Below are 288358 nucleotides of genomic sequence, written 5' to 3' on the forward strand. Positions count from 1 at the left end.
GCTTTGACATATTGACACCAAACTTTGCATGTGTCATTGTCATCTCAATCTGACTAAACCACATCAGTTTCGTAACAGTGACACCTATTGGTCGAAAGTGATAAACCATTAAACCACTATTATTGACTGTATTTAAAATTTGACTGCTATTTTGCCTAAAATCAACTTAATAGGTCCTTAATGGCTCATTGTTGCAGTTGGCTTGAGACTTCCAGCCATGCTGGCATGTCTTGTCTTCTTCTTTGCGCTTGGCCCCGATAATGGCTGCTTGCAGCTATATTTAGGGGCCAAGCACCGAAGGTGCGGAGGCACCTATTGAAATTGTTAGTGTTCCTATTATTAGGGGCCAAGCACCGAAGGTGCGGAGGCACCTATTGAAATCGTTAGTGTTCCTATTATTAGGGGCCAAGCACCGAAGGTGCGGAGGCACCTATTGAAATCGTTAGTGTTCCTATTATTATTATTCTGCTTCTTCTTCTTCTTCTTCTTTTTCTTCCGCCATAGGAGTCTCTGGCAGCCCATAGAACCGTATGGTAAAAAGTTGTGAAATTTGGCACACTCATAGAGGCCAGTCTGAGCTGTCACTATAGCAAATTTGGTGCCTCTAACTCAATCCCTCTAGCGCCACCACCTGTCCAAAGTTTCACTCATATTTATGCTTATAACTTTTGACCCCTAAGGGCTAGAAACAAAATTCTTTTTTCATCGGATTCCTTGGCTCAAGCCGATTCGATTTCACCCTATGATGTCATTTTCCGGTATGCAAATTTTCCCGCCATTTTGAATTTTCTGAAAAACCTACTTTTTCGAACTCCTCCTAGGCCGTTGCTCCGATTTTCACGAAAATTGAAACAGATCATCTTCAGAGCATGTTGACAAAAAGTTATGGAATTCAAGTTGATTCGTCCAATCGTTTTCAATAAACGCACAAACAAATTTTACGTGGAGGTTGCAAAAACACACTAAAGGCTATATCTCCACAACGCTTTATCGTATTCAAACCAAACTTGGTACATGTCATCACAAGCATGACCTGAAGCAACATGCAGCGTTTCGGCGCAGCGCCACCTACTGGTCCGGAGATACGAAAAATGCATATTTTGGCTTATAACTTCTGAACCGTTTATCCAAAAATCATAAAATTGGTCTCATTAGATTCAGGGCGTCATGCCGAGTCGACTGATATCCAATTTTACCATGTCGGCCATTTTGGATGTCGGCCATTTTGAATTATGTGCAAAAATGCTGTATTTTATGAACGCATGAACGGATTGTTACGAAACTTGGTATGGGTCATCACCACGATGCCCTGAAGTAGCCTGAGAAGTTTCGAAACAGCGCCACCTAGTGGAGAATTTTTTTTTTCAAACGCTTATAACTTTGGGTGTGGTTGACATATTTTGATGGGAGTGTGTTTTTTGGTCTCCTGAATCCTTGCCGACTCCAACGATACCAGACTTGCCAGGTTTCGGCATATGGTTTGCGCAGAGTTGTAATTTAGTGCTTAAAAAACATTTGCTGATATCTTCGAAACCGCTAGTCCGATCGAGACGAAACCAGCCTCAGAAGTTCGGAAACATAGGTCGATAGCTATACGCTAATGCCCAAATCTCAAAATATTGATAGTAAGGGGTAGTAAAATCCAATCAAAGTCAGGTGTCAGTCCTTTTTTACGTGTTTTTTCATATAAATGTCTATAACTCCAAAACAAAATGAGATATTTTCACCAAACTTGACACACATATGTATGGGCTCACTATGAGGACACATAAAAAAATTGGTGGGATTGTGCCTCTTGGTGGCGCTATAATAAAACAAAACATGAAATTCCCATTGACTTCAATGCAGTATTATGGTTTAAAATGCTAATGCTATAATTTAAGAATGCATTAGCGTATCGTTACAAAACTCGGTATGTGTCTTCCGCTCCATGTCCTGAAGATACTCAAAAAGTTTCGGGGTAGCGCCACCTTGTGGTCAAAAGTTGTAATAAAATGTACAGAAATGCGAATAACTTTTGATTAAATTAACCCATTGTAATGAAACTGGTCATAATACAGTCAATGGCTCATGCCGAGAACATGGATACCAATTGTGCCATATTTTGCAAACCTATCTGTCCTCCGTCTTGTTATTTGTTAAAAACCTACTTTTTCAAACTCATCCTAGACCGTTTGTCCGATTTTCACCAAAATTGATCCGTATCGTCTTCAGACCATGCTGACAAATACTTATGGATTTCGGATTGATAGACAAAACAGTTTTCATATACCACTGCAACAGAGTTGAGCCATGATGCAAAAATTACTCTTGAGGCTGTATCTCTGCAATGCTTTGACATATTGACACCAAACTTTGCATGTGTCATTGTCATCTCAATCTGACTAAACCACATCAGTTTCGTAACAGTGACACCTATTGGTCGAAAGTGATAAACCATTAAACCATTATTATTGACTGTATTTAAAATTTGACTGCTATTTTGCCTAAAATCAACTTAATAGGTCCTTAATGGCTCATTGTTGCAGTTGGCTTGAGACTTCCAGCCATGCTGGCATGTCTTGTCTTCTTCTTTGCGCTTGGCCCCGATAATGGCTGCTTGTTATTATTCTGCTTCTTCCGCCATAGGAGTCTCTGGCAGCCCATAGAACCGTATGGTAAAAAGTTGTGAAATTTGGCACACTCATAGAGGCCAGTCTGAGCTGTCACTATAGCAAATTTGGTGCCTCTAACTCAATCCCTCTAGCGCCACCACCTGTCCAAAGTTTCACTCATATTTATGCTTATAACTTTTGACCCCTAAGGGCTAGAAACAAAATTCTTTTTTCATCGGATTCCTTGGCTCAAGCCGATTCGATTTCACCCTATGATGTCATTTTCCGGTATGCAAATTTTCCCGCCATTTTGAATTTTTTGAAAAACCTACTTTTTCGAACTCCTCCTAGGCCGTTGCTCCGATTTTCACGAAAATTGAAACAGATCATCTTCAGAGCATGTTGACAAAAAGTTATGGAATTCAAGTTGATTCGTCCAATCGTTTTCAATAAACGCACAAACAAATTTTACGTGGAGGTTGCAAAAACACACTAAAGGCTATATCTCCGCAACGCTTTATCGTATTCAAACCAACCTTGGTACATGTCATCACAAGCATGACTTGAAGCAACATGCAGCGTTTCGGCGCAGCGCCACCTACCTGTCCGGAGATACGAAAAATGCCTATTTTGGCTTATAACTTCTGAACCGTTTATCCAAAAATCATAAAATTGGTCTCATTAGATTCAGGGCGTCATGCCGAGTCGACTGATATCCAATTTTACCATGTCGGCCATTTTGGATGTCGGCCATTTTGAATTATGTGCAAAAATGCTGTATTTTATGAACGCATGAACGGATTGTTATGAAACTTGGTATGGGTCATCACCACGATGCCCTGAAGTAGCCTGAGAAGTTTCGAAACAGCGCCACCTAGTGGAGAATTTTTTTTTTCAAACGCTTATAACTTTGGGTGTGGTTGACATATTTTGATGGGAGTGTGTTTTTTGGTCTCCTGAATCCTTGCCGACTCCAACGATACCAGACTTGCCAGGTTTCGGCATATGGTTTGCGCAGAGTTGTAATTTAGTGCTTAAAAAACATTTGCTGATATCTTCGAAACCGCTAGTCCGATCGAGACGAAACCAGCCTCAGAAGTTCGGAAACATAGGTCGATAGCTATACGCTAATGCCCAAATCTCAAAATATTGATAGTAAGGGGTAGTAAAATCCAATCAAAGTCAGGTGTCAGTCCTTTTTTACGTGTTTTTTCATATAAATGTCTATAACTCCAAAACAAAATGAGATATTTTCACCAAACTTGACACACATATGTATGGGCTCACTATGAGGACACATAAAAAAATTGGTGGGATTGTGCCTCTTGGTGGCGCTATAATAAAACAAAACATGAAATTCCCATTGACTTCAATGCAGTATTATGGTTTAAAATGCTAATGCTATAATTTACGAATGCATTAGCGTATCGTTACAAAACTCGGTATGTGTCTTCCGCTCCATGTCCTGAAGATACTCAAAAAGTTTCGGGGTAGCGCCACCTTGTGGTCAAAAGTTGTAATAAAATGTACAAAAATGCTAATAACTTTTGATTAAATTAGCCTATTGTAATGAGACTGGTCATAATACATTCATTGGCTCATGCCGAGAAGATAGATACCAATTTTGCCATATTTTGCAAACATATCTGTGCTCCATCTTGTTATTTGTTAAAAATCTACTTTTTCAAACTCATCCTAGACCGTTTGTCCGATTTTCACCAAAATTGATCCGTATCGTCTTCAGACCATGCTGACAAATAGTTATGGATTTCGGATTGATAGACAAAACAGTTTTCATATACCACTGCAACAGAGTTGAGCCATGATGCAAAAATTACTCTTGAGGCTGTATCTCTGCAATGCTTTGACATATTGACACCAAACTTTGCATGTGTCATTGTCATCTCAATCTGACTAAACCACATCAGTTTCGTAACAGTGACACCTATTGGTCGAAAGTGATAAACCATTAAACCATTATTATTGACTGTATTTAAAATTTGACTGCTATTTTGCCTAAAATCAACTTAATAGGTCCTTAATGGCTCATTGTTGCAGTTGGCTTGAGACTTCCAGCCATGCTGGCATGTCTTGTCTTCTTCTTTGCGCTTGGCCCCGATAATGGCTGCTTGCAGCTATATTTATTATTCTGCTTCTTCTTCTTCCGCCATAGGAGTCTCTGGCAGCCCATAGAACCGTATGGTAAAAAGTTGTGAAATTTGGCACACTCATAGAGGCCAGTCTGAGCTGTCACTATAGCAAATTTGGTGCCTCTAACTCAATCTCTCTAGCGCCACCACCTGTCCAAAGTTTCACTCATATTTATGCTTATAACTTTTGACCCCTAAGGGCTAGAAACAAAATTCTTTTTTCATCGGATTCCTTGGCTCAAGCCGATTCGATTTCACCCTATGATGTCATTTTCCGGTATGTAAATTTTCCCGCCATTTTGAATTTTCTGAAAAACCTACTTTTTCTAACTCCTCCTAGGCCGTTGCTCCGATTTTCATGAAAATTGAAACAGATCATCTTCATAGCATGCTGACAAAAAGTTATGGAATTTAAGTTGATTCGTCCAATCGTTTTCAATAAACGCACAAACAAATTTTACGTAGAGGTTGCAAAAACACACTAAAGGCTATATCTCCGCAACGCTTTATCGTATTCAAACCAAACTTGGTACATGTCATCACAAGCATGACCTGAAGCAACATGCAGCGTTTCGGCGCAGCGCCACCTACTGGTCCGGAGATACGAAAAATGCATATTTTGGCTTATAACTTCTGAACCGTTTATCCAAAAATCATAAAATTGGTCTCATTAGATTCAGGGCGTCATGCCGAGTCGACTGATATCCAATTTTACCATGTCGGCCATTTTGGATGTCGGCCATTTTGAATTATGTGCAAAAATGCTGTATTTTATGAACGCATGAACGGATTGTTACGAAACTTGGTATGGGTCATCACCACGATGCCCTGAAGTAGCCTGAGAAGTTTCGAAACAGCGCCACCTAGTGGATAATTCTTTTTTTTCAAACGCTTATAACTTTGGGTGTGAGTGAAAAATTTTGATGGGAGTAGCTTTTTTGGGCTCCTGAATCCTTGCCGAGTCCAACGATACAAGACATGCCCAGTTTCGGCATATGGTTTGCGCAGCGTTGTAATTTAGCGCTTAAAAAACATTTGCTGATATCTTCGAAACCGCTAGTCCGATCGAGACGAAACCAGCCTCAGAAGTTCGGAAACATAGGTCGATAGCTATACGCTAATGCCCAAATCTCAAAATATTGATAGTAAGAGGTAGTAAAATCCAATCAAAGTCAGGTGTCAGTCATTTTTTACGTGTTTTTTCATATAAATGTCTATAACTCCAAAACAAAGTGAAATATTTTCACCAAACTTGACACACATATGTATGGGCTCACTACGAGGACACATAAAAAAATTGGTGGGATTGTGCCTCTTGGTGGCGCTATAATAAAACAAAACATGAAATTCCCATTGACTTCAATGCAGTATTACGGTTTAAAATGCTAATGCTATAATTTAAGAATGCACTAGTGTATCATTACAAAACTCGGTATGTGTCTTCCGCTCTATGTCCCGAAGATATTCAAAAAGTTTCGGGGCAGCGCCACCTTGTGGTCAAAAGTTGTAATAAAATGTACAAAAATGCTAATAACTTTTGATTAAATTAGCCTATTGTAATGAGACTGGTCATAATACATTCATTGGCTCATGCCGAGAAGATAGATACCAATGTTGCCATATTTTGCAAACATATCTGTGCTCCATCTTGTTATTTGTTAAAAATCTACTTTTTCAAACTCATCCTAGACCGTTTGTCCGATTTTCACCAAAATTGATCCGTATCGTCTTCAGACCATGCTGACAAATAGTTATGGATTTCGGATTGATAGACAAAACAGTTTTCATATACCACTGCAACAGAGTTGAGCCATGATGCAAAAATGACTCTTGAGGCTGTATCTCTGCAATGCTTTGACATATTGACACCAAACTTTGCATGTGTCATTGTCATCTCAATCTGACTAAACCACATCAGTTTCGTAACAGTGACACCTATTGGTCGAAAGTGATAAACCATTAAACCATTATTATTGACTGTATTTAAAATTTGACTGCTATTTTGCCTAAAATCAACTTAATAGGTCCTTAATGGCTCATTGTTGCAGTTGGCTTGAGACTTCCAGCCATGCTGGCATGTCTTGTCTTCTTCTTTGCGCTTGGCCCCGATAATGGCTGCTTGCAGCTATATTTATTATTATTCTTCTTCCGCTCTTGAGTCTATGGCAGCCCATAGAACCGTATGGTAAAAAGTTGTGAAATTTGGCACACAGATAGAAGACAGTCCCATCTGTCACTATAGCAAATTTTGAGTCTCCAATTCAATCCCTCTAGCGCCACCGCCTGTCCAAAGTTGCACTTATGTTTATGCTAATAACTTTTGAACCATAAGGGCTAGAAACAAAATTCTTTTTTCCCTTGATTCCTTGGCTCAAGCCGATTCGATTGCACTCTATGACGTCATTTTCCGTCATGAAAATTTTCCCGCCATTTTGAATTTTCCAAAAAAGCTACTTTTTCGAACTCCTCCTAGGCCGTTGCTCTGATTTTCACGAAAATTGAACCAGATCATCTTCAGACCATGCCAACAAAAAGTTATTAAAGGCAAGTTGATTAGTCGAATCGTTTTTGATAAATGCGCAAACAAATTTTACGTAGCAGTTGCAAAAATACTCTTAAGGCTGTATCTCTGCAATGCTTTATCGTATTCAACCCAAACTTGGTACATGTCATCACGAGCATGACTTGAAGTGATCTACAGCGTTTCGGTGCAGTGCCACCTACTGGTCCGGAGATACAAAAAATGGCTATTTTGGCTTATAACTTCTGATGGGTTTTTCCAAAAATCATAAAAGTGGTCTTGTTAGATTCGGGACATCATGCCGAGTCGATATATATCCAACTATCCCGTATCACCCATTTTGGGCGTCGGCCATTTTGAATTTTGTCTAAAAATGCTGTATTTTACGAATGCATTAGCATATCGTTACGCAACTTGTTATGTGTCTTCTGCACCATGCCCTGAAGGTGCTCAAAAAGTTTCGGGGCAGTGCCACCTTGTGGTCAAAATGTATAACAAAATTTACACAAAGGTTAATAACTTTTGAATAAATTAACCTATTATGATGAAACTGGTCATAATACATTCCTTGGCTACTGCTGAGAACATAGATATCAATTTTGCCATATTTGGTAAAACGTCCTCTCCTCCATCTTGTTATTAGTTAAAAACCTACTTTTTCAAACTCCTCCTAGGCCGTTTGTCCGATTTTCACCAAAATTGACTCGTATCATCTTCAGCCCATCCCGACACAAAGTTATTGATTTCACATCAATAGATTAAATCGTTTTTGTTTAACACAGCAACGAAGCTGAGGCATGATGCCAAAATGACTCTTAAGGGTGTATCTCTGCAATGTTTTGACATATTGGCAGCAAACTGTGCATGTGTCATTGTTATCTCACCCTGACCACAACACATTCATTTGGTCACAGCGCCACCTATAGGTAAAAAGTGATACATTATTAATTTTTAACTTTATGTATAATTGTATATCTTTTTTTGCCTCAGCTTATGTTAATAGGTCTTTGATGGTTCATTTTTGCAGCTGGTCACTCCTAGCCATGCTGGCATGTCCCATTTTCTTCTTTGCGCTGAGGCATGATGCCAAAATGACTCTTAAGGTTGTATCTCTGCAATGTTTTGACATATTGACACCAAACTGTGCATTTTTGCAGCTGGTCACTTCCAGCCATGCTGGCATGTCTCATTTTCTTCTTTGCGCTTGGCCCCGGAATTGCTGCTTGCAGCTATATTTATTATTATTATTATTATTCTCCGATAAAACGCATCGTGCAGACCAAACCGTAAGGGCTAGAGACTTGAAACTTTACCCGAAGGTAGCCCAAAAATCGAGGAGAGGTTATCAAATTATGAGCCAGATTGGCCTATAGGTGGCGCTATAGCGATCAATTGCGAGAAAGGGCTCATAACTCCTAAACCGTTTGGCCCACCCTCAAGTGTCTTATATCATTGGAAAGCTGAGTCCTTGGCAAACAAAACGTATATCTCCGATTTTATTTCCGTCATGAAAAATTTTCCGCCATTTTGAATTTTGTTGAAAAACTACTTTTGCGAACTAGTCCCTGGATTTTTGACCGATCGAAACCAAACCAGTGCCAAAATGTTCTGTCTAGTCTGAATATCAATAATTATCAAAAAAAATTTGAAATTTCGATTCATTTTTGCTAAAGGGCTTCAAAATGGACGTTCAGGGCGGAGCCTATTTTACTAAAAAGGCTATAACTCAAGAAGGAAATGAGATATCTTCACCAAACTTGGTACACATGTGTATGGGCTCAGTCTTTGGTCACGATAAAAATATGGCGACAATTGGCCACTTGGTGGCGCTATAACATGAAAAAAACACAAAAACGGCTATAACCACACGACCGCTAGTCCGATTGACTTGAAAATTTGTATGCGGTGTTGTGGCCCAAGGTACCATGTCTGTCTATGAGGACATTGGCGTATCTCAAAAAACATGGCCGCCATAGGCCAATGAAATTTGAGCACCTATTATGTTTATGGCTCTGTAATCACGTGGTGTTGCATACATCCGCAAAATATGCATATCATATGATAGATCTCCTCATGTTGAACAACTTTGCCTCTAGAACCATTGCTGTCAATCAAAGCATTAAATAAATATTTGCAATTATGTTAAAAACCTACTTTTGCGAACTAGTCCCTGGTTTTTTGCCCAATCAGAACCAAACCAGTCTAGGACAATTCTCTGGACTCTCTAGATCAATAATTATCAAAAAAAGTTGATTTTTTGCATTTGGATGGCTATAACAGGGCCATTTAGAAAAGAGGCGTGGCAAAATACACTCAAAAGCCTATAAATCCTAAGGGAAAACTCAAAACTTCACGGAAATTGTTGGGTATATGTGGCATAACATGTTGAAGACACATGCAAAGTTTTATGGAGATCGGAGTATAGGGGGCGCTATAAGTGTTAAAAAGCTTTGAAAACCATGTATTCCCTATGGTGAATCTCTGTAATCAGGTGGGGTTAAAACAGCCACATAATATGCATATATTATGATAGATCTTCTCATACTGAACAACTTTGCCTCTATAACCAATACTGTCAATCAAATCTTTATTTAAATATTCACAATTATGTTAAAAACCTTGTTTTGCAAACTAGTCCTAGGTTTTTTGCCTCATCGGAACCAAACCACAACAGTATGATTCTCTGCACTCTCCTGATCAATTCATATTTAGACTTTATAAAGTCACTATTATAATATTTAAAATCACATTTTGTCAGTTTATCACTTCATTTCACCTGATATCTCTCAAATTCATTCAGTGCTTAAAAGCCTTTCATGCAAAAGGTGTCAAATGCTTAAAAACCTTAAATGGCTTGAACCCCGCTAAATGCTGCTCGCAGCTTTAATTATTGTTATTATTATTACAGAAAAATATGTTATGCCAAAAAAATTGTACAATTAGGGGTACAGCAACTTGTTACAGTGGTATCCTCAAAAAGTTCTCATAGGTACCTGTGGTAAGAAGCTGATTTGTTTGATGTGTTCTTTATGCCACAGGCGATTCTGTATAAGTCCAAATTAATGTTTTTCTCAAAAACACATTGGCCACAGTTATTGGCACCCCTAGAAATTCTTATGAGTAAAATATTTCTGAAGTATGTTCCGTTTGAATGTTGAGGAGGAGAGTTTGAGTGGACTCTCTTAGGATCACAGATGGAGAATTGGAATTGAACATGACTGGACCTTCAAACAGGACCGGGTTCTGAACCCCATGCCCACAGTTAAATATACTGCCAGATCTGTTAAGGATTTTTTTTTTTTTTTTGCCGGAGGTACTTGACTTCTTTTTTACATATGTGGCTTCATGGATTCTTCCAAATACCAACAGATTAATAAAAATCAAACCTGATGGCCTATGCTATAAATATTATAATGGGCTGTGGTTGGATCTTCTATCAGGACAATGATCCAAAACAAACATCAAAATCGACACACAAAAGTCGATAAACAGGCAGGTTCGTAAACAGGCAGATCAGAAATAACAAGGGTAAATGCTTAGAAATGTCGCCGGGGCAGAACAAGACTTCGCAGTGTGTGTGTGTGTGTATGCTCAGAGAATAAATAGGCCAGATGATAAGTATAATAAGTTAGACCGAACACCATGTAGGTCAATACACTGCCGCCCTCAGTGGTTCATGTAGGTTGTCTACAAACCAGAAGGTTGGTGGTTCAATCCCCGGTTCCACCTGACCAAGTGTCGAAGTGTCCATGAGCAAGACACCTAACCCAAGCTGCTCCCGACGAGCTGGATGCGCCTTACATGGCTGACATCGCCGTCGGTGTATGAATGGGTGAATGTGAGGCAAAAATGTAAAGCGCTTTGGATAAAAGCGCTATATAAATGCAGTCCATTTAGTCCATCAATAACAACTGTTTTATTCGTCACCGTTCACACGGTATATCCTCCACCATTAGCGCCCTCACCTGGTAAGGCACCAACACATATAACATCTCCCCTTTTCACTTAAAGTTAAAGTGACAGACATAACTTAACAGTCATCACTAACAGCTAGGGGAAACAACATAATAACCATTAGTTTAATGAGCATTACTAAATGTCTCGGTTCACAAGTCTAATCTCATCGGTGGTTTGCGAACTCTTTTTGGATATCTTGCTTCTGTGATGCTCAGTAACACTGACCTGGACATTAACACTAGGGTTGCCACCCGTCCCGTGAAATACGGAATCGTCCCGTATTTTCAGGAAAAATGACGCGTCCCGTATCAAAGCAATACAAGACGCGATTTGTCCCTTATTTTACATAGGTCCACCCGCATTGTGTGAAGACACGTCCTATTCTGCTCCTAATTGGGTTGCTGCCGTCGTTGGTTTGTTTGATTGGTTTGTTTAAGGTTCACGGGCTGTGAATCACTGCCAATCAGAGTCAGAAGAGGAGGGAACCCCCGCCTCGCCGGTTCTTTTCTATATGGGCAGAATCCATTTGAAACGATGGCGGAGGCAGCTCCAAATAGCCTACCACCCCCAATACCTCAATTTTTTGATTGATAACGTTAGATTTCATATGCTGCCTATTAAGAAATAATGTTAATAATGTAGGCTACATTAATGATGTTAAGGTTAAGTTGTACAGTCAGACACAAGCATTACTTTAATAAGATAATAATTACTCGAGTTAATTTGCAATTTCTTATCCTACTCCCCTCTAGGTTACAGCTGAGTTTGTTTTTCATTGTCATAGCTGTGTATAATACTGAGTGCATCTGTTCACACTGATTTCAATAGCAGATATCCTATTATAATGTCCATTGGTATCAATCTTAATATATATACAAATTATGAAAACATGTTTTAAGTTATGATATACCACCACTGCACTGGAACAGCATCAGGACTGTGGCTCACCGTGGCCCCAAGGGGTGTGGCCACCGCTGCGGCAGGCGTCCCTTATTTTTCTGTACTGAAGGTGGCAACCCTAATTAACACTGGGCTCTGTGACCTTGGACTGGGTATCGATTCCATTACTTCCATCTTCTCCTGTGGATGACAACTGGTAAATGGACTCTTGTTCTGACTCATGGGTGATGCTTTTTTGTTGATGTTCTCTGGTCTGTATCAGATGCCTTCAATTGCGTCTGAGTTGTTTACCAACCCTTTCCACAATGTAAGAACGAGGTGCCTCACATACTTCCACCACCTTTGCTGGTTTCCACTTTGCATCCTCCTGCACCCGCACAATCACCAGGTTTAAGCTCTGGCTGGGGTCTGGTACCCTTGTCATAGTAGTGTTTTGTTTTTAACTGGTTTCTTTTGAGCTGTCTGTGAAGTCCAGTTATGCATTGTGGAGGAAGCAATGTCTGTGCAGTGGGTAGCAGTGTTTGAGTCCTACGCCCCATGAACATTTGCGCCGGAGATGGGAGGTTTTCCAGGGGTGTGTTTCGGTAGTCTAGGAGTGCAATGTCTTGTCTGTCTGCCGTTGCTTTTTTGAAGAGTGACTTGATCACCTGTACAGACTTTTCTGCTTTGCCATTACTTTGTGGGTACCTGGGGGATGATATAATGTGCTTGAATCCATATGACCGACTGAAAGAAGCAAAATCAGCTGATGCATAAGCTGGGTCATTATCCGTTATCATCACTTCAGGTATACCATATCTGGCGAAATGCTGTTTACAGGTGTGAATGACGGTTGTGCTTTAAATGTTTTTTACCTTGTCCACTTCTATACCCATACGGAAATGTAATATATGTCTATATATGAAATATCAATATATGCGATATATGTGATATATAAAGTAAAAACATATATGAAACATATTAGAAATTGGAACAATTCCATATATTGACATATATATGTATCCCATATATTATATATGTTAATGTATGTATAAAACATATTTTGACATATAGGTCTTATATATGAAATATCCTAATATGCTCATATAGAGTACAAACATAAATGCACATATATGCACAGCATCAGAAATTCCATATATTGACATATATCTTTAGTCCACATATTATATATGTTTAAATTATATATGTGACAAATCATTATCACTGTCAAATGCTGTAGAGTCTTAAAATCTATACTATGTATAAAACAAATGACATTTAAAATATAAAATATTTATAATGTTACTTATTGTCAGGTGAGGCAAGAGATGAAGGACTCAAGGGTGCAGAGGTTAATGGGCTTTTTATTAGACTTCAAAAATAAACAATCGAACACAAACAAACCCCTTCATGCTTGTAACTGGCTCGTCTTAGTTTTTTATACAATAAGAAATACTCAAAAAAACGGGAATTCACTTTTGCCAATAGTTTGTGTTCAAACTAACTGTAAGATTCTGAGGGAGTGAAAATAAATTATCTATTTAACCACTGAATGAGATAAAGTAACAATTAGCACATGGACAGAAATCCAAGACAGCATTGTGAATATCAAAGCTCAACACTATAAGTAAACAAATAAACAGTAAATCAATTCCAAACTCAAAATACTAGTGATACACAAACAAAAAACAGTACCAAACAATTCAAAATGCCCTAGAGGGAAAAGGATATACAGTCTGCAATGCAAGTCTCTTGAGTGTTGTAGAAGTCCTAGCAGGCAATGAAGATATACAATCCTAAATCCTAGATTAGGCACTGGCACAATCCAACACAGGTCAGAAGTAGGTATCAGTGCATTTAAGCCCCATAACAGAGTCCTCTGCAAGCTTCTCTGCAAACTTCCAAACACTATGAATTAACATTTTTATGGGTACATAAAAATGTGCATTTGAACAAGATTGTAAAGCATTAGAATGTACAATTCACTTAACTCTCAAACACAATGTGATTCCAGGCATTTTCACCCATGCTCCACTGCCATGCCTCTCCTCTATGCTACTCGTAACCTTAAAACCACTTCCTCCCTCTGTTGCCCTCTAGAGGACAGGATGAAAAATGTCACCCATGTACCAGAGTAACTGTTACATGCTACACAGAACAAAACATGAAAGTACACGCAATGGCTATGATGAGCACAAGCCGCATGCTAAACAAACAACCCTAAACACATGGACAAAAGAGTGTATACTGCCCAAGCAAAACTAGATGCTCACACGAGACCAAGCGAATGCTCAAACTGTACACTTACAACGGGGAGAAAAACACACATGGAGCTTTTAATGTCCGAAGCCTGAACCAAAACCAAATTATGAAATGCCAGGATTCAAACACCACTATATAAATCCATATAAAATCCAATACAAGCATACTGAATGTTTGCATATATTATGTTTAAATAAACTTACATATATAAATTCGACATATATTGTTTACATATATGGCATTAACATACAGTACCATATAAAAATCATCATATAAATAATTTTAATATATGTATATATAATAATTATTCTATGGGTATTTCATACATGGTATAAACCTATATCTTCATATATCATGAGAATGTATATATGCGCTAATAATGTATTGCCTTATATGAAACATATATGACATCACTACTCGGATATAGGGACATATATGTACATATATTACATTTCCGTATGGGTAAAGTTGGAATAGTAGTCCACAAGTACAATGTACTTTTCAGACTCAAATTCAAAAGAGTCAGAGCCCACTTTTTTCCATGGCCTGTCTGGAATGTCCTGCCCTATCATGGGCTCCTTGCAGTTTCTTCTCCGGAATGTGTTGCACACTGGGCACTTAGAAATTAGGTCAGAAATTTGCATCAATATGCCAGGCCAAAACATTATGTCTCTTGCTAGCCGTTTCGTTTTTTCAATGCCTTGGTGACTGGTGTGGAGTGTGTGTAGCATTAATCTTTGTTTACTTTGTGGAATGGCTATGCGGTTACCTTTTAGGAGTATGTCATCTTCGACAGTCAGTACATCACGATAATCCCAGTAAGGTTTTGCTTGGTCAGGCAATTCACGTTATTCTTCAGGCCAGCCATTTAGGACAAAACTTTTGACGATGGGCAAAACAGAGTCATTTCTTGTTTCTGTTTTTATTTTCAAGAGGTGCAATGGTGGGATGGGCAGTGAAGCAACGGTGCACACCTGTATGTCATCCTCATCTATGTCATCTGTGTGAGACTGATAATTTCTGCCTAAGGCATCGGCTATGTGAAGCGCTGTTCCTTTTTTGTATGTCACTGTCATGTCGAATTTCTGAAGTTTTAGGAGCATTTTTTGGAGTCTGAGGGGAGTGTCAGCTAGGGTTATTTTTCATGATCATTTCTAGCGGCTTATGGTCACTTTCTACTGTGAAGTGTCTTCCAAATCTGTACTGATAACATTTTTCACATCCAAATACAATGGCTGCCAATTCTTTTTCAATTTGTGCCCAACGCTTCTGTGTTTCAGTAAATGTTTTGGAAGCGAATGCTATGGGGCAGTCATTTTGAAGTAACACTGCACTTACCCCACAGCTGGATGCATCCACACTAAGAGTAACTGGCGTTGCTGGGTCATAATATTTGAGAGTGGTTGTTTCTGAGACCATCCTATGTAATTTCTCAAAACTTTTGCCATTCGCTTCTTCCCAGCACCATTCTGCAGTCTTTTCCAAAAGGAGTCTTAGGGGGGCTGTGATATCAGAAAGTTGTGGGAGGAATTTTCCTAAATATGTGACCATGCCGAGGTACTGCTGCAGCTCTGTTCTGTTCTGTGGTTGTAGCGACTCAGGCGAATCAAACACACAATCGCCAGTTACATTTAACAAATATGTTTTGAATGCTCTGTGCTGAGTAACAGACCTTCCCCCAACACAACAGAGAAAGATTCTCCGTTACCCTGGAAACCATCTGATAAGAAGTTTTACGGCCCAAAAGAATTTGGCCACATGAAAAGTTCCATACACAGAGAGCTAAAGGTTGTAAAACACACGCTTTTACCTCAAATTATAGACAAACCATCTATAAATGAACATGCACCCCAGGACATTGTATGTAAACACATAACTGTCTTGTAAAATGTTTATTCTGTATGGTATTTTGCATCTTTTTATCTTTGTCTTAACAAATTACTAGTTCAGATAACCTCATATATGTCATGTCTCCTATCAAATTAATGCTCACTTCACGACTTACACTTCCATGTATATCACTTATTCAGAAAATGCAGTGTGTGTTTGTTGCATTAATTAGAATATGAATGGTCAGAGACCCACTGATTAGAGCCTTGGAACAAAGAGCCATAAAATCTGCTGAGGAATTTCCCGCCTGGAAATCCCAACAATCTCATTGGTTAAGTCTAACCCTGGAGGGTGGGACTACACCCCAGACCTTAAAAGACCAGTGGAGACAATCTTCTCTCTCTCTTCTGAAAATCTCTTCCGAAATGCTCTTGTCTTCTCTCCCTGGCTGAACCAACACGCCCCCCCCCCCAAGCAGGGAGGGGCTCCACATACAGAGCCATGTGCTGTGTGGGACCAGAAACCGAGGCCCACAGGCCCCAGCTCTTCCTCTCTTCCCCTCTTCCCTGGTTCTCCTCGCTTCCCTACTGATTCATCAACTTACTAGCATCGCTAAAGCAAACAGCCGCTTCCCTCCCAACCTCGGAAAGAACCGCCGGACACGCAGGACATTTGGAACTCGGAACACACGCGCACACGCGAGAAGCCACAACTAGAGCAAGTATTATCTTCCAAATTCAAACTGCTGTTAAGAGGGTGTGTTATTTTCCCGTTGGGACAAGTTAACTCCGTGAAGGTTGTATTTGATGAACTGAAGGAAAGCTGCTTCTTATCCCCCCCACTCTCTTTGTCTCTCTCTCTCTCTCTCTCTCTCTCTCTTTTATCTCTCTCTAATTTCAGTCTATTAATTATTCTCTTTTATGTATTCTTTCGTTAATATCTATACTTCTACTCTCTTGATGCATATTTAGTATGTACTTTCTGTGTGAATTGTAGTGTTATTTTTAGTCTGTGTTTATTAAACCTCCAAAAGACATTTCATTAATTGAATCTGTTATTCTGCCACATACACAAAGTCAATGAAACTTGCGATCTAACGTTACCTAACTGCTTATGCTACTATGTTAGTAAAGTAAACTGTATGACCATCTGAAATATTGAACTTGTCCTGATCAGTAAAGTTAATGTTTCTTATGCGCTCGTAAAGCAGTAATCCCATATTGAGAATTGATTTGAAATGTCTATAACTAATTTGCAGGACAAACTTAGTAGGATAATTTCAAGCAATTCCGTAAAGGGTTACTTGTATTTAATTAAACAATTTTCCCTATCGGAAAATTTTAATACGTAATGAACAACTGGCAAATTATATTCATAAATTCATGAATATTGAATATTAAATCCCTTTTGAGTTAATTATTCCCCGAGACATTAAACTCAACAGTATTCTCGCACTAGTATTATTTTATTGGTGGAGAAATTACCAGGCAAGTTTCAAACGTTTGTGTATGTGTGAACGATATTCATATTCTGTTCATTGTGTATTTTTGGGGTATTAATAACCTGCACGCGCGTTTTGTTTCGTTTTTGTTTTGTTGTTGTTTTGTGAATTGTGAGGTACCGCGCAAAGCGAACCCAAGCATAAACAGATGCTGAGAAATGTTGAAGTGGCCGGATTATATTAATGAAAATATGAACGGTACGAAAATCCGCGTGATCTCCGAAAACCTCTGTAGCCGTAGGTGCAATAGGGTTTATCCGCGTGATTTCCAAACAAATGTATTGTAGAAAACCCATACATTTGACTCGAGCAAAATATTATGTGTTCCATCAAAATAATGAGATTTTGATGTAGTCTGTAGACACGTACGTTGCGGTATCCCGCTTGATCTGAACTACGGAAAGTTTCTATCATTGCGGAAGATTGGGACAGGGCGAGACTCTCCTGTACAATAAGAGGCCTCAGAAGAAAAATTATTATATCGTTAAGATAAACGATAACTCCTGGTTTAAGTCTGGCTTAGCTAACCAAAGACCTGAGACCTAAAACATTTGAATCAAAGATGCTGAAAACCGTCAGCCATATTGATAAATGTCTATTGGAGTCCATGTAAATGCGTGAATAGGCAGACGGAAAATTCCTGTTTTCACCCGTTTTGTTGCTCGTGCATATAGAGCACCAGAGTCAATTTTTTTAGTGATTGTAAAAGCCAGTAAAGTGCAAAAATTGCAACGCCGCTTGCAGAACGCCGTAGGGCGACTCAAAAATTGCAACGCCGCTTGCAGAACGCCAGAGGGCGACTCAAAAATTGCAACACCGCTTGCAGAACGCCAGAGGGCGACTCAAAAATTGCAACGCCGCTTGCAGAACGCCAGAGGGCGACTCTAAAACCAGACAAAGCCATCTGGTGAGCATTTCCGCCTAACTAACTAGGGCGGGCGCAACAGCGCCATCGTGTGGATAAATTCGGATAGTTTCACTCTCCGCTATTTGATTCTGCCTTAACAAAATAAGTTTGAGCCTATAAATTGTTTATTGCTTACTGTTGTACACAGTTTCATTTATACAATTTTTCTAGCAACAACCAAGTCTCCTTTCTCGCTGATTAAACACCCTTATTCGAATTTGAAGTTTAAAAAGAAACATAACTTCCTCTAACTCAAAGTGAAATTAGGTTTAAGTCACAGACAGTCCAATTGGAAGGAAGGACGCCACCGTGTGGCTATACCCTGCTAAGTCAGCGCACCACTAACTCCCTAATCCCTTTCTGATTAATTCTTTTATTTGGATAACTCCCACTTAGAGATTAATCGTTATAGGATAGGATTTTTGATTGGCTTTCTTTTATTTGATTTTCCTTACAGGCTTATTTAAATTTCATTTAAACTTGCTTTGAATTTAATTTGAATTAAGTTGAGCTTCTAATTTTTTTTTTTTTTTTTTTTTTATAATTTTTTTTTAATTTTTAATTTTTAATTTTAATTATTTTTTTTTTAATTAAATTTTTTTTTTATTATTATTATTATTATTATTATTTTTTTCTCTGCAAAAGTTTTCCTTTTCCCCTACCATTGGGAATAAAGCTCAGTCTGGTAATTACAAACGGTATCAAAAGTGCTTTTTGTTTTATCATCACTTAACAGAAACTTTTGCCTTTTTCTAAATTGCTCTTGATATTTAATCTTCCACTTAAGCGACCTCAATTCACCCCGGATGAGCTAAATGGGATAACCCATAGTACAAGCCGAATTTTAATATATCTTGAGCATTTAGCCTATTAATTTCCCTAACACTCTCGGCGTGCACGCTGACATTCCTTTCATTACAGACCAATTCATCTTGTGTTTGTTTCCACTGTGCTCTTTCCTATCCTCACTGTTGGACTATCACGATTGTGTTTCTTTCAGTTCACCAAGAGACCCCAAGGAGAATTAGATAGTCCCGGGACGACCGAGCAGCAGTTCACCAAGTGACCCCCCAGGGCGACCGCCCACCTAATTGTCTAAATTGTCTAATTATCTAACTGAATTCCCAGCTATCCGTACTAAATTTAGAAATTGCTAAATTCCCAGCTATCCGTACGATAGCTCGTCAGCTTAGAACAAGCTTGCATTGGCTCTCTCTCTGTGTGTGTGTGTGTGTGCTGTGCTTCTCTCGTCCACAGTAATGTTCCGTGCACCCAGTTCCGCCGTCCCGTGGGATCGCCTAACGACATGGCTGGAAGCGCTAACGGCCACCAGTCAAGGAAATCTGGGGCAGCCGAGCCAGGAGCAACTGGACACCGAGCTAGACCAGCTGATGACACACGACCCCACGCACAGCTACTCCAACAAGGAAGTGGCCAAGATCCTCGGAAGCCTCGCCCACATCCTCATCGCACAGGCACGTCTAAGCGAAGGGAGCTACGCCAACCTGGAACAGGAGGCAGCAACGCTAAAGCTTCAAGCTGAGGAGGCCCGGAGAGACCAAGCCCTCACCCAGCTTCGTCTAGATCAGCTTCTAGACACAGAGAAAGACGACGAAACAGACAAAGAACAAAGAAAAGAAATAGAAAGACTTCAAAAGACCCTGGAGGAGCTCCGTCGTGACACCGACCGACGAGTACAGTCAGAGAAAGACGCCAGGAAAAACCTCGACGAAAAGCTTCGGCGTGGCGAATCCCTCCTGGAGAGAGCCACTGATGAACTTAAAGACAGAGACATTAACGCTAAAGTCTATGCAAAACATTTGCAGTCGGCTCAAGCCGAGATCGACGAGCTCATCCAGCAAAGACACGAGCTCGAAGATGAACTTGACATGGTACAAAGAGAACTGAGACAATCATATATAGTGCAACGTTACCGGAAGGGGGAAACACACAACACAGAGTTTCCCCTGACCAGTTACTCCGCACATTTTAGCCATGAAGCGAGAGCTACGAAGGGGGACGACAGCCCCCTGTTTAAAAGATCACCCGCCAGTCTCCACGAATCCCCGTCAGCAGCAAAGGAAAGGACGCCCTTCCAGGAAGTCAAGGTCAACAGCCACAAAGCTTCAAAGAACCTTGACAAGCTGGCCAGAAATATTCCTACCTTCAGCCCAGACCCGGCAGGAGGACACGACGTCCACGCATACTTGAGAGACATAGACTTTTACTTGCAAACTGTCGCTCACGCGAACAACTGGGACAGACTGTACCTGCTCAGGGCCACGTCTAATCGTGACGTACGCAGCTTTCTGGATCGACAACCAGAGGCCATCAAAGCGGACTACTGGCATCTACGACAAGCTCTAATTCGTGAGTACTCCGATCCCGAGTCAGACCAGGGGCTCATCACTGCCATGGACCTCAAGCAAGCCCGACTCGAGACCTCACAGAACTTTTATAACAGACTGCGACGTGCTTACTTCGGGGCACGTAACGACCCAGGCATGGAGGAGGACATCAACTTCAAAACTCTTTTCCTCCGAAACCTGCACCCTACCATCAGTTACCACCTGGGGGTGCTGGCGTGCCCGCGCAGCATGGGCACGCAACAGTTAAGAGACTTGGCTCACAAAGCTTACGTCAAACAGAAAACCATTTCTGAAAAGACTGTAAAACAGCCCACCATCTGCCCTGTCTCTGAGCACCACCCAGAGCTAACCCTAGAGGGCGCCAGACAGAACCACAGTTACCGACCCATCAACAGAGAGTCCAAACCACTCCAAGCCAGCAGAGGGCAGCGTGGTCATTATGGCGACCGTCCACGGTACCAGAGCGATCGCTCTGAAGGATCCTGGGACCCGCCTCGCCCAGAAAGCCAGCGAAGAGGCCACTCTCGACGGGACAATGGTAGGCCCAGACCTGAACCAACGTCTGGCAAAGAAAGTGTAGCTGCTTCTGAAGTTACAGAGCTCATAACGATCCTAAAAGAGTTCCTCCGACAGAAACCTCACAAGGAAGACAAGAAGGACGGACCAGGTACAGCACGACTAGACACGATACCTGAAATCAACCTTCCCGCCCTTCCTGCAACTGAATCATCCACCCTGAACACTGTTCCCCAACCACGGACTAGTGTACTAACTGTTGCACCCCCACACGTCAGCAGCACACACTCACTACAGCTGACAGCAATAGCCTCTAATCAAGACAGTATCATGGGGCAGCCCAGCGTACCAGAAAGCGCTGTTTTGATTGTTTGCACGCATATTGAGACACTTGACACATATCCAGACGGCTTATCAGGCAACACACAGGTCCCCACACCAAGACTCCTGGGAAACCTAAAGGTCACGGGAACTCCCGCAGAGCCAGACTGCCAGGTCACAAAGGCCACGGGACCCCATGCAGCACATTGTGACAACACAGCCTCAGCCCCAAAGCCAAATTCAAGTTCGCTACTCTGCACATTTCAGCTATCCAAAGACTCTGATGCCTTCTGCCCCCAGGTCATGAATGACCTACAGCTGAATGACATTATCACAACGAACAGTATCCCTGCACTGTGGGCAGACAACTCAACCAAAAGTCTCCACTGTGCAATGCAATCAGTAAAAACACACCACACGGCGACATGTGGGCACCCCCAAACCCCACATCCAGCCCCATTGTTGCAGTGCTAACCCACAGCAAGCGATCGACGCCGGCTACAATGCCTGCCTTGCAGCTGCTATCGCTAACTCCGCAGTTTTCACACAACGACATTGCAGAAATGCAAGCCTCTGACACTGCAATAAAGACAATGCTTGACCACCTCTCACACCCCTCCAACCACCCTATCACTGACTCTGAGCTCATTGATGACTCTAGCCACAGACATCTACATAACTCCAGACACATGATGCGTATTCTGGACAACATTCTCTGGTTTGCCCCCGATGGCAACACAGCGCCACGGCTTGTAGTGCCACGGTCGCAAAGGGGGGTGATGCTAATGTACGCCCACAACACACCATGTGCTGGACACCACGGCACCAGAGCCACGTGTGACACACTGAAACAGGTGGCATATTGGCCTGGGATGCATCAAGATGTGGCAGAGTATGTTAGAGAATGGCTAATTCGCTGCCAGTTCCAACCAGCAAACCCGAACCACAGAGCCCCACTGCAACACAGAGGGACCACGTTCCCATGGTCAAACCTACAAATCGACCGGGTAGAACCCCTGCCCAGGTCCACAAAAGGCAAAAAGTACTTTCTCACAGTGGTGCGCCAGTTTACCAAGTGGGTAGAGTGTCTTCCAGCACCCAACGACACCCCCCAGACCACGGCATACCCCCTGACGAATCACATCTTTTTCCTGTCAAGATTGCCACTGAGAATCCACTCAGACAGAGGCATCCACTTCACTACCGAGGCCATGCAACAGATCTGGAAATGCCTAAGAAACGCGGCCGTGATCATGCTCCTGTGCCTCCAGATTATCAGAGGCCAGCCACCACCAGACATCATCACACCGGGTCCAGCCTCGGGCATCGTACTGAGAGAGCAACCTGGACTCCTTATCACCAACTGCAAATGAATCCTCAAAAGAAAGACGTACTCTCCTGAACTTCACATCAGCAGCGCAAGCTCCTCCAGCCCTGCACACAGACGCAAAGGGGGGGAGGAGCCTAAGCCCTCTGCCTAACCTTTCACCAGCCATTTTCCTGAAAGCCCTGCAGCCGCAGAAGGAAAAGGATGCACTCAGACAAACCTGGAATGGAAGGAGGACACCAGCTTCAAGAACCTTCTCCTCCAACACCAGTTAGTCACCGTGTAGGCAATACTGCCAAGCCCAACACTATGTCATGCATGTGATTTGAGAAAGAAGGCCTTTAACGAACACAAGGCTGCCTCTGAAGGGATTCTCAAAACCCCAATGACTTTGAACTTTGAAACAGAGAAACCAAAGTGGATCACCAGAAGGCACCCAGCCTGGCCACAATGCGAGGCACCCTCTGGAAAAGTTCCTAGTCAGCATAGGACATAAAAGTGTCAAGATGCACAGTCCATCTTCCTAGGCAGGAGACCTAAAGGACTGACTGGCCATTGCGAGGAACATGGTTCCACCCAGGGCTGCAGAAAGCCCACAGCACACCTGCACCACACAAACGGACTTCTGGATGACAGGTGACGCACCGTCAGGGCACCTGCTACCTCGACACCTGCTGCACAAGCACAGAGACCCGAACTTGGCTACTGTCTGCCTTATCTGCCGTGGAACCATCACCGACCATCACTTCAGGAGACACAAACAACTGGAGCCTAACATTGCTATGGTGTGTCTGATCTTCCTGAACCTTTGATAGGAGGTCCATAGGAGGGACAACAACTAGCGAAAGGGGGGATTATGTAGCGACTCAGGCGAATCAAACACACAATCGCCAGTTACATTTAACAAATATGTTTTGAATGCTCTGTGCTGAGTAACAGACCTTCCCCCAACACAACAGAGAAAGATTCTCCGTTACCCTGGAAACCATCTGATAAGAAGTTTTACGGCCCAAAAGAATTTGGCCACATGAAAAGTTCCATACACAGAGAGCTAAAGGTTGTAAAACACACGCTTTTACCTCAAATTATAGACAAACCATCTATAAATGAACATGCACCCCAGGACATTGTATGTAAACACATAACTGTCTTGTAAAATGTTTATTCTGTATGGTATTTTGCATCTTTTTATCTTTGTCTTAACAAATTACTAGTTCAGATAACCTCATATATGTCATGTCTCCTATCAAATTAATGCTCACTTCACGACTTACACTTCCATGTATATCACTTATTCAGAAAATGCAGTGTGTGTTTGTTGCATTAATTAGAATATGAATGGTCAGAGACCCACTGATTCGAGCCTTGGAACAAAGAGCCATAAAATCTGCTGAGGAGCCCCTCCCAAGCAGGGAGGGGCTCCACATACAGAGCCATGTGCTGTGTGGGACCAGAAACCGAGGCCCACAGGCCCCAGCTCTTCCTCTCTTCCCCTCTTCCCTGGTTCTCCTCGCTTCCCTACTGATTCATCAACTTACTAGCCCCAAGGGCATTCTTCAGGAGGAGAACACGAAGCATCGCTAAAGCAAACAGCCGCTTCCCTCCCAACCTCGGAAAGAACCGCCGGACACGCAGGACATTTGGAACTCGGAACACACGCGCACGCGCGAGAAGCCACAACTAGAGCAAGTATTATCTTCCAAATTCAAACTGCTGTTAAGAGGGTGTGTTATTTTCCCGTTGGGACAAGTTAACTCCGTGAAGGTTGTATTTGATGAACTGAAGGAAAGCTGCTTCTTATCCCCCCCACTCTCTTTGTCTCTCTCTCTCTCTCTCTCTCTCTCTTTTATCTCTCTCTAATTTCAGTCTATTCATTATTCTCTTTTATGTATTCTTTCGTTAATATCTATACTTCTACTCTCTTGATGCATATTTAGTATGTACTTTCTGTGTGAATTGTAGTGTTATTTTTAGTCTGTGTTTATTAAACCTCCAAAAGACATTTAATGAGTTGAATCTGTTATTCTGCCACATACACAAAGTCAATGAAACTTGCGATCTAATGTTACCTAACTGCTTATGCTACTATGTTAGTAAAGTAAACTGTATGACCATCTGAAATATTGAACTTGTCCTGATCAGTAAAGTTAATGTTTCTTATGCGCTCGTAAAGCAGTAATCCCATATTGAGAATTGATTTGAAAAGTCTATAACTAATTTGCAGGACAAACTTAGTAGGATAATTTCAAGCAATTCCGTAAAGGGTTACTTGTATTTAATTAAACAATTTTCCCTATCGGAAAATTTTAATACGTAATGAACAACTGGCAAATTATATTCATAAATTCATGAATATTGAATATTAAATCCCTTTTGAGTTAATTATTCCCCGAGACATTAAACTCAAATAAGTCATTGTTGTTACATGGTCTATGCATGTTCCTAACAGCAGCCACCTTTTCCGGGTCTGGTTTAAGTCCATTTACAGTCAGCAAGTGACCCAAGTAGCTCACTTCTTTAGCTTTGAATGGACATTTTTCTGGATTTAGTTTTATGTTCCTTTCTCTGATGCGCTGCTTGACTTTTTCCAGTCTCTTGTCATGTTGCTGCTCATTTCCCCCCCGGATCAATGTGTCATCCACAATCACTTCAACACCTTCCAAGTCTTCAAATGTTTGTGACATAATTCTTTGAAACATCTCCCCAGCACAGCTGATTCCAAACGGCAGTCTTTTGTAGGCAAATCTTCCAAAGGGGCTGTTGAAAGTGCATAATTTGGAACTCTCTCTGTCCAATTTTATTTGCCAGTAGCCAGACTGTGCATCGAGTGTGGTGAATACTTTAGCTCCTGTCATTCTTGTTACCACCTCCTCAATTGTTGTCATTGGCTAATGCTCTCTTTCAATTGCTTTATTCAAATCTTTTGGGTCGATGCATATTCTGACTTTTTTCTTTTCTGGTTTCCATATAGTGACCATACTGTTGACCCAAGCTCTGGGCTCCACCACCCTTTCAATGACTTCCAATTTTTCCATCCTTTCCAACTCTTCCATAACTTTGTTCCTGAGGGCCACCGGAACTTGTCTAGGTGGATGTATGGAAGGCTGAGCATCAGGTTTGAGTTTGTTCCCCTTCGATACAGCCTAGTCCTTTGAAGACATCTGCATATCTTCCTTTAATGTCGCTGTGTTGTGATGTAACTGCCGCTACACGTTTGATGAGTCCCATTTGCATGTACATTTTTAGTCCAAGCAGGGGCTGTACATCATCCTCCAAAATTTGGCATTCAATGTCATGATATTTGCCTTTGTACTCACCTAACAACAAGCATTTGCCTTTGGGTTTCAAACACTGCCCTCCATATGTGACCAACCTTGCTTTTGATTTCTCCATCTTGGAACAGCTTTGGGCAGGTATTGACTGTGGAATGATATTGCATTGAGCTCCTGTATCAATCTTGAATTTTGTTCTATGGCCATTCAGTTTGATGGTCACCATTCAATCCTCTCCATTTTTTGCGTTCACAGCGTCCACATAAAATTAATCTTCTGAATCAGTCTCTTCAGACACAGTATTTATATTTTTCTGAGGTCTGGTGGACATGCATTTACTTGCAAAATGATTCTTTTTTCCGCATCTTTTGCAGTGTTCTCCATATGCGGGACATTTACCTTTGTCATGATCCTTTCCGCAGTACTTACAGTTCTGTATGATGTAATGTGACGTGCCTGGATCGTTGGCAATTGCTTCGTGTCCTGTTCGCGTTTTTCTCACAGTGTGAACTTCTGCTTCTGATGCAACTTGAATTTGAGACAGCTGTGCGCGGCTCGCCTCGGCTGAGCGGGACATTTGAATTGCTTTATGCAAGTCCAAATCAGTTTCTCTCAGCAGCCTGGCCCTCAGTTTTTTACTATTTACTGTCCTTTTTTTATTTTACTAGAATTACTATTCTGTCCTTTATTAGACTGTCACATAATTGTTCGTACTCACATGACTTGGCTTTGGTTTTGAGATCCTTAACGAACTGATCGATGCTTTCCCCCGATGCTTGGACTCTCGAATTGAAAATGCGGCGTTCAAATGTCACGTTCTTTTGGGGTTCGAAGAAGTTTTCGTACTTTTTAATGACTTTATGACTTTAATGTCATTTTTGTCTTCAGTTTCAGCAAACTCAAACGTGTGGGAGAGGAATGGGGGGTTACAAATTACCCTTTAAAACAACATCTGACTACTCCCTAAACACGGATTCTAATTACAAGATGTTTCTTTTCACTACCTTTTTGTTTGTTTTTTTCCCCTTCCCCTCTTTCCTTTTATTCATTTCCCATTATATAGCAGTTGTTTATTGTGCCTTGTTTTGTTCCCCCCCCCGACTATATGTATTATGTCCAATTACTGTATGTATTTCATGAATAATAAAAAGTTAAATAAATCCTTTGATGATACAAATATCTTCATTTTGCATCATCTGAGGATTTTTTGCACAGAGGCTAAAGACTACAGCCAGTAGAGGGAGCTATTTCTGTATGTTTTCAACCCTTCCATAGGGGGTGGGATCACACTCACAGCACGTGGGCAGCTGCAGGAAAGGCATGAACTTAAAATGTGCCAGACTGAACACGCCCTGTGAATGACTGCCGTGAGCCCGGACGCGTTTACCTCAACTCTCATACCGAGAGCTCATTCAGCTCATTCATAATGGTGAATGTACTCTGACTCCTGCAGCGTTTGTACTGTGACACTCGCTCAGTGGCTAAATTGCATTATATTGAACAGTTGAACAGTTTTTAATTGTAGTGTCTGTTCCCTAACTGAACTGATTTTATGAAAATGAACACTATGGGCAAATAATCCAGTAATCCAGTAGCGGTGGCTTTGGGGGTGGCTTAGTAGGGCAAAGAAGCAATTCTGGGAAATGTCTTTCGTTCCCATGAGACAAAAATACATTTTCTGTCTTTTCTCATAGTCTGTCTTTTCAATAATTTCACATTTCTACTACATTAATGACCCAGTTTATATACAGATTCATCTTCCCAGCGGTGAAGTACCCCTTAAATAATTTGGAATAAGAAATGGGGAATTCAATCAAAGATGCCAATTCAGCTGTATTAATGAAATTAAAATGAAGTTGTCAGAATGGCCAGTCAGTGCTGTTAAACATCAGAAGTCTTGAGACAATAAAAAGCAGATGATGACGCAGAATTTCTTTTTATCACAGTTTGGACTGACTTAACCTAAGATAATATCACATGACAAACAACAATCATAAAATACCACACTGGTGTGTTAACGGCATTGGCAAATCGAAATTATTTCAAAGACTTTTGCTCCTGTAGGACAAGACCGTCTAAACTACTGCAAGTAAGCATTAATATTTCCACACAGTTGTTTGGGGGAATAATGCAATTCATTTAATATTTGAAGTTATATTTCCTGACATAGAATCAAGTGTATTTTTGGAGTATTTTGGGGGAAGTTTCATGTGAAAGGAAAGGCATGTATATTAGTGTCATTCGTAGATGAGGAGGGGAGTATGTTCCTTACAGTTTTACAAAGGTTAAAAAATTAACTATTACTGAGAACAAATAAGATATTCATGGCAATAAGGTCTTTAATGTCGCAGTTAATAACGAACAGAGTTTCTCTCATGACTAGATGTTTTCGGGTAATTTTTATTGATAGACAGACTTTGTGATCATGTTCATGTGGGTGGGTAGGGGAGAAACCTTGAAACTCAGTAGTCCAGCTCCATATAAAGAGTCAGTTTATAGGTTTTTGGAAGACAAAGTTTAAGTCGCCAAGAAACTGAAGTAGAAAACTTTTTTTTTTTCTGCAATGTGAAATAGCCGAGTGAAATGGATTATTGGAAAAGTAAATATGTTTTTGTTCTGTGCATTGGCTGTTGATTGGATGTTGAGATGTGGCTGTTGCACACAAACAATGGACTAAATGAATGAATCAAGAACTGCACAATTTTTTTTTTAAATAAACTGAAACATGCACGGAGGAATTGTTCACATTAAAGGGTAAAACACCCTTTCTGGATCATGTTAATCTTGAGTGTACCTATCTAGTATTGCATCCTTCATATCTGAAGAGTCTTCAGTTTTATCACATTTATAAAAGACAGATTCTTTCCAAAAACATCCAAGCTCAGGAAGGTGTGCAGTGGGTGGAACTAAAAAGTCATGTGCACACAAACACACAATATGTCATGGCATTATCCCTGGATATCTTTCGATTCATTATACAGTGGAGCAAAAACGGTATTTATTTTTAAATTGGTCAGCCACCAATTGTGCAAGTTCTCCCACTTAAAAAGATGAGCGAGGCCTGTTATTTCCATCATAGGTACACTTAAACAATGGGAGACAGAATGAGAAAAAAAATCCAGAAAATCACATGATTTTTAAAGAATTTATTTGCATATTATGGTGGAAAATAAGTATTTGGTGAATTACAAAAGTTAATCTCAATACTTTATTATATACCCTTTGTTGGCAATGACGACCATCAGTAACATGCTATACTGCCAGGGACTAAAATCCTGCAGTGCCAGTCGTGTCCCCCTCCTTAAGCCAGTACATGTCCGGGTCTTTCAAAAGTTTGCTAGAGAGCATTAGGATGATCTAAAAGTGGATTTGGGAGAATGTCATATGGTGAGATGAAACTGAGATGAATAAAAACTCAACTTGTAGTGATTGGAGGAGAACGAATGCTGAGTTGCACCATACCTACTGTGAAGCATGGGACATCATGCTTTGGGGCTGTTTTTCTGCAAAGGGACCAGGACAACCGATCCGTGTAAAGGTCTTTCAGCATGACAATGATCCCAAACACAACTTCTGTGATCAGAGATATGATCATATTTGCGACAATTATGGATGAGTCTGGCCGCCGCATTTTGGACTAATTGAAGACGGGAGATTTGAGAAACTGATATACCGCAATATAGTGAGTTGCAATAATCCAGTCGACACGTGATGAAAGCATGAACCGCCATTTCCAGAGTTATAGGAGTGAGAAAGCCTTTGATTTTAGTAAGTAAGCAAAGTTGATAGAAACCAGATGAGACTACAGATGAGATGTGTTTATCAAACTTTAAAGACTGGTCAACAAGAACACCTAAGTTCCGCACTCCTGTAGATTTAAAAGGAGATAGACTCCCCAAGTCTGGGCATGTGTACTGGGACCTTTCACTTGGGCTGAAAACAATGACCTCGGTCTTATCATCATTAAGGAATAGGAAATTTTGAGCTAGCCAAGCCTTCACCTCCTTTAAGCATAGATGAAGAGAGTGGAGTGCTGTAGGATTATTGCGCTTGATTTGGAATGTAAATTTGGGTGTCGTCTGCATAAAAGTGGAAAGATATACTGCGTTTCCTAAAAATTGTGCCCAGCGGTAGCATGTAGAGAGAAAATAGAGAGGGAGCCAAAATAGAGCCCTGTGGAAGACCACATCTCAGGGGTGCCATGGAGCTGGAGAAGTTTCCCATTTTTACTAAAAACTTTCTGTCAGTAAGGTAAGACTGAAACCATGACAGGACAGAGCCTTTTATGCCCACCCACGTCTCCAGTCTAGCTAACAGAGTAGGGTGGTCAACGGTGTCAAAAGCTGCCGACAGATCTAGAAGAACTAGAACCACATTGTCTCCACAGTCAGTGGAGAGATAAATGTCATTTAGCAATCGCAGGAGAGCGGACTCAGTGCTGTGGGCAGTCCTAAACCCCGATTGAAAGACCTCATATATAGAGTTATTGGACAAAAAGTGTTGGAGCTGATCCAGCACGATTTTCTCCAATAACTTGGAGATGAAAGGTAGGCCAGAGATCGGCCGGTAGTTTTTTAAAACAGAAGGATCCAGTGAAGGCTTCTTGAGCAAAGGAGTGATCGTAGCCACTTTAAGATTGGCTGGAACAGATCCAGTGCTAAGACACTTGTTAATAAGGGATACCATACCTGAACCCACCGTGTTGGTGATTAATTTTTAAAATCTCGGGTGAATGATATCATTTGGGCAGAACGATGGTTTGAGCTTGGAGCTCACATCCTTTATTGTCTGGAGGTTAATGGGAACAAAAGCATCCCAAACACAGGAGGTACGCGGCATAATAGGGGGCAGAGTTAATTTCGTTAATTTGATTTTGTTTTTATTGTTAATAAAAACAAAATCACTGTGTCCAATGGATTATGTTCAGGTGGTCCGTGTTCCGATGGTCCTGAGTTCACAAAGAGCCTGGAGGACTCTGATGGGATGCTTCGTGGTGGCAGTACTGCATGCTTGGAAGGAGCACAGGGCATTATCCAAAACTCCAGAGGCAGTTCCGGTGGTCCCAGTTCCGGTGGACCGTGTGCCGGTGGTCCCAGTTCCAGTGGACACTGCTGTTGGCCCAGGAAATGCCTCCCATGGTTCCTGCCTCTCACCGCGCCATCCTGGCCACCTGAGCTCTGCGAGCCACCCTGGCCTTCTGAACTTTTTGTTTCACCTGTTTCCCCTTTGTCTGTCCCTCCCTTGTCTGCCTGACCCGCCCTGGTATGGCCCTCCCATTCCTCCTGTCCCGCCCTGGTCTGTCCCCCCCATTCCCTCCGCCCCGCCCTGGTCTGTCCTTCCCACCTCGCCCTGCTCTGATGGAGTGTCTGGTAACCGCTCCATAGGGAAGTGGTAATGTAACATGCCTGTCCTGTCTCGTGCACATGTGGGTTTTGTTATAGTGGCCCCTTTTTAATCTCATTATTGGTTTAATTTGCTCCACCTGTGTTCCCTCATTCCCTGCTTGATTTGTCCCCTTTTATAAGCCCTGCGTGTTTGTCAGTCTTTGTCGGATCATTGTTTTGTCATGTCCACATCTCCCGTTTCTCTGAGTTCCTGATGGTACGTTTGTGGTTCTATTTATGTTTAGTTGGTTTTTCCCCATAGTGGGTTTTGTGTTGTGTTTGTTTCTTTTGTTTAATAAATGTACTCCTTTTTTGCATATGAGCCTTCCCCTTAGTTTCCTTTAAGTTCACGTCACAGAACGTGCGATTTGCTGCATTGATTGTAAGCTGTCTGATCTAGAAGTGACTGAGTTGGCATTGCTTCTCACATCATTGCTGACGTGAACCCCGTAAAGTTATACTAATGTAGCCTAACTGAACCTAGAACAATTCAGATGAGATCTGCACTCACCTGCATGAAAAAGGATATCAAGACAAGATCAAAAATCCAGGCAACACCCATGTAATCATCCCTGAATGTTTTCACGAATTTAAGCTAAGTTCCCTTTTTAATGCCTTTGCTTAGCAGGTTATCAGGGTAGGCTATTGGACTCGTTGCTAAGGTCATCTGTGTTGCTTAGGCTTCTAGTCATTTTCAGTAATTGCTTGTGCTAGGCTATGCATTGGTCTGGGGAGTCTGCTCTGTATTTTCTACTGCACAAGAGGCGTGATCAGCAGGCATAGTTCAAATGACTATGTGCACAATCGGATAGTCCTTCAGCCAATTAGACCAACGTTCCATTGCTTCTCTATCCGTCATTGTGTTAAACCCGCTAATAGCGCGCCAGGTGGATAAGCCAGTTTGTGAGTGCACACCACAAAACTGTAACAGAAGCAGAATAGAAATATGTACAGGTTTCCAGCCTGAGCTGCAGGGCGAAATCAAATGGACAGCAGATCGGATTGGGTTTACCCAGTCTATGATTATGTCTTAATTACCTCAGAACATTGATATATATATTTAATAATAAAAGGAGGGAGGAGAATTAAGGAATTTAGAATCTTGGTTGTTCATAATAGTGTGAAAACAAACAAAAAATAAACAGATCATTTACTTAAACCAATATTCCATATCTGAAGATTTTACATTGTTTTTGGATAGATTCAATTATATTAGCATGCTTTTTAGAGTGTCTGATTAAGTTGACACAAATTATGTTATGGAGTGAATATATATCTTTTTTTTTTTTTTTTTGAAAAAAATATTTAGAAATAAGCCTATTCCATTTCATGGTTCATTATCTGAGACCTTTGTCTACAAAAACTTTTTTTATATATATAATGTAGTCGTTTTTATTTTTTAACATCTAAAACATGTTTTATCCCTTATCTCAAGAATCAGTGTATGGCATCATATTTAAAATAAACAGCACGCACCTGAAGAAAAAATATACAGCCAAGTGACCAAAACAACATAAGCTTATAGAAATCGTGGTTTTGACTAATCGCGGTATACGAGCTCATGTGACATTGCTGTGCTGCAAAGTCGCAAAAGCTTTTCATTTGGATGTGTTTTTTAGAGCTGCTGTTTAAAAACATGTGATTTTAATCTGCTGAAGCGCAATTAGCAGCGAAAGACAATTCTTTTCAGTAAATGCGCACACACACATAGATTGCGTGAGAAATTAACTGGGGTGCGTTTCCCAAAAGCATTGTTAGCCAACTATGGTTGCAAGTTCCACCATTATCAACATAGTTCAAGAAGTCTGTGTTTCCTGAAACAATAGTTCCATCGAACATTCGCAAACAGCATCACAAACTTGTGTGTTTGCAACGACAGATCTCGATCGGTGGTTAGAAGCATAGTTTCTTGTTAGCATGACGTGGACTTAATAAATCCTTATCTTGAGCAAAATAAGAAAGCTGATATTAATTACAATCTATATCTTTTATTTAGAATATAAACAAATGTAATGTATGTCTTTTAGTTTGTAAATTAAGTAATTTAAAGCACCTTTTTTGAAGAGTGTGCATGTGCGGTTATGCCCTAGTACGTAAGAACGTGCTTATGATTGAATCTAAAAAATTCAGCAGTAGAGCGCTATCAACGGCTCAAGCCTCCGTTACCAGCTTTATGATGATGTTTCGGATTCTTTAAATCTTCTTAAAATATTCTTTAAATATATCATCAGATCGATGTCTTGAGGTGTGGTAACCGTAGTGTAAGCGGAATAAATAACTCAGGTCCGTTGAATTATAAGAAATATAATGCACACCCAAGGTGTAATGGCCACTCCTCTTCGTGTCGTGACTGCATCCCTACCTTGGATGTGCACTATTTTTCTAATAATTCAACGGCCCGTCGTCACTTATTACACCACCACCTGCGTGGTAGAATGACAGATTTGCCACAATACGGTTTTGGGAAACAGTCGTGACTAGCTAGTTTATTTTTTTCAACGATGCAACTTACTATGGTAGTTAAGCAGTGAGTTAAAGTGACATGTATTTGCAAGAGTTATACTTGTCCTAATTGAATGTAGCCTAGAAATCTAGACACACCCTAGAAGCAGAAAATTTAATCTTTCCACGAGTGTTGTCTAGCAACTCTCAATACCCTTCTGAGCTGTATTCCCCTAACTCTTGCCGGGCCAATCACATCGTGTATAGAGTCGGTGGGCGGGGCCATAATGACGACGGCCGAGTTGCGTTTGCGTGCTTCTAGTAAACACAGAAACTGGCGAACGGCGGCGGTCTTTCAAATCAGCTTTGACTGCGACTCTGGAAGACTTGGAGTTAAGCTTTTCTCTGAGAAAAGAACGGCACTGAAGTCATTCTTAAAAAGGGAAGATGTGTTCGGGGTTTTGCTGACCGGATATGGCGAACGTTTAATCTATCAACAAGCTCTGTTTCACCTTCGTTGCTCTGGTTGGTTGTAGCGCTATCCTATCGCGTGCAGAGGGAGTTTTAAAGACAATCGTTTATCCCGCCCCTCGGATTGAGCCCTGTCAATGGTGAGTTTCCAGACCAAACATCTTGATGTGGGTCTGGCTTGTCAGGCTAAATTGAATGTACAGTTAAGAAAGAACTACAGGACGAGCTTCAAATAACCTAACAAACCGGATTATGTCAGATCATCAACAGTAAAATCAAATCAAATAAGCACAGACCCTAACAAATCTAGAAGTCACTTACATTTGTATATACACATTTAATCCACAATCTATTTTCGGAAAGCTCGAGAGCTCATGGATGTTTTCTCTGCAACACGTGGACAGGACATGCACTGTAAAAAAATACTATTTCAGTCTTTCTACTTCAAAATTTCACCTTCAATTCAATGTGTTACTTGTTTCTTTGACACAATTTTCATACTGGTGGTACATTTCTTAAATAATTACAAGTAATCCTACAAAAAAATAAAAATAAATTGTGCCTGGGATCAAGGTCCACTGGAAAGTCTGAAAGGCCAATCAGCATTGTTAATCATTACCAAATAAATTCAAATAAAACTCTTGAACTTGAACTTGAACCAAAGTCCAAGTAGACAATGCAGAATATCTTGGAGATCTTGTCTCTAGATTGGACTGCTTTGGAATCAAGTGACAAGCAACAATAAGTTTTGTAAAGGACAGATATTATTTCAAGTGTTTCATATATTTCTAATTTATCTTTCTAGTGAACAAGACCATAGGTAAGTTTTTATTGTATTATTTTTTAAATACTGTTATTTTATATGGTGCGTTCAAGTCCTGGGAAGTTCATTTTAACGAGATGGGAAGCTGTGTGACATCAGATCAGGTTTTTTTGGGGGGGGTAGTATTAATTTCATTAACAAAAATATTTTCAACTTTATTTTCCACATAAAAGACGAGATAATGATGAGACAATAAACGATAAAAGTGACTATTTCAACAATATTGTTGGCAAAAAAAGAACCCTCCTTTTTTCTGTTAAAAGGATTAAAAAAAATTGCCTGGTGTTTTACTTAATAATTGCAATCTGGCCACCATGTGCAGAAACTCTGATCTGAGGATGATCTGAAAACACTGACTAACAAACAAGATGGAGTATAGCGATCTCTGTTTGAGATGTTTTGCTTTTTCAGACAGTCTGTGTTCTGTCTCTAAACGACTGTTTGAAGACGACACATGTTAAAACAAGTTTGTAAAAGTGAATAACGCTAAAAAGGGAGATTGAATAAAATAAAAGGGGGAAAGATAAAATGTCCATTTTAGAACATAATTTTGTGATAATAAAAGGTATTCTGTGTTTGAATCTTTATTTAAAGATGACCTATTATGCAAAATTCACTTTTACATGTTTGAACATTAATGTGTGTACACAGCTTGTGTAACGAACTACCCTATAATCATAAAAATCCACCCACTCCTTTTTTTATAATCCCAATAAATAAGCAGTTTTTGAACAGTGTGTTCTCAGACAAAAGCCCTGCCCACTTGTTGCTCTTGTCACACCACGGTCTGTCCAGCAGAGGGAAACTGAGAGCACAAGACCTTCCACATCTTCCTAGTTCACTGCTCATTATCAGTTCAATGAAATCCCCTGAGCCTAGCTTGTTAGAGTGTTAACAAATGTATATTTAAAGACTTGCATTTGCTTGTACCTTTGTTCAGTCTTGAAGTTATCTTGCCTAGCCTTTGTGTTTACTTGTTCAGACTATCCTGAAAGACTTTGCGTAGACCCTTCTGACCAACTTCTCTGGTAATCTTCTCTGGTAATCTCTGGTTTTATGTTTTTGGAGTCCGTTGCCTGCAAATCCAGTGTGGATTTGTGCCTTGCTCTACTTAGCTCTGATGCTGGATCCTTTGTTTTCTCAAGAATACTAAGTAAAGACTTTATTTGTTTCCTTCTATACCTGCCTCCTGTTATTATCTGCCAAATAGGTCCACACCGCCCAATAGCACAGTCCGGGTTCGAATCCGGACCTGACAGCTCTGCCCTATTAGCATTGATCATGATCCCTGAGTGAGCCGCACAGTCCACCAGGTTTATACACTCACTAGAGCAGCACTAGTCATAAAATGTCTCAACTATTTAAACATAACTGTTCTGTTTTTGGCTATAATAATAAACTCCTGGAGTCTGAGCACCTGAGGATTCAGTGGATTCATTTCATTTGTTGAGGAAATGTGCCCAAGAATTAGCTAAATTAGAATATTCTGTTTCCAAAAGTTTTGGTACACTTGCCTTTACATGTGCATGAACTTTAAAGGAAGTGTATGTAAGATTGTGGCCAAAACTGGCACTGCAATAACTTTCAAATGACTGCAGAGTCATTTGCTCTCTCCCCCTGACTCAAGGTTGCCAGATAGGCAGCAGGAATGTTTGTAGCTGAAGCTGTGGTAACTAGAGCAGAGCTGGCAACCCGGATGCCCAAACACTACTGACTTAGTGATTGGTCGATAGGTGGAGGGTGGAGCTTCAGGCCAAAACACAACATTTCAACATCAACAGCAATCGATGGCTCCAACAACAACTTTTAAATGACAATATACTGGCCGGACTACAGTTGTCAGTTATATAAGTAATATATTTGAAATTAATATGATTTCTTAATGTCTATTGACATATCAGGGCCATTTTATGATTCATTGAAATACATTTCTTACATACAGTTCTATTAATGACATCCCATTCTTAATCCGTAGAGTTTAATATGGAGTTGGCCCATCCTTTGCAGATTTAACAGCTTAATCCCAAAGGTGTTCTATCAGGGTGAAGTCAGGACTCTAAAGGTCAGTCAAGTTCCTTCACACCAAACGCGCTCATCCATGTCTTTATGGACCTTGCTTTGTGCACTGTTCGGCTATGGAAACCCATTCCATTAAACTGTCTACACGCTGCTCTTGAGCTAATCTGAAGGCCACAAAGTTTGAAGGTCTGTAGCTATTGACTCTGCAGAAAGTTGGTGACTGTGCTGATTTGGGGACATGGCCTACCCCTTTGTGGCTGAGTTGCTGTTGAGAATTAACAAATCACAGGTTGTGGATTTTATTGCATTTTACAAAATGTTCCAATTTTCATGGAAACAGGGTTTTTATAACAAATCAGCTATTGTATAACTAAATACAGTTTTGTTTCACATGTCATTGTGTATATCACATTTAAATAAATTTTTGGGATCATGATCAATTAATAAAAAATAAAAAAAGTTAAATGATCAAATTAATAACAATTGATACAAGCTCACACAAATTTAATGAATGTGTCTATATGAAACTATACAAGACTTCTGTTGTTTGCTTTTCAATGTATTAGCACAATGTTTAATCTCTGTGTCGTGAGGAGTGATCTTAATGATCTAAAGTGATTTATATATATATATATATATATATATATATATATATATATATATATGTACTGTTACCAAATATTGTCTAAATCACTTCAGATCATTAATTATATATATAATTTGCTTGTTTGCTTTGTCTAATTGTTTCATCTGAACTATCATGATATTCTCAGTCACACATTGTTTTTTCCAGATCATGATGAGCATATGATTGTCTTCAGCGACAAAGATCCAGTGCTGATCTGTTTTCAGTGGCAGTTTAGCTGCTGATTCTCAGAGAAGCGAGGAAAGGACTTTCTCTATAAGATGAGTCAATCAAAGAAACAGAGGTAAGACTGTGCACAATCATTTTAACCGACTGATGTTTCAGGTTTGCTCTGTAAAGAAAAAGGCCTTTTCAACAAAGAGCTTTCTCTCACCATAGCCATCTCAAATGCTGTGCAAAACAATTTAGAACTTCCTTTAAATGTTTTTAGATTGTCACATGTTAAAAACAAATTAAAACTGGTTTCTTATTTAATTGACATTAAACATATTTAGCTGTGCTAAATGTTAATGTAGCATTTGTATTAAGTCCTGTACAGCCTAACCGAACGAAACTTTATTTACTTAGAGCATGTCAAAATGTAAATGGCAAACAGGGCTTTATAGACAATAGATACAGTCGGCATCTGGTCATAGTTCAGGGCATATTCAGCATGGGGGAAAACACTGCAAACATTGTGTGTATTTGAATGACAAAAATGTCGTATTACGAGTCATTGACGCCTGCTGACCGGCAACGGTACATTGCAAAATAGGTTATGATTGCCCTTATTTAATAAAAAAAAAACATATGGCTAATGTATCATTGTTTTGTCATAATCAACACAGGATCAAATCCGCCTTTTGCAGAGCTTGCGCTTCTCTCTTTTCTCATTACAAATCACCTCAGAAAGGCATTTATTTTCAATAAAAAAAAAATAAGAAAATGTTCTAAATGTGGAAATAAAGTGCCTAACAAAATAACAAAATGTTTAATTAGGATAAAAGCTGGGTATACTATAGGGATAGGGATATGTAGGGAGGGCTTTTAGTGTTCCTTGAAGGAACGGCACTGAAGTCATTCTTAAAAAGGGAAGATGTGTTCTGAGTTTTGCCAACTGGATACGGCCTTAGCACCCTAATATCAGGCTCACATGAGTCCTGTTCTGTGTCTGTAAAGAGTAACAATTCAAAAGGGAATGGACCAGATTTCAGTGAGGAAGTTTGGTTCACCCAGCCGGTTGTTATCGCTTGGAATACCCTCAGCTTCGCGTCGGGGTCCTGATCACTCTGTCGGGGTTTATTCTGCGATAACAACCGGCTGGGTGTACATTATTCCGCTTATTACACGGCTACTAGTCCCAAATAAATTAGACACAAAATATTGTCTTGAGATTATATTAGATTCTTAACTGACATGCTCATCTTCCCAAAAATATTTCCAACGATCTATCGGGTAATAATGTCATGCACACAATGTCAGCGCAGCTAACTACGGCAGCTGGTTTAGTCCAAAAATGATCAGTACTTTTGCAGTTGGTTCTGTTCGAGGTCGGATCACGTTCTCACCACAAACAAACCGCTCCAGAGTTCGTTTGAAAACGTTCCGAGACCACCTCTTCAAGGAGGTCTCGGTACGCTTGTTTGGTCCGCTTTTGGTGCGCACCCGAGTGCGATTGCTGCTATCAGACCTGACCAAACGAACCGCACCAAAGAGGGAAACAAACTCTAGTACGATTCAACCGAACTAAATGAGGCAGGTGTGAAAGCACCCTAAGATCAGGCTCACATGAGTCCAGCTCTGTGTCTGTAAAGAGTAACAATTCAAAAGGGAATGGACCAGATTTCAGTGAGGAAACGCCGTCAGCTACTCAAAGGTAGTTCATGTGGGTTTTTTTTGTTTTGTTTTGTTAGAGCATTGTATTAATTCCTACTAAGATATTTGAGAAAGAAATTTACTAAATAAAACAAAAATTCACAGAACACATTGTCTCCTAGTCTGCTTTCCTCTTTATTGAACTCTGCCTGGAGCTTCTTTTCAGTAACTCATTTACACAGGAAGCCACTAGGAGACAAAACATGAATATGTTCTTCCATCCATTCAGTCATAGATGGACAAAATGCATGGCTATACTGCATTTAATTACTGTTTGCAACACTAAAACTTTTCCAATAATTCTGTTCTGTAATATTGTTCTTTCTTTGTGTCATTAGTGTAAGATCAGGCTCACATGTATCCAGCTCTGTGTCTGTGAAGAGTGACAATTCTAAAGATGATGGACCAGATTTCAGTGAGGAAACACGATCACCTCACAAAAGGTATTTCATGTGTTTCTTCTTATTGGTCACACACAGACTGTTGGAAAATATTTCAGTTTATGATTCAAAATAAATAACATTCAAATTTTTCAAACAGCAGTCCTCTAAAAAGTTAAATAGAACAGATTAAGAACATCAGCAAAAAAAATATATTTTTGTAATATCCATTTAATTGTGGTGCGCTGATATAACTGTGGTAAGCATATTAAATAGGGCTGCATGATATGTAAGGGATAATGTACACCCAGCCGGTTGTTATCGCTTGGAATACCCTCCGCTTCGCGTCGGTGTCCTGATCACTCTGTCAGGGTTTATTCTGCGATAACAACCGGCTGGGTGTACATTATCCCGCTTATTACATGGCTACTAGTCTCAAATAAATTAGACACAAAATATTGTCTTGAGATTAAATATTTTATTAGCTCTTCCGCAAAGCAAAACAGTTCCAACCTGCTTTAAGCCTCTATACACATCGGTTATAGAGTCGGTGGGCGGGGCCATAATGATGACGGTCGTGTTGCGCGTGCTTCTAGTAAACACAGAAACTGGCAAACGGCGGTCTTTCTAATCAGCTTTGACTGGAAGACTTGGAGTTAAGCTTTTCTCTGAGAAAAAAGAACAAAGAACGGCACTGAAGTCATTCTTAAAAAGGGGAGATGTGTTCGGAGTTTTGCCAACCGGATATGGCGAATGTTTAATCTATCAACAAGCTCTGCTTCACCTTCGTTGTTCTGGTTGGTTGTAGCGCTATCCTATCGCGTGCAGAGGGAGTTTGAAAGACAACCGTTTATCCGCCCCTCGGATTGAGCCCTGTCTATGGTGAGTTTCCAGACCAAATATCTTGATGTGGGTCTGGCTTGTCAGGCTAGCATTTTTCAGCTTGTTTGGTTCCTTTTCATACCACACTGATTGCTTTGGTCCGAACCAGTTGAAACAAACCAAAACGCAGGCACATGACAACATCCACATCACTCATTGGCCATAGTGTATTTCCTAAACTGCTTTTCAATTGGTCAGAATTTACGTGTGGAAAAATTCCAACAGAAGAGGCAAAGCCAGCAAACTACACTCTAAAAAATGCTGGGTTAAAAACAACCCAAGTTGGGTTGAAAATGCACCGACCCAACAATTGGGTTGTTTTAACCCAGTGGTTGAGTTGTTTTAACCCAGTGGTTGGGTTAAATGTTGCTTAGGACAACCCAATTGCTGGGTAAGAACAACTCAACCATTGGGTTAAAACAACCCAATTGTTGGGTCGGTGCATTTTCAACCCAACTTGGGTTGTTTTTAACCCAGCATTTTTTAGAGTGTATAATAACACTATGGAGAGACAACTGCGCGGGCCAGTTTTGTCCCTGGCCATAATCTACTACACTGTGTGTATTTACCACAGTATGCAAACAATACATTTCTATAATGAAGCGCGGATGCGACGTGAAAACAACATTCTAATGCACTGCAGACGGCGAGCGCGTATCACTCGTCACTTCAAGCAGAGGCGTGCATTAATTATTCTTAATAATTAATGCACAGTGTTGTTTGTGGTGAGAACGTGATCCGACCTCGAACAGAACCAACTGCAAAAGTACTGATCATTTTTGGACTTCAAGGAGGTCTCGGCACGCTTGTTTGGTCCGCTTTTGGTGCGCACCCAAGTGCGATTGCTGCTATCAGACCTGACCAAACGAACCGCACCAAAGAGGGAAACGAACTCTAGTACGATTCAACCGAACTAAATGAGGCAGGTGTGAAAGCACCCTAAGATCAGGCTCACATGAGTCCAGCTCTGTGTGTAACGAGGACTCAGGTGGATTGGGATCCATGTGCAGTTTATTGGAAACACACAAACTCACAGTAATAACAGGCGGAGGTCGGTAGCCAAGAATTAGCAGTAGTATCACAGGCAAGGCGTAAATCTTAATCATACCAGGCAAGGGTCAGGGCAGGCAGCAAACAGTCGAATAACCAGAGTCCAGGCAAACACAGGTTAAGATGGCAGGCAGCAAGAATCAGAGTCGATAAACAGGCAGGTTCATAAACAGGCAGATCAGAATTAACAATGGGAAAACGCTCAGAAATGTCGCCGGGGCAGAACAAGACTTCGCAGTGTGTGTGTGTGTGCTCAGAGAATATATAGGCCAGTTGATGGGGAACAGGTGGATGGTAATCAGTCCCGGCATGTGGGATTATGGGAAATGAAGTCCGTGAGTGAGTTAGTACTCTGGTGAGCGCGACCTCTGATGGCCGACGGTGGGATCTTCACCAGCGGTTGTGACAGAGCCCCCCCCCTGCGAGCGGCTCCTGACGCGGGCGCACATCCGACGCCGGGGTCTTCCTCGGGGTCGTGGGGCCGGTTTCTCCGGGTAGGTCCTATGAAAGTCATTGATTAGGTTGGGGTCCAGAATGTCCTCTGAGTTGACCCAAGACCTCTCCTCCGGGCCGTACCCCTCCCAATCGACCAGATACTGGATCTGCCGCCCCCGGCGTCTGGAATCTAGCAACTCCCGCACGGAAAACGCCTCCTCGCCATCCACGATCATCAGTGGGGGGCCTGCTTCACTGGACTCTTGCTCCACCCTCGGACCATCAGCCGGTTTCAACAGAGACACATGAAAGGTGGGAGAGATGCGGTAAGTGGCAGGTAATTCTAGACGATATGAAACTGAGTTAATCTGTTTGACTATTTTGAATGGACCCACATACCTGGGACTGAGCTTCCTACACGGTAGCCGTAATCGTAGATCCCGAGTGGATAACCACACCCACTGTCCTGGTGTATAGTCAGGATGAGGACGGCGATGACGATCCGCTTGTTCCTTGACCCTGTTTATTGCTCGTTGGAGATGTACATGAGTTTGGTTCCAGATGGTCTCGCTGCGCTGAATCTAGTCGTTTACTGCAGGAACCTCGGATGGCTCCCCGGACCATGGGAATAGTGGTGGTTGGTATCCTAGGATGCATTGGAATGGCGTTAACTTGGTAGCAGGTTTGAGGATAGAGTTTTGCGCATACTCCGCCCAGGGAAGGAAGCGACTCCAGTCTGTTTGGTTCTGCTGGCAGTACATTCTGAGGAATTTGGATATCTCCTGATTCAGGCGTTCAGTTTGTCCATTAGACTGTGGGTGGTAACCAGAGGTGAGGCTTATATTAACATTTAACAATTTGAAGAAAGCTGACCATACCCTTGACGTAAATTGAGGTCCTCTGTCCGAGACAATATCCTCTGGAAGACCATAGTATCTGAATACGTATTGAAGCAGGTGTTCAGCAGTTTCGAAGGCTGTGGGTAACTTAGGTAGAGGGATTAGTCGACATCCTTTGGAAAACCGATCAATCACAGTTAGTATAGTGGTGTTACCTTGAGATGGAGGTAGATCAGTAACGAAGTCGATAGCTATGTGAGACCATGGACGCTGAGGGATGGGTAGTGGTTGTAATAGACCTGCTGGGAGTTGTTTAGGGGTCTTTGCTGCGGCGCATGTGTGGCAAGCATTGACGAAGTCTGCAACATCTGCTTGTAACGAGTCCCACCAGAATCGGTTCCTTATTAGCCTGGTTGTCGTGGTGATTCCCGGGTGACCGGAGCTTGTAGAGGAGTGTACCCATCGAATTACCTTCTCCCTGAGCCCTGGCGGCACAAAGGTACGATCGTTGGGACATGCAGCGGGAGGCGGGTTCTGCTCGTGTGTTTGTGCAATCTCTGACATGATGTCCCATTGAACTGGAGCGACGATGAGGGTGGGTGGGATAATTGGGTCTTGCAAGGTATCCTGTGGAGCGCTGTCAAACTGACGTGACAACGCATCTGCCTTGATGTTCTTGGAACCTGGAATGTAGGTGATAAAGAAATCAAATCGGGTAAAGAAGAGTGCCCATCTAGCTTGCCTGGGGTTTAGTCTCTTGGCTGAGCGCAAGTACTCAAGGTTGCGATGATCCGTCAGCACCAGGAATGGATGTCTCGCTCCCTCAAGCCAATGACGCCACTCCTCAAAAGCTGCCTTCATGGCTAGAAGTTCGCGATTGCCCACGTCATAGTTTTGCTCCGTTGTTGACAATTTTCTGGAATAAAAAGCACAGGGGAATAATTTAGGCGGGTTACCTTGCCGTTGTGAGAGAATGGTGCCAATTCCCGTGTTAGAGGCGTCCACCTCCACCACAAAGGGTAGTTGAGGGTCCGGGTGGTGCAGGATGGGTGCCGATGTGAATCTATTCTTCAGGTTACTGAATGCTTGCAAGGCCTCGGCAGACCATTGTAGCTTGTTGCCTCCTCCTCTTGTCATGGAAGTGAGTGGTGCAGCGACTGAACTGTAACCTCTGATAAAGCGCCTGTAGAAGTTGGCGAACCCCAAGAATCTTTGCAGCTCTTTCAGAGTGGTGGGTTGAGGCCATTCCACGACTGCCCGAACCTTTCCTTCATCCATCGCCACTCCCTCTGGGCTAATGACATAACCAAGAAATGTTACTGAGGTTTGGTGAAACTCACATTTCTCTGACTTGGCGTACAGCTGGTGCTTGATGAGGCGCTGCAAGACCGTTCGTACGTGTTGAATGTGTTCTTCCATGGTGTTTGAATAGATGAGGATGTCGTCGATGTATACCACCAGACATTGATGCAATTGGTCTCGAAAGATGTCGTTGACGAAGGATTGGAACACCGATGGACTGTTGGACAGGCCGAAGGGCATGACGAGGTATTCATAGTGCCCATTACTAGTGGAGAATGCCGTTTTCCATTCGTCACCCTCCCGGATGCGAATGAGGTTATAGGCAGACCGAAGGTCCAACTTGGTAAATACTTTGGCAGATCTAAGTTGTTCTAAGGCAGCGGGTACCAGTGGCAGAGGATATCTGAACTTGACCGTTATATCGTTAAGCCCACGGTAGTCGATGCAAGGACGAAGGCCTCCATCCTTCTTCCCCACGAAGAAGAATCCCGCAGCAGCCGGTGAGGTAGATGGTCGGATGAACCCCTTGGCCAGCTCCTCTTGAATGTATGTTTTCATTGCTAGATCCTCCGGTTCGGACAGAGGAAAGATGCGACCCCTAGGCGGAGTGGTACCAGGTAGCAGTTCGATGGCGCAGTCTGTGTCGCGATGAGGAGATAGTTGTGAGGCTTTGGTCTTGCTGAAGGCTTCTAAGAGGTCCGCGTATGCCGAAGGAATACCTGGTGTGGAGTCCTTGGTGTGGTGCATGCTGGTAGATCGAATGGGTAGTAGCCTGACAGAACGGATGCAGCGGGAGTGACATGAAGGACCCCATTGGGTGATCTGCTTATCCTGCCAGGAGATCTGCGGGTTGTGGTCTTGTAGCCAGGGGAAGCCCAGAATAATCGGGTTGTGTGGAGAATGAATGACGTAGAACTGGATGGATTCAGTATGTAGAGCACCCACTTGTAAGTGAAGATCGATGGTGGTGAACTGTACTTGTCCGGTCCCCAGAGGGCGCCCACCTAGCGCTGCCACTGCCAGAGGAAAGTTCCATGGGTTTAGCGGTATTTCATGTTGACGAACCAGACCTTCATCAATGAAGTTGCCTGCAGCTCCAGAGTCTATTAATGCCTGGGTTGTAATTACTTTAGACTGGTAGGTTACTGTGACTGGAAAATCTAGGCAGTTGTGGTGAGAAACAGTGGAAATGAGCAAACTCACCCGGCGGGGCTGTGGTTGCGATGGTCGGGTCGGGCACTCGGCTCTGCGATGTCCGGAAAGACCACAGTAGAGGCACAGATGATTTCGGATGCGGCGCTCTCGTTCCTCAGAAGAGATGTGTGTGTGACCAATTTGCATTGGTTCATCACTGTTGTCGAGGGGCTGAGAGAGCATCGGATTGCCACCACTTCGTGGTCCTCGGCGAGAGCGGATGAGGTTGTCAATGCGAATCGCCAGTTCGATGAATTGATCCAAACTCTTGTCCTCATCGCGGCATGCGAGTTCTGACTGTAGTTCCTCATTGAGGGCTTGGCGAAACAGGGTTTTCAAGGTGTCCTCTACCCACACGGTTTGTGCTGCTAGGGTGCGGAAAGTGAGCGCAAATTCTGCTGCCGTACATCTCCCTTGCCGGAGGGCGAGCAGCTGTTCACCTGCGTTTCGTCCTCCCTCAGCATGGTCGAAAACTATGCGTAGGCGTTGAATGAAGTTGGCATATGTAGTGCTCTCGCGGGTTCGTTCGTCCCAGACTGCTGTTGCCCAGTCAAGTGCTTTCCCAGTGAGCAGTGAACAGATTAGTGAAATCTTACCAGAGTCTGTGAAGTACAGGGTTGGTTGTTGGGCCAGAAAGATGGAGCACTGCATTAAAAATCCCTTGCATTTGGCCGGGGTGCCGTCAAACTTTTCAGGGAACGCCAGACGTGGGCTGCTCGTTGGTGTTGTAACAGGTGCGGTTGGTGGCTCTTGGCGTGGTAATGGTGCATCGGCCGTTGCTGGTGTAAGATGGAGGCTCTGCACGGCCTTAACCAGTTCCTCCGTCATGCTGGTCAATCGTGTGAGTTGCTGGTGATGCATCATTAGCTGGCTGGCTTGTAAGGAGAGCTCTTGTGTGAAGCGAGAGAAGTCTGCTGGATCTGTGTTTGGCGAAGTCTTCTGTAACGAGGACTCAGGTGGATTGGGATCCATGTGCAGTTTATTGGAAACACACAAACTCACAGTAATAACAGGCGGAGGTCGGTAGCCAAGAATTAGCAGTAGTATCACAGGCAAGGCGTAAATCTTAATCATACCAGGCAAGGGTCAGGGCAGGCAGCAAACAGTCGAATAACCAGAGTCCAGGCAAACACAGGTTAAGATGGCAGGCAGCAAGAATCAGAGTCGATAAACAGGCAGGTTCGTAAACAGGCAGATCAGAATTAACAATGGGAAAACGCTCAGAAATGTCGCCGGGGCAGAACAAGACTTCGCAGTGTGTGTGTGTGTGCTCAGAGAATATATAGGCCAGTTGATGGGGAACAGGTGGATGGTAATCAGTCCCGGCATGTGGGATTATGGGAAATGAAGTCCGTGAGTGAGTTAGTACTCTGGTGAGCGCGACCTCTGATGGCCGACGGTGGGATCTTCACCAGCGGTTGTGACACTGTGTCTGTAAAGAGTAACAATTCAAAAGGGAATGGACCAGATTTCAGTGAGGAAACGCCGTCAGCTACTCAAAGGTAGTTCATGTGGGGGTTTTTAGTTTTGTTTTGTTAGAGCATTGTATTAATTCCTACTAAGATATTTGAGAAAGAAATTTACTAAATAAAACAAAAATTCACAGAACACATTGTCTCCTAGTCTGCTTTCCTCTTTATTGAACTCTGCCTGGAGCTTCTTTTCAGTAACTCATTTACACAGGAAGCCACTAGGAGACAAAAATTCACCATGGAAAATAGATCATGCAACCAAACATGAATATGTTCTTCCATCCATTCAGTCATAGATGGACAAAATGCATGGCTATACTGCATTTAATTACTGTTTGCAACACTAAAACTTTTCCAATAATTCTGTTCTGTAATATTGTTCTGTAAATATTTCTTTTCTTTGTGTCATTAGTGTAAGATCAGGCTCACATGTATCCAGCTCTGTGTCTGTGAAGAGTGACAATTCTAAAGATGATGGACCAGATTTCAGTGAGGAAACACGATCACCTCACAAAAGGTATTTCATGTGTTTCTTCTTTTTGGTCACACACAGACTGTTGGAAAATATTTCAGTTAATATTTATCATAAATCGTTATAATTCAAAATAAATAACATTCAAATTTTTCAAACAGCAGTCCTCTAAAAAGTTAAATAGAGCAGATTAAGAACATCAGCAAAAAATATATATATTTGTAATATCCATTTAATTGTGGTGCGCTGATATAACTGTGGTAAGCATATTAAATAGGGCTGCATGATATGTAAGGGATAATGTACACCCAGCCGGTTGTTATCGCTTGGAATACCCTCCGCTTCGCGTCGGGGTCCTGATCACTCTGTCAGGGTTTATAACAACCGGCTGGGTGTACATTATCCCACTTATTACACGGCTAGTCTCAAATAAATTAGACACAAGATATTGTCTTGAGATTAAATATTTTATTAGCTCTTACGCAAAGCTTCCGTGAAGAAAAACAGTTCCAACCTGCTTTAAGCCTTTATCTATTGCTGAAGATTTGCCATATGCCCTTGAAAATGAATGCTGAAAGGGTTAGTTTACCCAAAAATGAAACCAAGCCTATGATTTACTCACCCTCAAGTCATTATAGGTGTATATGACATTCTTCTTTCAGACAAATACAATCGGAGTTATATTTAAAAATCCGAGCAGTAGTTGTAGTTGTGTTTGAAGTCCATAAAAAATGCAGCTGTCCGTCAAATAACATGCTCCACACGGCTCTGATGGGTTAATAAAGCCTTCTGATTCGAATCGATGCGTTTGTGTAAGAAGAATATCCATATTTAAAACTTTATAAAGGAAACCGCCTCGAAGTCTTCCATTGTAGCCATGGCTGTTTAAGCCACAAGATGGTGCCAGCGTTAAGCATAGAAGTAGTACCGGTCAAGATAACTTGTAGTACCCGGATGGGCGGGTGTTATCTGGGAATAACGTACCGCTGGAATGCACGATTGACCCATCAGAATCAAGTATTTCACAGAGCCGTGTAATAAATAGTTTTAACATCAATATGGTGATGTGTGCATCTGCAATAGTCACATCTCAGGATGTGTTATGTCAAGAATAGGGATTGTAGTTGATCCATGTGATTCATTTAACTATCATAGAGTGAAAGTTTATTATTTGTCTGTGTTTATAAGTCGAGTCAGGCATAAAGCGCAGGAGGACTGGAACTTGCATGCAATTTTCTGTGCGCACACACAGAGCCACACTGACAGCATCTAAATGCAGAATTGTCTGTGTAATCATCTTAAAGGGACAGCAGCCTAATATACCCACAGCTGTTTTTCACTGTTGTCACTTTACTGTTGTATCTTTCTATTGTATTTATCTATGCTTGTAATTTTCTATGCAGATTCACTCCCCTACGAAATCACCCCAATTTTTCTAGAATGATTAATTCTTTTCAAATAGAGATATTAAAATCAGCTTGTGAAATTGCTTTTATAATATCGCAACATAAATATATCACAGAAAAACAAAATTGCGATGTAAGTTTTTTTTTCTTCCAATATCATGAAGCCCTAATATTAAAATACCTGTTGTCAGTGCAGAATTTACTTATATTGACCAGCCCATGTGATATTTGATTATAGGATATAAAATATTACATTAAGAGACTAATTAAATAAATCCTACACTTTAACAGTGTGAACTTAAACAGTGAAAAGGAGTAAGGGGGAATGCTTGGGTAGCTATCTTGAAACCAGTGGGGCTATCGGTAAGAACGGGTCCAGTCTATTCAAATCAGGTATATAGTCTTTATTGAACATTTAAGCAGGTATTGTGTATGCATATGTATGCATGTGTGTGTGGTTTCTACAAGGCAACAGAGAAATACAGTGTTTTAGTTTCCCAATAAACAATGCCAAATCAGGTACAAGGCAACTACAAATGATACATTGAATTCACAGGCAATAATGGAATGAAACTCTCCCTGCGTCCCAATTTGCATTCTATCCATACTAAATAGCACTCAAAAATAGAATTAGTATGTTACAAATCGTACTAGAGAGTATTCCAAAGATACCCGGATGGTTTACTATTTCCGGTCCGAATCCGAATTCCGGATCGATGTACACTCTGACGGCTGATATTGCCGACAACCCATTGCGAGTTGGACGAGGATTCGATCAGAACTACAAATGTGGATAAAAAGCGTTAAAAAACTACAAACATGACGGATGTGCGAGTCTGACGGTTAAGAAGTGAGGTTTAGATGAAGGGGTTTGAGTGACCATCTAACAGTATTTAACCTGACAAAATATATTTATTTAGTGCTATCTACATTATATTTCACCTGCAGCAGCATTGTGAACTTTTGTAATTACACGTTTGGCCATTGACTTTTAAATGCTTCATTATATTTAAACTGCAAACACATGAGGCGAGTCTCTGCATTAAAGACACACACATGGCAGATCTACATTTCTACATGGCTACATTTCTCTCCGATATGGTAGGAAATTAAACTGACTGAATCTGGAGGATTTGAACTTTGTGATGATTGACAGGTCAGTTAAACGGTGACGGGATGCACGTAACTAAGCGACAGAGTCCGTTAAAGATGACGAAGTAGTATGTCCCGGAGCTTGCATTCTTTTCTGCTACGCTCTCAAAAGTATGTACTTTTTCTTCACAAAAAGAGTACATACGTTTAGGCGAATTGGGATGCAGCATCAGTCCTCTGCATGGCACAGGTGCAGCTAATAAAGCCTGTGAAAGAGTCCTGATTGGCTTGAGATTGGTTGGGGGAACTAGGGGCTAACAGGCAAATGAACAAGCTAAGAGGGGTGTGGCCCTTTCTTCGAGGGTACAGCTTAGGGACACAAAAACTTCCCAACAAGCAGCTATTGCTTTCGTTTTCTCTTTGTTAAAGAAATGTTTGCAAGTGATTTCTCTAATATGTTTTCTGAAAATGCAGTGTATTATTTATTCTCTAACAGGCTTCGAAGGAACCACAAGAATTTCACAGACAATCTCCTGTCAATCTTCCTGGTAGGAAAAACACATTTGTATACATGTTTACTGGGCTCTAGACTGCAACTAAAATGGTTGCAAATGTGATAATTTTTGATTATGTGCGAGTTCAAATTTCACACGGTCGTATTGGTGTGAGTGCACAATGTTCAGATGGTTTTGTTACTTGCTAATCTGCTAAATTCAAATGTGCTTACGTGATTTGGCTGGCACTGAGCCCATGACATGTATGACAACTATTCAGTGTTTTCAACTACATAAGGTTTATTTTAGGTTTCAGACATTTAAATACACATCAGTACTAGCAAAACAATACATTTATGGTTTGTAAAATACACTCTATTGTCAATGGGAGCAGCAATTACAATCCATACAAATATAATCTGACAAAGTGTTTTATTTATATCACATACACATTGTGCAAGAAACTATAAAGTTTACTCTATTCTTCTCCAAGTTCACCAACCACTTACTTTCATGTATCGGAAGAAGAGGATTAATTGACATGGTGTAAATCCGACAGATATTATTCTCTGAACTTTGGGGCAAACTAACATGGCGGAGCCCATCACACATTGTATATCAACTAACATGATCATTATAAAGTTTTCAACAAAACACACTCACTTACATGTATTAGAGAATCGGACATAGGACATAGGACATAGCCAATAAGTCTGTGATTATTTTGAATAAAAAAGGAAAAACTAAATAAAAGCATCTGTCATACAACAATATTGTGGCTGCGGTGTGTCACGTGACAAGCATGATACGTCACTATGGAAATACTATTTAATACAATAATAACCCATGGCAATAATACTTTTGTTATATATGATAATATTTTAGCAAACATTTTCTTTAAATGTATGCCTGTTAGAAACAATGTTTAGATTAATATACAGTATTTTGCAGATATCAAGCTTTTAGTCACTGTTAATCTTTATATCAATGCAAAACCAGCATATACAAATAAAGAAAATGATTCATCAACATGTGTGACCAAATTGTAAGTCGCTGCGACCAGTGGGAAGACTGAGTCTAGAGCCCTGGTTTATAATAACAAACAAATACATTACTGAACAATGTTTCTTGCAAAAATACTTTCAAAAAAATACAAACATTTTGTTTTTTAACTGGTTTATTTACAAATGTTTTTAATAAATCGTTTTGGCCAAATATGGATGTGGATTTGGTTACATTTTGCTATTCTGTTGTTTGTCTTGGTCTGTTTGTAGGATCTTGAGAGTAAAATAATCACATTTATTAAGAATGAGCTGGGAAACTTTAAGAAAATTTTGCAAAGAGAGAAAACACAATACTTTGTGCAGGACTTTACTCAGAACAGATGCCTTATAAAAGAAGCAGCTCTTGATCTCACACTACACAACCTGAGAGAGATGAAGCAAGATGAAGCTGCTCATACTCTAGAAGGTAAGAGACTCATGACCATCTGTAAGACTTTTAAATGTAGAGAACATGAAAATGTTAAGACTAAAACAGTGTTTTTGTTCCTGTTTAGATGAGCTGTTTTTTACTCATCAGCTAAAATGTGGCCTGAAGAAGAAGTATCAATGTGTGTTTGAAGGAATTGCAAAGCAAGGTGACTCCACACTTCTGAATAACATCTACACAGATCTCTATATCACTCAGAGTGGCAACGAACAGGTCAATACTGAACATGAGGTCAGACAGATTGAAGTTGCTTCCAGGCATCATGAAATACAAGAGATACAGGTTGAATGCAAAAATTTGTTCAAAGCGCCTGAACAAGACAAGGAGATCAGAACTGTACTGACAAAAGGAGTTGCTGGCATAGGAAAATCTGTCTCTGTGCAGAAATTTGTTTTGGATTGGGCTGAAGGAAAAGAAAATCAAGATATCAGCTTCATATTTCCTCTTCCATTCAGAGAAATTAACTTGAAGGAGAAAGAAAAACTAAGTTTGATGGGCCTTATAACTCAATGTTTCCCAGAGACAAAAGGATTGAACCTTATAAGAAGGAGTAATTTTAAACTTCTGTTCATCCTTGATGGCTTGGATGAATGTCGTCTTCCTCTTAAGTTTGATGGTAATGAGATGTTGCATGATGTTTCATCACCAGCCACTCTGGATGTTCTCCTGACGAACCTCATCAAGGGAAATCTGCTTCCTTCTGCTCTCATCTGGATCACCACCAGACCAGCAGCTGCCAGTAAGATTCCTCCTGACTGTATCGACCGGCTGACAGAGATACGAGGATTCAATGATGCACAAAAGGAAGAGTACTTCAAAAAAAGATTCACAGATGAGAAAATGGCCAATGAATTCATTGATCATGTTAAACAATCAAAGAGTCTCTTTATCATGTGCCACATCCCAGTCTTCTGCTGGATTTCAGCCACTGTTTTCCAGAACATTTTGGAGGAGAAAAGAAATAATGAAGATGTGAAAAACAATCAGTCTGATGAAACCTCCAAAATGCTTCAGGAATCAAATACTGAAGACGCTCCCAAGACTCTGACACAAATGTACACACACTTTCTCCGCTTTCAGATCCAGCAGAGCAGACGAAAGTATGATGGAAAATACACACCAGATGTTTCCTGGGATAAAGATGCCATTTTTTCACTGGGGAAACTGGCATTTCATGAGCTGGAAAGAAACAACCTGATCTTCTATGATACAGATCTGGAAGCCTGTGGTATTGACGTCTATAAAGCATCAGTGTATTCAGGCATGTGTACCCAGATCTTTAAGGAGGAAACAGGGATAATTCTTGGTACCATGTACTGCTTTGTTCATTTGAGCATTCAAGAGTTTATTGCAGCTCTTTATGCACATCTGTTTCTAGACATCAAAGAGAAAAGTGTGTTTGATCATGAATCTACAGAACAGGAAAACAAAAATGAAGCCATGTCTGATTTGCTCAAGACTGCAGTGGACAAGGCACTGAAGAGTGAAACTGGACACCTGGACCTTTTCCTTCGCTTCCTCCTCGGTTTGTCACTCCAGTCTAATCAGCGACTCTTACAAGGTCTGTTGACACAGCCAGACTGCAATAACCAGAGCAAAAGGGAAATAGTTAAGTACATCAAGCAGAAGTTTGAAGATAATCTGTCTCCAGAGAGATCCATCAATCTGTTCTACTGTCTGAATGAACTGAATGATCAAACTCTGGTGAAAGAGATTCAGACCCACCTCAGCAAAGGAAGTCTCTCATCTGCTGACCTTTCACCTGCCCAGTGGTCTGCTTTGGCCTTTGTGTTGTTGACATCTGAGGAAGAGCTGGAGGAGTTTGAGCTTCAGAAATTCAAGAAATCAGACGAGGGTCTCTTTAGACTATTGGCAGTCATCAAAACCTCCAAACGAGCACTGTAAGTTTAATGCATTTTGTCAAGTTTTGGTCTCTTTTGAAAAAAATATTTATCTACATTGCTCTATAGTTCTTATTAATCATAAACCACATATTTTCAGCAAAACATTTTCATTTAGCAATGGCTGAAGCAAAATGTACATGTTTGTTTTATCTAGCAAATTGTCCAAAAAAATACTAATATAAAAAATACTAGTTTAACATTAATGTCATTGTAGCTCACACTCCTCAATGTATATTGATGGTTCATATCAAAATAATGGAAAATATATTACATTTTTGGATGCAGAAAATGTATACTGAATCTTATTCTGTGTTGTGATTTATTTCCTTTGTAGGCTAAATAATTGTAATTTAACAGACAAAAGCTGTTCAGCTCTGGCTACAGTTATTGGATCAGATACCAATCTGAAAGAGCTGAACCTGAACAATAATAATCTCCAGGATTCAGGAGTGAAGCTGCTCTGCACTGGACTGAAGAATATAAAGTGTAAATTGGAGATACTGAAGTAAGTGGTGTGACAACAGACAAAAAAAAATTACTCAACAAAAATTAAAAGTGTGAGGTTGTGTTCTTTACAAAATATGTAGAGGAATGTATTGTTTGTATGTAACTACTGTTACGGAACTGAGAAATCACAGACGGCAGGCAGAAATGAGGGATCCAAATGCAGGGACAATTTGATGAAAATAAACAATCATAAAATAAATTAAAGCTGCAAGCAGCGATTACGGGCCAAAGCCGGTGGCACCGGCATGCCGGTGGCATCAGGGCAACTGTGCATGACAGGCAATATGCATTTAAACAGGAGAATATTGGAAAATCGTTTAAATATCCCACATTTACCACAGCACCTGGTGCCACTATGACCGCAAGCCACACCCATTATGTCATTTAAATATAGATTTTTTTTTTAAATGTATTATAATATAATAGTTCACTTTCAATTATGTGCAAATGTGTCTTTTGCAGCTCAAGTTTGTGCAAAGTTTGTAAGTCCAGAAGCCCTGTATTTATTTAAAGATATGTTATATTTTTTGTTGTTTTTTACTTAATTTTCACACTAAAGTGATAGTTATTTGTGATAGCCTATGATATGAAAGGGTTAAATTGACAATCAAGAGACAAGGTGACACACAGAGAGAGACCCCCACCACCACCACCACACACATACACACACACACAAAAACACAGACAGCAAGAGTGAGCCTGAGGCCCAGTCCACACGAAGCCAGAGCTTTCCCAATCCGATCTTTTTTTTCCTCGTTTCAAGAAATATCTGCGTCCACAGGAGACTACCAAAACCAACTAAAAACGATGTAGATTGCTTGCCAGGCCAGTGTGTGGCGCTGTAACTCTCCCACAGAAATACACTAAAAACGTAGAAGAAGAGTTGTGGCTAGAAGGGGTATAGCAGGGGTCGGAGGTGAGGCAAAATCTCAATACAATAACAATAAATACATTTGCTACTTAACAGATGTGTTTTATTAATGCCTACACCTACCCCAACCCAAAACATACCTTTACAATAATGCAGATACATTAAATAAATGACGTGATATTGATGTGCGCATGCCCAGTGCCCGTAGCTGTATCCCTTAACTCTTCACCGTGCTGGACGTAGTGTGATGACATCATCGTTTCAGAAAATATACGGATTCGCTGTACACACGAAAATGGAAATGGTCGTTTTCAGATTTATCCGCTTTGGGACCCGGTTTCAAAAAATATCGGATTCATGCTTCCAAAACGCTGGATCCGTGTGGACGAAACGCTGATATGGTAAAAAAATGTATACATATACAGCTAAACGTGTCTCCGTGTGGACGGGGCCTGAGAGAGTGAAGGGGAAGGGGGAGGGTAAGGATAGACAGAAAAAGAGAGAGAGGCAGAGTCTGATTCTGATTGAACAAGATTTGAAACAAAAAAATAAAATGTGTATTATCAAAATAACTCATTCTGTATGATTTATTAGCTTTTGTACTCATGGGGGTCTCAATTTAGGTCCCCACAGTGACACGAGTCCCCATAAGTCTGTGTGCATTCAGGTTGATTTCCCCACCAGGCCAGAAAAACATGAATATTAAAGATTTTAAACAAAAAATAATAATAAAATCTAAATGGTGGGAGAAAAGTTTCATTGTTTGAAAAAGAAACTCAAATTAGTTTTTTTCTAATGTTTTTAGAAGAATTAATCTTCAAATACAAAATTTTAAAGAAATACAAAAAATACAAAAATTACATTAATTTAAAAATTCATTCATTCTGAGTTTGGTGACTGTAGATAAAACTAGCCAAGTGTTTTATCTTTATACCTTTTTTCTCAAGCCTGGTTCATAAATAAGGCTATAATCCCACCTTCTTTGTATCAACACAATTATTAAACTAATTATACAAAACAATATTGTCAATGCCCTACAATTGAACTGGTTCTTTACATTATTTTTGTATTCAACCCCAGAATAAGATAATAAGCAGATAAATGCTTTATGTTTGAGGACAAAAAAATCTGCCAGTGTGATATATAGAATAACCAGAAAGTGGGAGTATAGCCTTATTTATGAACCTGGCACGTTTCTGTGTCCCTCTTTTGTCTTTTTCAATCACTCACCATGGCAACACCGTTTGAGATATCTAATATCCATTTACTTCTTGTAATCTAAGTTTGGAGGAGATTGAATGAATCGTGTATCAGGAGAACGTAAAAACTCAGAGCCTGTTTATCAGGTTTTTGCAGATTCAAACGAAATTATCTGACTTCCTGTTGGTCAGAGCTAATGACTGTAAATTAGAAAGTTGTCTTGCTCAAAAAGTACAATATATATAGCAAGTTTGGTGAGTAGACCCCCCCCCCCCCTTTTGTCAAAAGATGGCGCTTCTGAGCTTCTCCACCACACCCGTTTCTGAGTCTTTGCTGGCATCTTCTAGACAGCATGTCTGATGTGTGTCAAGTTTCATTCAATTTCAAGCTCTCTAGGAGTCTCAAACACATCCAAAAAGATCCTTAGACTTTGACACGTAGCCATGGCAACAGTTTTGAAAGTATCAGGAATCTATTCATATATTATAAACTTTATTATACAGTTTACTTATGAACTAGACTGGGTAAACCCAGCCTGATCTGCCAGCAATTGGATTTTCGGCAGATCTCAACTCAACTCAGTCTGGAAACCTATGCGTTCATTTCTACTGCTTCTGTTACACTTTTGGGGGAACCAATCACAGACTGGCTTATCCACCTGGTGCGCTATTGGCGGGTTTAACACGATGACAGATGGAGAATCGATGGATTAATGCCTGTTGATCACGCCTCTTGTGGTCTGATTGGTTGAAGGACTATTCAGTTGCATACAGTCATTTGAATAATGCTCATTTATCACGCCTCTTGTGCAATAGAAAATACAGGGCAGACTCCCTAGACCAAAGTTCAATTTTAAATTGAGCTTGGTCTGGTGATAGCCAGACAACTTATAAACTAGAAAATCATGTGAAATTGCCTTTTTTTTTAATCAATTTGAATTATATCAGTAAATAATTAAGTTAAAGACATACGGATCAAAAGTGATCATTTTAAACACAGCACATTACCTTCTGTAAATTGATGATTAAATCTTTAGGAGGAGTTTATTAAAGTGCAACATCTGGCAATGGCAAAAACTGCACCAATGTACCAAAGAAAATTCAAAATATCTAACTTCCTGTTGGTTTTCCAGATTTGGCGCCCAGGATATTTTTTGTAGGTATTGGGCTGTTGAATGCGTCTAACAAATTTTCATACTCATACATGAAATGTAGTGGGAATGCCGCTTAATTAAATATTGTAGGTGGCGCTATTGAACCATTTTGCCACGCCAAATTCTGAAACCCATATCAGAAGTATTTTTCATCACTTCTGATGTGTGTGCAAAGTTTCATGAGTTTTTGTGTTAGGCCCTCGAAAATGTAATTCAATTGGGAGAAGAATGATGGGCTGAGCAACTGCAATAGGGTCCTCACACCTCAAGCCCTAAATATCTTTTACTTCCTGTTGGTTGGAGCTAATGACTGTAAATTAGAAAGTTGTCCGTCTCAAAGAGCACAATATATATACATAGTTTGGTGTCTGAAGATAAAACTAACCCCAAAAGATGGCGCTACTGAGCTCCTCCACCACGGCTGTTTTTAAGTCTTTGCCCATATCTACTGAACAGTATGTCTGATGTTTGTGTCGAATTTCATGTAATTTGAAGCAGTCTCAAAAGCATTGTAAAAGAATGTTATAGTTTGATGTGTTGCCATGGCAACAATATTTACAATATCAAGGTGTGCTTGCGAGCTTTACATCTGATATGTTTTGACATCATACTGATGAAGTTTGAAGTAAATCAGGTAAAATTAAGATGGTGATTTCAAAGCATTTTGAAAGTGACACTTCCTGCTGCCAGATGGTGGCGCTATAACTTTGACTCACAATAGTCACATCCATGTGATCGGCCTTCTACAACGAAAACACCACTGAAGTTTCATCTAAATCAATCATGTACGAAGAATTTATAACACATTCCGGTTTCTCGCCATAAATTTGTCTCCTCGCCACGGCCAAACCGTTCAAGATATCAAAAATCTGCTCACAATTTAGCATTCTCAATGCCTTGACTTCATGCTGACCGAATTTGGCACTGATCGGGTCAATCGCCTAGGAGGAGTATATTAAATTCCAGAGCATGCATTTTCTGAACAACCCATAATAGCTCACTTCATGTTGGGGTATGGGGTATTCCTGACAAATAACTTAGAGCACGGAAGTTGTTTGGCCCGATGAGATCTATGTGAGTTTCATACATCTACGTGCAAGTGTGTTTGATAAATGGACCCATTTTTCAGACCCCACTTAAGGGGGTGCTGTCAAGTCCCCCTGCCACGCCCGGATACCAGCTTTGGTCCGGCCCTAAAGGCCACAGATTCCATGTGTGTGCAAAGTTTCAAGGGTTTTAAAGCATGATAAGGGCCCCAAAAGTGCATGAATAGTCGAAAGAACTAAATTAAGTTAAATCCTCAGAAAACCAATAGAGCACTGCGCCCTTTCAGGGCTTGGGCCCTAATTAGGAACAATATAACATTGGGAAAAAACAGGGAACAGCAGACACCTGTATGCCATCAAATAACAGAGAACCAGAGAATACAAGGGCTATTTAAACAGATGGGTAAACGATCTTAACAAGGGAAACTGACATTCCTGGACTGGGGCAGATTAATGAAAATGGAAAAACTACAACCTAGCCACAGGAAACAGGACACAGATAAGAACACAGAAACTAGGCACAGATAACCTTCAACAAAAAAAGTCTCACACAGCCCAAGGTACAGAAGCAGATCTGACAACTACACTCTAAAGCCATGTACACACTGTAAAGTTTCAGAAGTGACAACCGCATTTAAATGCGGGAGTGAGTCCTGTAAATTATCATTCCATTTGTGAGCAGAACATGGCTCACTCCCAAAACTGCAATGATTGACACCGTGGTAACCATAACAACGCCCTGGTGTCTCCCATGTTTATATCCACCACGAGGAATAAAAAAAACACACATATTAAAGTGATGAGACTCGTTTTGATCTAATTTTATCTAAATCCCCTTCGATGGAGGATTCATATTTTTACTTGGAAAGGCTGCTTCACAGAACATTCTCTTGCAGTGTTGACATGTTTACATTATAAACATATTTGTGTTGTTTGGGCTTGGCTCATTAAGCGATAGACTTTATAAAGTAATTAAAGTGTGGGTCGCAATATTTTGGTCTTCTTTTCAGCTTCTAAAGCATTTGGATTTATTTTTGTTTCAACAAGCAAGATTTTAATGCTTTTGGCATTTTATGATGGTATTTAAGAGTTTCTGTTATGTTTGTGGTTTTGGGGGTTACCATGTGGTTAAGTGTTGAGCTTGTGCTCGGGATGAAGACCTGCTAAGAAGCGTTCAAATTACTTTAATAATAAAGCAATCACTATGGTGGTGCTCTGGATGAAATCACTTCTAGACTGCCCAAATTAAACATCATGTGTAAAGAAAAGCTATATTTGCTTCATGTAAATCACAGGACTTTGTTTTTTCAGTGGAAAATATTCAGAGATTTTTTTACTAGATCAGCATGCTCAGACATCTTAACCGGTTAGGGTTAGGGTTAGGGTTAAGTTGTTTGGAGTCTATTCTTCTGTGCTCAGTCATGTTGTAAAAACACCACAAGGCATAATATGTATCCTTAAAATGTATGAAAAAAAATCAAGTTTGTATGGTCCAAAAGCTGCCAATATTATACATGCCTGAGTCATTCCAAAGAATGAGCGCTCCGACTTGCCTATTAACAGTTACATTGATACACATGTCCTTACTATTTGAGGTGTATCAAATTGATTAACATAAAATAACAGATTATGTGTGATAAAATCAATTTATCTTAGTGCTTTAAGAGATCTGCTCTTTATTGATTCTACTTTCAACAACCGAACACTTCCTGTAGTTGTTTATTGCACGGTTTCACAGGCAAGGCTTAATCTAGTCCCAGAATAAAATACATGTTTGAGCCGTGTTAACTGAAAGCAGTTTTAAATATCATAAAACATGTCAGTGCCACTGTTTTTCTCAAGATTCACAAAAGTAATGTATTTTTCTAAGGCATTAATTGAACTAAGGCATAATTCTGGCTTAATCTGTGAAAAAAAAATGGGCCTGTGAAACCAAACCAATTAATTTTACTCCACTGTGGAGATATTTATAGACACATTCTGTCAGATTCCTCCTCACAGAGCTGCTTCTGCTGAGTGAAATATGTAGCTCTTTCCAGCATTAACTGTACATTTCAGGTCTTACCGTAACATTTCAATGGGGTTTATGTGTGAACGTTTAGGCCATTTAAAAACTTGTGTTATATGTGTGTTGGGGATCATTCAAATCAAAGACTTTCACACCTGTGGAGTTTTAGATAAATGTATTATTCAGCTGTCTGTTTTTCTTTTGCAAAAATTTTAAATATTGTTGTACAAGGAACAAAACATAATTTACTTTAATTTATTTTATTTTGTTTAGGACTTATTAACTATATATTTATAAATCAATAATTAAAATTAAATAATCAATAAGCTGAATGTTACATTTTCATTTCTCTTCTAGACTGTCAGACTGCGGTATCACAGAAGAAGGTTATAAAGCTCTGGCTTCAGCTCTGAGATCAAACCCTTCACACCTGAAAGAGCTGGATCTCACAGGAAATGATCCTGGACAATCAGGAGTGAAGGAGCTCGATGATTTACTAGAGGATCAGAACTGTCAACTGAAGATACTGAGGTGAGACGTGATGAAATAATACAATATAAATTATATTCAAGCAACTTATTTATATTGTACACTAATACAATAAGCTATGTAATATGTTGTTATATAAAAGTTTACTGTGATTTTAAAACAAACATAATATACAATTGGGTTTTTTTTAGCACCAGCTGCTAGATTTTGCCTTCACATCAGGTTTAGTTGAGAACTGATTTGAATCCTGCTTCATCTTCTCTTCTGCAGGTTTTTGAGTCCTGCTGCAGAGGAAGCCTGTCAGTATGTGACTGGAATTGTGGGTAAAAACCCGTTACTCCTGAAAGAGCTGAATCTGAGTGATCATAAACTAGGAGACACACGAGTGAATCAGATCGCTGCTCTACTGCAGGATGAACACTGTAAACTCAACACACTGAAGTAAGTATTTGACATGGCAAAACATATTTGTATTACCTTTAAAGTAGCACTAGGTAACTTTTCAACCTTCATAATATATTTTTTAAGACTCTTGTGATGATAAATCGACTTACAATAGGTTGAATGACACGTCTGCCATAGCCTGATGGGGTCTGTATCGTTTTTAATCGTACTTTTAAACTTCGGGTTTCGGGTAGTAACCCGAGAAAAAAAAGAACTACAAAATTCAACTGCTTTACGGCATATACGTCACTTCCACCAACACCCACACTTCCTTACATTCGGACGTGCGAGCCCAACTTTGTTCGTCGGATAATATAGTCATGTCCGAAGCAGCAGAGACGAATAAGAAAAAAAGGTTTTGTTGGAGGAAAGCAATAAGAGGAAACAAAAAAGTGATGTGATTAAAGGCAGGACGAGGATCAACATGTGACCAGCGTTTGCTCGTTGGCGTGAGCTGAAGAAGGCGTGCCCGACCGATGCTGTCATGCTTGTTATGGTGAGCTACCACTCAAACATTGAAGTATCATATAGATTCTGTAAAACGGTAACCAATAGACTACTATAATGACGCTGGCTTGTAAACGTGAGCATCGTGATTATTTGGCGTTTGAAAAAAATGAAACCCATGAAATTATATTCATATGACATGCTGAAACATGCCACTGACTGTAACGTTACCTGGGATGAAGACATTTCACACGCGGCGCTAGAAGAACTCTGAACTCCTCTTGCAGTGTTCAGGGGAACTGTTAGTGCTGCACCAACCCGCGGCGCCACTTTTATGAAGTTATTTGGCCCGCACCGCACCACTGTATATATTTTTACAACCCGCCGCGCACCCGCGACCATTAAATACACATACAGGGTCCGCGGGTTATGAGACGACCCACGCATCACTAGTTCAGGGCTATCAGGGCTGTCATGTCAACAAATACACGCGCGATGGCATCCCCTGTTGTAGGATGACAGATCTTACGACAGTAGTTGAGGACAGGCACGGCGGCAGGATTCCAGTTTTGGATGGGCCAGACCAATTGTGGGTGGGCCTTAATTTAAAAACGTTATCAAATCATAGGCGTCGATTATGGGGGTGGGGGGGGGGACACGTACCCATTAGATTTCGTCATGAGTCATTTTGTACCCACCACTTTTTTTGTTGAAAACCTTTTTTTTGTTGAAAGAGAAAGAAAGAAAGAAAGAAAGAAAGAAAGAAAGAAAGAAAGAAAGAAAGAAAGAAAGAAAGAAAGAAAGAAAGAAAGAAAGAAAAAAATTCTTCAACGCAAGACAGTTGCGTTTCCGCTGAATTTTTTTCATTATCGAGAGGCATTATCAGGAAACCCACGACGGAAAGCAAATCGTGTTTTCTTTATTTTACAATTGCACAATGCAAGTAAACACTTTGCAATTTTGAACAATGTATTTCTCTTATTATCTGTATGACCAAAATGACAGATTTTATTTGTTTCCTCTGCTCGCGCGGCCGCCTCTCGCTCGCACATATTCCAGCACTGCAAACATCGCAGTCAGTTCATTATCAAAATAAAATAGCCAACCTAATATATAAGAAGTTACATGGCTCAGTTTAAATAGTCAGTAATAGCCAACATTTCGTGCCATTCAGTGTGAGCACTGCACCACTGTGGTGTTTCCAAGTAAAGACCCCCGCGGGACGGATTTTATGTTATACCTTCTCTTAACCTTCTCCCGCTCCCGCTCCCACCCGCAACATTCATGTTTTGTCCCGCTCCCGTCCGCATAAAAGTATAAATAGTTTTTCTCTGTAGTACGTCCATGATAGCCTAGAAATCTAGACGCACCCTAGCGGCAGCAAATTTAATTTGCCCACAAGTGTCGTCTAGGCACTCTCAATACCCATCTGAGCTGTATTCCTCAGAATCTGGACGGCCCAATCACATCGTGTATAGAGTCGGCGGGCAGGGCCATAATGACGACGGCCGAGTTGCGCTTGCGTGCTTCTAGTAAACAAACATAGAAACTGGCAAACAGCGGCGGTCTTTCGAATCAGCTTTGACCGCGACTCTGGAAGACTTGGAGTTAAGCTTTTCTCTGAGAAAAGAACAAAGAGCGGCACTGAATTCATTCTTAAAAAGTGAAGATGTGTTCGGAGTTTAGCCGACCGGATACGGCGAATGTTTAATCAGTCAGCGAGTTCTGTTTCACCTTCATGTTGCTCTGGTTGGTGTAGCGCTATCCTATCGCGTGCAGAGGGAGTTTGAAAGACAACCGTTTATCCCGCCCCTCGGATTGAGCCCTGTCTATGGTGAGTTTCCAGATCAAACATCTTGATGTGGGTCTGGCTTGTCAGGCTACATCCATGACACTATTTCAAGTAATTTAATGTAAAAGCAAGCGTGTGGATGCGTGGGTTGGCGTGGCAGAATACGGGCAAAGGGTGCTCCCTTCATAATTCCAAAAAAGATATCTCAGTTTATTGCGATCTCACAAAGCTCTGTTATCAATAGAAATGACTGCACAATGAATCTTCCAAAATGTCAACACTTTCTTTGCTATAATCAGACGATTTGTCAGCATATAGAATTCAGCACTGCGCAAAAAACTCCTTTGAGTGGATTCTATCTTAAATACATCTGTTTGGCCATAACGTGCCAGAAATAAACACATATTGGTTACATTGCACAATGCAGCTAAAACGTGTTATACTCTGCCTGCGTGCGCTTGTAAATCTTTTTTTATTTCGTTTTAGTTGTTCTTTTTGGTTTTGTGCAATAGATGAATAACAATTTATTTGTTTCTAGATGTTTTATTTTTAGATATTTCTATTTTGCGGGAGTCCCGCAAATAGTTTTATTCACCCGCAATCCGCACACGCGCCTTACCGCCCGCGCTCAGCCAAATCTAGTTAAAAGCATTTATTTCACACTGGTTTTAGTTTTCTTTTTTATAAATCATTACTATGAATTTTATAATTAAATGAAAAGATATATGGATTTTTGTATACATTTTTATTAATTTACATTAGTAAGCTACAGGACATCGTCTTTCAAAACATGACCCGTGCGAAATAGAGAAAATAATTAATCCATCATTATACCCAGCACTTCTGAAAATGCACTTCTGAATGCGTCTCTGTCCCGAGCACATTTCAAACCAAACTGACGCCCATGTATCAAGTCACTGTTTAACCTAATAAAAATGACTCACTGATATACTGTTATAGCTTATATGGAAGCTATATTTTCCACTTTTTATCTCACAATTTGAATTTTTTTCTCTCACAATAGCAAGTTATAAAGTCACAATTCTGACTTTATGTCACGCAATTGTGAGTTTATATCTCATAATTGTGAACTTATAACAACTGGATTTGCTAAAAGAAACTCATATTTTTGCGTCAAACGATAGGCTTAAAAGATTCCCAAATGTGAAAATAGCATGGGATGAAGAGAGAGCATGAGAAGAATATTCAATTCGTTGCAAATAAAATTATTTAACAGAAAAGAAAAGGTATAGGGCCTTTATTATCTCTCCGAAATTACAGGAGTAGTTGGCGGGTTTGCTCTTGAAAATGTCAATGTTCATCATAGGCTAAGCATGGTGCTTCTATTTGGTGTTTTAATTCAGTTGACACTGGTAAAGACGCGTCCAACTGTATATGAAGTGATTGGCAATGTTATCAGAGTTATCAGGCAGTGTTGTGTCCTGCTGCCCTCCTTTAGCTCTTGTTTGCAGTGATGACTTCGATAGGCCTACTGTTCGCGCACGTTTGAGGTACTTAAATAACGACTGCTGCAACATCCTTTACTGGAAATTATTTTCACGTTCACAAATATCCGATCTCGAACCTCACTGTCTGCTGAACTTGCGCAGAAACATCAAAATAGTCTCAAACAACTTTTTAAAAATGGTTAAAAACAAAACATTTAGACTAGCCTATTACCACAAATTATGAGCTTATTTGCCATTCTCAACCATTTTTTGACTAAATTAAAATATATTAAAAGTTTGTATTTTTTTTTTTAAGAAAAGTTTTGGGTGGGCCTGTTGAAAAGTTGGTGGGCCTAGGCCCATCAGGCCCACCCATAACGCCGTGCCTGGTTGAGGACATTATTTTTTCCAAACTGTAGGGGGACCCGTGAGCAAAAGTAGCCAAGTGCTGCTTTAAAGGGGTACTTCAGCGCTGGGAAGATGAATCTGTGTTTAAACTGGGTCATCAATGTAGTAGAAATGTGAAATTATTTTTGAATTTGGTGCCTTCTAGACTGAGAATAGACAGAAATGTATTTTTGTCTCATGGGGATGAAAGACTCCAATTCCCAGAATGCTTCGCTGCCCTGTTAGGCCATTCCCAAAGCCACCTACTGGATTACTGTGACTGAGTTGAAGACACTACCATTAAAACCTGAACATGTCTGTTAAATATAATGAGTGAGTCCACGCACGAGTATCACAGCACTGAGCACTAACTGCAGGAGTGAGAGAAATGAGCTCGTGATGAGAGCTGAGGTAATTGCGACTACACTTGCGGCATACATTCACAACGCGAGTTCAGTATGGCATTTTTCAGTTCATGCCTTTGCAAGCTTAACTTTCATAGAAATTAATTTGAGAAGTTAAAAGACTTACATTGCTCCCCATAGCTCCGTTTAAATGAGTGCCTGCAGCTGCCTGCTGAGCTCTCCCTGCGAGCTGAGTGTAACCCATGAGTGTAACCCATCCACCATGCGTGAGTTCAAAACATGCGGAAATGGCTCCCTCTGCTGGCTGTAGTCTTTAGCCTTATTCCAAACATTCCTCCTATGATGCAAATATCGTCAATTTGCATCATAGGAGGAATTTTTCCAGAAATAAAATGCATAAATCTCTTGTCTCAGGGGGATATGAGGGGGGAAAGCACAATCATTTGAATATACTCCAGGGTTTCTACTGATACAAGGCCATATGCTAATCGCTGAAGTAACCCTTTAATAACAACTTTTCAGCAGTTGGTGATACTGTTTCCCCCCCCCCCCCCCCCACACACACACACAAAAAAAAGAGTGGGCCATTTAAGGATCTGAGTCATTGGCTTTTCTCTTTCTGTCTTCAGTCTGAGTAAATGCAGTATTACAGAGAAACAGTGTCTCATCCTGACTTTAGCTCTGAAATCAAACCCATCACACCTGAGAGAGCTGGACCTCAGTATGAATCAAATAAACACAGGAGTGAATCACTTATGTGACGTACTGAAGGATTCACACTGTAAACTGGAGAGATTGAGGTGAGGAACATACATCTAAACAAAAGACAAAAGAGTTTTGTTGTTTGACTGAAACAGAATAAAGAGTTTTCTAATTTCTCCCAATGTAGGTTAATAAACTGTGATCTGACAGATGAAGGTTGCTCTGCTGTAACGTCTGCTCTGAAATCAAACCCATCACACCTGAGAGAGCTGGACCTGAGCTGGAATAAACTTGGAGACCCTGAAGTGAAAAACCTCAGTGATCTTCTGATGAAACCACAATGCAAGCTGAAGAAACTACAGTTAGTATCATTATACTCTACAGCAGTTACTGTGTGGTTAAATGTGCAGTATCCCAGAATTGTTGTTGAACACTGTTGATATTTGAAATCAACCCAAACAAACCCACCCTCTCTCTTCATTGCTCCGCCTCTAAAATTCACGAACACTTTATGAACCAAACCTAACTGCCTCAAAAGATGATGAACGAACGCAAGGAAGCAAAACAATTCAAATACAGTACACAAGAGTAAATACAAGCAAGAGTCACCAGCAGCTCCAGACAAACAATAACACTCAAACCTTTCCTGTTACTGTAGCAATATGTTTAAAGTGAGCTTGTTGCAGGAGACTTTTATTATGAAATGTATGGGGCACCTGTTGTTGTTGTGGGTGTGCTTCCGGGGAGATTGGGGCAGTAAAAATGGAGAGTTCATGAAACTACATGCGCATCTGGTTCTTCCTTTATACAACTACACAATATTGAAACAGTTACTATAGCTCTGTTACTAGTTACTCTGTTACTCACGTATGGAGAAGAAATAACACAACCTTTGCGTCCGTTTCCAGGCCTTCCCGCATAGGTCTCTCTAGCACTGGAAAGCTTTTCTAATATATTAACGCAAGTGCTAAAGTTCTTGTCTGATTATAACCCTTTTTTCAGTAATATTCCTCTGAAGTTTTCTCTTTTGTATTGTCTCTCATGTCTCTTAGAACAGTCTTTCTTTGTTGAACTCAAACTTTGAATTTGATTTAATATTATGTTGAAATCTGGCAAATCTTTGCTGAGTAGTGAAAACAGATGTAAAACTAGCGTAACATGAGAGATTGAGATGAGTGACTCACCTACACCACTGGGTCTCAAACATCAGACACAGTACCACCTTCTAACGAATATGATCAGCAAGTGTCTTTAAATGGAAACTTACGGACATATACCACATTTTGGATGTCATATTTTGTTTAGAATTAATATCCCTGTAGTTCAGAAGATAACATTTGTGGACTTTTTCCCTTTTGTATATGTCTGAAAGAGCTCTAAGCTCTAATAACATAGCCCAAACAGACCAGAAATGTAAACTTGAATAATGAGCGGGTCGGGATTATAATGATTAGAATGGCATTAGAACAGGTCTTGAGGAGAAATCATTTAAACAGAGTTACTTATACAGGTATGAAATGTGCATCAGGTGAAATGTTTCAATGCATAACTAACCGATAATACTCAAAAAAGGGGGAAAAAATGTTACATTATCATCGAGTTGGGTCTGTACATTGTACATGAAAAAACTCAGCCAGTTGTAGCGAATTAGCTCTGAGGGGAAATATTAATAATTATTCGTAACTCATTATGATTATTCATTATGATTAATTATGAATATTTGAATCAGTTAAATAGATTAACTGGGTGTAGCTACATTAATATTACTATCAATCATACAAGTATTGATTATTAATTCATTCTATGAAAAGGATATTTTTCATGGCTACAGAAAAATTATTCTTCCTTTGAATTTGCCTAAGTGCTTAGAGCCCATAACTAGATCAATCATTTATGAGACAATTTGTTTGCAGGCAGGGAGTCAGAACCAAACATATATTGTGCACATACTTTAATTACTAAATCGTGAACAAGATGAAAAAGACATGAAACATACGTACATACACAAAACATACATAGCAAGAAGCGAAGTGAAAGTGGTTAGAAGAACGGGTCAGTACATATGGATGAAGTTATTCGCAGAGTCTAAAACCTGGAGAGAAACCATTGTTGAAGCCCCTTTGTCTGAACAAAGGGGTTTACAGTTTTACTCACTACACAACAATTTTGTTTTTCATATGCTAATTGCATATGGCTTGAGCCGTAGAAGACCATCCGGGCGGAAATCGCTGGAGAAAGTTCAATGGTTTGGTCCGATGGTTTTTACAATGCACGATTCCTTCCGTGGTGAGTAAAGGAATGACAGTGAATTTACAGAGTCTCTAATGGTCGAAGAAGGTCCACATCAAGTGTTGGGGCCTGCTGGCACAATGGCCGTGTGTGGGCCTCGGGTTTCCAGTCCCACACAGCACATGGCTGTGTATGAAGGCCCTCCCGACTTGGAGGGCCTACATTACGTGACCTGGCTTAGGACAAGCCACGATGACGTGTTGGTTCAGCCAGAGAGAGAGAAGAGAGAGGGAGGGCACCTGAGCGCCTCTCTTTTTAAGGTATGGGAGTAGTCACATAGCCTGACAAGCCAGACCCACATCAAGATGTTTGGTCTGGAAACTCACCATTGAAAGGGCTCAATCCGAGGGGCGGGATAAACGGTTGTCTTTCAAACTCCCTCTGCACGCGATAGGATAGCGCTACAACCAACCAGAGCAACGAAGGTGAAGCAGAGCTTGTTGATAGATTAAACATTCGCCTTCCGGTCGGCAAAACACATCTTCCCTTTTTAAGAATGACTTCAGTGCCGTTCTTTGTTCTTTTCTCAGAGAAAAGCTTAACTCCAAGTCTTCCAGAGTCACGGTCAAAACTGATTCGAAAGACCGCCTTTCGCCAGTTTCTGTGTTTGCTAGAAGCATGCAAACGCAACTCGGCCGTCGTCATAATGGCCCCGCCCACCGACTCTATACACGATGTGATTGGCCTGGCAAGAGTTAGGGGAATACAGCTCAGAAGGGTATTGAGAGTTGCTAGACGACACTTGTGGGCAAATTAAATTTGCTGCCGCTAGGGTGCGTCAAGATTTCTAGGCTAGTAGTCACACCCTCCTGAGGTAGACTTGAGGGACTTTTGGGGATTTCCAAGCAGGAAATTCCTCTGGAGATTTTATGCCTCTGTTTCAAGCCTGAATCATTTCAAGCCTCTGCGCATTCATACTCTAATTAATGCAACAAACACACACTGCATCCTCTAAATAAGTGAAATACATAGAAGTTTAAGCCATGACGCGAGCATTAATTTGATAGAAGACATGTTTTCTAATTTTCTGAGATACTGAATTTGGGATTTTCCTTAGTTGTAAGTTATAATCATCAAAATTAAAAGAACCATTTGAAATATATCAGTCTGCGTGTAATAAATGAATATAATATACAAGTTTCACTTTTTCGAATGGAATTAGTGAAATAAATCAACTTTTTTATGATATTCTAATTATATGACCAGCACCTGTATGTGCAGTTACCTGAACTAGTAAGTTGTTCATAAGACACACAGATGCAAAATACCATATGTATTTCGGTTCTGAGAGTGTATGTGGGGAAGGAATAAGGCGGAGTCGGCGTGACTGGGACTCGTAAATTTTATTGCTCTTGCAAACTCAAACAAAACACCCGCTCTAAGGGCGCATCAACTCATAAAACTAGACACAGTTTTCAACACTCTGCACTGCTATCTCTCTCCAGGCAGGCTGCACTCCGAGTCCTAGTCCAAACTCTCTCTGCTGCGGCTTTTAAGCCGTCTCTCCACGCCAATTACTGCAATGAGACACAGGTGTTATTCATTTGCACTTGACCCACTTACGCCCCGCTCGGCTCCGCACTCTCTCTCCCTCTGCCGATCCCGCAACCACGCCTTCCCTGCCACACCATACAAGAGACATTTTACGAGACAGTTATAGTTCAAGTTCATTTATTTATATAGCACTTTTAAACAGCCGCTAGACATACCAAAGTGCTTTACAGAGCAAGCATATAAAAATAAAAGCAGCAAAACATACATAAGAACATAGAGAACAACTAAGCTAAGATTAAGTATAGAATCAAGAAGCAAAAGTAAAATAATAATAACAGTCTAAGATAATAATCAATATGCTAACGAGAATAGATAAGTTTTGACCAGAGACTTAAAAACAGAGGTTGGGAGCAGTTCTGATCTCCAGAGGCATGGTGTTCCACAGACGAGGCCCTGCCACCGCAAAAGCACGCACCCCTCTACGCTTAAGTCTGACACGAGGGACTACCAGCAGCGCCTGGTCGTGGGATCTGAGACTTCTGGATGGAATGTATGGATGAATAAGTTCAGAGAGATAAACCGGTGCTAGGTTGTGTAAAGATTTGAAGACGAAGAGAAGAATTTTGAAATCTATTCTCTGCCGGACTGGTAACCAATGTAAAGATCTGAGGATAGGAGAGATATGATCATATTTGCGACAATTATGGATGAGTCTGGCCGCCGCATTTTGGACTAATTGAAGACGGGAGATTTGAGAATCTGATATACCCCAATATAGTGAGTAGCAATAATCCAGTCGACACGTGATGAAGAACCGCCATTTCCAAAGTTATAGGAGTGAGAAAGCCTTTGATTTTAGATAGTAAGCGAAGTTGGTAAAAACCAGATGAGACTACAGATGAGATGTGTTTATATGTGTACATACAATGTCCTGGGGTGCATGTTCATATATAGATGGTTTGTCTATAATTTAAGGCAAAAGTGTGTGTTTTACAAGCTTTGTATCTTTAACTCTGGACTGTTCATGTGGCCAAATTCTTTTGGGCCATAAAACGACTTATTAGATGGTTTCCAGGATAATGGAGGCTCTTTCTCTGTTGTGTTGGGGGAGAGTCTGTTACTAATCACAAAGCATTTGTTAAATGTAATCGGCGATCATGTGTTTGTTTCGCTTCAGTCGCCACACAGTGAAGCCACTTTACAGTGAGAGGACTTCTATGGACAAAAAGCTAAAAAAAAAAAAAAGCATCAAGTTTGTATGGTCCAGAATCTGCCGATATTATGCATGCCTGAGTCATTCCAAAGAATGAGAACAGAGACTTGCCTATTAATAATTACATTAATATACATGTCCTTATCTTTTGAGGTGTAATAAAGTAATTAACATAAAGTTACACAACGCTACAGTTGCAGGCCTTGTGCTGAGCCAAGAAAGAAGAACAAGATCTGATAGTTATCACTTATTTCAAGATTACATGTAATGCAATTTATTTATCTTAGTGCCTTAAGATATCTGCTAATTGTTCTACTTTTAACTTACCAACTCTGTCCCAACCGAACACTTCCTGTAGTTGTTTATTGCACGGTTTCACAGGCAAGGCTTAATCTAGTCCCAGAATAAAATACATGTTTGAGCCGTTTTAACTGAAAGCAGTTTGAAATATAATAAAACATATCAGTGCCACTGTTTTTCTCAAGATTCACAAAAGTAATGTATTTTTCTAAGGCATTAATTGAACTAAGGCATAATTCTGGCTTAATCTGTGAAAAAAAATGGGCCTGTGAAACCAAACCAATTAATTTTACTCCACTGTGGAGATATTTATTTACACATTCTGTCAGATTCCTCCTCACAGAGCTGCTTCTGCTGAGTGAAATATGTAGCTCTTTCCAGCATTAACTGTACATTTCAGGTCTTACCGTAACATTTCAATGGGGTTTTTGTGTGAACTTTCAGGCCATTATATGTGTTATATGTATGTTGGGGATCATTTCACACCTGTGGAGTTTTAGATAAATTCATTATTCAGCTGTCTGCTTTTTTTTTTTTGTGCAAATAACTTTAAATATTGTTGTACAAGGAACAAAACATAATTTACTTTATTTTTACTTTATAATATAATTTATTTTATTTCTCTTCTAGACTGTCAGACTGCGGTATCACAGAAGAAGGTTATAAAGCTCTGGCTTCAGCTCTGAGATCAAACCCTTCACACCTGAAAGAGCTGGATCTCACAGGAAATGATCCTGGACAATCAGGAGTGAAGGAGCTCGATGATTTACTACAGGATCAGAACTGTCAACTGAAGATACTGAGGTGAGACGTGATGAAATAATACAATATAAATTATATACAAGCAAATTATTTATATAATACAATAAGCTATGTAAAATGTTGTTATATAAAAGTTTACTGTGATTTTAAAACAAACATGATATACAATTATTTATTTAGTACCAACTGCTGGATTTTGCCTTCACATCAGGTTTAGTTGAGAACTGATTTGAATCCTGCTTCATCTTCTCTTCTGCAGGTTTTTGAGTCCTGCTGCAGAGGAAGCCTGTCAGTATGTGACTGGAATTGTGGGTAAAAACCCGTTACTCCTGAGAGAGCTGAATCTGAGTGAACGTGAACTAGGAGACACACGAGTGAATAAGATCTCTGCTCTACTGCAGGATGAACACTGTAAACTCAACACACTGAAGTAAGTATTTGACATGGCAAAACATATTTGTATTACCTTTAATAACAATGTTTCAGTAGTTGGTGATACTGTTTCCTCATTTAATTAATCAGAGGTGATTTTTCCCTTGGCAACCACAGAACAACAATAAATTGCTTGTAAATCCCCCCCACCCACCCCCAAAAAAGAAAAAAAATTAAATGAGTGGGCCATTAAGGATCAGACAGAGATGCTCACAAGTCTCTAAGCTAGAGTCCAAGTCAAGTCAGTCTCTGGGCTCGAGTCCAAGTCAAGTCTCAAGTCTCTGGGCTCGAGTCCAAGTCAAGTCTCAAGTCTCTTTATTATAATAAGTCTCTTAAGTGTTTAATCACGTACGGCGACCCATCCAGGCTGTGTAGAACACTGCAAAGCTAAGGAATTCAAAGCATGTAATGTGTTATTTTGACACCTATCTCTATTAACATACCGTATCAGCTTTGATTTTGTTATATAACTGTAAATAGGGTATTGCAACATGACAAAAACACTAAGAATGCTTTACCTTTAAGATAATATCTGCATTTTGCCTTAGCATAAACGCACAGTAGCCTATACAGTACAGACCAAAAATGTAGGTTCGAAAAAACGAAAAAAGATAATAATAATAATAATAATAATAATAATAAATTTTATTTATAATGCACTTTATATTAAACAAAATCTCAAAGTGCTACAGAATTTAAAAACAAAAACAAAACAATCAACAACAATAAATAAATAAAACCGAAAAATAAAATAAAATAAATTAAACAAGTAGCAAGTCAATTAAAAGTCAATTAAAAGCTCTGCTGAAAAGGTGGGTTTTAAGACCACGCTTAAAAGTATCTATAGTCTGTGGAGTCCGCAGGTGGTCAGGAAGAGCATTCCACAGACTGGGGGCTGAAGAGCAGAATGCCCGATCCCCCATAGTACGGAGATTGGCTGTGGGAGTTTTGAGGCGATACAGCGAAACAGAGCGGAGGTTACGAGTGGCTGTTTGTGTGGTGAGGAGTTCCTTGAGATAGGAGGGAGCATCACCATGGATGCACTGGTGGGTAAGGAGAGAGATCTTGTACTCGATCCTGAACGACACAGGAAGCCAGTGGAGTGATTTTAGAATGGGGGTGATGTGGTCGTATTTGCGCACCCTCATGAGAATCCTAGCAGCGCTGTTCTGAATACACTGCAGCCTCTGGAGATTTTTGCTAGGGATGCCAATAAGGAGCGCATTGCAGTAGTCCAGCCTGGAGGAGATAAAGGCATGGACAAGCTTCTCCGCATCAGCCAGCGATAGAATGGGACGAAGTTTGGCAATGTTTCTGAGGTGGAAGAAGGAGGTCTTACACAGGTGTTTGATGTGCGCTTCAAAAGTAAGCTGTGATTCCATTCTGACCCCCAGATTCGTGACTGAAGTGGAAAGAGGAATGACCTGATCAGAGAAAGCAATGCTGGTGATAACGGACTTCTGGACCTGAAGTGGAGTGCCGACTAGGATAGCTTCAGTTTTGGAGCTGTTTAGCTGCAGAAAGTTTTGCTTCATCCACGCCTTTATCTCATCCAGGCAAGTGATCAAAGTGGAAGGTGTGAGGTCAGCAGAGGGAGATGAACTTGTCCTAAAGTAAAGTTGAGTGTCATCAGCATAGCAGTGAAAAGAAATCCCATGCCGGTTGATGAGACGGCCAAGGGGGAGCATGTAGAGTATGAACAGGGTGGGTCCGAGCACAGAGCCTTGAGGGACACCGCAGGTGACATTGTGTGACAGGGATGTAGCTTCTCCTAACGCGACATATTCAGTTCTCCCAGTGAGATAAGAAGAAAACCAGTTGTGGACCGAGTCAGAGAGACCAATGGTGGAATGTAAACGGTGAAGGAGGATGTTATGGTCAACTGTATCGAAAGCTGCAGTTAAGTCCAGGAGGATGAGAAGGGATGGGGAACCAGCATCTGCCGCCATCAAAAGATCGTTTGTGACCCTGACCAAAGCTGTTTCTGTGCTGTGTCCTGAGCGGAAACCAGACTGAAATTTCTCATAAAGATGGTTATGCTCCAAATGGACCTGAAGCTGTGCAGCAACAACTTTTTCCAGCACCTTAGAGAGGTATGGGAGGTTGGAGATGGGCCTGTAGTTGTCATAAAGTACTCCCATACACTCGTTGTCATAAAGTAAAGTATAAAGTAGATAAAGTACTCCCTTGTCTGTTCCTGAATTATAATGATAATGCGGACCTGTGAGCCAGCACCACAACACACTTAGAGGAGGTCCATATTCCATGAGTAGGAATATAGCGTGGCCCCTTTAAGAGCCTAATAAAAGTTAAGTAGAAAATATTGTATCTTATGTAGGCTATAACTGCACTTGTTTCAGAGTAATGCTATTGTTAACCCTTTTCTTCCCCTGTTAATATTTGCTGCTGCTGCATTACTAACTGTTAGCCTACGTCTATGGCTGATCTCAATTTCTCCAAATATGGGCCACAGTTCAAACAGAAAATGCGCACTGCGTTAATAAAATTAGTGCCGTTAAAATGCATTTGCGTTAACACTATAAATAAACATTGTTCACGAGTCCCACAGCTCGAGTCCGAGTCGAGTCTGAAGTCTTTCGAGGACGAGTCTCAAGTGGAGTCTGAAGTCACTGTGTGTGCGACTTAAGTCGCACTCGAGTCCGAGTCTCAAACTCGAGTCCCCATCTCTGGGATCAGAGTCATTGTCTTTCTCTTTCTGTTGTCAGTCTGTGGAAATGCAGTATGACAGAAGAACAGTGTCTCATCCTGACTTATGCTCTGAAATCAAACCCATCACACCTGAGAGAGCTGGACCTCAGTATGAATGAACTAGAAAACACAGGAGCGAAGCACTTATGTGACATACTGAAGAATTCACACTGTAAACTGGAGAGATTGAGGTGAGGAACGTTCATCTAAACGAAAGACAAAAGAGTTTTGGTGTTTGACTGAAACAGAAAGAAGACTTTGTTTTTCTTATTTCTCTTAATGTAGGTTAAGGCACTGTGGTATGACAGATGAAGGTTGCTCTGCTGTGACTTCAGCTCTGAAATCAAACCCATCACACCTGAGAGAGCTGAACCTGAGTGAGAATAAACTAGGAGACTCTGGAGTAAAAAACCTCAGTGATCAACTGATGAACCCACAATGCAAGCTGGAAAAACTACAGTTAGTAACATTATACTGTACAGCAGTCGCTGTGTGATTAAAGTAATAGTGTTTATAGCTCTGCACCTTCTGTTACACTTTATTTTAAATGTCTTTTAATTAGTTAGTAATAATTCTTAGTGTACTACCATATATTAACATTTTTATCACAGCCTCATTTTCATCGACATACAATTAAAGGTCAATTGTGTTAAATTTGGAGAATTTGATAAATGTACTTATTGTGTAAATGTCGTTCTGCCGAAATCTGCTGCTACGATAAAGAGTAAAGAAAAGAGACAAAATATATTGTAGAAAAATTACATCTTCCAGCACAGAACTAGTTTCACTGGGTTAAAAACAGACTATTTGAATTAAACTAAGTGCCTAATGTAGCACTTCAATGAGGTGATTAACAATGATCAGAGTCATTGTCTTTTTTCTTTCTGTCTTCAGTCTGTGTAAATGCAGTATTACAAAAGACCAGTGTCTCATCCTGACTTCAGCTCTGAAATCAAACCCATCACACCTGAGAGATCTGGACCTGAGTATGAATAAAATAGAAAACACAGGAGTGAATCACTTATGTGACATACTGAAGGATTCACACTGTAAACTGGAGAGACTGGGGTGAGGAAAGTTCATCTAAACGAAAGACAAAAGAGTTTTGGTGTTTGACTGAAACAGAATAAAGAGTTTTCTAATTTCTCCCAATGTAGGTTAATATACTGTAACCTGACAGATGAAGGTTGTTCTGCTGTGACTTCAGCTCTGAAATCAAACCCATCACACCTGAGACATCTGGACCTGAGTATGAATGAACTTGGAGACTCTGGAGTGAAAAACCTCAGTGATCTACTGATGAACCCACAATGCAAGCTGGAGAAACTACAGTTAGTAACATTATACTGTACAGCAGTTACTGTGTGATTAAAGTAATAGCACTGTAAAAAAAAAAAGAAATTGTTGAAGAATTGTGGAAAATTACTATCTCTGCGCCTTCTTTTATGCTTTTTATATATATATTAATTATTCTCACAGCTTAAATTTTATCCACATAAGATTCAATATGGTGTCTAGCCAGACTAAGGTCTATTGCATTAAATTTAAAGAAATGAACATGATTTACTGATTGTGTAAATGTCCCTGCATAAATGTTCTTCTATGATAAAGAGTAAAGAAGAGAATAAGCATCTTCTAGCACACAGAATTAGTGACTGAATTAAAAAACAGACTAGAGGAATTCAATTTAAGTGATGTAGCACTTCAATGAGGTGATTAACATTGATCTGAGTCATTGTCTTTTCTCTTTCTGTCTTCAGTCTGAGTAAATGTATTATTACAGAGACTCAGTGTCTCATCCTGACTTCAGCTCTGAAATCAAACCCATCACACCTGAGAGAGCTGGACCTCAGTAAGAATAAACTAGGAGACTCTGGAGTGAATCACTTGTGTGACGTGCTGAAAGACTTTCACTGTAAACTGAGGAGATTGAGGTGAAGATCTCAATATCTCATCAATAGCCTGAGTTCAAACTACATTTATGAAGATGCTATAACTTTACAAAATGAAGAGTTTTCTCATATCTCTCAATGTAGGTTAACAGGCTGTAATCTGACAGATGAAGGTTGCTCTGCTGTAACTTCTGCTCTGAAATCAAACCCATCACACCTAAGAGATCTGGACCTGAGTGTGAATAAACTAGGAGACTTTGGAGTGACAAACCTCAGTGATCTTCTGATGAATCCACAATGCAAGCTGAAGAAACTACAGTTAGTATCATTATACTCTACAGCAGTTACTGTGTGGTTAAATGTGCAGTATCCCAGAATTGTTGTTGAACACTGTTGATATTTGAAATCAACCCAAACAAACCCACCCTCTCTCTTCATTGCTCCGCCTCTAAAATTCACGAACACTTTATGAACCAAACCTAACTGCCTCAAAAGATGATGAACAAACGCAAGGAAGCAAAACAATTCAAATACAGCTCCAGACAAACAATAACACTCAAAAATTTCCTGTTACTATAGCTAAGATTACAACAACAGCACGCTGCTTCTGTGAAAGAGCAAAACCAGTTAAGGTCTTTGCACACTGAGTCCGATATTTTCGCATGCGTTTTTTCGTATTCATGATCTGAAAAATTCATCACGCACAGAGTCCGATGCGTATTAATGAATGCGTTATGGATAAAAAACACAAAACAAGACAAAGTGACGTCTAGTGAGGATGATTTGTTTGTCCTGAGGAGATATTGTTCATCCACTCTTGCGATCGCGTAGAGAGGATAGTTTCCCCACCTTATCAAGCGGGATCCAGACCGACCAATTCAAAGTTTCAGTGGCTCAGTTTGGTGCTTAGCTAGCGATAGCCACATACAATATTGTTCAAAATAATAGCAGTACAATGTGACTAACCAGAATAATCAAGGTTTTTCGTATATTTTTTATTGCTACGTGGCAAACAAGTTACCAGTAGGTTCAGTAGATTCTCAGAAAACAAATGAGACCCAGCATTCATGATATGCACGCTCTTAAGGCTGTGCAATTGGGCAATTAGTTGAATTAGTTGAAAGGGGTGTGTTCAAAAAAATAGCAGTGTGGCATTCAATCACTGAGGTCATCAATTTTGTGAAGAAACCGGTGTGAATCAGGTGGCCCCTATTTAAGGATGAAGCCAACACTTGTTGAACATGCATTTGAAAGCTGAGGAAAATAGGTCGTTCAAGACATTGTTCAGAAGAACAGCGTACTTTGATTAAAAAGTTGATTAGAGAGGGGAAAACCTATAAAGAGGTGCAAAAAATGATAGGCTGTTCAGCTAAAATGATCTCCAATGCCTTAAAATGGAGAGCAAAACCAGAGAGACGTGGAAGAAAACGGAAGACAACCATCAAAATGGATAGAAGAATAACCAGAATGGCAAAGGCTCAGCCAATGATCACCTCCAGGATGATCAAAGAGAGTCTGGAGTTACCTGTAAGTACTGTGACAGTTAGAAGACGTCTGTGTGAAGCTAATCTATTTTCAAGAATCCCCCGCAAAGTCCCTCTGTTAAAAAAAAGGCATGTGCAGAAGAGGTTACAATTTGCCAAAGAACACATCAACTGGCCTAAAGAGAAATGGAGGAACATTTTGTGGACTGATGAGAGTAAAATTGTTCTTTTTGGGTCCAAGGGCCACAGGCAGTTTGTGAGACGACCCCCAAACTCTGAATTCAAGCCACAGTACACAGTGAAGACAGTGAAGCATGGAGGTGCAAGCATCATGATATGGGCATGTTTCTCCTACTATGGTGTTGGGCCTATTTATCGCATACCAGGGATCATGGATCAGTTTGCATATGTTAAAATACTTGAAGAGGTCATGTTGCCCTATGCTAAAGAGGACATGCCCTTGAAACGGTTTTTTCAACAAGACAATGACCCAAAACACACTAGTAAACGGGCAAAGTCTTGGTTCCAAACCAACAAAATTAATGTTATGGAGTGGCCAGCCCAATCTCCAGACCTTAATCCAATTGAGAACTTGTGGGGTGATATCAAAAATGCTGTTTCTGAAGCAAAACCAAGAAATGTGAATGAATTGTGGAATGACAGCTGAGAGGTGCCACAAGTTGGTTGACTCCATGCCACACAGATGTCAAGCAGTTGGTCATACAACTAAATATTAGTTTAGTGATTCACAGGATTGCTAAATCCCAGAAAAAAAAAATGTTTGTACAAAATAGTTTTGAGTTTGTACAGTCAAAGGTAGACACTGCTATTTTTTTGAACACACCCCTTTCAACTAATTGCCCAATTGCACAGCCTTAAGAGCGTGCATATCATGAATGCTGGGTCTTGTTTGTTTTCTGAGAATCTACTGAACCTACTGGTAACTTGTTTGCCACGTAGCAATAAAAAATATACTAAAAACCTTGATTATTCTGGTTAGTCACATTGTACTGCTATTATTTTGAACAATACTGTATTAAAAAGAAGACCACACGTGCGCACCCTTGCGGGAGAAGAGCCCGAACGGCCCAAAGACCTTCCGCTCTATTGACGTCAAGCGGACCATACTCGAAAAAAACTCTCAGAAACTTGTGAGAAATCGGAAGGAGTATTTTGGAATACTCCATCAAACGTCCAACTTAGTTTTTGAAACTTTGTCTATGTTTAACAGTCTTTAACAGTGTAAAAAGCTCAGTATGCTTGAAACAGCATTTCACCCCCCCTTTAAACCAAGGTCCTGCCTCTCCGTGGTCATTAAAAAGTCCCATGGCACTTCTTATAAAAGAGACAGTGATGTGGTCGAATGTGTTCAAAGTAACAGCCGCAAAATACTGCATACTGACCGAATGTGTAAACATTAAATGGGTATGTGTCGGCCTCATTTACTGCTGAAATTCTCCAAAAATCTCCAAAAATCTTAATACTAGGTGTAAACAAGGCATCGGAGTGGGATTTGAATGAGAGCCGGGCGTGCTAACAAGGATGCTAAAGACCGCTGACTCTAGAGGACCTTTTTGGCTCAGGGGAACCTCAATGAGGTTTACACACACAGCTCTTACTAGCTTGGCCCCATTACACTCACCTCCTAAACCTCACTCATCCCATGTTACGGCTCCAAATGTTACCCGCCCTACTCTATCTACTCTCTCAGGGGCGGCAGTGGCTCAGTGGTTCATGTGAGTGGTCTACAAACCGGAAGGTTGGTGGTTCCACCTGACCAAGTGTCAAGGTGTCCATGAGCAAGACACCTAACCCCAGCTGCTCCCAACAAGCTGGATGCGCCTTGCATGGCTGACACCGCCGTCGGTGTATGAATGAGAGAGTGAATGGGTGAATGTGAGGCAATATGTAAAGTGCTTTGGTGGCCATAGGGTCTGTTGAAAGTGCAGTCCATTTACTCGGAGTAAGATTCAGTCAACAACTAATGGATAAAATCCTTCCCAATTATTTTTTTCTTTTTCAATAAGCCATTCATCTCAGAAATCACACTACAGTAGTGAAGTGTCTCACAACTTTCCTTTTCATGCCAAATAAACTGCTGGTAAACTGCACTTTCAATTGACTTAAAATAAAAAAATCTTTGTTTCTTGATATTCTCAGATGTAGTCAACTGGTTCAAACTGATCCTATATCTTAATTTGCATTTTATAAAATTCACTTCTTTTGTTCGTATTTAGTACATGTGTGGGTTGAATGATGGATTTGGTTCAGATTAAACTTGTATTCATCTAAATTATTGTCTTTTCTCTTTTTGTCTTCAGTCTGAGTGAATGCAGTATTACAGAGAAACAGTATCTCATCCTGACTTCAGCTCTGAAATCGAACCCATCACACCTGAGAGAGCTGGACCTGAGTGTGAATAAACTAAAAAACACAGGAGTGAAGCACTTATGTGACATACTGAAGGATTCACTCTGTAAACTGGAGAGAGTGAGGTGAGGAACATTCAACTGTAGTTCTGTTGTAAATCCTCAGGGGAAAAAATCATCAAGTGTCTTTAAATGCAAGCTTACACACATACACCACATTTTGGATATCAATATTCCTGTAGTTCAGAAAATTAATCACATGCTTATGAGACCCACACTAGTTATTTTACTTGTCCCTTTTTGCAGATCTGTAATCTAATAACACTTACACCACAATAGTAACATTTAGAAGTTTTGAAAAAACAATAAATAAATGTATATATTTTGTAGCATTTTAGTACATTTCAGAACTCTTCACATCTGTTTAGAAGTGTTTTAAGTGTTCTGTCTGGTCTAATGATCAAAAGGAGCTCAAACCACCAAGATCCCTGTATAACCAGGCCTGATTGTGCTGCGTACATCCTGAGATGAGAGCAACTAAAAGAATAAAATCTACACTATGCAATTTTTTTTTTTTTTAAATAACACAGTGTTATTAATCAGAGAGTGCAAAAAGTATTTACCCAAATACCCTTTGATGACACTGTAATAATGCATTGTTTTTTGAGCTGTTTAGATTTCAAAGCAAATTACATCATCTTACACACGTACACGGAGAAAAGTCACTCCAGTAGCTTATTTTTTCACCACTAGAAGAAAAAAAGTGTAGTGTAGCATTAAAGGGATACTCCATCCAAAAAGCATTTATACATTATCACGCCAACCAAGATAAACACAAAGATATTTAGAAAAATCTATGAAGCCATACAAGTGTACTGGACCTCCAAAGATGATTCTTCATAAACTACACAACACAAACACGACTAATCCATATGACCCCAGGGCCGAGTTTTTCAAAATATGTAATCTGACTCAGATTTATCCGGATTTAGAAATCCCATGTTTTGCTATCCAGGATCACTTGATAAATCTTACCAGTTTTTTAAAAGAACATACAATTGTAAGGCAGATTTTAACGGATGTAAGATCAGATAACATGCTTTGATCTTAGCTCGGAATCCCTCTTTTGCTTTTGCAAAACCTATTTCCAAGATTTGATCCAATCCATGATCTGAAAAACAATTACTTTTAAAAAACTGGGCCCAAATGATAAATAAATTTCTTATGAAGCAAAACAATATATGTTTCTGAGAAAAATACTAATATTTGAAACTTTTTAAACAATAAACCATCACATCATCTGTAAACCAGCTATAACATTTGGCGGAGGTTCACTTTTATAATCACTTAAAGAGTTTAAACCAAGACACTTTATACTCCTGAAAATACTGTTTACAGTGTATTGGAGAAAATAATTCACCTTGTCATGTGTTTTGTAATCTGAAGGGACTATGACGTTCTCTGTCTGTTTGTCTCTTTCTAGACTAAAGTACTGTGGCATTACAGATGTTTCTCCTTTAACTCAGTGTTTGAAAAACTCAAACGCTCTTCAGTTTTTAAAAGAGCTTGACCTGAGGTACAATATGATCAGAGACTTACAGCAGCTCAGAGACGTGATACAAGACTCGAGACTCAAACTGAACTGAGGTGAGTAAAAATCACTGTGATATTAAAGAGATCTTCACTTGAATGGAAAGTCTTTAAATATCTGTGAAAGAAAATTTAATTTAGCTTTATTGTAGCTTTATTAATAATTTACCATGATTTTCCTCAATGCCAGGTTAAGCACAAACCCCGTATCACAGCTACTTCAAAATCATTGGTCAATCACAGTCACCAGCCAAGAAAAGTTCAAACTTCAGAAACATCTTGGATTGATCTGATAGCCCCAAACTGTAAAGCTATCTAGCATGATGTGCTACCAAAGATATAGTATAGGTTTCAGGTTATGTTTTAGAGTAGGTTAGGGGTTATGGTGCATTCAATTCATGTCATAAAGATTGTGCTTACGAGTTGAACGCACATGAACGCCACCATAATGTCCTAAATATGAGTGGGAAGCTCTGGGTTTTCTTTAAGCCCCGATCTTTACGAGTTGGGAGTGGGTCATTGAGAAACAAGGTGGAATACCACAATACTTAAAGGTATTTAGCAGCCAGGCTTAATAGCGAAGTAAGGTAATTGCCTGCACAAAATATGATCATAATATAACAATATAATATGTAACGATAAGGTTAACAGTAGCTTCATAAATTAATTAAAAACTTAACAAAGCAAAACACAATGCACATTTTCTTCATTTACAAGAGTTGAAGAACCTTGCTACCCTGCCATCTGTGACAAAAGTGACTTGAACCATCGTAAACACGACTTCCCATCTTGTAAATAAGAACTTCTTAGGACTTAAATGCACCTATAGTATTTGTTTCATCGTGTAGGCAGTCAATTGACATCACCAATGAAATAGAAGCAGGGGGTGGGGTTTGTGCTTCAGGGTTTTCGGGAGAACAAACAACTTTATTGAACAAGAGCTTTATTAATTACACCAGAAAATCATTAGAATTTGATAGAACAAATTTTGACTGATGGTTGAACGCAGACCGTAGGAAAACGCTGGTAAAATCAGTGCAGATTCCAGCTCACAGCCGTCCTCACATGATCACTGTCTCTTGTGTGTTTTACCCTAAAATGTATGTTGTGATGTCTGTACACCTGAATCTCAAATGTACATTATATATTAAATAATAAATAGATAAAATAGATTATAACTACAAAAAATGTAACTGTGTTTATATGAGTTTATATCTTTTGATATGACCAAGGATTTTTGTGAGAATATTTAAAACCTACAGCTTATAAAGTCACCGTGATTATACTGAAATTTATATATTTGATGGCAAATTTAAACGGCTGTAAATCACACTGCTTCAACAAATGTAAAGTTTATAATAGTAGCTCTTATGTATTATTATTTAAAATGAATACTTATGCAAACAGCATTAATAGAAACATGCATGAACACATAAGTGATATTGAATGATTATTGTTGGTATAATATTTATTCAAATGATCATTTTGTTTTATGTACAGGTGAAATAGAGAAAGGAGAAGATCCTGGTCAGATCAGATATGAAGTGGACATGAAGCAAGAATATAAAGAAGTCTTCAGTATAAAGCTCACAATCATAATGATATTAGATTTAAACTCCTCCATATTAAAGCAATCCAAATTTAGAGCACTCAGTTTTATTAAGTGATATAAACTGAAAGTGGATGTTAAATGTTGTGGGCTACATGTACAGATTCAAATCAATAATGTCATTTTGATATTTCTTTATGCCATACTGTCATTTTACATTTGTGGACATTTTACATTGTTTACATATTACATTTTATATACCGAATTTATTTGTTTCAATTTGTAGTTGATGCCATTATTGTCATGCGTATTGTTATACAAATAAGAACTTGGTCGTTTTATTTAAATGAAAAATAAATGTTTGAGAAGAACCATAGCTAGACTGACTAATAATAAAGATAAACATTTTATTGGCAGTTACGACAATCACTGACGACATTAACACTGTGCTCATCTAAATCAAAGTCAGAGTTACTAACATGCTGGAAGTCATTTTGTTGTCATTTGATAAAAAATTTTTTTTTAAAACTACAACAACAAAAGGAAATGTCCATTTTGAATTATTACTAACAATAAATAAAAAAAATACATATTTAACTCTATAAAGAAAAATAAATATTTAACAGCAAAAAGTCTTTACTTGGAAAAAAATGAGCTATCCATCAGAGGGCACTGTGCGTTTTTTTTGTTTTTTTTTGGGGTTTTTTGGAATTGTACCACGTGACAAGCAGCAACCGCAAAAGAGAAAAACATTGATGTTCAGATGCTTCTACATTCTCTTTAAAGTTTTAATACTTCTTCGATTAAAGTTCTTTGGTGAAACAGTGGCAATGTGATGAGTGGTTTAAATTCGAAGTTAAATTAAGACTGTTTTTATTCAGGTTCAGAAGCACTAGAATCCCCCCCCCCCCCCCCCCATATTTTAAAACATGGAGCTTATTGAAAACGAATTTGAATATTTTTATTTCCTCAGTTTTCTCTCTTTTATTTAGGCTGTTTGTTTGTTATTATGCGAAATCAAAACGTGGCTGAATCCAGCTTCTTATTCGCAGCTTCTTCATAGACTGTAAAAAAGTGGTCTCAAGTTAGTTTTTTTCCCCTTATCTCAAGAATCAGTGTATTGTCCTCCATATATTTTTCAAAGCACAGTCAATCATTCCTCCTGTTCTCCTTGCTGCTCCTTGAACAGATGAGGGCACCAGTGTAGCATTATGTGGACTTTACAGAGATTACGACGATGGTTTTCCATCCCACAAACGTCGTCAATACCCCTGGTTGGCAAAGATCACTGTGACTGTAGGTATCCCTATCATCAGGGCCGTGTTACGCCTTTGTGGGGCCCTGGGCTAAAAAAAATCTAGTCTTTAATTTCTTTAATTTCTAAATCTTTTAAGAAATCCTGCAAGTCATTAAAGAACTTTATTTCTCCACCTTCAAGAAAGGACGAGAGCTCTCCATTATGTCTCCCTATTTACCTAAATGTGTCTGTTTTCTTGCTTTTGCCTACCCGAGGCAAAAAGTTATTGAAACCGATTAGACTTTAAATTACATGAATCTGTGGTGAAATAACCAGATTTTCACTTCAATGCATGTTTATTTTAATGTGAACGTTCTATCACTTTAATTCAGCGCGTCCAGCACAAAATAGACTCGGTGTAGAAACGATTGATACGCTGCTGCAGACCTGGAAAGCACTGCCGGACCGCATGAAATCCGTTAACATTGGGACGTAGGCTATAACAGGCGATATATTCGTGATCAAACAATTTGCGTTGCAGATCTAAGCAGTTCATAGGAGTCATTTGTTGGACTACTACACAATAATAGAACGTTTTTTATTGCTATTATCTCATCACATTTGAAGCGCCGCTAATGTAAATCGGTAGAGGAACAATTTATAATTTATGCATTGGGAATTTGGGATACACTAGCTGCCTGCTGAGGTGGCAATGGTCTTTCTTTTAGGTTGGCAGTTGAAACCCTAGTAGATCCGCTCCTGCCACTGTCATATTTTCTTACATTTTCATTCGACATGTTGAGGTGACGATGTACTGGGTGTCCACTGTGACTCGATTGAGGGTGTGTGAGACCGATGCTCAATGTACGCATAATTACCTCGATCCCCCCCCCCCCCCCCCCCAAAAAAAGGATAACGCAAAAGAGAATTGCCTTGGGGGCCCCTGGTGTTTGGGGCCCTGGTGTTTTGCCCATTAGGATAACGCGGCCCTGCCTATCATAGTCTTATTTCTTATTAAAAAGCCATTTAAATAAATGGCTTAGTATCACCACTAGTTCTATTAATATATATGCTAAGTTTTTCTAACTTTTTGAACTAAAAAAGTCCATTCTCTGACGATTTTGCAGCACAACAATGAAAAAATCTCGAACTGCATGGGGTCACTAGTCACCTCAATCTTTATCTTGACAGCGGCTCATTGCTTCAGGTTTGGTGACACACCAGATAGGATAACTGTTAATACTGGTTCAAATATTCGAGGTAATGTTATGTCTTTATCTACACTATATGGTTAATGGTGTAAATCTTATCCGCAGTGTTTTCTTTTCTCCTCGTATAGGAAATAAAGTGAAGCAATACATACCTCATCCTCTCTATAACCTCCACGCAAAACAGCACATGGGAATAGCTGAATATTATGAATTTGACGTAGCTCTTATTCAATTGGAGAAACCTGTAATTATGATCTTCGGTGAGGAATGGATGGAGCTTGTGTGTCACAATTTTTCTGCTACTGAAAATTTTTCAAATAGTGTAATGAATGACAATGTGTATAACTTGAAAGATTGTATCAAAACGAAATTTGCCTTAAAATGCATGGTTCTACATTGAGTGAATATTGGAGGAACAAGAGAATTCCCTGGGAATCCCAAAACCTCCTTCACTGTGCAAACACAATAAAGCGTTTTTAAAGAGATGGAGCGAGATTCTCAACAAGTGTTCAATGGACCTGATGCTTTTGATTGTGGAACAAGTATCTGCTGGTGTTAATGAGACCCATGAAAAAATCGTCTTCTTGGAAGAGAAGATTAAATCTACTTCTCAAACTGACTTTGAGTCCATTCTGGTCTCCATCAAGTCATCCACAGAAAGATACAGAGACAATTTGAAAGAAATTAAGTTAAAGAAATACAAACGTGATACGGAAGACTATCTTTGGAATGAGGTATACCAGTGGGACATCAGACCAGCAATAACTTCTTCCCATACCAGTGAACCGGTCCTCATCTGGCACAACATCTCGATTTCACTTTGATTACACAGTCAGGTGAGAGACACTGATTTTAATGGACAGAGTAATTCTACTGAGAGTGAGTTTACCATTGACAGTGATTCAAGTGCACAAGTTTCCACCTCCTTTTTGGGCAGACGCGTGCCTTTACGGAGACCACAAAGAAAAAGAAATGCTGCAGAGGTTCAAGGGCCACAAAGAAGTCTACGACCATGGACTCGGAGCTTCTCAAAGAGACGGTAATTAATATTTCTAAAAAAGAACTGTCTGATGACCAACTTGGACTCACAATCCAGAGATTACCATACAAGTCTGTTCAGTGCAGAAGTACGCTCATTCCTTAAAGGGTTACTTCACCGCCTTTTCATATTAAACTATGTTATTCCCTTAACTAAAACGAGTTGATACATACCTCTCTCGTCTCAGTGCGTGCACTTAATCTCTCTGACGGGCAGTGATGATCTGATAGCATTTAACTTAGCTCCCTAAGCCCAGTTCATTCAGTATGGTACCAAACAGAGATCAAGTTAGAAGTACCAAACACCTCCATCTTTTCCCTATTTAAATACAGTTACACGAGTAGTTGAACGATCAAGTATGGTGACAAAATAAAACGTGGAGCGTTTCTAATCGGATGAAAAAGGAGAACTATAATGTATGGCGGAATAGCACTTCTGAGAGTACCGGCCGAAACATCTTTCCTCACACCTCCCCCTCACTCTCTCATTTCTGTCAATAGGGAGATGTGAGGAAAGATGTTTCGGCCGGGACTTTTTACTGCGCCGAGCCGAAGTACTCTCAGAAGTGCTATTCTGCCATACATTATAGTTCTCCTTTTTAATCCGATTAGAAACGCACAACGTTTTATTTTGTCACCATACTTGATCGTTCAACTACTCGTGTAACTGTATTTAAATAGGGGAAACGTGGAGGTGTTTGGTACTTCTAACTTGATCTCTGTTTGGTTCCATAGTGAATGAACTGGGCTTAGGGAATAACATAGTTTAATATGAAAAGGCAGTGAAGTATCCCTTTAAAGACTATCTAGGAAATGGCACACTGGGAACCCCTCTTACGTTCTTGTGAACATTGTATTTATAAGTAGTCTGTTTGCCCATTCAGAAATGCTGTGCATGCCGATCAGGTCAATGTTTTGAAATAGTGGCGTATATGTTTACCAGCAGATCTTTCTTAGATCGGCTTGGGTATCTTCTCACAGCTAGCCATTCAATGCAACGATAGTGCTGTGCTGTAGTAATTCGTCCTCATACATCCTGCCTAGTGATGTTACGTCTGACACCGATGCTCCGAAGCTTGCTTCAAACTCGAACGGTCCTTGCAATGAACCACTGCTCGGAGCTTGTATCATTACGTCACTAGTCACGTGAAAATGCCCTCTGAAGCAAACACACTGCTTCACTCCTGTAGTGAACCACCTGACTGCTGCTTTGACAGCCCAATCAGTGTTGACAGGTTTGAAACCTGCCGGCTGTATTTCTTATGTGCTTTCAAAAATAATAGCCTACTGACATGCTAAAAAATAAATCAATAAAATAAATAAATAAAAAAACACGATAGAAACCATTACTGAAGTTCTATTGCATTTAATGGTTTTCATGGGAATTTTATTGGTTGTAATGTGTGTTGGGTTGTCAGTTGTTGCATTACATTCACCCGGAGACGGTGCTGCAATTTCTATCTGAATGAAGGTTCGAGTAATTAACCATTTTCGACACAATTGTATCAGAAAGCAATAATGCTTCGAAATGCTTCATTTGGCCATCAATAATCCTGCCTCCTCCCCCTCCCCCTCATTGAAGAATCCCAGCTAACAGGGAACGTTCTCTGAACATTGGCTAACGTACTCTGAAAGTTCTCTCAAAGTTATCAAAAAACGTTCTTGCAGTAACGTTATTAGAACGTTGTGCCAAAGTTATTTGCTATTGAGAAACGTTCTAAAAATATTAGCTATAAAACGTTATTCTTACATTGTTAGTGGAACGTTTTTAAAAACGTTACTACATTTAAAAAAGTATAAGTCATTACGAATTAGTCATACAGCTTTTTTCTCAAACTTCAGATACATAATTTGTATATCCAGAGACAACTTAATGATACTTAAATGCTATTTTCGTGTATATATTTTTTTTATTTTTTTTTACAATCAGAAGAAAAATCTAGTAAATTAATTATGTATTATATATAAATATAAAAGTCAATTATAAAAGTGGTTTTAGCTTTTTTTTTTAAGAAAGAATAAGATGTCAATAAACAAAAGCAAGTACATTAAAGGAGAAAACAGGAATATTTTATTTGATAATACTCCACACCCTTATAAGAACGTTATTTAACGTTCTTATAACCTAATGAGAATGTTAATACAACGTTCCACAAACTGGACATTTCAACGTTCCTAGAACATTCAAAAACGTTTTTAGAACTTAATGGGAATGTTAGGGAAACGTTCTTATAACCTAAAATTGTTAGCTGGGAAAATCGCGTTCAAACGTGCAGCGTGACATTATGTACGTAGCTACGTAGGCGTGTACATAAGGCAACCAGCAGAGATACAGCGATGGAGAAGAGGCACCTAATTTCATTTTAAATAATAGTTTTATAATGTATTTATCATTACAGGCTGTTAAAAAGTATGGTTTGAATTTATTTTATGCTATATTGCAGCACTCCCTTAATTAGTGCGTGCAATTGTGTCCCAATCATTGACTGTAAAAAAAAAAAAGTGCATTAGGCTAATCCTAACTAAATAATTAATCCTATGTGACATTAGTAATTTTCAGTAATATTTAGGACAGATTGCACATTGAGATGCAGGGCTTATCTTTTTCACGGTTTGCAGTGTGTTCACCGCTGCTCAAACTCCGGCTGTTACCATAATTGGCCTTCACGTCACTTTTTCTCTTTTCCCATCTCCAACCAATTTGAGGGGGAGGAGTGAAGATGGCGGGGTGAGCAGGTGTAAAAGTTGCAGGGTCTGACAGTTAAATTGATTTTGACATTTAAAAGTTATTTTTGAACAACAGTCCCCTCCCTCAAGTCATTGTAAGGTAGTCAACACTCTGAAAATACTACTGTGTGACATTTGTTTGAAAAGGCGAACAAAATAATACACTCTGAGAAAATGGCTAATACTCAGGGCAAAGCTAGCATAATTGAACATGACTACAGCATGGACGGAATACGTGAGGCATGTTTTGACGAATGTTGAAGAAGAGATGCAGACGGGAAAAACTCTGAGCGACCACACTCCGTTACAGAGTACACTTCCAAAGAAACTGAAGAAGAAAGATGATTCAAGAGAAGTAAGCATGGAAAGCATTTATGATGCTATTCACGCTCTGTCACAAAGATTCGAGGAGAGACTGGATGCGTTCGAAAAAAAGTTTGAAAGGCGCATACGGAACAACGAAAAAGAGGTTACAGAAAATAAAAATGAAATAATTCAACTCAAAGCACAAGTGGAGAGGGTGACAAAAGAAAACAAAGAGTTGAAGGAAAGATGCCGGGAAATCGAGCGTTACGGAAGACGATGGAATCTCAAATTGATCGGGCTACCGGAGAAGGAAAATGAGGATACTATAAAAGTGGTGATCGGTATTCTCACAAGAGTGATTCCGATGTCAGTGGAAAAACTACGAGACAAGGTTGATACTGTACATCGTCTGGGAAAGAAACATGATCCCGCTTTCAACATGAGACCACGACGATCATCATGCAGTTCGGCATGCGGATGACGAGGGACGAGATTTGGAGAAGATCGAGGGAGGCCAGAGTCTGCAAGGAGCTGCATGTTCATTTCAGACAGGACTGGTCAAAAGAAGATCGTGAAGCTCGGCGAAAGTTGTATCCAACGGTACAGGAGGCCAGACGTAACGGGAAAAAAGCTTACTTGAAGGAAGGGTATGCTATTATAGACGGAAAAAGAGTGGATGCACCTTTCTCAGGTTAAGAAGAGTGTCATTACCTTGATTCAGAAAGTTTGATTAAGGGGACTATTATTGTTAATGTCAAAGTTGAAATCTATGAAAGATTGTTCATTCCTGCCTTAAACCACATTTCTTAAGCGCACTTAGGAGCATGCATTTTGTTTAATTCGTATGTCTATTGGTTTTAGTTCTTTAATTTTTCGAGGTTTAAAAAATAACATTAAGCGAAAGGCCATTTTTTTATATTGTAAGGAAGTCAAAGCTAACAAGAGACACATTCTAACAAGGACGATGAAAAATTCTGGAAGCAACAATGGGGAGACAATATTTTGTATTCACATGGAACCTCTCATTCTGCAGGAGTGATGATTTTATTCTTTAGGTTTAGAGGGAAAATGATTGATTATAAAAGTGATGTAGCAGGTCACTGGTTAATGGTGGTGGTGGAAGTATTTGATTTTAAAATGATTTTGATTAATGTATACGGGTATAATAACAGGTCTCTCAATAGGAATATGCTGTTAAAGTTAACTCAAGCTATTAGGGAATGGAGTGCAACCTATGGCACGGATAACATAATAGGAGGTGATTTTAACATAGCACCTAATTCCTGGGTTGATAGAAAACCTCCTAAAGGATCACAACCGGAGTATAATGATATACTAAATCATTTTTGTTTATCTAGTGACTCTGTAGATTATTGGAGAGTGACACATCCTAACACAATACAGTTTACATGGATCAGCCCAGCAGATGTTAACATATGCTCAAGGTTAGATTATTGGCTTGCATCTCCAAATATTACTAATCTTATTCCAAAATGTGATATTCAATCATCTCCTCTTACGGACCATTGTCTTATTTACTTGTCACTCTCAATAGTCAAACAAAAACATAAATCAAACAATATTTGGAATTTTAACAATACTTTGTTGCTGAATGAAGAATTCTGTAAACCAGACTAGAATAATATGTCTTGAAACTAATGATACGGATATGTCAGATATAAGTAAATGGGAATGGTTTAAATTTCGAAGCAATTGAAATTGGAAAGAAAATAGCCGTCAACCGTAAACGTAAACAAAAGGAAATAGTTGAAAAGATAAGTCTATTGTGTGTGGTCATGCGTATAAATAGTACACGTTTGCAATCTCGTGGAATGGATACGCTAAAATGAGTTTTGGCGTGCGTATGGTACGCGTTGCGTATCATATGCACGCGAAAAACCGCGTACCATACGCACGCCAAAACCCATTTTGGCGTATACATTCCACGAGATTGCAAACTCGAACTATTTATACGCATTTTCGTGAGATCCGGCTCATAACTGTAGAAGAGATACAAGAGTTACACACACTTCAGAAAGGATTAGATGATATATACTTGGAGAAGGCAAAAGGAGCCTTTGTAAAATCAAAAGCCAAATGGATTGAACAGGGGGAAAAAAACTCATCATATTTTTATAGCCTTGAAAAACGGAGACAGACCAAAAAATATATAACAAAATTAAACCAAAATGGAAATATTATTCAAGACAAAAAAAAAAAAAAAAAAAAATTACAGATGAAGTATGTCAATTTTATAGTAATTTATATAAGAAAATATTTCAGAGTGATAACTGTGATACCTTTATGAAAAGTGTTAACAATAATGTAACTAAAATAACAGATGAAGACAAATTTATACTAGAAAAAGATGTAACTTTACCAGAAATTGAAACTAAACAAATGAAAAACGGTAAATCACCGGGCATTGATGGTTTATCTTTAGAATTTTTTAGGACTTTTTGGACAGAAATAAAAAATGTATTATTTAATGCGTATCTGGATTGTATTAAAAATGGTCAGTTATCCCCAACAATGAAAAAAGGTCTGATAACTTTGTCGCCCAAACCCAATAAAAACATATTTTTATTAGATAATTGGAGACCTATAACTTTACTTTGCAACGATTATAAATTACTAGCTTTGGTATATCCTACTAACAGATTAAAAAATGTCTTGAACAAGTTAATAGATGAATTTCAGTCAGCCTTTATTAAAGACAGGCATATTCATAACAATGTGAGACTAATTATGGACATGTTGGATTACCAGAGCCTTATTGGTACAGAAAGCCTGATATTGTTTATTGATTTTTTCAAGGCATTTGATTCCATCGAACATGACTTTTTACTGAAATCGCTCCAACTTTTTGGGTTTGGGAACAACTTTTGTAAGGTAATAAGTATGTTCTATGACCAAATATATTTCACTTCAAGCAGACATCACTCCAAGAATCAATGTCTCTTGTGGAATAAGACAAGGATGCCCAATTTCACCAAAATTATTTATTATCTGTACACAGCTTTTGGCATATTTTGTAGTAAATAATAAAGACCTTGAAGGGATAAAAGTTTGTGACACCGAATTGAAAATAAGCCAATTTGCTGATGATACTGTGATATTTCTAAAGGACAAATCAATTCTTCAGAAGGCTTTAAATGTGATTTCTGTTTTTTCCAGGGCATCAGGCCTTTGCCTTAACCTTAATAAATGTGAAATTCTACCTTTGTATAATTGCACTGAGACTAACTTGGAGATGATTCCAGTTAAGAATGTGGTAAAATACTTGGGCATTCATATATCTAAAAATTTGGCAAATAAGAGAATCCAAAAATATCACAGAGAAATTTGAAGAAATAAAAAGAAACCTAAATCATTGGTTAACAAGAGACTTAACTATTTTAGGACGCAACCTTTTGTCAAAATCAGAAGGAATTTCAAAATTAATTTTCCCAAGCTATTATCTTTATATTAGTTCACATAACATAAAAAAAGCAAATACTATAATTTACCAATTCATCTGGCGTAATAAAACTCACTACATCAATAAAGGAGGTTTAAAAACAATTGATTTTGAATCTATGGTTGGAGTTTTTAGAGTTAACTGGGAAAAAGCATTTTTAGAGAAACCTGCTTCTTTATGGTATCATATTCTCAAAAATATTTTTGATAAAGTGGGAGGCTTAGAATTTCTTTTGAAGTGTGATTTTGAGAGAGAGTGAGGATTTGGAGGCAAAAGAGAGGGAGAGAATAGTGAAACATTTTAGTTTCACATTTTAGTTTCACAAGTTTCAGATTGATCCTCGTGTTTATTTATCTTATCTATATCGGACCTTATTCTCTTTAACGTTGTGGATCGTTTTCGTTTGTAACTTCATTGCAATTTAATTCAATGTACTGTCGTTCTAATTTCCATAACCGTTGTGTTATAATGATGATGCTAGCTCCACATTCATTGAATAGCGGCCTGTTGCTGCAATGTTTCTTTTATGCGGCTGAAAATAACTAAATGCTTTCTGTTACTGAGCCTGTGTCTGTCACATCCTCTTAAAAGTGGAAGCTTGTGCGTAGCTTTGTTGCTAAGCTTCCATATATAACTTTTTTTTTAAGAATATTTAAAGTCTGAAACAATTTATCATGTATGTGTAGAATTTTGACATGCCTTATGGAATGTAATGCCTTGCTTAATTTATTTTATTTTAAATTATTTTTATTTATTTTTATTTTTGCATTATATTTTGTTCTACTTAACTGTTCCGCACGTTAGTCTCCCAACGAGAGATTTTGTAAATTGTGTTTTGTGTTCTAATAAAAAAAAAAAAAAAAATTATATATATATATATATATATATATATATATATATATATATATATATATATATATATATATATATATATATATATATATATATATATATAAAATCTCCAACCAATACTTCACATCTGACCGATGCGTGCATGCAATTTGAAGATTTTTGCAAAATTACATCTGTTTTTACTTTTCAAACTCCGAGAGGTTTCAGTTATGTTGCGGGCTCATTTATAAAACAAATATTGATCATAAATGATGATAATAAATAATATAATAATATTGGGCTTTTTTGAAGCTGCGCCGTTACGTATTTGTCTCGCGAGAGTTGGCAATACTGTCCCATACCCTCCACGTGTTTTAAAAGCGATAAATGTACAAAATCGAAAGTGTTTCAGGTTTCCTGGATTCTGTTCTGGCCGGATGCATAAGACCGTCTGGACACCAGCCACTGCTAGTAAGTGTTTACACCTCCGTGATTCAGTTATTTGGGTGAATGATTAACTAATTCCACATGTGTAAACAGGATAAATTATAGCCTACAGTTATAACGTTACCATGCTGGAGTAAAAAACGACCAAGCAGCCTGAAATGACTAAAACTGTTAAAATTAAGGCAACGCATGTTAAAACAAATTTGTATAAATTAATAATGCTTAAAATGGGTGTTTTATTTCCATGTTTTTCCTTTTGAAAGTATGTGCACCGTTATACGAATTCTTCCGGTATATAGAGCTGGTTGTTTTGTAATATTCAGTTCCTGTAAAAAAAAACTGTTCCAGTGGATGGAGTATTCATGAATATTCATGTTGGGTGCGTCTCAATCAGCTCCCTAGTTCAGTTGTCAGGGCACTGATCAGGGAGTCAGCCCATTGACTTATGTCCTGATCAGTGCCCTGACTAGTGAACTAGGGAGCTGATTGAGACGCAGGGGATATGTCCCATGTTGTGGGTGCAACCTGTTTCATGGATTATTTCGAAAAAAAGATAATGACGTTACAATACTAGGCATTAACTGCAACAGTCAGTTGACATTTTAAAAACAATTGTTTAGAATTTTAGAACAATTGAATAGTTTGTGTAATGTGTCTGAGTTCATCTGATTCACAATCTGATACATCGTCTGAGTTGTTGTGCAAGATTGATTAGACATTCAGATGTTTCATCTCATTTAAGAGCAATGTATGAGCGAATAACCTACACTCGTCAAGGCTAACACACATTTTTTTCATGTCTTTATAGCTTTTTTATTCATTTCTTAGGCTTTAATTTTAATTTGATTAGTAAATTTACTTGTACCACTCTGTCACATATTTTTAAAGCTTTATCAAAGCAAAATCTTTACATATAGGCTACACCTGCTGCTATACTTTCTGTCTCTATGATTTACTTTTTCATATTCTCTATAAAATGTGCCACATATTTATAAGAAATGTCTTAAATTATATATTTTGGTTTTCTTTATCACTTAAACAGATATAGCATAATAGACAGTAAAAATACTATTTTGTATTTTACAAACTTTTTTGATATATGCATTAAATTTCATCATGTCCTCTGTGCAAAGTAATCAGCTTTCACAAGAACTAAACCATGAAAAGGAAAAAAAAAATACTAAAAATATTTTTAGATTATCTTGTAGAATACACTTAAATTTGGCTAACTGAAAAAATGAGATGTGATCAATGACTAGAAATTTCCAATTTTCAAACAATTGGAGACCTGATTTTTTTTATTTGCAGTGTGGGCTAAACTTAGCCTAGAAATCTAGACGCACCCTAGCTGCAGCAAATTTAATTTGCCCGCAAGTGTCTGCTAGGAACTCTCAATACACGTCTGAGCTGTATTCCTCAGAATCTGGCCGGGCCAATCACATAGTGTATAGAGTCAGCGGGCGGGGCCATAATGACGACGGCCGAGTTGCGTTTGCGTGCTTCTAGTAAACACAGAAACTGGCGAACGGCGGTCTTTCGAATCAGCTTTGACCGCGATCCTGGAAGACTTGGAGTTAAGCTTTTCTCTGAGAAAAGAACGGAGAACGGCACTGAAGTCATTCTTAAAAAGGGAAGATGTGTTCGGAGTTTAGCTGACCGGATACGGTGAATGTTTAATCTATCAACAAGCTCTGTTTCACCTTCGTTGCTCTGGTTGGTGTAGCGCTATCTTATCGCGTGCAGACAGATTTTGAAAGACAACCGTTTATCCCGCCCCTCGGATTGAGCCCTGTCTATGGTAAGTTTCCAGACCAAACATCTTGATGTGGGTCTGGCTTGTCAGGCTACACTGGAACAGTTTTTTACAGGAACTGAATATTACACAACACCGTTACCGAGCACGTGTTGTTTTAAATTCTCAATGTTCCAAATATTGCTGGTTTGTCAAAGAAAAATTAAACACACTGTGATCGAGTAGCCTACACCACATTTACTTTTAATTATTATTTACAAATTATTTACACATTTACAAATTAACTGTTGTGGGAATGGGATCATTTGAAATATAAATCGCTTTGGATAAAAGCGTCTGCTAAAATGATTAAATGTATAAAATAAATTGTGAAATGATGATGAAATTAAATTGAAGAAGGTCATAATTATTGAATAGCGTAAGTTCCGTTTTTTTTTCTCTCATTGTTTAAGCACAGTGTATTTCTACATAATGTAGGCTACATCTAGAGGCACGTGTTGTGAGGAGTGATCTGCATGTTTAATTTTTATATTGCTTGTTTTTATTTTTATATTGTTCAGCATTCGTCATTATTAGTTCTTATTTTTCTTCCTATCATGATATTCATCTCATTGACACATCATGTTCAGGTCATGATGAGCATCTGATTGTCTTCAGCGAAACAAAGATCCAGAGCTGATCTGCTTTCAACGGCAGTGTAGCTGCAGTAGGCTAGAGGAGCGAGGAGGACTCTCTCTCCAAGATGAGTGTCTCAGAGAAACAGAGGTAAGACTGTGTTTGTTTTAGAGTTGCACAATTATCACAAATCATAATTGTCGATTATTCCCTTGAAATTGTAATTACTTTAAATAATAATTGCCTTTCTTCTTTAAATAAATAAAAAGTAAACTTTATATTACTTTTTTTTTTGAATTAGTAAATTTAAAGCACTATTATACAAAGTAAGTAGACCTATGGCTAATTCTAAATAATAATGGCTAATAATAAAATGATTCCTTTTGTGTCCCTAAGAAATAATCAGACATATAATTACTATACCAACACATACATTTGTGATTTAAAAACATAATACTACTATGTATTGTTTCCTCAATATTACATTCAATTAAAGTCAATTACATTTTATTTTAAGTAACTAAAATTGCATTTATAATGATACAGGTAATGTTTTTACCTGTCCCTCGATATGATTGTTCTTTTTCAGCAGGACTTTTAATTTGCAAAGTGAAGACAACATGCTACAACATTTTTAAAGTATACATTTTAAGTACACAAGTACATAAATGACTATTTATTTAACTTGGTGTAATCAATATATACAAGTAATATCCTTTCAACATTTACAACATGTGCTTTTGTGGCACTGACCTATTAGTTAGCAATTTGCAAATTAGCTTGAATTTGTCAAACCTGGAGCGTCAGCCCTGTTTCTTTTCTATAGTAACAGGTTTTGAGATGTCAGTAACAGGGATGACATAGATTAGGTGTCACCTTAGCCAGATTGTTTTTAAAGCTTATCTGAGTAAAATGCAAACCTTTTTAAAGCTCATCCTGCGTGTATTATTGAGCTAAAGCCTTTATTATTAGAGTGGGTTGGATATGAGCATCAGTTACATTTTTAGCTAGTATTGTTGGTACGTACATCTGCTAATTGTTTTATTAACTATATAAATAGTTTTAACGTTGTGTTGATTTATATTTTATTTTATATTTGCACTTTAATAAACTTTTATAGATGATAGTAGTATGCCATTTAGTGCAGCAGAAAAACAAAGGCGCTATTGTAAATCTTATAAGATATTTGGAAGAGTGTTTGTAACCGAGCAGATTAAACAATTAAGCAAAAAAATTAAGATTAAGTAGCACAACATAAAAGCTGTCCTTGATCAATATGTTATTTGTTAAATTACATTTTACATTTACATTTAATCATTTAGCAGACGCTTTTATCCAAAGCGACTAACAAAAAAAAAAGGGGAGAGCAATAGAAGCAACGAAACAGACAAGGCCAACAACCTGTAAGAGCTGTAAGAAATCTCAATTAATTAGCACAGTACACAATTTTTTTTTTTTTTTTTTTTTTTTTTTAGACATCTACAACAAAAACTCACGTACGCAAAATGCCGAACACTGGATTTTGATAGCTATGATAACAACCCATTAGGACTAAGGCTGTTGCCCCAGCTGTTGTCGTTAATGCAGATTCAGTGGCCCAATGGGTTGGTTTTGTATTCTAGCTAAACGCGCAGCAATAGCCATCTACAACAAAAACTCACGTACGCAATATACAGAACACCGGATTATGATAGCTATGATAACTATGTAACACACCCGCCTGAAGGCACAAATCCGGATGAGAGACGTAGATATGATCCAGGAGTGTGCGCTTTTTGGTCGTTGCTGTGGTGATCAGTAAGTGCTATTCTGTATTGGTCAAGTGCAATTGGAAAAGATGTGTCTTAAGATGTTTTTTAAAAATGGCTACAGACTCGGCAGCACGAATTGAGATCGGCAGGTCAAATTATTTCCAATTGTTTTTCACAATTAATTATCAATTAATATCAATAATAATTTTAATTGTTCCTATGAAGTGGATTTGCTGTACGTGACAGAATTAATTAAAGTGTCTCAATCCCTTAAAAAACATAACTGTGTTTAAATTATTTTCACATCATAAACGTGATTTGAGAAGTGGTCTGCTCTGCATCTCCTGCGCTGCATCAACATCACCCGGATAAAATCTGTCAATGTTCAAATGAATGCACGGCTCAGACAAACTGACTGAAGTGTGTATGACCCAATACAATTATGAGATAATTCCTCCTTCCCTAGTAAATCTCTCAATGTGTAAAATCAGTTGTTTCTGTTATTATAAATTGCACATTATTTTCACAATAATTTTATTGTGGTTTTTTATTACTCTTCCTGGTTCAATTGGGTGTTCTTGTAAGAAAGCAGGAGTGCCTGGAACAAACTTTCCATATCACCTTTCGAGAGAGAGTGATCGATCGAAGTTCAAAATGCTTGATCGTGACACTTTTTTTTACAGTTCCAGGAATTGCTTTGGCAGCAATTCAAACAGATAGTTAGAGAGACAGAACTGTTTTTTTATTTTTTTATTCTTTAAAAATTTTTTAGTCATTTATAATGCATGCATTGAATAACAATATTTATATAATACACTGACATGTGAATGCAGTATGCATATGTAGTTCCCTTTCGAAAGGGAACTCGAGCTGCGTCAGCTGACGCTATGGGGAACGCCTCCAGCGTGACCGGTGTCTGAGCTACTATCAAACCACAGCAATCCTATTGACCGGCGACAGCCTATGATGTCATCAAGGTGCGACCAGGAAGTATATAAGGGCGCCTTGCAAACATGACACCAGCATCTTCGTCTTCAGGGACTGTTTTTGTCTAAATGCTTCAAATCAAAGGTAATCCAGATTCATTTATTTTCTGCCTGGGATTAAGAGCATGCACAGTCAAGCTCTTGTGGAGTCATTTGTTCGATTGTGTGTAATGTGAGCGAAGTTTTCAATCCGAGATCGCTCCGTTCTCGTCTAGCGCTCTTCCTGAGGGAAGAGCGTTTTTGCATCTGAGATTAGTGATGTGATCCCCGCTCACGCTGAGGCTGAGCGCGGATGCACGTCACATTCCCTCGGATGGGGTCGCCGATCGCCGCGAGGGGATGTTTCCCTCCGGCGATCTAGCAACTGACGAGACTAATCACGAATGCTCGTAGGGATGGCTGGTGAGAAGGGAAATTAATTTCTCAGCCATCCTGACTGTGTATGCTGAGCCGATGGCTGTTATGAGCGCGCTGCATGCAGGCTGCGGCCGTCATGTGGGCGCATTAAAGGAGAGATCGCTCGTTTAAACGGAACGATCGATTTCTCCCCGGCCATAAAACCGTCGGCTCAGTTGAGCTTTTCCATTCCTTCCTGATCTCCTGACTGAGATCGTGAGGGTATGGAAGAACCCATATTCAGTGTATTCACGGACATCAGCGGGTGTTAAATGCTGATGTTTGGAGGATGGGTGTTCTAGCTCCAACCCTGCCATCTGAGCTTCTTTCAACTATGTTTCAAGAAGTTTAGATGGCGGGGCATACACGGCAGCGGGTCAGCCTGGTGCTACTTTTACGCCGTGTCGGTGTTGCAAGTATACTGGGAAGACCTGCTGAGGGATCTCAATCAGGGAAAATACCCTGACCCGCGGCGCAGCTCTGCGCCATATCAGCGATAGCAGGGCCTGAGGGCCAGTGTCACAGAAGCGCGGGTGGTGGTGTCCGAGGACCCGCACACCGCTGAGATCCGGGTCCCAGGCAGGCGGGAGGCGTCACGGTATACGGACCAGTGACGGGGCCTGAGTGCCAACATCGCCTCTCATGCTCCCCGCGGTTAAGGGCGGGGCGCAAAGAGGCGGACTCCCACATAAGAGGAATAGTATCACAACGCTGTTGGCGTGAATGAAATATCCCTCCCTTAGGTGGGTGAGTTAAGAATTACATCTCATTTACTGCTCTTCTTCATTTTCTCCCCAGGCGCTTCTTACATCCGGCCCTGAGGGGGGCCATGACGATGATACTCTAGACCCCGCCTGGCTGGGCTGTGAGAAGCGCACCCTCAGGCGGTTGCGCTCCCAAACATGCATACTGTGAGTAAAACTTATGTGTGGATATCGTCGCGCAGGAGGCGAGCTGGTAAGTCCCCCTTGCGAGGGAAACATTTATTATTTATGTTGTGTGAGACTTCATGCTCCCCGCCAAGGGTTTGGGGATCACGGTATCGATGGAGGACACCATAGGGCCCTGTAGTTCCCCTGTCCGGTGGCTAGAACGATTTTTTAGATGCCGTTATGTGGTATGTCTAGAGCTAGCTTTGCTAGGAGAGAATAGCCGCCATTGTATGTACAGCTGTGCGAACAGTTTTTTTTTTTGCCTTCTCTCTGTGTGATGAAGCAGTATTGAGGCAACCGCTCATTCTTGTAGGAATGTGCTGTTGTTTTAGGCGAGTGTGCTCTCCTAGTCAAACAGGAAGCTCTTAGCCACCCCAGGGTAAAGCGGTCAACGTTGCCCCTCGTGGAATTTCATAGACGGGAGGGTGAGTTTAGGCATACGCACGAACTACAGATTTATGTCTAGCCTCGCAGGGCTTAGACGGAGTATTATTGAGGTTTTTTCGCTTCCCCGAGCCGCGTATAATACTCTTATGTAGGCTGGCCCTCTCCGGGCCACTGCATCAGTTGGCCTAGGCTTTTGCGGGATGGGGGGCATTTCTTTCCAAAGAAGGAAAGTAATTATCGCCCGAGGCCCTCGGTTTGAATATTGCAGGGCATTTTCTTTCGCATCCCTAGTCAGCCTCCTCTTACATTAGAGTCGTCCGGCCAAGGCCCGCCCCCTTCTCTGCGTTTTGGGGTTTTTAGTAATGCAGGTTGGTGTGAAGCAGAATGTACAGCGACTTAGCCAGTGGTCGTGGGGCGGGGTTTGGCGTCCCACGCTTGTACGCAGGTGGGCTATTTTTGCGAAAACCCCGCTTTCCAGAGCTTGTTGTGGCTTGTTCTGGCGGCCCCTGGCCCCATCCTGGAGGATGTTGGGCGGGTGGGTAGCATATTTGTGAATTTTTTTTTTTTTTGCCCTCTGCTCTGTGTCTTCTGCTCCACCTTTTAGGGCTCGGGTTGAGCTGCACTCGCAACCTGCGTGCTTCGTAATGGTTCGGTCGGATGCTCCCCTGGAAGCCGAAGCATTGCCATGGCTGACGCCCTAGCGTGAACGGTAGGCCGCTGCATGAAGGAAGAGCGGCCGCCCTTACGCAGGTGACGTAAGTTGTACTCCCCTCGCTTTGAGGGTCTAGGTACTTTCTGCTGAGTACACTGCTTTTGGCAATGTGTTTAGGCTATGTCTGTAGGCACTGCCGGATGGGACTGCGTCATCGCATGGAGGACCCCGTGAGCCTCCGGGATGAAGCCAGCCCCGGGAGGGGCATGGGCTACCAGCTGGCTGTGAGCAGCCAGCTTGGGCAGTCCTGGCAGTGGACTCTGAGCAGGAGGCCTCAGCAGGCCTCCTTGCGGGTGAGTCGCGACATCGGGCCAATGTGCGCCTGGGAGGAATATCCCCGACGATGTCGGCTTCAGCAGTACCTCGTCGACAAGCAGGACCATCATGGCCTCCCTGGGGTGATTCCCCAGGTGGTAACTGGATGTCTAGGTCTTCGTCAGCCAAGCAGACAGCCACTGTCAGCCCGACTTGGAGCGGCCAGCATTCATCCGACCTGCCAGCGAGCATTCGTCGCTGGCATGGCTACAAGCCCAGTTAGTAGGCCTCCCTAGGCCTCCCTGAGGGCCTGCTGGGGTGCAGCAGGCCTTGCCGGGCTTCCCTTGAGGGGGTATTCCCGTGCTTCAGGTGTTAGACGGCAGGTAGTAGGCCTCACCAGGCCTCCCTGAGGGCCTGCTGTGGTAGCAGTAAGCCTCGTCTGGCTTCCCCCAAGGGGTCGTTCCTGGGCTTCAGTCACTGGATGATAGGTAGTAGGCCTCGCGGGGCCTCCCTGAGGGCCTGCTGGGATGCAGCAGGCCTCATCTGGCTTCCCCTGAGGGGGTACTCCAGGGAACTAGCGCTGGATAACAGTTCCTGGGCTCCAGTCACCAGATGGCAGGTAGCAGGCCTCACCAGGCCTCCCGGAGGGCCTGCTGGGTTGCAGCAGGCCTCATCTGGCTTCCCCTGAGGGGGTACTCCAGGGAACTAGCGCTGGATAACAGTTCCTGGGCTCCAGTCACCAGATGGCAGGTAGCAGGCCTCACCAGGCCTCCCGGAGGGCCTGCTGGGTTGCAGCAGGCCTCATCTGGCTTCCCCTGAGGGGGTGGTCCGGGGCCTCGGCCACTGGGTGACAGGGATTAGGCCTCGCTAGGCCTCCTGGAGGGTGAGCCCCGGTTCCCGGTTCCTATGACAGTGAGCATGGTTGCTAGCCAGGGCGGCTAGCATGATCTGCTATCAGGTAGCAGGCCTCACCAGGCCTCCCTGAGGTCGTTCCCTGGTCTCAGTGCCGGCTACGAGTAGCCTGGCAAGTAGTAGGCCCTGCGGGGCCTCCCAGGGGGAATGAGTTCCTTGGACGGAGACACATAACTGGCTCAAGCTGACAGCTAGTGGTTCCTGCCATCAGGCTTCGGTCCTAGCCGGCAGCACCTGATGGCGGGCGCATACTCTAGCACGACGAGTTTACACTGCTGCTATGCGGTCCTTACAGGACAGGGACTTGCATAGGTTGCCTACAGCATGGTACCTACCAGGCAGGCTTAAGAGCTCCCCTCTTAGGAGGGTTGTCTGTGAGCTTACGGCCGCCTGGGCCTGGTCAGTTGGTCGTAGGCCCCTCGGGGCCTCCCTGTGAGATCAGCCTGTAGGCCTTCTCAGGCCTCCTGAGCACCCCTGTAATGTATGTGCTCGGTAGATCCTAGGATCGAGCAGCTGACTCCCCTCGCTAGCAAGGGTGGGAAAGCACTACGCTGAGCGCTGTTCTCCAGGATAGCCCGTCTCTGAGTTCCGGCCTGAGGCGGACACTGCCAGTTCGCAGTCCCTCAGCTTGATGCCTCTCCAGAGGCGAGTTTCCAGAGGCTCTGTTGTTAACAGACTGGGCTGGCAGACGGAAGCGTCCCGCATAGTGACACCAGGTCAAGCCTCCCTGGTGGCATTCGGTGAAGTTCTTCCCGAATAGTGACTGGCTGGGGCGCCCTCGGGTCCCCTAGCCACATTCCCTTAAAGGAACCCCTTCTGTCGAACAGGTTGGTTCCAGGCCTTTGAGCGGCCGGGGTAGGGTACATGAAGGTGCCCCAAGGCCACAGCTCGGGCTATGACCGTAGGGAATGCTGTCACTGACAGCCTAATGTGACCAGAGGGGGAGTGGTTCAGGCATTTCAGTTGAATTTGCTTGTCCTGACAGTTGTCACTGCCAGTAGGCATGCACTCCCCTCGGCATGGCGGCGTGGGTATATCGTTCCCCATAGCGTCAGCTGACGCAGCTCGAGTTCCCTTTCGAAAGGGAACGTCCCCGGTTACGAATGTAACCTTAGTTCCCTGAGAACAGGGAACGAGACGCTGCGTCACTTTTGCCATGCCTCGGGGCCTGCCTGCGAACAGTCCCTTCAGACGAAGAAGCTGGTGTCATGTTTGCAAGGCGCCCTTATATACTTCCTGGTCGCACCTTGATGACATCATAGGCTGTCGCCGGTCAATAGGATTGCTGTGGTTTGATAGTAGCTCAGACACCGGTCACGCTGGAGGCGTTCCCCATAGCGTCAGCTGACGCAGCGTCTCGTTCCCTGTTCTCAGGGAACTAAGGTTACATTCGTAACCGGGGACGTTACGTAGGACATTACATGTAAGGGCCCTGTTCATGTTGGACAGACATTTTAATTGCATTTTGTGTCTGTTAAGAGGCACAAAGACACCCTTTACGTCTATGCCCCCATAACTGCCGTTTTAGCTGAGTGGGGGCTCTGGGCATTAAAGGTCCTGTTCTTCTCGATTCCATCTTTCAAACTTTAGTCAGTGTGTAATGTTGCTGTTGGAGCAAAAATAACATCTGTAAAATTATAAAGCTCAAAGTTCAATGCAAAGCGAGATATTTTATTTAAAGGGGGGGTGAAACACTCAGTTTCAGTCAGTGTCATGTCAATCTTGAGTACCTATAGAGTAGCATTGCATCCTGCATATCTCCGAAAAGTCTTTATTTTTTTAATAATTATATAAGAAAGATGCGCTGTTCCGAGTCTTTCCGAAAAAAGCCGAGCGGGTGGGGGCGTGTCGTGTGAGCGGAGCTAAATAATGACGTGTGCAGCAGCGCGCTGTGTGTTGAGTGGAGCGTCATCCCTAACAGCGGTAAAAAAACTTTATTCAAAAAAAAAATATGGCTTTTAATCAGATACAGCCATACATCTATGATCCGGAATCAGACCCAGAGGCTGCAGTTGAACAGGAGCAGCAGCAAAAACGACTAGAGCAGGACGTCTGTATGTGGTAAGTTACAAGTTATACACTAACTATATAATATGCTTAGCGGCTTGTGTTATTTACATATTTATACTTGAATTATATCGTCGTATTTTTGTCTTTGAAGGTGTACATGTGGGAAGTGCAGTTGTGCACGTGTGTTTGTGTGTTTACGCGTGGTTTGTGTAGACAATTGTAACGTTAGTAAGCGGACTGGTTTTGCACCGCAGGCTAGTGTTTACATAGATAGACACGGAATAGTAGCGCATTTGAATGAAGAAGCGCGCTTATTTAGTTCAACATATTTCCCCCCTTTGTGTATTGTTGTTTGGAGTGCTTTTACAATACACAAACATAAAGTTACACATATAGTGGCCAGCTAAACAAATGTACACGCACTACACATCGCATGCTCCATTGATCAATTAACTATACGTGATCATGTTTGGGCTACTTGATGAGCATAGGCAAAGACACAGACATTTGAAGCACTCTTACTCACAGCCTGCGGTTCTAACGTTAGGACCTTTATCGTTGGGACTGCTCCATCCTTCAGCATTAGGCGATTGGAAAAGCCGGCGTCAAGCTGGGCCTTGTTTATGAAACAGTCGGCACCGAAATGCAGCGAACAGATATAAACATTCGCGCAACTCAGTTGCTGATCCGGAAAAGCAAATTACATCCACTGTTGCCTTAACGCGGGGTTTTTGGCGAATCTGTGCAGGACTGTCTTGGTCTGGCAACCAAAAACCCACTTTTTTGGTGACATTGTTATGTGCTATGTGTAATTGTCACCTGTCCAGCATCCTACAAACCAGCGTTTTGATGGGCATAGCCTGTTGCTTTCGCTCTCTCCCTCGCTCTCTCTCACGCGCTTCCGGTAGAATTGTCCGTAAGGCCCATACAAGGAAATTCCGCCCCCACTAACGTCAATGGGGACGCATGATCTCAAAAAACTTGCCGAAACTTATGACTAACCGGAAGTAGTATTTTTGACAAAGAAATACTCCCATCAAACGTCCACCTTAACTTTTGAAACTTTGTCTATGTTTAGTATGGGATTCCAAGTCTTTAACAGTGTAAAAAGATCAGTATGCATGAAACAGCATTTCACCCCCCCTTTAACAGAAGTTCCCTTTCAAAGCCTACAGCGAACGGTCGGTTTGGACTACAGCGGTTTGCACTTCCTGCTGTAATGACGTCACTAGAGCAGTTTGTTGACTAACCCTCCGCCCACAAGAACACGCAGAATAGGGGGCGTGGTCTTGTTGCTCTCCCACGTGGAGAAGAGCGCGCATTCAGCGCTTGCATCTCCCCGTTATAGTAAGAGGCGGGACCTTTCCGGGCAAAGTGTGCTAAGCTGCTGTCCAATCACAACACGGGAAGCGCTAGCCCAATCAGAACTCGTTACGTATTTCTGAAGGAGGTAAACTTTTTATTTCGTAAGTTATGAAGATAATGTTGAAATAATGACACAGCGTATATTGCCCCAGGCAGTTTTTACTTTAACTGCGCCTGACAGAAGAATAATTTTTTTTTCTGAGATGATTATTACACTTTACAACAAATAAATAGCTTATATAATACTGTATTAGTCCTGGTGGCCGTTAAGAGTTGCTATGGCTACAGTTAACGCAGTCCAGCTGCTGGAGAAAACAGCGTTGACATTTTTGATGCGGTAGACAAACTGCATGTCACAAAATGATTGCGATTGAAAGTCATCACATGTAAACACCAGATCGGTTTAGATAACGTCTCATTTAAACAGTCCACTAAAACTTTCAATCGGAATGACAAAAAAAGTGTGCTTGTAAACGTGGCTAGTGTCGCAAAAATGATTACTGTCCGTCACTGACTTGGAGGAGCAGTTGCGCGCAGTCCTACATCACCGGACTAATTTGCCTAATCTTCACAGAACTTTAGATTGCGGTGGAAACGCAGACAGCTGCAGGTCTGGGGGGAGAAAAGTTCCTGTAAAAAAAGTTCCTGGTACAAATTGTTCCGGGTAATTTTGGTGGAAACGGGGCTATGGTATGCTTTTTGTGCGTTTCTTCTAGCATTTTCTAAACATGCTCGTCGGACCAAATATAAATGAGGCACTTCCTCTTGCTCTACGTTTGCCCTCTAACATTAAAGTTATTCATTTTGGATACACTGATCTTTCCGCGTCGTCAAATCAGCTGACTATGTTTTTGGTCTGTGTTGCATTCATATATCAATCGAACCGCAGTTGGTTTGGAAGCGGACCGAGACCGCTAAAAAGATGGGTTTTTTGGGCACTTGTTTGGTGTGCACCAGGGTTCGGATGTCAGCGTTCACATATGTTCAAATGAACCGCACTAAACGAGCAATCGCAACCCTTAGTGTTTTACTATCTACACAATTAAGTTTATTTAATGATATTGATATATAGTTTAGAGTAAAAATAATGCTGACCACAGTTAAGATTTTTCTTTTATTTATTTATTTATTTTATTTATATTGTCAATGTCAATTATTTATATGGTTTGGCATGCTGACCAGAAATATTTTCTATAATTTTATTGTTTATTGACAAACATTATCTTTAAAGAACTTTGACTTTGCATTTACAGTCAGCAGAGCCAAATGTAATATTTCAGTTCTAGATTTTACTGCGGATATTTATTTTATATATTCAATTTCTATTTATATCAATAATATTCTACTCTTTTAATATTGCTTTAATATTTATTTAATATTGCTTTAATATTGCTCCTCTAATAAATAAATCTAACTCAGTTTTGATCAATTGTTCACCTGTTTTGGAAGTGTCTGTCATGTTCTCACAATAAAGGATAGTTTAAAACCAGTCTGTTAAACTTTAAAGAAATAAAGATTTTACATTTGATTTTGCTATTTATCGATATCGACTGATATGGATTTTTTTTTTGCCCATATCGCCCAACCCTACCTAAGAATAGAATAACAAAAAACAATGATGTGACAAGCCATCAGAACCTAACAAAAAAAAAAAGAAAGTCAAATGAAGATACTGATGCCGTGCTCAACTCCAGAGGTTTGGCAGTCTCATGAAGGATATCTGCCGTTGAAAAGCCTCGGTGTTCTACATTTGTCAGATGAGAAACATTTACAGCCAAATGTCATTTAATTTACACGGAACCAAACATAAATACAAATCAAATTTTACTCGGCTTTTCTTCTATTTTTAGTAAGATATAGTAAGTATAAAGTGTGTATGTGCCTACTATTGTGAGTTTAACTTGAATTATGTCCAGCAGATATCTGGTTTAAAGCAGTGTGTGTAATTCACTCCTTGCTTTGCTTTTTAAAAGCCTACTTTTAGATTGTGTTCACAAAAATGTTTAGAGTGCATTTTGCAGTTTATTGCTACGTTTAGCGCAGCAAGTAATTTACATGCTGTGTATCTGGTTGCCGTGACAACCTCATCCACATGCCCGCTTATCTATAATCTTGGTAAAATAATTAAATTATGGAGTGAAGTTATTATTGTGAATTTTAAGGTTTACAACAGAAATGAGAGCAACTGTGCCAATTGACTTCCGTAGTTTGCCCTGCTTTTTTTTTTTTTTTTCTCCTTCTTTGTTTGTGTTAAATGTACTTAAATAAGCATGGGATCTCTTCAAGTGAGACTCCAAAAAATATCTCTCCTGTAGTAAAATGTTTTTCTCTCTGTTCGTTGTCATTAGTACAAGATCAGACTCACATGTCTCTGTGAGGAGTGACCGATCAAAAGGCTTTCCACCAGACTTCAGTGAGACGCATACCAATAGGTATTTCATGTGTTTCATATTTATTTACACATAGACTGTTTTACATAGAACAGTCACTATTTACATAGAAATATTTTAGGGAATATGTATCATGCAACTTTATTGTACATATGATATTTACATTTACAATCAGCAGTGCTATAAAAACCTATTATGTCAAATGAATTTTGGTATGCTGGCATAACTGCTGCGCAAAAATATAAAAATGCAATTGTTGGTGCAGAATTTACTATTATTTATGAGCCCATGTGTTATTTGCTTATAGGAAGGACATATTACAATAATAGAATGCTTTTACTTAAATGTATACTTAAATGGATCCTACACTTTAACAGTATGAACTTAACAGCTATTGCTTTCTGCTTACAAGTGATTCCTCTAATATTTTTTTTTCTTCTAAAAATCCAGTGTATTATTTATTCTCTAACAGGATTCAATATGATGCATTCGAATCAAATTATCAAACTCACAGCAGCAACAAGAATTTCACAGATAATCTCACGTCAATCTTCCAGGTAAGAAACGCATTTTCATAAATGTTTATATTATTAACAATATTTAATTTTGTAAATATACTTAAAAAATTAAGAATCAGCATAAAAAATGGTGTTTGTGTATTTTAGGTAAAAAAAATGACAGCTAATTAACATGCTTGGTTTTTGTGCCCAGTTATGCTATATTTTAAATTTAAATGTATCCTAATTTTTTTTCTGGTGTTCTTCTACAATATTGAACTATAGGTTTTTATAAGCATTTATGTAGGAACTCAAGTTTATATGTATAACACATTTTTATGTATTACACACCAATAATTCAGTTACACTTTCCCAGGCAATGCAACATAAAATGTCTTGCTCTTTTAGAAGATAAAGGAGTTTTTTCTGTCATTGTCAGTTACTTTTAAGACAAGATAGAGGGCTGCTCATTTTCCCCTGAAAAGCTATTGCAAAATTTGAATGGATGGCATGGTGGCAAGAAGGGCTGTCACGATTACTCGATTTAAATTTGAGTTCTCGATTTAAAAAAATCTTCGATTGCAATTTGCCCTCGTCGGGTAACCGACAAAATACTGGAAGTGGCGCATTCCACAGATTAGAATCCATGAACCGCATAATTAGACTGTTTTCTAAGAACACAATATATTTAAAGGGGTCATGAGCTGACTTTTTAAAAAAAATTATACTTTTGTCTGAGGTCAACTTATGACTTTTGCATGGTTTTTACATTCAAAAACATCATAATGAAGTAATAGTAATGAGCCTCTCTCATGGAACGCTCAGTTTTTATGGGCGTGCCACACTGAAGACTTGGAGGTAAACACCCACTGCTATGATTGGAAAAGCTTTGCATATTATACTGAGCTTAGCCTCCCCCATTTGTACACGTGAGGAATTGTTTTGAACGCATGTGGGAAAACTGCAACCAGAATGATTCTCCCACAGGGCTCGGAAAATGTCTTTATCAAATAAACTAAATGATTTATCTCTCATCCACCCGCAATTAATTGGAATGTTATTTTTGTATTACCTGGCCCGCCCGATCGGTGGATATAACCTCAACACTAACACACATGCATGCGCACACGCACAAGCCTCACTGCAGAGTCAGACAAATCAGCATGATTAAAACTTCCGTGATTGTATTTTTCCTTCGAATATCAAGTCAAAAGTATGAACGATTCACATTAAGAAAGGAATGTTTTTTTTTCTCTATTTAAGATTCACCGGCCTGCCAACAGGCTTGTGTTTTCATAGCCCATAAGGAAAATGCATATTAGCCCCAGGATGTTAGGCTTTGCAAGCCCTGACTCATACATATCCGAGTCTAATCACAAATCGCAGAACAGTGAACCAACAACACCACAAATAAAGAATTCTCCACCCTGTGACAGTTTATGATCAGTTAGACACATACTTTTTTGGGATTAAATAGCTCAAAAGGGTATTGAATTACAGTGAAAAGAACTGAATTAGATATTAATGATTCAAAATTAAAATGTACCACTTTATCAATTAATCGTCCACCGATTTATCAATCGATTACCGATTAATCACTTTATCAATCTTGAATCTGGATATTACCCGTGGCCAACGGCAATAATATCATTAACTTTATGTTCACTGTTTGTGAGCTTAGGCAACAAAATCGATCAGTTTGAGGCAGTAACTTATAAACACAAAGCACAAGACGTGTATAGATGAAAAATGATTACAAGGTTTATAAATCTATTCTAATCCACATAAACTAATCTAACAAAACACACACACAAATGTAGGGAGAGGTGATATTGTTAACAGCACACTAGCAAATAAATCTTAACTTGTCTGCTAGGCAAGATTTCACGAGCTCAACCAGAAAGAAGCATCACTTGCATTTGGATGCTCCTGGGAATGCGGCCTTTCTCTGAAAGAAGTTACTGCTGTGTCGATTGGTTGGTGGGCAGATGGTTGCATTCAAGGGACCATGAAATTGTTAAACAAGAAACATGGTTATAAGCGTACCTTGAGGGCCATCCTTGAAAGTGTTTTGAGCCAATCAGATATTATTGTGGGCAGGTTTCCGACCCGCTTCTCCTGTTCATGCATATCATTAGTGTAATCACCACCTTGGGAGTTGCTGGCATTCTTAGTGAGTTTGACTGAATACTTTTACCAAGCCAACTTTCATAGTGTGGCTAGGATACATTTAACATAACTTTAAATCATGAAATCATGTATCCATCACACTGATATCAGACATCATACTTTTTCCATGATTGGAGTAGGAAATAATCCAAATTCATTATGAATTAATGAATACAGTCAATACATTAAACAATACAGTCTTATGTAGCCTGTGTGTGTTAATTAGTGTTAAAATAAAATAAATGTCTAAATTATATTGTTTGAATGATGCATTCACCTGTCGATATCTTAATGTCTAGTACAAGTCAGGATGGGCAAGTGACAGATGCTTGGCAAGGTCTGATGGTTTTTCATCAGTTTTTTAAGCAAAGTAATTCCACTTCTCTCTTTATTAATTAATTTTGTTAAATGCAATTCATCTGCTTTATCCAGCACTGCCACCTAGCTGTGAACTTTGGAACAGCAGCATACCGAAATTAGCAAAATTATGATATTGTACTGTTTGAAATCTAATAAATACTGGTATTTTTCCATTACCGGTATACCGTGCATTCCCTAGACCAATTTCACAGTAAATCTCAGACATATTTCAGAACAGAGGTGCATTAGGGGTGTAATGGGACAGGTACGGAACCGTTTCGGTGCAGGGCTTTCGGTTTGGTGCACATGTGTACCGAACGGTTCCGAATGCAATCTTCAACAGTTGGCTTGTTTTAAGTGCGGAACACACTTCAATCTGAGTTCCCACGTGTACATATTAAGTATTCTGTCCAATTTATCATAAAATTGAAAAGATAAATGCCACTTTGACGCTCTTTAATGTGATGTATGGAACATACCTTAAGACATTAGAACTTACTAAAAACGTATCACATGTCGTGTGATTTTTCAATTTTCAAATGCGGAAAGAATATAAAACCGCTTGTAAACATTTACCTCATTCAGTCATTCCGTGTCCATGGCTGTTAGTTCACTAGAGAAAATAACTTTCACTAAATATATGCTCTATATAACCAATATATTTATTATATTCTACTGAACCGGTTGGTGATGTCTTGATTATTTAATGTATGTTTAAATAAATAGAAGGAAGCAAGTTTTCTTCCAGTACTACCTTGTACGTGGTTTGATTCCACAAAAGTGTTTTTTTATACTTTCCCTTATTAAATAAGATTTGGTCCAGGTGATCACCTAATCAGCACCTCATTCAGTAGAATGACCTGCCTACGTTGGAATTCAACAGACATTGGAATGGAATGGCGTCCATACTTGTAGAGATGCTGATTTAAGAAAAAATTGCAGTGGTCTCTTAATTTCTTCCAGAGCTATGAGCCCACTCACCTTTCTTCCACGAAGTGTGTGTGTGTGTGTGTGTGTGTGTGTGTGTGTGTGTGTGTGTGTGTGTGTGTGTGTGTGTGTGTGTGTGTGTGTGTGTGTGTGTGTGTGTGTGTGTGTGTGTGTGTGTGAACCCATTCCACAACCCCAACTTTACAGACCTTTTACATTCACAAACAGCTATATTATACACTGCATTCTTTTACAAATACTTTTCATTACTGTAATAAATAGTGTTGACCTAATAAGGATGTGAATTTAGTTAATTTTTAGTTTTTTCTGTTTCTTTTTTTCTTGCTTTTTAGGAACTTGAGAGGAAATTAATCACATCTCTGAAGTGTGAGCTGGAAAAGTTTAAGAAAATATTACAAAAAAAGAACACACAATACTTAGTGAATGACTTTAATGAGAACAGATGCATTGTCAAAGAAGCAGTCCTTGATCTCACACTACACTTCCTCAGAGAGATGAGGCAAGATGAAGCTGCTGATACTTTAGAAGGTAAGAGACCCATAACCATCTTTCAGATTGATACTTATAAATGTAGCAGAGAAAATTAAGACTAAAACTGTTTTTTGTTGTTGTTGTTTTTTCTGTGTTTAGATGAGCTCATCTTCATTCGTCGGCTAAAATGTGGCCTAAAGAAGAAGTATCAATGTGTGTTTGAAGGAATTGCAAAGCATGGTGACTCCACACTTCTGAATAACATCTACACAGATCTCTATATCACTCAGGGTGGTAGTGAACAGGTCAATACTGAACATGAGGTCAGACAGATTGAAGTTGCTTCCAGGCATCATGAATCACAAGAGATACAATTTCAATGCAAAGATTTGTTTGAAGCATCTGAACAAGACAAGGAGATCAAAACTGTACTGACTAAAGGAGTTGCTGGCATTGGCAAATCTGTCTCTGTGCAAAAGTTTGTTCTGGATTGGGCTGAAGGAAAAGAAAATCAAGATATTAGATTCATATTTCCTCTTCCATTCAGAGAGATGAACTTAATGGAGAAAGCAAAAATAAGTTTGATGGATCTTGTTGCTCAATTTTTCCCCGAGACAAAAAGACTGAACCTTACAACAAGGAATAATTTTACAGTCCTGTTCATCCTAGATGGATTGGATGAATGTCGTCTTCCTCTGAACTTTGATAGTAATGAGACATGGAGTGATGTAACGTCACCAGCCTCTCTGGATGTTCTTCTGACGAACCTCATCAAGGGAAATCTGCTTCCTTCTGCTCTCATCTGGATCACCACCAGACCAGCAGCTGCCAGTAAGATTCCTCCTGACTGTATCGACCGGCTGACAGAGATACGAGGATTCAATGACGCGCAAAAGGAAGAGTACTTCAAAAAAAGATTCACAGATGAGAAAATGGGCAATAAAATCACTGATCATGTTAAACAATCAAAGAGTCTCTTTATCATGTGCCACATCCCAGTCTTCTGCTGGATTTCAGCCACTGTTCTCCAGAACATTTTGGAGGAGAAAATGAATAATGATGTGAAAAACAAACAGTCTGATGAAACCTCCAAAACACTGCAGGAATTAAATACTGAAGACACTCCCAAGACTCTGACACAAATGTACACACACTTTCTCCACTTCCAGAACCAGCAGAGCAGACGAAAGTATGGTAGAAATTGCACACCCAATGTTTCCTGGGATAAAGTTGCCATCCTTTCACTGGGGAAACTGGCATTTCATGAGCTGGAACGAAACAACCTGATCTTCTACGAGTCAGACCTGAAAGCCTGTGGTATTGATGTCTTAAAGGCATCAGTGTACTCAGGCATGTGTACCCAGATCTTTAAGAAGGAAACAGGGATCATTCTTGGTACCATGTACTGCTTTGTTCACTTGAGCGTTCAAGAGTTTATTGCAGCTCTTTATGCACATCTGTTTCTAGACATCAAGAAGCAAAGTGTGTTTGATCATGAATCTACAGAACAGGAAGACAAAAATGAAACCTTGATTGATTTGCTCAAGACGGCAGTGGACAAGGCACTTGAAAGTGACAATGGACACTTGGACCTTTTCCTTCGCTTCCTTCTCGGTCTGTCACTTCAGTCGAATCGGCGACTCTTACAAGGTCTGTTGACACAGCAAGATGACAATGACCAGAACAAAAAGGAAATAGTTCATTACATCAAACAGAAACTTGATGATAATCTCTCTCCAGAGAGATCCATCAATCTGTTCTACTGTCTGAATGAACTGAATGATCAAACTCTGGTGAAAGAGATTCAGACCCACCTTAGCAAAGGAAGTCTCTCATCTGCTGACCTTTCACCTGCCCAGTGGTCTGCTGTGGCCTTTGTGTTGTTGACATCAGAGGAAGAGCTGAATGAGTTTGATCTTCAGAAATTCAAGAAATCAGATGAGTGTCTTATTAGATTATTGGAAGTTGTCAAAACCTCCAAAAGAGCTTTGTAAGTTATTTTAACACGTACACACGTTTGTTTTTGTGAAATGTGGGGACATTCCATAGGCATAATGGTTTTAATACTGTACAAACCATATTTTCTATCCCGCTACATTGAACCTACCCCTAAACCTACCCATCACAGGAAACATTTTGCATTTTTACTTTCCAAAAAACCTTATCCTGTATGATTTAAAGGGGGAGGGGGGGGGGGTGAAACACTCAGTTTCAGTCAATCTCATTTCAATCTTGAGTACCTATAGAGTAATATTGCATCTTTTATATCTCCGAAAAGTCTTTAGTTTTATTATATTTATAAAAGAAATATGGGCTGTACCGTGTCTTTCCGGAAAAAAAACGAGTGCCTGGAGGCGTATCGTGTGGGCGGAGCTAAAGAATGACGAATGCGCAAAGCGGTGACGTCCTCAAGCGTGGAGAAACCCTTGCTATCGATCTCTACTAATAGATATGATCCAGAATCTAATTCGGAGGCTGAAATAGAAACGGCAACAGCAGGACGTCCGTCTCTGTGGTATGTACTGTATTTAGTGGCCTGTCAACATTTGTGTGTGTTTACTCGCAGTTTATGAGGACATGATTCTGTTTATGGACTATTGTATGCGACTAAACATTAGCAGTAGCAAGCAAGCAAAACGGTTACACTAGTCTGACTTTTCACGTCAGACTAGTGTAACGTTATACATAGAACAGCAATGAAGTCCGTTAGCACATTTGAATGACGAAGCACGCGATCGTGTCATTTACTGATGTTTACTCACGCGACGATAAGCAACAGCATAGACATTTGAAGAAGTTTTACTCACCGGCTGCTTCCAAAGCAGGACCGAACCTTTATCGCTGGGACCGCTCCGTCAAAAACACACTTCTTGGAGTGTGGAGATCCACTTTGCGATGTGACTGAAGCAATGTTGTGAAGCCGTCCCGTCATTTCTGCGTTCAAATCGGTTCAAATGCAGTGCTGCCTTCCCGGAATGCTGTGCTGAAGCGTTGAAGTCGCTTAATGTCAAAGTGGAGGAATGAAGTGGAGCGCGGCGCGGACTATAACCGACAGAAGTGTTCACGGACGAGTGGATCTGCAGCTTGAGAGCAGTGTTTATGGGCGTGCATTTCCTCTCTCGCTCTAGTCGTGCGCGCACCCTACAGGGAGAAGAACCCGTACGGCCCATACAAGGACCTTCCGGTCTATTAAGGTCAAGTCGAGCCATACTCGAAAAAAACTCTCCGAAACTTGTGAGAAATCGGAAGAAGTATTTTTAACACAGAAATACTTCATCAAACGTCCAACATTAGTTTTTGAAACTTTGTCTATGTTTAGGATGGGAATCCAAGTCTTTAACTGTATAAAAAGCTCAGTATGCATGAAACAGCATTTTGAAAAGTGTGGACGGGGCCAGTGTCCTTATTTCACCCTCTTCTTGTAATACCCATGCCATCCTCATGTCATTATACACATTTGTGTCCTCATATTTCACGAAAATATGCCCACATGCCCACGTACGTGTGTGTGTGTGTGTGTGTGTTTTCCACCTAATTTTGTGATGTGATTTGTTTCCATTGTAGGCTAAATGATTGCAACTTAACAGACAGAAGCTGTTCTGCTCTGGCTGCAGTTATTGGATCAGATACCAGTCTAATAGAGCTGAACATGAACTATAATAATCTTCAGGATTCAGGAGTGAAGCTTCTCTGCACCGGACTGGAGAAGAGCAGTTGTAAACTAACAACACTTAGGTACGTTTTCTGACAAATAACGTTTTGTCAGATTTCAATTGGTGATTTCAAATAGCAAATTGAGTCATAAGCTTGGCACTTGTATGAACTTAGGTGTTTCAAATATTGTCACTGAGTGAAATAACTTGTCTTAAAAGGACTTTGGTAATACACTTAAACACTATTTCAGAATCTCTGTTCAAAATATGGGCAGTATGCAAAGTGCTTAATTTAAACCTTTTCTTTGACAATGTGAAACTGTCATTACTATTAACTATGGGTATAACAAGCTCAAGATTCGAACTAAATGAAAAAATAACACTGAAATTCAAATAAAAGGTTCATTTAAAAAAAAAAAACATTAACAGTGTTAATAATTTACAATATTTTAATTTAAATTAAGATTTATTTTAAACTTCTGTTAAATTAACCACTGTTTAGGTGTCACTGACCAATAAAACATTTTTTTTTTTTTTATGAAATTAGAATTAGGATAGCCTAAGAGAGAACTTCTTAAAGCAGTAAAAGCGCAAAAAACAAAACAAAAAATCATCAAATAGTGTTCTGTTCAAGTAAGTTCAACACAAACAGCGTTAGGGTTTTGTTTAGATTACTTACAGGTTTTTTTGTTGTTGTTGTTGCTAAAAAATCAGTACGTCTACATTTTCTGGAAGTAGCTGGGATCTTTGTGCATTTATAATATCCCCTACTGTTGAAAAAACACATTCACTAGGAACAGAAGTTATTGGAATTGTGAGGTAAGTCTTATCAAGAGGGGAAAGAAGGCAGTGCATTTGAGCATTTTCTTTTCATTTCAGTGGACATTTAGTGAGGGGAATTGATGGGTCCTTTTTGTACAGGTCAATCTCTACTTCTATCCTACTTCTGGACTGGGTGACTGGTGTTTCAGAAAAAGTTGCACCAAAGAGATCTTCCAGCACTGTCTTCTTGCTAGGTGGCTGTTCTTGCACAACTCTGTGTGCTGTACACAATGGCAGCCTTAAAATATAATAAAATAAAAAATTAAGTAGCTTACACAAACATGCAAATGGAGTTACAAACACACAATCGTTCTGCAAATAAACAGATTCTCACACACTTATTAATGTAGACATACCTGTTGTAACTGGTTTGATTTGTTCTTGCGATTGCTCGTTTAGTGCAGTTCATTTGAACATATGTGAACGCTGCCATCCGAACCCTATTGCGCACCAAACAAGCGGACCGAGACCACTAAAAAGATGGGTCTCAGTCCACTTCCAAACGAACTCTGGTGTGGTTTGACTGATATATGAACGCAACACGGAACAAAGACATGCAAACGGACCAAAAACAGGACGTAATGTCACAAGATGCAACACCTAGTCAGGTGATTTGACGACACGGAAAGATTGGTGTATCCAAAATTAATAACTTTAACTTTAGAGGGCAAACGTGGAGCAACGAGGAGGTGCCTAATCAATATTTGGCCAGACGAGCATGTTTTGAAAATGCTAGAAGAAACGCACAAAAAGCATACCTGGTTCTTCTCATGAAAGGACCCGTGTTGCCCATTATTAGCCGGTACAGACGACAGAACGGTGCCGTCTCTTTTCTGCACAACGGAAATACTGCTGCTGTTTTGAATGTTTTGAACATTTCATGAGCTCTTCATGAGTTCTCAGCTGGTAAAAATAATGGCATATGTACATGCATAAAATGGCCGCGTGTAATCCAGCACACAGTATTGTTTTGAATGTTAGGTAAGCAAGATCCTATGTCATATAAGCCGACCAATCAGGTTGTGATCGTCTCCCTGTGCTTTTGGTTCGGTAACTTTAGGTTTGCTGTTAAAAATACCAGTGTGAATGCTAAGCGGACCAGGACTATATGTTTTGTTTTTGTTTTTTGGTCCGGACCAAACTAACCGGACTACAAGTGTGAACGCACCCTTAAACTGCAATTACTTGACTGGCCACTAGGGACAGGCTCCAGAAGGGAGCAGAATCTCATTGTGCTCTATGTTAAAATGCCCAACTTTGCAGCATTCATTTACATTATATAAAGCCTTAAAGTTCTTCATAATTAAGGCCGTGGCCACTTTGAGTGACAGGTGGATAGCCATTTATCCACTGTCTGTTAGTCATCATGTCACCTCAGCTCCGCCTGCATCCCGCCACTTTGCCCATTTTCTGTTATTCGGGCGTGACGTGCTCCCAAGATGCCAATGGTCAGCTCATCTCTACTTTATGCTTCAGAACTGTCGGAATCCTATGGGTGACGTCACGGAACCTACTCTAATTATTTTTTTACAGTCTATAGTATAAACACCTGCCCAAACGGACGAGGAACATGCGCAGTCAACGGAGGCTTTAATCCGTGTTTATAAAGTATAAACAAGGAATAAATCTACACTATGTAACTTTTTTGCTGCTAGAGGGCATCTATTCAAAACAAAGGCTTAGCTTGATGATGCCAAGTTTGAGCTCAGAATATTGTGACATTTGGTCTTCACCTCATAGCCGGTGGAAAAGAATCAGGATAGGACTCGGGCAGAAATCATGTTCATGAATGTGAATATTAACGTTACTGTAGTATGAAGCAGAGCAGGACCAAGTGTTGAGGGAAATGAGCAAGGCCGCTGGAGCGATTGTTGTCAAACACACGGGACTTTTATTATGACAGGAGCTAACGCAGCTCTGTTTATCATTTTAGATACATTTAAGTGTGTTTACACTATATACAGTGGGGATTGTAAATTTGAGCACCCCAAGTCAAAAATAGTATTCATTTTTATATGGGAGAACATTTCAAGAGAAGAAGGAAAAATGGATTCAATAAAATTTCAGCAAATTTTGGATGCTAACTTGAAAAAGCTGAAGTTAAAGAGAGAATGGCTTCTACAAATGGATAATGATCCTAAACACACCTCAAAATTCACGGTGGATTACATCAAGAGGCATAAACTAAAGGTTTTGCCATGGCCTTCACAATCTCCTCACCTCAACATAATTGAAAATCTATGGATTTAAAAGAGCAGTGCATTACAGATAGCCCAGAAATCTTAAAGAACTGGAAGACTTTTGTAAGGAGGAATGGGCAAAGATACCTCAAACAAGAAATGAAAGACTCTTGGCTTGCTACAAAAAGTTTTTTCAAGCCAATGATACTTGCCAAAGGGGGCAGTACAAAGTATTAACTCTGCAGGGTGCTCAAACTTTTGCAGACGGCATTTTTTTTTTTTCTGTTGATGGAAATAAAATCTAATTTTTTTTTTAACTTATTATAAGGATGTAGTATAGTATCCTGGAATGCCTGAATAGCCCACATTCTACCACTGCATGAAAAAAGGTGTATCCGGACCCGTATACTCCTGTATACACTGCTGAAATTCGGAAGAATCCGGGAGTATACTGGCCGGATAGGTCAAATTCCATGGATCGGTATATATCCGTATACATCCGGAATGATACCAAATCGGATGTATGTTGTGGCCGTATACTTCCATGCTACAGCCATTTGTTGCCATGGCAAGTAATCCCATCAGGTTTTTTCAGGAGACATTTTCACACCTCTGAGCAGCTTTGCCTCCCATCCCCTTATTGGCCCTTTAACTCAAACTGGATTGGTTGTTCTTTTAAAACCACTCCCAAAACCCAAACTGCTATTGGAGGACAGGGCATATTGAAAACCCAGTAAAGGGATTTTATTGGTTACTTTTAAAACTTAGCCCACCCAAGGCCTTATAGCTTAGTGATTTGATTGGTTATAGGTCAGCTATGCAGATACTGCTCATACACCATAAACCCCACCGCCCTCTCCCCCCAAAGGAAAAATACACACAAAAAATAATTTAGGAAAATATGGAATATTTATTAAGGTACATAAAACATTATCAAGAGCATTTTAAACAAGCAAAAGAATAGAATGGAGAAACAAAAACAAGTGAACAAAATGTATTTAAAAGGGATGAAAATGTAAAGAACAAAAAATACAAAAATAAAGGCATTTAAAAGGAACAAATAAACAATATAAATATAACTATATAAAATAAACATAAGTTAAAATGAAAGGGTAAAAAAGGCATGAAAAATAAAATTAACACAACATACTTAAAAGTTGGCGATATAAAGAAATAAATACACAGTGTATCTAAAATGTAACATTATAAAATGAGACAATGCAAAAATTTAAACATAAAATTAGAACCAGAATGTTATAAAAAAAAAAGGTTATATAATATACATAGATGTTCTAAGTAAACAATAAAAATAAGTGAAAAAAAAAAAAAAAAAACTCCCAAAGAGCATTGTAAACATATTATAAAATGAATGGGGGAAAAAAAAGTGAGCAAATTCTATTTAAAGGACGGCGATGTAAAGAAATAAGAGAAAAAAAATGCATATAATATATGTTCTAAGTAAACAATATATATAAGTGGAAACATTTCCAAAGAGCATTGTAAAAATACATTATAATGATGCACTGATGATGTGATGTGTAGCGTGGGTCAGCCTCTAGTCTGGTTCGTAGCACTTGGCAGAGCGCAGACAACCGTAGTTCTGTTTGGTGCAGACCTCACCATCCACACTGGCCTTCCATCAACAACAGCATCATCTTCATCAGACATCTGCTCTATTGTTGCAGTCTCTCACAGGTCTCTTTCTGCGTTAGCTTGTACAACCCTGGACCTGGTCTCCAGCAACTGCAAAACATGACAGTAATTTAACCACTAAAACACAGACTGTGTTTACATGTGCAACAATAATGCAACTATGTATTCTAAGAGTACGGTCTTAATCGCAGGAAGGTGCTCACATGACAGGAGCAGAACTCTTCACTCCAGTTTACATGCAATTTGCATTATTCACTAAAGAGTATGGTTATGTCACACTCAGATTTGATCAAAGTATTGGGTTTAATGTATAAGTTTAATTACAATATTGACAAAATCATATCTCCTAAAGAGAAAATAAATGCTTAGCAAGTTTCTTAACTTACCATTCACTTTCTTTGACGGTTCTTTGCCATGGTCTTCATAGTGTGTCTTTTTTTGGGTGTTTTCAGGCTGAGCCAAAGACTACTTCCTCCGTGGTGTCTCAATATGTCTTGCAACCTGCTGAATAAATCATGAATAATTGTAATACCAATAAAAGTAAGCAAAACAAAGCACACATGGTAAATATTAATATAAAATTACTTTAAAAAATAATACAATCTTTAAGATTACCTTTTACACATTCAGGGTCAATATCTGTAAAAGTTGTCCTTAATTCTTCAAAGGAAAATGGTCAAAGCGAGGTTGTGTGATGACTATTCTGGGGGGAAAAGTTGCAGTTATAATTAATGAAATTCAGTTTTGGCATTTCAAATCCATATGACGTTAGTAGTAGGTTAACCTAACATTTACAGTATACAATAAGCAGTCTTACCCAGTTTGTGGATCGTATTTGTGCGGGCTGTTCTCTGAATTGGGTTTCACACAAAGGCACCTTACAGATTCCTGTAAAGTTTGAAATTAAAATGCGTTTAAACGGATTCACAATCTGCAAGAACCACAATATTTTCAAGTTTGAATAAGATGGCCATCAAAGTAACCGCTGGAGACAAAACACATAACGTTATTAGGCTAACGTTAATTGTAAGCCAACTTTGGTTTACAGGCACATTATATAACAATAACTGAACTTACCTCACGTTACGTGCCCTTTTAAATCTTTTCACAATGTTGTTAGGCTCTTCCTGTAAGTTAGTCCGTGCTGCTCATACTTTTGCTCGAGAGAATAAAGACGCTGGAGAGCCTCTTGGAGAAGATCAGCCCGTTCATGCTGTGCAGATATTAAAGTAGTAAGCTGATGAGATATAGCACTCTGGCCGGAGATCAGCTGCTTCATCAAGGCATTCACAGTAACTGGGCTTGAGGCTGCTTGTCCTCCTTTGTTCAGTGGAGTAGAAAAACTAAGGTTCCTTTTACTCTCCATATTAAATCTGTCGAAAATGATCGATTCCAAATCTCAACCAAACACCACAAAAAAAACAACTATCCGTTCTCTGTACTTCCGGAAACAATGCGGAGGTTTCAACTTTCGCGCGCATGAAACAATACACTACTATTGGGTGCGCCTCCGTCCCCACCTGTATTGTGAGTGGTTGATTTCAAACCTCAAACCGCCCCCTCTTTGGCGCGTGTTGTTTGCTTGCTAATCCCCACTCAAACCACGCCCTCGGTATGACGCGCCGCAGGTGTATCTTTAATTTGGTGAAAAAATATAATGCCGGACATAATTATCTATCAACATGGAAGGACAACCACCTGTTGATAATAATACGAGAAAGAGAGCTCGGCGGTTTTGCCACCACTGCAACGAGAAGGCAAGGCTCCTTACATTTAAATTGATGCACACAGACAGATGTGTATTGTTACACTTCTATTAATTTTTTCTAAAAAAAAAAAAAAACTCTAACAAATGTCTTTTTTTTTTTTTTGAAGAAGAAGAAGAAGAAGAACGCAATGAGCTGCTCAGGCTTTCCTTGGAGCTCAGTGAAACGTCTTCAGATGATGACAGTGACCATGAAGAGCAACACGTCTTTACAGATGGTCAGCACAGTGAACATTTGGATTTTAAAGATGACAAACCTGAAGAAGATACTGACAATAGAGACAGCTCTGCTTTATTACTTGTAAAGCTATTAGCAATAATGCTTTTAACCTGGCAAGCATTGTTCAACATTTCAGACAATGCCATCACTGCACTGCTGCTATGGCTCAGACAACTGATGGCTCATTGGAAATATTCTCAGTGTTGACTGGTGTCTCCTGGGTTTGCCACTGTGGCCTTTGGCTTACTCAGTTGGGGACACTAAATTTATGATCAACGTTATTCAACTAAATATACAAATAAAATAAATTAATTAGGTCTTATTTAATTCTATAAACTATAATATTGATCTGCCAACATTGTTGACCCTACAGCCAACTAAAATTTTGTTGCAATACCAGTACGACAACTTCACTGAATATGCTGTCTGTCCAAAAAGATGATAAGCTTCAATGGCAAGGAATATCTGTACCCCAAACTAACCTATTGTTACTAGAAAGTAACTCAGTCATTAGAGACCTTGGTAAAAAAAGACCTGGGTTTTTTAAAAAGAGAGGCGTGGAGAGAAATACAAATTCTTGGACGAACCAGTCCTCGACCCAAATGCAGAGCTGCGTGCTGGAGTCATTAAGAGATTTCTTATTATAATCAGTGTTAAAAACTAACACACGTCCTATACGCCATGTTGTTGCAAAGGTTTCGTGGTTGCACCCTCATCCAGACAGATGTTTCTTTGGGAACCATGTGGAGGTATGGAAAACAGACTGATTGTGCAGCAGCGTTCCTACCTGTGGAACGTATTGCAGGGAGATGTGTACTAAGTACATACATTGTGCAGTTAAGTCAAACAAAAGAAAAGGTATCAGCCATAATTCCCATTTGCACAATGTTTGAGATTTAGCCCCATGCGATTTCCAACGACCTTCTTTTTATTCCTGTAATTTTATTTTGAGCATATCTGGTTTTTTTTGTGTTTTTAAAGCCATGTTTTCATTATTTCACATTAATGTACATTCCTTTTTATTAAATGTTATTGTTATTAACTGCATTTTGTAAAACTTCACAATAAATGTGGGTTGTTCTAAAATGGTTGGTTAATTTTCCTTTATTTGTTCCATTCAATTTCTTAATTTAAAGTTTTTGTGACTATATCTTAGGGGTGTTTATTTTGTAGTGTTTTTATAAAAACTTTGATTAAGAGTCATAATTCTCAATCCTGAAGTCCTCCCCTGCCCCCCTCCCTCTGAGAACAGCCAGCACCTCAGTGTCATTAACATATGAAAGGCCTTCTTCACACCTAACAGTCACCAGTCCTAGCACCCAGCAGTGTTTCAGCTGTATATTTCCGTGAAATTTCACGGATGCCTGTATATGGCCGCATATGTGAGGTTTCCGGGTGTATCTTGAAATATACTGTTCCGTGTTACTCTGATCCGCTTTTTCCCACATACGTCCGGTAAACCTCAAATTACACAGGAGTTTACCATGCCCGGATAATCCCGTATTCCAGGGTTTTCATGCAGTGTACTGGATGTAAAATGCTCTGTAGAAGCCTACATTTTGTCATATTAGAATGAGTTCTACTTCTGTAGTTATGTTGGTGAAAGTAACTCAAAAGTAATACAGGAGTAATGTAACATTATGTAACATAATTTCTGAGACAGTAGTATTGTAAGGTAAATAATTACTTTTAAATAACAGTAGCAAGTAATCTTTAATGTATTACATTTTGGAAGTAACTTGCAGAACTGCAAATGACAATTTCCAAATTTAACAGCTACTAGCATTAGAAAAACTGTTTAATCAGCTGAATGTTACATTGTCATTTTTGTTCTAGACTTTCAGACTGCAGTATCACAGAAGAAGGTTATAAAGCTCTGGCTTCAGCTCTGAGATCAAACCCTTCACACCTGATAGAGCTGGATCTCAGAGGAAATGATCCTGGACAATCAGGAGTGAAGGAGCTCGATGATTTACTACAGGATCAGAACTGTCAATTGAAGACACTGAGGTGAGATGTGATGAAGTAGTACAATAAATTTGCAGATTAATTATTAATATAAATATGTCTGTAAAACGATAAGCTGCACAATCTGTTGTTGCATGAAAGTCGATTTTAAGACAGAAATCATGTAAAATGTTTTTCATTAGCACCTACAGCTGATGTTTAGTATACCATGGTTAGTTGAGAACTGATTTGAATCCTGCTTCATCTTCTCTTCTGCAGGTTTTTGAGTCCTGCTGCAGATGAAGCCTGTCAGTATGTGAGAGGAATTGTGGGTAAAAACCCGTTACTCCTGAGAGAGCTGAATCTGAGTGAACATAAACTAGGAGACACACGAGTGAATCAGATCGCTGCTCTACTGCAGGATAAACACTGCAAAATCAACACACTGATGTGAGTATAATATCTTTTACATATAACATTATTTGATCATTTTACTTTTCGAGGGAACTTGCGCTGCATCGAATGACAATAGTATGGGGAATGCCTCTGCCTGATAGCAGCTGAAGCACGTGTGAAACTAGTCCAATCTTAAGTCACCATTCATGACTTAGTGTATGACTGTGCACAAAGTATTTTAATGTTACTGTACTTGAGTACATTTTTAAAGTACACCATTTCACACCAACATAATTAGTTGTTCTGCGTCTGTGAGAGTATGGGTGTGCTTTTTATATCGCCATTGTACTTCCTGCTCTGCGCAACTTCGATCCCAGACTTTTTTATATTTACTGTTGCACTAAAATACAAAAGTGAAGAATTTATGTTTATTTATTTTTTGATTGTTCAAGCTACCTCACAGAAGTGCTCTGTTTGTTAGAGTGGTTGAATGTTAAAATAAGGTGAATAAAATAAAAAATAAGGAACATCCTGTTTTTTTCGCTCTTCTTTATTCTTTTTTTATGTATTATAGAAGTATCGGATCGGGATTCAGTATCGGCAGATACTCAAAATCAAATGACTCGGACTCGAGGGCAAAAAAACCTGATCGGGACATCCCTAGTAAAAAGAAATAACTGAATAATTGGTAACAATGAATGTTATAAGTAAAATATTTGAGATTTAAAACAATGCAATAATGATTTCAAAGAGTATTGGGTGAATTCAGGTTGATTGGGACAATTTTTTTTTTTGCACGATCGCGCTGGCGCGTATTATATCCTGGTTCCTGGAATTCTGGTTCTACAGCCGATACTTTATAGTTGATTCACAGAAGTTTGTCCGAGTGGATGCTGATCTGTTTGCTTCGCTAGAGACCACCCATTTTCAGCTGTGGTTCTCTTGGTAGCCCTGTGCTGGCCAAGTATAGTTCTCAGATCTCATGTCCATCATGAGAAATTCCATTTAGGAGGGACCTTCTCTTGCAAGCCAGGGGCTCGATTTATCACCCCTGGATGGAGCTATAGAAGCTATGGTACTTTATGGTGCAGAAAATGTCAGTTGGACCCAGTTCACTAACCAGTGGCTTCAGGAGCGTTTCTCTCGTTTCCCCATCACTGCTTAAGATCTATAAGGCGGTCATAGCTGCCTTTCATGCACTGTTAAGCGATGGACCTCTGGGGATGCACCAGTTGGTTGTGGGGGGGTCACAACACAGTGCCAATCAAGACTGGATGTGCTTTAGATGCTATCTTGCAAAGGTGTTCATCATAGTGTCAACATTCAAAATAGCATTTCGTTCCCTTCTCAGGGAAGAAGGGTTACAGTCGTAAACCGAGTAAAGTTCAGATAAAGACAAATTTTTCATTAAAGAAGGTTTGAAAATAAACTAAAGAATGTCTCCTGTATTTGTTTTCTTTCTCTTCAGGCTGAATAATAACAGTATTACAGCAGAAGGTTGTGCTGCTCTGACTTCAGCGTTTAATTCAAACCCTTCAAACCTGATAGAGCTGGATCTGAGTGGAAATAAACTAGGAGACTCAGGAATGGAGATGATCTGCCATCTGCTGAAAAATTCAGAATGCAGATTGGAGAAGTTGAAGTGTGTATCATCTGTACATTAATACATAAATATAAATAAATGTATTGATGTCCATTAGATTAACTGTCCTGAAAATGTATGAGGACCATTTAAATGTCGTATTACATTGTACTAAATACTGTGAAATAATATTTAAATTAAAAGATGTATAGGTAAAATGATTTGCATAATTGTAATATGAATTTCACAGTTTGATATTCTCTGTCATATGGGGGAAAACAAAACTTTTTGTTTTTCTTTTAGACTTTCAGACTGCAGTATCACTGAAGGAGGTTATAAAGCTCTGGCTTCAGCTCTGAGATCAAATCCTTCACGCCTGATAGAGCTGGATCTCACAGGAAATGATCCTGGACAATCAGGAGTCAAGGAGCTCGATGATTTACTACAGGCTCTAAACTGTCAACTCAAGACACTGAGGTGAGATGTGATAAAATAATACAAAATAAATTACACTCAGGCTAAATATTCATTAAAAAAATCTATTTTAGTAATACAATAAGCTGCACAATTTGTTGCATCCAAAATATCAATATCACATTTTAAAGATTCAGATGTTTCTTTTGACGGATGATAATGGTCAAAGCTGAGTTTGCTTTAGGACTGAGTGTCACTGAGTGGCATTTAGACTGTTTATAAATGTTTGTATTAACTAAATATTATTTAAATATTTATTTGTGTGTATAAATGTTCAAAGAAAAGTGTTGTCCTTACAGTTTTGAACTTAATGTCCATTGCATTGCAAATCTGATATGTTAAAACAAACCTAATTATTGTTCTAATTAAGTTTGTTTATCATATTAGCTTTGTAATTCAATGAACATTTAGTTCAGAACTATATTGAATCCTGCTTTAAATTCCCTTCTGCAGGTTTTTGGGTCCTGCTGCAGATAAAGCCTGTCAGTATATAATTGGAGTTAAAGGCAAAAACCCATTACTCCTGAGAGAGCTGAATCTGAGTAGACGTGAACTAGGAGACTCACGAGTGAATCAACTTGCTGCTCTACTGCAGGATAAACACTGTAAACTCAACACACTGAGGTGAATATATATATATATATATATATATATTTATTAGGGGTTCGAGCCTGAAAGGCTTTTCGCAAAACTTGGGTCACATGTCTATGAGCTCAAACTTTGGTCACTTGAAAAAAATTGTAATGATTTTCCACTTGGTGGTGCTGTAAGAGGAAAAAATGTCGTAAAAAATGGCTATAACCACTCCCAACCATTAATCTGATAATAAGTGACATTCAGTCCCTTTGTCCAGTGTGCCATATAGTCTATGAGAACATTGGCGTACCTCAAAAAACATAGTTTGCATCATCAGCACCATGCCTTGAAGTAGCCTAAGAAATGTCAAGCCATTGTTTTTCACGGAAGTCACCTCCTTATACTCCTGAATCCTTGCCAAGCCCAACAATCACAAACATGGCAGGTTTTGCCTTATGGTTTGTGTAACAGTGTAATTAAGCACTTACAAAACATTTGCGATTATCTTCACAACTGCTAGTCCAAATGAGCCAAAACCACCACAGGAAATTTTATAACATAGGTCAATAGCTAAACAATAATGTCCAAATGTCGAAACTATAGGAAGTGAAATCCAATCAATGTTACCCATGGGTCATTTTAATACTCATAAATAAACTGTAACTATCTATAATGGGGTGGCCAATCCTGCTCCTGGAGGGCCACAGTTCTGCAGAGTTTAGCTCCAACCCCAATTAAACACACCTATACCAGCGAATAAAGATCTTAACACACCTGTTTGGAAGTTTCTAGTATGTCTATTGAGGCAAGCTGTAGCTAAAGTTCAGGACAGTGACACCCCTGGTCTAGAACTTCAAAATGAAATGAGATATTTATAACAAATTTGACACATGCATGGACACACTCTGAGGAACCAAGACTGCTAAAAAACATTAAAAATTCTACATTTTCTTTTTTCATCTATGATCCAAGTTAATTTCTTTATGTGGATCCCCATCAGCCAGTACCTAGGCAGTGGTTACTCTTCCTGACATCCCAACAGATGTTGGGAGTACAAAACACAAAACTACATTAAATCCACTACAATAAAAAGTCAATGAAACATACAAACCCAAAATATTCCAAATATCAAAATCAACAATTTACTATTGGGCCATTAAATGTTCATTTAAAGATTTTAAAAAACTTTTTTTCACTTAAAATATGTAATATCTGATAGTAAATCATTCCATATTTCCCATCATCTCTATGTTGCAGTATGTTCTTTTACAGTAGTTGTACTCTAGTAAAGTATTAACATCCCTTTGATGCATGCCTGGTGTTGATATTCTGACTAGTACTACTATATAAAAGTAGCCTGATGTGGTCATACTCAATTCTAGTCAGAATATGAGTCTGAAACTGCTCCATTAGGCTGTGATTATGGGGGCGTGTTTCAACCGAACCAGGAAAGACCTACAACCAATCAGAGCAACGAAGCGACGCATTGTCAAATGTCAACATAGTTCAACTGCACTGTGTTTCCAAGTCTGTGTCCCCCCCCCCCCCCCCCCCCCCCCAGGTTGTTTTCTATGTCCGCGGGTTGAAGCGAATTTGAGTGCGAATTTTAGCAGGCAACCGTACCAAAATAACACACATTTTACCCCCCCAAATGCCATTTTTCCCACGGAGAACCCCCCCGAGAAACTATTGTTTAGGGCTAGTAGTTGGCAGGTTTGTTATAACAACTTGGCAACCCTGTCTGCACGCGCTGGAATCAGGCTGGAATACACGATCTTTGCCAGTGTTGTAAAAAAAAATTAAATTAAATGATACACAGAGTACTTACCCAACATGATCATCACTTCTGAGAGAAATTGTGAAGGTGAATGCATATACAAACAAGCTCTTCGTTCGAACAAATATAATCCAAGCCCTTTTGATGACGTGCATGATTACGTTACTGTTGATCATCTGTCCGTCATCGTCTAAAGCCCGGCCTGATGATTTCATTGGTCCGAACAGTTTCTGTTCGGGGATAATTACTCCTCTATGGATTGAGGCCAGACCGAACTGCCCGACCTAAAAAATTTGTGGGCGGGGCTAAATTTGGCTGGCATCCAGGCTAATATAAAAGTTGACATTACAGGACATTAGAAACTCTAGACAGAAATATTTTGGTAACACTTTACAATAAGGTTGTGTTAATTAACATTAGTTAATGCATAAGTTAACATAAACTAACCATGAACAACACCTCTGTTTAGCATTAGTTCATCTTTGTTAACATCTTTGTTAAAAAATACAGCTGTTCACGGTTTGTTCATGTTAGTTCACAGTGCATTAACTAATGTTAACAAGATTTGAATAATGCATTAGTAAATGTTGAAATTAACATTAACTAAGATAAATAAATGCTTTAAAAGTGCCCTTCATTATTAGTTCATGTTAACTAATGTAGTTAACAAATGTTAACTAATGAACCTTAGTGTAAAGTTTTACACATATTTCTTATAAAACAAAGCAGAGAGACAATCTTTCACCAGGGGCCATCCTAAAGTTATGTGCATTATTATATTAGCCCTTCTATTACAATTTTAAAGTAAGTCGTGAGTCTATTATAATTTAAGTTTAACTACACAAATAACATAAAGTTATACTATGGATTTGAAGCAAAACAATCATGGTCCTAGATGTCTGTAAGAATTTTGAAAGAAATAAACCACTAGTTGGCTCTAACGAGTTTTACAGCTCTATAATCACGTGGTTTTTGACATATCCTAGATCCAAGATAGATCCAAGACTATCCAAATTGACATTACCCTAAAGAACCTTAAAGATTTTGTCAAATTAATGTGTAAACTTTGATTTCCAACCTTTGTATTGTTACAATGTTGGTAGTATAATTAAATAAACAATATGTCTTTCTCTTTGTTACCTGCACTAGGGTTGGGCGATGTCCCCTAAATTGGCAGTTGACGATCTTTACAGTAAAACATTGCAATGGACGATGATGTTGTTTTTTATTTTTATAAAAAAGATAATATTTACTATATAGAGTATTTTATCTTTTTACATAAATACTATTTTCTACTTAAAAACTATCATTTCATTATTTTAGTAACCAAAATAAGGACTCACCCATGCTATAGCTTGCACATGAGGGGGGAAGAAGTAGCTTCCACTTAGAGTTGTGCACTTTTTTTTTATTTTAATATAATTCTTTACATAAATGTAATTTACTACTTAAAACTATAATTTCGTTATAATTTTGAATGCTGTTTTACGTGAATATTGCCACAGGAGTAAACCACAACTTTGTTTATAAAGGAAATAAATTTGCAGATGTAACATCGCAGCCCCGAATGAGAGAGGTAGGCTGAGCCCAATGTAAGATTTGCCAGCTTTTTAATTCTGTTTTGCAATCTGGTCATCTGGTCAATTTTAACAATAGGCTTAATTTGTCAATTTTATCCCACTGGACATCTTGTTTCTTTTCTCAAATCTTCACTCATATCGCAGCACTCATTTTTGCAGGGAATTATAAACGTTTCTTTCTTTGTTTGCTTATATTTAAGTCTATTACACCCATTCACATCTGTGGTAAAGTAGAACAACGCTGTAGGATAAATACCTTAACTTCAAATTTTATTTAATAGAGTTTGTGCCTGTTATTAGACTTGAGGCGCGTCAAGTTTATTTGAATAGCGTATTTCACACCCCGCAATTTGACTTTTGTTTTCTCTGGCAGTGCATAATCAAACATAGCCTAAATGTCTTGACCCTGTGGAAGATAAAATTCGCTCTTCAGACCTTTTACAACAAGTTTTGCTTTCTAACATCAGGAGAAAACATGAAGACGAAGATATTCGAAAGGTCCAGCTCATGTCCCACATTCATTTTAAAGTGCAGAGTAGCATATGGCACATCTTTGCGGGGAAATATGAAACTAATCTTTTTTTAATCTAATATTAAAAATATATATATTCTTTAGATTACCATTATTTACTGATATTCGTTTAAATTTTGTACAGGCTGAGTGGGTTGTTTCACAAATGCTTATTATTTAAAAATGTAGGCTATATATATATGGGCCGGGACTTTAACGCGTTAATTAAGATTAGTTAACTACAGGACTTTAACGTGTTAATTAATTACGCAAAAAAATTAATGAATTAAAATAAATTTTAACCACACTTATTTTTGCACCGCGGAACGTTTTTGAATGAATGAGTTTCGACGGACAGATTACACTGGAACACCAACTAGCGCTCATGAGTCACGACAACAAACCATAGTGAACATGAACAAAGAAGCTGATGAGACCGCTTTGCTTTGCCCTGTGGATGGGAAATTTTGTTTTAAAAAACGAAAGGATAGAAGCGTCGACAAGAGCATGGTTGTGTGCAAGCTATACAACAAGGAATTTGCGTATCACCGCAGCACATCGAGCCTCAAATATCACAACTATGCTTTTGCTTAATGGCAAACATTGCACTGGTCTGCTGGACTGAAATAAATAAACAATATTTTGTTGATTAAGCTTATGTATTCAGTCATTATTCAATGGTATACTAAAAGTCCATGTGAAAAATTACTTCTCATTGTTCCAGGTCAAATATTTATATGCAATTAAAATGTGATTAATTTTGATTAATTAATTACAAAGCCTCTAATTAATTAGATTAATTTTTTTAATCGAGTCCCGGCCCACACACACACACACACACACACACACACACACACACACACACACACACACGTCCTTCTCAAAAAATTAGCATATTGTGATAAAGTTCATTGTTTTCCATAATGTAATGATAAAAATTAAACTTTCATATATTTTAGATTCATTGCACTCCAACTGAAATATTTCAGGTCTTTTATTGTTTTAATACTGATGATTTTGGCATACAGCTCATGAAAACCCCAAAATCCTGTCTCAAAAAATTAGCATATCATGAAAAGGTTCTCTAAACGAGCTATTAACCTAATCATCTGAATCAACTAATTAACTCTAAACACCTGCAAAAGATTCCTGAGGCTTTTAATTACTCTCAGCCTGGTTCATTACTCAAAACCGCAATCATGGGTAAGACTGCCGACCTGACTGCTGTCCAGAAGGCCATCATTGACACCCTCAAGAGAGAGGGTAAGACACAGAAAGAAATTTCTGAACGAATAGGCTGTTCCCAGAGTGCTGTATCAATGCACCCCAGTGGAAGTCTGTGGGAAGGAAAAAGTGTGGCCAAAAAACGCTGCACAACGAGAAGAGGTGACCGGACCCTGAGGAAGATTGTGGAGAAGGACCGATTCCAGACCTTGGGGGACCTGCGGAAGCAGTGGACTGAGTCTGGAGTAGAAACATCCAGAGCCACCGTGCACAGGCATGTGCAAGAAATGGGCTACAGGTGCCGCATTACCCAGGTCAAGCCACTTTTGGAAATCAAGGTGCCAGAGTCTGGAGGAAGACTGGGGAGAAGGAAATGCCAAAATGCCTGAAGTCCAATATCAAGTACCCACAGTCAGTGATGGTCTGGGGTGCCATGTCAGCTGCTGGTGTTGGTCCACTGTGTTTTATCAAGGGCAGGGTCAATGCAGCTAGCTATCAGGAGATTTTGGAGCACTTCATGCTTCCATCTGCTGAAAAGCTTTGGAGATGAAGATTTCGTTTTTCAGCACGATCTGGCACCTGCTCACAGTGCCAAAACCACTGGTAAATGGTTTACTGACCATGGTATTACTGTGCTCAATTGGCCTGCCAACTCTCCTGACCTGAACCCCATAGAGAATCTGTGGGATATTGTGAAGAGAATGTTGAGAGACGCAAGACCCAACACTCTGGATGAGCTTAAGGCCGCTATCGAAGCATCCTGGGCCTCCATAACACCTCAGCAGTGCCACAGGCTGATCGCCTCCATGCCACGGCGCATTGAAGCAGTCATTTCTGCAAAAGGATTCTCGAAGAAGTATTGACGGCATAACTGAACATAATTATTTGAAGGTTGACTTTTTTTGTATTAAAAACACTTTTCTTTTATTGGTTGGATGAAATATGCTAATTTTTTTAGAGGTTTTCATGAGCTGTATGCCAAAATCATCAGTATTAAAACAATAAAAGACCTGAAATATTTCAGTTGGTGTGCAATGAATCTAAGATATATGAAAGTTTAATTTTTATCATTACATTATGGAAAATAATGAACTTTATCACAATATGCTACATTTTTGAGAAGGACCTGTATATATACTCAATTTAATTTACAGAGCAGTCCCTTAAAAGTTTTTAGTTTAACTATAGAAGAGGATTAGTGTTTGTCTCGTGTCGGGGGGCAATGGTAGCACTGTTCATCGGCACAACTCTAACCTGCGCTGGATATCACAGTTTATTTGTCGGCAAAAGTCTGCAGGATGATGCAAAACACATAAGTTGATCATCATAGATCTAAACAACTGTCTTTTATCTTTCTGTCGTCAGTCTGAGTGAATGCAGTATTACAGAGAAACAGTGTCTCATCCTGACTTCAGCTCTGAAATCAAACCCATCACACCTGAGAGATTTGGACCTGAGTGTGAATAAACTAGAAAACACAGGAGCGAAGCACTTATGTCACATACTGAAGGATTCACACTGTAAACTGGAGAAACTGAGGTGAGGAACATTCAGATACAAGAATCAAATTACTTAAAAACTGGAATGAGATCCCGCAGCACATCAGGACTATCACATCAAGAAGACTATTTAAAATAACATTTGCTCGGCATTTAATGGACAGGTATATCTGTGACCATTGAGATGGCTCTATAGCCCCTCCTGTTGCCCATATCTTGGTTATGTGTGTCTGTTGTTGTCTTTAGTTATCCAGTGTGTGAGCTTTGTGTGAATGTGAAAATCAGTTTTGTACTGAGCCAGGCCCGATTGTCCTTAATCTTTTCCTGTTTAAAAAAAAAAAAAAAAATCACTTCAACAGTTAAAAACATGTTATACTTAAAGGGTTACTTCAGCGATTAGCATATGGCTTTGTATCAGTAGAAACCATGGAGTATATTCAAATTATTGTGCTTTCCCCCCTCATATCTCCCTAAGACAAGAGATTTATGCATTTTATTTCTGAAAAAATTCCTCCTATGATGCAAATTGATGATTTTTGCATCATAGGAGGAATGTTTGCCCAAAGGCTAAAGACTACAGCCAGCAGAGGGAGCCATTTCCGCATGTTTTGAATCCGCGCATGGGGGATGGGAGATAACACTCAGCTTGCAGGGAGAGCTCAGCTCAGCTACAGGCACTCATTTAAACGGAGCTATGGTGTGCAATGTAAGTCTTTTAACTTCTCAAATTAATTTCTATGAAAGTTAAGCTTGTAAAGGCATGAACTGAAACGCGCCAGACTGAACTCACGTTGTGAATGTATGCCGCGAGTGTAGTCGCGATTACCTCAGCTCTCATCACTCCTGCAGTTAGTGCTCAGTGCTGTGATACTCGCGCGGTGACTCACTCATTATATTGAACAGACACGTTCAGTTTTTAATTGTAGTGTCTTCTCCAACTCAGTCACAGTAATGAAGTTGGTGGCGTTGGGAATGGCACAGGGCAGCGAAGCATTCTGGGAATTGTAGTCTTTCATCCCCATGGGACAAAAATACATTTTCTGTCTTTTCTCAGTCTAGAAGACACCAAATTCAAAAATAATTTCACATTTCTACTGCATTGATGACCCAGTTTAAATACAGATTCATCTTCCCAGCGCTGAAGTACCCCTTTAATATCTCATAATGAACTCTCTCTTTCTTCTAATATAGGTTAAGCTACTGTGATATGACAGATGAAGGTTTTTCTGCTGTGACTTCAGCTCTGAACTCAAACCCTTCACACCTGAGAGAGCTGGATGTGGCTTGGAATAAACTAGGAGACTCTGGAGTGACAAACCTCAGTGATCTACTGATGAACCCACAATGCAAGCTGGAGAAACTACAGTTAGTAACTTTATACTGCAAATTTTATTTATTTTAAGTCTCTAGAGCTCAAGTTATATTGTTTATCATAGCGCACTTTATTGGGTTTTCTCTATTGGTCACATTTTGTATGTTTTTATTTGGTGAGTAATTGTTTATTTTCACACATTTTATACAACGTACTTATTGTTTACATGCAGAAATCTGCTTTAACAACAGAGAGTTAAGAAGAACATAAAAATAAATGAAAGAGAAGAAGAAACATTATTTCCCAGCATAATGAAATGGTGTAACTGGGTTTCGAAATAGACTATTGACAACTAAATGATCATCATAGAGTCATTGTCTTTTCTCTTTCTGTCTTCAGTCTGTGTGAATGCAGGATGACAGAGAAACAGTGTGTCATCCTGACTTCAGCTCTGAAATTAAACCCATCACACCTGAGAGAGCTGAACCTGAGTGGGAATAAACTAGGAGACTCTGGAGTGAAAAACCTAAAGGATCTACTGATGAACCCAGAATGCAAGCTGAAAAAACTACCGTTAGTAACATTATTCCATACTCGTTTATTTAATTTATTATACTGTACAGCAGTTACAGTGTGATTAAAGTTTGCGGTTTAGGTAATTTTAAGACAACAGGGCTCAAGTGACATTGTTTATACCGTATCATTCCATATTATTTTCTTTGCCATTGGTCAAAATTAAAATTAGGTGTCTTACTAGTGAATAATTTCATTTATGGGAATTTGATGAAACCTAAATATGTAATAATTACAGTGCTTTAAGTGGGCCGGTACGCGCCCGTACTCAGTACCGCCACTTCCAAATATAGCTCTTGAGCGTACTGCCACCTCTCCGTGCACCCAGAACGTGACTTTAGCATACCGGTACGCTCATTTGCACATCTTCCAGAGCGCCCTTCACAATGCACGTTTCCTAATTCGTCCCACCGAGAATAACCGTTCGTGGAAGGCTTTAAGACCCGGCAGAATCCTCTGCCAGTGTTCTCTATGCGCGCGCTAACGGCGAATCCCTTTAACTGTTCGCATTTAGATTAGATTTTAGATTGTGTGGTACAGTACACATATTTTGAGTGTCCCTTATTATGGCCCTTATTTTCTTAAAAAACCACAATTGTCCCTTATTTTCTTTTCCAGAAGTTGGCAACCCTACGTATAAAACCCCTTCAATATAGTTGTTGTTACCTCAGGGGAGGAGAGGAGTCAGCAAAAAAATAAAAATAAATAAATAATAGAGTACCAGCACTTCTTTTGGGCCACTTAAAGCACTGAATAATAAGGAACTAGTGTGACACGATTACAAGTAGATTATGGGAACTATAGATTATATGACAAACTGTATGCCCACTGTAGCTCTTTAATAAGTTGATCTTCATAGATCTGAGCCATTCATACTACTCTTTCTGCCTTCAGTCTGTGTGAATGCAATATCTCAGAGAAACAGTGTCTCATCCTGACTTCAGCTCTGAAATTAAACCCATCACACCTGAGAGAGCTGGACCTCAGTGGGAATAAGCTAGAAAACACAGGAGTGAATCACTTGTGTGACGTACTGAAGGATTCACAGTGTAAACTGGAGAGATTGAGGTGAGGAACATTCACATACAAAATCAAAATCACTTCAACCGTTTAAACCAAAAACAATGCAGTGAGTACCTCATGATGACCCTGAGTCGCATTTTTTGTGTGTAAAATTCTTCACATTAATGATTTGTTTGTAAGATGATCTCTTTGTTTGTTTGTTTCTAGCCTAATTAACTGTGGCATTACAGATGTATCGTCTTTAACTCAGTCTTTGACAAACTCAAAAGCTCTTCAGTTTTTAAAAGAGCTCAATCTGATAAACAATAAAATAGGAGATTTAAAGCAGCTCAGAGATGTGATACAAGACTCAAACTGTAAACTGAGGTGAGTAAACATTACTGTGATATTAAAAGAGATCTTCATTTACCTGATATGTGAAAAAAAATCTTTAAAATATATGTGAAATTAAATTAAGTTGTATTGCACCAAAGGGTTTGTGTAAGAATGAAATGTAAAGTTGATTAAAATGTTTAACACAAGGGGGGGAAGAGAACAAAAGCACTCTCTCATAACTTTTTACAACAACACCAGCTTTATTAATTTAATCGTGCCTCACATGATCAATGTCTCTGTGTTTTGACTTTGACAAGGAACACGTCACACTATTTTACACTTACTTTACTTTCAGTTATTTACTAAAACCACTACAAACATGTTTAAACTGGAGGACTAACAGATTTACCTAGTGGAAATTTAACTGATTTTTTTTTTTTATTTGCACCGTTCATTTATCATCATCAGCATGTTTCTCCTTTACAGCGACTCAATAGGAGTCACACAAACACGAACAGACAAACATAATTCGTGTTGTAAATGTATTATCATGTAAAGTCAGTAATTCATCTGATTACAGGAATTTATATAATTGATCTTTGTAAAAAAAATATATATATAGAGTAACTATTCACACTTTGTTCCACTGAACACTGATTGTTTTCTGTTCTGTTCTACTGTACAGCGATGGCGGTGATCTATCACCAAACGTTCAGTCATCAAACACCTCTGATGGATGCTTTATATCATAGTTTTATGAGCCGTTTTCATCAGGTGAGCATCAACAGAAGAGCTTTACTACTGTGTCTATGAGGAGAAATACATGTGATATGTGATTTTAAAAAGTTTCACAAGAATGCTGTCATTTATACAGAATAGCCTTCGATATGTAGTATGTCAATTTTTTTTCTTTAAAAAATAGTGAAATGGGGGATAGTGAAATACACTCATTTGTCAAGGATAGCACAATAAAGTTAAAACCTTTTTTTTGTCATTGTGGTCCTTGATCTAAAGCACAAACTTCACTCATATTGACAGGTTACATTGGCATTGCATACTATTATTAATACAAAGCTTCAATATGTTTCCACATATGCAACGTTTACAATAACAATTAAACATCTACACAATATACAAATACAAATGAATCACTAAAACAACCTATCTAATAACCACCTTTTGACTTTCAAACTAAAACAACCATATTTGAAATACTTTTGATATCCAGAGGCAACTTGTTTCACATTTGAGCCCCTGAGTATATATATATATAGTTTTAAAATGATATAATATAATATTCATGAGACTGCCTAATATTATAAGAATATGTATCAGTTATCCTAGAGAAATATGTGTTCAAATATGTAGAAGCTCTTTTATTAGTTATCTTGTGTACCATTTTAGTTTAAAATAGGCCAATCTGCTTTCTACACTGTAAAATTTTGGTTGGTTTTTGTTGGTTTAACTTAAAAAAGTAAGTAACCTGGTTGCCTTAAAATTTTGAGTTTATTGAAATTAAAAATTTGAGTTGATACAATGAAGGACATTTGTTTAATAAATAGAAACTCAAAATATTATTGTATCTAAACCACATAAAAATTGATAGATCATGAAAATATCACCATTTGGCATGTTTCACTGCATAATCAAAAATAAAACACACACAATTACCCAATATGCTTACAAAATATTTTAATAATATTTTAATAAAGGTTGTCGAATCTCAGAAAAATGTTCATTATATTAACTCAAAAATTTAATTTCAATGAACTCAAAATTTTAAGGCAACCAGGTAACTTTTTTTCTAAATCATTTTTTACAGTGTATATGTAACCAATCAAGATGTCTAAAAAGGGATACATCAACATGTGTAAAACTACTAAAACCTAAAACCAGCCATATCTATTTATTTTGAGATTTCTGTAACTTGCCCAACCTTACACTAGACAGATCGGGCGTCCAAGAAATGCATGCATCCTCAAAATGGCATTGCACTAGACATGATGCAAGTTATTTTAAATTTTGTTTATTCAGAACACATATCTAGCAAGAAATGTTGTTCCAGCATTAACCTTCCCTAAAGTTTTCATAGCCATACTTGCACCACTTAAATCATTGTCAACCACATATCCAAGATAATTAGTTAGTTACAGTAGTTCTACAGTATTTGATATTTTACAAGCCCCTACCTTAATAGACATGTTTTGATCCTTTTTCAGTTTACATTTAGGCCCAAATAATATGGATTCTGATTTACCTAAATGCAATAAGAGTTTATTTTCAGAGAGCCATTCTCTTACTGTACATAACTCATCACTTAATGTCACTTTTATTTAGCTGACATCCTTGTCTGAAAGTTACAATCACAAACTGCTCGAATGCCATTTATGTATAGGAGGAATAAATGGGGACTTTAGACACTTCCCTGAAGAACTCCATTATTAATATTTGTTTCCTCAGAGAGAATCCCATCAGTTTCTACCCCTATACCCTTTTCTAAAAAAAGATTCACAATAAATGTAATAATTGGAACTGTAATATTTGCACATTCTCTTAAAAATCTAGCTGGAATACCATTTTGCCCAGTTGACACTTGAAGATCTTCTAACATTATTTTTATCATTGTTTTTCAGAGTATCACTCCTTTTTTACCAAATCTCTTTACAAAATCACTTCCATACATTCCATTAGACAAAGGGAGTTTATCCACTAAGCTCTTTGCAATTCGATGAGAAGAATAAATTACATTTGTTAGCAACTCAAATGATCAAATTATATCTCACCATAATTTTGACGCAGTAAACTACGATTTGTTTAGCACCTTCCACAAATATTATGTTAGATAGCGCATCCACACTATTTACTGTAGGCTAGATTTTTTTTTTAAAGGATTTTCAAATATGTATAGTATTTATACATAAATATAACCCGGCTAACAAAAAATATATGTTCTAATAATGTGTTGCTAATGTTCCTATTAAGTTGTGAAAATGAAAAGTTCTGAGAACATTCAGTAGAAATCTGTTACATGTGCAAAAGACTTGTGTGTAGCATGTGTATTACAAACGTGATATTGGATGATGCTTGATTGATATAATGTTGCTTTAGTGTTCAATCCAATGATGATTTTGTTTTATTAAAGGTGGAAAAGAGGAGGAAGCAACTCGGATGAGTGTGTCTGCAGATATCTGGCTTTTCAAAGGGCTACAAATGACATGTTTGGATTAAACTCCTCACACTGTAAAAAAAAAAAAAAACAAGTCTGTAAAAAATAGGGCAAAATGAACTGTATAAATATATAGGAATTTTCCATATTGTTTTTTATGGGTATTTACCTATAATTTGAATACACAACGGAAATTTTCGTAAAATTACTGGGTAATGTACTGGCAGTAATTACCAGTACAATTTACGTTTTTTATTTTTTTTTTACAGTGCATTTGAATTAGGATTCAAATGTTTCTAATCATAAATGTGATTGTCAAGGAAATGTACAAAAAGCAGAAAAAGAGTCGGCACACCACAGCTCTTAAAAAAAAAAAAAAAAAAATTTAAAAAAAAATTACGAAGCGCCTATATATTAAAAATACAAAAATTTGATAGTGTGCCGACTTTTTTTTTTAAATTTCCCTTGTTAAGCAACCCAATTTAAGCACACACACAAAAATTGTTGTAGATGTGCATGCTTTGGATTGGGTTTTGCCAAGTAAATGTCTGTGAATGTAAAATTTCTGTTTTACTTTATTATATTATCTCTTACATTATATTATCTTCCTTACATTTTATATACAGAATATTATTGTTATCAGAATAGTTGTGTTTTTTATTTTATTTCTTGTCTTTTTGTCTTTGCTGAAATAATTTTTTTGTGGTGCCCCACTCAGCACTTGGTGCCCTGCGGGTATCATGTGATGCACATGGTGGGAGCGGCGGTACTGGTTACAAAGTTACAATAAATTCAAGTATTAATCTCCTTTGTGCTTCCCTGTAACTTATTTTCAGAATCCCTATAAAAGGTCCATCTGAAAGGTCACACAAAGCAGGAGCCTCACATTATCTGTGTGGAATGAGTGTTTCAAGGCAGGAGTGTCATTTTCATGTCAATAATTCCTGTTTTCACCTCATTTATTAAGCCTTCAGATCACCTGTAAACTGTCAAGCTAAATTTATTTTATCACTGTTATCATTAATCTGTTAACAGCACTTCACTATTCATTCACTTGTCTGATAAATCATGTTACATGTGAAAACAACAAAACACTAAAAACCAGTGAACAAAAAATAAATGACAGTGAACAAAAACTAAACTGGAGGACTTCAAATCCTCACATTCTGAGGACATGTTGAGCGATTCCGGGACTGAGTCCTCTGCTGAGTCCTCGACATGGTCGAATCGTTATGTCACGTTTGTTTGAGGGAGAAAACAGGAGTGAGGACGTCATGCGGACGTCTCATGTTTGTTGGGAGGGATTTTTGTGATATTTGGTTTATAAATTCACTGTGATTATACAGAAATGTATGTATTTAAAGGCAAATATAAACGGCTTTAAATCTCACTGCTTCGACAAATGTAAAGTTTATTATACTAGCTCTTTATTTAAAATGTCAACTAATGCGAACAGCATTAATAGAAACATGCATGTACACATAGGTGATATTGAACGATTATTGTTGGTTTAGTATTCATTCAAATGATAATTTTGTTTTGTGGTGAAATAGAGAAAGGAGTAGATCCTTTGAAGTCTTCAGTTTAAGGCTGAAAATCATAATGATATATAGGTTCAAACTCCTCCATATTAAAGCAATTCAAATAATGCTAATCATAACTGTGATTGTCAAATTTAGCACTCAGTTTTATTAAGTAATATAAACCGAAAATGAATGTTAAATTGTTGTGGGCCACATGTACAGATTCAAATCTGTAATGTCAGTATGTCATTTTGAGATTTCTTTATGCGGTACTGTCATTTTTACAATTGTGGACATTTTACATTGTTTACATATTACATTTAATTTATTTGTTTCAATTTGTTGTTAATGCCATTGTGTTGTAATATGTGTTGGCATATTGTAATACAACTAAGAACTTGATAGATGTATTAAGTTTTGAAAGGCAAATTGAGTTTTGAAAAATAAATGTTTGAGAAGATCCATAGCTAGACAGATTAATAATAAAGATACACATTTTTTAACCCATTACCATCTCATTGGCAGTTATGACAATCCTTGACATCTACATCAAAGTCAGACTAACATGCTGCCTGGAAGTCATTTTGTTGTCATTTTATTTAAAAAAAAAAAAAAAAAAACTACTACTACTACAACAACAGGAAATGTCCATCTTGAATTATTACTAACAATAAAAAATGATTACATCTGAACTATCCAACAGCAATGGGCGTTTTTGTTTTGGTATCGTACCACGTGACAAGCAGCGACCGCAAAAGAGAAACATTGAACATTGTTTCACATAGCCTGCTTCTACCTTCTCTTCATACTGCGCAAGACTGCACGTAAGTTTTAACTGAAACAGTAGGGATGTGACATATATGTACGCGTGGTTTAAATTCGAAGTTAAATTAAGCCTGTTTTTATTCAGGTTCAGAAGCACTAGAGGTTTTTTTCGAACTTTTAAAGGCCACAGATTTTTAAACATGAGCTCACTGAAAACGAATATAAATGTTTTTCTTTCCTCAGTTTTCTCTATTTTATTTTAGGCTGTTGGTTGGTTTGTTATGCGAAATCAAAAGTATTTTTAAATTATTATTATTTTTATTTTCCCTCACACCATTTCACCAGACTCGCTACCTCACCAGTGATAAGTGCAACTACCATTGTGTCATCAGCGAATTTCAGGATGGTGTTATCCTTATGGTTGGCATTGGCAATGTAGTTGAAAGTGAAGAGTGTGTACAGCACAGGGCTAAGGACACACCCTTGCAAGATACCAGAATTCATCACAATGTTTGATGTTATTTTTTTAAATTCTGACAGACTGTGGCTGTTTACTGCAGTTTATCAGTCAGTTTGTAGGGAATAACTGTGGCTGTTTACTGCAGTTTATCAGTCAGTTTGTAGGGAATAACTGTGGCTGTTTACTGCAGTTTATCAGTCAGTTTGTAGGGAATAACTGTGGCTGTTTACTGCAGTTTATCAGTCAGTTTGTAGGGAATAACTGTGGCTGTTTACTGCAGTTTATCAGTCAGTTTGTAGGGAATAACTATGAATGTTTACTGCAGTTTATCAGTCAGTTTGTAGGGGGGAATAACTGTATTGAAAGTTGAACTGTAGTCAATGAAAAGAATCCTAAGTGCTTTTGTTTTCGAGGTGTGAGAGGGTTAAATGAAGGGCTGCTGAGATAGTGTCCGAGTTAGATCTATTCAGGCGGTAGGCATACTGTAAAGGATCCGGCGTCTCTTAACATTGAGCAATCCATGTCAAGTGGTCTCCTAATTTATTCTAGAGCTATATATTTTACTATGTGACCAAAATAATTCACAATGAATTTTTTTAAGAGCATCTGAAAATAATTGAATATGTGCACTTGAAATGATTAAATGACACATGAAAAGAACTATAATTTATCCAGGTAATTATAGTTTGAGCAAATATGAGTGAAAATGATGTAAACTGATACAGAAAGTAATAAACGTGTTCAGCGTTTATAATGTTTATTCCTTGCAGAGCCATGTGCTGTGAGGAGATGAAAGCCAAACTGAGTGATATTCGTCTAACCCAACATTGGTCATTATTTTTAATAACTCTAGAATATCTCTGTTTATCTTAGTAACATACTGTCATCTCCAGGTCATCACTTCTGACATTGCTTTGCTGCAGTAATGTCAGAGGAACGAGGAAAAGACTTTCCTTCTGAGACGAGTCTTTCAGAGGAACTGAGGTAAGACTGCGCTTTAATGTCTAATAACTAATGTACTGAGGTTTTTCTATGGTTGTAGAGTTTTTCTCAGCCTTTTATTCACTGCACACAGTTCAAGTACTCACAAAGTATTATTAAACTAGTTACGACGTAAGTTTTAAGTATTTTAGGTCATAGTACTTTCCTTTCTGATACACAACTCGATTCACTTCTCCAAAGTTTTAAAAGCACATGTTTTTCAGTGAAGTGGAAATTGCTCCATCCTTGGGTCTCAGACCAAGACATATTTTGCATAAAACTCTATAAACTACTCGCAATTCTGAATATCTTAATGTGAGACTGAAGTAGGTCATGTGGTTGACGGGAAAAACCTTAAAACTCTAGTTTCAGAACTAGAGTCTATTTCATAGATGAATTCAGTTCAGAAGAGGTCATGGAAACATTTAGGAAGGATGTAGGCAGAACTCGTCCAGTGTTAAATAGAGGAATGCAGGAAATACACACAATAGTGTGTCATTTTTCTTTGTTCTACTTGGACAGATGACAAAGGGGACATTTATATTGTGGCAGAATAAAAAGTAACAAGACATGGTTTGTGCATGATGTCAAAGTGTTCAAATGAGCAAAACTGACAACAGGGTGAGCCGCTGGGAGAATCCATACAAATGGTAAATCTCATCCGTGGTTAGAGTTAAATTGAAAAATCTTGCAGGGTGAGAAATCAGACATGGCTTAATCCTAATCCCAGACTAAAAATACACTACCAGTCATAAGTTTGGAAACAGTACTATTTTGATTGTTTTTGAAAGAATTCTCTTTTGCTCACCAAGGCTGCATTTATGTTATTAAAAATACAGGAAAAACTGTAATATTGTGAAAAATTATTAAAATGTAAAGTAACTTTTCTACTTGAATATATTTTAAAATGTAATTTATTCCCTGAATTTTGAGCGTCACTACTCCAGTCTCCAGTGTCACATGATCCTTTAGAAATCATTCTGATGATTTGCTGCTCATGAAACAATTATGATTATTGTTTGAGCTGGTACTTCTGAAAGCATTGCCATTGTCTTGACTCAAAAGACACACCAGTATTATGTTTTTAAGGCATGTTTATAAAAGCTACTTAAAGGGGGGGTGAAATGCTGTTTCATGCATACTGATCTTTTTACACTGTTAAAGACTTGGAATCCCATACTAAACATAGACAAAGTTTCAAAAGTTAAGGTGGACGTTTGATGGGAGTATTTCTTTGTCAAAAATACTACTTCCGGTTAGTCATAAGTTTCGGCAAGTTTTTTGAGATCATGCGTCCCCTTTGACGTTAATGGGGGCGGAATTTCCTTGTATGGGCCTTACGGACAATTCTACCGGAAGCGCGTGAGAGAGAGCGAAAGCAACAGCCTACGCCCATCAAAGCGCTGGCTTGTAGGATGCGCTGAACAGGTGATGTGCACATAACAATGTCACCAAAAAAGTGCGTTTTTGGTTGCCAGACCAAGACAGTCCTGCACAGATTCCCCCAAAACCCCGCGTTAAGGCAACAGTGGATGTAATTTGCTTTTCCGGATCAGCAACTGAGTTGCGCGAATGTTTATATCTGTTCGCTGCATTTCGGTGCCGACTGTTTCATAAACAAGGCCCAGCTCGACGCCGGATTATCCGATCGCCTAATGCTGAAGGATGGAGCAGTCCCAACGTTAGAAGGGTGAGTGAGACTGCTTCAAATGTCTGTGTTTTTTTTAGTCCGCTTACTGTCTACACAAACCACGCGTAAACACACAAACACACGTGCACAACTGCACTTCCCACATGTACACCTTCAAAGACAAAAATACGACGATATAATTCAAGTATAAATATGTAAATAACACAAGCCGCTAAGCATATTATATAGTTAGTGTATAACTTGTACCACATACAGACGTCCTGCTCTAGTCGTTTTTGCTGCTGCTCCTGTTCAACTGCAGCCTCTGGGTCTGATTCCGGATCATAGATGTATGGCTGTATCTGATTAAAAGCCATATTTTTATTTTGAATAAAGTTTTTTTCCCGCTGTTGACACAGCTTTACGACGCACTCTCAACATAGCAGCAGCGAGCACACGTCATTATTTAGCTCCGCTCACACGACACGCCCCCACCCGCTCAGCTTTTTTCGGATAGACTCGGAACAGCGCATCTTTCTTATATAGTTATTAAAAAAATAAAGACTTTTTGTATCCTTTGTATGCAGGATACAATGCTACTCTATAGGTACTCTAGATTGACATGACACTGACTGAAACTGAGTGTTTCACCCCCCCTTTAAATGTCCTAATTGAATTAAAGTCTAATCTAAACCCTGTCTGTGATACCAGACCCAAATATCATCAAATGAGATTGAAGTATCTCCTGTAGTAAAGTGTTTTTGTCCTTTGTGTCATTAGTGTAAGATCAGGCTCACATGTATCCAGCTCTGTGTCTGTAAAGAGTGACAATTCAAAAGGTCATGGACCAAACTTCAGTGAGAAAACACCATCTAACAAAAGGTAACATCTAACCAAAGAGTTTGTGTGAATGTTTGACAATGTATCTGGAAGAATTTCATGTAGTCAAGTGTTTTTCTCTCTTCTCTTTGTTTCATTAGTGCAAAATCCGGCTCACATGTGTCCAGCTCTGTGTCTGTGAAGAGTGACTGTTCAAAAGGTGAACCACCAAATTTATGTGAGAAAACACCATCATCTATGAAAAGGTATGTCATTCTTCATTATAGTCCGGCATTAGCTAATTTCTTCACTGGTGTGTATGTGATAGAACTTGACTAAGTAAAACAATTGATCTCAGAACAAGTTTCCTGGTAAACTGATTCTCTCTGATGAACTTTAGAGCTTCTTTCCATAAATACCATTACACGAGTGGCCACAAGAGGGCATACAAACACCATGGAAAGGCACCAGGCAACCAAACAAATCTATGGCCATGAGAAGGACAAATGTATGTCTGTACACTGCATTCAATTACAGCAAATCTCTTCAAATGAGACTGAAGAATCTCCCATAGTAAAGTGTTTTTGCCTCTGCTCTTTGTGTCATTAGTGAAAGATCAGGCTCACGTGTCAACCAAAGGCTACTTCACGTGTTTCTTATCGTTGGTCTCACGTGTTAAAACTATTTCAGTGAAGAATTATTATGAAACCTTATAGTTGAAATATTTATTCATTATATATATTTTTTTAATTAGATATTTAACTGAACTTATTCTCACAAAGAGGATTTACAAAGAACAGTGATTTAAAAACCTAAAGGGAGCATCAGCAGAAAAATTTAATTTTTGTAATAACCATTTCATTCTGGTGTGCTGTGCTGAACTGCTGCTCAAAAGGTTAAAATACTGTGTTCTTTGCTTATAGGTTAGACAATCTGACAATAAAAGTTTTATTAAAAGTTTAGTTTAAATTGTAACCATTTACTTACCCTCATGTCATTTTAAAACCACAAGACTTTAGTTACTCTTCGGAATACAAATGAAGTTGTTTTTAAATAGTCTCTCTCAAGTTTTGTTCATCCACTGAAGGTTCACACAAACAAAATTTTGAAGCTTTTAGTACATAAAGACATCGTAAAAGTAATCCATATGAATCGATCCATTTAATCCAAGTCTTCTGAAGAAACACAATTACTTTATATAATGAACAGATTTTATTTAGGATTTTATTTACATATAAACAATCATTAATGCACAGACATAGAGCACATCAAATATGGTAAACGGAGGTTCAAACTTGTGTGTTTGATACGTGAGAACCAGTGAGGATTGTTCTTTTGCGTCAAGCATGTAAGGATGAGCTGCAGTTGACAGTATTTGATGTGCTCTATATATGTCCGTTAATCCACGTTTATATGTGAATTAAACACCAAATTAAATATGTTCTTCATATAAAGCTCAAAATGGAAAAATGTAATGAAAAAAATGTAACCCAATCAACTCAACAAAAATTGTATCCTACCCTTTAACAATGTAAACTTAAACAGCTAATGCTTTCTTTTTCTCTTTGTTAAAAAAAAGATTTCTCTTATGTTTTGCCTCAAAATGCAGTATTTATTTTAATTTAATTTATTTTTGTTTTATTTTTTGATAGCATTCAGTATAAGTCATTAGATTCAGATTTCCAGACTAACAGGCACCACAAGAATTTTAACAGCGATCTCCTGTGGATCTTTCAGGTAGGATATATATCTACATATACATACATATATATATATATATATATATATATATATATATATATATATATATATATATATATATATATATATATATATATATATATATATATATGTATATGTATATATGTTTTTATTATAACAATTTGTTATGAATTACAGCTATTTAATATAGTTGTCTTTGACATTTTTGATTATTGAATAAATAGTTTTAACCGAATATTAGAATAAGATTTGGTTACATTTTGTTCTGTCTTTCATTTTTCTTGCTTTGTTTGTAGGATCTTGAGAACAAAATAATCAAGTTTCTAAAGAATGAGCTGGGAAAGTTTAAGAAAATATTACAAAAAGAGAATGCACAATACTTAGTGAATGACTTTAATGAGAACAGATGCAGTATCAAAGAAGCAGCTCTTGATCTCACACTACACTACCTCAGAGAGATGAAGCAAGATGAAGCTGCTGATACTCTAGAAGGTAAGAGACCCATAACCATCTGTCAGATTGACACTTATACATTTAGGAGAGAAAATTAGGATAAAATATCTGTTTTTTTATTCTGATGTTTAGATGAGCTGGCCTTCATTCATCAACTTAAATGTAGCCTAAAGAAGAAGTATCAATGTGTGTTTGAAGGAATTGCAAAGCATGGTGACTCCACACTTCTGAATAACATCTACACAGATCTCTATGTCACTCAGAGTGGCAGTGAACAGGTCAATACTGAACATGAGGTCAGACAGATGGAGTCATTTTCTAGGCATCATGAACCACAAGATAACCTGATTGAATGCAAATATTTGTTTGAAGCATCTGAACAAGACAAGGAGATCAGAACTGTACTGACAAAAGGAGTTGCTGGCATTGGCAAATCTGTCTCTGTGCAAAAGTTTGTTCTGGATTGGGCTGAAGGAAAAGAAAATCAAGATATTAGCTTCATATTTCCTCTTCCATTCAGAGAGATGAACTTAAAGGAGAAAGAAACACAAAGCTTGATGGACCTTATAAGTCAGTCTTTTCCAGAAACAAAAGGACTGAACCTTACAAGAAGGAATCAATTCAAAGTCCTGTTCATCCTTGATGGATTGGATGAATGTCGTCTTCCTCTGAAGTTTGATAGTACTGAGACATGGAGTGATGTAACGTCACCAGCCTCTCTGGATGTTCTTCTGACGAACCTCATCAAGGGAAATCTTCTTCCTTCTGCTCTCATCTGGATCACCACTAGACCAGCAGCTGCCAGTAAGATTCCTCCTGACTGTATCGACCGGCTGACAGAGATACGAGGATTCAATGACGCGCAAAAGGAAGAGTACTTCAAAAGAAGATTCACGGATAAGAAAATGGCCAATGAAATCATTGATCATGTTAAACAATCAAAGAGTCTCTTTATCATGTGCCACATCCCAGTCTTCTGCTGGATTTCAGCCACTGTTCTCTGGACAATTTTGGAGGAGAAAAGAAATAATGATGTGAAAAACAATCAGTCCGATGATGCCTCCAAAACACTGCAGGAATCAAATACTGAAGACACTCCCAAGACTCTGACACAAATGTACACACACTTTCTCCGCTTTCAGATACAGCAGAGCAGACGAAAGTATGATGGAAAATACACACCTGATGTCTCCTGGGATAAAGATGCCATCCTTTCACTGGGAAAACTGGCATTTCAAGAGCTGGAAAAAAACAACCTGATCTTCTATGAGTCAGACCTGGAAGCCTGTGGTATTGACGTCTATAAGGCATCAGTGTATTCAGGCATGTGTACCCAGATCTTTAAGGAGGAAACAGGGATCATTCTTGGTTCCTTGTACTGCTTTGTTCACTTGAGCGTTCAAGAGTTTATTGCAGCCATTTATGCACATCTGTTTCTAGACATCAACAAGAAAAGTGTGTTTGATCATGAATCTACAATACAGGAAAACAAAAATGAAACCTTGATTGATTTGCTCAAGACTGCAGTGGACAAGGCGCTTGAGAGTGAAACTGGACACATGGACCTTTTCCTTCGCTTCCTTCTCGGTCTGTCACTCCAGTCTAATCAGCGACTCTTACGAGGTCTGCTGACACAGCAAGATGACATTGGTCAGAGCAAAACGGAAATGGTTCAGTACATTAAGCAGAAATTTGAAGATAATCTCTCCCCAGAGAGATCCATCAATCTGTTCTACTGTCTGAATGAACTGAATGATCAAACTCTGGTGAAAGAGATTCAGACCCACCTTAGCAAAGGAAGTCTCTCATCTGCTGACCTTTCACCTGCCCAGTGGTCTGCTTTGGCCTTTGTTTTGTTGACATCAGAGGAAGAGCTGGAGGAGTTTGAGCTTCAGAAATTCAGGAAATCAGACGAGTGTCTCATTAGACTATCGGCCGTCATCAAAACCTCCAAAAGAGCACTGTAAGGCATTAATAACGTCACATTTGTGCACTCATCTGGTAAAAATGTTTCTCTACACAGATCAATAATACATTTTTTATCTTTTTATTTTTTCTTTATTTTTTTTTATGACTGCTTTCCAGTATTATAATTGTGTAATGCTAATATTTTATGGCATTTATATTAATGTATTATGTAGAAAATTATGTTCTTCAGCTAAACATTCACTCAAGTTAGCAGAGAAAGAAGCATCACATTATTATTCAGCACAGTGGTCCATAATTATTTTTACTCAAGTAATGCATTTCTCTTCAACTTTTGCTGTAGAGCATATACACTCTTACGAAACCTCAATGCTCAAATTATTAACCCCCAGATTCTTAATCTCAAGTCATGATAAAGCTAGCATTTTCAAATGTATAATTTATTGTTTTATTAGAGCTACAATCCTTAATATTTGTATTCAAACATTCTAGTTTGTTTTATCTAGCAAGTTTGTCACTAAATCAAAAAACTAATATAATTTTATTGGTCAGTTTTTATAGGTTTTATTAGTATAGTTTTTTAATAGGCAGAAAATATGTTTAATATTTGCATTTAGAAAATGTATTATATTCAACCTAATTTTATGTCATATATTTCCTTTGTAGACTAAATGGTTGTAATTTAACAGACAAAAGCTGTTCAGCGCTGGCTGCCGTTCTTAGATCTGATACCAATCCGAAAGAGCTGAACATGAGCAATAATAATCTGCAGGATTCAGGAGTGAAGCTGCTCTGCACTGGACTGAAGAGTTTAAAGTGTAAATTGGAGATACTGAGGTATGTTGTGTTTTAACAGACAAAAAGCTGAAAGTGTTATTTGTTATAAATTTGAATGTACATTAAATAGACAAATTATGAATTTTCAATTTTCCATCATCTGGGCAGTGTGCAAAATGCTTAAAGAGATAGTTGACCCAAAAAGAAAATGATGTTTATCAATTACTCATTCCAAATGAATCTTTACAAACCCATAAGACTCCAACCTCCCTGGAACGTGATCTCTACAGAGGATCTGCACTACGTCACTGGTCATAGACTTTCCCTAATCCCAACCCCAACCAAGATGTAAAGAATCAAAACCAAATTTGGACCTCACAAGGAGAATTTTTTTTCCATATATGGGGCTGTACTGGGAGGAATGGGATGATTCTCCAAGAAAAGACAAAAATTAATTTCAAGCTTTATTTTTTCAAAGATAAAGTAATGTTTGTTTAATGTTTTTATTTTTGTTTGTCTCCATATTCAGTTGTTAGTTTTTGATTTGCAAATAACTTTCAATTAATTTGTACAAGGAATAAAATATAATCCACTAGGGATTTACAGTTTTTGCATTAAACTAGTCCGCTGAATGTTGCATTTGCATTCTTCTTCTAGACTCTCAAACTGCAGTATCACTGAAGAAGGTTATAAAGCTCTGGCTTCAGCTCTGAGATCAAACCCTTCACACCTAATAGAGCTGGATCTCACAGGGAATGATCCTGGACAATCAGGAGTGAAGGAGCTTGAAGAGTTACTACTGGACCCAAACTATAATCTAAAGACACTGAGGTGATATATGATGAAATAATACAAAATAAATTATTTGTAGCCAAATTGTTTATAGAAATATTATTTAACTTAGACAATGCTACACCAAAGTAAATTTAAGATATATCATTTGACACTTGATTTCCCCCTTCAGTATTAGCTGTTTTTTTCCCATTACAATAAGGATATTAAGAACTGATTTAAATCCTGCTTCCTCTTCTCTTCTGCAGGTTTTTGGGTCCTGCTGCAGATGAAGCCTGTCAGTATGTGAATCGATTAGTGGGTAAAAACCCGTTACTCCTGAGAGAGCTGAATCTGAGTGATCGTAAACTAGGAGACACACGGGTGAATCAGATTGCTACTCTACTGCAGGATAAACACTGTCAACTCAACACACTGAAGTGAATATTTCACATAATTTACCAGAACCTTCTTAGACTTTACTCAATGAAAATGTGGCTGAGAACAACAGACATTTGTCCCAGTGATACAATAATACCTATTTTTTTGATGTAAAGTAAATGTGTAAACTAACCAGTGGTGTGGGATGCATCTGAATATTTGTATCTGTATACCGCTGCTCAGCTGATTTGAACTCGCTTTTACACCTGAGGGAAGAACAACTTTTATGATCTTGCAGCCTTAACACTCTGTCAGTTGTTAAGAGTTCACATTAAAATTGTGGAAAATGATTTACCTTATTGATGTATTTTGTTATCTGGTGAACAAAAGATAATCTTGTTCTCTGTCTGTTTGTATGTTACGTTTGTTAACTTTACAGAATGAAGAGTTTGTTTTCCTAATTTCTCCTAATGTAGGTTAAGATACTGTGATTTGACAGATGAAGGTTTTTCTGCTGTGACTTCAGCTCTGAAATCAAACCCATCACACCTGAGAGAGCTGGATGTGGGTGGGAATAAACTTGGAGACTCTGGACTGAAAAACATCTGTGATCTACTGATGAACCCACAATGCAAGCTGGAAAAACTAGAGTTAGTATCATTATACTGTACAGCAAATACTGTGTGATTTCAAGTGTACTATTTAGTGGGCTCAAGGTACATAATTTATGGAGCTGCACTTTCTGGTATTTCCTCATTAGTCACAATTTATTATATTAAGTCTCTTTAACTAGAAATGAATTGTTTAATTTAAAGAATTTGATACTTTGATGTACTGATTGTTTGCAGAAATGTTATGAGATTTGCATCTGCTGCTACAATAAATAAAGGATGGATGTAAATTATCCCTTATGTATATGCTTGTAGCTCATCAATAAGGTGGTCATCATATATCTGAGACCCTGTCCTTTCTCTTTCTGTCTTCAGACTGTGTGGATGTAGTATTAAAGAGAAACACTGTTACCTCCTGAGTTCAGCTCTGCGTTTAAACTCATACCTGAGACAGCTGGACCTCAGTGGAAATGAACTAAAAAACACAAGAGTAAAGCACTTATGTGATGCACTGAAAGATTCACACTGTAAACTGGAGAGACTGAGGTGAGGAACAATATACAACACTATATACACTATATAGTTTAAATTTTATAGTTGTATTTTATAACTGTCATCTCAATGTTATTTTCATCTCAAATTGGCAAGCATTGCAAAAATACTTTATATAAAGTAACATAGCTTAGAGTAGCATTTCCCTATGTTGTCTTTAATGTTTAAGCTAAGTGGGTAAACTTGCAGACAGCTTTTTTACAGGAAGAAGAGTCAATGCTTCAAACTATTTATTAGTTGAAAAATGTCTCCCAGGTTGTTTTATGTGAGTTTTATATAAGACCAAATCTGGACTCTAATCAGCTCAAAACATGGCCCTGATGGACTTATTCTCAAGCCGCTTCATAGTTGTCTTTGCAATTTGGGACATTGTTTTGTTTAAAAATAATAACTTTTGAAAACAACTTTTTAATTATGGAAAGCAAGCCATTCTGTAATATTCTCCTGTACTCCAAAGCATTAACTGACTTTTCACAGTGAAGCAGCTCACCAATACCCACAGCTAAAAAGGCTTTCCACACAATGACACTTCTTCCTGCTTTACTGTGGTAGAGATACATTTCTTATTATATTTCACCGCACTGACATCACTCTGGATGCTTACCGTGAAACTCATGTTTCATTGTGATACATTAGTTCACACATCTCTGCTGAACTACTCTGAATCAAACTTCCCATAAACTGCAAAAAACATAAAGGTGTGGTATGCAGGATTAACATGCTAGTGGTTGAAATGGTTACTGCAGTCCAAATGCAAAATATTGGAGAGTGTTGTTTCCTCCACCTCCTCCTCAGAATCAACGCTCATGCAGGTTGCCAGCTTGAGGACACGCAACAGGAGCGAGCACAATCATTTTCAATGGAAGTTACACTGTAAATTGATTAGTTGATTTATAAGTTTTAATATGGTCTCGTTCATAGATATTTTTAGATGGATGCTGAGGCTTTTTAGGTCGGGTAGAATCTGCGATCTCTGACCTGGTTTGCAAAATGATATGTTTTCCGCCAACTGGAAACCTGGGGTGTCGAAATACTATTGGGTAAACTGGTGGCGTGCAGTATTACACAGATCAAAACAAAGACATTCTGACATGTTATGGTATTTTTATGCTTACGATAAGTAAAAAAACGTAATTACAGCACCTTTAGTTATGTCTTTGATGTCTTCCTCAAACAGCAATGGCTTTTTTTAAATAGTACATTTGCTTAAATTTTGCACATTTCTTGACCAATAATTTGTGGTTAAAACGATTGAAAGCTTAGTGTTTAACCATTTTGGCATTAGCCCAAGGTTTTTGCCCAGGAGTGTACATGAAAAAGATGGTATTTAAATGAAACCTAATGAATTGCTTGTCTCATTTCTCCCTATCTAGGTTAAGATACTGTGATATGACATATGAGTGTTGTTCTGCTCTGACTTCAGCTCTGAAATCAAACCCATCATACCTGAGAGAGCTGAACCTGAGTGGAAATAAACTTGGAGACTTTGGAGTTGAAAACACATGTGATCTACTGATGAATTTACAGTGCAAGCTGGAAATACTAGCGTTAGTAACATTCTACTGTACAGTACTTACTGTGTTAAAGTTTATTGTTTAGTTATTTATTTTAAGAAAACAAGGTCCAAGTTGCATCTATATACATATATATGGACTGCATTTATAAAGCGCTTTTATCCAAAGCGCTTTACATTTTTGCCTCACATTCACCCATTCATACACCAACGGCGATGTCAGCCATGTAAGGCGCCATCCAGCTCGTCGGGAGCAGCTGGGGTTAGGTGTCTTGCTCATGGACACTTCGACACTTGGTCAGGTGGAACCGGGGATTGAACCACCAACCTTCTGGTTTGTAGACAACCTACATGAACCACTGAGCCACTGCCGCCCCTATATAGCACTGCACTTTCTATAAAATGCACAAATTTTTTGAGTCCAGTGGATTCAGACATGGGTTGTAACTAGTATCCTCAATCCTAGTTATGCTCCTTTATTGGTTTATGGTCATATAATTACGTTTTTACTTATTTTGGTGCTGTATAAGTGTATTGTCATTTAATCATGATCTTTCAAACATGTACATAACATGGATCTGAGCCATTTCTTTTCTCTTTCTGTCATCAGTTTGTGTGAATGCAGTATCACAGAGAAACAGTGTCTCATCCTGACTTCAGCTCTGAAATCAAACCCATCATACCTGAGAGAGCTGGACCTCAGTGGAAATAAAATAGAAAACACAGGAGTGAAGCACTTATGTGACGCACTGGAAGATTCACACTGTAAACTGGAGAGATTGAGGTCAGTAACATTCACATACTGTCAGGGTTGTTTAGTTTCATAGTATTTTAGTTTGGTTTTCCTGTTACCCGATTTATTTTTCCTTGTTTGTTTCCTTGGTTTCCAATTCAGTTACGCACCTGGTTCTTTTTCTGTTAATTACCATCCCTGTGTATTTAAGCCCGGAGTTCTGTCTGTTCTTTATTATTATTAATACAGCCATGAGTCTATTTGGGAAAGATGCAACAATTTTTTCACATCTGGATTTGGGGTTCCTCTGCCATTCCTTCTTGCAGATCCTCTCCAGTTCATTCAGGTTGGATGGTAAATGTTGGCGGAGAACCATTTTCAGGTCTCTCCAGAGATGCTCAATTGGGTTTAAGTCAGGGCTCAGGCTGGGTCATTCATGAACAGTCACAGAGTTGTTGTGAAGCCACTCCTTTGTTATTTTAGCTGTGTGCTTAGGGTCATTGTCTTATTGGAAGGTGAACCTTCGGCCCAGTCTGAGGTCTTGAGCACTCTGGAGATGGTTTTCGTCCAGGATATCCCTGTACTTGGCTGAATTCATCTTTCCCTCGATTGCAATCAGTCGTCCTGTCCCTGCAGCTGAAAAACACCCCCACAGCATGATGCTGCTACCACCATGCTTCACTGTTGGGATTATATTGGACAGTTGATAAGCAGTGCCTGGTTTTCTCCACACATACCACTTAGAAATAAGGCCAAAAAGTTATATCTTAGTCTCATCAGACCAGGATATTATTTCTCACCATCTTGGAATCCTTCAGTTGGTTTTTAGCAAACTCCATGCTGGCTTTCATGTTTCTTGCACTAAGGAGAGGCTTCCGTTGGGCCACTCTGCCATAAAGCCCTGACTGGTGAAAGGTTGCAGTGATGGTTGACTTTCTACAACTTTCTCCCATCTCCCAGCTGCATCTCTGGACATCTGCAGCCACAGTGTTATTTGAGTATTTTTGGGTTATTTGGTATCTTCTTTACCTCTCTTCCCATGGCTCTTTTCCCCTGATTTTGGCCGGTAGGCCAGATCTAGGACGGGTTTTGGTCATCCCAAACGTCTTCCATTTAAAGATTATGGAGGTCACTGTGCTCTTAGGAACCTTAAGTGTTGCAGATTTGTTATTTGTGTTACCATGGCCAGATCTGTGCCTTGCCACAATTCTGTGTCTGAGCTCTTCAGGCAGTTCCTTTAACCTCATGATTCTCATTTGCTCTGACATGCACAGTGAGCTGTAAGGTCTCATATAGACAGGTTTGTGGCTGTCCTAATCAAGTCCAGTCAGTATAATCAAACACAGCTGGACTCAAATGAAGGTGTAGAACCTTCATCTCATCTCAAGGATGATCAGAAGAAATGGACAGCAACTGAGTTAAATATATGAGTGTCATAGCAAAGGGTCTGAATACTTAGGACCATGTGATATTTCAGTTTTTCATTTTGAATAAAGCTGCAGAAATTTCAACAATAATGTGTTTTTTCTGGGGTGCTGTGTGTACATTAATGAGACAAAAAATAACTTAAATTATTTTAGCAAATGGCTGCAATATAACAAAGAGCGAAACATTTAAGGGGGTCTGAATACTTTTTGTACCCACTGTATGTCAAAGGCAAAGGCAAATTGTATTTATCATGTCATGACCCCTTTAAAATCACTTAAACAGTTTAAATCAGGCATTTTAAGGCCACGATATGCTTGAAGTAAAATAAAATAAAAAAACAGGTGTGATGCCATTTCGGACAAAATCTTGAGTTTGTTTTGGTGCTTTAAAACAGCTCGCCAGTGCAAACTTTCAGGAGCAGAGCATGATTCTGTAATCTGTTCTGGAGTCACATATTTAAATGCTCCTCTAAAACACCACACCCAGCCGGGCAGCATCTAAATATTTGCATCAGTATACGGCTGCTCAGCTGATTTGAACTTCTTTTTACACCTGAGTAGAAAAGGACTTTAATGCTCAGTATCTCAGCCTTTATACTCAATATGTTGTAAAGTTCAATATAAATCTCATACATATAAAGTTTGTTTGTCATGAAGATGCTATAAATGTATCTCTCCGTCTAGATTCAGAGGCTGTGATATGACAGGTGAAGGTTGCTCTGCTGTGACTTCTGCTCTGAAATCAAACCCATCACACCTGAGAGAGCTAGACCTGAGTGGAATTCAACTAGGAGACTCTGGAGTGAAAAACTCAAGTGATCTACTGATGAACCCACAATGCAAACTGGAAAAACTACAGTGAGTAACATTATACTGTACAGCAGTTACTGTGTGATTAAAGTTCATCATGTGTATCAGTAGAAAGACCGTTAAACTTTAAAACTATATTTTGACATTTGCATAGTTTTTACAAAACTAATGGTACTTGTTACTTAATATACTTTTAATAATTAAAAGTTAGTGCATTTAGTGATGGTAAACTAAACTCAAACTAAAATGTAAATGATTTTCTCACATTAAGAATGTGAAAATAACCCATTGAAAAAAAAAAATTAAACGGACTATATTGAAACTATATCTTAATCTGCGTTGATAAAATGCAAACTTTGATGACTCAGTTTTTTTCTGGTTATACTACTAACCCTACATAGAGTTGTAACTAGTATCCTCAAATCCTAGGAATTGTCCTGTTTTGGTTAATGGTCTTACAATTAAGTTTCCAGGTGTTTGGTGATATATTAGTGACTCTATGGCGTTTACTCAGGATCTAATCCATTGTTCTTTTCTCTTTCTATCTTCAGTCTGTGTGGATGCAGTATTACAGAAACTCAGTGTCTCATCCTGACTTCAGCTCTGAAATCAAACCCATCACACCTGAGAGTGCTGGACCTGAGTGGAAATGAACTAAAAAACACAGGAGTGAAGCACTTATGTGACGTACTGAAGGATTCACACTGTAAACTAGAGAGATTGAGGTGAGGAACATTTACATACAAAATCAAAATGTTTAGCAATAACTTAAGCAAAATTTAAATTTTTAAGCAAAAACAGTTCAAACCAAAACACTTCATCTTTCATGAAGAGTTCACAGTATATTTCTGGAAAATTCTTCACTTTAGTAATTTTGTGATAGCACTCTAGTGAAAGCAGGGTCCAAAAATTAACAAATGACAGAGAGCCAGACAGAGCACTGAACATTAAGTGCAAAAGTGTTTTGACTGAAATGAGATAAAAAGAACATTTAGAGAAAAAAATTATAAATTGCAGAATGTATGTGTACCAGAAGAACCTTCTACCCCTGACACTTGTGCTTTTATTTTTCGTGGTAAATATAAGCATGGCTTAAAAGTTAATGTCAAACTCTGGGTGAAAACTCTCTTTTTCTGTTTGTTTCTTTCCAGTCTAAATGACTGTGGCATTACAGATGTTTCTTCTTTGGCCCAGTATTTGGGTGACACAAAAGCACTGCAGTTTTTAAAGGAGCTTGATCTGAGTAAAAATAACATTGGAGACTCAAAAGAGCAGCTCATTGACATACTACGAGACTCCAATTGTAACCTGAGGTTAGTAAACAAATTTTGTTTCACGCTGATGTGCTAAAACCAACAGACAAACAGGAAGTATTCTGATTACAGGTATTTTATGTTAATATAATGTTATACTTTTTCACTCAAACTTGTTCCACCCATCACTGCTTATTTTCTCTTCTGACTCCTTCTTACAGCCTAGAGAGAGATCATTGGTTTAGCTGGCGAGCTGGTGTAAACCTCATTGGTAGCATTGGTGGATGGATTACGTCCTTTTCTAAAGCTCAGGCGCCTGTGAAACCAACAGTACAGGACCAGTGAACATCAGGTGAGGGATCAACAGAAAAGCTGTATATGTATGTGATGATGTGTTGTCTGTATACCTGCATCTTAGATGTACATTATATCCGTACATAAACTGACAACTGTGAATATCAGCACACATTTTTTTAACAATCTATAAGTTTTAAATCTTGGCAAACAGTCAGAACAGGATTTTTTAATGAGATGATGCCAGAACAGAACAGAAATTCATAAATACAAACGCTGTTCAAAACCTATTCTATATATTATGAATTCAATGCATTGATACACATATTCATTTATTTGATAACAAATTTAAAGCTGCAGTCCGTAAGTATAGCCTCTTTTGTCGCCATCTCTGTTTGAAACCTGCAAATGCAGTTATTTGCGGAATTACCATATTTACTTGAGTTATGCATCGGCATGACACCTCAGCGCGGATGAATCTAATGTTTTGAGGAGTATGTGTGGCTGTCAGTCACCGCATCGGTGTGGATACTGTACTTCAGAATCACAGGTTCTACTTCTTCGAAGTATGACCAAATAAGAATTTTCACCAAAAAAGTAACATGTCTGCCACTTTTGTTCAGACCAACTGAGGGAAAAAAGCATTTCAATAAATCAGTGATTAAATCTAATGATCACTTAGCTCATGTCACATCAAACCTAGCATATTATTATTATTATTTTATACTTTGTTCTCAAATTGTTAGTGTTAACAACATCCGCATTGCGTGACTACTGTATTTAGTGTGTATTAGCATTACCTTTAGATTCCATATAGTCTAATCTTTTGCTTTTGACTAAGGGTGAATCTCTAGTTGTTACTGATGATTGTCGTTTGGACCTTTCTGGATTACAATCCGCCATCAAAATGATACATTTAATTATTCCAGCTGCTTGAGAAAAAGCTCTAAATGATCCGCCATCTGTCCTGTACCACTCAAATTATAATACATTATTTCAAGCTTACCGTTGTGAATCGAGCTAAGGTAAGGAGATAATTTTGAACACTGCTGGTTATGTACTTGCTTTCAAATTGTTTTCGGATCATTTTTAACAAAAAAAAAAAAAATGGACTGCAGCTTTAAATAGTTTCAAGTACCAATGCTTTTACAAATGTAAAGTTTGTTATACTAGCTTTTATGTATTATTATTAATACTGATTAATACATAAGAATACATTCATTTATGTTAGTTTAGTATTCATAAATCATTTTGTTTTATTTACAGGTGGAACAGAGGAGGAAGAGGAGTGTGGTGAGAGTTTAGACTAGGTGGAGTATTCAGTACAAGGCCTGAAAATATAATGGCCTCACAATAGGCTACATATACAGTTTTAAATCAATACATCATTTTTATGTTTCTTTATTACAATGTATTTTGGAATTTTTGTATGTTTTACATTTTATCTACTTTATATACACTTTATATACACTTTAATATACACTTTATATACACTTTATATACACTTTAATATACACTTTATATACTGTGGTAGAAATTCCCCTAAGCACCTGACATAAGTTAACATGGTGTTTCCGACCCCAGTGTTGGGGAGCGACAAGTTACATGTAACAGAGTTGTGTACAGTAATGTAATTACTAAATAAATGTAAATAATCTTTTACAGTTACTGAAAAATGTGTTTATTAAATTACAGTTACTTATAAAAATGTTACCGATTGCAAAGGGGGTTATTCTGAATATTATATGGAGTACACTGGTGGCGTAAATGTTTGAAAGTGATTCAATTTTGAAAACATTTTATTAGAAATTCAGAAAAGTAATCAAATGTAATCAATTACATTACTTCAATAAATTAATATTTACACTACTTATAACAATTTAAATAGGGTAACTTGTAATCTGTAACCTATTACATTACATACATCCAAAGTAACATTCCAACAACTACAAATTTAGACTCGACGTATCTGTGGACGACGTATCTGTCCTTATTAACACTATCATTTGGGAATAAGGTCTCTAGTGTTCTCCTTCTATCACTTGGGAATGGAAATAAAATCTCTAGTGCTTCACTAAACACTATCACTTGAGAATAGAAGCAAGATCTCTAATGCTCTCTAGCCTGCTGCACAGCAGTAATCAGACCATCCCTTTGAATATGCTTTAATCTTGGCCTGGAGGATCTCGGACCAATTTCAGAGAATTCCCCTGACAAAAAGAGTACAACAGTTTATACAGGATAGGAGCATGGGAAAGGGGACATAATTCATTCCATTAATTACAATGTGATTGGTTCTTCATATGAATAATTATCTGTTACTTTGTAAAAGCACATTTGGATTCCTTTATACTTCAACTAGTTGCGCAAATCATTAGGTTATAACAAAACTGGACAACTTTTGTTATATTCAGACACACTAACTTTGCCCCAAGTGTTGGGGACAGATATATCAAAATCATATAAATGTTGCAGGCAAGAAAAATAAATATTAGTTATCCTTAACAATGCTGGAAAAAAAAAATCCTAATAAGAACGTCTTTGTGTTTGGTACAGCATACCCTGTACATGATGACAATAGTATCTTTTCCCATACCAGACTAACTAAGCTTTAGTATTTACCAGTTCACAGCATTCATTTATCAATCATCCTCCTCTTTTGAAGTTGTTGCTTTCTCTCCCGCTAGATGCAAATCTCATGACTCATTTCATTTAGTGATTATAATCTTCACTTTTGCTATTGTATTGTATTGTAATATGTATTGACATATTGAATATATAAAGTTGAAAACCTGATCAATTTTATTGTGTTTGAAAAGTTCATGGTTTCAGAAATTTTTCAACTTTCCAGATCAGTTTTTTTATTGATATTTTGCAGTATCTTGAATTGAAACAGATAATATTGCAGTTGGTTCACAAGTTATAATTTATAAGAGTACACTAAAAAGTGGTAACCTGATTTATTTTCTACTTTTCTACAAGTGTACATTGTGTAATGAATGAATTATGTTTATTAGAGAATTATGCAGATGAATTAGAAAACATTTTTGCCATTGAGATGATTTGGAATAAAGTGCCCCAATCAACATGAATTCATTCTATGTTTAATTCACTTCTACGAATTCACTTAATCGATTCGTTCGTATAAGAAGAGGAAGCCAGAGGCTAACTAACTTCGAATAAAAAGAGATAGCTATTGACATAAGACTTGATGAAACAAAGATATTTCCTCATTAACAAATTCTTCCACGAATTAAAAAAGGTAATTTAAAGTTCCATTAGTTTTATTTTCGATGTGAGGTTTGTGTTGTAGTGTTTTCTCTTTGCTCATTATGTGAAAATGTTTTCTCTGATAACGAGGTTTGTGTTCGGGAAATGAATGGGATCGCGCGCAGATCTGTGGGGTGTCACGGGCGCGCGTGCACGGCAGTATCATCACGCGCAGCATCTTTCGCCCACCGACATCTCTTCATTCCACTTAATTACTACTCCTCAGACAAAAGGAGCGTCTACTACTGCGTCGTATCTGGATATTCTGCGCTCCTGGATAACCTTGAGGATATTTGCGCGGCTGGATTGGAGTGTATTCATGGAAAATGGCGAGATGGGCTCACGCGTGTCTGCTGCTGATGATGGTGATTTTCAGCGGATCGTGGACCGCAGTGGACGCGCTCACATTTCCACAGCATTTCACGTAAGAAACAAACACTCACAATTTCACAGCATTACACAAAATAATCGCTCGTTCCCACTGTATTAGATAAGACACGCTCGTTTCCACAACATTACACGTAACGAACGCTAAACAGCACTGGTTAATGTTCATTTCCACAACGTTACTCGTAAGAAATGGTAATTTCCACAACAGTATAACATATTAATTTCCACAACATTACACGAAGTGCTCCACCACGCTACATTAAAGAAATACTAATTTCTTCATTATACAAAGCTTCACTCACATACATGTAAGAAATAAACCCACAACATAGGCTACATGTAACGCATATTTTCTTAACGTTACGCTTTATTATTTTCCACAAATGTACACATGGGAAAAACTAACACTGGAATATAATGTCGAAATAAACTTCTTGTTCATATGTGTATAGAGTAAATGCGTGTTTACCAAGTCATAGTTTGGGGACAAATTTGTCCCCCAGAATTGAGCTATATATGGCAACACTTGCCTTTGGTGATATTTTATTTTATATAAATAAAAGAAAATTAATATATTTAATTTCTAATAATTTATTCTAAAAAGAAGATATTTTCTTATAGGGTTAGTGTTAGTTTGAATGCATTATAATGATCTTTTTATATAATAATCTATCAGCAGTGATTTGAGATTATACACTGGCTCAATAATTCTTAGAACATCTCAAAGTAATTTCTATCTATCTATCTATCTATCTATCTATCTATCTATCTATCTATCTATCTATCTATCTATCTATCTATCTATCTATCTGCTCACAGTCTTCTTTCTCTGTAATGTGAATGTGGGTCACAACATCCCCTCATTTCCCTGTATCTCTGTCTGTCTCTAGGGAGTGTGTGTCAGGTAATAGGCAGCATGGAAGATTTCTTATGTGTGTGTGTGTGTTTCTGGGCATGCTCAGATCAGATGCTAAGAGTGCATCAGATCGCCTGAATCACTGACACACACCCTGATACACTCTCACCTTTACATATTGTGTAACGCATGCTGCTAAACGTGCAGTGAACCAGTGTGTGTGTGTGTGTGTGTGTTTATGGCAGCTGAGATGGAAAGTGCAGACTGAAATCTTACTGAGTTCCTCAAGAATAATGGAATCTCGTCTATGAGGGGCCTATACTTTAACAAAGAATGTAAAGTCGACATTTCAGCTATAAGCAGTCAGTATGCCAATAATTATCCAAATAATATGTAACCGATATGATGGCTGATATAAATGTTTACTATTTGAAGTGTTTTAAAACAAAAAGTATGAATTTTAAAAAACGTTTTAAGGGTTTTACCAAAAACAAACTTTGACATTTTGCTTCTGCTACCAATAATAAACAATTTTTAAATATTTACTGATATATTGTGCACCCCAAACTCAACTCATCCTCTCAGTTAATGCTGATTATTAAATGCTGGACCCGTAGAGATTTCTCCAAGCGTTCGCTCGTTATGATCTCCTCGTGTTAATTGACAGTTATAATTTAATTAGATTCAAGGCAAGCTATTGCTAAACAAACCAAACTTACATAATATAACATAACTGCAATCGGGCTGTAATCACTTGCAGATCTGTTCTGTTGTCGTGGAAACAGGTGATATTTATGATCAGACTGCAGGGTTATGATTTAGCCGTACATGCTGTTCTTCAACAGGACGGTTTAATGAAGCAGAACGGACCCGCGTGTGCTGAACGAGACCTCACAGATGTTAAATAATTCATCAGCATCTGTAGATCAGGGCTGTTTCGCTGAGAGGCACGGCTTGTTTGTAGCCTGTGTTTGTGGACAGTATAAACGCATCACATTCTGCGCATTGATTATATTGATCGGTTTAGACGACTGGGAGGATATTATATCATATTCTGTCACTGACACTGTGTGTTGTAGGCCTACGAATGAGGACAGGTCAGCTGAGGTCACTGAAAATGTATTTATTAACAAAAGATGTTGACATCACACTGTACATTCCAGTGTTGCAGAGAAAGAAAACGTGTTAATATTTTCATATAACATAATATGTATGCGGCAGTGTTCAGCTTTGAGTGAGAATAATGGGGGGAGGGGGCTTGATTCAATATCAATTCATTTGGCTTAATATCTGGTACAGTAGAGGACACAAATCTCTCTAATGCTGTTAACATACAGGGAAACATGTCAGCTGGTATTATTATTAAAAGTGCAGTGTGTAGTATTTAGGAGGATCTATTGACAGAAATGCAATATAATATACATAACTATGTTTTCAGTGGAGTATAAAGACCTTACATAATGAACCGTTATGTTTTTATTACCTTAGAATGAGCCATTTCTATCTCCATACACCACGGTTCCCCTAACAGTGAAGTCGTCATTTTGCATCGTCATGTTTCTAAAGGAGCCCTTGCGCTAGTCACTCTCTGCTCTCTACAACAACAACATTTTTGTCCTGTGTCAGACACCGTAGCTTCTCTATCTGCTCACAAAGGGAGGGGTGAACTTTGGGGGATGCAATTCACAACCTCACCGCTAGATGCTGCTAAAAATCATACACTGCACCTTTAAAGGTTACAATTAACAACTCATTCTTATGCAATTCAAATATTTTTTATAATAATGTTACAATATTTTTAATGATATAAGAGTAAAACTATAATAACTGTAATATAGTTAGACATGAATTGCTCCTGTCCAGAGTAATTTTTTCTAGATAAGATGCTAATGGTCATTGAATGGCTTTCTGTGGCATATTGTTCACATGCTGTTTTATTCACGTCTTTCCGTGGTTGAAACACTCATTGAATGATTACATGAGACAGTATACATTTTAGTAAGCCGTACTGTATCTCTCGACATACCTTCTGATGTTCATGCATGTTTATTTAGTGCTATAACTAGTAATAAAGAGGAACACAGATCGGTTCACAAGCTTTTTGAACTGAGGCAGCACAGAGATCTGCCACGCCACATTAAAGATCACCTAAAATATTACTTATTGTTTGTTATTTTGTAATCAAATTTATAGAATTGGAAAGCCGTGTTGTACATTCAGCCAGGTGATATTGCAGAGCCCAGGTTTGTATCATCCTGAGAAGATTTATTTTACGATCAAATCTGACAATCCATATTTGAATTGGTTAAAGTTTATTATCTTACCTGGATATTAGCTTTTGTCAGATGAAAAAATCGTCTATTATTACAATGTACGAAGTCCTCTGAGCTGGCAATTTTCACTACACTCGATAAACTGAGACATAAGATGGCAACAATTGTGTGAAAGTCTCCAGTTCAAAATAGAGGTCTGTCTGCATGGGGATTATAACACATTTTTTTAGGGCTGTCACGATTCCTTCAATAATTGTCATTACTCGATTTTAAATTTACCCATATTGAGTAACCGGCAAATTACCTGAGGTGGCCACAAATGGAAATCCATGAAATGCATTTTTAGACCATTTTATAAGGCGGCACATTGTACAAAACAATTTAAAGCATACTATAGCATAGTGCTATGGTGAATTCACAAAGGCTGTGATTCAAACAAATAAATATATGACCTGCGGGTTTAATATATATATATATATATATATATATATATATATATATATATATATATATATATATATATATATATATATATATATACCTGTAAGTTATGTGCGTCTCCGAGCAGCTCTGTTCACAGTAAATGCTGCTCCATATGAACTGTTATCATTCACATGAGTCAAACGTGTCTCAAACTCCATCTCTGCATATGCTCTGAGTTTAAGTTGCTTATAACGTTCTTCTGGGAACACAATGTGCACCTTCTCATCATATTTGTAAGGTCAATAATTTATAAACCTATGCCAACACAGGAGAATACATCAATAGTTTTCTCAAAGTGTTCATTGTGATTTCAAAATAAAAGTTTAAACCTTTGCTCTTAGTTTAGATGTTTTGATGTCCACATATATTTGCGTTCAAGAAATTCCTATGGCTGTAGCATTTCTATTATAAAGTTGCCAAATATTAAAACATCTGAATTAAAAGTTACTTGAACAATATTAAACAAGGATTTGATCTGCTGTAAAGTGTAACAACACCATTTGTTAAAATACATAATGTACATCAGATGATTGTTTATATTATGTATATTTTATTAAGCATTTCAACAGTGCTGTTCTATAAAACCATATGATTACTTGCTTTTAATACTTTTTTATTATTGCCTCATTGTTATTATATATGTATTTTAAGTCATTTTAAAAGCTATTATTTGCTTATGTCTATTATTATTATCACAAAAAATCAGTTTGAAAATAATTGACCGCTTAAGAAAATAATCGATTGTGACAATTTGAATTTATTTGTTTTATTTTTATTCTTAATTAATAAAGGACTTATGCAGTATTTCACAACTTTTCAACACTTTTTTTTCTCCCACAACGATCCAAACAAATCAATTCCTTTTGAATTTCCAGGAAAAAAAAGGAAAAAAAGGGCTTAATCTGAAATCGCTTTCTAAACCCTCATTCAAAATTCCCCATGTTCGTCCATTAATACAGTTCACTTGAAAGAGTGAATGAAAAAGAGTGAGTGAATTCGGACAGCCGTTGAGCACACATCGGCTGTACACTTGTTATTGCGGTGCAATGTGGGATAGAACGAGTGCACTCAATAACGTCCACTATTATTCCAGACACCACTCCAAAAGGCTATCCTCTTAAATAATGCCCTGTTTAAGATTTATATGGAACAATTTTGGATACAGCCCATGATATTTAGCTACACTGATATAAATTACTAACGTCTGTTGTTGTATCTACAGCAAAACCTTTTTTTTCTTCTGTTGTGTAACGGTTGTGTTGTGTGTGTTGTGCAGGATCATGCACTGGGCTCGTCGCATTGAACAGGAGATTGACAGAGTCTTGCAGCACATCAGCGGCGCTCAGCAACTGAAGGGGGTAAGACAGTGTGTGTGGCTTTTCCAGTATCTCTGTCAAGCGTGTGCTCGTTACTGTGGGTCTGGCTCGCATGAAAAACACCCACAAACAATGAGGAGCCGACACACTCCTGCAAAATCCGTGCTGGAGAATATAATGATCCTGTCATTCCACCACTGAGAGGCTGCAGCGTCTGAAAGCCTCCTCAAGCTCTATGTGTGTGTGTGTGTGTCTGCTCACATCACTGAGAGAGAACAGATGGTTCGCCCCTCTGATGCTAAAGTCATTCATTTACCCAGAATGCCACAGCGCTGTAGACAGAACGCTTCAGTGCTGATGATCAATACAGGCGACATCACCTTTGTAGTTGTGTTATTTGTCCGGTCATCATCATCATGTTGTTATTATTTGAGATAAAGATGTTTCTAATAACGGTCTTCTGATGAGAACCTCTGGAGTTGAGATTATGAAATAAAGCCAAAATACAATTCTTCTGAACCATCCTGAGCCTGAGCTAATACTCTTGACCCGAACACTTGACCTCTGACCTCGACTTTCATTAGTCTGTCTGAGACGAGTGTTTCTCTCTTGATCCGTACAGACTGATTATTTTTCTGTCTGTCTATGTTTTTTGCTTTTCGTGGAAAATGGCTTTTTTAGCAGTTTTAACAGTAACATTTTCAGCATGACATATCACTTATAATTTATTGCATTATAATGTGATGCATTTAACATTTCAGAGTAGTCAGGACTAGAAACATAATTTGAAAAAGGGAAACATTTTCATGATTATAAAAATAAACGAAGAACAAATTACAGATAAGTTGATTATTTTTGTTATTATTTTTATATAACATTTGAAATCGGCATGAAACTGAAGTTACAATAGGTTTTTCTACCTTCACGAACAAGAAAAAATTGTAGGGCGGGACTTGATTTTGTCCATGGGGAATTGATTGGATGGTTGTGGTTTGTAATTGGTGGATCTCGTGTGAGTGACAGGTTGCCCCGCCCTCTTGCTAATAAACACGTCATCAGGGAAGAGAATAGATTTTGCTGTGAGAGGAAGAAGTTATTTAGATGAAATATCACAAGGGCACATGAATTTAAAATAATATAACGCACACAGATATATAATTTATAATAAACACCACAATATTTCATGATTTAATTTCATGGTGACTTAAACAAAACCTGCCTTCATTAACATGAAAAAGCTTTTCGGCTCTAGTTTTGTACTATCACATTTGCATATTTTAATTACAGGAGCCAAAACAACACAACTTGCTAAATAAAGTCTCATTTTATCTAGCGGGACTGCATTGTATTGTGTAATGTTAGTCTACATTATTATTGATTTATTTTTGTTTGTTTATTTCAAATAACAAGTTCATGGGTTTTATCTAGACTCAATGCCTTGTTTTAATGCAGCGTCTGAAAGTTCAAGTTGTCAGTGTGTAAGTGAGCGTGTGTTTGATGTCCATGTATTGATCTGAGCTCTAAACAGCTCTTGTTCTGGACTCAGATGTTATTTACCGGGTTAATGAGGCTCGTCTTCTTCAGTCACGCCACTGGATTACAGCAGCTGTTGTCCCACACCTCGCGCCAAAGCGCAAACACTCATTTACACAAGGAGAAATCACCACAAAATGAGTTTATTTTTAGTGCGTCACATCTGGCAGGAAGTTACACGGGTTTCCCAGCGATGGGCATCAATAATGTAAAGCGCAAACATGCAGCTCGCTTGCTGTTTCCTCCAGATGATGGGTATTTTCTTGATGGTGGGTATAAAAATATACAACGACCAGGCAAAACATTATGATCCTAATATTGTTGGTCCCTCTTTTGCTGCCAAAACAGCCCTGACCTGTAGAAGCATTACTAGATCCCTGAAGACCCCTTAGACCCCTGAAGACCCCTTAGACCCCTGAAGGTGGGCTGTAGTATCTGTCGGCAAGATGTTAGCAGCAGATCCTTTAAGTCCTGAAAGTTGTGAGGTGGAGCCTCCATGGATCGGACTTGTTTTTTTCAGCACATCCTACAGATTCGCGATTGGATTGAGAAGTCAACGTGCCTCAATGAGCCTTGGTCGCCGATTCATCACTGTTCCTTCCTTGGACCACTTTTGATAGATACTGACTACAGACCAGGAACACCCCACAAGAACTGCAGTTTTGGAGATGCTTTGACCCAGACATCTAGCCATCATAATTTGGGCCTTGTCAAACTCGCTCAAATCCTTATGCTTCCCTGTTTTTCCTGCTTCCAACACATCAACTTTGAGGACAAAATATTCACTTGCTGCCTAATATATCCCACCCACTAACATATGTCGTGATGAAGAGATCATCAGTGGTGTTCACTTCAACTGCCAGGTTGTCATGTCTGATCAGTGAGATCAGTGATGCTGTCCAAAGTGCAAGTCTCAAGTTTCTGTGGGAACCGGAGCTTCTAACGGCAGCTGCAGTGACACAATTGCTTTACCAATTGCTCTTTTATTTTAAGGCGGGACTTATTCCACCATATTGCTCATTGCAGTTTCTCCTATTCATAAGTAATAGGAGTGAACTTTTTTTATCTCTATAGTCTTTGATATAGTTCAGTCATAAAACTCTATAGGGCACTGACTCCGTGCTGGCCCTACACATCTGAGGGTCATAAGCAAACCTTTGCCCCTGTCGAAATGACCCCCCCCCCCCCCCTTCAGAGCAGTTACACTGTCAAAAAACAAAATACAGTGACTTTAATTCCAGTAAACATTAGTATTAATGTGAATGGTATTCTGTATGCAAAAAAACAAGAAATTGCACTTAAGTGAAAATCAGTATATAAATATGTAAAGGAAAAGCCTTTAAACCACATTAAACTGCCAGTGAGAACAAGTAAAATGAATCCGTCAACCAAATGTCTGTTGACAGCTAAATAAATGCTTTATGAAAGTAATGCTCTTGCACCATATAGATGTCAGAAAAATATAACACAGAGCTGAAATGATTTTCCAAATGCGTGATTTATTAACTAAACTAAAGCATGATGAATATAGTTTACCCAAGAAACATGACTCACTTTTAAGCAGTACTAAACTGCAGTGGAAAAGCAAACCGAGCCAAAGTAAAGCGAGCTGAGTGAAAAGTGGCAATAAGGATATGCTACTAACTTAAATAATCTTTGAGAGCAAGGGGGTCCCCTGGTGGTTTAGGGGCCCTACGCACCTCGTGTAGATTGCGTATAGGGAGGATTGCCACTTTGTGAGCTGTTAGGTCCTTTACATGCAGTCACAAGCTGATTGCTTTGCACAAGCTGATTGGCAAAGTTCAGTTCTCTTTCTTTTGAGCTTAAACGAACATTGAATTCAAGCGTTGTACCATGATAGGTTTCCACCTGTGCTATAAGTCCATTCGTGAAATGTACTCACTACTAAATATTTTACAGTCAACTGTTAGTGGTATTAAAACAAAGTGGAAGCAATTTGGAACTACAGCAACTCAGCAACGAAGTGATAGGCCACGTAAGAACACAGAGTGGGGTCAGCACACGCACAGTGCACTGATGGACGAGTCTGTGTTTAGTAGTTGCCAGGAGAATGGTAGTTACCTGACTGCATTGTGCTAAATGTAAAGTTTGGTGGAGGGGGGATTATAGTGTGGGGTTGATTTTCAGGGGTTGGGCTTGGCCGCTTAGTTCCAGTGAAATGAACTCTTAATGCATCAGCATACCAAGACATTTTGGAAAATGTCATGCTCCCAACTTTGTGGGAACAGTTTGGGGATGGCTCCTTCCTGTTCCAACATGACTGCACGTGTCTGTGTATCTATTAGCAATAGCAAGTCCATATTTGATAAGAATCAGCAGTAATCAGCAGCATAGCAGATCTAATTTGCAGAGACCAAATACATTAACATTGCCATTTGCAGTAACATGCTAAAACCATTTAGAGTGTTTCCATGTTTGAAATATATATGAATGTTTATGTTGTTTCAGATCTATAGTGAGAAGAGAAGACAGTTCAGTCTGGTCAGAATTAACCCTCAAGTCCTTGTAGAAAAAGTGGCGACTGACATTGAGAGGCTGCTGGCCAAGAAACGCAAAGCGCTTGAGGTAAGAAAACGCACACAATCACACTCACTCTTCTTTCGGGATTTCCCTTGACGGTTCTCATCTGTGTTTTCCATCAGAAACTGGCGAGTGAAGCGGAGCGTCTTCAGAAAGATCACCGCTGGCAGGATGGAATCAAGGTCAGATGGTTTTAACAGCACCAATCGGTTTTACGCTCCCTTATGTGCATTCCACAATCATTTTGCACTTTTTCCAGACTTTCCACGCAGTTTTACATTTCACTTTTAACATTGCTTTTGCAAGTGTGATCCGAGTTCATTCAGATTCTATGTTGTTTCAACTGATTCATTAAATTGAATCATACAAATAGAACTGTTCATTCTCTTCTTTTTGCCATCTTTTTCTATCTGTGTAAGTTGATGCGCCTCTTCTCCTCATATTCACATCTGTGTATCTCTGATCCAGATACAAGCTTTACACACACTCGCTGTGAGTCATGATTTCTGTGAGTCTGTAGCTGGAGGGTCTGTTTAAGCCCAATAGATTGTGACGTCTCGTTTTTCTGACTGATTTGATTCATTAGAGATGTTTAGCTCGACTGACAACACATGCTCATATGAGTGAATTGTGCTTAAATGAGAGTTTGTCATGTGGAGGACATCTGTATTTGATTTTTAAAATACACAAACCGATTTTAAACAGCAGTTTTTTTTGTATTTTTGTTCTGTGTGTTTATTTCAGGAGGAAAATATTGAATATTATAACTCTAAAGCAGAGATGGACTATGTGAGTACTGAGTACATCTCTATCTATCCCCGATGTGAAAAACTTGTCAACGTTTTTAATATGTAGATTTACATGCTTTAGAAAGTGGGCCTGTATAAACCATTTCGAACCATTTTAGAAAAAGCATATGCAATGTTAATAAAAAGGACACTTTCTTGGTATGTTTATAGGAAATATTCATGCATTCATACACAATTTCCTTTTAGAAGCTAGTTGCTCAAACTTCTAACTTCGAAACTACTATTTTGCACATTCATTTATCACCATATGACTATGATTTTGACAATCAAACTCAAGCTGAAACGATGGCCTCATATGTATTATGTGTGTGTGAATGTATCTGATTATAATGTGTATTCTCATCAGGATGGTGAGGACATCGATTCTCAGATGTCACTGAAACTGGAGTTTGTGTACGACCCGATCTTTAAAAACCATGTGAATTTCTCACACACTGCCGTCCAGATCCCCACAGACATCTATAAAGGCGGTGAGGAACAAGTCTGATGCTATTAGATCTCTAAGACCAGTGTTGGGTGTAAAGCATTACAAGTAACGTGAGTTACATAATCAGATTACTTTTTTCAATTAACTAGTAAAGTAACGCATTACTTTTAAATTTACATCAAAATATCTGAGTTACTTTTTCAAATAAGTAATGCTAGTTACTTTGTTTTCCCATGTATTGACTGACAGCTCTCCTGTCCTCATGTTGAGAGAAATCAGGAGTAAGTGTGTACGCGTTTTATATGATGATCCAATTTAACCATACTAATAAGACAAAATTACATTCAGATAAATGTCATTACTTTTACTTTCTGTAAAAGGTAAAAAAAAAAATTTAAAAGTAACTTTCCCCAACACTGGCAAAAGCTGTTTCCGTTCAAAGTTACAAATGTAACATATGCGCAAAATTGTGAATAAAACTTTTGCCATCCTCGAAATCACTTCTTGAGAAATTAGCGCAAAATATCTGTAATAGAAAATGAAATTTGTTGCAATCAGAGGCTTTCCCAAAGCTTTTTTTGTTCATACATTATAAATGACTTACGCCTGAGAACAAATTCTATCATTGTTATCTTGCATTCTGAGACAGATAACTGAAATTTGGGAATGTAATCGTGTGAGACGGATGTGGGAAGTGATTATAACTAATTGGTTTGACTTTTCCGAAAGACCAAACCAACACTTGAGATGCTGTGCAATGCGATTGGTCCGCTGGTTATTCCAGTTATCCAATCACATCCTCTGTTGAGTCATCTATCTGAGTGTTTTTGTTGTACATTGAGGGATTTATTCAGCAAATGTTTCCAAAATAGAATATACACGTCATCTTATTTGGATAAAAAATATCCAAACTCCTGAATTAAATGCGGATCTTGGCAATTTCATCCAAAAAAAATAATTATGCCATATACTACACTCTTAGAAGAAAAGGTTCTATATAGAACCTTAAAATGCTCTATTGGTGCTACGTAGTTGGAACCCCTAAAAAGTAAAATTTCACTGGACAAAATGCTTTTCTTACTTAGTATTTTTGTCTTGTCTCTAGTCCAAACATCTAAACATTCTTAAAACAAGAAGTATTTACTAGACTAGCAAAAGTAATTGTCTTATTTTGGGGAAAAATACTCAAAATTAAGAGAGTTTTTGCTAAGATAAGAAATGCAATTTTTTATTTGATAAAAAATGCATTTTTTTTTTTTTTGCAGTGTTCTATACAAAACCCTTTTTAAGCGCCAAAAGGGTCTTTGGAGTATACTCAACTATGCTTCTATATATAACCTTTTAAGGGTTCCAAATATGTAGCGCTGATAGAACCTTTTCTTCTAAGAGTGACATCATGAACTCTCATTAGCTATGTTCTATCCATATATTTTTATGCAAAAGCTGTAATTAGGGCTGTCATGATTTCTCAATTTAAAGTGTTTGATTTATTTAATACATTTTAAGTGTCGATTAATCAGGAAAATACCGGAAGTGTCCATAAACTGCATTATTATACCATTTTCTAAGGCTGCACAATATCTTAAAACCATTTAAAAATCATAAAATAGCATTGTTATTGTGAACTCACAAAGGCTGCAATTCCATTAAATAAATATGGCTGCGGGTTTCAGAGTGAAGTGTGGCACTTAAATTATTTAGGCTACATGGTTATTTAGGCAGGTTGTTTCAGCTAGCATCACAAAGCGGCTCCGTTCATAGTAAATGCTTCTCCACTCGAACTCCGTCTCTGCATGTGCATTTCTTTGGGTTTCCATTAACGTGCATTTGGGAACGGATATAAAAACCCCTCCCTTTGAGTTTCATAGCAAAGAGTTGCATTGACATGAGTGTAGCATCTCAATCTCTGCATATCCTGTGAGTTTTGGTTGCTAATAAAGTTAATCTGGGGATGCAACGTGCACCGTTTTACCAGATTTGTTCCGTAAATCATTTATAAGCCTGCTCCATAACAGGAGAATACATCAGTATCTTTCTAAATAAGTTGTTCATCACGATTTCAAAATAAAAGCTTAAACCCTCTCTATGAGAGTATAAAAACAGGTTTTAAGTCATTTAAAAGACATTATTACCACAAAAAGATTGAATTACTCGACTAATCGTCAAAATAATTACTTAATTAACAAAATTAAGTTCAACAAAATAACAAAATAATTAATTAACAAACGATTAACAAAATAATCGTTAGTGACATCCCTAGTTGTGATGTTCCTGTCTGTCCGTAGCTCCAGTGATTCTGAATGAGCTGAACTGGACGCAAGCGTTAGAGCGAGTCTTCATGGAGAACAGCAGAGACGACCCGTCGTTACTCTGGCAAGCGTTTGGGAGTGCCACAGGGGTCACGAGATATTACCCAGGTAACATGCTTACCTCTGCATACATTTCTGTATCTGATTGAAGACCGATCACTGTATGTTTTGCATAAATATATTACTACCCAAATAAACTCTTTTATGTAACACTTCACATTTTAGCTGCTCCCTGGAGAGCGCCGGATAAGATCGATCTTTATGACGTACGACGGAGACCCTGGTGAACCACTTTCTGTACCTTTAAAATGTTTAAATGCAGGAATCAGACAATAGGTTCCATTGTGAATAAAAACTAAGTGTGCTTAATTGTATTGAATGTGCACTTGTTGTGTACTTAAAATCTTAAATGAAGCCTATATTTAAAAAGTACTTGCACATAGTGTAATATTGAAAAAATTAAGGGTCACTTAAGTGTACTTAATGAGAGTACACTTGTATGACACTTAAGTACACTTTTACAAAGTATGTACTTGGTACGTGCTTTGGTTGTTAAGCCAGATTATTTTTACAAAATTTTGCCATATAGTGATGTTTTAGATGAAAAGCTTCAAAATAGTAAATATTGTAGATTTTATTCATATCTGTTGCTGTCTATGTAATTAAACTATACTTTTAACATGATGATAATTATTCATTTGGAGACATCCAATCATATGTCAAGCTCATAAATAAACCTAAATCAGATTTTTCATATTATACATAATCATCCATAGACATCTATAGAAACATTTAGTTTGGCTGTCTTTGATTGTTCAGTTTGTGAACGTAGGAATTTTGATATTAAAACGTGTTTTCCTCAGGTACATTCAAGGAGCATCATCACCGAAAGACATGGTCATCCTCGTAGACGTGTGAGTATGCGTGGGCTTTTTTGCTGTGCGCTTGCACTCTTTGTTCAACATTGACGTCTCTTCTGTCCACAGGAGCGGCAGCGTCAGCGGGCTCACTCTAAAATTGATCAAAGCTTCAGTCACAGAGATGCTCGACACGCTCTCCGATGATGATTACTTCAATGTGGCTAGGGTCAGTGCGCTCTTTTGAACGTGCTGTGATGTTTTTGGGATTGTGAAAGTATTTGATTTGAGGCTAATTCGGATTTTCATAGACTTAGGCCCATAGCGATATGTCTGCTGATAAAAAAAACTGGTCTCCCAGGCTGGTTTTAGAAGGGTTTAAGACTTTTTTTAGCTGACCAGGCTGGTCTTAGCTGGTCAAGCTGGGAAACCAGCTAAAAGACCATAAGTTAGCTATGTTTATTTTATTATTATTATTCATGAACCTGTACATTTAATTGAGCTGTATTTCCTCTCTCTTTCGGTCGTAGTTCAATGAGAAGGCCGAGGCAGTGGTGCCCTGCTTTAGGCACCTGGTTCAGGCGAATGTACGCAATAAAAAGATCTTTAAAGAAGCCGTGCAGCAGATGCAGGCCAAAGGAACCACCGATTACAAATCCGGCTTTCACTTTGCCTTCAACCAGCTGCTCAACGTGAGTCTGAACACAATTTAATAATTCAAATGTGGCGTAATGTGTGGCTTATATAAACCCTGAAGTACTTGCTGTTTCAATACAGCCAAAAGACATGAACAATATGAGTGTTAACAGAAAAATCACTTTCTCACCTTTGTTACTTCCTTTTCGCAATGTCATAAAAATCAACACCATGCATCCTAAAAAATAATTAATTCCTCTCAAGTTGCCTTTAAAGACTGTATTCACCTTTTGACGTCCTGGTTCAGTTTTGACCCGGTGGAATTTAATTGAATACAAAAATCACTCCACTAATGTTCCAGATTGAGCTTAACCTAAAGAGAGAGTTCACCCAAAATGAAAATCACCCCATGATTTACTCACCCTCAAGCCGTCCTATGTGTATGTGACATTCTTCTTTCAGATGAACTCAATCAGAGTTATATTCAAAAATGTCCTGACTAATGCAAGTTTTATAATGGCAGCCCAAAATTTGAAGCCCAAAAATGTATCTATTCATTATACAAGTAATCCATATGCTCCGAGGGGTTAATAAAGGCTTTCTGAAGTGAATCGATGGGTTTGTGTAAGAAAAATATCCTAAAATATCTAGCTTCTAGCGGACGGCCTTCCGTATTGAACTTACAGAAAAAGATTTTTGGCACGATGATGATGTCGGACATTACCGTAAATGTTTTGAACAGTGAGAGGCGTTATACTTTTTTCGTAAGTTGAATAAAGAAGGCAGTATTTTACTTTATGACATGTTAAATATGGATATTTGTCTTACACAAACCCATTGATTCACTTCAGAATGCCTTTATTAACCCTGGAGCCGTATGGATTACTTTCATAATGGATGGATGCACCTTTTTTGGCTTTAAATGTTGGACTCTCATTCACTGGTATTATAATGCTTGGATTGTTGGATGCACTGATTGTATTCATCTGAAAGGAGAATATCATATACACCTAGGTTGGCTTGAGAGTGAGTGAATTATGAGATAATTTTCATTTTTGGGTGAACTATCCCTTTAAGTACTGTATCTAGAATATTTCTTTAACATATATCTGCATTTTGCGGGAATTTGGACCAATGAGATTTCACTGTGGGTGGAGATACCCAACTTGACGCAGTAGAAATAGACATCGGCAAAATCACAGCTCATTTGATTAAAGAGATGTGGTGATACCTAGCCTGATGTGGTCATACTCAATTCTAGTCAGAATATGAGTCTGAAACTGCTCCATTGGGCTGTGATTATGAGGCGTGATTCAACCGAACCAGGAAAGACATCAATTGGATAGACCTACAACCAATCAGAGCAACGAAGCGACGTCAACAGAGCTCAACTGCACTGTGTTGCCAAGTCTGCGTTTTTTGTCCACGGATTGAAGCGACTATTATGTGATATATAGACCCATGAGTGCGAATTTTATCAGGCAACCTTGCCAAAATAACACATTTTAGCCCCCAAACACCATTTTTTTTCCAGAGAACCCCCCGAGAAGCTATTGTTTAGGGCTAGTAGTTGGCGGATTTTGATGTAAAAACTTGGCATCCCTGTCTGCACGTGCGCTGAAATAAACGATCTTTGCCGGTGTTGTAAAAACATAAAATAATTTATTGATACACAGAGTACTTACCCAACATGATCATTTTGTGAAGGTGAATGCATATACAAACAAGCTCTCCGTTTAAGATTTGAAAAAATATAATCCAAGCCTCTTTGATGACGTGCATGATTACGTTACTGTTGATCATCTGTCCGTCGTCGTCTAAAGCCCGCCCTGATGATTTCATTGGTCCGAACAGTTTCTGTTCGGGGATAATTACTCCTCTATGGAGCGAGGCCAGACCGAACCGCCCGACCTAAACATTTTGTGGGCGGGGCTAAGTTCGGCTGGCATCCAGGCTAGATGATACCTGCATTTTGTGGGAATTTGGACCAATGAGTTTTCACTGTGGGCGGAGCTACCCAACTTAATAGAAATGCCAACCAGACGACGGCAAAATTACAGCTCATTTGATTAAAGAGATGTGATGATTTATTGCTTAATCTTCTGGTTCAGACACATTATTATAACCTTCTCTCTTCCCGTTCCTCGTTCTCGCGCAGAAGACGAATGTTCCTCGAGCCAACTGCAACAAAATCATCATGTTATTTACTGACGGAGGGGAGGACCGAGCTCAGGACATCTTTGAGCAGTACAACTGGCCCAATAAGACGGTCTGATCACCATATGATTTATGTCATCATCATTCTGTGTTGAGCGTCTTGTGTTTCTGCTCTGCTGTTGTCTTTGGACGTGCGTGTTCCTCATAATTAGCCCCTTTCCTCCAGGGAAACAGCTTGTTTCCTGTCTAATTTGCCGGGGTAATTGTGGGATATGTGATGGTCTCTGCAGGTCCGTGTGTTCACATTCTCGGTGGGGCAGCACAATTATGATGTCACTCCGCTGCAGTGGATTGCATGTGCTAACAAGGGTGAGACACGTGCTCATTTGGAGGAGACGCTAGTGGAGATTTTTCCTGTAAAGATGTGACTTTTTCCTAAAACATTTTTATATAATTTGCCCCTACTTTGATGATATAAGTACATTTATATAGTGATGCATGTAAAATAAATTACATGTGACATCTCACTAAGTGTCCTTCTGTCTCTGTAGGATACTATTTTGAGATCCGCTCCATCTGTGCTATAAGGATTAACACCCAGGTGAGTTACACTCGCACACACACACACACATACATTAATGTGTGCGGATTTTCCTATTATGACTGGCAATATCAAATTAAGCAATTTGAAAGTGCCTTGGTTTATTTAGTTAAGGTCTCTAAAGACCAGAGGCTATTTTTTCAACTTGCAACTTGCAAATATGAAACACTTTAATAGTGTAATTAAAAATGCAGTAGCAAAAACAGCTTGTAAGTCTTATTCGTTTCTGTGAATTAGTTCAAAGTGTTCATTTTAAATGAATTTATTCATAACTGATTTTTGTGACATGCTTTATTACATTTTTGTTGTTTCGCAGCTCACAAGTACATGAGAAACTCTTTAATTGTATGATTCAAACTGATTCACAATTCAGTCAGTAAGTTGGTACATTTGATTTGTTTCAGTGAATCAAAAAAGTTTCAGTTAATCGATTCGTAACTGATTCGTTTAAATGGCATACTTAACTCAATATTTTTTGTCTCAAGTATATGAGAAACAAAACACTTTTTTATTCATATTTCAGTTGGTACATTTAATTAATTTCCGTGAAAATGTGAATCATTTGGATTCATAAGTGAGATGTTTTGTACTACAATTGCTTTACTCAAAAATGTTGTCTTGCAAAGTTGCACAACTCTCGAATCAGAGACTCTTTAATACTGTGGTTCAAAATGATTCCATATTCAGTTACGAACAAAACATTTGAGTTGTAAAGTTGATTTCTTTTAGTGAACCAGTTTTGTAACTGATCAGATTTGTAACTGATTTTATGCAGTATATGTGCTTTACGCAAACATGTTCTCTGTTACACAACTTGCAAGTATGAGAGCAACATATGTGTTTGTGTGTGTGTGTAAGTATTTGTATGTTTTGTTATGGTGATGCATGTAATAATTATGGGAATCTCATTATCTGAATGGGAAAAAATACATAATATTGAGAAAATCGTTAAATTTGTATAATTTTCATTTTATTTGGCCAAATCACTCATTCAAAGACAAATGGTGGTATTTTCAGGAAGGTAAAATGCTTAAATGAATGTGTGTCACAGGAATATCTGGACGTACTGGGCCGCCCCATGGTTCTGGCAGGCAGAATTGCCAAGCAGGTGCAATGGACTAACGTCTACCAGGATGCTTTGGTGAGAGTCGCTTGGTCCCGCCTGCTGTCTGCGAAACATATGGGCCGCTCTGGGGCCTTATTATTGTATATTATTTTCTGTTTCACTAACAGGGTCTGGGGCTGGTGGTGACGGGGACGATGCCGGTGTTCAACCTCACTGTAGACGGAAACTCTCAGGTGACTCGCCATTACTGATGGATCATCTCTCGTGCTGAACTCTGCTGAGGGCAGATCGTTGACGTCAGTGTTTGTGTGTTCAGAATCAGCTGATTTTAGGGGTGATGGGGGTCGACGTTCATCTGGATGAGCTGAAGAGACTCACGCCACAGTACAAGGTGAAGTCTTTTACACTCTACAACCTGCAGTTATCTTGAGCTACTTTTACCTTTGTTGGTGTAAATTAACACTTATATTATATATGAATTTTTCTAGAGGTGGTTAATGAGGTTTAACTGATAAAACATGAATATTTTATCATTTTAATAATATACATTGACATAACTTAAATGGTTAAGGTTTTTACAAATTTGTGATGATACATATTCTGATTAAATATTTGTATTAATTTACATTATAAATATATATTAATTTAATGTTATATTTTAAACAATATATAATAATGTATATTTTTCTAAATGGTTAAGGTTTTTAAAAATATGCAAAAATGTGCGAATGTGGTGAAATATATTAATAATTATATTAAAGTATAGACATATATTAGTTTATATTATATTTAAAATATATTAATGTAAATTATGTGTTGTTTCTAAATGTGGTTAATAAGGTTTTTAAAAATGTATGTAACTGATGTAACATTAATATTTTAGTGAAATTTGTTATATTTCAAACATCTGTATGTATCAGTGTGTTTTTTCTAAATGTGGTTAAGGATGTTTTGTACAAATTTGTGTTACTGATGAAACATAAATATTATATATTATATTATATTATATTATATTATATTATATTATATTATATTATATTATATTATATTATATTATATTATATTAATTATATTATATTAAATTATAAATTCAGTTTTTCTAGTCATAGACTGCTTGTCCATTCAATAAAAGTGTGTTAGCTTTAAAATCTTTTTAAAGTTTAAAACTTTTAAGTAAATATTGTATAAAATAATTATTTTATGCATTTAATATTGGCAATTTTGTGTATGTCTCATTTACGATTGTTGATTTATATCATACACCAATGAGCCAAAACATTATGACCAATGCCTAATATGCTGTTGGTCCTCCGTGTGCTGCCAAAGCAGTGTTGACCCGATGAGGGATGGACTCTATTAGAATCCGGTATCAAACCTCGGATCGGGCCTGCTGGTCCAGCACATCCCACAGATGCTCATTTGGGTTGAGATCTGGGGAATTTTGGAGGCCAGGGCAACACCTTGAACCCTTCATCATGTTTCTCAATCCAATCCTGATCAATGTGTCATGTGGCCGGGTGTATTATCCTGCTCAAAGAGGCCACTTCCACCAGGGAACACCATAGTCATGAAGGGTCTACCAAGTATTTAGGTAGTTGGCACATGTGAAATTACGTCCACATGAATAGCCGGACCCAGGCTTTCCCTGCAGAACATTTCCCAGAGCATCACCAGACGCACCAAGCGTCCTTCTTTCACTACCCCCCCCCAGTTTATTGTTTGTCCCTCCTTGGACCACTATTGGTAAATTCTTACCTCTGCTGACCATGAGTAACACACAAGCCTCACCATTTTAGAGATACTCTGACTCAGTTGCCTTGCCATAACAATCTGGCCTTTGGCAAAAGTCACTCAGATCTTTATTCCTACCCATTTCTCCTGCATCCAACTCATTGATTACAAGAAATGATTGTTTGCTTACTATCCAATCTACCAGACCTTAATGTGGCCTTGTTAAGAAACTGATCAGCGATATTCACTTCACCTGTGACTGTTCATAATGTTTTGGCTCATCTGTGTATACTATATTTGTATCAGCCAGTGTGGCTATTTGCTAGTCCTTTATCCATCCACTATGAGAAACAGGAAACATCCTCACAGAATCTCTTTTTCGTTCTTTGTGTGTAGCTGGGAGCAAACGGATACATCTTCGCCATTGACCCAAATGGATACGTGCTCATGCATCCGAACCTGCAGCCTCGAGTGAGACTCTGACCGTCTGTGTGCAAACCGAAATGACTCAACAATCACGCTCATTTGTGTTTTAATAATATCATTTTCATGAACATAATGTCCCAACAGTCCATTTTTGTATTATTTTTAGGGATGTAATATGACCCGTATTGGTTCTTGGCGGCTTTTTGTGAGATTCATCGTGCTCATGATTGTGTGTTTGTCTCTGTGTTATTTTAGTATCATTAATATATTTGTATTAGTATTTAGTATAGAGTTTTTATATTTTCCATTTTAGTTTGATTTAAAGTTTAAGTAATTTTGTAAAAATTTTTGTATACACCTATATAGTTTTTTTTTCAGTACTTAAAGTCAAGCTAAATAAAAATAGAAATGTCGCTGAACTAACTAGATGAAATCAGGTACGACATTTTTTAAAAAGTTTAGTTAGCAATAATGACCCTGGTTTTTCCTGATGTTTGTCCCATTGCAGGAAGAGGATTTGCCGGAGCCGGTGACACTGGACTTCTTGGACGCAGAAGTAGAAGACAGCAGCAAACAGGAGGTGCAGTCTTTACTAATCTAAAGCGCTGATTGTCCTTGAAGGAACTCGCATCTTTCTCTGTTGTTCATAATAAATGAATCATTGTTTTCGATGTGGGCGGCACGGGCACGCTCACTTCATGTGTTAAATATGCGTTTGGCTGATCGTTTATGTTAAATCAGGAGGAGGTCGGGGATAATGTTCTGCTTTTGATCCTTTTCAGATTCGTCGGCAAATGATTGATGGGCGATCGGGAGAGATGACGATCAAAACTCTAATTAAATCATTGGACGAGGTAAGTGTGTGTGCAATTAATGTGTCAGATGGAACTAGGACATGTGTGATATCTGGGACATGACTTTCTATAAATGGCTCAAAATTACAGATTCAAATTTCAGATGTACATGTCTATGATGCCCTAAACGATGTCATTAATTAGCTGCATTTCAATTAGCATAATTGCCTTATGGCCCAAATTCAAATTCAAGTATAAACACTTCACTACTAATGTTAAAGTACCGTACATTTTTTGGGCATGTTATAGTAAGATCACAAATCAATTTATTTGCATGTTTGTGTGAAAATGTTAGAATCTAGGGGTGATTTAGTTGTTAAAATCAATTTGCAATGCTCTTTTTGTATTCAGGAGATTTTGCGCTCTCCTGAGAAACTTTGTTCACTCACAAAAGCTTTGCATTCCCCCTAGAAACTTTGCAACCATTGGCAAAAATTTGCTGTTCCCCTGAGAAACTGTTCGCTTACAAAACCTTTGTTCGCTCTCAAAAACTGGAGGTACCATTGCTAATGCTCGCAAGAGTTTTTCATTCACCTGAGAAACTTTGCGTTTGCTCCAAAACCTTTGCATTCCCCCAAGAAACTCTATGATCACTCAGAATCTTTGACTTTGCTTGCAAAACACGTATGATTTTTAGTGTATTACTATTTGAGACATACACTATATTGCTAGAAGTATTGGGACACCCCTCCAAATCATTGAATTCTGGTGTTACAATCACTTCCATGGCCACTAGGCATGCAGACGTTTCTACAAATATTTGTGAAAGAATGGGTTGCTCTCAGGTGCTCAGTGAATTCAAGCGTGGTACTGTGATAGGTTCCAGCTGTGCAAGTCCATTCATGAAATTTCCTAAATATTCTACAGTCAACTGTTAGGGGTATTACAACAAAGTGGAAGCATTTGGAAACAACAGCAACTCAGCCACAAAGGGGTTGGCCACGTAAAAAAAAAACAGAGCGGGGTCAGCGCATGCTGAGGTGCACAGTGCCAATTTGCTTTACAGACCTCCAAACTTCGTGTGGACTTCTGATTAGCTCATGGAATGGGTTTCCATGGTCGAGCAGCTGCATCCAAGCCTTACATCACCAAGTGCAATGAAAAGTGTCGGATGCAGTGGTGTAAAGCACGCCACCACTGTACTCTATGGCAGTGAAGATGTGTTCTCTGGAGTGACCAATCACGCTTCTTTGTCTGTGTTTTTGGTGATTACCAGGAGAACGGTACTTGCCTGACTGCATTGTACCAAGTGTAAAGTTTGGTGGAGGGGTATTATGGTGTGAGGTTGTTTTTTTAGGGGTTGAGCTTGGCCTCTTAGTTCCAGTGAAATTAACTATTTATGCTTTAGCATGCCAAGACATTTTGGACAATTTTATGCTCCCAACTTTGTGAGAACAGTTTGGGGATGGCCTTTTCCTGTTCCAACATGACTGTGCACTAGTGCACAAAGCAGGGTCCATAAAGACATGGATGAGTGAGTTTGGTGTGGAGGAACTTGACTGGCCTGTACATAGTCCTGACCTCAACCCGATAGAACACCTTTGGGATGAAATAGAGCGCAGACTGCAAGCCAAGCCTTATTGTCCAACATCAGTGCCTGACCTCACAATCCGCTTCTAGAAGAATGGCCTAAAATTCCCATAAACACACTCCTAAACCTTCTGGAAAGCCTTTCCAAAAGAGTTGAAGCTTTTAAAGCTGCAAAGGGTGGGCCAACCCCATATTAAACCCTCCGGATTAAGAATGGATGCCATTAAAGTTCATGTGCATGTAAAGGCAGGGGTCCCAAAACTTTTGTCAATATAGTGTATATAGAATGAGAATAAATGGCTAAGAGCCATTTAGTTTTAAAATCTAGCAAGGCTACCTCAGATTGGAAGAGATGTGTGCAATTTGCAACATCTTAGTGAATGTGCCATCAAGACACAGTTAAAAACTTTGCGTAAAAATGTCTGATAATTGTTTCTCTTGCAGCGCTACATTGATGAGGTCGTACGGATGTACTCCTGGACACCGATTAATGACACCGATTACAGGTATGAGTTGATTTGCCTGTTCTGATCGTACAATTGGACGTTAAACATTGTAAACCCATTGCTTGATTTCATGTGTCGCCCCCTGCAGTCTGGGTCTGGTACTTCCTCCGTACAGTGAATATTACATCCAGGCTGATCTCAGCGATGTCATGCTACAGCTGCAGTGTGAGTGTTTCGTTTAATACGGATGATGTCTTGTGTGAGATTAGTGATCCTGATGTTTCATCCTCAATAATCTGTCCTGCTCTTCTCTCAGATTTACAGTCTCTGCTGCCCAACTCTTTTGAGTCTGCTGGTCATGTGTTTCTGGCCCCCAGGTTTGTGCACATAGATCCATTATGCTATTGGCTCTGTTGGATATTTCTGTGTAGATGTATGGCTTCACCGGCTCACTCTATCTGTAGAGAATACTGTAAGCGTCTTCAGTTGGCTGAGAATAACACACAGTTCCTGACCAACTTCCTGTCTCTGATGGTGGAGATTTCACCTGAATCTGAAGACTGTGAGTAACCATCACCTCCAGACCGGAGGATGACACCAGCACTGATTATTACAAATTACAGCACTTATTATTGAACATTACAAATTTATAATAAAATATGATTGCAACAGTATTTTTGTTCATTCGTTATGAAGTAATAGAACTGTAATTAAATATTACAAAATTGATTTTTTTTAAATACGCCATTGTTTACTAAATATACAGCTCTTATAAATATTACAGCATTATTACTAAATATATAGCTCTATTTAAATATTACAGTAATGATTAATAAATATTGCAGTGTTTATTATAAAATATAGTTCTAATAAATTGATAAATAAATATTACAGATCTAATTAAATATAACAGCATTTATTACTACATAGACAGCTCTAGCTCTAATTAAATATTGCATTATTTATTATTAAATATACGACAGTATTGATCACTAAATATTACATTATTTATTAATATTATTCAACATTAATTTCTTGATATTACATAAATATACAGGTTTAATAACTACTAAGATAAGGATTACTAAATATTATAGCTGCAATTACATATTAAAGTATTATATACAATTAAAGCTTCAATTAAATATTACAATACATTTAAATATTACAGTATTGATTACTAAATATTACTCTATTTATTCATAATTACTTCAACATTCATTCTTACTTCAACATTCAAATATTTCAGCAATCATTAATAAATAATCTAATTAAATATGACTATTAAAAAATATAACAGCTCTTATTAAATAGGACTATATTAATTAATACATATTGATGACTACCTATTACAGCATTGATTACTTAATATTACAGTTAGTATTGATTACTAAATATGATATTATATATCAGCTCTGATATTATAGAGCTGATTATTATATTACATTACCCATAATGAAATAAAAGTATTATATTTCCAATAACTCCTTACAACAGCCTAATTAAATAATGAATCCTCATGAAATAAAACTAAATCATAATGCACAATTTTATATTTTCTCACCAACTGAAATGTGAAGACTTGGATGAATTGCTCGAATCTCATAATTTCATGTTTATAACTGTGTTCACAGGTGATCAGGGACTCATTCATAACCTGATCTTGGATTCTATGATCCTCTGGCAGCTGGCCACGCGTGTTTGGCAGAACAAAGACCTCAACACGTGAGATCAGCCCCGTCCCGGTCTGTTGATTTACTTTGTTGAACAACTTGTGAACAATTGTTTCAGCTGTTCTTTGGTAATCTGATATCTGCAGGTACGGCTTCCTGGCGCTGTTCGCGTCCACCAATGGAGGCGTCACACGCGTTTACCCCAACATGTGAGAGACGACACTGCTGGTATTATAATAACATTATAATTTCTATAAGCTTCATAATAATATGTGTGTGTTTCAGGGCTGCTGAATCATGGGACGAGGACCCCGAGCCTCTGAACTCAAATTTCTACCGCCGCAGTCTGGACAACAAAGGATACATCTTCAGACCGCCAACACGAACCTGTGAGCCCAATAAATTACAACACTAAGCAAAAAGTGGCAGACCAATAAATCAACCAATGTATAATAATATCTTTTTAGTTGATAAAAATAGCTATCTCAGCTGCAAAATGTACCTTATCTACAGTTTTGTACAAAACTATATTTTAAAAATGAATCATTTATTTTATAAGAATTTGACAATATTATTGAATCATTTAAAATAATCTTAAAATATTTAGAAAATATGTGATTTATATTTATATATATATATATATAACATAATAATAATATAGGTTATAATATAATAACAAAATAATCATATATATATATATATATATATATGATTATTTTATTAATCAGATAACATTATATGATTATTAAAAGTTATGAAAATTATCATTTTTTTGTCCATTAAATTGCATTAAATATATCATCATTAAATCAGTGATCAGCCACCCTGTTCTGTAGATTTGAGCACATATTGGTCAACCACTATTGTAAAATAATAACTATCAAACACAAGAATCGCACTAGGTCATCTTTAAAATGGTGTCCGCAACCCATTTAACTTTTATATTGTGAAATATTTCTGATCGTAAGGATGTTAATGAAAAAAATACAAGTTGAGTGAGTCGTATCTTTTATAAATGGATTAGATGGTAAAAAATGAGCATTTCATACCAGTTTCAGATGTTGATGAAGATATTTTTGTGCATTAAAATCAGTAACATTTGTTAAGACACTAAATAATGTCCATTTTTATTTCCTGTTGACTTTACACATTAGTATGGGTGATGTTGAGCACTGTATGAACGTTTCTCACCGTTTTAATGACTGATGTTTGTGTCTAGCGATGGATGATCTGTTGATCTCAGAGAACGGCACATTGGGGATTCTGGTCACCACCGCTGTGGAGGTCGTGATCGGAAGCAAAACCATGAAGCCTGCTGGTGTGTTTAGCAGACATTTGACACAAAGCTGATAAATCATTTTGCAGGAGGTTTCAAATCTGACAATCCTCTTCGTGTGTCCCTGTTTTTAGTGGTCGGTGTTAAGCTGGATTTAGAGGCCTGGGTCGACAAGTTCAAGATCCTCGCCAGCAACGTGTCAGACAACAGACAGTCCGCACATAAGGTAAGATTTTTTGGAAAGGAGCAATTATGGAAGAAAAACATCACCCCTCCGACATTATGTTCATTTGTACTGGCATGAGCGTGGTGTAACTTCCTGTTTGTGTTGTGCAGTGCGGCCCATCCAGATCCTGTGAGATGGACTGTGAAGTGAACAGCGATGTGAGAAAACACACTCAAACTCTACATGATACCAGATCATCTTGGCTGTACACGTGTTGGTTGATCTGGTTTATGAATGTGCGTTTCAGGATTTACTGTGTTACCTGATCGATGATGGCGGTTTCCTGGTGATGTCCAATCAGAGAGATCACTGGAAAAAGGTAGATGCTCTAAAACACCAAAAATAATGTTTATATAGTCACATGAAATCAAATTATAACTAATAATCAAACCTATAAAAATCCTTGTAAGGGCTATATGTTTATCATAATATATTATATTAATTATATTATATGATATAGCGCTGCTAATCATATTATATTATATTAATTATATTATATGATATAGTGCCAATCGCTAAAAAAAATTGTTTTCTGTAATTGCGATTAATCGATTAAAGTTTTATATTTTTATATTGTAATAATTTCAAAGTTACTCTCCAAATTAATGTAGAAACAACTTAAAAATAGTATATTTTGAATGTGTTGTAATGAATTAAGGCCAGTCTCATTGATAATAATACAGCTACTGACGTATTTTTTAACATTAATGATAGACATTCAAAATTACAGTATAATTGAAAGCTATTAATTTTAACATTCATTAGGCTTTAAAAAAAAAAAAGTTTAATTGAAGTGAACTTAAAATACTCTTCACGTAAACTTCAATAAATGTCAAATTTACCTCCCGATCTGGCTTTGATTAATATTAATAACAGACATGACAGCAACTTATTCAAACAACCAGTTCTTAATTTTCTCTTGCATTGCAAACAAGCAGAGACAGTCCGAAATGTGTGTGGCACTTAGCGGGATAGAAGCGGGCGGAGTTATGAGGTTTGACTGACAGTTTAAGGATCCAGTGGAGTAATGGAATTTAGCCTTTTTATACTTTGCTAAGCCTTTATATACTATACTTTAAATGTTTGACAGAGAGACATAAAGGATGAACAATAGTAATAATTTATGGGGGGAAAAATACAAAGATTACAAAATATGGTGAAATGAGGTTTCCGCCCGATAGCAACGATATATATATATTTGAAATATAATACATTTAGATTGTGGTATACTGATATTAAATTCACACTTGTGCTAGTGTAATATAGGCCAGCTAGCAGTTGCTGTTTAAGTAAACCTCACTCCTCTGAACTTAAAGGTCCCGTTCTTCACGATTCCATCTTTCAGACTTTAGTAAGTGTGAAATGTTGCTATTGGAGCATAAATAATATCTGTAAAATTATAAAGCTCAAAGTTCAATGCTAAGCGAGATATTTTATTTAACAGAAGTTCCCTTTCAAAGCATACAGAGAACGGTCGGTTTAGACTACAGCAGGAAGTGCAGGGATGTAATGACGTCACTAGAACCGTTTGTTGACTAAAGGCGGGCATACACTGTGCGAATTCGGACACTCGGAAGGTCGTGAGATATTGCAGACGCTACGAGTCATTTAATTTGATCATCGCATCAAATCAGCTGGTACACGGCACGACTGTTTGCACTGCGATCTGGCCAAGATCACACGAGTTTTCGTGTAACACAGACACCGGAGCTTTCAATGTTGCTGCTATAGCTTCAGATACAAAAAATAAAGAAAAAATGTGTGCAAATGATTTGTTGAAAAGCAGACAACAGTAGTAGCCATTCCTTTTAACCGAAACAACCAGAGGGAGAGAGAAGAGTGCACGTGAGAGAGAGAATGTGTGTGTGTGTGTGTGTGTGTGTGTGTGTGTGTGTGTGTGTGTGTGTGTGTGTGTGTGTGTGTGTGTGTGTGTGTGTGTGTGTGTGTGTGTGTGTGTGTGTGTGTGTGTGTGTGTGTGTGTGTGTGTGTGTGTGTGTGTGTGTGTGTGTGTGTGTGTGTGTGTGTGTGTGAACGGAGTATGTTTGCAGCCACAGCTAATACTACTCATAGATTGAGCCTATGTGACGTGCTTGTGCATGATTTGGAAATAGGGGACATTCATATGCTGGTAAAAATCGGGCCGACTCCCCGAACTTTTTAAACATGTTTAAAAATGATCGTAAGGTCGGGAGGCGCTCTTAACGTGCTCGGCTCGTCTCGTATTTCCTCTCACACGGTGCGAGCCGCGACCATACGAGCATCCACGATGTCCACGAGATTTCTCCCGAGAAAAAAAAATCGTCTGCGAGTTTGTACGACAGCAAAAATCGCACCGTGTACGCCCGCCTTAACCCTCCGCCCACAAGAACACGCAAAATAGGGGGCGTGGTCTTGTTGCTCTCTCACGTGGAGAAGAGCGCGCGTTCAGCACTTGCATCTCCCCGTTATGGTAAGAGGCGGGGCCTTTCCGGGCAAAGTGCGCTAAGCTGGTGTCCAATCACAACACAGGAAGCGCTGGCCCAATCAGAACTCGTTACGTATTTCTGAAGGAGGGACTTCATAAAACAAGGAAATCATCAGGCCGTTTTTAGGACAGAGGAAACAGAGCTGTACAGATAAGTAAATTGTGTGAAAAATACTGGGGTTTTTTTTACACGCGAAACATGAAATCATGTTATATTGCACACTGTAAACATAATCAAAGCATCGAAAATATGCAAATAACTGGACCTTTAAGAGACGCTCTAGGGACTGACGCTAGAGGTTGCAGCCTTGTAGCCTCCAGTTATCATGCCGACGGACCCTGGTTCGAACAGGAGGGGTTACACTAGCTACAAATACAAATCCTGAGATTAATCAGGATTCATTTTTATGAATCTGCTGTTGTTTAAATAAAGCATGTTCATGAGCGTGTCTTCATGTCCACGTCTGTCTCAGGTGGGGCTGTTCTTCGGCGAGGTCGACCCCTACCTGATGTTCGCCCTCTACAACAACTCAATCTACGCCCGCCATCAGACCTTCCAGTTTCAGTCGGCCTGCGAGCCGACGGCCAGCAGCCACACGGGAGCCGCGCACAGAGGATTCTATGTGGTGAGAAGCTAATTTGTTCATGTTCGATTGATTCATTTATTGTGCTTCAGTCCATTTGAATCTCATGGAGGGAAACTGATAAAATGCTGCAGTGTTTTTGGCATTTAAGTCTTTTTTTGTGGTTAGCCCTCCATTGCTGATTTTCTCAGTCTGGCCTGGTGGACGTCAGCAGCAGCGTGGTGAGTACATCTGGAGAACGTTGCTAAAACGTTCCCTGATGGTTGTCAGAACAACATTCAGTAGATATGCGTTACGTCATGTATAAGGAAGTCTGCTAGTCTAAATCATGCTTTGATAATGTTGTTTCAGATATTAATGCGTTACTGTCTCTGGACTCTTTCAGGTCTGTTCTCCAGCAGTCCATGTATGGACTTATCTACAGCAGCTGGTTCACCACAGGTTTGTGTTTCGTTTATTTTGTCACATCATTAAAAAAAGAATACATTTATTAAAGAGTTTAAGCATTCTGGGATTGCATTACCTGATTTTGTCTTCTAGCTGACGCCTGGGCTGAGAGTTCAGACACTAAAGGGAGCAGCAGCTGCGTGACAGTTCACAGTCAGTTCTACTTCACCAACACCACCAACTCCTTCAACGTGCTACAGGACTGTGGGAACTGTTCCAGGTGTGTGTATTTGTGTATTTAAATAGTCTGTTTTGCACTTGAAAACACTTTATTCTGAACACAAACGCTCTTTCTGTAAGGTTGTTCCATGCCAAGCGCATAGAAAACACAAACCTGTTGTTTGTGGTGGCTGAGACGCTGCCCTGCAGCTCCTGCGAGATCGAGAAGCTTCTACCTGTCAGAACAAAGTGTATCCTTCCTTCCCACAATCCCCTGCTCACACAGCAACACTAATAGATCTGCTTTAAACTCTGAAATACTCTGTTTGCTGTTTGTTTGATTGATGGATGGATGACAGACAGAGCTTGTGGCGCTTCCTTAATGATTTATTCTCCAGCTCAAGAAGAGAACCCGTGTGATGTGTTAAATTCTGCCCGCTATCGCAAAGGACCTGACAAATGCTTCGACTACAACTCAGAGGTGAAGCGCTGTCTGTTGCTGTGATCAAACACTGTTTGTTTGCTTCTTCAGTTGATATTTTGTATAGCAACCATCCAGAACACTCAAGCAATCACATCTCTTAACACCCTCTAACTAATCACAGCTCTTACACCCTAGAAACCACAAAGCAATACCCTAGCAACCACCTACAATGGTCTAGTAACCACATAGCAACAACCACCCAGAACACCCTAGAAACTGCATAACAACCCAAAATGTCCTAGCAATCTCATGGCACTATCCTAGCAACTACCAAGAAAACTTGAGCAACCACATACCAACATCCTGGCAAACAAATAAGAACAACCTAACAGCTTCATTACATTGTCCTAGCAACCGCCAAGAACACTTTAGCAACCTCATAACATTGTCCTAGCAACCACCAAGAACACCCAAGCAACCGCATGGCAAAATCCTGCAACCACCCAGTAATAACCACATTACATTGTCCTATTGTCCTAGAAACTACCAAGAACACTCGAGCAACCACATAGAAACATCAAAGCAAACCACCCAGAACACCCTAGAAACTGCTTAACAACCCAAAATGTCCTAGCAATCTCATGGCACTGTCCTAGCAACTACCAAGAAAACTTGAGCAACCACATACCAACATCCTGGCAAACAAATAAGAACAACCTAACAGCTTCATTACATTGTCCTAGCAACCACCAAGAACACTTTAGCAACCTCATAACATTGTCCTAGAAACCACCAAGAACACCCAAGCAACCGCATGGCAAAATCCTGCAACCACCCAGTAATAACCACATTACATTGTCCTATTGTCCTAGCAACTACCAAGAACACTTGAGCAACCACATAGAAACATCAAAGCAAACCACCCAGAACACCCTAGCAACCTCATAACATTGTCCTAGCAACCACCCAGAACACCTTTACAACTTCATAACATTGTCCTAGCCACCAGAATAATATAAACAATCAAGCAACCACGTAGCAACCTCATAACATTGTCCTAGCAACCACCCTGAACACCTTTACGACTTCATAACATTGTCCTAGCCACCAGAAAAATAAAGAACAATCAAGCAACCACATAGCAACATCCTGGCAACCAACCTAGAACACCCTAGAAACTATATAGTATCAACCCAGAACATTCTAGCAATCTCGTAACATTGTCCGAGCAACTAACTAGCAACCACCCAGAACTCTCAAGTAATATACATATTAATGTCCTGTCACATTCAAACAACAACATTTGAACACCTGCGGAGCAACACCCTAACAACCAGTAACAAACAGCCTGGCATTGTGAGAGTGAGTTTATCATGAACGTTGACCTGAACATTCTCTGTTTCCCGCAGGAGAACACGTCTGAGTGTGGCAGCGCTCACTCTTTACACTGTCCCATGGGCGTTCTGCTCTGGATTCAGTTATTGTCGCTTTACCTCATTCTACGATCGTAATCGGAGTCCCACTGCCTTTGGTGTTCCTGTCCCTCATCCGTACGACGATCCGGTCCTCTCCTGACATCCTTCTGATTTTCCAGCTCTCTGTCTCATCGTGAGGTGCATTCCAGCTGTGTGCCGTTACAGCAGAGCATGATGGGAAAATGTGTCTTAGTAACCCCTGACATTGTGCAGATCCAAAAAAAAAAACTATACTAAACTGTCTCAAATCGTTTACCTTTATATTCGGAAAACGTACAAAAAAAAGTATTTTTGCTTGCCAAATCCAAAAACAGGAAAGGACCTGGTTTATTTCCAAATACTGAAACACAACACAAGTTTTGACAGTTATTATCACAATCTTGCATCGATTGTTTATTTGAGTCTTGCTTTGTTCTGGATTTAGTGCCAAACCCTGATGTATGTGGATGCTCAAAAGCGGGGGACGCGCAGCTTTCGTTGAAATATTTAGTTCGAGGCTTCCTTGCCAAAAGAGAATGCTATATTATAGCAAACTGCTTCATTTAGGGGAAAAGTTTTTGATTTAGTTTCGTGTTTACTTTCAGCTTTGTCGAATGTTTTAAGGGCATATATTGTGTATAAAAACTGCTGCCTGGTTTGTTACCCAACAGTGCCTTGGCGCACTTGTCCGAATGGACCATAAAAGCACTGGACGTGGATTTGACTGACCCTGAATGAATGCTGAAGAAAGACACGCTGTTGAATGTTAAATTGACTTTGGTTTACAGTATAAGGGTGAATGACACGGAACCTGGCAAACGTTTGTATTTCACCCCAAAATCAAAAGAAAAAGACATTTCACAAAGAAAATTAAGCCTATTTTTAGGGCCATTAAGATTTTCTTTACAATTCTCATTAACGTAATGGAAAAAACAACCAAAGTGTCCACCAAAGTGTTTTTTGATGCGGCTGGCTAACATATACAATTGTTTTCAACGTGAGTGGCATGTTTTTTAGAACGTCATGAGCGTAGTAATGAGGTGCTGAGCGAGTATTTCACACTCAGGTGTTGAGCGTTTGCTGTTTTTACCAGTGGCCGCGAGTTGAAGAATGTTCCACTTCGAGTAAAATGCAGTGATGTCATCATGGTCACTTTTTACCCAGCTGTCCAATCAGAGTGGAGGAGGGGATGGACAAATACAACACAGACCAACTGCCACATTCTACTCGAACAACGTCAACAGATGACAAGCAGCATTTAAAACAAGAGCTAGAGTAAATCATTTACATTGTATTGACATTTTTATATTGAAACAATACAAAAACACTGCCCTTCCAAAACGCTCTCAAGCGCTGACAGCGAGGTGTTTTCAGCTGGATAAAAACGCTTGGGTGTGGACAGTTAATCTCATTACCGTAATGTGGAAAAAATCAAATTTTAGCAGTTGTCATACTACCTTAATTTGTGATTCTTTTTATATATTGTTTTTACTGTACTTCAGTAAAACAATACATAAAAATAATGTAAATAATACAAGAAAATCCACAATGCTCCTATAAATTCCCTTCATAAAAAATCCTATTCTCGTTACCTTAATGTGGAAAAAAGTATCATATTTTAACAATTTTTATATTACCTTAATTTGTGATTTATTTCAATAATTTTTTACTGTAATTCAGTACAAATTCCTACCAATCCCCTTCATTAAAAAACTTTATTCTCATTACCGCAATGTGGAAAAAGTTCATATATTGACAGTTGTTATATAACCTTAATTTGTGATTTTAAAAAAATATATATTTTACTGTAATTCAGTAAAACAATACATGAAAATGTAACGACACAAAGAACCCAGTGTTCATACAAAATTACCTTCATAAAAAAGTATTCTCATTACTGTGATGTGAAAATCATATTTTGACAGTTGTTATATAACCTTTATTTTATTTTTTTATTTTTTTATTTTTACTGTAATTCAGTCAAATAAATGCATGAAAATTATGTAACAATGCTAAAAAAAATCCAACAAATTCTAGAAAAACTATTCTCATTACAGTAATGTGGGGGGGGGGTCTAATTTTAGCAATTGTTATACTACCTTAATTTGTGATTTATTTAAATTATTTTTACTGAAAATAATGTAACAACACAAAAAAATCCAGGGTTTCTACAAATGCCATTCATTTTCTTTTAACAATTTTTGGGGTGTTTTTCTGTTGATTTTGGGGTGATTTCTTGTGAGACTCACCACGCACGTCCTTTGGCGTTCAGTATGGGTTTTACTATACATGTTCTACCGATTCTGTCATTAGAAAGGCACACAAATGGTTTTAAATTCTTTGATGTAAATATGGTTATTCCGCACTGAGTTCAGTGTGTTTTAATGAAATGGAATGCAAGCTGATGTCTCGCTGTCCTGCTGCATGCTGGGAAAAAATAACTGCTATTAAACTTCATACTGATTTCAGGACATTTACTGGAAGGACACTCGACCCTTACAACCATTCGATGGACCGATTTTATCTTCTCATTGAGTCCATCGATGCTATCGAAGGGTTGATATGTGTTTCTTTTTATTTAGTTTGGTATGTATATTGCTTGCGAAGTCTAAGTGTGAATTTTGAGACGCTTTCATGCTTTTATTGAGATGTTTTGGGTTTTATCGCAGACGTTCTGTTGCTTTTCATTGATTATCTATAACAAAGGTCAATTTAGAACAGAAAATTAGTTGGTTGTATTTTATCTTTTAATGTGGCCACACTTCCAAAACAACTACTTCCAAAGGAATCAGACTGGGCCGAGATTCTTCTGAATCGGACTGAAAGGGTTTCGCTTGACGTGTTTTGTATCGTAATGGCTTGAGCAATACTTTGAATTATGTCAAATACGCTGAAATGCAAGTGAGCGCTACTGAATTAGAGTAAGGAGAGCATGAAATCAGTATTGAGCCGCTTTCTTTGGATGACTTTGAGTCGGGCTTGTCTTTGAATATCAGCTTAATGTTTGTATGTGAGCTATGAGTGTTCTAACAGAATTATTTAATGCCAATACGAGTATTTATACTATTGTCTTTATGTAAAATTCTCTGAGTGTTACATTGAATTTAATGATGTGAATAGGAATGTTTTCAATTATTTTTTGTTCGTTTTTTATTTCGCCGTCCTGCAGATGTTTGTTAACTATGTGAAAGGGTTTTTCCTCCCTTTCTGCGGTCTTCCATATCACTTCATTTTGTACAGATGGCACAAATCTATCAAGAAAGGCTAACTTTGTATCATATTGTGTCATTCACTTCTGGGAGATGTTTATAAGAGAATTGGTGAGATAAAGACATTCATATTTTTCACGTCAACTTGGTATGGATTTTTATTTTTTTATTCCAGAAGTATGTATTTGATAATGAAAGAGAACGGTTTGTTTTTACAGCAGTTTTTACAGATTACAGCAGTAAAACAATTGCAAGTAATCCTATTTATTTACGTTTTAGATATTTCTATATTTGATTTATTTTTCAAGTATTTCATTTTTTTATTGCATTTTTAGATATTTTTGTTTTTATTTATTAATTCAGTAAGGTTTTTGTCACAGATTAAAGACAGTAGGTGGCGCTCACCTTCCCAGCATCACGGCTCTTGGCTCTCAGCTTGTTGTGAGTCGGCTCGCTCCTGAGCCTCTTCCAGCTCATGCTGCTCCTTCCTGTACCAGGACAAGTGAGTGTTGACCTGCTCCTCCTGTACAAATGTTAGGTTACTACTAGCATCCTAATATATTTTCACTTAAATGTTGACTACCTATAAGAGTAATTAAGCATTGTTACTTAAGTAAGGCACTACTGTTAACTAACCTGAGTTTGTTTATGTGGTAAATAATGTGGCTAGCTAACTGGCACTGCTAACACAAGTAGCTTATGTTTTGATATAATGTGCTTTTCAATCATTTATTTTAAACATTAGGTTATGAGCCCTTGTTAAGAGGTTTTATTTACATGAATAACTCATTGAGTGACTCATTTGGCATTAGAATATTTGCTAAGTGCTTGACAACTAAAATGTTTTTCCCTCCGAAAGATTAGTTAATTGTGATTGCATGATTAGCTGTAGCATGGTAGCTGACAAAAAAACATGTCAACAAACTTGTTAACCTTTTTATGGGAAAGTGTTTTTGATTTTGACAGTTGTGATTCACTTTTTATATGTAAAAATATGTCATGTAGTCTTTGAATTTTAGACTCCTTTAAGCGATTTTAGCCACTTTGTCCTTATGTTAACAACATGCCCGCTCTCCAAAACCCCGCCCTCAGCAAACCAGAATGCTCAAAATGACTCACAAGCTAAAAAAAAAAAATTCTCAAAGTTTTTTTCCCCCTATCAAGCTTTGAAAGGAAGACCAAATCAGCATGAAAGTGTATGCTATGACAAAGAAACATCACTCAAAGCTTCCTCAGCCTGACACTTGTAGGCCTTCACTTTCAGCTGGGGCTTGTCGACCAGATCCTGCAGTCTGGTCACGTACTTCTTGTCATCTTCTGTCTGTAAAGGTCGTTACATACTCCACGAGTACAGAGAAAAAAGAGCTGTCATTTTGTTCTCGCAGCCCTGGTTGGGGAGTTCTCGCAGCTTGTTCTGAAGGCTGCAATGTACTCCGCAAGAACAGAGAAAAAGTTCCCGCTCCTAGGGCTTCAAGAACAAAATGACGTCATTTTGTTCCCGCAGCCCTGGTTTGGGAGTTCTCGCAGCTTGTTCTCGACACATCGCCTGAGCAGAACTTTTTTTCTTGCGGGTGTCTGAGAACTATTGTGTGATTGGTCATACATTTTAAGTGGGTGTGGTTAATTTGGAGAAACGCAGATGATCACCACCTGCTTTTCTCGTGAAGTATGGAATGCACTGGCCAGAATGAACTTTGTTCTTGTTCTTGCCAGTTCGAGAAAACTAACAAACTTCTTCGTTCTTGCAAAGTATGTTCCAAGCTTGAGCAGAACTTTTTTCTTGTGGGTGTCCAAGAACTATTGTGTGACTGGTCAGACATTTAAAGTGGTAATGTGCTGAAACGCAGATGATCAGCACCTGCTTTTCTTGTGAAGTATGGAATGTACTGGCCAGAATGAACTTTGTTCTTGTTCTTGCCACCTCGAGAAAACAAACAAATTGATTTGATCTAGCAGAGTATGTTCCAAGCTTAAAGGTTGAAATGGTTTAAAATGCTATCCAGCAGTATAAATTGTTCAGTCTGTTGATTTCATTACGTGGCAGGTGAGCTCCTTCACACTTCTCTCGTACTTGCGCACACCTTTAACAGCGTCAGCCTCATGTCACTGTTCAGCTTCGACTTCAGCCTCCAACTCGCGCACATTTAATAAAGTTAGTTCACTTCACTCATTGACTGGATGTCATGGTAACTGCACAGGGACATTTTCTCTTTGGACTCTTCATGGCCAGATTCTCAGCCTCATCCAGACAGTGCTGTAAGTCTTTGACAGTCACCTCTAGGTTCTTCTTCATCCTCCATCCTGTTCCTCCTTCAGCTCCTCAGCCATCATAGTAGACTTAATAAAGATTCATATTTGATTAACTAAACTGTGTAAGATACCCTCTCTGGGGATCTTTTATATTGGAAGGAGAAAATAAAAATGTGTAAAATATTAAACACTCACATCAGTGATCAGTGTTTCACCAATCTTTTTCACACATCAGTGATGGCCTTTTTGTCCCTGTCCTCTGCATTTCTGGCCTCTTGGACTGCATTGTCCACATCTTCTTGAATTTGTGCCATATCAGCTTCAATCTTCTTCTTGGTGTTACCAACATGACCTGACATGAGCAGGTTTACTGTGTTTTTGTGTTGTTGTGTTTTTTTGTAATTCAAATTCTCTAGTTACATTCTTGAGAGTGAAGATTTCCCACACGCTCACTGGCATCAACCTCCCACTCTGCCACTTTATGGCCTCTATCGATTTGCTCCAGTGCAGCTCTCAGCTCCTCAGTCTTGATATGCATCAGGTTATTCCTGCATTCCACCATGGCCTTCTGCTTCTTCACGTTCAGTCAAGTTCCTGTTTACACTGTCAACATCGCAGGAGACTGGCATTGATGAAAAGAGATGGTTGAATAAAGTTATTTTTGTTTGTTTTACCATACAAAAAGTATTCTCGTCACTTAATAAATTTAACGGCTGGAGTCACACGACAATATTTTTACAACCTTTCTGGACCTTAAAAGTAGTAATTAAATTGCTGTCTATGGAGAAGTTAGAGAGCAGATGACCGTCCACATGCTTGCAGAGAGCCATGACTGAATGGTTCACTTGAGAAATGGTGCATTATGCCATTAGCTTTAACTTATCAAGAAGAATGTCTTCATCCTTAAAAGGCACCCTCAAGCTTTGAGAATGAACAGAGCTTCAGAGTTCGGGCCCATGAGATCAGCCACTGAGGAAAATGTTTTCCAGATTGTTTTGCATGGTAATTTTGTAAGCAGATGCTGCTATGCAAAGTAACTTACAACACAGTAATAGTGCCCTGGAGTAACCTAAGATGTCAAGTTCCTTGAAAGAGCAAACAACAGTGATAGTCACACTTACAGCCTATTGGTTACAGTGCTGATCTTCAACCAATTAGCAACAACACCATGCCGTTTACATGGAGAATCTCACTAATAGTCTTACCCTCAGTGCCATCAGGTTCAGCTTGCTCCAGTCTTTGCTTCTGTGAACTTCATGTTCCCGGGATGCATCACAGCACCTGTCAGATTGTAGACGCTTATTTTCTCTTCAGCACTGAAGCCCAGAATATCAATAGCAGTCTGTTTTTATACCAACAAAACAAACTCACATTAGAGAGCCAGCTGTATTATCTAATGCAGTGTTCTTATATATTTATTTCTACTCTTAATCATTGAATTGAATAAAGAAAAATCATGCATTTGTCCACATACAACTGTGGCAATGAACTCCTCCAGGTCGTTGATATTCTTGAAAGTGATTTCACCCTGCTGACCATTAGATAGTTATAAAGGTTGGTGGTGTTTAGCAGAGCCTCTGTAAAATGTCAAATCCACTGTTAATTGCTTTCCAAGACATGACAGTACTGATTTAAGAACCCCATGGAATCAAAATTGGAGTTTTGTTTTTAGTCTATGTATTTAATTTGAGTACATTTTAAGCATTGCAGCCTTTTTTTCTTTCCCTTTTTTGTTCAGTCAGATGATGATTTACATACTGCCAGGTGCCACCAACTAGCAATTGGCTAGAGTTTATTCATTTTAAATTATTTTTGGCTGAAGGCTGATTGCAATGTGACTGTTCATCAGACATTTCATAGGATTTTTACACCAAAATACTGTAGATTTATCACTAAGCAACTCTGGCATGTGTCCAGTCATGAGCTTGCAGCAGATATGGGAGCTCCTTTCAGCAGACAACTGGAATGGTACTCTCGACATTTCCAGCAGATCTTTGACATAAAACATTGACTTTGAATATGTCATCCCAACTATAAAAACAAAAACAAATTTGTCTTAAAACGGCATGACTCACAAGTTCCCATATCAGCTGAAGCCAGTTTTCCACGGTATCTAAATTGAATACTGATGAATTTAGCCTAAGGATAAGAAAATGATTAAGAACCTTTTGCTGAGGTTTAAATAAATGCAAAGTTGTATTTCATATGACCTCATCGATTTAGAAAATGAGTTGTCATTCCTCAGTCTTGCCATTACCATAAGCCTCCAGCAGAGGGTTGGCAGCACTTATTTAATCCTGTAGTGACCCCTGGTGGGCATAAAAGTAAGTGCTTACGTGACAAGGCTTTATACACAGTAACAACACATTATTGATATCAAATATTTTTGTCTTGTAGAAACACCATGCCAAGTCCAGGGATGTGTTTTACGAAAGCCAATAGGGGCAGTTTTGATTTCATGTTGGTTTTAAAGCTGCACATTCATACAAATATAGAAGTTGAAAGCATGTAAGCATGTACAAGTAGGCGTTGTCCGAGATGGAGAAGATGTGGGGCGGGGCTTCAATATTCTTTTTACCCCATTATTCCGAGCACTCTTTTATTATTTCCAAGAATACAGTAGTCTGTCTTTAGACTAGCATAAATCATCCATGCTGCCTAACGCTCTTTGAGGTTATACAGCACATTGAGGTGGGTCATCATGGCCATGTCTTCAATTTTGTCAAACATGGGTGGGTTCATGGGAAAGATTTAAATCTTCACTGAAACATGTTCTGAGAATGCCGGAAGATTTATTAAATGTTTAACACATTGTACCATGTTAAAGTCATTATTTACCTTTTTCAGTAGGCTACCTCAGTACAGAGACACTACAGGCCAGTGATCTGTGAAAATAAAGAAATAGTTGTCAAAATATTTAATGTGTCTAATCTAAGACTAAGAAATTCGTTTTGCATTTGTATGTAAATTGAACTTCATATTACCATGGATGGATCCCTGTCAGGTCTTGAGGATCTCTCTTTAATAGAAATGTTTAAGTGAACTCGCACTCTATTTGCTCATGTGAATTTGCTCTATAGGCTGTGCCATTGGCTTGCCATTTATATACCTCTATTTGTCAATAACTTATTTTGTTGCATTCTTCATGCCTGGAGTCTTCCATATAGTATGTCACTGGCAACTATAACCAACTTTTAATTATAATTGTGTACTATTATTTTATTAATTTATCACTGGGCTTACAGATGTACAATTAAATAAGAATGAGATTTTTATTCAATAAATATGGTTTATATTTCTAACAGGGTGACTGTACACTAACGTAAGATCTATTACTTAATAAATGTAGTAGTGTTTGTTAATCTCGTGTTTATTAATTACTAATTAGTAATTTACTAATTACTAACACATTTAGGCAAAACAGCTTTGACATTGTGTTTGAATTACCATTGTTTTTGTAATATTTAAATGTATTTATTGCGGTATCTCAGTTAACAATCTAACGTAACAAGCCCACAAGTCTTTAAAACAAAACCAAAAAACATACGCATTAGAAATGCATTTGCCCATTATTCATGCTGTGTACTGTGAAATTAAAATTATTGATATGATTTTTATGACTCAAACAAATGAATACATATATTAATATGTAATATTAATATATGTATTAAATATTAAATTTTATTAAATCGAGGTAATTTGTCAAATCTGAAACATTACGTCAGTGGCCCGCTACGCCACAGGCTGAAGCATCGCGAGATGTTTGCAAGTAGCGCGAGAGGTGAGCGGGAGCAGGAAGTGCAGTGAAGATGGACCAAGCCTGCAGTCTCCCTCTCATTTACTGAAGCTTTCGTGCCTCGATCGCCCCCCGGTGACCGGTCCCAGTATAGCCGCCCCTCTGTGTTTTCTAATGGACGCGAGGCAAACTAAATAATAAAATTACACTTTAAAAAATGTTCCCCAAAGTTAGTTTATGTCACTGAAGGCAGTTATCATCACGATGATTTCATTTCAGGTGTTCGTTTTAAAAATAAGTTTAGTTTGAGTTAGTTATTTGATGCTATAAAAACGGGGCGTGACGTCATGATTGACAGCTGAGACTGACGGCTTCTCTGAGTGAAGTTGTCACTGAGGCACTAACGGACTTTTTTCGAAATTTTTGGGAGCAGATTAGAGCTTTAGCTTTAATTTCTACATTTCCATAACTGTTTATTTCACACCAACATAATTAATTGTTCTGCATCTGCGAGAGTGTGGGCGGGCTTTTGATATCGCGACTGTACTTCCTGCTCTACTTCCTGCGCTCTACTGCGCAACTCCGGTCCCGAAATCGCTACTGCGCAGACTCGGTCCCAAGATGTCCGCGCCGTGCAAGGCCGCCTGAAAGCTTCAAATATGGCAAGCGGAAACGGATGATGTCGAGTCGTCCATATTTTTTTACGGTCTATGAGATGGACGGTGTCGGATTATGTGCTAACAACAAACAGAAACAAAATCAAATGCAGCCGAATAAAATGCGAGGCGAGTTCACCAGAAACCAGAGGAAAGACTCCGAGGTAAGAGTCAAACAGAGCTTTTTAAATCCGTGTGATTGTATATTTGCAGTTTAATGTTTGTTTTGACAGCAATGTTAGCATAAACACAAGCAAATTCAAGATTTAAATGTATAAAGGGATTCTTTTTTAAAGTTCATAACATGAAACGTGCGTCAATAAGGAAATATTAGAACTAAATTATTCATGAACAACGTTTAGTAATTAAAACATTAATTAAACCGTTATTTTTGAATATTCATGAAACCACTCTTATGCATTAATGCACACACATTAATATATAACATTGAATGATAGATTATTTTAATTAACATTGCCCATTAATGATTCTTTGTGAAGTTCATCTTAACTCTTGTTGATTCTAATCGGTTATTTAATTCTAATATTAATATCGATCTGTCTGTCATTGTGAAAAAGTACACTTAGCACACACACACACACACACATTAAGATATAATATACTTGAAAAGAATATATACCTGAGTGGGAAATAAATGTAATGTTTTTGGACCCTTACTTGCATGTTATTTGTGATTAGATAAAAATGTATTATAGTTAGTGTCTTTTATCATGCATTATCACACCTTCATATGCAATTTCATAATTACTTTGGTTGTTTTTGAAATATGGTTAAAGTGTACTTCTGAATGTATTGACAAGCATTTATGGTAACCAAAAATAGAATGTAATGAGATACTTTTTAATGAAACTTGTGCTCTGTGCCATGTATTTAAATATATTAGAAACAAAAAATGTCTAACGATGATCCAATTTAGTGCATTTAATATATATCAACTTTAAATGCTTTATTAAATAACACTGTTAGTCAATACATCAATATAAGTCTACTTTAAAGCACAACAAAAGATTATTATAACAATTATTTAAAATGTATGGTGTAGTAGTAATGTGAAATTGAAAGATTTATTCGAAAATACACTTTTTAAAAGTGCACATTTTTTATGCCGTGCTAGTCAAGTTAGTGTACTCTTCCTTTTAATTTATATCATATTATCTGCAAGTACAATTTTTTTAAATAAACCATTAAGATGTGAAGTACACTACAAGTGCACATTCAATATAATTAAAAGACCTTCTTTTTCACAAGCATAATTTGTTTAAAACAAGCCTGCATTTACACTGCAGGTCATGATACCCAATTACGATTTGTTGATTATATGTTTTTGTTTTTTTTGACATCCACCTCACATCTTATTTTAAAAGTGACCCGTATTCAATATCTGCATTTACACTATACACTTGGCAAAGCAACCCAAGGTAGACGTACTGACTCGGAAAAGCTTTGGCCAAATAGGGAGTAAATCGGCATAATTTGCGATGAAATGATAGAAGCTTGTGCTTTCCGCACCATCTTTAAAGGTCAGCAAAACATTGTTCTCTTATGTGGATTGAGCCTTCGTCCTCCATTGCGCCATTAAAAAGAGTCATGTGATCGCACCTGAGTTAATGTCATTCGCCACTGTAGCTTTTTTTAACGAGGTACGACTTGGGAATATCCAATCTCTCTGCTTACATGCAAATGCATGTATTTGTTTCATATCAGATTTGTTGGCCTAAACCCAATCTGAGAATATCAGAATCCATGTGCTTTTTTTCCCTCCTCCTTACACATTTGTGGGTCATATCCAATCTGTGCCACATGGAAAGAAAAAAATCTGAATCTGAATTGGGTCACTTGAACCATGTAATGTAAATGTGGCCTATCCTGTGTGTCTTTAAATGTGCTGTAATATCAGTGACTGAATTGTCAGCTCATGTTGGACAGTTACACTGACTCCGTCGTGTTTGTGTCTCAGGGTTTATCAGACGCTCCTGATTTGGAGTTTGAATATTCAGATGCCGATAAATGGACAATCGAACTGTCAGGTGAGAGTGTTTCGGTTGTGTTTACTGCTCATTTCTTCACTGCCTTCATTAACCAACTGCAGACTACAATAACGCATTGTTTTCCTCTATTAAATCCTGTTTGTAGAGTTGTACAGTTACACAGAGGGACCAGAGTTTCTACTCAACAGAAAGTGCTTTGAAGAAGATTTTCACACTCATTGTAAGTACTGATCTTGTTATTTTCACTCGATTGTGTCCCGGATGCAAATGTTTGCCTTTTGCAAGATGATCACTGTCACAAAAGAGCAAATGTTCATGTGCATTTGCAGTGCCCGATCAGAAATGGACCGAACTGGATTCGGTTCAGCACAGAGCTCATGCCATGCGTCTGCTGGACGGACTGGACGTGATTGGCCGAGAGCGCAGATTAAAAGTTGCCAGAGCCATCTTGTACATGGCTCAAGGTAAACTATGCATTATATGTGCATTCATTCATTTGATTGAGTCTTGAAGCTCAGACTTGGATTGACGGTGTTTTTTTCTTTTTTTTAGGTACATTTGGTGAGTGTTCTTCAGAACTGGAGGTGCAGCACTGGATGAGGTATAACGTCTTCCTGCTGCTGGATGTGGGAGCGTTCACGGCGCTAGTGGAGCTGCTCAACATGGAGATCGAGTGAGATGAACTACACATGAAAATATTCATTTTACGCATGTGAGAACTTTAATGACACTGTTAATTGTCTCTCAGTAACAGTGCTGCGTGCAGCAGTGCGGTCAGGAAACCCGCCATCTCACTGGCCGACAGCACTGACCTCAGGTACAACACCACACGTTACATTCATTCTAGTGTACTTCAGCCGTCCGTGCACTTTCTGTGTGACATCTGCGACAGAAAAGAAAGCATTGACTTATTTTTTCCACCGTTTCCCCTTAGGGGCTCCGTTAAAATGGCTGTCTTTGCTATGTCTGTGATTCCACCCACTCCCAATGTACCCAATAGTATTTAAACACACCAGGTTTGCAGTTAGCAGAAAACACAGCCATGGAAGCCAAGAAACAAACTGGGTCAGAGATCACAGTTTTTTGCCTGCCCTGAAAAGCCTCAGCAATAAAAACATGTTAACTGATCAACTTATAGTGTAAGGATCATCACTTTTCATTGTCACTTTCCACTCGTTCCTGTTGCGTGTCGAGCATCAAGTCTGAGGCAAATCTTTCCAATATTTAGAATTTATACTGCATTATCCATTTCAACCACTAGCTGTATATATTACATACCGCACCTTTAAGACTCACTCTCAAGTCCTATTCGGACTGTAATTGTTTCTCATGTGGATGTCCGTAAAAAAATACATCTGCATGCCACCTCAGTGATAAAACTCATGGATTCGGATGGCGATTTATTCCAGGTGAAGGATCGAGTTTTTTTATCATGCGCACCTGGGAACGCTGCTCACGTGGTCAGTTGAATGATTGTTTGTCTGCTGTAAAAATGTTATATGCTTGGAATAATTAATTTAATAATTGGAAAGTATTAATTTAAATCTCATGTTTAAAAAAATATGTAATTTAAAAAATGTGAAAATGAGCGGAATACTGCAAATTTAACCTAAATAACATTATTTACTGCCGTAATAGCGCCTCATTTCAAATGTTGACATGTTTTTTTTCTTTCTTTCTCTTTTGAGTGGTGATATAAGCTTTTTTGTGTAAATACTTTCCAGCAAAAGGGTAGGCTAGCTCTTTAAAATGCGTCTAAAGTACAGGGAAATACAACGATACGGTGTTCCGCTGTGGGCAAAAACAGTTAATTTAAAAAGATGTGGATTCAGACGGCAATTAAATCACCACACGACCTTGGTGTTTGTCTAAAAACAGTAGGTCATTCGGCTGGGGATTTTTACGCGGGTGGTGGGAGAAAAAACACTGACATTCTGGATTCGGACGGCAATAAAATCACAGACTAACTCCTGGCAATAATGAAAATACCTTACGACCCCACGAGAAACAATTACCGTCCGAATAAGTCTTTAGTCCTCCTTGACCCTGTGCATGCTTGTGTTTTCAGGGTGTTGCTGAACATCATGTATCTGATGGTGGAAACCATCCAGCGTGAAGAACCCACAGACTCTCCAGAGTGGAGAACTATTAGAGAAACCTTCAAATCTGAACTAGGTCAGTGTCAGTTAGAGAGTAAGATTATCTTTAATAAGAGAGTATAAATGTGAATCTCTGTGTAATTCTTCCTGGCAGGTTCTCCTCTCTATAACCATGAGCCCGTCTCTGTCATGCTGTTCGGGATGGTGACCAAATTCTGCAGTGGCCACGCTCCTCATTTCCCCATGAAGAAAGTCCTTCTGCTGCTCTGGAAGACCATCTTGGTGAGAATGATAGCTTTTCATTTGATTTTCGGGTTTAGACCAGTTTGTTAGAGCTGGGAATTGATTCCAAAAAGATTAGGTTTCTTAAAGGGGGGGTGAAACACTCAGTTTCAGTCAGTGTCATGTCAATCTTGAGTACCTATAGAGTAGCATTGCATCCTGCATATCTCCGAAAAATCTTTATTTTTTTTATAATTATATAAGAAAGATGCGCTGTTCAGAGTCTTTCCGAAAAAAGCCGAGCGGGTGGGGGCGTGTCGTGTGAGCGGAGCTAAATAATGACGTGTGCGCGCTGCTGCTATTGTGTTGAGTCGAGTGCGTCGTAAAGCTGTGTCATCCCTAACAGCGGGAAAAAAACTTTATTCAAAATAAAAATATGGCTTTTAATCAGATACAGCCATACATCTATGATCCGGAATCAGACCCAGAGGCTGCAGTTGAACAGGAGCAGCAGCAAAAACGACTAGAGCAGGACGTCTCTATGTGGTACAAGTTATACACTAACTATATAATATGCTTAGCGGCTTGTGTTATTTACATATTTATACTTGAATTATATCGTCGTATTTTTGTCTTTGAAGGTGTACATGTAGGAAGTGCAGTTGTGCACGTGTGTGTGTGTTTACGCGTGGTTTGTGTAGACAGTAAGCGGACTGGTTTTGCACGGCAGGCTAAGTGTTTACATAGAAAGACACGGAATAGTAGCGCATTTGAATGAAGAAGCGTGCTTATTTAGTTCAACATATTTCCCCCCTCTTTGTGTATTGTTGTTTGGAGTGCTTTTACAATACACAAACGTAAAGTTACACATATAGTGGCCAGCTAAACAAATGTACACGCACTACACATCGCATGCTCCATTGATCAATTAACTATACGTGATCATGTTTGGGCTACTTGATGAGCATTGGCAAAAACACAGACATTTGAAGCAGTCTCACTCACCGCCTGCGGTTCTAACGTTGGGACTGCTCCATCCTTCAGCATTAGGCGATCGGAAAATCCTGTGTCGAGCTGGGCCTTGTTTATGAAACAGTCGGCACCGAAATGCAGCGAACAGATATAAACATTCGCGCAACTCAGTTGCTGATCCGGAAAAGCAAATTCCATCCACTGTTGCCTTAACGCGGGGGTTTTGGGGAATCTGTGCAGGACTGTCTTGGTCTGGCAACCAAAAACGCACTTTTTTGGTGACATTGTTATGTGCACATCACCTGTTCAGCGCATCCTACAAGCCAGCTCTCTCCCTCTCTCACGCGCTTCCGGTAGATTTGTCCGTAAGGCCCATACAAGGAAATTCCGCCCCCATTAACGTCAAAGGGGACGCATGATCTCAAAAAACTTGCCGAAACTTATGACTAACCGGAAGTAGTATTTTTGACAAAGAAATACTCCCATCAAACGTCCACCTTAACTTTTGAAACTTTGTCTATGTTTAGTATGGGATTCCAAGTCTTTAACAGTGTAAAAAGATCAGTATGCATGAAACAGCATTTCACCCCCCCTTTAAGGTTGGAATCGATTCTATTAGAGAGGGAATCTGTTCCTCTTTAACAGCTTTTTTTTTCAGTTCAATAAATTATTAAATTAATAATTCACCTCTCGGTCACTCGCTAATAAATTAATTTATGTGAACCATTTTCGGTGGTACATACTGTAACGGGGCATCGAAGTTCCAACCAAACCAGGCCTGCAAACCAGCCTGAACCACCATCCTTAGTTACAACAGAGATTCATGGCCACACTCAGTGTTAAACGCGTTTTTAGTTGTTTCAGTAACTAGTTGTCTCTCTTTTCAGATGGCTGAGTTTCAGATCCCCCCCCCCCCCCCCCCCCCCTAATCATGAACCATTATTTGTAGTTGATTCCAAAAATGTAAGAATCAGACAGCCCTTATGTTTATGGTCTGTGTTTCCTGTCGCATCCCAGTTCACTCTAGGAGGGTTCGAGCAGCTGCAGTGCTGTAAGATCAGTAGACGGGTGGCATTGGGTCTCCCGCCGCTGCCGGAGGACAGTATCCGTGTGGTGCGGAGCATGAGAGCCGCCTCCCCGCCGGCGTCCGCCTCAGACCTCATCGAGCAACAACAGAGACGTGCCAGGAGGGAACACAAGGTCATTGACACATAGATATTTGACGGAAACCTGCGGAGTTGAAAATAAAATGAAAAAGTAAACCCTTTAAATCTATTTCTTCAGGCTCTTATAAAGCAGGACAATCTAGATGCGTTTAACGAGAAGGACCCGTATAAAGCCGATGACTCCCGCGAGGATGAAGAGGAAAACGACGATAATGACAACTCTCTAGAGGCGGAGCCTTTCCCGATGGAGCGCGATGAGGTCATGCCGCCGCCCATCCCGCACCCCCCCTCCGAGAGGGTCTGTTTTCCCAAGGGTCTGCCGTGGGCTCCGAAAGTCAGGTAGAATCTCGACTTCATCCGTTTGATGTGGTTCTTCTGATGGTTTTCTCAAATATAAGTTGGTGTCTATGTTCATTTTACCAGGGAAAAGGATATTGAGAGCTTCCTGGAGTCCAGCAGGAGTAAATTCATTGGTTACACGCTGGGAAAGTGAGTCCGTCGTCTCCCACTCCATTGCTCATTTCCTGTGAGCCTCAGTGATGCATGTTTGTGTTTGTGTTGCAGTGACACGGACACAGTGGTCGGTTTGCCCAGACCGATACATGAAAGCATCAGAACTCTCAAACAGGTAAGTAGCCACACCCCTACCACAGCATCATCCATGACTTATTAACATAACCCTGCCTTTTATTCACATCGTTCCTGACTTTGACCAGTCAAAATGTGATTTTGAAATTAATAGTTGTGTTAATTCTGATTGAATCAAGCAAGACCAATGTCCAGTTTGACCAAATGTTAAATACATTTATTTTAATTAATTTGTTGGTGTTTGTTTCAGCACAAGTATGTGTCCATCGCTGAGGTCCAGATCGCTAAAGAAGAGGAGTATCAGAAGACCCCTCTGTCTGGCGTGAGTGACGATACATTGATAGATGCAAAATGGCATCCGATGATGAGTTTAATACACCCTCTGTGTGTGTTTGTGTGTTCAGGGTGAGGAAGAGCTGGAGTTGTGTGCTACAGAGCTCTTGTATCAGGGTATTTTACCCAGTTTACCTCAGTATATGGTGAGAGACTGTCAGTTTACACACCAGTCACGCTCCATTTGAACCGTTCTCATACTGACAGACCTTGTGTGTGTGTGTGTTCAGATCGCTCTGCTCAAGATCCTGTTGGCTGCTGCTCCCACATCCAAAGCCAAGACCGACTCCATCAACATCCTGGCGGACGTGCTGCCCGAGGAAATGCCGTAAGACAGTGTTAAACAGCAGTAAACCATAAACCAAACTGAATGATTCTTAAGTGGAGCTTGTAAACTTATGATTTGAATGAGTCATTTAACTCACTGATTCTCTTAAACCTGAATCTGCGTGTATTTGAAGCTAAATCATTGAGTCATATCTGAACACAAACTCTCCTTGCCACTGCTTAACTTGGTTGCCATGGCAACAGTGCGCTCATGTCATCACATGCTGTAAAAAATATCTCCTGGGTTATAAATATTCATGATATTCTCTCTGGAACAATCAATAGGGAAAATACCAATATAGATCTTTGGCTGATGCCTCAGTGCATCTCTAATATCGCTTTGAAGAGGAAGAGGAGTATCACATGAGGGACGAAAGTAAAATGTCATTTTTTTGTGGTTGAAATCCAAGTCATCCGAAAAGTTCAATTTCCTGCTACTTTCGCTCATTTCCAAACTTCAAGGTCTCGTGAATTCGATGTGCTAAACAACAGAAAGCCGATTGGTTTGAAAGTGACTTGTGTAATGTGATGGTACCTTACATATGCAATTGTTTGATGGCCTGTCTGGTTTCTCTTTCTAGCACTACGGTTCTTCAGAGTATGAAGTTGGGCGTAGATGTGAATCGCCATAAAGAAATCATCGTCAAAGCCATTTCAGCCATACTGCTGCTACTGCTGAAACACTTCAAACTCAACCACGTCTATCAGGTACACAAACACGTGTTTGTGAGGAGCTTTGTTCTACCCTAAACAACCCTACATCCAACTCACAAAACCTGACATTGTTATTATATTATACAAAATATGATTTGAGGAATTTCTAAACCTTTTAAATAGTGATATCTGGCTTGCTTTTAGAAGGCTTGTTCCATAGTCATGCAGATATTTTTGACTAGTGACACTATTTTGGCCTTCATAAGTATAGTAAAACTGTAAGTAAAACCCTTGTTTTGTGAGTCTGTTGACAATTTTTCTACTGCAGTTTGAGTACATGGCACAGCATCTGGTGTTTGCCAACTGCATCCCGCTGATCCTGAAGTTCTTCAACCAGAACATCATGTCCTACATCACCGCTAAAAACAGGTGACGCTTCAAGTAGACATTTGTTCATTTCAGACACAAAAAAACAACTGTTCATGGGTCAAAATGACCCGGAGTTTGAAGATTGCATTACTTCTTTGCACTTGCTTTGCTTTAACCACTGGTCATTTTTCATGTGATGGCATCTGTCAAATTTCTTTGGCAGTATCTCGGCTCTGGATTTCCCGCACTGCGTCATTCATGAACTTCCGGAGCTCACCGCTGAGAGTCTGGTGAGAAAAATACACACCTGAATGTCTAACGCTCCTCTGAGCAAGTCTTTGAGCTGTTTGATGTGTTTGGATTACAGGAAGCTGGTGATAATAATCAGTTCTGCTGGAGGAACTTGTTCTCCTGTATTAATCTGTTGCGCATCCTCAATAAACTCACCAAATGGAAGCACTCCAGGACCATGGTAAGATGCCACACAAATCAAGAACATCTAATCTACCTAGGCGTCCATTAGTGGTCATCTCAAATTTTGCATATTTCTAGATGTTGGTGGTGTTTAAGTCAGCTCCGATCCTGAAGAGGGCGCTGAAAGTTAAGCAGGCCATGATGCAGCTCTATGTGCTCAAACTGCTCAAAGTCCAGACGAAGTATCTGGGGCGGCAATGGAGGAAAAGCAACATGAAAACCATGTCAGCGATATACCAGAAAGTGCGCCATCGCCTCAACGACGACTGGGCCTACGGAAACGGTGAGTTGGGGAAGAATTTGTACTGGGATCTTCACTAAATCATTTGTTGCATTATTATTAAACCTGAAATTTTAGTAGCACCTGGGTGTCAGAGTTAAACGTGCTCCTGGTGTCTCTGACAGCAGACCTGGACGCTCGCCCGTGGGACTTCCAGGCGGAAGAATGCGCCTTACGTGCCAACATTGAACGGTTCAACAGCCGACGCTACGACAAGAACCAGAGCAACCCGGAGTTCCTCCCGGTGGACAACTGCCTGCAAAGCGTTCTGGGACAGCGGGTCGACCTTCCAGAAGACTTCCAAATGAACTATGACCTCTGGCTGGAGCGTGAGGTCTTTTCCAAACCCATTTCCTGGGAAGAGCTCCTGCAGTGAACGCCTATAGTGTTTCAGCAGCTCTTATACAGCAGATGTGAAAATGACCATTACCAGAGTAAAACTCTGCCAACGACACTACGCTTCACAGAGTTCAACAACAGGGACCATTTCCGCTGTATGTTCGTGTAATATAACGGCTTGTCTGTAGTAAACCTGCAGATTTTACTTTTAGTAGGGGAACTTTGTTAGCCAGAGGTGCTAAGAGGTAATTTCCTGTTTGTTTTGGCTGCTTTTGATTATGGATTCTCTATAACTGAATATTAAATCTGATCTTATTGTGAAATACTGTATTTATCCTGGAGTGTTTTGATGTTTTTCATTGTATGGCCTTGTATACAATACTAAATGCAATACAACAATCTTCTCTGTGAACCAATTTTTGTCATTCGTTTTTTAAAGTCAAAGTTACAGAAAATCGGCTTAAGTCAGAAATGTTGCTAACAACCCTTTGTTACTATTACTATTGATACTTAGCCTAGAAATCTAGACGCACCCTAGCGGCAGCAAATCGAATCTGCCCGCGAGTGACGTCTAGCAACTCTCAATACAGTTCTGAGCTGTAAACGGCAAACTCTGGTTGGGCCAATCACATCGTGTTTAGAGTCGGTGGGTGGGGCTTAACATAATGACGGCAGAATTGCGCTTGCGTGCTTCTAGTAAACACAGAAACAGGCTAACGGCAGCGGTCTTTCGAATCAGCTCTGACTGCGACTCTGGAAGACTTGGAGTTAAGCTTTTCTCTGAGAAAAGAACAAAGAACGGCACTGAAGTCATTCTTAAAAAGGGAAGATGTGTTCAGAGTTTTGCCGACCGGATACGGTGAATGTTTAATCTATCAACAAGCTCTGCTTCACCTTCGTTGCTCTGGTTGGTGTAGCGCTATCCTATCAAGTGCAGAGGGAGTTTGAATGACAACCGTTTATCCCGCCCTTCGGATTGAGCCCTGTCAATGGTGAGTTTCCAGACCAAACATCTTGATGTGGGTCTGGCTTGTCAGGCTAATTGGTACTATTACTATTAGTCAGACTCAATATATACAGATGTGATGAAATGACGCGAAGACATGCTTAACGGAAGAGGATTAGGGCCAAGCTAAAAATAAATTTAAAAAAGCATCTCGAGATTAAAGTCACCATAATGCGAGATTAAACTCATTCAATTTCGAAAATAAAGTCATTGTGTTTCGAGAAAAAAAGTTACATTTTGAGAAAAAAAAGTCGAAGTAAAATCTAGAGAATAACGCATTCGATCAGTGTTCATTGCATAGCATAGAGGACAGAGGCAGAGTTGGATCACTTAGTCAAGCTATAGTATTGCTAGGTGTTGGTCCTGCATTACTTCCTGCATGGTTATCTATCAATAACAGACCATTATTCTAAAGCAGGGGTCTTCAACTAAAATAGCTTGGGGTCCAGAAAAAAAACCTTCTCACCGGCCGAGGTCCGGACAGTTATATACCTAAAAACATGAATCGATGTCTTTTTGCCAGACTAAAGAAATTAGTGTAGATTAAAATGTCTTTATTGAACAAAATATAATATGTTCTCATATAGATAAAGTATGTCTTTTCATTTTTTTAAAGCAAACATAGGTAATCCTTCAAAAAATGTATTTAATTTTGAGGTTATTCTGTTTGCATTGGTACAAAATATCTAATTCAACCAGTAGCCATGTCTGACAAAAATATGATGAATGAAAAAATGCCTTCATCTCTAAATCTGCACTGAAAATACATTAATTTCAACATTACTAGCAACTAAAGTGCTTTTTCTGCTGAACTGAGATAAACAGTAACAATCAATGAACACAACCCCTCCTGGTTAAAAAACAAAACAGAAATCTCATAACATAATGTTATGTTCATTCACATGTATAGCCTACATTTAGACTATCTTCAGCACTGCTCTCTCTGTGCTTCAAATTGCACTGGTAAAAAATCATTTGCAATATCATCCAGAAACACAAACAGGCAAAAATAAGGTGCCACCAGTGTTGGAAAAATGAAAAAGTCCACAAAATATTTTATCTCTTTATTTCAACTGTTCGTAAATAACGTAAATAACCTCTCAAAAGGCTGAGCTGAGTTGAACTTAAAGATGGAATGGAAGCATAAACATTCCTTGTTCCAAAAAAATAAAATAATAATAATAATAAAAAAGTGAATATAGCTACATTGTCTGAACTTCAGTGCATGTGAGAAATTGGCTCATTTATTTTCTGCGCCCTTACCTCAGACTGCTGAGGATAAAGGGGTCTTTAAAATGTGTATGGCTGAATCAGAAATCGCCCCTATACCCTAAATAGGGCATTATTTGAGGGGACAGCCATTTGTAGTGGCGTCCGAAACCACAGTGGACATGTTTGAGTGTACTCACACTTTGCACCGCAATAACGAGTGTACAGCCGATGTACACACAACAGCTGTCCGACTTCACGCACTCGTTTTCATTCACTCCTTCAAGTGAACTGTAATAGTGGACTAACGTAGGGAATAGTGGATGAGGGTTAAGGGGCCAATTTCTGATTCAGCCTCTGTTTTGCGCGCCGCTTTCTTCAGTCTCTTCACTGCGCGTCTAAACATATAGTGAGCATAGTAACGTAGCCGCACACCGGACTGAAGCTCATGGGCGCGTCTCAGGATCTCACACTGGACGCTCACATAAGCGCAAGCTCAGTTTTGAATCGACTTCTGACAGAAGAGCTGCACGATGTATTACATTTATATTATATTTCCCTCAAATCCTCCATGTACATACTGATTTCACCCTGTGCTACAAGAGATACACTCATCGTGAAGTTCTTCTGTCAGGAGTCGATTCAAAACTGAGCTCGCGCGTAATGTGTGCGTCCGCTGTGAGATCCTGAGACGCGCCCATGAGCTTCAGTCCGGTGTGCGACCCCTTTAACTGTCAACGCAACCGTGGCAACATAGGAAAAACGGTTCTACTGAGCTGCCTGATATAAATGTGATTATTTATTTATTTATTTTAAATCGCATTAGGCATTTAGTTATTTCAGTGTGTCAAAAGGCTTCGCGGTCCGGATGGATGCATCTCGCGGTCCGGATCCGGACCGGAGTCCGCCAGTTGGCGACCCCTGGTATACACTGTCGTAATTCAGTATTTTTGTCCATTTTGAATTTGTGTGATAATTGAATGATTTCCACTTTTTTGTCATAGTATACACTGTCGTAATTCAGCATTTTTGTCCATTTTGAATTTGTGTGATAATTGAATAATTTCCACTTTTTGTCATAGTATACACTGTCGTAATTCAGCATTTTTGTCTATTTTGAATTTGTGTGATAATTGAATAATTTCCACTTTTTTGTCATGGTATACACTGTCGTAATTCAGTATTTTTGTCCATTTTGAATTTGTGTGATAATTGAATAATTTCCACTTTTTGTCATAGTATACACTGTCGTAATTCAGCATTTTTGTCAATTTTGAATTTGTGTGATAATTGAATAAATTCCACTTCTATTTCATGGTATACACTGTCGTAATTCAGTATTTTTGTCCATTTTGAATTTGTGTGATAATTGAAAAATTTCCACTTTTTTGTCATGGTATACACTGTCGTAATTCAGTATTTTTGTCAATTTTGAATTTGTGTGATAATTGAATAATTTCCACTTTTTTGTCATGGTATACACTGTCGTAATTCAGTATTTTTGTCAATTTTGAATTCGTGTGATAATTGAATAATTTCCACTTTTTTGTCATGGTATACACTGTTGTAATTCAGTATTTTTGTCAATTTTGAATTTGTGTGATAATTGAATAATTTCCACTTTTTGTCATGGTATACACTGTCGTAATTAAGTATTTTTGTCAATTTTGAATTTGTGTGATTGAATAATTTCCACTTTTTTGTCATGGTATACACTGTCGTAATTCAGTATTTTTGTCCATTTTGAATTTGTGTGATAATTGAATAATTTCCACTTTTTGGCATGGTATACACTGTCGTAATTAAGTATTTTTGTCAATTTTGAATTTGTGTGATAATTGAATAATTTCCACTTTTTTGTCATGGTATACACTGTCGTAATTCAGTATTTTTGTCCATTTTGAATTCGTGTGATAATTGAATAATTTCAACTTTTTTGTCATGGTATACACTGTCGTAATTCAGCATTCTTTTCTATTTTGAATTTGTGTGATAATTGAATAATTTCCACTTTTTTGGCATGGTATACACTGTCGTAATTAAGTATTTTTGTCAATTTTGAATTTGTGTGATAATTGAATAATTTCCACTTTTTGTCATAGTATACACTGTCGTAATTCAGCATTTTTGTCAATTTTGAATTTGTGTGATAATTGAATAAATTCCACTTCTATGTCATGGTATACACTGTCGTAATTCAGCATTTTTGTCAATTTTGAATTTGTGTGATAATTTAATAATTTCCACTTTTTTGTCATGGTATACACTGTTGTAATTCAGTATTTTTGTCCCTTTTGAATTTGTGTGATAATTTAATCATTTCCACTTTTTGTCATAGTATACACTGTCGTAATTCAGTATTTTTGTCCCTTTTGAATTTGTGTGATAATTGAATAAATTCCACTTCTATGTCATGGTATACACTGTCGTAATTCAGTATTTTTGTCCATTTTGAATTTGTGTGATAATTGAATAATTTCCACTTTTTTGTCATGGTATACACTGTCGTAATTTAGTATTTTTGTCAATTTTGAATTTGTGTGATAATTTAATAATTTCCACTTTTTTGTCATGGTATACACTGTTGTAATTCAGTATTTTTGTCCCTTTTGAATTTGTGTGATAATTGAATAATTTCCACTTTTTGTCATAGTATACACTGTCGTAATTCAGTATTTTTGTCAATTTTGAATTTGTGTGATAATTGAATAATTTCCACTTTTTTGTCATGGTATACACTGTCGTAATTCAGTATTTTTGTCCATTTTGAATTCGTGTGATAATTGAATAATTTCCACTTTTTTGTCATAGTATACACTGTCGTAATTCAGCATTTTTGTCTATTTTGAATTTGTGTGATAATTGAATAATTTCCACTTTTTTTGGCATGGTATACACTGTCGTAATTCAGTATTTTTGTCAATTTTGAATTTGTGTGATAATTGATTAATTTCCACTTTTTGGCATGGTATACACTGTCGTAATTAAGTATTTTTGTCAATTTTGAATTTGTGTGATAATTGAATAATTTCCACTTTTTTGTCATGGTATACACTGTCGTAATTCAGTATTTTTGTCCATTTTGAATTCGTGTGATAATTGAATAATTTCAACTTTTTTGTCATGGTATACACTGTCGTAATTCAGCATTCTTTTCTATTTTGAATTTGTGTGATAATTGAATAATTTCCACTTTTTTGGCATGGTATACACTGTCGTAATTAAGTATTTTTGTCAATTTTGAATTTGTGTGATAATTGAATAATTTCCACTTTTTGTCATAGTATACACTGTCGTAATTCAGCATTTTTGTCAATTTTGAATTTGTGTGATAATTGAATAAATTCCACTTCTATGTCATGGTATACACTGTCGTAATTCAGCATTTTTGTCAATTTTGAATTTGTGTGATAATTTAATAATTTCCACTTTTTTGTCATGGTATACACTGTTGTAATTCAGTATTTTTGTCCCTTTTGAATTTGTGTGATAATTTAATCATTTCCACTTTTTGTCATAGTATACACTGTCGTAATTCAGTATTTTTGTCCATTTTGAATTTGTGTGATAATTGAATAATTTCCACTTTTTTGTCATGGTATACACTGTCGTAATTTAGTATTTTTGTCAATTTTGAATTTGTGTGATAAGTTAATAATTTCCACTTTTTTGTCATGGTATACACTGTTGTAATTCAGTATTTTTGTCCCTTTTGAATTTGTGTGATAATTGAATAATTTCCACTTTTTGTCATAGTATACACTGTCGTAATTCAGTATTTTTGTCAATTTTGAATTCGTGTGATAATTGAATAATTTCCACTTTTTTGCCATGGTATACACTGTCGTAATTCAGTATTTTTGTCCATTTTGAATTCGTGTGATAATTGAATAATTTCCACTTTTTTGTCATAGTATACACTGTCGTAATTCAGCATTTTTGTCTATTTTGAATTTGTGTGATAATTGAATAATTTCCACTTTTTTGGCATGGTATACACTGTCGTAATTAAGTATTTTTGTCAATTTTGAATTTGTGTGATAATTGATTAATTTCCACTTTTTTGTCATGGTATACACTGTCGTAATTCAGCATTTTTGTCAATTTTGAATTTGTGTGATAATTGAATAATTTCCACTTTTTTGTCATGGTATACACTGTCGTAATTCAGTATTTTTGTCCCTTTTGAATTTGTGTGATAATTGAATAAATTCCACTTCTATGTCATGGTATACACTGTCGTAATTCAGTATTTTTGTCCATTTTGAATTTGTGTGATAATTGAATAATTTCCACTTTTTTGTCATGGTATACACTGTCGTAATTTAGTATTTTTGTCAATTTTGAATTTGTGTGATAATTTAATAATTTCCACTTTTTTGTCATGGTATACACTGTTGTAATTCAGTATTTTTGTCCCTTTTGAATTTGTGTGATAATTGAATAATTTCCACTTTTTGTCATAGTATACACTGTCGTAATTCAGTATTTTTGTCAATTTTGAATTCGTGTGATAATTGAATAATTTCCACTTTTTTGTCATGGTATACACTGTCGTAATTCAGTATTTTTGTCCATTTTGAATTCGTGTGATAATTGAATAATTTCCACTTTTTTGTCATAGTATACACTGTCGTAATTCAGCATTTTTGTCTATTTTGAATTTGTGTGATAATTGAATAATTTCCACTTTTTTGGCATGGTATACACTGTCGTAATTAAGTATTTTTGTCAATTTTGAATTTGTGTGATAATTGATTAATTTCCACTTTTTTGTCATGGTATACACTGTCGTAATTCAGCATTTTTGTCAATTTTGAATTTGTGTGATAATTGAATAATTTCCACTTTTTTGTCATGGTATACACTGTCGTAATTCAGTATTTTTGTCCATTTTGAATTTGTGTGATAATTGAATAATTTCAACTTTTTTGTCATAGTATACACTGTCGTAATTCAGTATTTTTGTCAATTTTGAATTTGCATGATAATTGAATAATTTCCACTTTTTGGCATGGTATACACTGTCGTAATTAAGTATTTTTGTCAATTTTGAATTTGTGTGATAATTGAATAATTTCCACTTTTTTGTCATGGTATACACTGTCGTAATTCAGTATTTTTGTCCATTTTGAATTCGTGTGATAATTGAATAATTTCCACTTTTTTGTCATGGTATACACTGTCGTAATTCAGTATTTTTTCCATTTTGAATTCGTGTGTGAAAATTGAATAATTTCAACTTTTTTTGTCATAGTATACACTGTCGTAATTCAGTATTTTTGTCCATTTTGAATTCGTGTGATAATTGAATAATTTCAACTTTTTTGTCATAGTATACACTGTCGTAATTCAGCATTTTTGTCTATTTTGAATTTGTGTGATAATTGAATAATTTCCACTTTTTTGGCATGGTATACACTGTCGTAATTAAGTATTTTAGTCAATTTTGAATTTGTGTGATAATTGAATAATTTCCACTTTTTTGTCATGGTATACACTGTCGTAATTCAGCATTTTTGTCAATTTTGAATTTGTGTGATAATTGAATAATTTCCACTTTTTTGTCATGGTATACACTGTCGTAATTCAGTATTTTTGTCCATTTTGAATTTGTGTGATAATTGAATAATTTCCACTTTTTGTCATAGTATACACTGTCGTAATTCAGCATTTTTGTCTATTTTGAATTTGTGTGATAATTGAATAATTTCCACTTTTTTGGCATGGTATACACTGTCGTAATTAAGTATTTTTGTCAATTTTGAATTTGTGTGATAATTGAATAATTTCCACTTTTTTGTCATGGTATACACTGTCGTAATTCAGCATTTTTGTCAATTTTGAATTTGTGTGATAATTGAATAATTTCCACTTTTTTGTCATGGTATACACTGTCGTAATTCAGTATTTTTGTCCATTTTGAATTTGTGTGATAATTGAATAATTTCAACTTTTTTGTCATAGTATACACTGTCGTAATTAAGTATTTTTGTCAATTTTGAATTTGCATGATAATTGAATAATTTCCACTTTTTGGCATGGTATACACTGTCGTAATTAAGTATTTTTGTCAATTTTGAATTTGTGTGATAATTGAATAATTTCCACTTTTTTGTCATGGTATACACTGTCGTAATTCAGTATTTTTGTCCATTTTGAATTCGTGTGATAATTGAATAATTTCCACTTTTTTGTCATGGTATACACTGTCGTAATTCAGTATTTTTTCCATTTTGAATTCGTGTGATAATTGAATAATTTCAACTTTTTTGTCATAGTATACACTGTCGTAATTCAGTATTTTTGTCCATTTTGAATTCGTGTGATAATTGAATAATTTCAACTTTTTTGTCATAGTATACACTGTCGTAATTCAGCATTTTTGTCTATTTTGAATTTGTGTGATAATTGAATAATTTCCACTTTTTTGGCATGGTATACACTGTCGTAATTAAGTATTTTAGTCAATTTTGAATTTGTGTGATAATTGAATAATTTCCACTTTTTTGTCATGGTATACACTGTCGTAATTCAGCATTTTTGTCAATTTTGAATTTGTGTGATAATTGAATAATTTCCACTTTTTTGTCATGGTATACACTGTCGTAATTCAGTATTTTTGTCCATTTTGAATTTGTGTGATAATTGAATAATTTCCACTTTTTGTCATAGTATACACTGTCGTAATTCAGCATTTTTGTCTATTTTGAATTTGTGTGATAATTGAATAATTTCCACTTTTTTGGCATGGTATACACTGTCGTAATTAAGTATTTTTGTCAATTTTGAATTTGTGTGATAATTGAATAATTTCCACTTTTTTGTCATGGTATACACTGTCGTAATTCAGCATTTTTGTCAATTTTGAATTTGTGTGATAATTGAATAATTTCCACTTTTTTGTCATGGTATACACTGTCGTAATTCAGTATTTTTGTCAATTTTGAATTTGTGTGATAATTGAATAATTTCCACTTTTTGTCATAGTATACACTGTCGTAATTCAGCATTTTTGTCAATTTTGAATTTGTGTGATAATTGAATAAATTCCACTTCTATGTCATGGTATACACTGTCGTAATTCAGTATTTTTGTCCATTTTGAATTTGTGTGATAATTGAATAATTTCCACTTTTTTGTCATGGTATACACTGTCGTAATTCAGCATTTTTGTCAATTTTGAATTTGTGTGATAATTGAATAAATTCCACTTTTTTGTCATGGTATACACTGTCGTAATTCAGTATTTTTGTCCATTTTGAATTTGTTTGATAATTGAATAATTTCCACTTTTTTGTCATGGTATACACTGTCGTAATTCAGTATTTTTGTCAATTTTGAATTTGTGTGATAATTGAATAATTTCCACTTTTTTGTCATGGTTTACACTGTCGTAATTCAGTATTTTTTGTCAATTTTGAATTTGTGTGATAATTGAATACTTTCCACTCTTTGGCATGGTATACACTGTCGTAATTAAGTATTTTTGTCCATTTTGAATTTGTGTGATAATTGAATAATTTCCACTTTTTTTGTCATGGTATACACTGTCGTAATTCAGTATTTTTGTCCATTTTGAATTCGTGTGATAATTGAATAATTTCAACTTTTTTGTCATAGTATACACTGTCGTAATTCAGCATTTTTGTCTATTTTGAATTTGTGTGATAATTGAATAATTTCCACTTTTTTGTCATGGTATACACTGTCATAATTCAGTATTTTTGTCAATTTTGAATTCGTGTGATAATTGAATAATTTCAACTTTTTTGTCATAGTATACACTGTCGTAATTCAGCATTTTTGTCTATTTTGAATTTGTGTGATAATTGAATAATTTCCACTTTTTGGCATGGTATACACTGTCGTAATTCAGTATTTTTGTCAATTTTGAATTTGTGTGATAATTGAATAATTTCCACTTTTTTGTCATGGTATACACTGTCGTAATTCAGCATTTTTTTCAATTTTGAATTTGTGTGATAATTGAATAATTTCCACTTTTTTGTCATGGTATACACTGTCGTAATTCAGTATTTTTGTCCATTTTGAATTTGTGTGATAATTGAATAATTTCCACTTTTTGTCATAGTATACACTGTCGTAATTCAGCATTTTTGTCAATTTTGAATTTGTGTGATAATTGAATAAATTCCACTTCTATGTCATGGTATACACTGTCGTAATTCAGTATTTTTGTCCATTTTGAATTTGTGTGATAATTGAATAATTTCCACTTTTTTGGCATGGTATACACTGTCATAATTAAGTATTTTTGTCAATTTTGAATTTGTGTGATAATTGAATAATTTCCACTTTTTTGTCATGGTATACACTGTCGTATTTCAGTATTTTTGTCCATTTTGAATTTGTGTGATAATTGAATAATTTCCACTTTTTGTCATAGTATTTGTCCACTTTTTGTCACTGTCGTAATTCAGCATTTTTGTCAATTTTGAATTTGTGTGATAATTGAATAAATTCCACTTCTATGTCATGGTATACACTGTCGTAACTCAGTATTTTTGTCCATTTTGAATTTGTGTGATAATTGAATAATTTCCACTTTTTTGTCATGGTATACACTGTCGTAATTTAGTATTTTTGTCAATTTTGAATTTGTGTGATAATTGAATAATTTCCACTTTTTTTGTCATGGTATACACTGTCGTAATTAAGTATTTTTGTCAATTTTGAATTTGTGTGATAATTGAATAATTTCCACTTTTTTGTCATGGTATACACTGTCGTAATTTAGTATTTTTGTCAATTTTGAATTTGTGTGATAATTGAATAATTTCCACTTTTTTGTCATGGTATACACTGTCGTAATTAAGTATTTTTGTCAATTTTGAATTTGTGTGATAATTGAATAATTTCCACTTTTTTGTCATGGTATACACTGTCGTAATTAAGTATTTTTGTCAATTTTGAATTCGTGTGATAATTGAATAATTTCAACTTTTTTGTCATAGTATACACTGTCGTAAATCAGTATTTTTGTCCATTTTGAATTCGTGTGATAATTGAATAATTTCAACTTTTTTGTCATAGTATACACTGTCGTAATTCAGCATTTTTGTCTATTTTGAATTTGTGTGATAATTGAATAATTTCCACTTTTTTGGCATGGTATACACTGTCGTAATTAAGTATTTTTGTCAATTTTGAATTTGTGTGATAATTGATTAATTTCCACTTTTTTGTCATGGTATACACTGTCGTAATTCAGCATTTTTGTCAATTTTGAATTTGTGTGATAATTGAATAATTTCCACTTTTTTGTCATGGTATACACTGTCGTAATTTAGTATTTTTGTCAATTTTGAATTTGTGTGATAATTTAATAATTTCCACTTTTTTGTCATGGTATACACTGTTGTAATTCAGTATTTTTGTCCCTTTTGAATTTGTGTGATAATTGAATAATTTCCACTTTTTGTCATAGTATACACTGTCGTAATTCAGTATTTTTGTCAATTTTGAATTCGTGTGATAATTGAATAATTTCCACTTTTTTGCCATGGTATACACTGTCGTAATTCAGTATTTTTGTCCATTTTGAATTCGTGTGATAATTGAATAATTTCCACTTTTTTGTCATAGTATACACTGTCGTAATTCAGCATTTTTGTCTATTTTGAATTTGTGTGATAATTGAATAATTTCCACTTTTTTGGCATGGTATACACTGTCGTAATTAAGTATTTTTGTCAATTTTGAATTTGTGTGATAATTGATTAATTTCCACTTTTTTGTCATGGTATACACTGTCGTAATTCAGCATTTTTGTCAATTTTGAATTTGTGTGATAATTGAATAATTTCCACTTTTTTGTCATGGTATACACTGTCGTAATTCAGTATTTTTGTCCCTTTTGAATTTGTGTGATAATTGAATAAATTCCACTTCTATGTCATGGTATACACTGTCGTAATTCAGTATTTTTGTCCATTTTGAATTTGTGTGATAATTGAATAATTTCCACTTTTTTGTCATGGTATACACTGTCGTAATTTAGTATTTTTGTCAATTTTGAATTTGTGTGATAATTTAATAATTTCCACTTTTTTGTCATGGTATACACTGTTGTAATTCAGTATTTTTGTCCCTTTTGAATTTGTGTGATAATTGAATAATTTCCACTTTTTGTCATAGTATACACTGTCGTAATTCAGTATTTTTGTCAATTTTGAATTCGTGTGATAATTGAATAATTTCCACTTTTTTGTCATGGTATACACTGTCGTAATTCAGTATTTTTGTCCATTTTGAATTCGTGTGATAATTGAATAATTTCCACTTTTTTGTCATAGTATACACTGTCGTAATTCAGCATTTTTGTCTATTTTGAATTTGTGTGATAATTGAATAATTTCCACTTTTTTGGCATGGTATACACTGTCGTAATTAAGTATTTTTGTCAATTTTGAATTTGTGTGATAATTGATTAATTTCCACTTTTTTGTCATGGTATACACTGTCGTAATTCAGCATTTTTGTCAATTTTGAATTTGTGTGATAATTGAATAATTTCCACTTTTTTGTCATGGTATACACTGTCGTAATTCAGTATTTTTGTCCATTTTGAATTTGTGTGATAATTGAATAATTTCAACTTTTTTGTCATAGTATACACTGTCGTAATTCAGTATTTTTGTCAATTTTGAATTTGCATGATAATTGAATAATTTCCACTTTTTGGCATGGTATACACTGTCGTAATTAAGTATTTTTGTCAATTTTGAATTTGTGTGATAATTGAATAATTTCCACTTTTTTGTCATGGTATACACTGTCGTAATTCAGTATTTTTGTCCATTTTGAATTCGTGTGATAATTGAATAATTTCCACTTTTTTGTCATGGTATACACTGTCGTAATTCAGTATTTTTTCCATTTTGAATTCGTGTGATAATTGAATAATTTCAACTTTTTTGTCATAGTATACACTGTCGTAATTCAGTATTTTTGTCCATTTTGAATTCGTGTGATAATTGAATAATTTCAACTTTTTTGTCATAGTATACACTGTCGTAATTCAGCATTTTTGTCTATTTTGAATTTGTGTGATAATTGAATAATTTCCACTTTTTTGGCATGGTATACACTGTCGTAATTAAGTATTTTAGTCAATTTTGAATTTGTGTGATAATTGAATAATTTCCACTTTTTTGTCATGGTATACACTGTCGTAATTCAGCATTTTTGTCAATTTTGAATTTGTGTGATAATTGAATAATTTCCACTTTTTTGTCATGGTATACACTGTCGTAATTCAGTATTTTTGTCCATTTTGAATTTGTGTGATAATTGAATAATTTCCACTTTTTGTCATAGTATACACTGTCGTAATTCAGCATTTTTGTCTATTTTGAATTTGTGTGATAATTGAATAATTTCCACTTTTTTGGCATGGTATACACTGTCGTAATTAAGTATTTTTGTCAATTTTGAATTTGTGTGATAATTGAATAATTTCCACTTTTTTGTCATGGTATACACTGTCGTAATTCAGCATTTTTGTCAATTTTGAATTTGTGTGATAATTGAATAATTTCCACTTTTTTGTCATGGTATACACTGTCGTAATTCAGTATTTTTGTCCATTTTGAATTTGTGTGATAATTGAATAATTTCAACTTTTTTGTCATAGTATACACTGTCGTAATTAAGTATTTTTGTCAATTTTGAATTTGCATGATAATTGAATAATTTCCACTTTTTGGCATGGTATACACTGTCGTAATTAAGTATTTTTGTCAATTTTGAATTTGTGTGATAATTGAATAATTTCCACTTTTTTGTCATGGTATACACTGTCGTAATTCAGTATTTTTGTCCATTTTGAATTCGTGTGATAATTGAATAATTTCCACTTTTTTGTCATGGTATACACTGTCGTAATTCAGTATTTTTTCCATTTTGAATTCGTGTGATAATTGAATAATTTCAACTTTTTTGTCATAGTATACACTGTCGTAATTCAGTATTTTTGTCCATTTTGAATTCGTGTGATAATTGAATAATTTCAACTTTTTTGTCATAGTATACACTGTCGTAATTCAGCATTTTTGTCTATTTTGAATTTGTGTGATAATTGAATAATTTCCACTTTTTTGGCATGGTATACACTGTCGTAATTAAGTATTTTAGTCAATTTTGAATTTGTGTGATAATTGAATAATTTCCACTTTTTTGTCATGGTATACACTGTCGTAATTCAGCATTTTTGTCAATTTTGAATTTGTGTGATAATTGAATAATTTCCACTTTTTTGTCATGGTATACACTGTCGTAATTCAGTATTTTTGTCCATTTTGAATTTGTGTGATAATTGAATAATTTCCACTTTTTGTCATAGTATACACTGTCGTAATTCAGCATTTTTGTCTATTTTGAATTTGTGTGATAATTGAATAATTTCCACTTTTTTGGCATGGTATACACTGTCGTAATTAAGTATTTTTGTCAATTTTGAATTTGTGTGATAATTGAATAATTTCCACTTTTTTGTCATGGTATACACTGTCGTAATTCAGCATTTTTGTCAATTTTGAATTTGTGTGATAATTGAATAATTTCCACTTTTTTGTCATGGTTATACACTGTCGTAATTCAGTATTTTTGTCAATTTTGAATTTGTGTGATAATTGAATAATTTCCACTTTTTGTCATAGTATACACTGTCGTAATTCAGCATTTTTGTCAATTTTGAATTTGTGTGATAATTGAATAAATTCCACTTCTATGTCATGGTATACACTGTCGTAATTCAGTATTTTTGTCCATTTTGAATTTGTGTGATAATTGAATAATTTCCACTTTTTTGTCATGGTATACACTGTCGTAATTCAGCATTTTTGTCAATTTTGAATTTGTGTGATAATTGAATAAATTCCACTTTTTTGTCATGGTATACACTGTCGTAATTCAGTATTTTTGTCCATTTTGAATTTGTTTGATAATTGAATAATTTCCACTTTTTTGTCATGGTATACACTGTCGTAATTCAGTATTTTTGTCAATTTTGAATTTGTGTGATAATTGAATAATTTCCACTTTTTTGTCATGGTTTACACTGTCGTAATTCAGTATTTTTTGTCAATTTTGAATTTGTGTGATAATTGAATAATTTCCACTCTTTGGCATGGTATACACTGTCGTAATTAAGTATTTTTGTCCATTTTGAATTTGTGTGATAATTGAATAATTTCCACTTTTTTTGTCATGGTATACACTGTCGTAATTCAGTATTTTTGTCCATTTTGAATTCGTGTGATAATTGAATAATTTCAACTTTTTTGTCATAGTATACACTGTCGTAATTCAGCATTTTTGTCTATTTTGAATTTGTGTGATAATTGAATAATTTCCACTTTTTTGTCATGGTATACACTGTCATAATTCAGTATTTTTGTCAATTTTGAATTCGTGTGATAATTGAATAATTTCAACTTTTTTGTCATAGTATACACTGTCGTAATTCAGCATTTTTGTCTATTTTGAATTTGTGTGATAATTGAATAATTTCCACTTTTTGGCATGGTATACACTGTCGTAATTCAGTATTTTTGTCAATTTTGAATTTGTGTGATAATTGAATAATTTCCACTTTTTTGTCATGGTATACACTGTCGTAATTCAGCATTTTTTTCAATTTTGAATTTGTGTGATAATTGAATAATTTCCACTTTTTTGTCATGGTATACACTGTCGTAATTCAGTATTTTTGTCCATTTTGAATTTGTGTGATAATTGAATAATTTCCACTTTTTGTCATAGTATACACTGTCGTAATTCAGCATTTTTGTCAATTTTGAATTTGTGTGATAATTGAATAAATTCCACTTCTATGTCATGGTATACACTGTCGTAATTCAGTATTTTTGTCCATTTTGAATTTGTGTGATAATTGAATAATTTCCACTTTTTTTGGCATGGTATACACTGTCGTAATTAAGTATTTTTGTCAATTTTGAATTTGTGTGATAATTGAATAATTTCCACTTTTTTGTCATGGTATACACTGTCGTATTTCAGTATTTTTGTCCATTTTGAATTTGTGTGATAATTGAATAATTTCCACTTTTTGTCATAGTATTTGTCCACTTTTTGTCACTGTCGTAATTCAGCATTTTTGTCAATTTTGAATTTGTGTGATAATTGAATAAATTCCACTTCTATGTCATGGTATACACTGTCGTAACTCAGTATTTTTGTCCATTTTGAATTTGTGTGATAATTGAATAATTTCCACTTTTTTGTCATGGTATACACTGTCGTAATTTAGTATTTTTGTCAATTTTGAATTTGTGTGATAATTGAATAATTTCCACTTTTTTTGTCATGGTATACACTGTCGTAATTAAGTATTTTTGTCAATTTTGAATTTGTGTGATAATTGAATAATTTCCACTTTTTTGTCATGGTATACACTGTCGTAATTTAGTATTTTTGTCAATTTTGAATTTGTGTGATAATTGAATAATTTCCACTTTTTTGTCATGGTATACACTGTCGTAATTAAGTATTTTTGTCAATTTTGAATTTGTGTGATAATTGAATAATTTCCACTTTTTTGTCATGGTATACACTGTCGTAATTAAGTATTTTTGTCAATTTTGAATTCGTGTGATAATTGAATAATTTCAACTTTTTTGTCATAGTATACACTGTCGTAAATCAGTATTTTTGTCCATTTTGAATTCGTGTGATAATTGAATAATTTCAACTTTTTTGTCATAGTATACACTGTCGTAATTCAGCATTTTTGTCTATTTTGAATTTGTGTGATAATTGAATAATTTCCACTTTTTTGGCATGGTATACACTGTCGTAATTAAGTATTTTTGTCAATTTTGAATTTGTGTGATAATTGATTAATTTCCACTTTTTTGTCATGGTATACACTGTCGTAATTCAGCATTTTTGTCAATTTTGAATTTGTGTGATAATTGAATAATTTCCACTTTTTTGTCATGGTATACACTGTCGTAATTCAGTATTTTTGTCCATTTTGAATTCGTGTGATAATTGAATAATTTCAACTTTTTTGTCATAGTATACACTGTCGTAATTCAGTATTTTTGTCAATTTTGAATTTGAATGATAATTGAATAATTTCCACTTTTTGGCATGGTATACACTGTCGTAATTCAGTATTTTTGTCCATTTTGAATTCGTGTGATAATTGAATAATTTCCACTTTTTTGTCATGGTATACACTGTCGTAATTCAGTATTTTTGTCCATTTTGAATTCGTGTGATAATTGAATAATTTCAACTTTTTTGTCATAGTATACACTGTCGTAATTCAGTATTTTTGTCCATTTTGAATTCGTGTGATAATTGAATAATTTCAACTTTTTTGTCATAGTATACACTGTCGTAATTCAGCATTTTTGTCTATTTTGAATTTGTGTGATAATTGAATAATTTCCACTTTTTTGTCATGGTATACACTGTCGTAATTAAGTATTTTAGTCAATTTTGAATTTGTGTGATAATTGAATAATTTCCACTTTTTTGTCATGGTATACACTGTCGTAATTCAGCATTTTTGTCAATTTTGAATTTGTGTGATAATTGAATAATTTCCACTTTTTTGTCATGGTATACACTGTCGTAATTCAGTATTTTTGTCCATTTTGAATTTGTGTGATAATTGAATAATTTCCACTTTTTGTCATAGTATACACTGTCGTAATTCAGCATTTTTGTCAATTTTGAATTTGTGTGATAATTGAATAAATTCCACTTCTATGTCATGGTATACACTGTCGTAATTCAGTATTTTTGTCCATTTTGAATTTGTGTGATAATTGAATAATTTCCACTTTTTTGTCATGGTATACACTGTCGTAATTCAGTATTTTTGTCAATTTTGAATTTGTGTGATAATTGAATAATTTCCACTTTTTTGTCATGGTATACACTGTCGTAATTCAGCATTTTTGTCCATTTTGAATTCGTGTTATAATTGAATAATTTCAACTTTTTTGTCATGGTATACACTGTCGTAATTCAGTATTTTTGTCAATTTTGAATTCGTGTGATAATTGAATAATTTCCACTTTTTTGTCATGGTATACACTGTCGTAATTAAGCATTTTTGTCAATTTTGAATTTGTGTGATAATTGAATAATTTCCACTTTTTGGCATGGTATACACTGTCGTAATTAAGTATTTTTGTCAATTTTGAATTTGTGTGATAATTGAATAATTTCCACTTTTTTGTCATGGTATACACTGTCGTAATTCAGTATTTTTGTCCATTTTGAATTCGTGTGATAATTGAATAATTTCAACTTTTTTGTCATAGTATACACTGTCGTAATTCAGCATTTTTGTCAATTTTGAATTTGTGTGATAATTGAATAAATTCCACTTCTATGTCATGGTATACACTGTCGTAATTCAGAATTTTTGTCCATTTTGAATTTGTGTGATAATTGAATAATTTCCACTTTTTTGTCATGGTATACACTGTCGTAATTCAGCATTTTTGTCAATTTTGAATTTGTGTGATAATTGAATAATTTCCACTTTTTTGTCATGGTATACACTGTCGTAATTCAGTATTTTTGTCAATTTTGAATTCGTGTGATAATAGAATAATTTCCACTTTTTTGTCATGGTATACACTGTCGTAATTCAGTATTTTTGTCAATTTTGAATTTGTGTGATAATTGAATAATTTCCACTTTTTTGTCATGGTATACATTGTCGTAATTCAGTATTTTTGTCAATTTTGAATTCGTGTGATAATTGAATAATTTCCACTTTTTTGTCATGGTATACACTGTCGTAATTCAGTATTTTTGTCAATTTTGAATTAGTGTGATAATTGAATAATTTCAACTTTTTTGTCATAGTATACACTGTCGTAATTCAGCATTTTTGTCAATTTTGAATTTGTGTGATAATTGAATAATTTCCACTTTTTTGTCATGGTATACACTGTCGTAATTCAGTATTTTTGTCCATTTTGAATTTGTGTGATAATTGAATAATTTCCACTTTTTGTCATAGTATACACTGTCGTAATTCAGCATTTTTGTCAATTTTGAATTTGTGTGATAATTGAATAAATTCCACTTCTATGTCATGGTATACACTGTCGTAATTCAGTATTTTTGTCCATTTTGAATTTGTGTGATAATTGAATAATTTCCACTTTTTTGGCATGGTATACACTGTCGTAATTAAGTATTTTTGTCAATTTTGAGTTTGTGTGATAATTGAATAAATTCCACTTTTTTGTCATGGTATACACTGTCGTAATTCAGTATTTTTGTCCATTTTGAATTTGTGTGATAATTGAATAATTTCCACTTTTTTGTCATGGTATACACTGTCGTAATTCAGTATTTTTGTCAATTTTGAATTTGTGTGATAATTGAATAATTTCCACTTTTTTGTCATGGTTTACACTGTCGTAATTCAGTATTTTTGTCAATTTTGAATTTGTGTGATAATTGAATAATTTCCACTCTTTGGCATGGTATACACTGTCATAATTAAGTATTTTTGTCCATTTTGAATTTGTGTGATAATTGAATAATTTCCACTTTTTTTGTCATGGTATACACTGTCGTAATTCAGTATTTTTGTTCTTTTTGAATTCGTGTGATAATTGAATAATTTCAACTTTTTTGTCATAGTATACACTGTCGTAATTCAGCATTTTTGTCTATTTTGAATTTGTGTGATAATTGAATAATTTCCACTTTTTTGGCATGGTATACACTGTCGTAATTAAGTATTTTTGTCAATTTTGAATTTGTGTGATAATTGAATAATTTCCACTTTTTGTCATAGTATACACTGTCGTAATTCAGCATTTTTGTCAATTTTGAATTTGTGTGATAATTGAATAAATTCCACTTCTATGTCATGGTATACACTGTCGTAATTCAGTATTTTTGTCCATTTTGAATTTGTGTGATAATTGAATAATTTCCACTTTTTGTCATAGTATTTGTCCACTTTTTGTCACTGTCGTAATTCAGCATTTTTGTCAATTTTGAATTTGTGTGATAATTGAATAAATTCCACTTCTATGTCATGGTATACACTGTCGTAACTCAGTATTTTTGTCCATTTTGAATTTGTGTGATAATTGAATAATTTCCACTTTTTTGTCATGGTATACACTGTCGTAATTAAGTATTTTTGTCAATTTTGAATTCGTGTGATAATTGAATAATTTCAACTTTTTTGTCATAGTATACACTGTCGTAAATCAGTATTTTTGTCCATTTTGAATTCGTGTGATAATTGAATAATTTCAACTTTTTTGTCATAGTATACACTGTCGTAATTCAGCATTTTTGTCTATTTTGAATTTGTGTGATAATTGAATAATTTCCACTTTTTTGGCATGGTATACACTGTCGTAATTAAGTATTTTTGTCAATTTTGAATTTGTGTGATAATTGATTAATTTCCACTTTTTTGTCATGGTATACACTGTCGTAATTCAGCATTTTTGTCAATTTTGAATTTGTGTGATAATTGAATAATTTCCACTTTTTTGTCATGGTATACACTGTCGTAATTCAGTATTTTTGTCCATTTTGAATTCGTGTGATAATTGAATAATTTCCACTTTTTTGTCATGGTATACACTGTCGTAATTCAGTATTTTTGTCAATTTTGAATTAGTGTGATAATTGAATAATTTCAACTTTTTTGTCATAGTATACACTGTCGTAATTCAGCATTTTTGTCAATTTTGAATTTGTGTGATAATTGAATAATTTCCACTTTTTTGTCATGGTATACACTGTCGTAATTCAGTATTTTTGTCCATTTTGAATTTGTGTGATAATTGAATAATTTCCACTTTTTGTCATAGTATACACTGTCGTAATTCAGCATTTTTGTCAATTTTGAATTTGTGTGATAATTGAATAAATTCCACTTTTATGTCATGGTATACACTGTCGTAATTCAGTATTTTTGTCCATTTTGAATTTGTGTGATAATTGAATAATTTCCACTTTTTTGGCATGGTATACACTGTCGTAATTAAGTATTTTTGTCAATTTTGAGTTTGTGTGATAATTGAATAAATTCCACTTTTTTGTCATGGTATACACTGTCGTAATTCAGTATTTTTGTCCATTTTGAATTTGTGTGATAATTGAATAATTTCCACTTTTTTGTCATGGTATACACTGTCGTAATTCAGTATTTTTGTCAATTTTGAATTTGTGTGATAATTGAATAATTTCCACTTTTTTGTCATGGTTTACACTGTCGTAATTCAGTATTTTTGTCAATTTTGAATTTGTGTGATAATTGAATAATTTCCACTCTTTGGCATGGTATACACTGTCATAATTAAGTATTTTTGTCCATTTTGAATTTGTGTGATAATTGAATAATTTCCACTTTTTTTGTCATGGTATACACTGTCGTAATTCAGTATTTTTGTCCATTTTGAATTCGTGTGATAATTGAATAATTTCAACTTTTTTGTCATAGTATACACTGTCGTAATTCAGCATTTTTGTCTATTTTGAATTTGTGTGATAATTGAATAATTTCCACTTTTTTGGCATGGTATACACTGTCGTAATTAAGTATTTTTGTCAATTTTGAATTTGTGTGATAATTGAATAATTTCCACTTTTTGTCATAGTATACACTGTCGTAATTCAGCATTTTTGTCAATTTTGAATTTGTGTGATAATTGAATAAATTCCACTTCTATGTCATGGTATACACTGTCGTAATTCAGTATTTTTGTCCATTTTGAATTTGTGTGATAATTGAATAATTTCCACTTTTTGTCATAGTATTTGTCCACTTTTTGTCACTGTCGTAATTCAGCATTTTTGTCAATTTTGAATTTGTGTGATAATTGAATAAATTCCACTTCTATGTCATGGTATACACTGTCGTAACTCAGTATTTTTGTCCATTTTGAATTTGTGTGATAATTGAATAATTTCCACTTTTTTGTCATGGTATACACTGTCGTAATTAAGTATTTTTGTCAATTTTGAATTCGTGTGATAATTGAATAATTTCAACTTTTTTGTCATAGTATACACTGTCGTAAATCAGTATTTTTGTCCATTTTGAATTCGTGTGATAATTGAATAATTTCAACTTTTTTGTCATAGTATACACTGTCGTAATTCAGCATTTTTGTCTATTTTGAATTTGTGTGATAATTGAATAATTTCCACTTTTTTGGCATGGTATACACTGTCGTAATTAAGTATTTTTGTCAATTTTGAATTTGTGTGATAATTGATTAATTTCCACTTTTTTGTCATGGTATACACTGTCGTAATTCAGCATTTTTGTCAATTTTGAATTTGTGTGATAATTGAATAATTTCCACTTTTTTGTCATGGTATACACTGTCGTAATTCAGTATTTTTGTCCATTTTGAATTCGTGTGATAATTGAATAATTTCCACTTTTTTGTCATGGTATACACTGTCGTAATTCAGTATTTTTGTCAATTTTGAATTAGTGTGATAATTGAATAATTTCAACTTTTTTGTCATAGTATACACTGTCGTAATTCAGCATTTTTGTCAATTTTGAATTTGTGTGATAATTGAATAATTTCCACTTTTTTGTCATGGTATACACTGTCGTAATTCAGTATTTTTGTCCATTTTGAATTTGTGTGATAATTGAATAATTTCCACTTTTTGTCATAGTATACACTGTCGTAATTCAGCATTTTTGTCAATTTTGAATTTGTGTGATAATTGAATAAATTCCACTTCTATGTCATGGTATACACTGTCGTAATTCAGTATTTTTGTCCATTTTGAATTTGTGTGATAATTGAATAATTTCCACTTTTTTGGCATGGTATACACTGTCGTAATTAAGTATTTTTGTCAATTTTGAGTTTGTGTGATAATTGAATAAATTCCACTTTTTTGTCATGGTATACACTGTCGTAATTCAGTATTTTTGTCCATTTTGAATTTGTGTGATAATTGAATAATTTCCACTTTTTTGTCATGGTATACACTGTCGTAATTCAGTATTTTTGTCAATTTTGAATTTGTGTGATAATTGAATAATTTCCACTTTTTTGTCATGGTTTACACTGTCGTAATTCAGTATTTTTGTCAATTTTGAATTTGTGTGATAATTGAATAATTTCCACTCTTTGGCATGGTATACACTGTCATAATTAAGTATTTTTGTCCATTTTGAATTTGTGTGATAATTGAATAATTTCCACTTTTTTTGTCATGGTATACACTGTCGTAATTCAGTATTTTTGTCCATTTTGAATTCGTGTGATAATTGAATAATTTCAACTTTTTTGTCATAGTATACACTGTCGTAATTCAGCATTTTTGTCTATTTTGAATTTGTGTGATAATTGAATAATTTCCACTTTTTTGGCATGGTATACACTGTCGTAATTAAGTATTTTTGTCAATTTTGAATTTGTGTGATAATTGAATAATTTCCACTTTTTGTCATAGTATACACTGTCGTAATTCAGCATTTTTGTCAATTTTGAATTTGTGTGATAATTGAATAAATTCCACTTCTATGTCATGGTATACACTGTCGTAATTCAGTATTTTTGTCCATTTTGAATTTGTGTGATAATTGAATAATTTCCACTTTTTGTCATAGTATTTGTCCACTTTTTGTCACTGTCGTAATTCAGCATTTTTGTCAATTTTGAATTTGTGTGATAATTGAATAAATTCCACTTCTATGTCATGGTATACACTGTCGTAACTCAGTATTTTTGTCCATTTTGAATTTGTGTGATAATTGAATAATTTCCACTTTTTTGTCATGGTATACACTGTCGTAATTAAGTATTTTTGTCAATTTTGAATTCGTGTGATAATTGAATAATTTCAACTTTTTTGTCATAGTATACACTGTCGTAAATCAGTATTTTTGTCCATTTTGAATTCGTGTGATAATTGAATAATTTCAACTTTTTTGTCATAGTATACACTGTCGTAATTCAGCATTTTTGTCTATTTTGAATTTGTGTGATAATTGAATAATTTCCACTTTTTTGGCATGGTATACACTGTCGTAATTAAGTATTTTTGTCAATTTTGAATTTGTGTGATAATTGATTAATTTCCACTTTTTTGTCATGGTATACACTGTCGTAATTCAGCATTTTTGTCAATTTTGAATTTGTGTGATAATTGAATAATTTCCACTTTTTTGTCATGGTATACACTGTCGTAATTCAGTATTTTTGTCCATTTTGAATTCGTGTGATAATTGAATAATTTCAACTTTTTTGTCATAGTATACACTGTCGTAATTCAGTATTTTTGTCAATTTTGAATTTGAATGATAATTGAATAATTTCCACTTTTTGGCATGGTATACACTGTCGTAATTCAGTATTTTTGTCCGTTTTGAATTCGTGTGATAATTGAATAATTTCCACTTTTTTGTCATGGTATACACTGTCGTAATTCAGTATTTTTGTCCATTTTGAATTCGTGTGATAATTGAATAATTTCAACTTTTTTGTCATAGTATACACTGTCGTAATTCAGTATTTTTGTCCATTTTGAATTCGTGTGATAATTGAATAATTTCAACTTTTTTGTCATAGTATACACTGTCGTAATTCAGCATTTTTGTCTATTTTGAATTTGTGTGATAATTGAATAATTTCCACTTTTTTGTCATGGTATACACTGTCGTAATTAAGTATTTTAGTCAATTTTGAATTTGTGTGATAATTGAATAATTTCCACTTTTTTGTCATGGTATACACTGTCGTAATTCAGCATTTTTGTCAATTTTGAATTTGTGTGATAATTGAATAATTTCCACTTTTTTGTCATGGTATACACTGTCGTAATTCAGTATTTTTGTCCATTTTGAATTTGTGTGATAATTGAATAATTTCCACTTTTTGTCATAGTATACACTGTCGTAATTCAGCATTTTTGTCAATTTTGAATTTGTGTGATAATTGAATAAATTCCACTTCTATGTCATGGTATACACTGTCGTAATTCAGTATTTTTGTCCATTTTGAATTTGTGTGATAATTGAATAATTTCCACTTTTTTGTCATGGTATACACTGTCGTAATTCAGTATTTTTGTCAATTTTGAATTCGTGTGATAATAGAATAATTTCCACTTTTTTGTCATGGTATACACTGTCGTAATTCAGTATTTTTGTCAATTTTGAATTAGTGTGATAATTGAATAATTTCAACTTTTTTGTCATAGTATACACTGTCGTAATTCAGCATTTTTGTCAATTTTGAATTTGTGTGATAATTGAATAATTTCCACTTTTTTGTCATGGTATACACTGTCGTAATTCAGTATTTTTGTCCATTTTGAATTTGTGTGATAATTGAATAATTTCCACTTTTTGTCATAGTATACACTGTCGTAATTCAGCATTTTTGTCAATTTTGAATTTGTGTGATAATTGAATAAATTCCACTTCTATGTCATGGTATACACTGTCGTAATTCAGTATTTTTGTCCATTTTGAATTTGTGTGATAATTGAATAATTTCCACTTTTTTGGCATGGTATACACTGTCGTAATTAAGTATTTTTGTCAATTTTGAGTTTGTGTGATAATTGAATAAATTCCACTTTTTTGTCATGGTATACACTGTCGTAATTCAGTATTTTTGTCCATTTTGAATTTGTGTGATAATTGAATAATTTCCACTTTTTTGTCATGGTATACACTGTCGTAATTCAGTATTTTTGTCAATTTTGAATTTGTGTGATAATTGAATAATTTCCACTTTTTTGTCATGGTTTACACTGTCGTAATTCAGTATTTTTGTCAATTTTGAATTTGTGTGATAATTGAATAATTTCCACTCTTTGGCATGGTATACACTGTCATAATTAAGTATTTTTGTCCATTTTGAATTTGTGTGATAATTGAATAATTTCCACTTTTTTTGTCATGGTATACACTGTCGTAATTCAGTATTTTTGTCCATTTTGAATTCGTGTGATAATTGAATAATTTCAACTTTTTTGTCATAGTATACACTGTCGTAATTCAGCATTTTTGTCTATTTTGAATTTGTGTGATAATTGAATAATTTCCACTTTTTTGGCATGGTATACACTGTCGTAATTCAGTATTTTTGTCCATTTTGAATTTGTGTGATAATTGAATAATTTCCACTTTTTGTCATAGTATACACTGTCGTAATTCAGCATTTTTGTCAATTTTGAATTTGTGTGATAATTGAATAAATTCCACTTCTATGTCATGGTATACACTGTCGTAATTCAGTATTTTTGTCCATTTTGAATTTGTGTGATAATTGAATAATTTCCACTTTTTTGGCATGGTATACACTGTCGTAATTAAGTATTTTTGTCAATTTTGAGTTTGTGTGATAATTGAATAAATTCCACTTTTTTGTCATGGTATACACTGTCGTAATTCAGTATTTTTGTCCATTTTGAATTTGTGTGATAATTGAATAATTTCCACTTTTTTGTCATGGTATACACTGTCGTAATTCAGTATTTTTGTCAATTTTGAATTTGTGTGATAATTGAATAATTTCCACTTTTTTGTCATGGTTTACACTGTCGTAATTCAGTATTTTTGTCAATTTTGAATTTGTGTGATAATTGAATAATTTCCACTCTTTGGCATGGTATACACTGTCGTAATTAAGTATTTTTGTCCATTTTGAATTTGTGTGATAATTGAATAATTTCCACTTTTTTTGTCATGGTATACACTGTCGTAATTCAGTATTTTTGTCCATTTTGAATTCGTGTGATAATTGAATAATTTCAACTTTTTTGTCATGGTATACACTGTCGTAATTCAGTATTTTTGTCCATTTTGAATTTGTGTGATAATTGAATAATTTCCACTTTTTGTCATAGTATTTGTCCACTTTTTGTCACTGTCGTAATTCAGCATTTTTGTCAATTTTGAATTTGTGTGATAATTGAATAAATTCCACTTCTATGTCATGGTATACACTGTCGTAACTCAGTATTTTTGTCCATTTTGAATTTGTGTGATAATTGAATAATTTCCACTTTTTTGTCATGGTATACACTGTTGTAATTTAGTATTTTTGTCAATTTTGAATTTGTGTGATAATTGAATAATTTCCACTTTTTTTGTCATGGTATACACTGTCGTAATTAAGTATTTTTGTCAATTTTGAATTTGTGTGATAATTGAATAATTTCCACTTTTTTGTCATGGTATACACTGTCGTAATTTAGTATTTTTGTCAATTTTGAATTTGTGTGATAATTGAATAATTTCCACTTTTTTGTCATGGTATACACTGTCGTAATTAAGTATTTTTGTCAATTTTGAATTTGTGTGATAATTGAATAATTTCCACTTTTTTGTCATGGTATACACTGTCGTAATTAAGTATTTTTGTCAATTTTGAATTCGTGTGATAATTGAATAATTTCAACTTTTTTGTCATAGTATACACTGTCGTAAATCAGTATTTTTGTCCATTTTGAATTTGTGTGATAATTGAATAATTTCAACTTTTTTGTCATAGTATACACTGTCGTAATTCAGCATTTTTGTCTATTTTGAATTTGTGTGATAATTGAATAATTTCCACTTTTTTGGCATGGTATACACTGTCGTAATTAAGTATTTTTGTCAATTTTGAATTTGTGTGATAATTGATTAATTTCCACTTTTTTGTCATGGTATACACTGTCGTAATTCAGCATTTTTGTCAATTTTGAATTTGTGTGATAATTGAATAATTTCCACTTTTTTGTCATGGTATACACTGTCGTAATTCAGTATTTTTGTCAATTTTGAATTTGCATGATAATTGAATAATTTCCACTTTTTGGCATGGTATACACTGTCGTAATTCAGTATTTTTGTCCATTTTGAATTCGTGTGATAATTGAATAATTTCCACTTTTTTGTCATGGTATACACTGTCGTAATTCAGTATTTTTGTCCATTTTGAATTCGTGTGATAATTGAATAATTTCAACTTTTTTGTCATAGTATACACTGTCGTAATTCAGTATTTTTGTCCATTTTGAATTTGTGTGATAATTGAATAATTTCCACTTTTTGTCATAGTATACACTGTCGTAATTCAGCATTTTTGTCAATTTTGAATTTGTGTGATAATTGAATAATTTCCACTTTTTTGTCATTGTATACACTGTCGTAATTCAGTATTTTTGTCAATTTTGAATTAGTGTGATAATTGAATAATTTCCACTTTTTTGTCATAGTATACACTGTCGTAATTCAGCATTTTTTTCAATTTTGAATTTGTGTGATAATTGAATAATTTCCACTTTTTTGTCATGGTATACACTGTCGTAATTCAGTATTTTTGTCCATTTTGAATTTGTGTGATAATTGAATAATTTCCACTTTTTTTGTCATGGTATACACTGTCGTAATTAAGTATTTTTGTCAATTTTGAATTTGTGTGATAATTGAATAATTTCCACTTTTTTGTCATGGTATACACTGTCGTAATTAAGTATTTTTGTCAATTTTGAATTTGTGTGATAATTGAATAATTTCAACTTTTTTGTCATAGTATACACTGTCGTAAATCAGTATTTTTGTCCATTTTGAATTCGTGTGATAATTGAATAATTTCATCTTTTTTGTCATAGTATACACTGTCGTAATTCAGCATTTTTGTCTATTTTGAATTTGTGTGATAATTGAATAATTTCCACTTTTTTGGCATGGTATACACTGTCGTAATTAAGTATTTTTGTCAATTTTGAATTTGTGTGATAATTGATTAATTTCCACTTTTTTGTCATGGTATACACTGTCGTAATTCAGCATTTTTGTCAATTTTGAATTTGTGTGATAATTGAATAATTTCAACTTTTTTGTCATAGTATACACTGTCGTAATTCAGCATTTTTGTCTATTTTGAATTTGTGTGATAATTGAATAATTTCCACTTTTTTGTCATGGTATACACTGTCGTAATTAAGTATTTTTGTCAATTTTGAATTTGTGTGATAATTGAATAATTTCCACTTTTTTGTCATGGTATACACTGTCGTAATTCAGCATTTTTGTCAATTTTGAATTTGTGTGATAATTGAATAATTTCCACTTTTTTGTCATGGTATACACTGTCGTAATTCAGTATTTTTGTCCATTTTGAATTTGTGTGATAATTGAATAATTTCCACTTTTTGTCATAGTATACACTGTCGTAATTCAGCATTTTTGTCAATTTTGAATTTGTGTGATAATTGAATAAATTCCACTTCTATGTCATGGTATACACTGTCGTAATTCAGTTTTTTTGTCCATTTTGAATTCGTGTGATAATTGAATAATTTCCACTTTTTTGTCATGGTATACACTGTCGTAATTCAGTATTTTTGTCAATTTTGAATTCGTGTGATAATTGAATAATTTCCACTTTTTTGTCATGGTATACACTGTCATAATTCAGTATTTTTGTCAATTTTGAATTCGTGTGATAATTGAATAATTTCAACTTTTTTGTCATAGTATACACTGTCGTAATTCAGCATTTTTGTCTATTTTGAATTTGTGTGATAATTGAATAATTTCCACTTTTTGGCATGGTATACACTGTCGTAATTAAGTATTTTTGTCAATTTTGAATTTGTGTGATAATTGAATAATTTCCACTTTTTTGTCATGGTATACACTGTCGTAATTCAGTATTTTTGTCCATTTTGAATTTGTGTGATAATTGAATAATTTCCACTTTTTGTCATAGTATACACTGTCGTAATTCAGCATTTTTGTCAATTTTGAATTTGTGTGATAATTGAATAAATTCCACTTCTATGTCATGGTATACACTGTCGTAATTCAGTATTTTTGTCCATTTTGAATTTGTGTGATAATTGAATAATTTCCACTTTTTGTCATAGTATACACTGTCGTAATTCAGCATTTTTGTCAATTTTGAATTTGTGTGATAATTGAATAATTTCCACTTTTTTGTCATTGTATACACTGTCGTAATTCAGTATTTTTGTCAATTTTGAATTAGTGTGATAATTGAATAATTTCCACTTTTTTGTCATAGTATATACACTGTCGTAATTCAGCATTTTTTTCAATTTTGAATTTGTGTGATAATTGAATAATTTCCACTTTTTTGTCATGGTATACACTGTCGTAATTCAGTATTTTTGTCCATTTTGAATTTGTGTGATAATTGAATAATTTCCACTTTTTGTCATAGAATATACACTGTCGTAATTCAGCATTTTTGTCAATTTTGAATTTGTGTGATAATTGAATAAATTCCACTTCTATGTCATGGTATACACTGTCGTAATTCAGTATTTTTGTCCATTTTGAATTTGTGTGATAATTGAATAATTTCCACTTTTTTGGCATGGTATACACTGTCGTAATTAAGTATTTTTGTCAATTTTGAATTTGTGTGATAATTGAATAATTTCCACTTTTTTGTCATGGTATACACTGTCGTAATTCAGCATTTTTTTCAATTTTGAATTTGTGTGATAATTGAATAATTTCCACTTTTTGTCATAGTATACACTGTCGTAATTCAGCATTTTTGTCTATTTTGAATTTGTGTGATAATTGAATAATTTCCACTTTTTTGTCATGGTATACACTGTCGTAATTTAGTATTTTTGTCAATTTTGAATTTGTGTGATAATTGAATAATTTCCACTTTTTTTGTCATGGTATACACTGTCGTAATTAAGTATTTTTGTCAATTTTGAATTTGTGTGATAATTGAATAATTTCCACTTTTTTGTCATGGTATACACTGTCGTAATTAAGTATTTTTGTCAATTTTGAATTCGTGTGATAATTGAATAATTTCAACTTTTTTGTCATAGTACACACTGTCGTAATTCAGTATTTTTGTCCATTTTGAATTCGTGTGATAATTGAATAATTTCAACTTTTTTGTCATAGTATACACTGTCGTAATTCAGTATTTTTGTCCATTTTGAATTTGTGTGATAATTGAATAATTTCCACTTTTTTGTCATAGTATACACTGTCGTAATTCAGCATTTTTGTCTATTTTGAATTTGTGTGATAATTGAATAATTTCCACTTTTTTGGCATGGTATACACTGTCGTAATTAAGTATTTTTGTCAATTTTGAATTTGTGTGATAATTGATTAATTTCCACTTTTTTGTCATGGTATACACTGTCGTAATTCAGCATTTTTGTCAATTTTGAATTTGTGTGATAATTGAATAATTTCAACTTTTTTGTCATAGTATACACTGTCGTAATTCAGTATTTTTGTCAACTTTGAATTTGCATGATAATTGAATAATTTCCACTTTTTGGCATGGTATACACTGTCGTAATTAAGTATTTTTGTCAATTTTGAATTTGTGTGATAATTGAATAATTTCCACTTTTTTGTCATGGTATACACTGTCGTAATTCAGCATTTTTTTCAATTTTGAATTTGTGTGATAATTGAATAATTTCCACTTTTTGTCATAGTATACACTGTCGTAATTCAGCATTTTTGTCTATTTTGAATTTGTGTGATAATTGAATAATTTCCACTTTTTTGTCATGGTATACACTGTCGTAATTTAGTATTTTTGTCAATTTTGAATTTGTGTAATAATTGAATAATTTCCACTTTTTTTGTCATGGTATACACTGTCGTAATTAAGTATTTTTGTCAATTTTGAATTTGTGTGATAATTGAATAATTTCCACTTTTTTGTCATGGTATACACTGTCGTAATTAAGTATTTTTGTCAATTTTGAATTCGTGTGATAATTGAATAATTTCAACTTTTTTGTCATAGTACACACTGTCGTAATTCAGTATTTTTGTCCATTTTGAATTCGTGTGATAATTGAATAATTTCAACTTTTTTGTCATAGTATACACTGTCGTAATTCAGTATTTTTGTCCATTTTGAATTCGTGTGATAATTGAATAATTTCAACTTTTTTGTCATAGTATACACTGTCGTAATTCAGCATTTTTGTCTATTTTGAATTTGTGTGATAATTGAATAATTTCCACTTTTTTGGCATGGTATACACTGTCGTAATTAAGTATTTTTGTCAATTTTGAATTTGTGTGATAATTGATTAATTTCAACTTTTTTGTCATAGTATACACTGTCGTAATTCAGCATTTTTGTCAATTTTGAATTTGTGTGATAATTGAATAAATTCCACTTCTATGTCATGGTATACACTGTCGTAATTCAGTATTTTTGTCCATTTTGAATTTGTGTGATAATTGAATAATTTCCACTTTTTTGGCATGGTATACACTGTCGTAATTAAGTATTTTTGTCAATTTTGAATTTGTGTGATAATTGAATAATTTCCACTTTTTTGTCATGGTATACACTGTCGTAATTTAGTATTTTTGTCAATTTTGAATTTGTGTGATAATTGAATAATTTCCACTTTTTTGTCATGGTATACACTGTCGTAATTAAGTATTTTTGTCAATTTTGAATTTGTGTGATAATTGAATAATTTCCACTTTTTTGTCATGGTATACACTGTCGTAATTAAGTATTTTTGTCAATTTTGAATTCGTGTGATAATTGAATAATTTCAACTTTTTTGTCATAGTACACACTGTCGTAATTCAGTATTTTTGTCAATTTTGAATTCGTGTGATAATTGAATAATTTCAACTTTTTTGTCATAGTATACACTGTCGTAATTCAGTATTTTTGTCCATTTTGAATTCGTGTGATAATTGAATAATTTCCACTTTTTTGTCATAGTATACACTGTCGTAATTCAGCATTTTTGTCTATTTTGAATTTGTGTGATAATTGAATAATTTCCACTTTTTTGTCATGGTATACACTGTCGTAATTAAGTATTTTTGTCAATTTTGAATTTGTGTGATAATTGAATAATTTCCACTTTTTTGTCATGGTATACACTGTCGTAATTTAGTATTTTTGTCAATTTTGAATTTGTGTGATAATTGAATAATTTCCACTTTTTTTGTCATGGTATACACTGTCGTAATTAAGTATTTTTGTCAATTTTGAATTTGTGTGATAATTGAATAATTTCCACTTTTTTGTCATGGTATACACTGTCGTAATTAAGTATTTTTGTCAATTTTGAATTCGTGTGATAATTGAATAATTTCAACTTTTTTGTCATAGTATACACTGTCGTAAATCAGTATTTTTGTCCATTTTGAATTCGTGTGATAATTGAATAATTTCAACTTTTTTGTCATAGTATACACTGTCGTAATTCAGCATTTTTGTCTATTTTGAATTTGTGTGATAATTGAATAATTTCCACTTTTTTGGCATGGTATACACTGTCGTAATTAAGTATTTTTGTCAATTTTGAATTTGTGTGATAATTGATTAATTTCCACTTTTTTGTCATGGTATACACTGTCGTAATTCAGCATTTTTGTCAATTTTGAATTTGTGTGATAATTGAATAATTTCAACTTTTTTGTCATAGTATACACTGTCGTAATTCAGCATTTTTGTCTATTTTGAATTTGTGTGATAATTGAATAATTTCCACTTTTTTGTCATGGTATACACTGTCGTAATTAAGTATTTTTGTCAATTTTGAATTTGTGTGATAATTGAATAATTTCCACTTTTTTGTCATGGTATACACTGTCGTAATTCAGCATTTTTGTCAATTTTGAATTTGTGTGATAATTGAATAATTTCCACTTTTTTGTCATGGTATACACTGTCGTAATTCAGTATTTTTGTCCATTTTGAATTTGTGTGATAATTGAATAATTTCCACTTTTTGTCATAGTATACACTGTCGTAATTCAGCATTTTTGTCAATTTTGAATTTGTGTGATAATTGAATAAATTCCACTTCTATGTCATGGTATACACTGTCGTAATTCAGTTTTTTTGTCCATTTTGAATTCGTGTGATAATTGAATAATTTCCACTTTTTTGTCATGGTATACACTGTCGTAATTCAGTATTTTTGTCAATTTTGAATTCGTGTGATAATTGAATAATTTCCACTTTTTTGTCATGGTATACACTGTCATAATTCAGTATTTTTGTCAATTTTGAATTCGTGTGATAATTGAATAATTTCAACTTTTTTGTCATAGTATACACTGTCGTAATTCAGCATTTTTGTCTATTTTGAATTTGTGTGATAATTGAATAATTTCCACTTTTTGGCATGGTATACACTGTCGTAATTAAGTATTTTTGTCAATTTTGAATTTGTGTGATAATTGAATAATTTCCACTTTTTTGTCATGGTATACACTGTCGTAATTCAGCATTTTTTTCAATTTTGAATTTGTGTGATAATTGAATAATTTCCACTTTTTTGTCATGGTATACACTGTCGTAATTCAGTATTTTTGTCCATTTTGAATTTGTGTGATAATTGAATAATTTCCACTTTTTGTCATAGTATACACTGTCGTAATTCAGCATTTTTGTCAATTTTGAATTTGTGTGATAATTGAATAAATTCCACTTCTATGTCATGGTATACACTGTCGTAATTCAGTATTTTTGTCCATTTTGAATTTGTGTGATAATTGAATAATTTCCACTTTTTTGGCATGGTATACACTGTCGTAATTAAGTATTTTTGTCAATTTTGAATTTGTGTGATAATTGAATAATTTCCACTTTTTTGTCATGGTATACACTGTCGTAATTTAGCATTTTTTTTCAATTTTGAATTTGTGTGATAATTGAATAATTTCCACTTTTTTGTCATGGTATACACTGTCGTAATTCAGTATTTTTGTCCATTTTGAATTTGTGTGATAATTGAATAATTTCCACTTTTTGTCATAGTATTTGTCCACTTTTTGTCACTGTCGTAATTCAGCATTTTTGTCAATTTTGAATTTGTGTGATAATTGAATAAATTCCACTTCTATGTCATGGTATACACTGTCGTAACTCAGTATTTTTGTCCATTTTGAATTTGTGTGATAATTGAATAATTTCCACTTTTTTGTCATGGTATACACTGTCGTAATTTAGTATTTTTGTCAATTTTGAATTTGTGTGATAATTGAATAATTTCCACTTTTTTTGTCATGGTATACACTGTCGTAATTAAGTATTTTTGTCAATTTTGAATTTGTGTGATAATTGAATAATTTCCACTTTTTTGTCATGGTATACACTGTCGTAATTTAGTATTTTTGTCAATTTTGAATTTGTGTGATAATTGAATAATTTCCACTTTTTTTGTCATGGTATACACTGTCGTAATTAAGTATTTTTGTCAATTTTGAATTTGTGTGATAATTGAATAATTTCCACTTTTTTGTCATGGTATACACTGTCGTAATTAAGTATTTTTGTCAATTTTGAATTCGTGTGATAATTGAATAATTTCAACTTTTTTGTCATAGTATACACTGTCGTAAATCAGTATTTTTGTCCATTTTGAATTTGTGTGATAATTGAATAATTTCAACTTTTTTGTCATAGTATACACTGTCGTAATTCAGCATTTTTGTCTATTTTGAATTTGTGTGATAATTGAATAATTTCCACTTTTTTGGCATGGTATACACTGTCGTAATTAAGTATTTTTGTCAATTTTGAATTTGTGTGATAATTGATTAATTTCCACTTTTTTTCATGGTATACACTGTCGTAATTCAGCATTTTTGTCAATTTTGAATTTGTGTGATAATTGAATAATTTCCACTTTTTTGTCATGGTATACACTGTCGTAATTCAGTATTTTTGTCCATTTTGAATTTGTGTGACAATTGAATAATTTCAACTTTTTTGTCATAGTATACACTGTCGTAATTCAGTATTTTTGTCAATTTTGAATTTGCATGATAATTGAATAATTTCCACTTTTTGGCATGGTATACACTGTCGTAATTCAGTATTTTTGTCCATTTTGAATTCGTGTGATAATTGAATAATTTCCACTTTTTTGTCATGGTATACACTGTCGTAATTCAGTATTTTTGTCCATTTTGAATTCGTGTGATAATTGAATAATTTCAACTTTTTTGTCATAGTATACACTGTCGTAATTCAGTATTTTTGTCCATTTTGAATTCGTGTGATAATTGAATAATTTCAACTTTTTTGTCATAGTATACACTGTCGTAATTCAGCATTTTTGTCTATTTTGAATTTGTGTGATAATTGAATAATTTCCACTTTTTTGTCATGGTATACACTGTCGTAATTAAGTATTTTAGTCAATTTTGAATTTGTGTGATAATTGAATAATTTCCACTTTTTTGTCATGGTATACACTGTCGTAATTCAGCATTTTTGTCAATTTTGAATTTGTGTGATAATTGAATAATTTCCACTTTTTTGTCATGGTATACACTGTCGTAATTCAGTATTTTTGTCCATTTTGAATTTGTGTGATAATTGAATAATTTCCACTTTTTGTCATAGTATACACTGTCGTAATTCAGCATTTTTGTCAATTTTGAATTTGTGTGATAATTGAATAATTTCCACTTTTTGTCATAGTATACACTGTCGTAATTCAGCATTTTTGTCAATTTTGAATTTGTGTGATAATTGAATAAATTCCACTTCTATGTCATGGTATACACTGTCGTAATTCAGTATTTTTGTCAATTTTGAATTTGTGTGATAATTGAATAATTTCCACTTTTTTGTCATGGTATACACTGTCGTAATTCAGCATTTTTGTCCATTTTGAATTCGTGTTATAATTGAATAATTTCAACTTTTTTGTCATGGTATACACTGTCGTAATTCAGTATTTTTGTCAATTTTGAATTCGTGTGATAATTGAATAATTTCCACTTTTTTGTCATGGTATACACTGTCGTAATTAAGTATTTTTGTCAATTTTGAATTTGTGTGATAATTGAATAATTTCCACTTTTTGGCATGGTATACACTGTCGTAATTAAGTATTTTTGTCAATTTTGAATTTGTGTGATAATTGAATAATTTCCACTTTTTTGTCATGGTATACACTGTCGTAATTCAGTATTTTTGTCCATTTTGAATTCGTGTGATAATTGAATAATTTCAACTTTTTTGTCATAGTATACACTGTCGTAATTCAGCATTTTTGTCAATTTTGAATTTGTGTGATAATTGAATAAATTCCACTTCTATGTCATGGTATACACTGTCGTAATTCAGAATTTTTGTCCATTTTGAATTTGTGTGATAATTGAATAATTTCCACTTTTTTGTCATTGTATACACTGTCGTAATTCAGTATTTTTGTCAATTTTGAATTAGTGTGATAATTGAATAATTTCCACTTTTTTGTCATAGTATACACTGTCGTAATTCAGCATTTTTTTCAATTTTGAATTTGTGTGATAATTGAATAATTTCCACTTTTTTGTCATGGTATACACTGTCGTAATTCAGTATTTTTGTCCATTTTGAATTTGTGTGATAATTGAATAATTTCCACTTATTGTCATAGTATACACTGTCGTAATTCAGCATTTTTGTCAATTTTGAATTTGTGTGATAATTGAATAAATTCCACTTCTATGTCATGGTATACACTGTCGTAATTCAGTATTTTTGTCCATTTTGAATTTGTGTGATAATTGAATAATTTCCACTTTTTTGGCATGGTATACACTGTCGTAATTAAGTATTTTTGTCAATTTTGAATTTGTGTGATAATTGAATAATTTCCACTTTTTTGTCATGGTATACACTGTCGTAATTCAGCATTTTTTTCAATTTTGAATTTGTGTGATAATTGAATAATTTCCACTTTTTGTCATAGTATACACTGTCGTAATTCAGCATTTTTGTCTATTTTGAATTTGTGTGATAATTGAATAATTTCCACTTTTTTGTCATGGTATACACTGTCGTAATTTAGTATTTTTGTCAATTTTGAATTTGTGTGATAATTGAATAATTTCCACTTTTTTTGTCATGGTATACACTGTCGTAATTAAGTATTTTTGTCAATTTTGAATTTGTGTGATAATTGAATAATTTCCACTTTTTTGTCATGGTATACACTGTCGTAATTAAGTATTTTTGTCAATTTTGAATTCGTGTGATAATTGAATAATTTCAACTTTTTTGTCATAGTACACACTGTCGTAATTCAGTATTTTTGTCCATTTTGAATTCGTGTGATAATTGAATAATTTCAACTTTTTTGTCATAGTATACACTGTCGTAATTCAGTATTTTTGTCCATTTTGAATTCGTGTGATAATTGAATAATTTCCACTTTTTTGTCACAGTATACACTGTCGTAATTCAGCATTTTTGTCTATTTTGAATTTGTGTGATAATTGAATAATTTCCACTTTTTTGGTATGGTATACACTGTCGTAATTAAGTATTTTTGTCAATTTTGAATTTGTGTGATAATTGATTAATTTCCACTTTTTTGTCATGGTATACACTGTCGTAATTCAGCATTTTTGTCAATTTTGAATTTGTGTGATAATTGAATAATTTCAACTTTTTTGTCATAGTATACACTGTCGTAATTCAGTATTTTTGTCATCTTTGAATTTGCATGATAATTGAATAATTTCCACTTTTTGGCATGGTATACACTGTCGTAATTAAGTATTTTTGTCAATTTTGAATTTGTGTGATAATTGAATAATTTCCACTTTTTTGTCATGGTATACACTGTCGTAATTCAGCATTTTTTTCAATTTTGAATTTGTGTGATAATTGAATAATTTCCACTTTTTGTCATAGTATACACTGTCGTAATTCAGCATTTTTGTCTATTTTGAATTTGTGTGATAATTGAATAATTTCCACTTTTTTGTCATGGTATACACTGTCGTAATTTAGTATTTTTGTCAATTTTGAATTTGTGTGATAATTGAATAATTTCCACTTTTTTGTCATGGTATACACTGTCGTAATTCAGTATTTTTGTCCATTTTGAATTCGTGTGATAATTGAATAATTTCCACTTTTTTGTCATAGTATACACTGTCGTAATTCAGCATTTTTGTCTATTTTGAATTTGTGTGATAATTGAATAATTTCCACTTTTTTGGCATGGTATACACTGTCGTAATTAAGTATTTTTGTCAATTTTGAATTTGTGTGATAATTGATTAATTTCAACTTTTTTGTCATAGTATACACTGTCGTAATTCAGCATTTTTGTCAATTTTGAATTTGTGTGATAATTGAATAAATTCCACTTCTATGTCATGGTATACACTGTCGTAATTCAGTATTTTTGTCCATTTTGAATTCGTGTGATAATTGAATAATTTCCACTTTTTTGTCATAGTATACACTGTCGTAATTCAGCATTTTTGTCTATTTTGAATTTGTGTGATAATTGAATAATTTCCACTTTTTTGGCATGGTATACACTGTCGTAATTAAGTATTTTTGTCAATTTTGAATTTGTGTGATAATTGATTAATTTCCACTTTTTTGTCATGGTATACACTGTCGTAATTCAGCATTTTTGTCAATTTTGAATTTGTGTGATAATTGAATAATTTCAACTTTTTTGTCATAGTATACACTGTCGTAATTCAGTATTTTTGTCCATTTTGAATTCGTGTGATAATTGAATAATTTCAACTTTTTTGTCATAGTATACACTGTCGTAATTCAGTATTTTTGTCAATTTTGAATTTGCATGATAATTGAATAATTTCCACTTTTTGTCATGGTATACACTGTTGTAATTAAGTATTTTTGTCAATTTTGAATTTGCATGATAATTGAATAATTTCCACTTTTTGGCATGGTATACACTGTCGTAATTCAGCATTTTTGTCAATTTTGAATTTGTGTGATAATTGAATAATTTCCACTTTTTTGTCATGGTATACACTGTCGTAATTCAGTATTTTTGTCAATTTTGAATTTGTGTGATAATTGAATAATTTCCACTTTTTGTCATAGTATACACTGTCGTAATTCAGTATTTTTGTCCATTTTGAATTCGTGTGATAATTGAATAATTTCAACTTTTTTGTCATAGTATACACTGTCGTAATTCAGTATTTTTGTCCATTTTGAATTCGTGTGATAATTGAATAATTTCAACTTTTTTGTCATAGTATACACTGTCGTAATTCAGCATTTTTGTCTATTTTGAATTTGTGTGATAATTGAATAATTTCCACTTTTTTGTCATGGTATACACTGTCGTAATTAAGTATTTTTGTCAATTTTGAATTTGTGTGATAATTGAATAATTTCCACTTTTTTGTCATGGTATACACTGTTGTAATTCAGCAGTTTTGTCAATTTTGAATTTGTGTGATAATTGAATAATTTCCACTTTTTTGTCATGGTATACACTGTCGTAATTCAGTATTTTTGTCCATTTTGAATTTGTGTGATAATTGAATAATTTCCACTTTTTGTCATAGTATACACTGTCGTAATTCAGCATTTTTGTCAATTTTGAATTTGTGTGATAATTGAATAAATTCCACTTCTATGTCATGGTATACACTGTCGTAATTCAGTATTTTTGTCCATTTTGAATTTGTGTGATAATTGAATAATTTCCACTTTTTTGTCATGGTATACACTGTCGTAATTCAGTATTTTTGTCAATTTTGAATTTGTGTGATAATTGAATAATTTCCACTTTTTTGTCATGGTATACACTGTCGTAATTCAGCATTTTTGTCCATTTTGAATTCGTGTTATAATTGAATAATTTCAACTTTTTTGTCATGGTATACACTGTCGTAATTCAGTATTTTTGTCAATTTTGAATTTGTGTGATAATTGAATAATTTCCACTTTTTTGTCATGGTATACACTGTTGTAATTCAGCAGTTTTGTCAATTTTGAATTTGTGTGATAATTGAATAATTTCCACTTTTTTGTCATGGTATACACTGTCGTAATTCAGTATTTTTGTCCATTTTGAATTTGTGTGATAATTGAATAATTTCCACTTTTTGTCATAGTATACACTGTCGTAATTCAGCATTTTTGTCAATTTTGAATTTGTGTGATAATTGAATAAATTCCACTTCTATGTCATGGTATACACTGTCGTAATTCAGTATTTTTGTCCATTTTGAATTTGTGTGATAATTGAATAATTTCCACTTTTTTGTCATGGTATACACTGTCGTAATTCAGTATTTTTGTCAATTTTGAATTTGTGTGATAATTGAATAATTTCCACTTTTTGTCATGGTATACACTGTCGTAATTCAGCATTTTTGTCCATTTTGAATTCGTGGTATAATTGAATAATTTCAACTTTTTTGTCATGGTATACACTGTCGTAATTAAGTATTTTTGTCAATTTTGAATTTGTGTGATAATTGAATAATTTCCACTTTTTTGTCATGGTATACACTGTTGTAATTCAGCAGTTTTGTCAATTTTGAATTTGTGTGATAATTGAATAATTTCCACTTTTTTGTCATGGTATACACTGTCGTAATTCAGTATTTTTGTCCATTTTGAATTTGTGTGATAATTGAATAATTTCCACTTTTTGTCATAGTATACACTGTCGTAATTCAGCATTTTTGTCAATTTTGAATTTGTGTGATAATTGAATAAATTCCACTTCTATGTCATGGTATACACTGTCGTAATTCAGTATTTTTGTCCATTTTGAATTTGTGTGATAATTGAATAATTTCCACTTTTTTGTCATGGTATACACTGTCGTAATTCAGTATTTTTGTCAATTTTGAATTTGTGTGATAATTGAATAATTTCCACTTTTTTGTCATGGTATACACTGTCGTAATTCAGCATTTTTGTCCATTTTGAATTCGTGTTATAATTGAATAATTTCAACTTTTTTGTCATGGTATACACTGTCGTAATTCAGTATTTTTGTCAATTTTGAATTCGTGTGATAATTGAATAATTTCCACTTTTTTGTCATGGTATACACTGTCGTAATTAAGTATTTTTGTCAATTTTGAATTTGTGTGATAATTGAATAATTTCCACTTTTTGGCATGGTATACATTGTCGTAATTAAGTATTTTTGTCAATTTTGAATTTGTGTGATAATTGAATAATTTCCACTTTTTTGTCATGGTATAACTGTCGTAATTCAGTATTTTTGTCCATTTTGAATTTGTGTGATAATTGAATAATTTCAACTTTTTTGTCATAGTATACACTGTCGTAATTCAGCATTTTTGTCTATTTTGAATTTGTGTGATAATTGAATAATTTCCACTTTTTTGGCATGGTATACACTGTCGTAATTAAGTATTTTTGTCAATTTTGAATTTGTGTGATAATTGAATAATTTCCACTTTTTTGTCATGGTATACACTGTCGTAATTCAGCATTTTTGTCAATTTTGAATTTGTGTGATAATTGAATAATTTCCACTTTTTTGTCATGGTATACACTGTCGTAATTCAGTATTTTTGTCCATTTTGAATTTGTGTGATAATTGAATAATTTCCACTTTTTGTCATAGTATACACTGTCGTAATTCAGCATTTTTGTCAATTTTGAATTTGTGTGATAATTGAATAAATTCCACTTCTATGTCATGGTATACACTGTCGTAATTTAGTATTTTTGTCAATTTTGAATTTGTGTGATAATTGAATAATTTCCACTTTTTTGTCATGGTATACACTGTCGTAATTCAGTATTTTTGTCAATTTTGAATTTGTGTGATAATTGAATAATTTCCACTTTTTTGTCATGGTATACACTGTCGTAATTCAGTATTTTTGTCAATTTTGAATTTGTGTGATAATTGAATAATTTCCACTCTTTGGCATGGTATACAATGTCGTAATTAAGTATTTTTGTCCATTTTGAATTTGTGTGATAATTGAATAATTTCCACTTTTTTTGTCATGGTATACACTGTCATAATTCAGTATTTTTGTCCATTTTGAATTCGTGTGATAATTGAAAAATTTCAACTTTTTTGTCATAGTATACACTGTCGTAATTCAGCATTTTTGTCTATTTTGAATTTGTGTGATAATTGAATAATTTCCACTTTTTTGGCATGGTATACACTGTCGTAATTCAGTATTTTTGTCAATTTTGAATTTGTGTGATAATTGAATAATTTCCACTTTTTGTCATAGTATACACTGTCGTAATTCAGCATTTTTGTCAATTTTGAATTTGTGTGATAATTGAATAAATTCCACTTCTATGTCATGATATACACTGTCGTAATTCAGTATTTTTGTCCATTTTGAATTTGTGTGATAATTGAATAATTTCCACTTTTTTGTCATGGTATACACTGTCGTAATTCAGCATTTTTGTCAATTTTGAATTTGTGTGATAATTGAATAAATTCCACTTTTTTGTCATGGTATACACTGTCGTAATTCAGTATTTTTGTCAATTTTGAATTTGTGTGATAATTGAATAATTTCCACTTTTTTGTCATAGTATACACTGTCGTAATTCAGCATTTTTGTCTATTTTGAATTTGTGTGATAATTGAATAATTTCCACTTTTTTGGCATGGTATACACTGTCGTAATTAAGTATTTTTGTCAATTTTGAATTTGTGTGATAATTGAATAATTTCCACTTTTTTGTCATGGTATACACTGTCGTAATTCAGCATTTTTTTCAATTTTGAATTTGTGTGATAATTTAATAATTTCCACTTTTTTGTCATGGTATACACTGTCGTAATTCAGTATTTTTGTCCATTTTGAATTTGTGTGATAATTGAATAATTTCCACTTTTTGTCATAGTATACACTGTCGTAATTCAGCATTTTTGTCTATTTTGAATTTGTGTGATAATTGAATAATTTCCACTTTTTTGGCATGGTATACACTGTCGTAATTAAGTATTTTTGTCAATTTTGAATTTGTGTGATAATTGAATAATTTCCACTTTTTGTCATAGTATACACTGTCGTAATTCAACATTTTTGTCAATTTTGAATTTGTGTGATAATTGAATAAATTCCACTTTTTTGTCATGGTATACACTGTCGTAATTCAGTATTTTTGTCCATTTTGAATTCGTGTGATAATTGAATAATTTCAACTTTTTTGTCATAGTATACACTGTCGTAATTCAGCATTTTTGTCAATTTTGAATTTGTGTGATAATTGAATAAATTCCACTTCTATGTCATGGTATACACTGTCGTAATTCAGAATTTTTGTCCATTTTGAATTTGTGTGATAATTGAATAATTTCCACTTTTTTGTCATGGTATACACTGTCGTAATTCAGTATTTTTGTCCATTTTGAATTTGTGTGATAATTGAATAATTTCCACTTTTTGTCATAGTATACACTGTCGTAATTCAGCATTTTTGTCAATTTTGAATTTGTGTGATAATTGAATAAATTCCACTTCTATGTCATGGTATACACTGTCGTAATTCAGTATTTTTGTCCATTTTGAATTTGTGTGATAATTGAATAATTTCCACTTTTTTGTCATGGTATACACTGTCGTAATTCAGTATTTTTGTCAATTTTGAATTTGTGTGATAATTGAATAATTTCCACTTTTTTGTCATGGTATACACTGTCGTAATTCAGCATTTTTGTCCATTTTGAATTCGTGTGATAATTGAATAATTTCAACTTTTTTGTCATGGTATACACTGTCGTAATTAAGTATTTTTGTCAATTTTGAATTTGTGTGATAATTGAATAATTTCCACTTTTTTGTCATGGTATACACTGTTGTAATTCAGCAGTTTTGTCAATTTTGAATTTGTGTGATAATTGAATAATTTCCACTTTTTTGTCATGGTATACACTGTCGTAATTCAGTATTTTTGTCCATTTTGAATTTGTGTGATAATTGAATAATTTCCACTTTTTGTCATAGTATACACTGTCGTAATTCAGCATTTTTGTCAATTTTGAATTTGTGTGATAATTGAATAAATTCCACTTCTATGTCATGGTATACACTGTCGTAATTCAGTATTTTTGTCCATTTTGAATTTGTGTGATAATTGAATAATTTCCACTTTTTTGTCATGGTATACACTGTCGTAATTCAGTATTTTTGTCAATTTTGAATTTGTGTGATAATTGAATAATTTCCACTTTTTTGTCATGGTATACACTGTCGTAATTCAGCATTTTTGTCCATTTTGAATTCGTGTTATAATTGAATAATTTCAACTTTTTTGTCATGGTATACACTGTCGTAATTCAGTATTTTTGTCAATTTTGAATTCGTGTGATAATTGAATAATTTCCACTTTTTTGTCATGGTATACACTGTCGTAATTAAGTATTTTTGTCAATTTTGAATTTGTGTGATAATTGAATAATTTCCACTTTTTGGCATGGTATACATTGTCGTAATTAAGTATTTTTGTCAATTTTGAATTTGTGTGATAATTGAATAATTTCCACTTTTTTGTCATGGTATACACTGTCGTAATTCAGTATTTTTGTCCATTTTGAATTTGTGTGATAATTGAATAATTTCAACTTTTTTGTCATAGTATACACTGTCGTAATTCAGCATTTTTGTCTATTTTGAATTTGTGTGATAATTGAATAATTTCCACTTTTTTGGCATGGTATACACTGTCGTAATTAAGTATTTTTGTCAATTTTGAATTTGTGTGATAATTGAATAATTTCCACTTTTTTGTCATGGTATACACTGTCGTAATTCAGCATTTTTGTCAATTTTGAATTTGTGTGATAATTGAATAATTTCCACTTTTTTGTCATGGTATACACTGTCGTAATTCAGTATTTTTGTCCATTTTGAATTTGTGTGATAATTGAATAATTTCCACTTTTTGTCATAGTATACACTGTCGTAATTCAGCATTTTTGTCAATTTTGAATTTGTGTGATAATTGAATAAATTCCACTTCTATGTCATGGTATACACTGTCGTAATTTAGTATTTTTGTCAATTTTGAATTTGTGTGATAATTGAATAATTTCCACTTTTTTGTCATGGTATACACTGTCGTAATTCAGTATTTTTGTCAATTTTGAATTTGTGTGATAATTGAATAATTTCCACTTTTTTGTCATGGTATACACTGTCGTAATTCAGTATTTTTGTCAATTTTGAATTTGTGTGATAATTGAATAATTTCCACTCTTTGGCATGGTATACAATGTCGTAATTAAGTATTTTTGTCCATTTTGAATTTGTGTGATAATTGAATAATTTCCACTTTTTTTGTCATGGTATACACTGTCATAATTCAGTATTTTTGTCCATTTTGAATTCGTGTGATAATTGAAAAATTTCAACTTTTTTGTCATAGTATACACTGTCGTAATTCAGCATTTTTGTCTATTTTGAATTTGTGTGATAATTGAATAATTTCCACTTTTTTGTCATGGTATACACTGTCGTAATTCAGCATTTTTTTCAATTTTGAATTTGTGTGATAATTTAATAATTTCCACTTTTTTGTCATGGTATACACTGTCGTAATTCAGTATTTTTGTCCATTTTGAATTTGTGTGATAATTGAATAATTTCCACTTTTTGTCATAGTATACACTGTCGTAATTCAGCATTTTTGTCTATTTTGAATTTGTGTGATAATTGAATAATTTCCACTTTTTTGGCATGGTATACACTGTCGTAATTAAGTATTTTTGTCAATTTTGAATTTGTGTGATAATTGAATAATTTCCACTTTTTGTCATAGTATACACTGTCGTAATTCAACATTTTTGTCAATTTTGAATTTGTGTGATAATTGAATAATTTCCACTTTTTTGTCATGGTATACACTGTCGTAATTCAGTATTTTTGTCCATTTTGAATTCGTGTGATAATTGAATAATTTCAACTTTTTTGTCATAGTATACACTGTCGTAATTCAGCATTTTTGTCAATTTTGAATTTGTGTGATAATTGAATAAATTCCACTTCTATGTCATGGTATACACTGTCGTAATTCAGAATTTTTGTCCATTTTGAATTTGTGTGATAATTGAATAATTTCCACTTTTTTGTCATGGTATACACTGTCGTAATTCAGTATTTTTGTCCATTTTGAATTTGTGTGATAATTGAATAATTTCCACTTTTTGTCATAGTATACACTGTCGTAATTCAGCATTTTTGTCAATTTTGAATTTGTGTGATAATTGAATAAATTCCACTTCTATGTCATGGTATACACTGTCGTAATTCAGTATTTTTGTCCATTTTGAATTTGTGTGATAATTGAATAATTTCCACTTTTTTGTCATGGTATACACTGTCGTAATTCAGTATTTTTGTCAATTTTGAATTTGTGTGATAATTGAATAATTTCCACTTTTTTGTCATGGTATACACTGTCGTAATTCAGCATTTTTGTCCATTTTGAATTCGTGTGATAATTGAATAATTTCAACTTTTTTGTCATGGTATACACTGTCGTAATTAAGTATTTTTGTCAATTTTGAATTTGTGTGATAATTGAATAATTTCCACTTTTTTGTCATGGTATACACTGTTGTAATTCAGCAGTTTTGTCAATTTTGAATTCGTGTGATAATTGAATAATTTCCACTTTTTTGTCATGGTATACACTGTCGTAATTCAGTATTTTTGTCCATTTTGAATTTGTGTGATAATTGAATAATTTCCACTTTTTGTCATAGTATACACTGTCGTAATTCAGCATTTTTGTCAATTTTGAATTTGTGTGATAATTGAATAAATTCCACTTCTATGTCATGGTATACACTGTCGTAATTCAGTATTTTTGTCCATTTTGAATTTGTGTGATAATTGAATAATTTCCACTTTTTTGTCATGGTATACACTGTCGTAATTCAGTATTTTTGTCAATTTTGAATTTGTGTGATAATTGAATAATTTCCACTTTTTTGTCATGGTATACACTGTCGTAATTCAGCATTTTTGTCCATTTTGAATTCGTGTTATAATTGAATAATTTCAACTTTTTTGTCATGGTATACACTGTCGTAATTCAGTATTTTTGTCAATTTTGAATTCGTGTGATAATTGAATAATTTCCACTTTTTTGTCATGGTATACACTGTCGTAATTAAGTATTTTTGTCAATTTTGAATTTGTGTGATAATTGAATAATTTCCACTTTTTGGCATGGTATACATTGTCGTAATTAAGTATTTTTGTCAATTTTGAATTTGTGTGATAATTGAATAATTTCCACTTTTTTGTCATGGTATACACTGTCGTAATTCAGTATTTTTGTCCATTTTGAATTTGTGTGATAATTGAATAATTTCAACTTTTTTGTCATAGTATACACTGTCGTAATTCAGCATTTTTGTCAATTTTGAATTTGTGTGATAATTGAATAAATTCCACTTCTATGTCATGGTATACACTGTCGTAATTCAGCATTTTTGTCAATTTTGAATTTGTGTGATAATTGAATAATTTCCACTTTTTTGTCATGGTATACACTGTCGTAATTCAGTATTTTTGTCAATTTTGTATTTGTGTGATAATTGAATAATTTCCACTTTTTTGTCATGGTATATACACTGTCGTAATTCAGTATTTTTGTCAATTTTGAATTTGTGTGATAATTGAATAATTTCCACTTTTTTGTCATGGTATACACTGTCGTAATTCAGCATTTTTGTCAATTTTGAATTTGTGTGACAATTGAATAATTTCCACTTTTTTGTCATGGTATACACTGTCGTAATTCAGTATTTTTGTCCATTTTGAATTTGTGTGACAATTGAATAAATTCCACTTCTATGTCATGGTATACACTGTCGTAATTCAGTATTTTTGTCCATTTTGAATTTGTGTGATAATTGAATAATTTCAACTTTTTTGTCATAGTATACTCTGTCGTAATTCAGCATTTTTGTCTATTTTGAATTTGTGTGATAATTGAATAATTTCCACTTTTTTGGCATGGTATACACTGTCGTAATTAAGTATTTTTGTCAATTTTGAATTTGTGTGATAATTGAATAATTTCCACTTTTTGTCATAGTATACACTGTCGTAATTCAGCATTTTTGTCAATTTTGAATTTGTGTGATTATTGAATAAATTCCACTTCTATGTCATGGTATACACTGTCGTAATTCAGTATTTTTGTCCATTTTGAATTCGTGTGATAATTGAATAATTTCCACTTTTTTGTCATGGTATACACTGTCGTAATTCAGCATTTTTGTCAATTTTGAATTTGTGTGATAATTGAATAAATTCCACTTTTTTGTCATGGTATACACTGTCGTAATTCAGTATTTTTGTCCATTTTGAATTCGTGTGATAATTGAATAATTTCAACTTTTTTGTCATAGTATACACTGTCGTAATTCAGCATTTTTGTCAATTTTGAATTTGTGTGATAATTGAATAAATTCCACTTCTATGTCATGGTATACACTGTCGTAATTCAGAATTTTTGTCCATTTTGAATTTGTGTGATAATTGAATAATTTCCACTTTTTTGTCATGGTATACACTGTCGTAATTCAGCATTTTTGTCAATTTTGAATTTGTGTGATAATTGAATAATTTCCACTTTTTTGTCATGGTATACACTGTCGTAATTCAGTATTTTTGTCAATTTTGTATTTGTGTGATAATTGAATAATTTCCACTTTTTTGTCATGGTATATACACTGTCGTAATTCAGTATTTTTGTCAATTTTGAATTTGTGTGATAATTGAATAATTTCCACTTTTTTGTCATGGTATACACTGTCGTAATTCAGTATTTTTGTCAATTTTGAATTTGTGTGACAATTGAATAATTTCCACTTTTTTGTCATGGTATACACTGTCGTAATTCAGTATTTTTGTCCATTTTGAATTTGTGTGACAATTGAATAAATTCCACTTCTATGTCATGGTATACACTGTCGTAATTCAGTATTTTTGTCCATTTTGAATTTGTGTGATAATTGAATAATTTCAACTTTTTTGTCATAGTATACTCTGTCGTAATTCAGCATTTTTGTCTATTTTGAATTTGTGTGATAATTGAATAATTTCCACTTTTTTGGCATGGTATACACTGTCGTAATTAAGTATTTTTGTCAATTTTGAATTTGTGTGATAATTGAATAATTTCCACTTTTTGTCATAGTATACACTGTCGTAATTCAGCATTTTTGTCAATTTTGAATTTGTGTGATAATTGAATAAATTCCACTTCTATGTCATGGTATACACTGTCGTAATTCAGTATTTTTGTCCATTTTGAATTCGTGTGATAATTGAATAATTTCCACTTTTTTGTCATGGTATACACTGTCGTAATTCAGCATTTTTGTCAATTTTGAATTTGTGTGATAATTGAATAAATTCCACTTTTTTGTCATGGTATACACTGTCGTAATTCAGTATTTTTGTCCATTTTGAATTTGTGTGATAATTGAATAATTTCCACTTTTTTGTCATGGTATACACTGTCGTAATTCAGTATTTTTGTCAATTTTGAATTCGTGTGATAATTGAATAATTTCCACTTTTTTGTCATGGTATACACTGTCGTAATTCAGTATTTTTGTCCATTTTGAATTCGTGTGATAATTGAATAATTTCAACTTTTTTGTCATATTATACACTGTCGTAATTCAGCATTTTTGTCTATTTTGAATTTGTGTGATAATTGAATAATTTCCACTTTTTTGGCATGGTATACACTGTCGTAATTAAGTATTTTTGTCAATTTTGAATTTGTGTGATAATTGAATAATTTCCACTTTTTTGTCATGGTATACACTGTCGTAATTCAGTATTTTTGTCCATTTTGAATTTGTGTGATAATTGAATAATTTCCACTTTTTGTCATAGTATACACTGTCGTAATTCAGCATTTTTGTCAATTTTGAATTTGTGTGATAATTGAATAAATTCCACTTCTATGTCATGGTATACACTGTCGTAATTCAGTATTTTTGTCCATTTTGAATTTGTGTGATAATTGAATAATTTCCACTTTTTTGTCATGGTATACACTGCCGTAATTTAGTATTTTTGTCCATTTTGAATTCGTGTGATAATTGAATAATTTCAACTTTTTTGTCATAGTATACACTGTCGTAATTCAGTATTTTTGTCTATTTTGAATTTGTGTGATAATTGAATAATTTCCACTTTTTTGTCATGGTATACACTGTCGTAATTAAGTATTTTAGTCAATTTTGAATTTGTGTGATAATTGAATAATTTCCACTTTTTTGTCATGGTATACACTGTCGTAATTCAGCATTTTTGTCAATTTTGAATTTGTGTGATAATTGAATAATTTCCACTTTTTTGTCATGGTATACACTGTCGTAATTCAGTATTTTTGTCCATTTTGAATTTGTGTGATAATTGAATAATTTCCACTTTTTGTCATAGTATACACTGTCGTAATTCAGCATTTTTGTCAATTTTGAATTTGTGTGATAATTGAATAATTTCCACTTTTTGTCATAGTATACACTGTCGTAATTCAGCATTTTTGTCAATTTTGAATTTGTGTGATAATTGAATAAATTCCACTTCTATGTCATGGTATACACTGTCGTAATTCAGTATTTTTGTCAATTTTGAATTTGTGTGATAATTGAATAATTTCCACTTTTTTGTCATGGTATACACTGTCGTAATTCAGCATTTTTGTCCATTTTGAATTCGTGTTATAATTGAATAATTTCAACTTTTTTGTCATGGTATACACTGTCGTAATTCAGTATTTTTGTCAATTTTGAATTCGTGTGATAATTGAATAATTTCCACTTTTTTGTCATGGTATACACTGTCGTAATTAAGTATTTTTGTCAATTTTGAATTTGTGTGATAATTGAATAATTTCCACTTTTTGGCATGGTATACACTGTCGTAATTAAGTATTTTTGTCAATTTTGAATTTGTGTGATAATTGAATAATTTCCACTTTTTTGTCATGGTATACACTGTCGTAATTCAGTATTTTTGTCCATTTTGAATTCGTGTGATAATTGAATAATTTCAACTTTTTTGTCATAGTATACACTGTCGTAATTCAGCATTTTTGTCAATTTTGAATTTGTGTGATAATTGAATAAATTCCACTTCTATGTCATGGTATACACTGTCGTAATTCAGAATTTTTGTCCATTTTGAATTTGTGTGATAATTGAATAATTTCCACTTTTTTGTCATTGTATACACTGTCGTAATTCAGTATTTTTGTCAATTTTGAATTAGTGTGATAATTGAATAATTTCCACTTTTTTGTCATAGTATACACTGTCGTAATTCAGCATTTTTTTCAATTTTGAATTTGTGTGATAATTGAATAATTTCCACTTTTTTGTCATGGTATACACTGTCGTAATTCAGTATTTTTGTCCATTTTGAATTTGTGTGATAATTGAATAATTTCCACTTATTGTCATAGTATACACTGTCGTAATTCAGCATTTTTGTCAATTTTGAATTTGTGTGATAATTGAATAAATTCCACTTCTATGTCATGGTATACACTGTCGTAATTCAGTATTTTTGTCCATTTTGAATTTGTGTGATAATTGAATAATTTCCACTTTTTTGGCATGGTATACACTGTCGTAATTAAGTATTTTTGTCAATTTTGAATTTGTGTGATAATTGAATAATTTCCACTTTTTTGTCATGGTATACACTGTCGTAATTCAGCATTTTTTTCAATTTTGAATTTGTGTGATAATTGAATAATTTCCACTTTTTGTCATAGTATACACTGTCGTAATTCAGCATTTTTGTCTATTTTGAATTTGTGTGATAATTGAATAATTTCCACTTTTTTGTCATGGTATACACTGTCGTAATTTAGTATTTTTGTCAATTTTGAATTTGTGTGATAATTGAATAATTTCCACTTTTTTTGTCATGGTATACACTGTCGTAATTAAGTATTTTTGTCAATTTTGAATTTGTGTGATAATTGAATAATTTCCACTTTTTTGTCATGGTATACACTGTCGTAATTAAGTATTTTTGTCAATTTTGAATTCGTGTGATAATTGAATAATTTCAACTTTTTTGTCATAGTACACACTGTCGTAATTCAGTATTTTTGTCCATTTTGAATTCGTGTGATAATTGAATAATTTCAACTTTTTTGTCATAGTATACACTGTCGTAATTCAGTATTTTTGTCCATTTTGAATTCGTGTGATAATTGAATAATTTCCACTTTTTTGTCACAGTATACACTGTCGTAATTCAGCATTTTTGTCTATTTTGAATTTGTGTGATAATTGAATAATTTCCACTTTTTTGGTATGGTATACACTGTCGTAATTAAGTATTTTTGTCAATTTTGAATTTGTGTGATAATTGATTAATTTCCACTTTTTTGTCATGGTATACACTGTCGTAATTCAGCATTTTTGTCAATTTTGAATTTGTGTGATAATTGAATAATTTCAACTTTTTTGTCATAGTATACACTGTCGTAATTCAGTATTTTTGTCATCTTTGAATTTGCATGATAATTGAATAATTTCCACTTTTTGGCATGGTATACACTGTCGTAATTAAGTATTTTTGTCAATTTTGAATTTGTGTGATAATTGAATAATTTCCACTTTTTTGTCATGGTATACACTGTCGTAATTCAGCATTTTTTTCAATTTTGAATTTGTGTGATAATTGAATAATTTCCACTTTTTGTCATAGTATACACTGTCGTAATTCAGCATTTTTGTCTATTTTGAATTTGTGTGATAATTGAATAATTTCCACTTTTTTGTCATGGTATACACTGTCGTAATTTAGTATTTTTGTCAATTTTGAATTTGTGTGATAATTGAATAATTTCCACTTTTTTGTCATGGTATACACTGTCGTAATTCAGTATTTTTGTCCATTTTGAATTCGTGTGATAATTGAATAATTTCCACTTTTTTGTCATAGTATACACTGTCGTAATTCAGCATTTTTGTCTATTTTGAATTTGTGTGATAATTGAATAATTTCCACTTTTTTGGCATGGTATACACTGTCGTAATTAAGTATTTTTGTCAATTTTGAATTTGTGTGATAATTGATTAATTTCAACTTTTTTGTCATAGTATACACTGTCGTAATTCAGCATTTTTGTCAATTTTGAATTTGTGTGATAATTGAATAAATTCCACTTCTATGTCATGGTATACACTGTCGTAATTCAGTATTTTTGTCCATTTTGAATTCGTGTGATAATTGAATAATTTCCACTTTTTTGTCATAGTATACACTGTCGTAATTCAGCATTTTTGTCTATTTTGAATTTGTGTGATAATTGAATAATTTCCACTTTTTTGGCATGGTATACACTGTCGTAATTAAGTATTTTTGTCAATTTTGAATTTGTGTGATAATTGATTAATTTCCACTTTTTTGTCATGGTATACACTGTCGTAATTCAGCATTTTTGTCAATTTTGAATTTGTGTGATAATTGAATAATTTCAACTTTTTTGTCATAGTATACACTGTCGTAATTCAGTATTTTTGTCCATTTTGAATTCGTGTGATAATTGAATAATTTCAACTTTTTTGTCATAGTATACACTGTCGTAATTCAGTATTTTTGTCAATTTTGAATTTGCATGATAATTGAATAATTTCCACTTTTTGTCATGGTATACACTGTTGTAATTAAGTATTTTTGTCAATTTTGAATTTGCATGATAATTGAATAATTTCCACTTTTTGGCATGGTATACACTGTCGTAATTCAGCATTTTTGTCAATTTTGAATTTGTGTGATAATTGAATAATTTCCACTTTTTTGTCATGGTATACACTGTCGTAATTCAGTATTTTTGTCAATTTTGAATTTGTGTGATAATTGAATAATTTCCACTTTTTGTCATAGTATACACTGTCGTAATTCAGTATTTTTGTCCATTTTGAATTCGTGTGATAATTGAATAATTTCAACTTTTTTGTCATAGTATACACTGTCGTAATTCAGTATTTTTGTCCATTTTGAATTCGTGTGATAATTGAATAATTTCAACTTTTTTGTCATAGTATACACTGTCGTAATTCAGCATTTTTGTCTATTTTGAATTTGTGTGATAATTGAATAATTTCCACTTTTTTGTCATGGTATACACTGTCGTAATTAAGTATTTTTGTCAATTTTGAATTTGTGTGATAATTGAATAATTTCCACTTTTTTGTCATGGTATACACTGTTGTAATTCAGCAGTTTTGTCAATTTTGAATTTGTGTGATAATTGAATAATTTCCACTTTTTTGTCATGGTATACACTGTCGTAATTCAGTATTTTTGTCCATTTTGAATTTGTGTGATAATTGAATAATTTCCACTTTTTGTCATAGTATACACTGTCGTAATTCAGCATTTTTGTCAATTTTGAATTTGTGTGATAATTGAATAAATTCCACTTCTATGTCATGGTATACACTGTCGTAATTCAGTATTTTTGTCCATTTTGAATTTGTGTGATAATTGAATAATTTCCACTTTTTTGTCATGGTATACACTGTCGTAATTCAGTATTTTTGTCAATTTTGAATTTGTGTGATAATTGAATAATTTCCACTTTTTTGTCATGGTATACACTGTCGTAATTCAGCATTTTTGTCCATTTTGAATTCGTGTTATAATTGAATAATTTCAACTTTTTTGTCATGGTATACACTGTCGTAATTCAGTATTTTTGTCAATTTTGAATTTGTGTGATAATTGAATAATTTCCACTTTTTTGTCATGGTATACACTGTTGTAATTCAGCAGTTTTGTCAATTTTGAATTTGTGTGATAATTGAATAATTTCCACTTTTTTGTCATGGTATACACTGTCGTAATTCAGTATTTTTGTCCATTTTGAATTTGTGTGATAATTGAATAATTTCCACTTTTTGTCATAGTATACACTGTCGTAATTCAGCATTTTTGTCAATTTTGAATTTGTGTGATAATTGAATAAATTCCACTTCTATGTCATGGTATACACTGTCGTAATTCAGTATTTTTGTCCATTTTGAATTTGTGTGATAATTGAATAATTTCCACTTTTTTGTCATGGTATACACTGTCGTAATTCAGTATTTTTGTCAATTTTGAATTTGTGTGATAATTGAATAATTTCCACTTTTTTGTCATGGTATACACTGTCGTAATTCAGCATTTTTGTCCATTTTGAATTCGTGGTATAATTGAATAATTTCAACTTTTTTGTCATGGTATACACTGTCGTAATTAAGTATTTTTGTCAATTTTGAATTTGTGTGATAATTGAATAATTTCCACTTTTTTGTCATGGTATACACTGTTGTAATTCAGCAGTTTTGTCAATTTTGAATTTGTGTGATAATTGAATAATTTCCACTTTTTTGTCATGGTATACACTGTCGTAATTCAGTATTTTTGTCCATTTTGAATTTGTGTGATAATTGAATAATTTCCACTTTTTGTCATAGTATACACTGTCGTAATTCAGCATTTTTGTCAATTTTGAATTTGTGTGATAATTGAATAAATTCCACTTCTATGTCATGGTATACACTGTCGTAATTCAGTATTTTTGTCCATTTTGAATTTGTGTGATAATTGAATAATTTCCACTTTTTTGTCATGGTATACACTGTCGTAATTCAGTATTTTTGTCAATTTTGAATTTGTGTGATAATTGAATAATTTCCACTTTTTTGTCATGGTATACACTGTCGTAATTCAGCATTTTTGTCCATTTTGAATTCGTGTTATAATTGAATAATTTCAACTTTTTTGTCATGGTATACACTGTCGTAATTCAGTATTTTTGTCAATTTTGAATTCGTGTGATAATTGAATAATTTCCACTTTTTTGTCATGGTATACACTGTCGTAATTAAGTATTTTTGTCAATTTTGAATTTGTGTGATAATTGAATAATTTCCACTTTTTGGCATGGTATACATTGTCGTAATTAAGTATTTTTGTCAATTTTGAATTTGTGTGATAATTGAATAATTTCCACTTTTTTGTCATGGTATAACTGTCGTAATTCAGTATTTTTGTCCATTTTGAATTTGTGTGATAATTGAATAATTTCAACTTTTTTGTCATAGTATACACTGTCGTAATTCAGCATTTTTGTCTATTTTGAATTTGTGTGATAATTGAATAATTTCCACTTTTTTGGCATGGTATACACTGTCGTAATTAAGTATTTTTGTCAATTTTGAATTTGTGTGATAATTGAATAATTTCCACTTTTTTGTCATGGTATACACTGTCGTAATTCAGCATTTTTGTCAATTTTGAATTTGTGTGATAATTGAATAATTTCCACTTTTTTGTCATGGTATACACTGTCGTAATTCAGTATTTTTGTCCATTTTGAATTTGTGTGATAATTGAATAATTTCCACTTTTTGTCATAGTATACACTGTCGTAATTCAGCATTTTTGTCAATTTTGAATTTGTGTGATAATTGAATAAATTCCACTTCTATGTCATGGTATACACTGTCGTAATTTAGTATTTTTGTCAATTTTGAATTTGTGTGATAATTGAATAATTTCCACTTTTTTGTCATGGTATACACTGTCGTAATTCAGTATTTTTGTCAATTTTGAATTTGTGTGATAATTGAATAATTTCCACTTTTTTGTCATGGTATACACTGTCGTAATTCAGTATTTTTGTCAATTTTGAATTTGTGTGATAATTGAATAATTTCCACTCTTTGGCATGGTATACAATGTCGTAATTAAGTATTTTTGTCCATTTTGAATTTGTGTGATAATTGAATAATTTCCACTTTTTTTGTCATGGTATACACTGTCATAATTCAGTATTTTTGTCCATTTTGAATTCGTGTGATAATTGAAAAATTTCAACTTTTTTGTCATAGTATACACTGTCGTAATTCAGCATTTTTGTCTATTTTGAATTTGTGTGATAATTGAATAATTTCCACTTTTTTGGCATGGTATACACTGTCGTAATTCAGTATTTTTGTCAATTTTGAATTTGTGTGATAATTGAATAATTTCCACTTTTTGTCATAGTATACACTGTCGTAATTCAGCATTTTTGTCAATTTTGAATTTGTGTGATAATTGAATAAATTCCACTTCTATGTCATGATATACACTGTCGTAATTCAGTATTTTTGTCCATTTTGAATTTGTGTGATAATTGAATAATTTCCACTTTTTTGTCATGGTATACACTGTCGTAATTCAGCATTTTTGTCAATTTTGAATTTGTGTGATAATTGAATAAATTCCACTTTTTTGTCATGGTATACACTGTCGTAATTCAGTATTTTTGTCAATTTTGAATTTGTGTGATAATTGAATAATTTCCACTTTTTTGTCATAGTATACACTGTCGTAATTCAGCATTTTTGTCTATTTTGAATTTGTGTGATAATTGAATAATTTCCACTTTTTTGGCATGGTATACACTGTCGTAATTAAGTATTTTTGTCAATTTTGAATTTGTGTGATAATTGAATAATTTCCACTTTTTTGTCATGGTATACACTGTCGTAATTCAGCATTTTTTTCAATTTTGAATTTGTGTGATAATTTAATAATTTCCACTTTTTTGTCATGGTATACACTGTCGTAATTCAGTATTTTTGTCCATTTTGAATTTGTGTGATAATTGAATAATTTCCACTTTTTGTCATAGTATACACTGTCGTAATTCAGCATTTTTGTCTATTTTGAATTTGTGTGATAATTGAATAATTTCCACTTTTTTGGCATGGTATACACTGTCGTAATTAAGTATTTTTGTCAATTTTGAATTTGTGTGATAATTGAATAATTTCCACTTTTTGTCATAGTATACACTGTCGTAATTCAACATTTTTGTCAATTTTGAATTTGTGTGATAATTGAATAAATTCCACTTTTTTGTCATGGTATACACTGTCGTAATTCAGTATTTTTGTCCATTTTGAATTCGTGTGATAATTGAATAATTTCAACTTTTTTGTCATAGTATACACTGTCGTAATTCAGCATTTTTGTCAATTTTGAATTTGTGTGATAATTGAATAAATTCCACTTCTATGTCATGGTATACACTGTCGTAATTCAGAATTTTTGTCCATTTTGAATTTGTGTGATAATTGAATAATTTCCACTTTTTTGTCATGGTATACACTGTCGTAATTCAGTATTTTTGTCCATTTTGAATTTGTGTGATAATTGAATAATTTCCACTTTTTGTCATAGTATACACTGTCGTAATTCAGCATTTTTGTCAATTTTGAATTTGTGTGATAATTGAATAAATTCCACTTCTATGTCATGGTATACACTGTCGTAATTCAGTATTTTTGTCCATTTTGAATTTGTGTGATAATTGAATAATTTCCACTTTTTTGTCATGGTATACACTGTCGTAATTCAGTATTTTTGTCAATTTTGAATTTGTGTGATAATTGAATAATTTCCACTTTTTTGTCATGGTATACACTGTCGTAATTCAGCATTTTTGTCCATTTTGAATTCGTGTGATAATTGAATAATTTCAACTTTTTTGTCATGGTATACACTGTCGTAATTAAGTATTTTTGTCAATTTTGAATTTGTGTGATAATTGAATAATTTCCACTTTTTTGTCATGGTATACACTGTTGTAATTCAGCAGTTTTGTCAATTTTGAATTTGTGTGATAATTGAATAATTTCCACTTTTTTGTCATGGTATACACTGTCGTAATTCAGTATTTTTGTCCATTTTGAATTTGTGTGATAATTGAATAATTTCCACTTTTTGTCATAGTATACACTGTCGTAATTCAGCATTTTTGTCAATTTTGAATTTGTGTGATAATTGAATAAATTCCACTTCTATGTCATGGTATACACTGTCGTAATTCAGTATTTTTGTCCATTTTGAATTTGTGTGATAATTGAATAATTTCCACTTTTTTGTCATGGTATACACTGTCGTAATTCAGTATTTTTGTCAATTTTGAATTTGTGTGATAATTGAATAATTTCCACTTTTTTGTCATGGTATACACTGTCGTAATTCAGCATTTTTGTCCATTTTGAATTCGTGTTATAATTGAATAATTTCAACTTTTTTGTCATGGTATACACTGTCGTAATTCAGTATTTTTGTCAATTTTGAATTCGTGTGATAATTGAATAATTTCCACTTTTTTGTCATGGTATACACTGTCGTAATTAAGTATTTTTGTCAATTTTGAATTTGTGTGATAATTGAATAATTTCCACTTTTTGGCATGGTATACATTGTCGTAATTAAGTATTTTTGTCAATTTTGAATTTGTGTGATAATTGAATAATTTCCACTTTTTTGTCATGGTATACACTGTCGTAATTCAGTATTTTTGTCCATTTTGAATTTGTGTGATAATTGAATAATTTCAACTTTTTTGTCATAGTATACACTGTCGTAATTCAGCATTTTTGTCTATTTTGAATTTGTGTGATAATTGAATAATTTCCACTTTTTTGGCATGGTATACACTGTCGTAATTAAGTATTTTTGTCAATTTTGAATTTGTGTGATAATTGAATAATTTCCACTTTTTTGTCATGGTATACACTGTCGTAATTCAGCATTTTTGTCAATTTTGAATTTGTGTGATAATTGAATAATTTCCACTTTTTTGTCATGGTATACACTGTCGTAATTCAGTATTTTTGTCCATTTTGAATTTGTGTGATAATTGAATAATTTCCACTTTTTGTCATAGTATACACTGTCGTAATTCAGCATTTTTGTCAATTTTGAATTTGTGTGATAATTGAATAAATTCCACTTCTATGTCATGGTATACACTGTCGTAATTTAGTATTTTTGTCAATTTTGAATTTGTGTGATAATTGAATAATTTCCACTTTTTTGTCATGGTATACACTGTCGTAATTCAGTATTTTTGTCAATTTTGAATTTGTGTGATAATTGAATAATTTCCACTTTTTTGTCATGGTATACACTGTCGTAATTCAGTATTTTTGTCAATTTTGAATTTGTGTGATAATTGAATAATTTCCACTCTTTGGCATGGTATACAATGTCGTAATTAAGTATTTTTGTCCATTTTGAATTTGTGTGATAATTGAATAATTTCCACTTTTTTTGTCATGGTATACACTGTCATAATTCAGTATTTTTGTCCATTTTGAATTCGTGTGATAATTGAAAAATTTCAACTTTTTTGTCATAGTATACACTGTCGTAATTCAGCATTTTTGTCTATTTTGAATTTGTGTGATAATTGAATAATTTCCACTTTTTTGTCATGGTATACACTGTCGTAATTCAGCATTTTTTTCAATTTTGAATTTGTGTGATAATTTAATAATTTCCACTTTTTTGTCATGGTATACACTGTCGTAATTCAGTATTTTTGTCCATTTTGAATTTGTGTGATAATTGAATAATTTCCACTTTTTGTCATAGTATACACTGTCGTAATTCAGCATTTTTGTCTATTTTGAATTTGTGTGATAATTGAATAATTTCCACTTTTTTGGCATGGTATACACTGTCGTAATTAAGTATTTTTGTCAATTTTGAATTTGTGTGATAATTGAATAATTTCCACTTTTTGTCATAGTATACACTGTCGTAATTCAACATTTTTGTCAATTTTGAATTTGTGTGATAATTGAATAATTTCCACTTTTTTGTCATGGTATACACTGTCGTAATTCAGTATTTTTGTCCATTTTGAATTCGTGTGATAATTGAATAATTTCAACTTTTTTGTCATAGTATACACTGTCGTAATTCAGCATTTTTGTCAATTTTGAATTTGTGTGATAATTGAATAAATTCCACTTCTATGTCATGGTATACACTGTCGTAATTCAGAATTTTTGTCCATTTTGAATTTGTGTGATAATTGAATAATTTCCACTTTTTTGTCATAGTATACACTGTCGTAATTCAGCATTTTTGTCTATTTTGAATTTGTGTGATAATTGAATAATTTCCACTTTTTTGTCATGGTATACACTGTCGTAATTTAGTATTTTTGTCAATTTTGAATTTGTGTGATAATTGAATAATTTCCACTTTTTTGTCATGGTATACACTGTCGTAATTCAGCATTTTTGTCAATTTTGAATTTGTGTGATAATTGAATAATTTCCACTTTTTTGTCATGGTATACACTGTCGTAATTCAGTATTTTTGTCCATTTTGAATTTGTGTGATAATTGAATAATTTCCACTTTTTGTCATAGTATACACTGTCGTAATTCAGCATTTTTGTCAATTTTGAATTTGTGTGATAATTGAATAATTTCCACTTTTTTGTCATGGTATACACTGTCGTAATTCAGTATTTTTGTCAATTTTGAATTCGTGTGATAATTGAATAATTTCCACTTTTTTGTCATGGTATACACTGTCGTAATTCAGTATTTTTGTCAATTTTGAATTTGTGTGATAATTGAATAATTTCCACTTTTTTGTCATGGTATACACTGTCGTAATTCAGTATTTTTGTCAATTTTGAATTTGTGTGATAATTGAATAATTTCCACTTTTTTGTCATGGTATACACTGTCGTAATTCAGCATTTTTGTCCATTTTGAATTCGTGTTATAATTGAAAAATTTCAACTTTTTTGTCATGGTATACACTGTCGTAATTCAGTATTTTTGTCAATTTTGAATTCGTGTGATAATTGAATAATTTCCACTTTTTTGTCATGGTATACACTGTCGTAATTAAGTATTTTTGTCAATTTTGAATTTGTGTGATAATTGAATAATTTCCACTTTTTGGCATGGTATACACTGTCGTAATTAAGTATTTTTGTCAATTTTGAATTTGTGTGATAATTGAATAATTTCCACTTTTTTGTCATGGTATACACTGTCGTAATTCAGTATTTTTGTCCATTTTGAATTCGTGTGATAATTGAATAATTTCAACTTTTTTGTCATAGTATACACTGTCGTAATTCAGCATTTTTGTCAATTTTGAATTTGTGTGATAATTGAATAAATTCCACTTCTATGTCATGGTATACACTGTCGTAATTCAGAATTTTTGTCCATTTTGAATTTGTGTGATAATTGAATAATTTCCACTTTTTTGTCATGGTATACACTGTCGTAATTCAGCATTTTTGTCAATTTTGAATTTGTGTGATAATTGAATAATTTCCACTTTTTTGTCATGGTATACACTGTCGTAATTCAGTATTTTTGTCAATTTTGAATTTGTGTGATAATTGAATAATTTCCACTTTTTTGTCATGGTATACACTGTCGTAATTCAGTATTTTTGTCAATTTTGAATTTGTGTGATAATTGAATAATTTCCACTTTTTTGTCATGGTATACACTGTCGTAATTCAGTATTTTTGTCCATTTTGAATTCGTGTGATAATTGAATAATTTCAACTTTTTTGTCATAGTATACACTGTCGTAATTCAGTATTTTTGTCCATTTTGAATTTGTGTGATAATTGAATAATTTCCACTTTTTTGTCATGGTATACACTGTCGTAATTCAGTATTTTTGTCAATTTTGAATTTGTGTGATAATTGAATAATTTCCACTTTTTTGTCATGGTATACACTGTCGTAATTCAGTATTTTTGTCCATTTTGAATTCGTGTGATAATTGAATAATTTCAACTTTTTTGTCATAGTATACACTGTCGTAATTCAGCATTTTTGTCTATTTTGAATTTGTGTGATAATTGAATAATTTCCACTTTTTTGGCATGGTATACACTGTCGTAATTAAGTATTTTTGTCAATTTTGAATTTGTGTGATAATTGAATAATTTCCACTTTTTTGTCATGGTATACACTGTCGTAATTCAGTATTTTTGTCCATTTTGAATTTGTGTGATAATTGAATAATTTCCACTTTTTGTCATAGTATACACTGTCGTAATTCAGCATTTTTGTCAATTTTGAATTTGTGTGATAATTGAATAAATTCCACTTCTATGTCATGGTATACACTGTCGTAATTCAGTATTTTTGTCCATTTTGAATTTGTGTGATAATTGAATAATTTCCACTTTTTTGTCATGGTATACACTGTCGTAATTCAGCATTTTTGTCAATTTTGAATTTGTGTGATAATTGAATAATTTCCACTTTTTTGTCATGGTATACACTGTCGTAATTCAGTATTTTTGTCAATTTTGTATTTGTGTGATAATTGAATAATTTCCACTTTTTTGTCATGGTATATACACTGTCGTAATTCAGTATTTTTGTCAATTTTGAATTTGTGTGATAATTGAATAATTTCCACTTTTTTGTCATGGTATACACTGTCGTAATTCAGTATTTTTGTCAATTTTGAATTTGTGTGACAATTGAATAATTTCCACTTTTTTGTCATGGTATACACTGTCGTAATTCAGTATTTTTGTCCATTTTGAATTTGTGTGACAATTGAATAAATTCCACTTCTATGTCATGGTATACACTGTCGTAATTCAGTATTTTTGTCCATTTTGAATTTGTGTGATAATTGAATAATTTCAACTTTTTTGTCATAGTATACTCTGTCGTAATTCAGCATTTTTGTCTATTTTGTATTTGTGTGATAATTGAATAATTTCCACTTTTTTGGCATGGTATACACTGTCGTAATTAAGTATTTTTGTCAATTTTGAATTTGTGTGATAATTGAATAATTTCCACTTTTTGTCATAGTATACACTGTCGTAATTCAGCATTTTTGTCAATTTTGAATTTGTGTGATAATTGAATAAATTCCACTTCTATGTCATGGTATACACTGTCGTAATTCAGTATTTTTGTCCATTTTGAATTCGTGTGATAATTGAATAATTTCCACTTTTTTGTCATGGTATACACTGTCGTAATTCAGCATTTTTGTCAATTTTGAATTTGTGTGATAATTGAATAAATTCCACTTTTTTGTCATGGTATACACTGTCGTAATTCAGTATTTTTGTCCATTTTGAATTTGTGTGATAATTGAATAATTTCCACTTTTTTGTCATGGTATACACTGTCGTAATTCAGTATTTTTGTCAATTTTGAATTCGTGTGATAATTGAATAATTTCCACTTTTTTGTCATGGTATACACTGTCGTAATTCAGTATTTTTGTCCATTTTGAATTCGTGTGATAATTGAATAATTTCAACTTTTTTGTCATATTATACACTGTCGTAATTCAGCATTTTTGTCTATTTTGAATTTGTGTGATAATTGAATAATTTCCACTTTTTTGGCATGGTATACACTGTCGTAATTAAGTATTTTTGTCAATTTTGAATTTGTGTGATAATTGAATAATTTCCACTTTTTTGTCATGGTATACACTGTCGTAATTCAGTATTTTTGTCCATTTTGAATTTGTGTGATAATTGAATAATTTCCACTTTTTGTCATAGTATACACTGTCGTAATTCAGCATTTTTGTCAATTTTGAATTCGTGTGATAATTGAATAATTTCAACTTTTTTGTCATGGTATACACTGTCGTAATTCAGTATTTTTGTCAATTTTGAATTTGTGTGATAATTGAATAATTTCCACTCTTTGGCATGGTATACACTGTCGTAATTAAGTATTTTTGTCCATTTTGAATTTGTGTGATAATTGAATAATTTCCACTTTTTTTGTCATGGTATACACTGTCGTAATTCAGTATTTTTGTCAATTTTGAATTCGTGTGATAATTGAATAATTTCAACTTTTTGTCATAGTATACACTGTCGTAATTCAGCATTTTTGTCTATTTTGAATTTGTGTGATAATTGAATAATTTCCACTTTTTTGTCATGGTATACACTGTCGTAATTAAGTATTTTTGTCTATTTTGAATTTGTGTGATAATTGAATAATTTCCACTTTTTTGTCATGGTATACACTGTCGTAATTAAGTATTTTTGTCAATTTTGAATTTGTGTGATAATTGAATAATTTCCACTTTTTGTCATAGTATACACTGTCGTAATTCAGCATTTTTGTCAATTTTGAATTTGTGTGATAATTGAATAAATTCCACTTCTATGACATGGTATACACTGTCGTAATTCAGTATTTTTGTCCATTTTGAATTTGTGTGATAATTGAATAATTTCCACTTTTTTGTCATGGTATACACTGTCGTAATTCAGTATTTTTGTCCATTTTGAATTTGTGTGATAATTGAATAATTTCCACTTTTTTGTCATGGTATACACTGTCGTAATTCAGTATTTTTGTCAATTTTGAATTTGTGTGATAATTGAATAATTTCCACTTTTTTGTCATGGTATACACTGTTGTAATTCAGTATTTTTGTCAATTTTGAATTTGTGTGATAATTGAATAATTTCCACTCTTTGGCATGGTATACACTGTCGTAATTAAGTATTTTTGTCCATTTTGAATTTGTGTGATTGAATAATTTCCACTTTTTTTGTCATGGTATACACTGTCGTAATTCAGTATTTTTGTCCATTTTGAATTCGTGTGATAATTGAATAATTTCAACTTTTTTGTCATAGTTTACTCTGTCGTAATTCAGCATTTTTGTCTATTTTGAATTTGTGTGATAATTGAATAATTTCCACTTTTTTGGCATGGTATACACTGTCGAAATTAAGTATTTTTGTCAATTTTGAATTTGTGTGATAATTGAATAATTTCCACTTTTTGTCATAGTATACACTGTCGTAATTCAGCATTTTTGTCAATTTTGAATTTGTGTGATAATTGAATAAATTCCACTTTTTTGTCATGGTATACACTGTCGTAATTCAGCATTTTTGTCAATTTTGAATTTGTGTGATAATTGAATAAATTCCACTTTTTTGTCATGGTATACACTGTCGTAATTCAGTATTTTTGTCCATTTTGAATTTGTGTGATAATTGAATAATTTCCACTTTTTTGTCATGGTATACACTGTCGTAATTCAGTATTTTTGTCCATTTTGAATTTGTGTGATAATTGAGTAATTTCCACTTTTTTGTCATGGTATACACTGTCGTAATTCAGAATTTTTGTCCATTTTGAATTTGTGTGATAATTGAATAATTTCCACTTTTTGTCATAGTATACACTGTCGTAATTCAGCATTTTTGTCAATTTTGAATTTGTGTGATAATTGAATAAATTCCACTTCTATGTCATGGTATACACTGTCGTAATTCAGTATTTTTGTCCATTTTGAATTTGTGTGATAATTGAATAATTTCCACTTTTTTGGCATGGTATACACTGTCGTAATTAAGTATTTTTGTCAATTTTGAATTTGTGTGATAATTGAATAATTTCCACTTTTTTGTCATGGTATACACTGTCGTAATTAAGTATTTTTGTCAATTTTGAATTTGTGTGATAATTGAATAATTTCCACTTTTTTGGCATGGTATACACTGTCGTAATTAAGTATTTTTGTCAATTTTGAATTTGTGTGATAATTGAATAATTTCCACTTTTTTGTCATGGTATACACTGTCGTAATTCAGTATTTTTGTCCATTTTGAATTTGTGTGATAATTGAATAATTTCCACTTTTTGTCATAGTATACACTGTCGTAATTCAGCATTTTTGTCAATTTTGAATTCGTGTGATAATTGAATAATTTCAACTTTTTTGTCATGGTATACACTGTCGTAATTCAGTATTTTTGTCAATTTTGAATTTGTGTGATAATTGAATAATTTCCACTCTTTGGCATGGTATACACTGTCGTAATTAAGTATTTTTGTCCATTTTGAATTTGTGTGATAATTGAATAATTTCCACTTTTTTTGTCATGGTATACACTGTCGTAATTCAGTATTTTTGTCAATTTTGAATTCGTGTGATAATTGAATAATTTCAACTTTTTGTCATAGTATACACTGTCGTAATTCAGCATTTTTGTCTATTTTGAATTTGTGTGATAATTGAATAATTTCCACTTTTTTGTCATGGTATACACTGTCGTAATTAAGTATTTTTGTCTATTTTGAATTTGTGTGATAATTGAATAATTTCCACTTTTTTGTCATGGTATACACTGTCGTAATTAAGTATTTTTGTCAATTTTGAATTTGTGTGATAATTGAATAATTTCCACTTTTTGTCATAGTATACACTGTCGTAATTCAGCATTTTTGTCAATTTTGAATTTGTGTGATAATTGAATAAATTCCACTTCTATGACATGGTATACACTGTCGTAATTCAGTATTTTTGTCCATTTTGAATTTGTGTGATAATTGAATAATTTCCACTTTTTTGTCATGGTATACACTGTCGTAATTCAGTATTTTTGTCCATTTTGAATTTGTGTGATAATTGAATAATTTCCACTTTTTTGTCATGGTATACACTGTCGTAATTCAGTATTTTTGTCAATTTTGAATTTGTGTGATAATTGAATAATTTCCACTTTTTTGTCATGGTATACACTGTTGTAATTCAGTATTTTTGTCAATTTTGAATTTGTGTGATAATTGAATAATTTCCACTCTTTGGCATGGTATACACTGTCGTAATTAAGTATTTTTGTCCATTTTGAATTTGTGTGATTGAATAATTTCCACTTTTTTTGTCATGGTATACACTGTCGTAATTCAGTATTTTTGTCCATTTTGAATTCGTGTGATAATTGAATAATTTCAACTTTTTTGTCATAGTTTACTCTGTCGTAATTCAGCATTTTTGTCTATTTTGAATTTGTGTGATAATTGAATAATTTCCACTTTTTTGGCATGGTATACACTGTCGAAATTAAGTATTTTTGTCAATTTTGAATTTGTGTGATAATTGAATAATTTCCACTTTTTGTCATAGTATACACTGTCGTAATTCAGCATTTTTGTCAATTTTGAATTTGTGTGATAATTGAATAAATTCCACTTTTTTGTCATGGTATACACTGTCGTAATTCAGCATTTTTGTCAATTTTGAATTTGTGTGATAATTGAATAAATTCCACTTTTTTGTCATGGTATACACTGTCGTAATTCAGTATTTTTGTCCATTTTGAATTTGTGTGATAATTGAATAATTTCCACTTTTTTGTCATGGTATACACTGTCGTAATTCAGTATTTTTGTCCATTTTGAATTTGTGTGATAATTGAGTAATTTCCACTTTTTTGTCATGGTATACACTGTCGTAATTCAGAATTTTTGTCCATTTTGAATTTGTGTGATAATTGAATAATTTCCACTTTTTGTCATAGTATACACTGTCGTAATTCAGCATTTTTGTCAATTTTGAATTTGTGTGATAATTGAATAAATTCCACTTCTATGTCATGGTATACACTGTCGTAATTCAGTATTTTTGTCCATTTTGAATTTGTGTGATAATTGAATAATTTCCACTTTTTTGGCATGGTATACACTGTCGTAATTAAGTATTTTTGTCAATTTTGAATTTGTGTGATAATTGAATAATTTCCACTTTTTTGTCATGGTATACACTGTCGTAATTAAGTATTTTTGTCAATTTTGAATTTGTGTGATAATTGAATAATTTCCACTTTTTGTCATAGTATACACTGTCGTAATTCAGCATTTTTGTCTATTTTGAATTTGTGTGATAATTGAATAATTTCCACTTTTTTGTCATGGTATACACTGTCGTAATTTAGTATTTTTGTCAATTTTGAATTTGTATGATAATTGAATAATTTCCACTTTTTTGTCATGGTATACACTGTCGTAATTCAGCATTTTTGTCAATTTTGAATTTGTGTGATAATTGAATAATTTCCACTTTTTTGTCATGGTATACACTGTCGTAATTCAGTATTTTTGTCCATTTTGAATTTGTGTGATAATTGAATAATTTCCACTTTTTGTCATAGTATACACTGTCGTAATTCAGCATTTTTGTCAATTTTGAATTTGTGTGATAATTGAATAAATTCCACTTCTATGTCATGGTATACACTGTCGTAATTTAGTATTTTTGTCAATTTTGAATTTGTGTGATAATTGAATAATTTCCACTTTTTTGTCATAAAATACACTGTCGTAATTCAGTATTTTTGTCAAGTTTGAATTTGTGTGATAATTGAATAATTTCCACTCTTTGGCATGGTATACACTGTCGTAATTAAGTATTTTTGTCCATTTTGAATTTGTGTGATAATTGAATAATTTCCACTTTTTTTGTCATGGTATACACTGTCGTAATTCAGTATTTTTGTCCATTTTGAATTCGTGTGATAATTGAAAAATTTCAACTTTTTTGTCATAGTATACACTGTCGTAATTCAGCATTTTTGTCTATTTTGAATTTGTGTGATAAT

General features: G+C 36.1%; 3 protein-coding genes across 7 annotated transcripts; all 3 read left to right on the forward strand.

Moving 5' to 3' along the window:
- The first annotated feature begins 35390 nt into the window (after positions 1-35390).
- LOC137040136 (NLR family CARD domain-containing protein 3-like) lies at positions 35391-164678 on the forward strand. 3 transcript variants are annotated; one of them, XM_067415551.1, is made up of 31 exons: positions 35391-35523; positions 37502-37588; positions 38339-38474; positions 40384-40488; positions 48012-48116; positions 51066-51117; positions 52338-52533; positions 52622-54455; positions 54793-54963; positions 61601-61774; positions 62003-62173; positions 67245-67415; positions 67505-67678; positions 73244-73417; positions 73635-73805; positions 76534-76707; positions 76802-76975; positions 77411-77584; positions 77674-77847; positions 127696-127869; positions 128086-128256; positions 129671-129844; positions 130088-130261; positions 130712-130882; positions 137292-137465; positions 138617-138790; positions 139137-139310; positions 140205-140378; positions 162820-162981; positions 163143-163273; positions 164482-164678. In XM_067415551.1, exons 3-30 carry the CDS (start codon positions 38452-38454, stop codon positions 163264-163266), a joined length of 6063 nt encoding a protein of 2020 aa, XP_067271652.1. In that variant the 5' UTR covers positions 35391-35523; positions 37502-37588; positions 38339-38451; the 3' UTR covers positions 163267-163273; positions 164482-164678. The 3 variants fall into 3 exon arrangements, with proteins under 3 accessions (XP_067271652.1, XP_067271653.1, XP_067271654.1); XM_067415552.1 differs by lacking the exons at positions 37502-37588; positions 127696-127869; positions 128086-128256; ... (8 more) ...; positions 163143-163273; positions 164482-164678 and adding exons at positions 78277-78450; positions 78553-78726; positions 82214-82387; positions 83745-83908; positions 85352-85816; XM_067415553.1 differs by lacking the exons at positions 35391-35523; positions 37502-37588; positions 38339-38474; ... (18 more) ...; positions 163143-163273; positions 164482-164678 and adding exons at positions 96576-96681; positions 99040-99175; positions 111080-111163; ... (5 more) ...; positions 141334-141422; positions 143791-144069.
- A 1925-nt stretch (positions 164679-166603) lies between these two features.
- cacna2d2b (calcium channel, voltage-dependent, alpha 2/delta subunit 2b) lies at positions 166604-201786 on the forward strand. Of its 2 annotated transcripts, XM_067415554.1 has the most exons (38): positions 166604-166909; positions 171764-171845; positions 175806-175922; positions 176000-176059; positions 176622-176666; positions 177033-177156; positions 179399-179530; positions 179648-179705; positions 180286-180336; positions 180409-180508; positions 180810-180971; positions 183074-183184; positions 183363-183441; positions 183624-183673; positions 184725-184814; positions 184907-184972; positions 185056-185130; positions 186867-186941; positions 187405-187476; positions 187679-187750; positions 189725-189786; positions 189875-189951; positions 190043-190103; positions 190191-190288; positions 191361-191451; positions 191546-191608; positions 191685-191788; positions 192619-192717; positions 192810-192901; positions 193012-193059; positions 193149-193220; positions 195839-195991; positions 196118-196170; positions 196335-196390; positions 196490-196616; positions 196697-196806; positions 196954-197036; positions 198389-201786. In XM_067415554.1, the coding sequence occupies exons 1-38, from the start codon at positions 166812-166814 to the stop codon at positions 198488-198490; spliced, it is 3270 nt and encodes a 1089-aa protein (XP_067271655.1). In that variant the 5' UTR covers positions 166604-166811; the 3' UTR covers positions 198491-201786. The 2 variants fall into 2 exon arrangements, with proteins under 2 accessions (XP_067271655.1, XP_067271657.1); XM_067415556.1 differs by lacking the exon at positions 176622-176666.
- A 5838-nt stretch (positions 201787-207624) lies between these two features.
- Positions 207625-218528, forward strand: strip1 (striatin interacting protein 1). Of its 2 annotated transcripts, none has more exons than XM_067415557.1 (22): positions 207625-207699; positions 208342-208448; positions 210263-210332; positions 210439-210513; positions 210623-210757; positions 210846-210966; positions 211042-211110; positions 212362-212468; positions 212547-212674; positions 214604-214786; positions 214871-215091; positions 215176-215241; positions 215317-215380; positions 215591-215662; positions 215745-215819; positions 215904-216001; positions 216582-216708; positions 216983-217083; positions 217247-217313; positions 217391-217495; positions 217576-217780; positions 217903-218528. In XM_067415557.1, the coding sequence occupies exons 2-22, from the start codon at positions 208344-208346 to the stop codon at positions 218151-218153; spliced, it is 2445 nt and encodes an 814-aa protein (XP_067271658.1). In that variant the 5' UTR covers positions 207625-207699; positions 208342-208343; the 3' UTR covers positions 218154-218528. The 2 variants fall into 2 exon arrangements, with proteins under 2 accessions (XP_067271658.1, XP_067271659.1); XM_067415558.1 differs by having other exon boundaries at positions 207628-207699; positions 217906-218528.
- Positions 218529-288358: the final 69830 nt, after the last annotated feature.

This window comes from Pseudorasbora parva, chromosome 14 (assembly GCF_024679245.1).
Source record: "Pseudorasbora parva isolate DD20220531a chromosome 14, ASM2467924v1, whole genome shotgun sequence".
NCBI lineage: Eukaryota > Metazoa > Chordata > Actinopteri > Cypriniformes > Gobionidae > Pseudorasbora > Pseudorasbora parva.

Excerpts from the sequence above, each read along its gene's own strand:
- strip1 (XM_067415557.1), top strand. The coding sequence starts at position 208,344 with ATGGACGGTGTCGGATTATGTGCTAACAACAAACAGAAACAAAATCAA. Across the intron at positions 215,242-215,316 it reads ATTGGTTACACGCTGGGAAA|TGACACGGACACAGTGGTCG; the intron begins GTGAGTCCGTCG and ends TTTGTGTTGCAG. Across the intron at positions 216,002-216,581 it reads GTGCTGCCCGAGGAAATGCC|CACTACGGTTCTTCAGAGTA; the intron begins GTAAGACAGTGT and ends TTCTCTTTCTAG.
- LOC137040136 (XM_067415551.1), top strand. The coding sequence starts at position 38,452 with ATGAGTCAATCAAAGAAACAGAG. Across the intron at positions 54,456-54,792 it reads AAAACCTCCAAACGAGCACT|GCTAAATAATTGTAATTTAA; the intron begins GTAAGTTTAATG and ends TTTCCTTTGTAG. Across the intron at positions 140,379-162,819 it reads TGTAAACTGGAGAGATTGAG|TCTAAATGACTGTGGCATTA; the intron begins GTGAGGAACATT and ends GTTTCTTTCCAG.
- cacna2d2b (XM_067415554.1), top strand. The coding sequence starts at position 166,812 with ATGGCGAGATGGGCTCACGCGTGTCTGCTGCTGATGATGGTGATTTTC. Across the intron at positions 183,185-183,362 it reads ACAACTGGCCCAATAAGACG|GTCCGTGTGTTCACATTCTC; the intron begins GTCTGATCACCA and ends TGGTCTCTGCAG. Across the intron at positions 187,751-189,724 it reads TAATTAAATCATTGGACGAG|CGCTACATTGATGAGGTCGT; the intron begins GTAAGTGTGTGT and ends TTTCTCTTGCAG.